General features: G+C 35.8%; 4 protein-coding genes and 1 long non-coding RNA gene across 7 annotated transcripts; 3 read left to right on the top strand and 2 right to left on the bottom strand.

The window, feature by feature from the left end:
* Positions 1-44,727: 44,727 nt before the first annotated feature.
* LOC123546525 (multiple epidermal growth factor-like domains protein 9) lies at positions 44,728-96,352 on the bottom strand. The gene is made up of 8 exons (XM_045332882.2): positions 96,202-96,352; positions 86,566-86,727; positions 78,344-78,850; positions 69,457-69,627; positions 67,544-67,753; positions 66,447-66,614; positions 64,885-64,989; positions 44,728-60,511 (listed from the first exon to the last, which is right to left on the bottom strand). Exons 1-8 carry the CDS (start codon positions 96,266-96,268, stop codon positions 60,213-60,215), a joined length of 1,689 nt encoding a protein of 562 aa, XP_045188817.2. The 5' UTR covers positions 96,269-96,352; the 3' UTR covers positions 44,728-60,212.
* On the top strand, positions 72,647-74,685 carry LOC123546537 (uncharacterized). Its single transcript, XR_006685502.2, has 3 exons — positions 72,647-73,220; positions 73,808-73,995; positions 74,260-74,685. It is a non-coding gene; the product is annotated as an uncharacterized LOC123546537 (long non-coding RNA).
* Positions 96,353-106,552: 10,200 nt separating the features above from the next.
* On the top strand, positions 106,553-254,760 carry LOC123563663 (E3 ubiquitin-protein ligase UBR4-like). The gene is given in 110 exon segments (XM_053524052.1): positions 106,553-106,676; positions 113,577-113,674; positions 114,045-114,148; positions 120,573-120,702; positions 122,758-122,969; positions 124,331-124,512; positions 124,992-125,238; positions 126,504-126,563; positions 126,898-127,091; positions 128,807-128,945; positions 129,618-129,749; positions 131,501-131,627; positions 132,252-132,439; positions 144,683-144,851; positions 145,538-145,623; positions 147,217-147,457; positions 147,867-147,990; positions 148,327-148,429; positions 149,428-149,572; positions 149,956-150,158; positions 150,592-150,774; positions 151,095-151,217; positions 151,728-151,868; positions 152,832-152,923; positions 154,346-154,565; positions 155,447-155,528; positions 156,203-156,278; positions 158,476-158,566; positions 167,670-167,805; positions 171,756-171,851; positions 172,704-172,822; positions 175,311-175,582; positions 176,362-176,425; positions 178,449-178,640; positions 179,122-179,192; positions 180,050-180,197; positions 182,663-182,860; positions 183,275-183,304; positions 184,931-185,101; positions 185,666-185,917; positions 186,733-186,822; positions 187,583-187,735; positions 187,929-188,153; positions 188,898-188,982; positions 189,801-189,873; positions 190,243-190,471; positions 191,631-191,787; positions 192,397-192,557; positions 192,954-193,170; positions 193,829-194,048; positions 194,554-194,617; positions 195,504-195,638; positions 196,474-196,651; positions 198,255-198,416; positions 198,659-198,889; positions 199,333-199,448; positions 201,903-202,070; positions 202,287-202,337; positions 202,701-202,878; positions 203,278-203,410; positions 203,993-204,089; positions 204,366-204,587; positions 205,336-205,455; positions 206,046-206,213; positions 207,112-207,237; positions 208,305-208,475; positions 209,166-209,244; positions 209,518-209,709; positions 211,963-212,134; positions 212,929-213,076; positions 213,543-213,628; positions 214,251-214,338; positions 214,560-214,688; positions 215,094-215,158; positions 216,178-216,238; positions 216,757-216,935; positions 217,590-217,728; positions 224,055-224,242; positions 224,244-224,295; positions 224,527-224,666; positions 225,352-225,463; positions 225,687-225,869; positions 227,817-227,901; positions 228,239-228,360; positions 228,568-228,706; positions 229,403-229,709; positions 230,024-230,165; positions 233,712-233,793; positions 235,112-235,285; positions 235,754-235,875; positions 238,550-238,703; positions 239,128-239,171; positions 239,449-239,532; positions 240,123-240,292; positions 240,837-241,116; positions 241,271-241,461; positions 242,344-242,416; positions 243,189-243,298; positions 243,483-243,582; positions 244,274-244,402; positions 245,873-245,962; positions 246,375-246,497; positions 247,051-247,184; positions 247,369-247,494; positions 247,988-248,182; positions 248,631-248,715; positions 249,745-249,884; positions 250,181-250,274; positions 250,949-251,105; positions 251,626-254,760. Coding segments are annotated over 110 exon segments (15,414 nt in total). The 5' UTR covers positions 106,553-106,563; the 3' UTR covers positions 251,691-254,760.
* On the bottom strand, positions 135,665-140,682 carry LOC123546518 (uncharacterized). The gene is made up of 2 exons (XM_045332870.2): positions 140,601-140,682; positions 135,665-138,279 (listed from the first exon to the last, which is right to left on the bottom strand). Exons 1-2 carry the CDS (start codon positions 140,621-140,623, stop codon positions 136,068-136,070), a joined length of 2,235 nt encoding a protein of 744 aa, XP_045188805.2. The 5' UTR covers positions 140,624-140,682; the 3' UTR covers positions 135,665-136,067.
* Positions 254,761-263,102: 8,342 nt separating the features above from the next.
* LOC123546493 (uncharacterized) lies at positions 263,103-284,018 on the top strand. 3 transcript variants are annotated; one of them, XM_045332836.2, is made up of 15 exons: positions 263,103-263,205; positions 268,825-268,940; positions 270,929-271,120; positions 271,806-271,937; positions 273,183-274,191; positions 275,091-275,145; positions 275,391-275,682; positions 276,063-276,170; positions 276,989-277,147; positions 278,075-278,483; positions 278,760-278,851; positions 279,500-279,673; positions 279,895-280,033; positions 282,855-282,988; positions 283,279-284,018. In XM_045332836.2, the coding sequence occupies exons 2-15, from the start codon at positions 268,875-268,877 to the stop codon at positions 283,600-283,602; spliced, it is 3,285 nt and encodes a 1,094-aa protein (XP_045188771.2). In that variant the 5' UTR covers positions 263,103-263,205; positions 268,825-268,874; the 3' UTR covers positions 283,603-284,018. The 3 variants fall into 3 exon arrangements, with proteins under 3 accessions (XP_045188771.2, XP_045188761.2, XP_045188780.2); XM_045332826.2 differs by having other exon boundaries at positions 263,137-263,196; XM_045332845.2 differs by lacking the exon at positions 263,103-263,205 and adding an exon at positions 266,784-267,244.
* The last annotated feature ends 4,340 nt before the right edge of the window (positions 284,019-288,358 follow it).

Here is a 288,358-nt window from a genome sequence, read left to right as displayed (position 1 = left end):
TATTGCTTTGAAACTTGCAAAACTTGTTCACAATCATAAGCTGACCATGTACAGCAAGAAACATAACACCATCCTACTTTTTGCAAGAATTATGGCCCCTTTTGGACTTAGAAAATATCAAATTTCTTGGTTAAGTTTTATGTTTAGGTCAACTTTTCTCCTGAACTATCAAAACTAATGCTTTAAAACTTGCAGCACTTGTTTACCATCATAAGCTGATCCTGTACAGCAAGAAACATAACTCCATGCTGCTTTTTGGAAGAATTATTGTCCCTTTTGGTCTTAGAAAATCAGATGTCTTGGTTAAGTTTTGTGTTTAGGTCAGCTTTTCTCCTAAACAATCAAATTTACAGCTGTTGCTTTAAAACTTGCAACACTTGGTAACCATCATAAACTGACCCTGTACACCAAGAAACATAACTCCATCCTACTTTTTGCAAGAATTGGCCCCTTTACGACTTCGAAAATCAGATTCTCGGTTAAGTTTTGTGTTTAGATCAGCTTTTCTCCTTAATTGTCAAAGCTTTTGCTTTAAAACTTGCAACACTTGTTCACCCTCATAAGCTGACCACCTGTACAGCAAGAAACATAACTCATCCTGCTTTTTGCAAGAATTATGGCCCCTTTTGGACTATGAAAATATCAAATTTATTGGTTAAGTTTTATGTTTAGGTAAACTTTTCTCCTAAACTCTATCAAAGCTATTGCTTTGAAACATGCAACAGTTGTTCACCTACATAAGCTGACTCTGGACAGCAAGAAATATAACTCCATCCTGCTTTTTGCAAGAATTATGGGTAGGACAGTATTTCTTTTATACAGAGACAAAAAATCAGATTAGCGTCTGCACCCACAAGGCGGTGCTCTTGTTGTATGTAAGCTGGCATCTCATTATCCACCAATGGGAAAAGATTGAAACATCATACACTTGTTTACTGCATTTTTTCAGAATTATGCCCCTTTTTCAACTTAGCAGTTTTTGGTTTAAAATTCTTATATGTAAGCTGGTATCTCAGTACCCACAAATATAATGGGAATGCATTGGAAAACTTCACACACTTGTCAACTGTATGAGCTGATATTTAGTGCTGTGCAGGTTCCCATAACCCTGTTTTGCATTTTTACAAAATTATAGCCCTTTCTATAGGCCCAAAGGGATGTATTATGTTATACCCCCCGTGTCCGTCTGTCCGTTCGTCCGCAATTTTGTGTCCGCTCTGTAACTCTTGAAGCCCTTGAAGGATTTCAAAGAAACTTGACACAAATGTTCACCACACCTAGACAATGTGCAGAGTGCATGTTTTTGATGTCTTGCTTTAAGGTCAAGGTCACACTTAGGGGTCAAAGATCTTATCAGTTTGTTTTGTATCCACTTTGTAACTCTTGAACTGCTTGAAGGATTTCAAAGAAACTTCAAACAAAATGTTCACAGCACCAAGACAACATGCAGAGCACATGTTTTGGATGACTTGCTTCAAGGTCAAGGTCAGACTTAGGGGTGAAAGGTCATATATGACTTTGTTTGTGTATATTGCTCTGCATTGCGGTGCTCTTGTTTTTATTGGCAGATCCCTTTTTTGTTCACTTACTATAAAAAAAATTTGAAATACTCCCTGTTATGTTCTAATAGATATCTTATTTTAAAACTTTTTTATTATTTGTCGTAGGGAAAAACCAAGACAACATGGATGGTTCATCCAATTTTTAGGTGTATTTTGACATGTTGTACCTGGTAAGGATTTTTTTGTGGACTTTGAATTTTTTTAGGGGGAATTTCTTCACTTTGTTGTTCCTGGCTTTAATGGACTTCAACAGTCATGTTCTTTAAATTTTGCTCCCATCCTCTGATGTAACCCTTTGGGCATATATTGCCCTACTCGGCGCAGCTCTCGTTAGACTCCTGTATTCAGTCAATTGACAAGGCTGTTAAATAGTTGAGCATTGCTGTCCCCCAACAGCTCTTGTTTATCATGATTCTAAACAATTTATATTGTAACAGTCATGTAGAAAAACACATTTTTAGCAACATAACATAAGTAAATCTACACTAGTCTTAGTTTTAACCTCATCTGATTTTTTGGAAAAAAAATGATGAGTTATTGTCATCACTTGATCGGCGTCGGCGTTGCCTGGTTAAGTTTTATGTTTAGGTCAACTTTTCTCATAAACTATCAAAGCTATTGCTTTAAAACTTGCAACACTTGTTCACAATCATAAGCTGACCATGTACAGCAAGAAACATAACTCCATCCTGCTTTTTGCAAGAATTATGGCCCTTTTTGGACTTAGAAAATATCAGGTTTCTTGGTTAAGTTTTATGTTTAGGTCAACTTTTTCTCTTAAACTATCAAAGCTGTTGCTTTGAAACTTGCAACAGTTGTTCACCATCATAAGCTGACCCTGTACACCAAGAAACATAACTCCATCCTGCTTTTTGCAATAATTATTGCCTCTTTTGGACTTAGAAAATCAGTTTTCTTGGTTGAGTATTATGTTTAAGTCAGCTTTTCTCATAAACTATCAAAGCTATTGCTTTAAAACTTGCAACAGTTTTTCACCATCATAAGCAGATGCTGTACATCAAGAAACATAACTCTATCCTGTTTTTTGCAAGATTTATGGCAGCTTTTGGACTTAGAAGATATCAGATTTCTTGGTTAAGTTTTATGCTTAGGTCAACTTTTTCTCTTAAACTATCAAAGCTATTGCTTTGAAACTTGCAACACTTGTTCACCATCATAAACTGACCCTGTACATCAAGGAACATAACTCCATCCTGCTTTTTGCAATAATTATTGCCCCTTTCAAACTTGCAATAGTTTTTCACCATCATAAGCTATCATACAAAAAAAATCAAATGAGCGTCAGCACCCGCAAGGCGGTGCTCTTGTTTTAATTTGCAATACAATAACTAGTCCTTGTTTGAAACATGATCAGATGATCAATGTGATGAACTTTATATTTGTTTTGATTATGAATGCTAATTGTGCGAGACTACATGTATGTATCGCGGGTGCCTCGATTTTGACACTTTTTAATTGGCAACGACTTTCTTATTGAATATTTTTTAGTTTAATTAAGTTTGCAAATTAGAAGTTGTATAATTATAGATAACATGGTTGTTAACTGGCACATGATCACTCGCTAATCTCCCGTGGCGTAGATTGCAAATTTGGTAACTATGGTAGCCCTGTTTGACCTGTGTAGGAACAAAATAATATACTAGATCTAGTCCTGTGGAAATTATGAAATTTTTTTTTCAAAAATTGAAAATGCACGAATTTACGTCTCCACGAAACAACCGTTTTGGCCAAAACCAGGAAATTTCATGCAAATTAAATGACTTCACAGTATATAAAACTTTTTAATGTAGATAATTCAAGATTTAATTTTTTCATTGTTCATGGCAATTCTCACTTGTTGTGTATTAAATTACCCAAATTATATTACAATGGTACCCTTAATACTACACCTGTAATAAAACTCAGTACAGTCTGTATATATTTTATATGTTGTACACATTGACCTTGTACACATTGACTTGTACCCAACAATCTGGAACTATTTATCTTAGTCGCAAAATGAAGTTGGCATGAGTATATTGTTGGAAGTTTCATGCTTGAATAGTTTTTCCTGAGTTATGCCTCTTTTTTGACTTCACAATATTAGAACTATGCTTGTACCAATGTAAGTTTTACTGTCATTCCATTGCAAGTGAAACTCTGACATAAATCTACTAGTATACTTCGTCTACAATTGGACATGCACAATATCCAGTCTCATGTCTGATTACTATTTCTAACTTGACTATTGAAGAATAGAGTATCCAAGAATAAAAATTATTAAATAAGCTGTGTCAGGTATCTAGAGTGGTAGAAAGGCCATGCATTAATTTAAAATGTAGGACAAAAATGTAGGACAATAAATCAAATAATTTATAAAAAAAAGTAATAATCTTAACAAGAAAAACCAGACAATAAAGTTAGGGGGAAAAGTATGCTGTGTCAACTCCAGTGTGCCAGTACAAGCGTGTGTACATATATTTAAAAAAAATATTTCAGTTGTCTTTGACAGTAAATCTATCTGGGGTTTTAATAAAATAAAGTGATATTGTATGTGTAGGCAGTACTTGAAGCAAACTTACAAATGTTCTTTTTTCTGTTTTCAGGTGTGGAGGACTTGTCTTCTGCTGAGATCTTCAAGGGTGAGTCACAGGCCCATGGCGAGGAGGTTGTGATGGTTGTAACCAGAACAGTCATTTCAATTATGTATAATTATAACCAGACATGTATTTCAATTATGTTTGACGGTAACCAGAACATGTATAACGGTTAAACCAGAACAGACATTTCCATTACGTATAATGGTTACCAGAACAGTCATTTCCATTATGTATAATGGTTACCAGAACAGTCATTTCAAATATGTATAATGGTTACTAGAACAGTCATTTCATATATGTATGACAATAACCAGAACAGTCAACTATGTATGACAGTAACTAGAACAGTCATTTCTATTATGTATGATGGTAACCAGAACAGTCATTTCCATTATATATAATGGTTACCAGAACAGTTGTTTCAATTATGTATAATGGTTACCAGAACAGTCATTTCATATATGTGTAATGGTTACCAGAACAGTCATTTCAGTTATGTATAATGGTTACCAGAAAAGTCATTTCATATATGTATGATGGTTACCAGAACAGTCATTTCAATAATGTATGATGGTAACCAGAACATGTATGACAGTAACTAGTACAGTCATTTCAATTATGTATAATGGTTACCAGAACAGTCGTTTCAATTATGTATAATGGGTACTAGAACATGTATGACGATAACCAGAACAGTCATTTCAGTTATGTATAATGGTAACCAGACATGTATTTCAATTATGTTTGACGGTAACCAGAACATGTATAACGGTAACCAGAACAGACATTTCCATTATGTATAATGGTTACCAGAACAGACATTGCCATTATGGTTAATGGTTACCAGAACAGTCATTTCAAATATGTATAATGGTTACTAGAACAGTCGTTTCACTTATGTATAATGGTTACCAGAACAGTCATTTCAATAATGTATGACGGTAACCAGAACATGTATGACGGTAACCAGAACAGTCATTTCAATTATGTATAATGGTAACCAGACATGTATTTCAATTATGTTTGACGGTAACCAGAACATGTATAACGGTAACCAGAACAGACATTTCCATTATGTATAATGGTTACCAGAACAGTCATTTCAATTATGTATAATGGTAACCAGACATGTATTTCAATTATGTTTGACGGTAACCAGAACATGTATAACGGTAACCAGAACAGACATTTCCATTATGTATAATGGTTACCAGAACAGTCATTCCATTATATATAATGGTTACCAGAACAGTCATTTAATATATGTATGACAGTAACCAGAACATTTATGACAGTAACCAGAACAGTCATTTCAATTATGTATAAAAGTTACCAGAACAGTCATTTCAATTATGTATAGAAGTTACCAGAACAGTCATTTCAGTTATGTATAATGGTGACCAGAACAGTCATTTCATATATGTATGATGGTTACCAGAACAGTCATATGTATGACAGTAACCAGAACATGTGTGACAGTAACTAGAACAGTCGTTTCAATTATGTATAATGGTTACCAGAACAGTCATTTCATACATGTATGATGGTTACCAGAACAGTCATTTATTATATGTATGACAGTAACCAGAACATGTATGACAGTAACTAGAACAGTCATTTCAATTATGTATAATGGTTACCAGAACAGTCGTTTCAATTATGTATAATGGTTACCAGAACAGTCATTTCAATTATGCATGACAGTAACCAGAACATGAATGACGGTAACTAGAAAAGTCATTTCAGTTATGTATAATGGTTACTCCAGAACAGTCATTTCAATTGACAATATGACAGTGACCAGAAAATTTATTTATAAATGTGACTGTAATTGTTGTTATATAACTTGTTGTAACATAACAATAAAATACAAGTAATGTACCATTGTACAATTTGTATTAATTCTTTTAACTGATTTATGTATTTAAGTGTGTTGCTTTTAACAGATTCGCTATATTGTGCGATTCCGCTCATGTCGTCTTCCTGCCTTCGTTTCATGTGATTTACCGGATGTTACCCGTGGGTTTGCGTGTTTTTTGTGTGTGTTTAAGAAAGCTGTGAAATCAGCTGTTACAACTAATAAGCTGCGAAATCAGCAACAGCAAATCTGCTGTTACAACTAATAAGCTACGAAATCAGCAACAGCAAATCTGCTGTTATAACTAATAAACTGTGAAATCAGCAACAGCAAATATGCTGTTACAACTAATAAGCTGCGAAATCAGCAACAGCAAATATGCTGTTACAACTAATAAGCTGTGATATCAGCAACAGTGTAACATAACAATAAAGTACTAGTAATGTACCATTGTGCAATTTGTATTAATTCTTTAAACTTTATTTATGTATTTAAGTATGTTGCTTTTAAGAAATTTTCTATATTGTCCGATACCACTCGTGTCGTCTTCCCGCCTTCGTTTTCGTGTGATTTCCCTTACAGAAGAAAAAGGCCTGCTGCGTACTCTTGCTGTGTACATACAGCGTATATGATGCGTACATGATGTGTACTGAAATCAATAGTACGCAGGATATACACCGCACATACACCGATAGTACGTTTGTAGTACACTTTTGACATGCAAATGAGCTCTGCCGCGTACTACTTGCTGCGTACATGCTGTGGACTACATAGTACACAGGATGTACGCTGGAGGAATTTAGTATGCGGGAAATAGTACGCAGCATGTACGCGGCACATACACTTTTCACATGCAAATGAGCCTGCGGTGTACTACCCCTGCGGCGTACATGCTGTGTACTCCTGCGGCGTACATGCTGTGTACTCCTGGCCCGAGTCCTGCGGCGTACATGCTGTGTACTCCTGCTGCATACATGCTGTGTACTCTTGTGGCGAAACTGCTATGATAATGAAAATTCCTTACCCCACCAACTTTCATATGCAAATGCTGATCATTTGGACAGAAAAAAACAGAAAAAAAGATAAGTGACATGCATCAGTAAGTATTTACCCTTACCAAAATAATGTAGATTGATGTTATCAAATAAATTAGTATGCTTTTCTCCATCCACTTTTCAATGAAATAAATCAATTTTTGTAGCATGTAATTTGGTAAACATTTGAAGAAAATGGCGTTACTGCATCAAGGGGAAACAACTTTAATGCAACTAAATATAAGTGTTATGATTTATTATAGACGATGTGTGTGTAGTATGTATTTATTTTGATTAAAATCCATCTGAGAACAATCTAGGACTGGAATTATATAAGCATTTATACACTTTTACGTCCGTAAAAAGTAGCGCACCAAAAAATTTTGGATTGATTTTTTCCAATGGGGCCAGCGCAATTAGCCAAAAACGTTCTGAAAATATATGAGCGGCGAATCCGATGAACAACTTTTTAATTTGGTGAGGCCTTAATGAGTTAACATAATGAGCATTAAAGCCTTTATAAATCATGATAGAATGGTGTTTTGCTTAAGAGTATTCAAATAACGGTGAGAGCTATTAATTCTTCTCATTCGGGCCCTGTTGAGGCATTATCTTGGTAATTATTTCATGTATTACAAAATGTAATGCAACGAAGTTCAAATAAGGCTTTTCAATTATCCAAGTTAGAAAGCTCCAGGATTAATTCAAAATGAAAAAAAATTATATTTTTACACTGCATGCAAGGTGCAGCTCAGAAATCACTAAGATGTAAGCTTCACAAATGAACATTGCAAATAGTTTGGCAAATTTTCATTGTTCAGAATACCGGTAATCTGAACTATTCTATGCTATTAAGATAAAAGTTACTCGGAAATCAAGTTCTTGCTTCCAAAAAAAAAAAAAAAAAAATGTACAAATCCTTCCTGCTTAAAGTGTACTTCAGACTTTTACCTAAAAAAATTCAAAGTATAAACACCAAAAGAAAATGAACAAGTCCCTCCCGCGTATATGAAGTTTACTTCAGACTTTAATTTATAAAAAAAAACTAAGTATAAATGCCAAAAGAAATTGTACAAGTCTTTCCCACGTATATGAAGTGTACTGCACAATTTTCAAAGTATCTGCGGTGTACATGCAGTGTACTATTTTCTTGTACAAGTTCCTTCTGCGTACATGCAGTGTACTCCTTAAATTTTCAGAGTCTGTGCTGCGTACTTGAAGTGTACTAGTGACCTCCTGCGTACATGCTGTGTACTCGTCGAAATAGTACGCGGCATGTACGCGGCATGCGGTGTATGTAAAATGTACTCCTCTGGCGTACTACTGTGTTCGTGGCATATACACAGCAAATACGCAGCATGTACGCCACAGAGGCTTGCTTCTGTAAGGGTTACCGGATGTTACCCGTGTGTGTGCGTGTTTTTTTTTGTGTGTGTGTTTTAAGAAAGCTGTGATATCAGCAACAGCAAATATGCTGTTACAACTAATAAGCTGCGAAATCAGCAACAGCAAATAAGCTGTTACAACTAATAAGCTGCAAAGTCAGCAACAGCAAATATTCTGTTACAATTAATAAGCTGCGAAATCAGCAACAGCAAATATGCTGTTACAACTTATAGGCTGTGATATCAGCAACAGTGTATCATAACAATAAAATACTAGTAATGTACCATTGTGCAATTTGTATTAATTCTTTAAACTTTATTTATGTATTAAAGTGTGTTGCTTAAAATTTTCTATATTGTCCGATACCGCTTGTGTTGTCTTCCCGCCTTCGTTTTCGTGTGATTTACCGGATGTTACCCGTGTGTTTGCGTGGTTTTTTTGGGGGGGTGTTTTAAGAAAGTTGTGATATCAGCAACAGCAAATAAGCTGTTACAACTATTAAGCTGCAAAATCAGCAAAAGCAAATATGCTGTTACAACTAATAAGGTAAATAAGATAAATATGTTTACTGTTATCTATTTTTTGTTGCACGAGTTGATATTTGTAATTTATTACCAAATTGTTAGGTATATTATATTGTTCCTCTACTGTAGATACATACATTATATTTTTTTTTGTATTTGTTTCATTTTTGTTTGTAAATATTTTTATTCTTACAGTTATAATTAAAAGTAAAGAGTTCAGTTGTCAGCTGTGGAACTGCTTTGGCTTCAAAGAATGTGAGATTCAGGGAGAATGTGTTACATCTCTTGGCAGCACTGTTGGACAGAGCAAAGATGGCAGTTGCTACAAATACTAAAGTTTAGGTATGCACAGAAGTCTTTTTTTTAGCTCACCTGTCACATAGTGACAAGGTGAGCTTTTGTGATTGCCTTTTGTCCGTCTGTCGTCCGTTTGTCCACAATTTCTTGTGAACATGATAGAGACCACAGTTTGCAATCAATTTAAATCAGACTTGCATACAACTTGTATTGGCATAATATCTCGGTTCCTTTCGAAAACAGGTCAGACCCCATCATTGGTTCCAGAGTTATGGCCCCTTAAAGGGCCAAAATTTATTATTTTTGGCTTGTGGACACGATAGAGACCACATTTTGCAATCAACTTTAATTAAACTTGCACACAACTTGTATTGGCATAATATCTCGGTTCCTTTCGAAAACTGGTCAGATCCCTTCATGGGTTCCAGAGTTATGGCCCCTTAAAGGGCCAAAATTCACTATTTTTGGCTTGTGAACACAATGGAGACCACATTTTGCAATCAGCTTTAATCAAACTTGCACACAACTTGTATTGGCATAATATCTCAGTTCCTTTCGAAAACTGGCCAGATCCCATCATGGGTTCCAGAGTTGTGGCCCCTTAAAGGTCCAAAATTTGCTATTTTGGCTTTTGCAGCCATATAGAGACTTCATTTATGGTTTGATGTGATACAAACTTGCAAAATATCTTCAACAACAATAAATCTTGAAATTCCATGACAAATCTGTCAGATCCCATCATAGATTCCCGAGTTATTTTATATCCGATTACCTCCCCTGATTATAATCAAAATGGATTTATATCAGTAAGTACTTATAGGACTGACTCATTAGTTGGACTGAGACAATCAGGGTAGATAACTATGGATTGATTTTACTTCAAATTACCTCCCTTTATTTCCAATTAAAACGGTTATATTTCTGTAACTAATGAAGATACTGATCTGAAATTTCATTTATATCAACAGATGGACTTGGGCAATCAGTGAAGATACATATTGACTGAATTTATGACAAATTACTGCCCTTTATTTCTTATCTAAATGAATACACCTTAGCAGCTTCTAATGAGATTGGTTTGAAATGTTATTTATGTCTTCCATGGTAAGAAATAGTCATGTTAGATAACTCTTGATTGAACATTTATCGATATGAATACTTTTCTAATATACTGATGTATAGGCTTGTATTCTGTATCTTCCACATGCGTATACCAATGCCCGATTACCTCCCCTGATTTTGATAAAAATGGATTTATCTCAGTAAATATTTATAGAACTCATTTGAAATTTCATTATTGTCTTTAGTTGGACTGAGGCAATCAGGGAAGAGTTATTGCCCTTGATTTAATGAAAAATGTCCGTCCACAGCCATTTCTCAGTAACTATCATGTAGAATTTCATAAAACTTGAAATAAACATGCACCAACATACTGCGATGATGCCTGTAAGTTTTTATTTTTGATTGGTCAATTTCCCTTAGAGTTATTGCCCTTGATTTAATGAAAAATCCATGTCTGCAGCAATTTCTCAGTAACAAGCTGGTAGAATTTCAGGAAACTTGAAATGAATTATACTGAACCAACATACTTTGATGATGCCTGTCATTTTTTTTTTTAATTGGTCAATTTTCCTTAAGAGTTATTGCCCTTTAATTGTTAAAAAATCTACAGATTTTTACATAACAAACCAACCAATTAGTAGAATTTCATTAAACATCTTTTATTCTTTTCCATGAACATTTATTATAAACATGTGAAGTTGTGTACCCACACCTTGTCACCACCTTGCCTTGGTCACACCCCCTCCCCTCCCCCCACCCCCACCCCCAAAGAAGATAAACGCCCCCTCCCCCTCCCCCCACAAAAAAAGATAATTTTTCAATCCTTTTTTTTTTTTTCAAACCTTCCATGAATATTTATCAACATGCAAAGTTGTACCATTCTCCACCCAGTCATGCCCACGGCAATATTTATAATCAACATAATGATGTTTTGTACCCTCACCCAGTCACCCCCGCTGCCCCCCCCCCCCCCCCCACCCCCCATGAACATTTATTATAAACATGTGAAGTTGTGTACCCACACCTTGTCACCACCTTGCCTTGGTCACACCCCCTCCCCTCCCCCCACCCCCAAAGAAGATAAACGCCCCCTCCCCCTCCCCCCACAAAAAAAAAGATAATTTTTCAATCCTTTTTTTTTTTTCAAACCTTCCATGAATATTTATCAACATGCAAAGTTGTACCATTCTCCACCCAGTCATGCCCACGGCAATATTTATAATCAACATAATGATGTTTTGTACCCTCACCCAGTCACCCCCCCCCCCCCCCCCCCCCCCCCCCCCCCCCCCCCCCCCCACACACACACACCAAAAAATAGCATTCATTTTCTGTTAAATTGATTTTGACTAATGAAATCATTTGCCTCTCAGTAACATCCTTAACTTTTTGCCGGGTATACTGTTTTGCCGTTCCTCACCACAAACCCTTTCGGCAGGGGATACCAATTCATCGAATTTGCTTGTTGCCCTTGTTTTCATATTTTTTGTTAGTTTATAAGTAGGCTTGTTCCTTTCAGTTGGAGTTTGGTGTATGTTCACTCTGCATTTTGTGCATTGGCTTTGTTGTTGTTGTTGTTATTGATTTTCTTGTGACGGTGGTGTGCTAACTGTCTGATATACTTTTAAATTGACTCTTGTCAAATGATTCACGACTTTCTATATACTTTAAAATAAGATGTTAAGACGCATTGATTATTTAATTGATTAACATTTTTGTTAATCTCTTGCTGATATGTCAAGGTACATTTGCTGCTGTTTTTTTCTTCTCATTTTTCTTCTCAATTTTATGTATTCTTTGTTTGCTTGCAGTGTGTTGATTTTGTACTTTCCTCTTTTTAAATACAGCTCTTGGAGATCATATTGTATTTTCATAGGCGTAGGAGCAGGGGGGGCGGCAGCGGGGGCCAGGCCCCCCCCAAAGCTAGGAGAGGGGGGGCCAAACTATAGTTTGGCCCCCCCAATATTTTGAAAAAGAGATATAACTTGCAGTCTAATATAACATTTACGTAGCATCATATAATTCTTTTCAACCTGATTTCTGATTTGCATTTGGCCTTCCCTTGTATTCTGACTTGTCTCTTTCCGTAGTGCGAGTACTGAAATCTGTACGCGCCACTCCAAGGATTGTTTGATTACATTTTTTAAAAATAATATATCATTGAGCGCAATCACTACAGTTCCGGCTTGAGCGTCTGCAAAATCTATGTAGGCCTAACCTGTTTACGCATGTAAACGTTATATATTTTTTTGTTTTTCATTGTCCATTGAAGGGAAGTGATATTTCCACAAATTTATATCACAATTAGACAAATGCAGCGCTAATTGATTGTATGTCCAGGACTTCAACAGAAGAATGTAAAAAATGGCACACTTAATTAGAACAATATATAATATGACTGATTAAGACAGTTTAGTGCCTAGTCATATGTGTATCATTAGAATAACTCAATGATTGCTAAAACATAGAGGCTTGAGGGGGCCTATGGCCCATTTGGCCCCTGTACAAGGCTTTGAGGCTTTGATATGACTAATACACCAGGGATACTGCCCCCCCCCCCCCCCCCCCCCCCCCCCGAAAAGGTTTGGCCCCCCCAAAGTTAAACTCGCTCCTACGCCCATGATTTTAGATATGTTGTCTTAATATTTATCTATTATTATTATTAGAAATAAAGGCAGAACTGTCTGGGACCTGAAGAACATGAGGTTCAGGAAGAACGTGTTACATCACTAGTCAGCAATCATTAACAGAATAAAGATACCAGGTGCCACAAATACTGAAGTTTAGGTTAGCATATAAGTCTTCTTTTCCCAAAATTTTCTTTTGAGATATTTCCACAGACTGAAGACTTAGATGAAGAATTACTACGGGATTTTACTTGTGAAGTTAATCTTGAAGTAACAGATATAACAGTATCCAGTTTAACATTGTTAACAACACCCATTTGTTATCACTATTTATTATTGTGTACTCTATAATATTTTCTAAATTCTAAATATTTCAGAGAAATCTGGACCAGGAGGGATGATGAATCACGTGATTCCTTTGACAAGACAAGAGAGAATGGAATGGACAAACAGATGACATGCTGGCCAGAATGAGACTGACAGATGAAAAGCATAAACAAGAACAATGAGATGGTTGGTATTTAAAGTTGCGAAGGGGCATTGATGGATATAGACCATAAATATATTAGGATACACCCGCTTGTGTCCCGGCTAAGACCAGGGCGAGTGGCTCTGAAAAGGTATAGGACGACTAGGATGGGCCGTACAGACTCTCAACAATTCTATACCAGGGAGCCATCACTGTACTTCTGTACTTTATCACACATATGCTTCAGCCACCCAGCTCCTTCAAGCCTTATGGCACTGATGGGACTCCAGTATGGCAATAGATGGCAACGCAGGTAACGGCAAACACTGCCGTAGAAAACTTCGAGTGGCACCGATGTGTAGACCGAACAGATCTACCAGGACGGTTCACTGATGTGTAGACCGAACAGATCTACCAGGACGGTTCACTGATGGCATGCAGAGAAGACCCCAAGCTTCTCAATCCCTACGCTCAACGTGGGGGGGGGGTGAGAGGGGAGGGGCATCGACACCAGCGATGAGGGACCAGCTAGCCTGCACCACACAGCGACTGACCGCTCTAGTAAGGACGAGCTTGCCACCTTACCATCTGTATTTCTGCAACCAGGTCTCGGGTCTCTGTCAGTTATGGTCTCATTGGTCGTGACAGTGACTCACTTTGGCTTCAAAATTATTTGGACTTTTTAGCATATACTCTACGGAAATTTCAGGTAAAGGTAAATTTACTTATACCACTTTGGTTTCAAAATTATCTTAAACAACATGCCTGGTGACAAGCCAGGTGTCTATACTCTACATAGCTAAAGGCTATACTGTGCCTGAAAGGGCAGATGGACCCTTCTTGAACTTAAATACTAGTATTTTCTAAATTCTAAATATTTCAGGGAAATGTGGACAAAAGGGATTAACAGTGCAGAAGAGAATGAAATGGACAAACAGATGACATGTTGGTCAGAATGAGGTTGACAGATGAAAACGAAACCAAGAACCATGAGATGGTAGGTATATATTTTTGCAAATTATGGAGTATTTTCTAATTTCTTGATATTTCAGGGATTCTAATTTCTAAATATTTCAGGGAAATGTAGACCAATAATGATTTACATGATTCCTTTGACTTATACAGGAGAGAATGAAATGGACAAACAGATCACACACTGGTTAGAATGATGCTTACAGATGAAACTCAGTAACAGTGAACAAGAACCATGAGATGGTGGGTATATGTTTTACAGTGAACAAGAACCATGAGATGGTGGGTATATGTTTTACAGAGAACAAGAACCATGAGATGGTGGGTATATGTATTACAGTGAACAAGAACCATGAGATGGTGGGTATATGTTTTACAGTGAACAAGAACCATGAGATGGTGGGTATATGTACTACAGTGAACAAAAACCATGAGATGGTGGGTATATGTATTTGCAAATTAATAAGTATTTTCTATATTTTGATTATTTCAGAAAAATGTAGACGAGGAGGGATGATGACTCACATGATTCCTTGACAATACAGGAGAGAATGGAATGGACAAACAGATGACATGCTGGTCAGAATGAGACTTACAGATGAAAAGTGTAAAGGGTAAACAAGAACCATTAGATGGTGGGTATATAAAGTTGTGAATTAAGGAAGTATGTTCTTCAAATGTTCAAATTAAGGAAGTATTTTCTTAGTTCTTAATATTTCAGGGAAGTCTTGACGAGAGGAAGTAATGATGAATTGGACAAACAGATGACATGCTGGTCAAAATGAGGTTGACAGAAAGAACATGAGATGGTAGGTATATATAATTGCAAATTTAGGGAATATTTTCTAATTTCTTAATACAAATGTATTTCAGGAATTCTAAATTCTTAATATTTCAGGGACGAGCAGGGGTAATGATTTGCATGATTCCTTTAGGTATTTGAAAATTTAGTGAGTATTTTCTGTATTTTAATTGTTTCAGGGAAATGAAGACGAAGAGAGATGATGGTTCACATGATTCATTTGATGATAAAGAAGAGAACAGAATGGACAAACAGATGCTGACCAACTTTCCTGTAAACTTTGGTGACTTTAGGTCAAATACTTTTGGAGCTACGCCTGACACAACATTAAAATGACCAATTTTTAACTAAGTCAGGGGCCATAACTCCTACACGACTGAATAAATCCGGACCCAAAACCTCAGGTATACTACACATGCTGACCTTTCCTGTAAAGTTTCATGACTTTATGTCAAATACTTTCGGAGCTAGGCACCACACAACACTAAAATGACCAATTTTTACAAAGTCAGGGGCCATAACTCCTACACGACTGAATGAATCCGGACGCGAAACCCCAGATGCACAACTGCACATGCTTACCAACATTCCTATAAACTTTGCTGACTCTAGGTCAAATACTTTTGGAGCTACCGGCGAGACAAAACATTAAAATGACAAATTTTTAATTAAGGCAGGGGCCATAACTCCTACACCACTGAATAAATCAAGACCTAAAACCCTGTAAAGTTTTGTGACTTTATGTCAAATACTTTTGGAGCTAGGCATGACACAACACTAAAATGACCAATTTTTACAAAGTCAGGGGCCATAACTCCTACACAACTAAATGAATCCGAATGCGAAACACCAGGTGCACAACTACACATGCTGACCAACATTCCTGTAAAGTTTTGTGACTCTATGTCAAATACTTTCGGAGCTAGGCGCGACAACATTCTCAGATGGATGGATAAGGGCAAATCTATATGCCCCCCTCTAAAAGTGGGGGCATAAAAATGAAACCTGAGAAGGTAGGTATATACATGTATAATTGCAAATTTAGGGAATGTTTTCTAACTTTCTAATATTTCAGGGCTTTAAATACTTAATATTTCAGAGAAATGTGGATGAGTAGGGATGATGGCTTGCATGATTACTTTGATGTTACATGAGAGAATGGATTGGACAAACAGATGACATGCTGGTCAAAATGAGGTTGACAGAAAGAACCATCAGATGGTAGGTATATATAATTGTGAATTTAGGGAGTATTTTCTAACTTCTTAATACAAATATATTTCAGGAATTCTAAATTCTTAATATTTTAGGGACAAGTAGGGGTAATGATTTGCATGATTCCTTTGGTATTTGAAGAATTAGCGAATATTTTCTATACTCTAATTATTTCAGGGAAATGAAGACGAAGAGAGATGATGGTTCACATGATTCATTTGATGATAAAGAAGAGAACAGAATGGACAAACAGATGACATACTGGTCAGAATGAGACCGACAGATGAAAAGGGTAAACAAGAACCATTAGATGGTTGGTATATGAAGTTATGAATTAAGGAAGTATGTTCTTCAAATGTTCAAATTAAGGAACTATTTTCTTAGTTCTTAATATTTCAGGGAAATGTTGACGAGAGGAAGTAATGATGAATTGGACAAACAGATGACATGCTGGTCAAAATGAGGTTGACAGAAAGAACACAAGATGGTAGGTATATATAATTGCAAATTGAGGGAGTATTTTCTAACTTCTTAATACAAATGTATTTCAGGAATTCTTAATTCTTAATATTTCAGGGACGAGTAGGGGTAATGATTTGCATGATTCCTTTAGGTATTTGAAAATTTAGTGAGTATTTTCTATATTTTAATTGTTTCAGGGAAATGAAGACGAAGAGAGATGATGGTTCACATGATTCATTTGATGATAAAGAAGAGAACAGAATGGACAAACAGATGCTGACTAACTTTCCTGTAAACTTTGATGACTTTAGGTCAAATACTTTTGGAGCTATGCCTGACACAACATTAAAATGACCAATTTTTAACTAAGTCAGGGGCCATAACTCCTACACGACTGAATAAATCCGGACCCAAAACCCTGTAAAGTTTTGTGACTTTATGTCAAATACTTTTGGAGGTAGGCATGACACAACACTAAAATGACCAATTTTTACAAAGTCAGGGGCCATAACTCCTACACGGCTGAATGAATCCGAACGCGAAACCCCAGGTGCACAACTACACATGCTGACCAACATTCTCGTAAAGTTTTGTGACTCTGTGTCAAATACTTTCGGAGCTAGGCGCGACAACATTCTCAGATGGACGGACAAGGGCAAATCTATATGCCCCCCTCTAAAAGTGGGGGCATAAAAATGAACCCTGAGAAGGTAGGTATATACATATATAATTGCAAATTTAGGGAATGTTTTCTAACTTCTTAATACAAATATATTTCAGGAATTCTAAATTCTTAATATTTTAGGGACAAGTAGGGGTAATGATTTGCATGATTCCTTTGGTATTTGAAAAATTAGCGAGTATTTTCTATACTCTAATTGTTTCAGGGAAATGAAGACGAAGAGACATGATGGTTCACATGATTCATTTGATGATAATGAAGAGAACAGAATGGACAAACAGATGACATACTGGTCAGAATGAGACCGACAGATGAAAAGGGTAAACAAGAACCATTAGATGGTTGGTATATGAAGTTATGAATTAAGGAAGTATGTTCTTCAAATGTTCAAATTAAGGAAGTATTTTCTTAGTTCTTAATATTTCAGGTAAATGTTGACGAGAGGAAGTAATGATGAATTGGACAAACAGATGACATGCTGGTCAAAATGAGGTTGACAGAAAGAACACAAGATGGTAGGTATATATAATTGCAAATTGAGGGAGTATTTTCCAACTTCTTAATACAAATGTATTTCAGGAATTCTAATTCTTAATATTTCAGGGACGAGTAGGGGTAATGATTTGCATGATTCCTTTAGGTATTTGAAAATTTAGTGAGTATTTTCTATATTTTAATTGTTTCAGGGAAATGAAGACGAAGAGAGATGATGGTTCACATGATTCATTTGATGAAAAAGAAGAGAACAGAATGGACAAACAGATGCTGACCAACTTTCCTGTAAACTTTGGTGACTTTAGGTCAAATACTTTTGGAGCTACGCCTGACACAACATTAAAATGACCAATTTTAACTAAGTCAGGGGCCATAACTCCTACACGACTGAATAAATCCGGACCCAAAACCTCAGGTACACTACACATGCTGACCATTCCTGTAAAGTTTCATGACTTTATGTCAAATACTTTCGGAGCTAGGCACCACACAACACTAAAATGACCAATTTTTACAAAGTCAGGGGCCATAACTCCTACACGACTGAAAATGAAACCTGAGAAGGTAGGTATATACATATATTATTGCAAATTTAGGGAATGTTTTCTAACTTTTTAATATTTCAGGGATTCTAAATACTTAATATTTCAGAGAAATGTGGATGAGTAGGGATGATGGCTTGCATGATTACTTTGATGTTACATGAGAGAATGGATTGGACAAACAGATGACATGCTGGTCAAAATGAGGTTGACAGAAAGAACCATCAGATGGTAGGTATGTGTAACCAGGCTATAAAATCAGCCAAATTCTTTCATAAAATTTTAATGATAAATTAAAATTTTATTATTTTAATTTCAAATCTTGTGAATTAAGTAAAAATTATTCAAAATTGATTTTTCTATTTTGTAACATTATTTGCTTGGACATGTGTTACTTAACTTATTATTTTCCTGCTTAAACATGTCAGAAATTTTTACTTTATCACTTTCTAAACAATTTTGATTATAAAACAGATTTTGCTTTTAGCACTTTGCATTAGGTGCTTTTGTTAACAAACACCTTGGCTTCCTTGGCTGATTAAGTGTGAAGCCAAGGCATGTTCTTAAGTAAACTTCTAAATTCTTAAGTAAATGATTTCACCTTTTTGTTACAATAATTTTCATTGGTTTAAATATAAAATTACTTTTAAATTTTTATTGGCTAATATGGTTACCCTGGAGATTGTCCTTGTAAACTTATAATTTGTTTTCCAACTAAAAATCAGTCTTTTTTGTAATTTCGAGCAAGCAACATCGCTAAACTAAATTGACAGTATAGAATACAATTTTGGTGCTTGTCTTGGTTGTGTTTATCTTTAACTGTATTTGGAAGATAGAACTTTGATAACATTTGGAATACTCAACTTTACTAAAATATTGAAATAACATTACATAAACTACACATTGGTGTCCATCATAAAATAAAAAGAATTAATTACTGAACTGAAACATGGAGTTCATCATTTGTGCAACCATACAGGGGCAATGACCCCACAACAAAATATCTGTTGACTGATCGGTCTTCGGTGGTCAGTTACCACTTGAGCATAATTTCCCCCCACAACTTTTTGGAGCTGCCGAACCGACGGTCACAGATTTGTGGTGAGAGAATCCGAAGTACGATCATAACATATGAGAAATGGACTAAACTTTGAAGAAGAATTACAACAACTTGTGAAAGTGCTATTGTGGACTTGAATGTCAAAATCAAAAGAAAACAAAAAGTGTTGAAAGTAAACTTGGGGATAAAACTGCATAAAATAAACTGCAACAGACAATCCTAGAATTGTTAATGTAATTGAGGGATCAGAGCTAATTAAAGCAGATATTTCATAAACACTAAAAACAAACCACCGTAACCTAAAATTAGGAACCTACTGAAGTCAGGGACTGACCGCATTTGAACTGTTACTTGAAGAGAAGAGCCGTCATCCAGAAGAAGACCAGAAGAAGCCAGAAAACAACAGATATGATGTGATAAATATTAAGACAATTGAAAATTCTTAAAGTGCTATATTTTGGTAAGTGAAATTTCAACATTTAGTGTTATATTGTTTCTCGTGTATTTGAAACAGTTGTTGTTAACCAATTGATTTGTTACTTTATTCTATTCAGAACAGCTTTTGCACAATTTCATCTACTTTTGTTTTATTTTCATGGTAGATAGTAGAAAATTTGAACACATTTAATCAAAGTTTTTCATTAAATTGTTGTTTCCAAGCTATATTCACAAATTTTCAGTAAAATTTATTTAATAATCTCTACTTTGAGTACACATTTTTGCAAGTGCTGGAAAATTCTATTATTTTGTACAGTTTCGAACTTGATTACAAGTTTTACAATTAAACTTAAATGTTTAAAGCAAACTTAACCTAACGTTGAGTATTTTCACTTACCATTATTTCAACTAGTTCAACAATTATAACTTATTTCACTAGACTAAGTAAATTTTTGTAAAGATATATATTTTTTCCATTGTATTAGTATTTAGACTTTAAGTGCTCTAGATAAAATGGCTTCTTATAAGGCTCCTTGGCAGTGCTCTAAACAAACCTGTGCTAACATTACCAATGATTGTGAGGTCAAACCCACTATTTCTTTAGTTTCTTCTCTAGATCAAAACTGTAGGGCGTATATTCAAATTGATTCAAAACAGTACCAAACACTCTTTGATTCTGGTGCTGGTATTTCTTGTATAAGTGAGCACATTGTTAAGAAATTTTCTAAAGACCCTCAATACGACCCTGCCCAAATTGCTCATATTTATGGTGTATGTGGTGAGATCCATTCAGTGCTAGGAACCATCACTCTTTCTTTCCTTATTGATGGTTTCCCCTTTCAACACACTTTCCATGTCTTCTCAACACTCCATGAACCAGTCATTCTTGGAAGAGATTTTATGAAGAAAGAAGGATTCCAGCTGAATTTCCAATCTAACAGTATAACAATTAACAAGGAAAACACTAACCAAATCACTATCTCTTTAATTTCACCAGATCTTGCTAAAACTGATTTTGGTAAAACACTTACGTCACATGTCATACCTCCACACTCAGAATTTATCCTTCCCTTAAAAACTAACAAATTTAAGGATGGTGAGACTGTGCTGTGTGAGCCGCCAAAGAATCTAATAAAAGATGAACTGGCAGGAGGCAAATGTCTTTCTACAGTTGTGGATGGAAAAATACAGTACCGTCTCATGAATCCAACTGCTCTTCCCGTCTTTCTAAAATCTAATGCTAGAGTTTCTGTTCTTTCTGAAATTAACTGTGCTAATGTCACGCAAGTTACTGATCTTCCTACTTCTGAAAATTCTGAAGCTCCTGCATCTGTTAATTCTATTCATACCGACACACTAACTGATGAGCACTATATTGAAATTGCAGAAGATCTTGGAATCAGACTTAATGACTCTGATCTCACCTCTGACCAGAAGAGAAGACTCTTAATATTCATTGGTAAAAACAGAAAGTCTTTTGCAAAGGACTTCTCTGAATTAGGTCTCACAAATCTATTCTCCCACAGAATTGAAACCGGAAATGCTAAGCCCATTAAGAAAGCTCCCTACAGACAAAGTCCTGATATGCGCCGTGAAACTGAGCGGCAGGTCAAAGAAATGCTTGACCATGGTTTCATTGAAGAGTCTGATTCGCCATGGAATAGCCCTGTGGTGCTTGTTAAGAAAAGAATGGCGAATATCGCTTTACTATAGATTACCGCGATTTGAATAAGACCACGGAACCATTGTCTTTTCCAATTCCCCATATATCTGACGTCTTTGATACCATTGCTGATGCTAAGGCTGAAATTTTCTCTGTTCTTGACCTTAAGAGTGGTTTTTGGCAAGTACCACTTGATCCAGAAACTGCTCACAAGGCCGCTTTTGTCACTCATCAATCTGTTTACACTTGGACTCGCTTACCTTTTGGCTTAATGAACTCTCCTATCACCTTTCAAAATCTAATGTGCAAAGTTCTGAAACATCTTAACTGGAAAATTGCTCTTGTTTCATCGACGACATTCTTGTCTTTTCTCACAACTTTGAAGAACACCTCGATCACTTATCTCAAGTCTTTTCTAATCTAAGCTCAGCAAATCTTACTCTTCAGCCGGCAAAATGCAAATTGCAACCCGTGAGATTGAATATCTTGGCATGTCATCTCAAAACATGGTATCAAAGTCAACCCAGATAAAACAAAAGCCATTGACGAGTACCCACCCCCCAAAAATGTGAAACAAGTCAAATCTTTTCTTGGTATGACTTCGTACTACAGGAAATTTATTAAATCGTATGCCAAAATTGCAAATCCCTATCAGCACTTCTTAAAAAGGACTCTAAATTCAAATGGACACCTGAATGTGAAAATGCATTTAAGACTTAAAGAAAGCTCTTTCTTCTCCGCCTATTCTAGCCTTCCCTAGATTTGATAGACCATTTATTCTAGCAACAGACAGTTCTGATCATTCCATTGGTTATGTATTGTCACAATTGGATGATAATGGTCTTGAACATCCAAATTTCATACGGCGGAAGAACACTACATGGCCATGAGTTAAGATGGCACATCACAGATAAGGAGGGGTTGGCACTGGTAGAAGCTGTGAAACATTTCAGACCCTACCTTGCCGACAACTTCTTTACAGTGTACACAGATAACGTTTCTGTGAAGTGGTTGAAGCACATTAAGAACTGCCAAAAACGTCTCGGTAGATGGGCTCTGACACTTCAGGGCTACAACTTCGAGATTGTTCACAAGGCTTCTAGTGCTAACGGAAATGCAGATGGACTCTCGCGTCGCCTCTACCATGAAGCAAATGAGAAAAGTGGCAAGGAACAAAGTGACCCAAGTGAACTGGTCTATACGGTCTCCAACACCAAGTCTAGAGAACTGGCAGCTGTGACACTTGTTTACAGTCACGACAATGTTCCCACTCCATCTGTAGCTCCAGCCACTGCCTGCACTGAGACAGCACCAAACAAAGAAGACTCCCAAAAAGAACAGTACATGGAAGACCCCATTAAACAAAACATGGACCTGATATTTCTACAAAGGGATGATGAATTTTACAGAAACATTTTCAATTATAAATTAAAACAGGAACTCCCAGACGAACCTAAGAAAGCAAAACAGGTAGTAGCTGAGGCAGAACAGTATGAACTTTCTGAACATGGTGTTTTACTACATTTATATACACCTAGGACCAAAGGCATCCCAAAGGACCAGAAACTTATTACACAGGTGTGTGTCCCATCTATTCTGCGTGATGATGTTTTGAAATCATATCACGACAGTCTAGCCGGTGGCATGCACCAGGGATTTGAGCGCACATATGCTGCACTCAGACAAAAGTATTATTGGCCCACCATGTTCGGTGACTGCCAAAAATATATACAGTCATGTAACCAATGTCAGCAGGTGAAGAGGGACATACATGGCAAACCACCACCCCTTCTACCTATGCCTGTTGTTGACCTTTTTCATAGATGGCATATTGACATTTTAGGAGGCCTTCCAACAACAAAGGACAAATACAAATATGTACTTCTTGTAGTGGATAGCTACTCTAAATGGTGCGAAGCTTTTCCACTTCGCACACAAGAGGCTACTGAAGTGGCAGCCATTCTCTTCAAAGAGGTCATATGCCGCTATGGAGCCCCTAATGTCCTTGTGTCTGACAGAGGTCAGCAGTTCCTTTCGCAGCTTGTCAAGGCACTCTGTGAACTTTTCCAAATTACACGGTTCTACACAAGTTCATACAGGCCTTTACTTAATGGATCTGTAGAGCGAATGAACAGTGTAATCCTTCAGTCTCTTCGCCTTTACTGTAAGGGACAGCAGGATGATTGGCCAGAACTTCTTCCTTCAATTATGATGGCATATCGCATGACTCCTGCTACCCAATCAACTCAACACTCTCCTTTCTTCTTACTTTTCGGCCGTGAGATGCGTCTGCCTATAGACACAGCCCTCACTCCCAAAACTACTCTTTCTGCTTCTTTCAAGACTCATCTTTCCCAGATTCTGCATAACCTTGACATTGCCAGGAAAATAGCTGCAGAAAACATTAAACTTGCACAGGACAAGTATAAGGAACAATATGACAAAAGGTCTCAGGAACCCAAATACAAGCCAGCTGACAGAGTTTGGTTATTTTGCACAAAGGTTCCCCCAGGTATGGCCCCTAAATTACATAAGAAATGGGTTGGACCATATTACATTGTGTTCACTGGTCCACACAACACATACAAGCTGAGGCGCTGTCGTGACAACAAGGAAGTCAAAGTGCTTGTTAACGCCACTCGCCTCAAGTCCAACCATGACCCTGAGTCCAGGCCAACAAATCCACCTGAAGGGTATGAACATCTGGAAGAACCTTTGAATGCTGAAGAACTACCTACTGATGATCACACACGCACAGACACTAACACATCTAATGCACAGGACAAAGGTAAACGACCAGCAAATCCTAAATCAAAAGCAAAGGTCAAACGGTCAAAATCATCAAACAGTCAAGTCACAAACGACACTAATCACAATCAGCAACAACTTGCACAAACACAGCAACAGTCACAACAACAGGAAACACTATCACAACCTCATGATTCCAGTCATACACAAGAAGATCCTCAGCAAACAACATCAAACATGCAAACTACTACAACACCACAAACAGCACAAACATCCACAACAGCACAAACACCAACACACAAATTTTCAGCAGAGGACATAGAAAAAATCATTACATCAAAACGCAGCAAGGATACTCTCTACTACAGAATCAAATGGAAGGCTCCAAACAAACCCAGCACCTGGGAATATGCATCTTCCATCCCTGATGTCTACATTAGAGTACCACAATCAACAAAACTATGAGTGGAAAGAAACGAAAACGTCCTCTGTTGAAGCAACACAGATTCTTTGACAGACTGCCCACTCCAATACACCTCATTAAACCTGCAAAGAACACTGTTGTAGGATACTGTGAAACCTATGACTTATCCAACCAAGAAATCTATTCTATCTATGGCAACAATCAGCTTGCTCGTAGAGGTGTACTTTTCAGAATATCAGAACGAAAAGAATTACTTCAGCCATATCTAAACTCACTGTTTGACGGCCTACAAGAAACAGACCATGAATTGTGGCAGAGCAAAACAGCTGTGTTGGATGATGGAAAACCAGCCGAAGCCAAAATGATCAGAGCTGTCATGACAAATGATGAATCAGATCCCGTTGATTCAACATACTTCAAGGTCTATCTTTTGGACTCTCGTGAGCCAGTATGGCTTCCATTTTCTCAAGCCCCAATCAAGTGTGTTAGACAGTTTTTGTTTAGAATGGCAGCCAAGATCAAGCAACCTGGTAAAATTTTCAAATCAAACAAAGGTTCTAAATAATAATTCAGGTTTTACGCATAGTTATTAATGTATATTTTTGTGAGTTGAACTGTACTCGACTGTCAAGGTATAGTTTGATAGTTGTTTCCAGCACAAAGTAAACTACGTCTAATTTTTGACAATAACAGTACTATTTTATGATAAGGGCAGATGTTTTTAGAAAAGTTAATGATATTTTCTCCAAGATATGTAAACATCTTAATTAATTTAAATTTTTACAATGTCTAATTTTACCATCTACCAAAAGGTAAATGAGCAATGCTGTTCTGATAGAATAAATAGGTTTCTCTGCAGTTAAAATGAAGTGCAACTGTTTCAATGTGCATGAGGCAATGTCCCACTAAATGTTCTAATTTCACTTTACCAAGATAGATATTATTAATATGGACAAAGAACACTATACCATGGGCTTCCAAATATTAAAGTGTCAATGAACACAAGTGAAAATATATAAAGCTGAAGGACAGTGAACAATACTTGAATCTTCATCTTCAGTTAGTGCAGGAGGACCAAAATTATGTTACAAATGGATACTGGAAGTCACTCACTGCCAATACACTACAAATATTTCAAACTATTATAATAATGTTATTTGAAGCAAAAGTAACAAAATGTAATTACACTATACTTATTGTGAAGACAACTAAGTTTTATGTCATACTTGCTGTCTCTCACAAATCAAAATGTTCAATACTGAAATTGTATAATTATGCAGTCATGAATTTATAAAATATTACATAGTGAACTAAAAGATTCAATCATCTATACTAACTGTGGCTGAACAATTACTGTTCCATGATATACTTGCATCAGTCCACAACATGAAGTTACAAAACCAACATTATAATGCCAATGTGCATACTACACAAAATTGAAACATTATATATGACTGCCAATGAGCAGATAACCATACTTCAGTGGTAGATTATTATTAATGTTTTATATTATACTTAGAATCTATCCACAACTAGACAAGTTGCAAAAGCAATCATACAACGTAACTGAATTAATGTTACAATGTTACTTTAGTGATTCCAAAATCACATGGCTATTCAGTGTCAAGTTTTATGCCATATTTGCGATAAAGCCACTATCTATAGACAATTCTGTGTATATGGAGGCTACAATAAACATTATTGTTGTTTTACTTTTTAACTTCAATATTTTTGCATTTTACTGTTGTCCTTTCGACAATTGCAACATTTTCTATAATATATCACTAGTTATCACCATGATACAAGTCATTTTATAGAAAATTTGAAGTTAACTTGTTTTCCTTCATGTGCATACCATACTTACCTTCAATTAAAGAGCTCTATTTTATGATATTAATGCATGTAATTTAAAAAAAAAAAACAAACAAACAAAGAAAAACAAACACTTTATATAAAAATAATATACATACAGATGAATGAATGTGCAAATTAAGACTGGCCAGTCGCTGTGTAAATCCTGAAGATGCGTGTGTGTGTTGCCACTGTATAAATGAATTGTATGTTTATTATTGTCTTTATTCATATTTGTATGCAAATTTGTTACAGCATATAATATGCTATTTGTTATTGTTACATTTGTTATGTTGTAAGTTTTATGATTGAGGACAATCATTTTTTCAAGAAGGGGTAATGTGTAACCAGGCTATAAAATCAGCCAAATTCTTTCATAAAGTTTTAATGATAAATTAAAATTTTATTATTTTAATTTCAAATCTTGTGAATTAAGTAAAAATTATTCAAAATTGATTTTTCTATTTAGTAACATTATTTGCTTGGACATGTGTTACTTAACTTATTATTTTCCTGCTTAAACATGTCAGAAATTTTTACTTTATCACTTTCTAAACAATTTTGATTATAAAACAGATTTTGCTTTTAGCACTTTGCATTAGGTGCTTTTGTTAACAAACACCTTGGCTTCCTTGGCTGATTAAGTGTGAAGCCAAGGCATGTTCTTAAGTAAACTTCTAAATTCTTAAGTAAATGATTTCACCTTTTTGTTACAATAATTTTCATTGGTTTAAATATAAAATTACTTTTAAATTTTTATTGGCTAATATGGTTACCCTGGAGATTGTCCTTGTAAACTTATAATTTGTTTTCCAACTAAAAATCAGTCTTTTTTGTAATTTCGAGCAAGCAACATCGCTAAACTAAATTGACAGTATAGAATACAATTTTGGTGCTTGTCTTGGTTGTGTTTATCTTTAACTGTATTTGGAAGATAGAACTTTGATAACATTTGGAATACTCAACTATACTAAAATATTGAAATAACATTACATAAACTACACATTGGTGTCCATCATAAAATAAAAAGAATTAATTACTGAACTGAAACATGGAGTTCATCATTTGTGCAACCATACAGGGGCAATGACCCCACAACAAAATATCTGTTGACTGATCGGTCTTCGGTGGTCAGTTACCACTTGAGCATAATTTCCCCCAACAACTTTTTGGAGCTGCCGAACCGACGGTCACATATATATAATTGCAAATTTAGGGAGTATTTTCTAACTTCTTAATACAAATGTATTTCAGGAATTCTAAATTCTTAATATTTCAGGGACAAGTAGGGGTAATGATTTGCATGATTCCTTTGGTATTTGAAAAATTAGCGAGTATTTTCTATACTCTAATTGTTTCAGGGAAATGAAGACGAAGAGAGATGATGGTTCACATGATTCATTTGATGATAAAGAAGAGAACAGAATGGACAAACAGATGACATGCTGGTCAGAATGAGACCGACAGATGAAAAGGGTAAACAAGAACCATTAGATGGTGGGTATATAAAGTTGTGAATTAAGGAAGTATGTTCTTCGAATATTCAAATTAAGGAACTATTTTCTTAGTTCTTAATATTTCAGGGAAGTGTTGACGAGAGGAAGTAATGATGAATTGGACAAACAGATGACATGCTGGTCAAAATGAGGTTTACAGAAAGAACATGAGATGGTAGGTATATATAATTGCAAATTTAGGGAATATTTTCTAATTTCTTAATACAAATGTATTTCAGGAATTCTAAATTCTTAATATTTCAGGGACGGGTAGGGGTAATGATCTGCATGATTCCTTTAGGTATTTGAAAATTTAGTATTTTATATATTTTGTTTCAGGGAAATGAAGACGAAGAGAGATGATGGTTCACATGATTCCTTTGATGAAAAAGAAGAGAACAGAATGGACAAACAGATGCTGACCAACTTTCCTGTAAACTTTGGTGACTTTAGGTCAAATACTTTTGGAGCTACGCCTGACACAACATTAAAATGACCAATTTTTAACTAAGTCAGGGGCCATAACTCCTACACGACTGAATAAATCCGGACCTAAAACCTCAGGTACACTACACATGCTGACTATTCCTGTAAAGTTTCGTGACTTTATGTCAAATACTTTCGGAGCTAGGCACCACACAACACTAAAATGACCAATTTTTACAAAGTCAGGGGTCATAACTCCTACATGACTGAATGAATCCGGACGCGAAACCCCAGATGCACAACTGCACATGCTTACCAACATTCCTATAAACTTTGCTGACTCTAGGTCAAATACTTTTGGAGCTACCGGCGAGACACAACATTAAAATGACCAATTTTTAATTAAGTCAGGGGCCATATCTCCTACACCACTGAATAAATCAAGACCCAAAACCCTGTAAAGTCTTGTGACTTTATGACAAATACTTTTGGAGCTAGGCATGACACAACACTAAAATGACCAATTTTTACACAGTCAGGGGCCATAACTCCTACACAACTGAATGAATCCGAATGTGAAACCGCAGGTGCACAACTTCACATGCTGACCAACATTCCTGTAAAGTTTTGTGATTCTATGTCAAATACTTTCGGAGCTAGGCGCGACAACATTCTCAGATGGATGGACATGGGTAAATCTATATGCCCCCCTCTAAAAGTGGGGGCATAAAAATGAAACCTGAGAAGGTAGGTATATACATATATAATTGCAAATTTAGGGAATGTTTTCTAACTTTTTAATATTTCAGGGATTCTAAATACTTAATATTTCAGAGAAATGTGGATGAGTAGGGATGATGGCTTGCATGATTACTTTGATGTTACATGAGAGAATGGATTGGACAAACAGATGACATGCTGGTCAAAATGACGTTGACAGAAAGAACCATCAGATGGTAGGTATATATAATTGCAAATTTAGGGAGTATTTTCTAACTTCTTAATACAAATATATTTCAGGAATTCTAAACCCTTAATATTTTAGGGATGAGTAGGGGTAATGATTTGCATGATTCCTTTGGTATTTGAAAAATTAGCGAGTATTTTCTATACTCTAATTGTTTCAGGGAAATGAAGACGAAGAGAGATGATGGTTCACATGATTCATTTGATGATAAAGAAGAGAACAGAATGGACAAACAGATGACATGGAGGTCAGAATGAGGCTGACAGATGAAAAGCATTAACAAACAATGAGATGGTCGGTATATAATATTGCTAATTAAGGGAGTATTTTCTAAATTTTCAATATTTCAGGAAAATGTGGACGAGGGGGATTAACAGTGCAGGAGAAAATGGAACGAACTAACAGATGACATGCTGGTCAGACTGAGGTTGACAGATGAAAAGCAAAAAAAGAACCATGAGATGGTATGTGTACATAATTGCAAATTAATGGAGTATTTTCTAACTTCCTAATATTTCAGCGATTTTAAATTCTTAATATTTCAGAGAAATGTGGACGAGTAGGGATGATGATTTGCATGATTCCTGTGATGTTACAGGAGAAAATGGAATGGACAAACAGATAACATGCTGGTCTGTATGAAACTGACAGATGAAAATGTGAACAAAAACCATGAGATTGTGGGTATATGTATTTGCAAATTTAGCAAGTAATTTCTATATATTGATTATTTCAGAGAAATGTGGACGAGGAGGGATGATGATTCATGTGATTCCTTTGGTGATACAGGAGAGAATGGAATGGACAATCAGATGACATACTGGTCAGAATGAGGCAAGATGAAAAGTGTAAACAAGAATCTAATGAGATGGTAACAGTAGGTATATACAGTGGCAAGTTTAGGGAGTATTTTCTAAATTCTAAGTATTTCAGGGATTCTAAATTCTGAATATTTCAGGGAAATGTGGACGAGGATGGATGATGATTTCCATGATTCCTTTGACAACACAGGAGAGAATGGAATGAACTCTTAGATGACATACTGGTCAGAATAAAGTTTACAGATGAAAACAGCCAACAAGAAGCATAAGTTGGTGGGTATCAAAAGTTCCAAACTTAAGAAATATATATAGTTAAGAACAGTTTAATTGTTTTGAAATCTTAAGTATGTTGCAGCCTTAGAAAATAGTATTTTTTTATGTGTTTCAAAAATTTATGTTTGACATGCATTGTTGAATGTAAGGAACAATGTTTAAATGTTCAGAGCTTTTTTGTTGAAAGATTTAGACCCTAAAGGATATTCCTAAGTGAGAAAAGTTACTTCATAGATTCTATGTAAACATAATATTAACTGGTTAAAGCACGGTATAAAAGTGTACTGCTGCTCAAAAACTAAATGATAGTTTTGATCAGAGTTTTATTTAAAATTCTGCAATTTTTGTGGATAAAAATTTTACTTGAACATGCATAACTCACACAGTTCACCAAGTATTTGTACCAAACATTTAAATCTTTATGGCATGGTTGTGCCACAGGCTTTCCATGATATTTGGTTGTTTATAGGAACTGTTCCCATAGAGTTTATGTTATGAGATACTTTATTTCTTTCAGGTGTGTTGAGGTGAAACCAGATGATTCCTAGGAAGACAGTTTTTGCCTGATGTACAAAAAGCCGGGCAACAGTTTCAAGCCTGGCTTCGGCTTCTGAAAGCATGGACACATATCAGTAAGTTAACATTTTTCATTTTACAGTTATTGTCCATGTGCAGTCATATGGAGGAAAGATTCACAAGGGCAAAAATTAAACTCGGACAAAATAAAAAAAAAATCACATTTAATTAGACTTTAACTATCAAGTGGGGGAATTATTACAATAAATAAAATAATGTAAACTATTAATTAAAATAATAATAAAAATCAGAATAAATAAATACAGTTTTCTGGAAAAAAGTGACTCTTTTCTAATGCTACCTGATTTTAAGTTTGTCTAGAATTGATTGATTGAGATGTTTATATTTGGCTGTAAATGGAAGTTGATAGAAAGAGAAAAAAATCGTATGTAGAAATGTAAATCAGAACAATGGCAAACTTAAAATCTGGAGGGCCCAAGTCCTCGGAAAAGCAGAGGAAAAGGAGCTGCTGCCTTGGTTTGTCTGTGACAAAATGCCTGTCTTAACCCTTGCCCTGCTAAATTTCTATAATGATATTGTCCATCTTTAAATTTGGACAGTATTATTAACTGTTAAAAGGGGTGCTCATCAAAAAGACACTGACTGAATGGCGAACAATGCAGATCATGATAAGACTGCACGGATGTGCAGGTTGATCATGATCTACATTGGTCACAAAAGCAGACTAATTCATGTACAGCACGATAAGGGTTAAGACTATATTAATCTTAAATAAAGCAAAAATAAAGTTGTTTTTGACTCAAATACATGTATTTGAAATTTTTATAAAGCACAGTTTTTTAGCTTAACTATATGAAGTATGGAGAGCTGTCCTACTTGACCCGGTGTTGGCGTCCTTCCGCATCTGCACTTTGTTCAAAGTTTTATTGCACTTTCTTTTTATCTTGTTATTACTTGATGGATATACTTCAAACTTAAACATAGTTTTTCCTCATCATCATTAGTTTTTTAGTGTTTTGATACTTGATCCCTATCACTCTTATTACTTAATTCTTTTGACACAAACTCAAGCTATTATCTGATATCTTCATCCACATTGCAGTCATTAAACACTCCAGTGACAGCTCCAGCTTCATGAAATATGCCCAGTTTCACTATCCAGCATCGAAATAGTTGAGCACGCTGTCTCTTGTGACAACTCTTTGTGTTGTTACCTTTTCATCCATTCCTTAGCCACAGAAGTTTCACGTGTAAGCAGGTTTCACTACAATTAACTAGGACAAAAGCTTTCATACTCTTCTACCTAATGCTCCTGATGCACAAGTTTCACTCAGACATTGCTCAGAAATGTAGTGTAAGCAGAAAGTATCCATTCAAGTTGTAAACTGGTTTTCAGGAGAATACATACAAGAAGTTGTAAATACATTTTGTCAATTAGCTGCAGCCAGTTTTCATTTCAGCTTCTTAAAGGATCAAGGCTCCAGGGTTCGTAAATTACTCTCAACATTGTCTTCAGCTAATAATTAATTTGTGCTCAGAATCAACTATTTAGAAGCCAGAGTTTTGAAAGTGATCTCTAAAGTCCATTGTATATCTGTTACATTGCAGAGAACTTGTTTTCCCCATGGAGTTTAATTAGTTATATAGGAGCAGAGAAAACTTCCTAGAGGTTTTTAGCTCACCTGTCACAAAGTGACAAGGTGAGCTTTAGTGATCGCGCGGTGTCCGTCGTCCGTCGTCCGTGCGTGCGTCCGTCCGTAAACTTTTGCTTGTGACCACTCTAGAGGTCACATTTTTCATGGGATCTTTATGAAAGTTGGTCAGAATGTTCATCTTGATGATATCTAGGTCAAGTTCGAAACTGGGTTACGTGCCTTCAAAAACTAGGTCAGTAGGTCTAAAAATAGAAAAACCTTGTGACCACTCTAGAGGCCATATATTTCACAAGATCTTCATGAAAATTGGTCAGAATGTTTACCTTGATGATATCTAGGTCAAGTTCGAAACTGGGTTACGTGCCATCAAAAACTAGGTCAGTAGGTCTAAAAATAGAAAAACCTTGTGACCTCTCTAGAGGCCATATATTTCACAAGATCTTCATGAAAATTGGTCAGAACCTTCATCTTGATGATATCTAGGTCAAATTTGAAACTGGGTTACGTGCCATCAAAAACTAGGTCAGTAGGTCAAATAATAGAAAAACCTTGTGACCTCTCTAAAGGCCACATTTTTCATGGGATCTGTATGAAAGTTGGTCTGAATGTTCATCTTGATGATATCTAGGTCAAGTTCGAAACTGGGTCATGTGTGGTCAAAAACTAGGTCAGTAGGTCTAAAAATAGAAAAACCTTGTGACCTCTCTAGAGGCCATATATTTCATGAGATCTTCATGAAAATTGGTCAGAATGTCCACCTTGATGATATCTAGGTCAAGTTCGAAAGTGGGTCACGTGCCGTCAAAAAAAAACTAGGTCAGTAGGTCAAATAATAGGAAAACCTTGTGACCTCTCTAAAGGCCATATTTTTCATGGGATCTGTATGAAAGTTGGTCTGAATGTTCATCTTGATGATATCTAGGTCAAGTTCGAAACTGGGTCATGTGCGGTCAAAAACTAGGTCAGTAGGTCTCAAAATAGAAAAACCCTGTGACCTCACTAGAGGCCATATATTTCATGAGATCTTCATGAATATTGATCAGAATGTTCACCTTGATGATATCTAGGTCAAGTTCGAAAGTGGGTCACGTGCCGACAAAAACTAGGTCAGTAGGTCAAATAATAGGAAAACCTTGTGACCTCTGTAGAGGCCATATTTTTCATGGGATCTGTATGAAAGTTGGTCTGAATGTTCATCTTGATGATATCTAGGTCAAGTTTAAAAGTGGGTCATGTGCCTTCAAAAACTAGGTCAGTAGGTCAGATAATAGAAAAACCTTGTGACCTCTCTAAAGACCATATTTTTCATGGGATCTGTATGAAATTTGGTCTGAATGTTCATCTTGATGATATCTAGGTCAAGTTCGAAACAGGGCCATGTGCGTTCAAAAACTAGGTCAGTAGGTCTAAAAATAGAAAAACCTTGTGACCTCTCTAGAGGCCATACTTGTGAATGGATCTCCATAAAAATTGGTCAGAATGTTCACCTTGGTGATATCTAGGTCAAGTTTGAAACTGGGTCATGTGCCATCAAAAACTAGGTCAGTAGGTCAAATAATAAAAAAACCTTGTGACCTCTCTAGAGGCCATACTTTTCATGGGATCTGTATGAAAGTTGGTCTGAATGTTCATCTTGATGATATCTAGGCTAAATTTGAAACTGGGTCAACTGTGGTCAAAAACAAGGTCAGTAGGTCTAAAATTATTAAAATCTTTTGACCTCTCTAGAGGCCATATTTTTCAATGGCTCTTCATGAAAATTGATCTGAATGTTCACCTTGATGATATCTAGGTCATTTTCGAAACTGGGTCACGTGCGGTCAAAAACTAGGCCAGTAGGTATAAAAATAGAAAAACCTTGTGACCTCTCTAGAGGCCATTTTTCATGAGATCTTCATGAAAATTAGTGAGAATGTTCACCTTGATGATATCTAGGTAAAGTTCAAAAGAGGGTCACGTACCTTCGAAAATGAGGTCAATAGGTCAAATAATAGAAAAACCTTGTGACCTCTCCAGAGACCATATTTTTCAATGGATCTTCATGAAAATTGGTCAGAATTTTTATCTTGATAATATCTAGGTCAAGTTCAAAACTGGGTCACATGAGCTCAAAAAGTAGGTCACTATGTCAAATAATAGAAAAAACGACGTCATACTCAAAACTGGGTCATGTGGGAAGAGGTGAGCGATTCAGGACCATCATGGTCCTCTTGTTATATCTTTCACTAAATGCTGACAAAAAGACATATCAATTAAAATTAAATTTTAAAAATAATTTCGCTGAAAATCTAACATGTATTAAGACCTCTATGAACACAGATAAGTAAATGATTAGTTGTTAAGTTTGAACTAATCAATTTGTTGACCAGAGTTTTAGTTGACCAAAATCTGATTTACCATTTTAAGCTGTCGAACAAAGTTTTAACATTTTTTAAATATCAGTATATGTAAATATATATGAAATAAAAAGATTATTAGTTTAGCATGGAAAAATACAGTTGTTCTTCAAGAGAAATATATTGTGATCCTGAAGTCACACAAGATTTCCCCTGCAAAAGGTGCATATTTCTAGATACAAAGCTAATAGCCAGTAATTATGCCCTTTATCTAGAATTTTAGGTTAATTTTGATGCAAGTTCACTCTGTCTCAGGCTTTAATTGAAGCTTAAAACAGTTGTTCCACATCATCACCCATATCATATGTTACAAGGTGCATTACTCCGGCATTAACATTCTATGATTATGTGCTTTCATGCTTTAAATTTCTAAATATTTATTTGATGCTCTGTGGCTCTGTCTTTGTTTTTATTAAATGGATTTTACTCTGTTTATACTGTTGTCCCAGGTCACCATCCACATTGGGAGGTATTAACCTCTCCAGATCTAGCTTCCTCAAATATGCATGGTTCACTATACAGAAATTGAATTAGTGGAGAGCCCTGTCTCTGGGACTGATTTTGATCAGAAATGTACTAGTTCATTAGATGTTACCTGTAATTCATTACAATGTAATAAGGAGAAATTTTTGCATTAGAACATTACATTAAATCAAAGTTAAGAAGATATTAGGAGGTTGCTTAACAGGAAACTTTACCCTGCTATATTTCTAAAATGGACTGGTCAATTATTCCATTTTGGCAGTGCCATTTATTATTCAAAAGGGTGTTCACTGAAATTTTACTGACTGAATAGCGATCAGTGCAGACCATGATCAGCCTGCACTAGTCCAAATAATAGGACGTTTGGAACAGCTGTCCCGTGGGATGACAACTATTAAATATCGGATAAGAAAATAAGTCATCCTGATAAGCCAAATGAGTAAAGCTAGGTCTGCAGTTGGCGCAAAGGCATAATCACTTCCCGACAGCAGGTTAAATGTTAAAATATTTAAACTAAATCTCACATTATTTATTCTGTTTCTGCTCTATTTTGTCATGTCAAAAGCTTCATGTTAAAATCTTGAAAAAGTTGGGTTTTAATTAAGTTAGCCAATCTGCTGATGCTGTTTTAGTGAAGATTTTCTGGGTTTTTTTACAGTTCTTTATTGTTTCATGTACCTACAAGGCCTTTCTACCGGAAACGGGTTACACAGGCCAAATCTTCTAACATCCTTGGACTTAAAGCCAAACAAACAATAGGTAATAGTTAACGGCCACGTACCACACTTTAGCACGGGTATTTTATATAGAATTTATATAAAATAGACTTATTTTGACAGTCATCACTGTTCATAGTCGGGATTTTCATGCTTTTTCAGTGACAATTTAAAGTTAAAAGGTAGGACTGGAGCAGGTCTTTAAAGAAATAGGAGCAGAAAAATATACAGCTGTACTGTCCACCTGAAAACTGGTATGTTATTTTGTAACTTAAACTGTGTAATAAGTCTTATATTTTGGCAATTCAAATTCTGGTTTTTAGTGCTGAAACCTGGACATATTGTAGTAAAACTATAATACAGTGCTGAAAGTGATTAAAAGAACACTTATTTTTGAACAATACTTATTATATATTCTACACTAGAGATATAGATAGGGCCTCTTCAGTCATAAATAAAATTTGAATAGCTTATCTAACGCCTGGTAAAATCTGGGTAAAATCACTCCTCTGCATTAAATGACTTCTTGACATGAAATGAAAACAGTATGAATTTATTAAATGAGTCGAATAAAATAATAAAATGTGAGGCCGAGCAGTCTTATCAATTTAATTCGAGTTTTATAAATTCAATGCGGAAAGTCATAAATGTAATATTCTTTTTATCACATGTAAGCTTTTCCTGCAGATATAAAAAATTCTGCTTTCTTTAAAGTAATATAAACAAGTCAGTTCAGCCAGTGTCTCCTATACTTAAAACAATGTCAGTGTCAACCCTTTATTACACTAATGTAATAACAAATTTATGTTACTGGCTTATTTCACTCTCATGACGTCACATGTGATAAATAATTCTTTTTCTTTTCTGAGATCTGGCAGTATTATACAGTAGTCAGTGAACTGCCAACCACCTGTTGATACTTGACATCTTGCCAGAGCATTGCCCTTACAGAAGAAAAAGGCCTGCTGCGTACTCTTGCTGTGTACATACAGCGTATATGATGCGTACACGATGTGTACTGAAATCAATAGTACGCAGGATATACACCGCACATACACCGATAGTACGTTTGTAGTACACTTTTGACATGCAAATGAGCTCTGCCGCGTACTACTTGCTGCGTACATGCTGTGGACTACATAGTACACAGGATGTACGCTGGAGGAATTTAGTATGCGGGAAATAGTACGCAGCATGTACGCGGCACATACACTTTTCACATGCAAATGAGCCTGCGGTGTACTACCCCTGCGGCGTACATGCTGTGTACTCCTGGCCCGTGATCCTGCGTGCCGTACATGCTGTGTACTCCTGCTGCATACATGCTGTGTACTCTTGTGGCGAAACTGCTATGATAATGAAAATTCCTTACCCCACCAACTTTCATATGCAAATGCTGATCATTTGGACAGAAAAAAACAGAAAAAAAGATAAGTGACATGCATCAATAAGTATTTACCCTTACCAAAATAATGTAGATTGATGTTATCAAATAAATTAGTATGCTTTTCTCCATCCACTTTTCAATGAAATAAATCAATTTTTGTAGCATGTAATTTGGTAAACATTTGAAGAAAATGGCGTAACTGCATCAAGGGGAAACAACTTTAATGCAACTAAATATAAGTGTTATGATTTATTATAGACGATGTGTGCGTAGTATGTATTTATTTTGATTAAAATCCATCTGAGAACAATCTAGGACTGGAATTATATAAGCATTTATACACTTTTACGTCCGTAAAAAGTAGCGCACCAAAAAATTTTGGATTGATTTTTTCCAATGGGGCCAGCGCAATTAACCAAAAACGTTCTGAAAATATATGAGCGGCGAATCCGATGAACAACTTTTTAATTTGGTGAGGCCTTAATGAGTTAACATAATGAGCATTAAAGCCTTTATAAATCATGATAGAATGGTGTTTTGCTTAAGAGTATTCAAATAACGGTGAGAGCTATTAATTCTTCTCATTCGGGCCCTGTTGAGGCATTATCTTGGTAATTATTTCATGTATTACAAAATGTAATGCAACGAAGTTCAAATAAGGCTTTTCAATTATCCAAGTTAGAAAGCTCCAGGATTAATTCAAAATGAAAAAAAAATTATATTTTTACACTGCATGCAAGGTGCAGCTCAGAAATCACTAAGATGTAAGCTTCACAAATGAACATTGCAAATAGTTTGGCAAATTTTCATTGTTCAGAATACCGGTAATCTGAACTATTCTATGCTATTAAGATAAAAGTTACTCGGAAATCAAGTTCTTGCTTTCAAAAAAAAATAAAATGTACAAATCCTTCCTGCTTGAAGTGTACTTCAGACTTTTACCTAAAAAAATTCAAAGTATAACACCAAAAGAAAATGAACAAGTCCCTTCCGCGTATATGAAGTTTACTTCAGACTTTAACTTATAAAAAAAAAACTAAGTATAAATGCCAAAAGAAATTGTACAAGTCTTTCCCACGTATATGAAGTGTACTGCACAAATTTCAAAGTATCTACGGTGTACATGCAGTGTACTATTTTCTTGTACAAGTCCCTCCTGCGTACATGCAGTGTACTCCTTAAATTTTCAGAGTCTGTGCTGTGTACTTGAAGTGTACTAGTGACCTCCTGCGTACATGCTGTGTACTCGTCGAAATAGTATGCGGCATGTACGCGGCATGCGGTGTATGTAAAATGTACTCTTCTGGCGTACTACTGTGTTCGTGGCATATACACAGCAAATACGCAGCATGTACGCCACAGAGGCTTGCTTCTGTAAGGGTGCGTGTCCAGGGTGCTGGCCTACCAGAGAAAAAAATCTTGAGATGAACCATGATGTTGACAGGAGTCCGAGGACTCTGAAGAACTGGAGGAACACTGGTGTGACAGCTTTACTAAACACATTCATTAAATCACACTGTATAATGTAAATATATTTCTATCCTTAACTAAAAAAATCTGTGATTATTTTTCCACTGCAATATGGTATCTGTGTGCCACTTTTTTGTGGTTGTAAATTCCATGAAACTAACTGCCATTTCATTTCATATTAAACTTTGAATCCATGTCTACCTAAAATTCTGTAAAAAAAAGTACTTTTCTTGAGGGATTTATTTTTGTTATATTGACAAACTGTCTGTATTCCTTCAAAAAAATATACTCCTAAAAGTATTTCTTAATGTCAAATGCAGACCAATATGTTTATTATCTGGCCATGTATTCTCCACTCTTGGAAACAGTGAACTTTTAGTGTTACAAAAATATCTTCTGTGGCTTAAAACAAAGACAGTAGTTGACCTCACAATAGTATGAGGTATAAATCTGAGTTTGGAAGACCAGTCTAAGAATACTGCATTCTCATTGGTCAGTTTCATGTTTGAGCTCAAAATCAGCCAATCATATGCTTGAATTTGAAACTGGTCTCCAAACTATGATTTTCAACCTTAAACCAAGGTTTCAAAGTGTATTACAGTGTACATTGCATTGATAACAAACCACAAATTCACATTCAGTTTGGTCAAAAGTACACAGTAGGAATTACCTTTGAAAATAATTATGACCGTACGGTATTAAGAAAAATCTGGAAATTCATAAGAAATATATACGTTAAGATGACTTGTAAATAATAAGTACCAAAACTTCTTGCCCAAAAAGGACTCCGATGATATATGGTATAAAATCATTTTTTATGGCTTTTTCAGATCCTAAATCTCAAAGCATCAACACTTTATGAAGAGAATGGCCTGTGGATGAGGAAGAAGTTTTAAAGTAATAAACTAAGATCACCATCACACAAAACAACCTAGAATTTGTGATTTTTGTTTTAAATTAAGGGACAACTGCTAATAGTTCAAGATTTGTTAGAAAGTGTCATGCTCGTATCTTTGTTCTGTATTGTATGCTTGGAGGAAATGAGTTCATTTAGAAGAAAGGAATATATTCATATCTTGGTGCATTTGACATGGCAACATGTTTTTACCCTGAAAAATAAAAGGTTTCTGGGACTATTGAACTGGTTACTGTAAAATCATTTAATTTCGTGGGCATGACTTTTCCTTGTTTTGGTCTAAACGGCAATATCATGGGGATATAAATTTGTGGACTTCAAATTTTGAACATAAAATGAATGGGAATTTTACTTGTTCGTTGGGATTAAAGTTCAAGGATTGACCCAACAATGAAATCCACAAAAATTAGTCCCCCACAAATATTAATGATTTCACAGTATCAATTAATTATGCCCCCCTTCAAAGAGGATGGGACATATTGTTTTGCTCATTGTCTGGCTGTACGTTATAGCGTTTGGTTTCTGGTCAAAAACTAGAGAATGCTTGGTCTCACAATGATTTAACTTTACAGGATGATGGCCTGTAAGCAGTAGATGGCTCCCATTGTTTTTGGGTTCAGTAGGTCAAAGTGATCTTGAGACTTTAAAGTTTCTGCTCTATAATGAAAGAATACTTTGGCCGTCAGTCTTTGCAGGAAATATCCTGTAGCCAGTAGATGACTACTCATATTTTTGGGTCATTTGCCAAAGGTTAAAGGTCAAGGTCATAGCTACCCACTTGACTCCAACAGGCCACCATTGGCGGTGGGGCATATGTGTTTAAAAATGGCTCTTGTTTGATTTGCAGACTATTGAAACATACTATATATATTCTAATGTTATTAAATGAAATATAAATAAATTGTACAAGTTTGATATATCATATATTGTGACCATTCCATTAGGAGTTATGAATAAATCTTGTTTCCAACATGTGTTTGTGTTTGTTTGTTCTTTTCCTATAGAGGCATGTTAAAGACTGCAGTTTCTTGTATAGATGGGGCAAAAATTTTCCAATAATTGAATTTGTTCGAACTTTGTATATGAACATGTTAGAAACTAAACAAGAGCTGTCGGATGACAGCAACGCTCGACTATTCAACAGCCTTGTCAACTGAAAGAATACAAAAGTTGAAAAAGGGGCATAATTTTGTAAAATGCATAGTAGAGGTATTGAACCTCTGTACTGCATGTCATATCATGACAGTGAACAAGTGTGTTAAGTTTCAATCCTTTCCAATTTGTGGATACTGAGATACCAGCTTACATACAAAAACTTAACCAAAAACTGCTAAGTCGAAAAAGGGGCATAATTTTGTAAAAATGCAAAGTAGAGTTATGGGACTTGCTTAGTGCATGTCAGATCATGACAGTGAACAAGTATGTAAAGTTTCAATCCATTCCCATTAGTAAGTACTGAGATATCAGCTTACATACAAAACCTTAACCAAAAATTTCTAAGTAGAAAAAGGGGCATAATTTTGTAAAAAAGCAAAATAGAGTTATGGAACCTGTGCAATGTAGGTCAGTTTATCACAGTGAAAAAGTGTGTGAAGTTTCAATCCATTCCCACAAGTGGTTACTGAGATACCAGCTTACATACAAAACCTTAACCAAAATTTCTAAGTCGAAAAAGGGGCATAATTTTGTAAAAAAGCAAAATAGAGTTATGGAACCTGTGCAAGGTAAGTCAGTGTATCACAGTGAATAAGTGTGTGAAGTTTCAATCCATTCCCTAAGTGGTTACCGAGATACCAGCTTACATACAAAACCTTTACCAAATCGGGACGCGGACGCCGACGCATGGGCGAGTCCAATAGCTCTACTATTCTATGAATAGTCGAGCTAAAAATGCAAAAACAATCACGGGACACTGTGCTTGTCCAGAGTTATCTGCCCTTAAAACTGAATTTTTCTTCAAATCTGCATATTCATGGGCAGATAATTCCTCAATTTTTTTTTTCATTATTCTGTTTGTGTTCATATACAAAGATTAAACAAATTCTATTATTGGGATTTTTTTTCCACAAAACTGCCGCAACCGTCCTTAAGATGGCTGATATTATATAACAACATTATAAATTTACTGTAACCAAAGTATGCGGAAGTGATTTACAATAAGACCATGATTACCAACATAAATCGTGATAACATTTTTGTCTGGGAAAATGAAAGATTATAATTCATATTCTGTCTACCTTTATCAGACTAGCTTGAAAATGTTGTTTCAGGATAAGGAATTTTCAATATAATTGTATAGAGTTGGCCACATCCCCTGCCGGTGTGAATCAAAACTGTAGAGGGGAGGTACCCTGGTACTAGTAAATCAGAAAAGGTTTTCCGCTCATTTCCATCTACCAGTACACCATTTGATTCTGTTCAGTACTTGCAAAGTACAGGAATGGAGGTAAATAAAAAAAATCAAGAGTTAATGTTCTTGTGCTGTTGTAAAAAAAACAAAAATAGAAGACTTGGATATTGCTTTAACCTTTAGCCTGCTAAATTTCTAAAATGGACTGGTCCATCATTGAATTTGGGCAGTGCCACTTGTTATTCAAATGGATGTTCACTGAAAATTTACTGACTGAACAGCGAACAGTGCAGGCTGATCTTGGTCTGCACTGGTCGCAAAGGCAGAATCATGTGCTGTCAGCAGACTAAAGGTTAAGCAGACTAAAATTTACATCTACAATGTATTGAAATGTGTAAAAAGCTGCTTCCATTACTTCCCTGTGTTTCACTGGAGAAAACTTACGGTCCATCTGTTAGTCCAGCAGAAAATCAGTCTGTCACACAAAGTGGGATCTTGCAGTAACTTAAAAAGTACGAAATATTTTTTTTTTCATGAAACTTTATAAAATGGAAAGATGTCAATATGCATATTTTGCATGTCTTTTTAATTTGTTTCTACAGCAAAAATGTGGTTGCTATAGCAACACATAGTCCAAAAATATGACAAATGAGCTGTCTCATAACAACACACTCCACTATTGGAAGGCTTGTCAGTAAAATAGATTTTCTATCTAAGAATCTTGTTCAATTGCAACCAACATCTGTGTGGATCTTCATTAGTTTTGGAGACGAGACTTCATGCCTTAACCTTGTGTTAGAAAGATGAGTGTGAAGTTTTAACATAGTGTCACAGTACCATACTCTTTTAAAAATTTTCCCTTAAATTTCTAAGTTCAACTTAACAGCTTAACTCTGGAAATATTGCAGATAGAGTTACGCATATTGTCACACTAATGTACATTGTCACTATGAGCAAGTACAGCAAGTTCTAACTGCATACATTGGTAATAAAGATATTGGTCTTCATAAAAATTTTAAACAAAAGTTAAAAAGGGTAATGATTCTGGAAAACTGCAGGTAGAGTTACACAACAGACGGATGGTGAGTGATCACAATAGCTCACCCCAAGCACTTTGTGCTTAGGTGAGCTATAAACATGGAATTTTTGAAAATTGTGCCTATAGCAGAATTTTGAGGATTTCTCACCAAGGATCATTCCTGTGAAGTTTGGTGTAATTCTGCCCAGTGGTTTTCAAGAAGATTTTTTTAGAAATTGTTGACGGACGGCGCACGACGGACATCAAACAGTCACAAATAAAGGATGGCTTTCTTCCGATCTGAACATTATAAAGGGTTTGTTTTCCGTTGACATAACAACTAACGTACCAGTACTGCATGAATCACATTTGTTCACTCTTTAGGTGTAGAACTACAAAAAGCAGACTCTATGAAGCTTAGTTCGACAAATGAATGTATTTCATACAGAAAACTAGAACTGTCACAGAAGTGACTCATACCCCCACCATACGGTCTTGTCACAGAAGAATGGCAACCATAAGGAATCTTAAAAATACTTTGGAGTACTTCATCCTGGGCTTCCACATATAAGTAATACTAGTATAATACTAGTATAATACTAGTATAGTAAAACTAGTAAATATATTAAATCTCTAATATTAGAGATACACTAAAAGTGAATACAAAAAAGTGTCTTACCGACCCATGTTACCACGGAAAAATGTTTTTACTTTTTACATAGGACTTATAATAAAAAAGTTAGAAAAATACCTAAAATATTGAAAATCTAAAAATAGGATTTCTAAAAATAGACTAATTCCTGGAATTTAAGGGGAAGAAACTCAGTACAAAGGTTAAAAAAAGGTTACTTCCCTTTGGCTCTAAGCCAATCAGAATGAGATATAGTGAAAATACATCAAAATTAACCTTAAATTCTAGGTAAAAGGGGACACAATTCAAGAAAAATAGTGTCAGAGTTATGCACCTTGTGTCACATGATGTGGGTGATGAGGTGGAACATCTATTTTAAGTCTGAATCAAATCCATTCAGTAGTAATTGAGATATAGTGAAAATACATCAAAATTAACCTTAAATTCTAAGTAAAAAGGGGCATAATTCATGAAAAATTGGTGTCAGAGTTATGCACCTTGTGTCACATGATGTGGGTGATGAGGTGGAACATCTATTTTAAGTTTGAATCAAATCCATTTTGTAATAATTGAAATATAGTGAAAATACATCAAAATCAACCTTATATTTAAAGTAAAAGAGGACATAATTCATAAAAAATTTATGTCAGAGTTAAGCACCTTATGTCACATCATCTGGGTGATGAGGTGGAACAACTATTTTAAGTTTGAATCAAATCCATTTAGTAATAACTGAGATATAGTGAAAATACAACAAAATTAACCTTAAATTCTAAGTAAAAGGGGACATAATTCATGAAAACTTGGTGTCAGAGTTATGCACCTTGTGTCACATGATGTGGGCACATGATGTGGGTGATGAGGTGGAACATCTATTTTAAGTTTGAATCAAATCCATTCAGTAGTAACTGAGATAAAGTGAAAATACATCAAAATCAACCTTAAATTCTAAGTAAAAAGGGGCATAATTCATAAAAAAATGGTGTCAGAGTTATGCACCTTATGTCACATGATGTGGGTGATTAGGTGGAACATCTATTTTAAGTTTGAATCAAATCCATTTAGTAATAACCGAGATATAGTGAAAATACAACAAAATTAACCTTAAATTCTAAGTAAAAGGGGACATAATTCATGAAAACTTGGTGTCAAGAGTTATGTACCTTGTGTCACATGATGTGGGTGATAAGGTGGAACATGTATTTTAAGTTTGAATCAAATCCATTTGGTAATAACTGAGATAATAGATTTCGGGACGGGACGGGACGGGACGCGACACGACGGGACGCGACAAAACTGACTCCTATATACCCCCCTCAAACATGTTTGGTGGGGGTATAATAAAAAGCAGGATGATATTTCTATATAAATGCCTTTATTAAAACATAATTCACAGAAAGTAGCATATGAAAAAAACAACACATTTTACTTAAACCATTGAAAACAAATGCATAATACATGTACATAAAAACACAGGCACAGATATCATATGGTATGCTGTATATCATTTGAAAGGGGCGTATGTTTCCCTACGTTTATTTTCATTTTGGGTTGATTTCAGGTGAAAACACCCTGGTCATAATAGTTTCATACCAGGTCTGATACCCGTGCATGTTGCTAAATATAGAACACATGTGAAGAACTATTACAATACATCTTGTGTTAAAAGCACTTTATTAAAACGTGTTAACCATGAAATAATAAAAACTCCACTATACAATTACTTTCCTTCAAGAGTACATATGATTAACAATATTCGAGCGCGAAGGCTGAAAATGAGGCAACATGTCGAGCCCACCAGCTGTCAAAAGGACTGGGAGATGCACATGACAATCTAAGTCCACACAAAAATCTTACCAGTAGAGATAGGTCATAATATACCTAGAAATTGGATGTAACATGCATATTGAACTACAGAAAAGTGGTCTTGACTTTTCCCTAGAACCAGTAACAAAAAAATTACAATATAAGCTATTTATAGGATCAATAAAGGGAAGTAATTCTAGGTTCTTGTGCATACATTCCTTCTCATGATGGTGAAAATATTGCCAGATTACTTTAAAATCCCTCTACGCAAGAAAAAGAAATGCTCCGAACAGTCATTCTTGTATCTAACCTTTGACCTCTAAGTGTGACCTTGACCTTAGACCTAGGGACCTGGTTCTTGCACAGGACACTCTGTCTTATAATGGTGAACATTCATGCCAAGTTACATCAAATTCCCACCATGTGTTAAGAAGAAATGCTTCGGACAAACTCATTCTTCAAATTGACTTTTGACCTTCAACTGTGATCTTGATCTTTTAGATAGGACCATGGGGTTTGCGCAAGATAAATAGTTATGGTCCGGACAAAATCGAATGGATGCACACACACATAGACGCATGCACATACACTGACCTGCCAAAAGTGGCAATTAAGTCGAGCTCACCACAAGCAGGCTCGGCAAAAATTGTAAAATTACTTCAGTAAGCTACAGAAAACAGAGATTCTGTGAGCTCTAGGTACATTCCTGAAGTAACCAAAGTGTGTATTAAAAAGCTTCATACTGTGTAAAATTGATGTCAAGTAGATTCCCTGTACATTATATCATACTCATTAAATCGAAGTTTTAACACTGAAGTATGATTTTTAGATTTCTTATTGTTGCTGCTTTAAAAAGACAGATATTGTGCACTGCTCATTAAATGATTATATTTGAGCCACGCCATAAGAAAACCAACATACTGGCTTTGCGACCAGCATGGATCCTGACCAGACTGCACGGATCCAGACCAGGTCTGGTCAGGATCCAAGCTGTTCGCTTTCAAAGCCTTTTGCAATTAGAGAAACCGTTAGCGGAAAGCATGGATCCTGACTAGAGTACGCAAATGCGCAGGCTGGTCTGGATCCATGCTGTTCGCAAAGCCACTATGTTGGTTTTCTCATGGCATGGCTCAAATATACCTAAACTGCTGATCACATTGACCAAAAATTGTGAAAACTGTGGTAAGTATACTTAATTTTTTGTCACATATTTAATAAACAATATATAGCAAAATCATGTTTTAATACCTAAACACATTAATTAGGTTATATGAATGCAATATATCACAAGGGCTAAGCCTGAGTGATTTATTCCACATGGCGTACAACCAATATGGAGGACTAAGTTTTTTAAATTATTGTTTTACTATACATTATTTTGATTCTGAAATATCTTTTACGTAAAATATTGAATTAAATCTGCAACAACTATTTGTTGGCACGTGTATGGCTCAAAATGGAAGGTTAATGTGATGTAAATGTGACCATGTTTTGAAAATAATATTAGTGAAGGGAGTCACGTTACACGTCTCACAGAAGAATTAAAGCATGCATGGAGATCTTGTGCCAATTAAAGGTAACCTCATTCTGTTGTATAATTTTGATTCTCAAACAGGACATCAGTGGAACTTTTTCCCTGCACCAATATGGCGGGTATGGTGCCAAATACTATGCGATGTGGCGTCAACATCACCATTTTTTCATATAAGAAAAACAAACAAATTAGCACCAGATATCATCTAGCAGACAAGGCAAAGAATGTTATTGTATCATTATTAACCATTATCTTGCTAAATTTCTATAATGAACTTGTCCATCTTTCAATTTGGACAGTACCATTAACTGTTACAATGGGTGCTTACCAAAAAGATACTGACTGAATGGCAAACAGTGCAGATCATGATCAGACTGCATGGACCAGAGCAGACCAAGATCCATGCAGGCTGATCAAGGTCTGCACTGCATGCAATTCAGTCAGTAAATTTTCAGTAAACACCCCTTCAAATAATAGATGGTACTGCCCAAACTGAAAGATATAACAGTCCATATTAGAAATTTAGCATGGTAAAGGTTGATATCACATTAGCATCTTTCAAAAATGGGTTGCAACTTTACATCTTATTGCCATATAATTATTCATGTTTCTATAAAACCAAAAAAGCCAACAACATTTTGTTCACAAATGAAGACATTTAATTGTATTGTATAACTAACCATTAAGGCGCTTCTGCATCACAGAAAATCTATCTGATTTAGAATCAGTTGTAAATTTATTGGTACTTCTAACATTGCTAAAAAAATCATGGAATGTATTCTATAAAACAAAACAAGCTTAACAAGGTAACCAGTAAAACATATCTGATAATAATAATAAACAAGAGGACCATGATGGTCCTGAATCGCTCACCTCTTCCCACATGACCCAGTTTTGAGTATGACATCGTTTTTTCTATTATTTGACATAGTGACCTAGTTTTTGAGCTCATGTGACCCAGTTTTGAACTTGACCTAAATATTATCAAAATAAAAATTCTGACCAATTTTCATGAAGATCCATTGAAAAATATGGTCTCTAGAGAGGTCACAAGGTTTTTCTATTATATGACCTATTGACCTAGTTTCCGAAGGTATGTGACCCTGTTTTGAACTTTGCCTAGATATCATCAAGGTGAACATTCTCACTAATTTTCATGAAGATCTCATGAAAAATATGGCCTCTAGAGAGGCCACAAGGTTTTTCTATTTTTATACCTACTGGCCTAGTTTTTGATTGCATGTGACCCAGTTTCGAAAATGACCTAGATATCATCGAGGTGAACATTCAGATCAATTTTCATGAAGATCCATTGAAAAATATGGCCTCTAGAAAGGTCGAAAGATTTTAATAATTTTAGAACTACTGACCTAGTTTTTGACCGCAGTTGACCCAGTTTCAAACTTGAACTAGATATCATCATGATGAACATTCAGACCAATTTTCATACAGATCCCATGAAAAGTATGGCCTCTAGAGAAGCCACAAGGTATTTTTATTATTTGACCTACTGACCTAGTTTTTTAAGGCACGTGACCCAGTTTCAAACTTGACCTAGATATCATCAAGGTGAACATTCTGACCAATTTTTATGGAGATCCATTCACAAGTATGGCCTCTAGAGAGGTCACAAGGTTTTTCTATTTTTAGACCTACTGACCTAGTTTTTGACTGCACATGACCCTGTTTCAAACTTGACCTAGATATCATCAAGATGAACATTCAGACCAATTTTCATACAGATCCCATGAAAAATATGGCCTTTAGAGAGGTCACAATGTTTTTCTATTATTTGACCTACTGACCTAGTTTTTGATGGCACGTGACCCAGTTTCGAACTTCACCTAGATATCATCAAGATGAACATTCAGACCAACTTTCATACAGATCCCATGAAAAATATGGCCTCTAGAAAGGTCACAAGGTTTTTCTATTATTTGACCTACTGACCTAGTTTTTGATGGCACGTGACCTACTTTCGAACTTGACCTAGATATCATCAAGGTGAACATTCTGACCAATTTTCATGAAGATCTCATGAAATATATGGCCTCTAGAGAGGTCACTATTTTTTTCTATTTTTAGACCTACTGACCTAGTTTTTGATCGCACGTGACCCAGTTTCGAACTTGATCTAGATATCATCAAGATGAACATTCAGACCAACTTTCATACAGATCCCATGAAAAATATGGCCTTTAGAGAGGTCACAAGGTTTTTCTATTATTTGACCTACTGACCTAGTTTTTGATGGCACATGATCCAGTTTCGAACTTGACCTAGATATTATCAAGGTGAACGTTCTGACCAATTTTCATGAAGATCTTGTGAAATATATGGCCTCTAGAGAGGTCACAAGGTTTTTCTATTTTTAGACCTACTGACCTAGTTTTTAAAGGCACGTGACCCACTTTCGAACTTGACCTAGATATCATCAAGGTGAACATTCTGATTAATTTCCATGAAGATCTTGTGAAATATATGGCCTCTAGAGAGGTCACAAGGTTTTTCTATTTTTAGACCTACTGACCTAGTTTTTGACGGCACACGACATCATCAAGGTGAACATTCTGACCAATTTTCATGAAGATCTTGTGAAATATATTGCCTCTAGAGAGGTCACAAGGTTTTTCTATTTTTAGACCTACTGACCTAGTTTTTGATGGCACGTGAGCAAGTTTCGAACTTGACCTAGATATCATCAAGATGAACATTCTGACCAACTTTCATAAAGATCCCATGAAAAATGTGACCTCTAGAGTGGTCACAAGCAAAAGTTTACGGACGGACGGACGGACGGACGGACACCGCACGATCACAAAAGCTCACCTTGTCACTTTGTGACAGGTGAGCTAAAAATAACAATAAAGAATTTTAATTACTTAAACGAGGCTACATATCCGCCAAAACGATCTTCCATGTGTGCCTCAACATTTTACATCTTAAAGTTGGATTACGCCCAGGTTTCAAATTAATTTTGACAAAATGAACAATAACTATACCATAACTATGTAAACACAAAATCTAAATGTTTGTCCAAGTAAACACTGTTGAATATTAGGTTAGAAATTTTATATCCTTCATAAATAATATATAACTATCCACTTGTACTCCTGCACATAAAAAAACTTGCAGCTATTTTAACAAATGACTGTAACTACACAACAGTTGTGAATGTAGCTGTACATAACGTTGAATACATATGATACATGTGGATCTTATACATTTAAAGTTATATCTTATTACAAGACATTTTATTAAATGTTGAGCATTGTATCAATATTTCCTATAACTATAAAATCAAACTTTTTTTCAAGGCATTTAAAGATTTCTAAAATTTGGGTCAGATTTGCATCATTTTTCACAGAGGGAATAAAACCTTTGAGAAAATGTCAGATTTTATAGTTTGATAGGTAAGGTGAAGTAAATAGTAACCCAATGTGGGCAAGACTGTCATCTCAAACGACAGGACAAGACAGAGTGCCATTTTTTTATCCATAAAACAAACAAGAGGGCCAAGATGGCCCTAGGTCGCTCACCTAAGAAACACACCATAACAGTGTAAAACATGTTTGACCTAGTGATTTCATGGAAACAAATATTCTGACCAATTTTCATTAAGATTGGACCAAAAAATTGGTCTCTTGCGATAAAACAAGCATTTTCTTAGATATGACTTAGTTTTTGAGCCTAGATGACCCATGTTCAAACTCGACCTAGATTTTATCAAGGCAATCATTCTGACCAAATTCATGAAGATCAATTGAAAAATACAGCCTCTATCACATACACAAGTTTTTTCTTTGATTTGACCGAGTGACCTAGTTTTTGACCTCAGATGACCCATATTCAAATTCAACCTAGATTCATTAAGGCAATCATCCTGACCAAATTTCATAAAAATCAATTGAAAAAAACAGTCTCTATCGCATACACAAGATTTTTCTTTAATTTGACCTAGTGACCTAGTTTTTGACCTCAGGTAACCCATATTCAAACTCGACCTAGATTTCATCAAGGCAATCACTCTGACCAAATTTCATGAAGATCAATTGAAAAATACATCCTCTATTGCATACACAATGTTTTTCTTCGATTTGACCTAGTGACCTAGTTTTTGATCCCAGATGACCCATTTTCGAACTCAGCCTAGATTTCATCAAGGTAATCATTCTGGCTAAATTTCATGAAGATCAGTTGAAAAATACAGCCTCTATTGCATACACAAGGTTTTTCTTTGATTTGACCTAGTGACCTAGTTTTTGACCCCAGATGACCCATTTTCAAACTTGGTCTAAACTTCATCAAGGTAATCATTCTGACCAAAATTCATGAAGATCAATTGAAAAATACAGCCTCTATCGCATACACAAGGTTTTTCCTTGATTTGACCTAGTGACCTAGTTTTTGATCCAAGATGACCAATTTTCGAACTCGGCCTAGATTTCATCAAGGTAATCATTCTGACCAAAATTCATGAAGATCAATTGAAAAATACCGCCTCTATCGCATACACAAGGTTTTTCTTTGATTTGACCTAGTGACCTAGTTTTTGACCCGAGATGACCCATTTTCGAACTCGGCCTAGATTTCATCAAGGTTATCATTCTGACCAAAATTCATGAAGAATAACTGAAAAATACAGCCTCTATCGCATACACAAGGTTTTTCTTTGATTTGACCTAGTGACCTAGTTTTTGACCCGAGATGACCCATTTTCGAACTCGGCCTAGATTTCATCAAGGCAATCATTCTGACCAATATTCATGAAGATCAATTGAAAAATACAGCCTCCATCGCATACACAAGGTTTTTCTTTGATTTGACCTAGTGACCTAGTTTTTGACCCCAGATGACCCATTTTCGAATCGGCCTAGATTTCATCAAGGTTATCATTCTGACCAATATTCATGAAGATTAATTGAAAAATACAGCCTCTATCGCATACACAAGGTTTTTCTTTGATTTGACCTAGTGACCTAGTTTTTGACCCGAGATGACCCATTTTCGAACTCGGCCTAGATTTTATCAAGATTATCATTCTGACCAAAATTCATGAAGATTAATTGAAAAATACAGCCTCTATCGCATACACAAGCTAAATGTTGACAGACGACAGACGACAGACGACAGACGACAGACGACGGACGACAGACGCCGGACATCGAGCGATCAGAAAAACTCACCTGAGCATTGCTCAGGTGAGCTAAAAAGGGATACAAGGCTCAGAATGCAAGCTTGTCACTGTTTTATTTCAAGACTAAGCACAGAATCAACAAACCAGGGTCTGGTTTCACAGTTATAAACCTGGATTACAAAACCAGTCTAAAATACAGCCCTGTGATTGGTTAATTTCAAGTTTATGCTCAGAACCAACCAATCAGATGCTGATGTTTCCAGACTGGAATCCATGTTTAATTTTATTACCTGGGCAATTAATAACCTAATTTGTAAATTACAAAACCAGTCTAAAGTACAGCCATGTGATTGGTTAATTTCAAGTTTATGCTCAGGAACAACCAATCAGATGTTGATGTTTCCAGACTGGAATTCCAGCTTAGTTTTATTACCTGGACAATTCATAACCTACTTTGTAAATGACAAGATAGCATCCAGTATTAAGAGATTTGATGAAGCACTAGGACTAAAAATGTTTTAAAAATAAAGCGTAAAAAAATCAATAAAGTAACAAATACACAACACAAGTTATTCATATGTAACACTATTGTAAACATGTAAAACAAGAGCACCGCCTTGCGGGTGCTGACGCTCATCTGATTTTTTTTGTGCAATAGAAATATTGTCCTACCCATGATTTTCTAAGTCTAAAAAGGGCCATCATTCTTGCAAAAAGCAGGATAGAATTATGTTTCTTGATGTACAGTGTCCACTTATGATGGTGAAAAACTGTTGCAAGTTTTAAAGCAATAGCTTTGATAGTTTATGAGAAAAGTTGACTTAAACATAATACTCAACCAATAAAATGATTTTCTAAGTCCAAAAGGGGCAATAATTATTGCAAAAAGCAGGATGGAGTTATGTTGCTTGCTGTACAGGGTCAGCTTATGATGGTGAACAAGTGTTGCAAGTTTCAAAGCAATAGCTTTGATAGTTTAAGAGAAAAAGTTGACCTAAACATAAAACTTAACCAAGAAATCTGATATTTTCTAAGTCCAAAAGGGGCCATAAATCTTGCAAAAAGCAGGACGGAGTTATGTTTCTTGCTGTACAGGGTCAACTTATGATGGTGAACAAGTGTTGCAAGTTTTAAAGCAATAGCTTTGATAGTTTAGGATAAAAGCTGACCTAAACATAAAACTTAACCAAGAAAACTGATTTTCTAAGTCCAAAAGGGGCAATAAATCTTGCAAAAAGCAAGATGGAGTTATGTTTCTTGATGTACAGGGTCTGCTTATGATGGTGAACAAGTATTCCAAGTTTCAAAGCAATAGCTTTGATAGCTTAGGAGAAAAGTTGACCTAAACATAAAACTTAACCAAGAAATCTGATATTTTCTAAGTACAAAAGGGGCCAAAAATCTTGCAAAAAGCAAGATGGAGTTATGTTTCTTGCTATACAGGGTCAGCTTATGATGGTGAACAAGTATTCCAAGTTTCAAAGCAATAGCTTTGATAGTTTAGGAGAAAAGCTGACCTAAACATAAAACTTAACCAGGCAACGCCGACGCAGACGCCGACGCCGACAACCGCTCAAGTGATGACAATAACTCATCATTTTTTTTCAAAAAATCAGATGAGCTAAAAAATGAAAGACATATTTTCATATAGTATGAATAATCTATTTCAAACATCTTGAATTTGTTTAAGGCAATCATTAAAACATCACCTTTAAATGGTACTACCTTTTACTCGAATAAATTCTTAAATATGTACATAATACAATGCACTTTTTTATAATATAGTATGCATGTGATAGACTGGCAAAATACAAGTTACAATTACTGTTGATTCGGTAATCTTTTTATAGGATTTATTTTGTGATTTCAAAGTTTGAGACCTTATCTGTGGTGTTAAGAGTTCCCGAAATATGACAGTTCGTGTATTAAAACATGATGCAGGTTATTTTTCACGAGTATACTGAAATTGTGAGTACCACTATTTTCAAATATGAGCAAAAATATTTCGTTATGTAATCAATTTCTTTTCTTTGTAAAGTTTCAGCTAAAGATATTTAATCAAATCTTCTCCATAAAACTTGATATGGCAAGAGAACTGGTACCATTATACCCTGTGTGTATGTTCTGACATGGAACAAATTTGCTAAATATAAATTTAAATATACACATATATATGGAACAAAACAATCCCTGTTTAATGTCCTTCCCTGTTCTAGGCAAAATACTTGTTTCACAAAAAGTAACGAAAATGCTTCACGTTGTAAACATTTCTTTGTGAGTACATATATATTATACTGAAATTTTGTGTACTGTAACTTCTTTGTGAGTACATATTACAATGAAATTTGGTGTACTGTGACTTCTTTGCGAGTACATATTACACTGAAATTTGGTGTACTGTAACTTCTTTGCTAGTACATATTACACCGAAATTTGGTGTACTGTAACTTCTTTGCGAGTACATATTACACCGAAATTTGGTGTACTGTTACTGTAGATATAATGTATAATCAGATATTTTTACCAGGCTAAAAGTTTGCTATTTCTAAAATCATAAATAGTTTGCATAAAAAGATACTAGCTGGACTCTTTATAACAATAATAGCAATTTCAAAGTTCACTGTATCTATTTTTGCAAAAAGCCACTTAGCAAATATAGTGAAAATAAATCCCTCACGAAAAACCCGACTTTAGAGTACATTCAGGGATTTGGAAATTTGCCGGTTTGTCGGTTTTGGACTGATTTTTGACTTTTCAGACCGATTCATGAAGTGAAAAAATGAAAAAAATCGGTCCCGTAAAAATGGAGAAAAGTATAAATATCGGTCTGATATCTCAATACACCATCTATTGCCAAGCAGGAAATTGTCGGTTGCACCCTCAGATAATCAATAAACGTGTCAAACGGTCTGATTGTCACTTTGATAATCGGTCCGTAATTAGCAGGTGACGCAATCAGTGCTCGCGCGGCACATCCTTTAATGTTTGCAGACAGCTGACTGCAATGTATTAAACATTTTTGACTGGTTTCCAAATATGTCTGACTGGATCCAAATCATTTCGACTGGGATCCACTTCTTTTATTTAGAATCTGACGGATGTTTTTTTTCAAAAGGCTATGTTTGATCACGGTAAAAAACAAATGGTCACTGCATTTAATCAAAGAGCTATAATTGTTTTAATGAGACATCACACGGAAAACCGATCAAAATATTTTTTATAATTACTTGATTTGAAAAAATTACAAGATTCATTTGTTGGGGCTCCAGTTGAAACAAGTGCAGACAATCGTCTTTGCAACCTGACTGTGCAAGAAAGAAAAAGAAAAAAAAATGGACTGGCAAACACGAATGATAAAGAAAACCGGAGTGGCGCTGTTTATCAAATCGGTCTTTTAAAAAACGTTTCAAAATGAAATTTTGTTTACATCAGAAGAGAACATATAACTTTATAAAATGTAGTTGCTTATTGAAGTACAACATAAGTGAAATGAAATATCCGTGGCCAACACGCATGACTTTTTGGTACTATACATGCGGGAAATTCGATCTCAGCTTTCATATAACGTACACATTCGGTCCGCGGCAGAGTATTCTTAAAATACTGAGACTGTTTAGCAGAGAATATGTGTCGTGTAATTCACTTTGACGCATTGTATTTTATAGAATTCCGTCAAAGAATGAGGAAACATCATAAAGTATCTGCCGTGTATACGGTACCGGTCACGTGCGTTGGCTTTTAGACTAGTTACGCACACCGTGTTGCCTCGGTAATTTTATCCTTACAAGTATTTTCTCGGAAAAACATCGAAATTTAAACAAAGTAACGATCACACATAACACTGAATAACTGTCTTCATTGTATAGAAACACGCGGTGACCGGTAACTCAGTTTTAATGCATGACATGCTTATTTCTTTACTCTTTCACGTTTTACAAAATATGTAATATTGGGAATGCGGTGGGTGGGGTAGCGCCGATGTCAGGATTTTCGTTTCGGACCGATTGAGTTATCAAAATTTCCGGAGCCCTGAGTACATTTATACATGTTTTGTTAAATTTTTCTTGGAGTACAAAGCAAAATTAAAATTGGCAAATATGTTACACAAATTTAGAAAAAAAATGAATACAGGCCTAGTTCACAATCCATAAAGTCCTATGATATATATGCACAACCAATATAAAAAGAATATTGAGCTAATGGCCATAGACCTCAATGTATGACTGTATCTCATCTAACCAAAATTACTTAGGGTAACCCATCAACAAATAGATGACATTTTGATGTCTGGAGACCCAGTTGTTTTGGTATCATTTGAAAAAGTTGTGTCTGCTGTACAAGAACTAGTAACTAAGTTGACCATAATAGCACATGAATCACTACAGTCATGTTTTTGACTGCGAAATGATAAATCTTACACTGTAATAACTGGATTTCTGTTGAAGTATCATTGAAAACTATAAAGTAAAAAAATGAAAATTCTGTAACATATTTTTGTCATGTAATTTATATATTCTTTTTGAGTACACAATACACTTTCAAATGATACCAAGATATATGAGCTTATCAAGCACCAATATTTGATATATTTTAATAGCAATGTTACATAAAACTTGCTTATTTGTGGACCGAATACCTTAAGTAAATATTTTATCATAAAACTGTTTTGAAAATCACGTTGATTTGAGTTTTACAGTGCACAAATACAGTGCCTATTACATAGCACCAAACAGGACTAAAAATTTTGGTTTCACATCATTTACTCAAGTTGTGGAATCAAAACTTTATACCTGCTGGAAACACAGAGATACAGCAAAAACAAGTGTTCAGACCCTGCTAGTAATCTCTTACCATCATGCAACAGTATGGTTAGATAGTGATTAAAATTCTTTACAAACACAAGTTGTCCTAAAACCACATAGGATTTATCTAAAATCAAGAAAATAAAAAACAAAAAGATAAAAGTTATTAAATAAGATTGTAACAGCTGTAATCAGTAAATTTTAAGGCAAAACTAAAACTGTGCACTAAAATTTAAGATGTCTGAATGCCATTTATGCAAATTACTTCCATGTTTACATGGTTAGATCTTAAGGACACAAAACGTTATGTCACAGAAGTTCTTCAACATTTGAAGTTATAAAAACAAACAAATATATCCGACACCATGCATATTTACTATGTACAGGTTTTTTTACATAAAATTTTGAGTTAAAAAATGAAGTACAAAAAAAAATGAAGACCTTGTTTTTTAGATGAGGATTCAAACATGACACACATTTTAAATAACTTTAAAATCATTACACATATATAATGCTGTCAGTTGAGAATCTTACACCCTTGGAATAAAAATATTGCTCAGAATTTACATCAAGTCTAGTGTCACAAAAATCTGTTAAGAGATATTTAATTTATTGGCTTAATTTTTTGTATGACTAGAACTGATGAAGCTTACCGATTCATGCCCTTCAGTATTGGAGGTAATAAAGGTATTATTTCTATTGAAAAGTCAAGCAGAAAAAGGTAGTATAACAATGGTTTCTAAAAATATTTAAACTTTTGTTCTTTCCATCATATTAAGTATTTAAATTACACTTTCAACGGTACGCTGAAGTTTTAAAGCAATCAGCAGCTGCCAGCACTTATACAACCGATATCTTTCCTTACATACTCTCTTTTAACTTCCAATAACTTACAATGGAATCTCGAACCACAATATTTATTTTGGGTGTGCAAAGTCATTTTAATATGTGTATTTGTGTTAAAAACTTCATTAACATAGATATTTGCAATTCTATTCATTCTAAAGAACCAGTCTATATCATTTACTAATGAGTAGTAATGAAAAGATTATCAGCTATGTACTGAGTTTGTTTGTTTGAAATACAACAGTATTTCAGTTATGAAACAGATGGCAGTTAACCTAACTAGTGTTTCTGGGTTCTGTACTAGTATAAACCTGTACTTTGCAAGTAACTGCCAACTTCTCCACATAAATCAGATGTGGAGGACAAAATTACTTCTGACACATATGTCTTCTAACACATTGTCACGGAGAACATATGCCTTGCCCATGGATATAACTCACAACCTTGTGATCTGTAGATTTGCGCTCTCCCTATTGAGCTAGCTATGCACTAAGAAAAATGTACTTGTTCTATTGCAGATTAATACTGCCATCCTAACAAATTATCTCGACTACTGAACTTGTGTGTATTTCTTGATACAAAGCTAATAGGCTATACATGTGACAATAAACCCAATGAAGGGAATATAGAATAAAATACATATTAAATTTTATATGAAACAGTGTTAAACTACATACAGTCAAATGACATTAAAAAAAGCATAGGACATTTACTGACCTTCTAATGAAATAAAATCTTTCAGTTACAAGGCATAGCACAGTGGACACAACCTTGATTCATTAGATGGTAAATTAATCTATCACACACTTACATAATTAAAACATCTAATTTGACAATGAAGCATGTAATGAACAAGTGAGTCAATTTCAGCAGTTAAAAAGGTTAGGTAATAATTTTTTAAACAATTCTCACTACTGTAGTCACTGGATAAAAATAAGCTTGAACCGTAAATATGCAAATAGACATTTCTTAAAATCACAAAAATCAGATCAACAGATATTAAATCTCACTCTATTTCAGTAAAAAAAAACATAAAAAGAAATTTTACTGGACTAGCTCTATTGGAAGCAAGGTTACTTAAATTGCAACAAAGAACACAAAAATTACATACATGTTCAAACTTTCATAAATGGGTTAAATAATGTATAATACAGAGTCTAGCAGTAATATTATTAAAGGAAATATATGGTTGTATGTTTGAAATACATAAAACCATCAAGTACACCAGAAAAAAACACACAAAAAAATCCCACTGTCAGAATTTGATCACTATTGCACCTGCAGTTTAGTACACACAAGTTCACCTACAAAAACCCACTTTTAAATTTGACAAATTGGTTTCTATGGCAATTTTCTTGTATGAGATTGTTACGCACATTCTATACATATATGCAATTGCATTAAATAAAAAAAAAAGCTAAATTTGTTAAAACATCCTATCTAGAACAACACTTAACAATGACCAAAAGCCATACAGTCAGTACGACCTTTGTAAGGTCTTCAACAAATTAGAATGTTTTGCGTAGTTGGAATGAATGAGCACTAATTAAAAGCTAATGCGTAGGCGGAATTCACTCGTGCAACGTATCTATCTAATATTGCAACAAATGAAAAAAGTACATATATTGTCTCATTTCAAAGACTGATTAACCTCATCCACTCTATCTTCTTTCACTTGACAATCTAAACTGACTAAACTAGATATTTTTCTACATTCTAAATGCATTTTTCACAACCTTGAGTCTAAAAGAAAGGCACATGTCTTGCATTTTTCATATATCTTCTCTTAACTGTGAGTACGGTGGCAACTTATTTTTTCCTTTTGACTGAGACTCATAAAATTGCATGTCATCGTGCTGGCGTTCCAGTTCATCATCCGGAATGGCACTGAAATTCACATCATCATGATCCTCTTTAAACTCGATCGTCCAGAATGGTTTGTTTTTAGGGAAGTTATGGCTGCGTTTGTACACAATAAAGCCAACGATTCCCGACAGGAGAACAATCGTACCGACGACAATGGCGGCAATGATGCCGGCAGCTGGTGGTTTCGTACTCGTGTTTTTCTCAGCTGTGGATGATAAAGAAATGTGTATACTAGAGAATATTTAAGTAAAACTTGCTTTTGTTCTTCACATGTAAACCTTGTAAAATATTGCAATAATACCTATTTAATAGGGAAAAAATGTTAAAATGTGTTGGTAAAAACATTTTCCAATTCCATAGGAATTTTCTCTGTGTGAGTGTAAATATTTATCTGCAAATGCTAATAAAATAATTTAAACTGATAATCTGATATAATTTTATGTTGTTTAATATAGATTTCTGTGTATTCACTCAACTTCCCCCAAGTCATCATTTGAGGCATTGTAAAATAAAGCTGAACCAACAAACTTCCATAAGACAGCTGGATGGCTTCCTCTTAACACAAGTAAAGCAAGGCTCAAACCCACAGAGGTAACAGGCAAGTGATTTAAAGTCAGTGATAGTAACCACATAGCAACAGAGGCCATGAGAGAGATAATATACTTTCAATTATCATTTTAAGTTAACAAGAGGACCATGATGGTCCTGAATCGCTCACCTATCCCCACATGACCCAGTGTTCAACTGAGTATGACGTCGTTATTTCTATTATTTGACATAGTGACCTAGTTTTTGAGCATATGTGACCTAGATATCATCAAGATAAAAAATTCTGACCAATTTTCATGAAGATCCATTGAAAAATATGGCCTCTAGAGAGGTCACAAGGTTTTTCTATCATTTGACCTAATGACCTAGTTTTTGAAGGCACGTGACCCACTTTTAAACTTGACCTAGATATCATCAAGGTGAACATTCTCACCAATTTTCATGAAGATCTCGTGAAAAATATGGCCTCTAGAGTGGTCACAAGGTTTTTCTATTTTTCGACCTACTGACCTAGTTTTTGACCGCACATGACCCAGTTACGAACCTGACCTAGATATCATCAAGCTGAACATTCTCACCAATTTTCATGAAGATCCATTGAGAAATATGGCCTCTAGAGAGGTCACAAGGTTTTTTCTATTTTTAGACCTACTGACCTAGTTTTTGACCCCACCTGACCCAGTTTCGAATTTGAATTAGATATCATCAAGATGAACATTCTGACCAATATTCATGAAGATCTATTGAAAAATATGGCCTCTAGAGAGGTCACAAGGTTTTTCTATTTTTAGATCTACTGACCTAGTTTTTAACCCCACGTGACCCAGTTTCGAACTTGACCTAGATATCTTCAAGGTAAACATTCTGACCAATTTTCATGAAGATCCACTGAAAAATATCGCCTCTAGAGAGGTCACAAGGTTTTCCTATTTTTAGACCTACTGACCTAGTTTTTGACCGCATGTGACCCAGTTTCGAACTTGACCTAGATATCATCAAGGTGAACATTCTGACAAATTTTCATGAAGATCCATTGAGAAATATGGCCTCTAGAGAGGTCACAAGGTTTTTCTATTTTTAGATCTACTGACCTAGATTTTGACCCCACATGACCCAGTTTCGAACTTGACCTAAATATCATCAAGGTGAACATTCTGACCAATATTCATGAAGATCTCATGAAAAATATGGCCTCTAGAGAGGTCACAAGGTTTTTCTATTTTTAGACCTACTGACCTAGTTTTTAACCCCACGTGACCCAGTTTCGAACTTGACCTAGATATCATCAAGATGAACATTTTGACCAATTTTCATGAAGATCCATTGAGAAATATGGCCTCTAGAGAGGTCACAAGGTTTTTCTATTTTTAGACCTACTGACCTAGTTTTTGACCCCACGTGACCCAGTTTCGAACTTGACCTAGATATCATCAAGGTGAACATTCTGACCAATTTTCATGAAGATCTTGTGAAATATATGGCCTCTAGAGAGGTCACAAGGTTTTTCTATTTTTAGACCTACTGACCTAGATTTTGATGGCATGTGACCCAGTTTCGAACTTGACCTAGATATCATCAAGATGAACATTCTGACCAACTTTCATAAAGATCCCATGAAAAATGTGACCTCTAGAGTGGTCACAAGCAAAAGTTTACGGACGCACGGACGGACGACGGACACCGCGCGATCACAAAAGCTCACCTTGTCACTTTGTGACAGGTGAGCTAAAAACAAGAAGCTGCGTTCAATAAACGCTTGATGCCCCCGGTGGCATCCTTGTCGATACAAAGATCCCTAAGTCCAAAATGAGGTCAAGTTCAAGGTCAAACTGAGGTCAGGTGATGTCTGAAGATGAGGAATGGTCACAGGTTACATCTGCATTAGTATCAAGTCATTCTAGTAAGGGGTATTGATGCTAGATGAAATGGTCCCATTTGGTTTACCAAGAGATGGCCCATATAAAGCAACGTAAGTCCAAAATGAGATCAAGGTCAAAGTCAAACTGAGGTCAGGTGATGTCTGAAGATGAGGAATGGTCACAGGTTACATCTGCATTATTATCAAGTCATTCTAGTAAGGGGTATTGATGCTAGATGAAATGGTCCCATTTGGTTTACCAAGAGATGGCCCATATAAAGCAACGTAAGTCCAAAATGAGATCAAGGTCAAAGTCAAACTGAGGTCAGGTGATATCTGAAGATGAGGAATGGTCACAGGTTACATCTGCATTAGTATCAAGTCATTCTAGTAAGGGGTATTGATGCTAGATGAAATGGTCCCATTTGGTTTACCAAGAGATGGCCCATATAAAGCAACGTAAGTCCAAAATGAGATCAAGGTCAAAGTCAAACTGAGGTCAGGTGATATCTGAAGATGAGGAATGGTCACAGGTTACATCTGCATTATTATCAAGTCATTCTAGTAAGGGGTATTGATGCTAGACGGAACGGTCCCATTTGGTTAACCTCGTACGGACAGACGAATGAACGAACGAACGGACGGACAGGACAATCACTATATGCCTCCCGCATCAGTAATGCCAGGGACATAAAAACAAACTCTTAAAGTATACAAATTTGTTACTATGCAGGGGTGTAAAATTCCACTCGCCCGCTCGCATTGGCGAGTTAAAGTCTGGATAGGACGAGTGGATCTCGCTGTATACTCGACCGATCGGGCGAGTGGTTTTTACGTCGTAGCTGTAATGAAATTCAGAAATTACATCTTGAAAAACCTCAATAAACTTTGAGATAGTTCAGTTGCTACTTTGATTCACTGGAATTTACTCGCGAATCATAAAGATATCAAAACGTCATGCCGGTATTTTCCATTCCGAGAGCTTGTGCGACCTATCGTAATATCAAATTTACATCTCTGTTACTTTTGTTTATTGACACGTACACAAAAAACGTGCGTAGTGCATTCATTTTTTAACATTATCGCTTCAGTTTTTCAACATCGCTTGAGAAGTAATACAATTTGAATTCTACTAAGAGTTCAATAAAATATCGACGGAAATGTAAGCAAATTTGTATGAAAACGGTCGAATTTTCATATAATCATTTGTTAAATTTTAAACAGCGCGATCTTAATTACTGATTTCTTTCTAAGAGAAAATAAGTAATACATACTAAGTGACCTCGTGGACGTAAATAGAAATGTGGTTTTAAAATAAAACAAAATGATGTTGTTGCGGTTTTTAATAGTTTTGAATGAATCTTTGTACATGTATTTTTTTTAATAAAATATTCTTCTCGAACGATAATGTAAATTCCTTGAGGGCAAATAGGTCACATGGCGCGAAAACTGTAATATGACGTAATGCCATGGCAATCTCGTGCAACAATACCGCTTTGATCTCCACTTCAGATGTCATGATACCGACACACTTCTTTTAGCTCTTTGAGAGGATGTTAATTGATGATGAAAACAGGCCTTTTATTTAGTTTATCAACAGAATAATTACCGATGATCGTCAACTTTTTTTTCGCTTTCAAGACGGGTAGGTGGATGATGATTATTGTGTCCATATTTTTAGGACACTTCAAAATAATTATTTTTCGGGAAATAAGTCTTGAGAAAATGAAAATAACTGATGTTTAATACTTTCCTGACACTTTGGGAAACTACAGTAGGGGTTAGACTGTGATTATTTTTACTATCGATGCAGTTATTATGGAAAGCAACTTGATGGTGGAGATGACAAAATTAGTGAAAGAAAAATATCTGGTGTGAAAAGGAAATTTAAGAGTAACAAAACTGAATAATCAAAAAGGAAACGTAGTGTACGAGCTATGTATTATGTTTGAAATTTGCTTGTACATAATACTTCTTCCATAAAACGTGACAGTATTAAAAATGTCAATTATTAGGGCGAGTGACTGTCCACTAAGGGCGAGTAGATTTTACCAGCTACTAGTCCTGCAGGGCGAGTGGTGTGAAAAAGAATTTTACACCCCTGCTATGGGCATTTTTTGACCTTCAACCTTAATCATTAAGTCATGTTACAAATATGCAAATATACTTACATATAGGCGTACATGGAATATGTTTTAATGGATCACCTTGGAACCCGTCCAAACACCTGTCACATTTTTCTCCAGTTGTATTATAATGACAGTTCAAACATTTTCCTGAAATGTATAACATACATGCTTATCTCAATTATGATTTTTGTTCCATGTGGGTTTGACAGTTCTATTCAACAGTACTTCAGGTATAAGATTTATATCTACACTAACCTGTCTTCTCTGCAAGAAACTGACAACTTCCTCACATTATTAAGCGATGGAAGATTAAGAACAACAGATATACTTCCTTCTTATAAAATATAATGACAAACATTAACCTTGCCTGGCGAAACCAGTCTTTCGGTCTCGGTCACAAATATTCCCACAGGCTTCTTCAGATGTTAACACATAAAAAATCGTCTATTATCCCTATATTTATTCCAATATCTGTAGACATATACATTTTTTTTCAATAACGCAATTACAGTCAAACCTGTGTTAAAGACCACCTTTGAACAGAGACCACCTGGCGATAATAAAGACCACATGTTTTGTTTCCCATTTTAACATTACAGTGTATTTTAACTTGTGAACAAAGACCACCTCCTAATAAAGACCACATTTTGGCTCTCCCAAGGGTGGTCTTTATAGACAAGTTAGACTGTATTTTCACATCTCATCAATAACTCCACATCAGTGTTTTGCGTTAAATTTGTTTTTGTTATAAGTAATAATACATAATTATTATGTATTATAGACACTAAGATCATGGATATGTAATTACCTGTATTTCAAAATTTGCATCCAATTAATAACATGTTAGCATACTGAAAACAAAGGTGTAAACACAAGGACCTGGCCTATATGATTATCATTCAATTGCATGAATGAAAACTGCTGAAGCTGTCAATCAGAAAGTAACAAAACAAAAGGTAAGACAGTGTTACACGTCATCAGTTTTTATAATTATGAACACATGTATCTATCTTATATTAATTAAAACAAAGAAAAATCCCAAAAATTTTGCTTTTGTACAAGGCCTTAGGTAGTTAATTATTTTAAACAATTAGGACATTATTCAACTGTAGTTTACAGAGCATAGCTGCAATTATTTCTATAATAAGACCTGGGATTTTCCAGTTTTGCCATTTTGTGCATTTTCATTTGCTGTACACTCCTATGCAGCCTAAACATTTGAACTCCCTGAATAAACATTCTCATACAGTGCAAGACTTAGTGTAAACAACATACTAAGTTTCAATCTCTTCCTTTAGAAATTTTATTTAAGCCCTGTGTAAGTAAGAAGGCATATACCAATCAGGTATTTCAGAACTTAATTACATATATATATATTATGTAAATCAGAAGTATGATTTCACACTGAACCTTGATGAGACAAAGTCTAAAAGTCTAGTTCTTTGTTTTTATGATATTTACCACCCATTCCAGTCTGTGTCAGTAATTTTTTTTTTAGATTGGTTTAATTTCTATCTTGGGATGGGGCGTTGAGATTAAGTTGCTGTTCTACTACAAGTTTCATTTTGAGCAAATGTTAAAAGATTGGGAGATAATCTACATACCGTTGAATGGATCACAGATCAGACCTGGTGTTATATCATGGCAACCTTGGCATTTTATGCACTTTGAGGGAGCCGCTGCGTGGTCTCTATAGTAACCATTGGCACAACGATGACACAGGTTACCAGTGTACCCTTCTCTACAAGTTGTACAATGCAGGTAACCTTCCGCTGTAAGACAAAAGTTTAACGTTCATGTTATGTGAGTCTGGTTAACTCCCTTCAGATAAATTTTCATTCCAGGTATGTCAGAATACCATGAAATCAATAAATTTCATGAGGAACTAAATTTCATGGTTGCATCAACCTTTATGAACATATATAATAACTGCTAAAAATCTTGGAAATTTCTTATCCTAGAATGCAAATCCCATATAAATGTCATTTTCAGCAAAACTATGACATTTAATGCCATAATATCAACTGATTCGCAGTGCTGTTGAAACAAGATAGACATTGTTCTGAAAAGCGGCAGACCTTTATTATTCACTTAATATCTGAATCAAATTTCAGCGGGATGGCATTATTTTTCAAAATGACAAAGTGTAAAGTATAAACACTATAAAATGCCATTTTTATCACTCAGGATAGGATTGCTGGTATATTTCAAGAAGGACAGCTATGAATAGAGAGATATCTATCACAAAAACGTTCAAAGGTGGCATGTTCCTGATCACATATCAACATGATGAAGTATTTCACATACATGTATATTATAACTGTTGAGCAATCTGACAAACTGGCTTATATAATGCGGTTGAGTCAGATAACCCCCTTAGCTTTACAACTTTTTTTGATGAGGATAATTTTGTTCTAATAGACTGTTGCCAAATTACTCAAAGAAATTTACATCAAGTCCTTTAAGGGAACCCCCTAAAAAGGTTAGTGAGGGGTTTTTCAAAGTTCATTTTCAATTTTGCTGGATACTGTAAACATAAAGTAAAATAGTGCTTGTCCTGTCTACACAAACAAAACAGGATTCAGTGGGAAAATAATTTGCCTGCTTTTCACCGCAGATGATTTAAATTACTTTATTGATGCAATATATTTCAAATTAAGGTAAATATGCCTTTCATAAATCTTCCTTACTTAGTACTTACTAAAATGACAAGATCCAGTAGAAAATGTCTCTGGACAAGGACACGTATGGCATGGCAGGCTGCGTGCAGTCCTGTAATATCCATGGGCACAAATCTCACAGAAGAGTCCAGCATGACGCGGTTTACATTCACACCAAGGCACATGTGTCAGCGATAAATTACAACTCTTATAGCCGTCCTTTGTTCCAAATGGATCACAGTAACAGTTAGCTGCAAAACCAAAAACATTCATTTTTATACCCTTTTTTTTTGCTTCCATATACATTACTTACATACCAATACTCCTTGGATAACAAGAGCTCCACCAAGCAAGGCAATATATGCCTGAATGGGGGACGGAAACAAAATTTAAAGGAAAATAAAAATTTAAAGTCACAAAATCTGATGGGCGAATATGACACTGAATTTTGACCTGCCATCCTGGTTCATGCACTCTGCACATTATGTCATCATTACCTTAACCTTTGACCTACAGACCAGTTTATGTGCTTTGCACATCACCTCACTGCCATCTACCTACATGCCAACTTTGAAGTCAATATCTTGCATGGTTATTTAGTTAAGCTCTGGACACAAAATATGATAGACAGTTTTGACCTTTCAGCTCAATTTGTGACCTACTGAGCCGGTTTAAGTGCTCTGCCTATCTTCTAATGGCAATCTACCTAAGTTTAAAGTCAGTACCATTACATGTTATAAAGTTATGCTCCGCACACAAAAATATTATAGATGGATAGATGCGCATGCCATCACATAATACAACTGCTCTTTTTTTTTCTTTTTTTTTTAAAACAGGCGCATAAAACGTGCAGAAGTTTGTGATATTTAATACTAATACTGACAAAAACTTCTTCATTCTGCAATATAATGGACAGGATAAAAAGCAGAAAGTTTACAAACTATACAATGTCTTAAAATAAGCTATGTCACTTTTTACATTTAATTTTTAAAGGCCAATTATACAGTGTACTGGTCTTAAAGAAGAGAGCAAAGATGGCCCTAGTTATGCAGAACAGTTTGGGAAGAAAGACAATCAAAGAAATCATCTTTAAAATTATTCTGAAAGAAGGTCATTGTTTTCTGAAAATTTCTACTTAATAAATATGGGTAGGTAATGTGTTTACATGTATGTAAGGAAGAGGGGTTTAGCAGATCCAGAGAAGAATTTTACAGTTTTTCATCTAGCCATATAGAGAAAACTCACTCCACCCATAGGCAACCATGTTTTTCTTAACAAATCAACATGACTTAAGAAACTGGTACAGGTTCATGAATCAGAGGTTCTCAAAGTTTTCCTTATAGCAATATATGGAAAACTAGTCTTACCCTATTGCCGCCACGCTTTTGACGAAAGGGAATTTAGCACAGGGTCAACAAGGGATCAGTTCTGTGAAATTATTTTCAAAATGTCAGTTTCAGAGGAGAAGACTTTCAAACTTTTCCATATAGCCATATACGGATAACTATCACCACCCCAACCTCACAGTAGTAACTGAGATACCAGCTTACTTACAAAAACCAAACTGGACGATGCTGACAAAAAGGCTAATCCAAAAGCTCTACATATTCTTCAAATATTCAAGCTGAATATTTTTCCATCTGGTTTCATTGGCAACCAGAATTCAGCATGGATGGCACATATTTGAAGGAATTTCAAGAACATTCTGTGAAGTTTGGGTGAAACTGACATAGTGGTTGGATAGATTTCTTTAAAGAAGCTGTGGACAACTGATGACGGATGGACATCCAACGATGCTTAAATCTCACCATGAGCACTTCTTGCTCAGGTGAGTTAATACATACTTTCTCAAGATTAACTTTTTTTTCATGCTAGAAACCAGGCCTATACTAAACGCTTTTATAACAACAACTTTAATCTTTCAAATCAAAGAAGTAACTATAACCAAACTTACAAGCTTTCGAAGGATCTGCAGCAGTTGTAGCTGTCACAGCCTTGGCTGATATTGTAGAGTTTGTCAGATACACTGCGCTGACAATGATTTTATGTTCTACAGATGATGGTAAATCAGTAATATTAACCTCCGTCATATTTCCTGGCACTGTTATATTCTGGATGAAAGCTCCTGACAGTAAAAAGAACAAAACAAAACTATGTCAATTTTTTTCCCACAATTCTTGGAAGCAGTTGCATTGTTTGTGAACATTCTGCCAAATTATTACAGAGATTTATATTTTGTATTCACCAACGTTTGAAGTCTGAAATTTAGGACTGAAAAGGTTAAACCTTCATTATGCACTTTCAGTATTAAACAATAATTTGTAACAGAGTTACCAACATCTTCCACCTTGGGACATTTTTTCACAAACATAATACATGCCAATACAACATACTGATACTTATGATAGTAACTGGGCAACATACTAACAATGTACATAAGTCATAACTATATATCATACAATTCATGAAGACATTATGAAGGCTGAAAATGTATGAAAATCTTTTATTGCTGAATGCTTTCAAATGCTAATATCTGTATTTTAAAAATTAACTAAAATGTGATTTTATTTTTAAACTGAAAGAAAAACAAGAGGGCCATGATGGCCCTATATCCCTCACCTGTTATCATTGCGCTTGAGGACAAGAAGGTCCTCAGAAAAAATATCTAAGTCCAAAGGACAGGAACAACAAAGTAAGAAATTTAACCAAACAGAAAAACAAAATTCTTACAAGGTAAGATATGTCAAAATACACCTAAAAATTGGAGGTACCATCCTTGTTGTACCACAGAAAAGTGGTCTCGGGTTTTCCCTACGGCCAATAATAAAAAAGTTACTAAAAATAAGCTATTTATAGTAACGTAAAAAGGAAGTAATAAAAAAGAAAATTATTGTGAACAAAAGTAGGATCTGCCAAATAAATCTGTTGACATAAATGAAATTTCAGATCAGTATCTTCATTAGTTACGGAGATATACATTTTAATTTGAAATAAAGGGAGGTAATCTGACATAAAATCAGTCCATAGTTATCTACCCTGATTGGCTCAGTCCAACTAATGACAATAATGAAATTTCAAATAAGTCCTATAAGTACTTACTGATATAAATCCATTTTGACTACAATCAGGGGAGGTAATCAGATATAAAATAACTCTGGAAACTACGACTGGATCTGATTTGTCACAGAATCCAGGATTTATAATTGTTGAAGATATTTTGTAAGTTTGTATCAAATTAAACCATAAATGAAGTCTCTATATGGCTGCAAAAGCCAAAATAGCCAATTTTGGACCTGTAAGGAGCCATAACTCTGGAACCCATGATGGAATCTGGCCAGTTCAAGAATGGAACCAAGATCTTGTGGTGATACAAATTGTGTGCAAGTTTGGTTAAAATCAAATCATAAATGAAGTTGCTATTGTGCAGACAAGGTCAAAATAGCTAATTTTGGCCCTTTCAGGGGCCATAACTCTGGAATCCATTAGGGGATCTGGCCGGTTCAATAAAGGAACTGAGATCTTATGGCAACACAAGTTTTGTGTAAGTTTGATTAAATTTAAATCATAAATGAAGCTGCTATTGTGCAGAAAAGGTCAAAATAGCTACAGGCCCTTCCCCAGCCGCATAAGGCGCCGCGCTACCGCGGCGCTTAAAACACGAAATACAGCTTCCCGCAGCGCTTAATTATCCCGCGCGGTGCCTCAATTGACCTTACGCCAGATAGCCTGTAGCCACGCCTACCAGTTTTCAGGGGGAACAATTCATGCTAGTCCCGACAAACAAAGGAATCAAATGGCGACGGCAGAAATATTTTGCCGGACATTCTAGTTGATTTCGGCGTACGCTACCTCAATTCACACGTATTTCTAAAGTGAAAAGACAAAACACAATCGTTAATAAGTGGATGTTCTGTAGCGAAACATAAATTCTACAAAAAAACAACGATACGTTGTTGTTAAAAGCCGGGAACTGCACCCGAGTATGAGGAAAACTAAACAAGACAGGGGGGCGAGCGGAAAACACGTAAAAAAGACGGAAATCTCTGAAACCATTATAGTTGATTTTGTGGTGTTTTTTTTAATTGTCCGTGTCTTTTTCATTATAGAAACGTCAAATTTAGATCTCCCGGAAATCATGTAGGGTATGACTATATTAAGCAGACTGGAACATTGATTTTTATTAATTAAGGTTGAAATCAGACTGTGGATTCTGAATCCTATTTCAAAATAATTAGATAAATTAAATAAGGTAATTTACATGTAAAAATTGTCACTTGTGTCATTTAAGAAACGTCGGATTTCGAAATACCGGAACTAATTTAAGATGCTCATATCATTGTTCAACATTATTCAGATACATAGCATTTAATGTCTAATACTTAGACATGATGTGTTTTAAGTATAAGTCAAGAAAGTTCTCTTATTAGAATTAAAACGTGTAAATGATAAATAAATAAGATATAGTCCAAGGCGATGATATAGTCCATACTCATATTTCAAGACATATACCGGTGGCGCATCGCAGCTTAAAACAATGTTTGAGCCTACCAAATTTCTTTATAAAGTATACAGAATGAATGTATAATTTTTTGTTTAAGAACATATCTTCTTTATACGAAATATGCTATTTTTTCTGGAATATTAGACGAAGTTTACGCTGTCTATTAAAATGAAATTTAGAACGAAAGCACACACCGAGTGCTAAGTCAAAACTTTTGAGCGCCTGGAAAATTGTTGATTAGACTCATTAAAAATAATCTTATATTAATCATAGTTTTTTATCATATTTATTATTTGTTGTATTATCACCCAGGTATGACTTAACATACACCAGTGGGAGATTGATGTAAACCTTAAAAAATGCATAAATCATGTTTTGGGTACATTAAGGCATAATATTTACACGTTACCATTCAAGTAATATAGAACATCAAATACTTGTGTTTTATCAGTACATACCAGTTACTCTGGTGACTGATGGAATATTTTTACTATTGAATAAAGAATACTAGGCACTTTTGTTAAATAAGAAAGTTAATTTTCATAGAATTTTACACTGATTTAAATGAAATAATTAAAACGTTATAACACAATGAGTGCTAAGTCGAATTGCTTTGCTTTTAAACACTCTTATAAGATTTTTAAAATCAACTATTCTTGAGGACGCCCACAGAGCCTGATACATCGTTGACAATATTCGAGATCTGAGAGTGGATTTGGAAAAGGGAAGCGCTCTAGTATTACACTCTCTTCCCTGTGTCTGATGTAAAGGTGTCGTAACGTCACCTTTTTACCATTTTGGACGATTTTTCGGTGGTATTTATATTCTTTGACTGGCGAGTCCGGCACTAAGTTTGACGGACAAAATGGCGGCTAACAACAAGGCTTATCAGTTCTGTTATCTGATTGGTCAGTTGGAACCTGTCAATCAACACTGGCGTAAGGTCAATTATTAGCGCAGCGTCTTAAATCAGTAAGCGATTTCATCCCTGTGAGATACCTCAGGTAAATATCGATCGGGGAAGTTTATGAATACACAGTGTAGCTAGCTGTTTACCGTGTACTGATAAGGGTTTAAAGACGACACGTGTTGATGAAAGTCTGTGTTTTCACAAGTTTGCGGTTAATTGGAGCAGGAGTGATTGGATTATAATTAGTTAAAGATTATAATTAGTCTCTGCAACGAAATGGGATAACAGTTGGTGACGGAGTGCATGGGTAAGTTAATTGTTATTGAGTAATAATAGCAGAGAAAGGCAACTGTATTAAAATGACCAGTGATTCTTTGACTGAAGTTTGAAATCATTGTTCCGGATGAACTGAAGCAAACTTTTTCGAGGATGTTTAATTACAATTGTTTAAGATGCTATGAATTTCAAAATATTAAACTTTATCTACTATGATATTTTTGTTTCACTTTGCTTTTGTATCTCTCAAAGTAAACATGCAAAGACCAAATGATACAAGTTTCAGTGGAATAACAAAATTTAGGGCAGGTTACCTAACCATCGTTCCTGGGAAAGACCAGTTCCAAATAAGCAACTGCCTACTTTCTCACGTAAAGAACTAGGCTAGTCGTTAAAAGGGATGAATGAATTCTCTTCTGCTGTATTTCAAGGAAGTCAATATTTCTATACTATATAAACATTGATTTATTTATTTACTGACTATATTTACAGCATCATGTATGGTCCAAAGAATTTTAGAAGAAAAAAAAAAACAAGAAACTTATCAACTACAAAAAAGTTATGATTCATTTTGTCAAGTCATTGAAACATGTCATTGTAACTTATGTTTCATTTCAGGCTCTTTCATCACTCTTCTCCCTTGAAGAAGACCGGGCAGTTATTGAATGGGCACAGGCGAAAGCCACCCTTACCACAGATGAACACTTTGCGCACCATGGAGTGGATTGTTGGTAATCTGTCCGAGTCTCACCCAAACATGAGCAAAGTCGCTACAGTGGGACTGCTTCTACCAACCTCCACAGCTGGTGTGTATACATGTTCTTTCTGAAACTTGCTGCTTGCAGTTAAATACAGTAGTTAAACTTGAAATACAGAACCAGCTTCTGTGTGTAAAAAAGCTGCAATGGTGTTGTTAACACCCACAAATATTTAACAGAAATACTGTTGCAATTCATTGTGCAGAAGAACACATGATAAATGTCAAATCTTAGGAACTTTTACAATATAAATCCATCCTTGGTTATCCTTGCTCTGGGAAAATAACAAATACTTTTTTTTTGTACTTTCAGATTGTGAGAGAGGTTTCAGCAGTTGAATGTGTAAAGACCATCCACCATTTACCAGTGAGCATGAAAGTGCTTAATGCCTTACTCATGGTGTCCATGCAGGGACAAAAATTGAATGACTTTAATTTCAGTGGTGCAGTAAAGGAATTGCACAGAGCCAAAGACAGACACTTACCGGTATATGAAAACAAAAATGCCTATGTGTTGTTAGTGTTAGTACAAAAGAAGTGGAAGGACATATGTGTTGTTTGAAAATACATATAAAAGAAGTGGACATCTGTTTAGTGTATATGATATATTGATGGTTATATGATTATGTAAAAATGTAGAAGTAATGAAATACATGTTGTTGTGTTTTTTTGCATATGGTATACTTAAAAAAGCACCATTTGGGTTCGATTTTTTTTTTAAAAAAACGAACACGGGAGGGGAAACCCCTCCCGCACCCCTTATCCCACCACACAAACTTTACCCCAGCGCCTTAAAAAATTTCTGGGGAAGGGCCTGAGCTAATTCTGGCCCTTTCAGGGGCCATAACTCCGGAACCCATAATGGAATCTAGCCAGTTCAAGAAAGGAACCAAGATCTTACAGCGATACAAGTTGTGTGCAAGTTTGGTTAAAATAAAATCATAAATGAAGCTGCTATTGTGCAGACAAGGTCAAAATAGCTAATTCTGGCCATTTCAGGGGCCGTAACTCTGGAACCCATAATGGAATCTGGCCAGTTCAAGCAAGGAACCGAGATCTTATGGTGATACAAGTTGTGTGCAAGTTTGGTTAAAATAAAATCATAAATGAAACAACTATCGTGCAGACAAGAAATTGTTGACGGACGGACGCATGGACGGACGTACGCATGCACGGACTGACGACGGATGAAGGGTGATCACAAAAGCTCACCTTGTCACTATGTGACAGGTGAGCTTAAAATAAACAAAAATATATTCAACTAGCAGATGTTTTGTAGAAAAGCACATGTCTCCCCCAATGCATAGCCATATAGGCAAAAAGTCGATAGGGGAAAGAAGCATAGGTCAGACATTGATGGTAGGCTGCAATAGGGATCATTTACTAAGTTTCAACATTCTGGGTCAAGTGGTTCTCAAGTTATTAATTGGAAAGTGTTTTCTATGTATGTTCAGGCCCCTGTAACCTTCACCTTAGCTCAAGTGACCCCAAAAACAATGAGGGTCAAGTACTTTTTAAGTCCTATAATCCTCTGAACTTTGAAGATATTTTGTCAAAAGGTTCTCAAGTTATTGACTGGAAACTGTTTTCCATGTTCTGGTCACTGTGACGTTGACTTTCGATCAAGTGACATTAAAATCACTAGGGGACATCTACTCTACATGTTTAATCATCCTATGAAGTTTCAACATTCTGAGTCAAGTAGTTCAGAAGTTATTGATCAAAAATGGTTTTTCATGTCCAGGTCCCTGCGAAATTGACCTTTGATTTTGTAATCACAAAAATAATAAAGGTAAACTACTCTGTAAGCCATATCACCCTATGAAGTTTAAAGGCTATAGGTCAAATGGTTCTCCAGTTACTGATAGAAAATGAACTGTTTTGGGCATATGGCTCCAGTGACCTTGATATTTGAAGGAGAAACCAGATAAACATTTGGGGTCATCTAGTCTGTAAGTCCTGGTCAAATGGTTCTTAAGTTATTGACCGGAAATGGATTTCCATGTTCTGTCCGCTGTGACCTTGACATATAATAAAGTGACCCCAAAACCAATTGGGGCCATTTACTTTGCATGTTAAATCATCCTATTAAGTTTCAATATTCTGGGTAAATTGGTTCTCAAATTACTGATCGGAAATGGTTTTCCATCACTGTGGGGTATCACATGATCAAAATAATCTCTAAACCAAAGTTATATTTTGAAGAACATGAATACATTTCGTACCATGATAGGATATGAAATTTAAACATAGCCTAACATATGACCAATGAAAATTGATAAGTTATTATGTAGTTGACAATAATGATAGATATCCTGTAATTACAAACACTAAGGAAAATAAGAAGTCTCGGTTTCTTGAAGTGTTCCAGATTATCAGAAGATGATTGTGATTAAAATCTATGTAGTTTTATGATACATCTATGTTGTCATATGATAGGCTATATTTTAGATTTACAGCAAAAGTTGTTTCAATATTGTCACATATTATTCATAAAATTATTTTTGTTCAGAGATTATTTTGATCATGTGATTCCCCACAATGTTCCATTTTCAGGCCCCTGTGATCTTTACCTTTAGGCTTTTATAGAGTGACCCCAAAATCGTTAGGTGTCATCTACTTTGCATGTACAATCATCCTATGGAGTTTCAACATTCACAATCAGGTGGTTTTCACGTTATTGATTGGAAATAGTTTTCCATGTTCAGTGTTCAGGCCTGTGACCTTGACCTTTAACGCAGTGACCCAAAAAACAGTAGGGTTCATCAAATCTGTAAACCCTGCCTCCCTATGAAGTTTGAAGGTTCAAGGTCAAATGGCTCTCCAGTTATTGATTGGAAATGAAGTGATTTGACCAAGTGACCTAGTTTTTGACCCCAGATGACCCATATTCGAACTCGAACTAAATTTCATCAAGGCAATCTTTCTAACCAAATTTGATGAAGATTAATTGAAAAATACAGCCTCTATAGCATACACAAGCTAAGTGTTGACAGACTACAGACAGATGCCGGACGCCCGACATGGAACATCAGAAAAACTCACCATCGCTCAGGTGAGCTTAAAATTATGCTAAATTCAAGGTAAGTGTCCTGTTTGCATAAAATACTCGACGTTTTCCTCATACCCTTGACCAAATTTGCCCACAATCTAATATAAACTGCACCATACCAGCTCCACCAATAATGGATCATCACTGGCACCGATCTAAAAACAGATTAAAACCGGCACCATACCGGCACAACTAAAAATAGACCACTGCACCATTCTAAAAATATATTAAAACCAGCACCATACTGGCACCACCTAAAAATAGATCACTACCAGCACCATAGCATTGCTAAAAACAGAAACCGGCGCCAGGAGTATCCCAGAAAGCCACGTAAAAGCCTAACTGGCCTCATACCGGCTCTGGCACCGGCACCAAAGAGTATATAGGCAGAATGCAGCGTCACACTGCATATAATGTAAACCAAACTTGCCTAGCTATTACCGTCAAGTCCTCTGAAGAAGTTCACAACTGCTGCACGAAACCGGTCAGGGATGATATTTAACTAACAAGACAGCATGTACTCCATGGCTAACACCCAGCCACATCAAACTAGAAGCAACCATACTTGGACCATTGAGACCTGCTCCGCAGCAACTCCCACTTTGAATCCCACCTCTGGGAGTAACTCCAGCATAGGCAACTATCTATGCAACCTTACACTTGCCTCTAGCTACGCCAGCACAACAGTTACTGCAGGCACTAACAATACATGTACAGCGCCAAAGAACAAAGATGAGAATAACCTTAGACATATCCAATATATGTATGCCTCTTTAAAAAAAAGCAACATAGATCCTAAGTTTACATGTAGTCTCAAGTCATTAAAGACTACACACTAAACGAGCAGTTATAGTATATCAAATCAAAATCATTGAAATCATGCAAAATGATCCAGAGACAGCAATAACACAAAAATATAAGATGTAACAGGTAATACTCTTGGATCCACGAGCTTCGTACTCTCAACCATGTAGGGATCAAAATTCACGGATAGAATGGGAATACTCAGCCATTTCATTTATCATAAGTACAAAATAGCAGTTGACAAAAACGGACATGCAAGTCAAAATCAGATTTCGCCACCCCTAATTTAAGCCAAGTAATTACAAAATTCCTTCATGGATGGCAAACTTATGGACTATACACAAAGTATGATGGATGGACAGAAGGAAGAATGGATGGAAAGACGCAGCCTATTTCTATATCCCCCTTTTTTTCTTCGAAAAAGGCGGGGAACAATTAGAACAGATTACCATGAAACTTGGCAAGAATGTGCAGCCTGTATCTACTGACAGCAAAGTAAAATTTTCCAACTATAACTATGCTAAAACTAACCCATACATACCATTAGCTGGCTGTACAGTTATCACATAATGAGTCAATTTTGCAAAATGGAATGGCACTTTATCTTTCCCAATATAGTCCAAGATACTCAAATTAGTTCCTGCTATTTCAATCACCTCCGCAGTATGATTTGCCGCAGTAGAACTGGCTGTTGTACTACCCTCCCCAGTCTTAGTTTCACTACTGGTAGAATTATCATCTGATCCAGTCCCATTTGCATTCCCGACTGTGGTATCTGACGGTTTTACAGTGGTTTCACTTCCTGTCGTATCCTGGTTCCCTGCCCGAGAATCAGACTCTGAAGCACGTTTTGAACGAGCTGGTAACAAAACAGGAGATTTCTGTGCCCCACCACTAGAACGGTGCACCGTATACGAAACACTGCCACTAGTTAAGCTGGGTTCATGTAGTCTGAAGTTCAGGGGAGGGTACCAGTACAAGTAAATTCTGTTTGTCTGCACATACGCCACTGTCACATTCTGAGGAGGGTGAAGTTGAACCAACTTTTCTGAAAATGAAGAATCACCATTAGTTTCTGTTCAAGATGAAAATTTAGCCCTGGTGCGGTAGTCCTCATACATACAGTAGTCTTTTCACAAAACAAATTATCAAAAGCATGTTGTTGTTTTTTTTTTATAAGTTATTAATATTTTTTTGAGAAATAGATTTGAAAATCACTTGCCACATTGCTTATTACAGTGCAACCTCTATAGAGCAACACCCTTTGTGAGATACAAATATTGACTGTTATGTAGAGGTTGTTGTTCAGAAGAGGTAAATTTGATAGTATATTTCAGTTAAGGGAAGTTTTGATAATGTAGTTATAGAGAGGTTTTTGCTTAAGAAAGGGCCGCTCTGGAGAGGTTGTACTGTATCTTATATTCAACATCCAAATAACAGACAAACAAAAAAACAGACTGTCAGTATATACAAAAAGAGCTGTCACAGGAGACAGCGCGCTCTACTATTTCCATGCTGGATAGTGAAAATGGGCATATTTGATTAAGCTGGAGGTGTCACTGGAGTGTTTATGACTCCAATGTGGATGAAGATATTGGATAATAGCTTGAGTCTGTGTCAAAAGTATTAAGTAACAAGAGCACCGCCTTGCGGGTGCTGACGCTCATCTGCTTTTTTTTGTATAATAGAAATATTGTCCTACCCATGATTTTCTAAGTCTAAAAAGGGCCATCACTCTTGCAAAAAGCAGGATAGAGTTATGTTTCTTGATGTACAGTGTCCACTTATGATGGTGAAAAACTGTTGCAAGTTTTAAAGCAATAGCTTTGATAGTTTATGAGAAAAGTTGACTTAAACATAATATTCAACCAAGAAAATGATTTTTCTAAGTCCAAAAGGGGCAATTATTATTGCAAAAAGCAGGATGGAGTCATGTTACTTGCTGTACAGGGTCAGCTTATGATGGTGAACAAGAGTTGCAAGTTTTAAAGCAATAGCTTTGATAGTTTAAGAGAAAAAGTTGACCTAAACATAAAACTTAACCAAGAAATCTGATATTTTCTAAGTCCAAAAGGGGCCATAAATCTTGCAAAAAGCAGGATGGAGTTATGTTTCTTGCTGTACAGGGTCAGCTTATGATGGTGAACAAGTGTTGCAAGTTTTGAAGGAATAGCTTTGATAGTTTAGGATAAAAGCTGACCTAAACATAAAACTTAACCAAGAAAACTGATTTTCTAAGTCCAAAAGGGGAATAATTCTTGCAAAAAGCAAGATGGAGTTATGTTTCTTGATGTACAGGGTCTGCTTATGATGGTGAACAAGTATTCCAAGTTTCAAAGCAAAAGCTTTGATAGTTTAGGAGAAAAGTTGACCTAAACATAAAACTTAACCAAGAAATCTGATAGTTTCTAAGTACAAAAGGGGCCATAAATCTTGCAAAAAATAAGATGGAGTTATGTTGCTTGCTATACAGGGTCAGCTTATGATGGTGAACAAGTATTCCAAGTTTCAAAGCAATAGCTTTGATAGTTTAGGAGAAAAGCTGACCTAAACATAAAACTTAACCAGGCAACGCCGACGCACGTCGACGCCTACGCCGACGCCGACAACCGCTCAAGTGATGACAGTAACTCATCATTTTTTTTCAAAAAATCAGATGAGCTAATAAGAGATATCATATAAGGATCAAGTGTATCAAAATATTAAATAAGTATAATTCTAAGCAAAAAAGGGGCATAATTCATGAAACATTGGTGCAAGAGTGATGCACCTTGTGTCATGTTGAATCAAATCCATTTTGTAATAACTGAGATAGAGTGAAAATGCATCAAAATTAACCTTTAATTCAAAGTAAAAGGGGGCATAATTCATGAAAAATTGGTGCCAGAGTTATGGAAATCGTATCATATGATGTGGGTGATAAGGTGGAACAACTATTTTAAGTTTGAATCAAATCCATTCAGTAACAACTGAGATATATAGTGAAAATGCATTAAAACTTTAACCTGAAATTGGAAGTAAAAAGGGTGGATAATTTTTGTTTAATGTTCTTAGGCCTCATAAGCCCTTGTTTTTCATCATAAATATACCAAACTGTTCAGAATAAATAGAAGTGTCTTTCAAGAGAAGTTGTTATAAATGGAATAAATAAAATTCCCTTATGTAACATGTACTTTACTCATCCACATTCTGTTTTCTGGAAAACAGCAAACTTCCTTTTTAAACTAGACCTATCAGGCTATCACTGAAGGTGATAAATGTACCACCCGTACGCACTGACACAGTACATTGCAATTTGACGCACACAAGACTGCATAATTATGTGGACTGTAAGTATAAAGACCCTATGTTTATAGTATAGTAATAAAAAAAACAAAGTCCCATAACTCTGCAGAATATTTATCTAAAAGAACATAACATGCACCATGCACAAGTAGGGTTAGTAATGATCACTTGTGTGAAGTTTCATTAAGTTGTGTGCAAGGGTTCGGGAGATTAGGCGCGCACAAGATTGCATATGCAGACTGTATGTATATAGTATATTAACAAACAAGAGCTGTCAGTGGACAGCGCATTCAACTATTCTCAGTGCTTTATCGTATAATATAAGCAATGAGTAAAACTTTAACATTACAATAAGCATATTCTAAGTCAAAAAGGGGCCATAATTCAGCCAAAATGCTCAATAGAGTTGCCTCCTCCTTTTTACAGACATGGGTCATGATAGTAAACAAGTATGCAAGATATGAAAGCAATATCTCAATGGACTTTGAAAATATTTGGGGTGGTACGCAAACTTTAACATTTATTCTAAGTCGAAAAGGGGCCATAATTCAGTCAAAATGCTTGAAAGAGTTGCCTCCTCCTTTTTACAGACTGGAGTCATGATGGTAATTAAGCATGCAAAATATGAAAGCAATATCTCAATGGACTTTGAAAATATTTGAGGTGGTATGCAAACTTTAACATTTATTCTAAGTCGAAAAGGGGCCATAATTCAGTCAAAATGCTTGATAGAGTTGCCTCCTCCTTTTTACAGACTGGGGTCATGTTGGTAAACAAGTATGCAAAAATATGAAAGCAATATCTCAATGGACTTTGAAAATATTTGGGGTGGTACGCAAACTTTAACACTTAATCTAAGTCGAAAAGGGGCCATAATTCAGTCAAAATGCTTTAATGAGTTGCCTCCTCCTTTTTACAGACTGGGGTCATGATGGTAAACAAGTATGCAAAATATGAAAGCAATATCTCAATGGACTTTGAAAATATTTGGGGTGGTACGCAAACTTCAACATTTATTCTAAGTCGAAAAGGGGCCATAATTCAGTCAAAATGCTTGATTGAGTTGCCTCCTCCTTTTTACAGACTGGGGTCATGATGGTAATTAAGTATGCAAAATATGAAAGCAATATCTCAATGGACTTTGAAAATGTTTGGGGTGGTACGCAAACTTTAACATTTATTCTAAGTAGAAAAGGGGCCATAATTCAGTCAAAATGCTTGATAGAGTTGCCTCTTCCTGTTTACAGACTGGGGTCATGATGGTAATTAAGTATGCAAAATATGAAAGCAATATCTCAATGAACTTTGAAAATATTTAGGGTGGTACGCAAACTTTAACATTTATTCTAAGTCGAAAAGGGGCCATAATTCAGTCAAAATGCTTGATAGAGTAGCCTCCTCCTTTTTGCAGACTGGGGTCATGATGGTAAACAAGTATGCAAAATATGAAAGCAATATCTCAATGGACTTTGAAAATATTTGGGGTGGTACGCAAACTTTAACATTTGTGTGATGCTCACGCTCACGCAAACATTCACGCCGAATTCGAATAGTCGAGCTAAAAACAAAGTCCCATAACTGTGTAGAATTTTTTTCTAAAAGACCCTAACATGCACCATGCACAACTAGGGTTACTAATGATCACTTGTGTAATGATTCATTAAATTGTGTGCATGGGTTCAGGACATTATGCGCGCACAAAATTGCATATGCAGACTGTATGTATATAGTATTTTAAGTATAGTAACAAAAACCAAAGTCCTGTAACTCTGCAATTTTTTTTTCTGAAAGAACCTAACGTGCATCATGCACAACTACTGTTGTTAATGATCACTTGTGTGAAGTTTCATTAAACTGTGTCAAGGGGAAGAGGAGAGTTGGTGCGCACAAGATTGTGTCTATGTATATAGTATAGTAACAAAAAACAAAGTCCCATAACTCTGCAAAAAATTTTCTGAAAGAACCTAACATACACCATGCACAACTACTGTTGTTACTGATCACTTTTGTGAAGTTTCATTAAATTGTGTCAAGGGGATGAGGAGAGTTGGTGTGCACAAGATTGCATATGCAGACTGTATGTATGTAGTATATAGTATCAAAAATCAAAGTCGTGTAACTCTGCAATTTTTTTTTCTGAAAGAACCTAACATGTACCATGCACAACTACAGTTGTTACTGAACACTTGTGTAAAGTTTCATTAATTTGTGTCAAAGGAATGAGGAGAGTTGGTGTGCACAAGATTGTGTCTACGGACAGACGGACGGACAGACAGACAACCTGAAACCAGTATACCCCCCTTACAACTTTGTTGTTGGGGAGGGTACAAAAATAATTTGACATAATAACTATGTACAGTGTTCGGGTTTACGACGTAAAAGTATCTTAATATGCAATAAAATTGGCCACTGTGTATGTGGGACGCAAAGTAAAAACGGAATAGAATGTTATGAGTTTAGAGTCAACGAATACTAATCATGATGTCAGAATCCCAATTTCATTTTTTTAGCAGAATTATTTTCTAACAAGAGCACCGCCTTGCGGGTGCTGACGCTCATCTGATTTTTTTTTTGTGTAATAGAAATATTGTCCTACCCATGATTTTCTAAGTCTAAAAAGGGCCATCATTCTTGCAAAAAGCAGGACAGAGTTATGTTTCTTGATGTTCAGTGTCCACTTATGATGGTGAAAAACTGTTGCAAGTTTTAAAGCAATAGCTTTGATAGTTATGAGAAAGTTGACTTAAACATATACTCAACCAAGAAATGATTTCTAAGTCCAAAAGGGGCAATAATTATTGCAAAAAGCAGATGGAGTTATGTTGCTTGCTGTACAGGGTCAGCTTATGATGGTGAACAAGTGTTGCAAGTTTCAAAGCAATAGCTTTGATAGTTTAAGAGAAAAAGTTGACCTAAACATAAACTTAACCAAGAAATCTGATATTTTCTAAGTCCAAAAAGGGCCATAAATCTTGCAAAAAGCAGGATGGAGTTATGTCTCTTGCTGTACAGGGTCAACTTATGATGGTGAACAAGTGTTGCAAGTTTTAAAGCAATAGCTTTGACAGTTTAGGAGAAAAGCTGACCTAAACAAAAACTAACCAAGAAACTGATTTTCTAAGTCCAAAAGGGCAATAATTCTTGCAAAAAGCAAGATGGAGTTATGTTTCTTGATGTACAGGGTCTGCTTATGATGGTGAACAAGTATTCCAAGTTTCAAAGCAATAGCTTTGATAGTTTAGGAGAAAAGTTGACCTAAACATAAAACTTAACCAGAAATCTGATATTTTCTAAGTACAAAAGGGGCCATAAATCTTGCAAAAATCAAGATGGAGTTATGTTTCTTGCTATACAGGGTCAGCTTATGATGGTGAACAAGTATTCCAAGTTTCAAAGCAATAGCTTTGATAGTTTAGGAGAAAAGCTGACCTAAACATAAAACTTAACCAGGCAACGCCGACGCAGACGCCGACGCCGACGCCGACAACCGCTCAAGTGATGACAATAACTCATCATTTTTTTTCAAAAAATCAGATGAGCTAAAAATAGCACAGAATGACAAAGCCTATTGTCATTCAGTGACGTAATAAGACTGGTTTAGTGTATTGATCAAAATTGCTACTTATTGATGCAAATTATATGGAAACAGGTTACTGCGGATATTAGTGAAAACAGCAGACACAAGCATTACAAACCAAAAGTAAGATGGAGTCTCCAGCTAACGCGAACACTGGTTTTATGTTTTAAAGTAACCGTTATCTAGTCAAACCCATCATATTTGATGAAACTCTGTACTTTCTTTACACCTGTGTTGTGTTTATCTGACCTGGAACACATTTATGAAGTTAAATAAGGTGTTATTTATTGTAAAACATGGACAATTTTCAATATGTAGCCACAAAACCTGGGACTCAGTCATATTTGGTTGGGACTCCACATGTTTGGAAGTAATGAGTCCCTGAGTACCAGGGACTCAGTTAAATTTTCAGAAAAACGTGAACACTGTATGTCTATACTATTGTGTGCCTAACATATTTCTCCAGGTATTATCCGTAAGTATTGACCTGGCACTCATTAATCTTCAATAATATTTTCGGACTTTTCGTCAATTTACGCAATATTTGTATTCTGAAAATATCTATAATGCTAAAGTAACAGATACAGTTAATCGATGACACGGTGGCGCAGTGGTAAAGTGTCTGACTTCCAAGCGTGTTACCATAGGCTCGAAATCACATAAAATGATTTTTAAGTAATATAATGTTATCGATGCCTGTTTAATTCAAATTACTGTTACATTTTTCAAATGTCATATTTCTATGAATTTTAATTGTATCTCTTGTAGTATTTATTTTCTGGAAACGCTGGTGACAAGTACTTTGTGTTTTTGTATAAGATCCTTCTAAAACCATTTTTATTCCACTTTTTCTACAACGGTTGAATATGATAACTTTCAGTAAATGGACCATAAAATTCACGATACGTTTGCTCCGTTAAGTTGTTAGTTTGCATATAAAACTTTTAAAAAATGTCCGGTCAGACATAGGACCTCAACCCACAACCCTGTGGTTGACAGCTAAACGCTTTGTCCGCACAGCTACCTGCAAATGTGACATTACGTTATCAAGAAATTATATATATGTCATAGTTATATCGTTATTCATGTTCGGATACCAAGAATTAATTTACGGAAATAAACGGAATATTCACGAGTGCAAGGTCAATACTTACGGACAATACTCCCAGTATAGACAATGTTACAAAATATGTACATTTCAAAACGCTGCAAAAATTGCAAAATGAAAGTGAATGTAGATTTATCAAAATGACAAAATACTGCCATGTTCAAGAAAATATGTAAGTTAATCATATTTCATTACTGGGAGTACCTAGAGAAGTATGTTACACACACAACTACAACAAAGTTAAAGAAAAACTACTTTTAAAAAAGAAGTTTGATATTTTCTTCAAAATAGATTGTTGACAGTCAAAGTAAATGTGATATTAAACAAAATACATATTCCCAAAGAAGCTTACCTTTGAATAAAGTATTTCCTACTTCCACTGAACAATTCAATATATTTGTTACAAATGGTAATGGTCTATCAGGTATAAAATTCTAAAAGGGGTGGTTTATTGTTGACAACAATGGTGATGGACATGGTGATCACAACAACTCACCTTTTTTGTGCTCAGGTGAGCTGAAACGAACCATGTGTATCAAACTGAGATAAGTCACCAAGTTAAATAAATGAAATATGTTAAAAAAACAACCTTCTGCTGCTGAGGTTAAGACTTTGCTTGCAGATAATTCAAAACTGAGCCCATGGCTTTCATATTACATCATTTTTAACTTCAAATTAATGTAATATGTGTGCCAGTGACCATGCAAATAGGTAGAGCACAAGTATTCAAATCCCAGAGCAGGCTTGATAAGCCCTCTGTGATGGAGGAGAATGCCTTTCATATAAAATATACCTTTGCATTTAGCGTAACATTCTTCTTCTGTCTTAAATCTGTTCTCATTTCCACCGCATCCTAGGTAGACAAATTCCTGACATTCCTGTTCTGTTGAGTTGTAGAACCAGGCCATATATACTGTGTAACATACCCCATTGTCTGGTGGTTTTGTACAAAAATCTGAAAAATTAGATAATGACTGCTTTATTCACAGATCATGACAAATAGTGTTTTAGTGAACTGGCATTGTTAATTGGTTTCTATTGTGGATATGGGCATACCAATTATACTACATTGTACATATTGCTGCTAAGAAAAATGAAACAAGAGGGCCACTGACCCTAAAGCACTCACCTGTTTACAAGGCTTTAAGTGTGTTGTTATAACATAAAGGTACAAGTACAGTTAGGTTTCTTCTATGTTAGCCTATATTATATACATGTCACATAAATTGTTGAACCTAGGGCAATAATTGTAAAAATCATGGTAGACAGTATAATTCTGATATTAGTATTTACATGTCAAATATCAAGGCTCTAACTATCATTAATTCAGAGAAGATTTTCAAAGTTTATTATACATAAGCCTATAGTAAGTACATGTCACACACAGCCGTGTGGCCAATTTTGACCTCATGGCAATAATTTGGACAGTTATGTCAGTCGTTTTATTGATACTTCATTCTAAGGTCAGTAGAATTGATACTATGAGCTTATTTTTATGTAAATATATCATTAATAATGTCAATATTTTGATCAAAATTGTATTTTCCTTTAAATATCAAAGAGCTATAAAAAATGTATTTTATGCTTCTATGTGCTTATGAATGAAGAAAGTTCTTTTCAATCTTTTATAACTGATACAAGTTGCTATGAGCCTGCTAAGACATTCTGAAAGCTAAAATGCTAATCAACAAAGCAAAACTTAGAATTTTTAAATCTTTTTGGTGTCCAAAACAGATGAAATGTACACTGCAAAATGCTCTGTCAAAAATTCAAACCATATCTCACAAGGTCCTATACTTTTGGAATTCTTTAGAATGATGTAAATAACAAATGGTATTGTCTTATATTTAAAGAGTAAAAGACGTTGTTACAGAAAAGGTACTGCCACAACTCGTATATTTGGACTGAGTGATTTCAGTGAGTGAACTGACTGACTGTCAGATTCAACATTTGAGTGGTAAAAAATTGAGTTTGACACAATTCTTTTTGTTTTAATTGATTAATTGTTACTGATGATTTAGTGAATGAAATAATGCCTATCTGCCTGTAATGAAGGTTGAAATGATTGCAATTTTGTTGCAACATTCCGCTGAAAAGTGCCCCTTTGATCCAACAGCACCATGCCTCTTTTAAGTCCTGGAATAAACACTAGTAGTGTTTATCAGAACTGGAATACATTTATGAAGTTAAATAAGGTGTTATTTAATTTATTGTGAAACATGGACAATTTTCAATATTGTAGCCACAAAACCTGGTACTCAATCATATTTGGCTGGGACTAAACATATTTGGTTGTACCGTGTCCTAGGGACTCAGTGAAATTTTCAGAAAATGCAAACACTGCCAAAATTATCTCTGTTGGAAAACCCAAATAACACAGCATTCATCTGCAGGAACATCTGCTCAAATTTATCCAACACCAAAGCAACAGCCTACAAGACATATGACCATCCAATGATGGAGTATGCTTCCACTAGGTGGTCCGCCGACAGCCATATCAAGCAGTTGGAGATGATCCAGCGAAGAAATGCAATGTTTGCAAAAAAGGACTACCAACAGCAAGTTCAGTCTCAAAAATATGCTCTATTAACTCCAATGGGACACACTTCAGCACAGTCGTAACATGTGTAGAACAACTATACTGTACAAAATTACAATCTTGTTGATATTATACAGATCCTCCTCTACAGTCCTGCTACAATCAACATCCAACAGTACAACCAATCTCCTGTAGCAAATATGCCTAGCAACACAGATTTTTCCCTGCCACTTTTGTCCTTTGGAACCACCTGCCTCAATATGCCATAAATCAGTCTACACTGGAGGGCTTCAAGACTGTTCTAGGAAATATCAACACATTCTAAAGGCCGAACTTTGTTTTGTCAGTTTTTTAGAACAGTGTAAAAAGAGAGATTTTCAGTTTCTATGAGGTAAATAGTTGTCCCTTACAGCTGCGCATATACAATATTTTAATCAAATCATGAGTTTACTCTTCTAGTGATGATGATGAAGATGTGAAACATTTCATTTTTGGTTAAATTCCTTTAAGTCCAATTGTCATTAATGATGACTTTTCAGCTGTTTTCCAGTCAGTCAATTGTTTTTTTAAGGAAAATCTTAGTTTTATGAAAGTAAATTTTCCACATGTAGCATAGCTTTCTTTTATAATTAACCGCTTGAATTGGCTTTTAATAGTTTATAGATTTAAAAGAAAAGAACATATATATAACTAAAAGCTTGTCTCAGATAGTAAGCTGGAAAAGCTATGCAGAACAAGTTATTCAGTATGTGGGAATAGTATGAAGCAGACTCATTAACAAGAGTGGGCTGTAAGACCTAACCTCTTACATTCTCAAAAGACCAAGGAGCTATGTGAGAGCGACCTTGTGTCCTGGTAGCTCCATGCAAGCCAAATTGGTCTCTCAGGGGGTGAAGTAGTTAGGTAATATTTGTTTTTATCTTTTACTATTTGGAACCCTTTTATCTTGACCCACTTTATTCTTCAATGTTATATGTATTCTTTTCTTGCATACCACTGAAACATTGTCAAGCCTGACACCTCAAGCTCTCAATGTAGATTTGAACAACATCAAAAACTCTTAGAGAAACTAAGAGTTTATGCACTGGTCAGTGTTTGACTGATGAGACAAATAATAGATCAGTGTTTGAGTGATTTAATTCAGTTTGAATAAAACAGTTGTGATGGACTAGTATGTACTGTTTCTGTTCGGACTTCTGATGTGCATTCAGTGTCTGCAGCTCTCATATATTTATTTTGCCTATCTGTATTTATATATAAAATGTTTTAACCCTTTACTGCTTACAAGCCCCAGAAAGCACTCCTATCTATTCCTGCATGGAAGCTCTGCTGGGCATAGAAGCACCAACAAGCAGCATTATCCATCTCCATATGTATTTGTTTACCAAGATTATGATAAAACAAGCAAATTGGATGAATTGGTATCCCCCGCCGATAGGGTTTGTGGTGAGGAATGGCCAAAAAATATATAAGGCAAAAAGATAAGGATGTTACTAAAAAGCAAATAATTTCAATAGTCATGATGAATTTAACAGAAAATGAACTCTTTTTTTTTTTTTGGGGGGGGGGGGGGGGGGGGGGGGGGGGGGGGTAGGGGGTGCAAGTGGCAGTGACCGTGAGGGTACAAAACATCACATGTTGATAAATTTTGATGGAAAATTAAAAATGAAAAAAAATGGGGGGGGGGGGGGGGGGGGGGGGGGGGTGGGGGGGGAATGCATGATCAGAGTGGTGGGCACGACTCAGCAGGGTGGAGGAGTGAGGTGGGGGAACAGTACAACTTTGCATGTTGATAAATATTCATGGAAGGACAGTACAACTTTGCATGTTGATCAATATGCATGGAAGGTTTGAAATTTGTTTAAGGAGGATTTATTTTCTTTTTGGTGGGGCGGGGGTGGGGGGGCGGGGGGGAGTGACCAAGGCAAGGTGTGATAACCAGGTGTGGGTAAACAATTTCACATGTTAATAAATTCTACAAGCTTGTTACTGAGAAATGGCTGCAGATGTGGATTTTTCATTAAATCAAGGGCAATAACTCTAAGGGAAATTGACCAATCAAAAAAAGAATTGAAGAGCATCATTGCAGTATGTTTGTGCATGTTTATTTCAAGTTTTATGAAATTCTGCCTAATAGTTACTGAGAAATGGCTGAGGACGGACATTTTTGGGTATTTTTCATTAAATAAAGGGCAATAACTCTAAGGGAAATTGACTTATCCAAAAAAAAAAAAAAAATTGACAGGCATCATCGCAGTATGTTGGTTCATGTTTATTTCAAGTTTCATGAAATTCTACCTTCAAGTTACTAAATAATGGCTGCAGACGGACATTTTTCATTAAATCAAGGGCAATAACTCTAAGGGAAATTGACCCAGGGCTCCAGATAATTTTTCATGCAATTAGTTTTCCACTTCTTGATTTTTTTCTTAATTAGTTTTTTCACAACCAAATTTTAAATTCAAATAGTTTTTTTTTTAAATTCTTAATTAGTTTTTCTTTGCAAAAAGTTTAATCATTTAATTTTTTGTTGGAAGGAGCATGTTTATCATTCATTCATTAACAATCGTTTTACCAAGACTTAAGAAATTTTAATGTTGCATTTACTAAATGATTTAGTCCAGTTTGTTTCACTGGCTTTTTCCGATCAGACACAATGACATTTGTTATGATCTCTGACACAATTCCATGTCCGATTTTTTCATAAGATTTTTCAGTTTTTGTCACAAAATTAATCATTTATATAAAAGGAAATGCGCTGTCAGTTTGCAGTTTTGCTCATCCTCTCTTTCTTACTGCTGACGCCATATTCGCAATTTCTTAAAAGGAGAGATCATTCTAGCATGCTAATAAACGGCACGGTTTGGATTTTATTGCCTACTTGCATTAGCGCTGTAATCATAAATTAACACCCTGACAAAATATATCAATGTAAACATGGGTGGACGGATAGCTCAGTGGTTTGCACACTGGCCTTCCAATCCTGAGGACAGGGGTTCGATCCCCGGCAGCTACTCGGGAATTTTCAGAAACGCTTTTCAGTGTTTCCCACCTAACTAGAGGTGTACTGGTCAGGAACCCAGGCAATCCTTGTGTGTATCAGTGCTATACACTAGGCACGTTAAAGAACCAGGCTGTCTATTCGCAACGAGCTAGGCTAAGTTAGCCGGACAAGCCTGTATCTGATTTCTGATCTCTCTGTCGTGGGGGCTTTGTCTCACTCTGTCCCTCTGGTCAGATCGCTCTGTGTCTGTACTAGTAGAGGATGAATTATGCGCCCTGTGTGGCTGCATTTGAACTATGTAAAGCACCTTTGAACGTGAAATTGATCATGAAAAGGGCGCTATATAAATCTGGTATAATAATAATAATAAACAACGATCGAAAGATGGTTTCTTGGCGTCTTCGGCGATTTCAAGGGTTTTTGAAACAGTTGAAATTAAAAATCAATTCGTTTTTAATGATAGGTTTTGGAATTTGTTGGTTCATGTTTATTTCAAGTTTCATGAAATTCTATCTACTAGTTACTAAGTAATGGCGGTACTTCCTGCAGTAATGAAAACGAAGACAGAATATTAATTATCAGTTCAGAAAGGGAGGAAGAACTTCTGCACATGGCTTTTCTGCTTCCCAAGAGCTCACATATCGAAGAGGCTGCCAGGCAGCATTCTATACCAGTGGCACTCAGGAACCCGCTATAGGCCAATGTGGCGGTACTTCCTGCAGTAATGAAAACGAAGCCAGAATATTAATTATCAATTCAGAAAGGGAGGAAGAACTTCCGCACATGGCTTTTCTGCTTCCCAAGAGCTCACATATCGAAGAGGCTGCCAGGCAGCATTCAATACCGGTGGCACTCAGGAACCCGCTATAGGCCAATGTGGCGGTACTTCCTGCAGTAATGAAAACGAAGCCAGAATATTAATTATCAGTTCAGAAAGGGAGGAAGAACTTCCGCACATGGCTTTTCTGCTTCCCAAGAGCTCACATATTGAAGAGGCTGCCAGGCAGCATTCGATACCGGTGGCACCCAGGAACCCGCTATAGGCCAATGTGGCGGTACTTCCTGCAGTAATGAAAACGAAGACAGAATATTAATTATCAGTTCAGAAAGGGAGGAAGAACTTCCGCACATGGCTTTTCTGCTTCCCAAGAGCTCACATATCGAAGAGGCTGCCAGGCAGCATTCGATACCGGTGGCACCCAGGAACCCGCTATAGGCCAATGTGGCGGTACTTCCAGCAGTAATGAAAACGAAGCCAGAATATTAATTATCAGTTCAGAAAGGGAGGAAGAACTTCCGCACATGGCTTTTCTGCTTCTCAAGAGCTCACATATCGAAGAGGCTGCCAGGCAGCATTCGATAGTGGTGGAACCCTGCAACCCACTATAGGCCAATGTGGCGGTACTTCCTGCAGCAATGAAAACGAAGCCAGAATATTAATTATCAGTTCAGAAAGGGAGGAAGAACTTCTGCACATGGCTTTTCTGCTTCCCAAGAGCTCACATATGGAAGAGGCTGCCAGGCAGCATTCCATACCGGTGGCACTCAGGAACCCGCTATAGGCCAATGTGGCGGTACTTCCTGCAGTAATGAAAATGAAGCCAGAATATTAATTATCAGTTCAGAAAGGGAGGAAGAACTTCCGCACATGGCTTTTCTGCTTCTCAAGAGCTCACATATCGAAGAGGCTGCCAGGCAGCATTCGATAGTGGTGGAACCCTGCAACCCACTATAGGCCAATGTGGCGATACTTCCTGCAGCAATGAAAACGAAGCCAGAATATTAATTATCAGTTCAGAAAGGGAGGAAGAACTTCTGCACATGGCTTTTCTGCTTCCCAAGAGCTCACATATCGAAGAGGCTGCCAGGCAGCATTCGATACCGGTGGCAACCAGGAACCCACTATAGGCCAATGGGGCAGTACTTCCTGCAGTAATGAAAACAAAGACAGAATATTAATTATCAGTTCAGAAAGGGGGGAAGAACTTCCCCACATGGCTTTTCTGCTTCTCAAGAGCTCACATATCGAAGAGGCTGCCAGGCAGCATTCAATACCGGTGGCACTCAGGAACCAGCTATAGGCCAATGTGGCGGTACTTCCTGCAGTAATGAAAACGAAGACAGAATATTAATTATCAGTTCAGAAAGGGTAGAAGAACTTCCGCACATGGCTTTTCTGCTTCTCAAGAGCTCACATATCGAAGCGGCTGCCAGGCAGCATTCGATACGGGTGGCACCCCGGAACCCGCTATATGCCAATGTGGCGGTACTTCCTGCAGTAATGAAAATGAAGCCAGAATATTAATTATCAGTTCAGAAAGGAAGAACTTCCGCACATGGCTTTTCTGCTTCCCAAGAGCTCACATATCGAAGAGGCTGCCAGGCAGCATCCGATACCGGTGGCACCCAGGAACCCGCTATAGGCCAATGTGGCGGTACTTCCTGCAGTAATAAAAACGAAGCTGTGCATGCATAAATATTAAACAAAATTAGGAGAGAATAAAAATGTTTAATTATTGATTTTGAACAATAAATAAATAGGAGAGATCGTGTTTGTATACAAACTCCTTGTATTTTCTATTTTTAGAACTGATAAGAAAATATCGGGTGGGCAGATGCCGAGCGTCCATGTTTTTTTGTAAACAGTGATGTTTTTCTAACGGCTTACACTTCCTTAAAACACAAAATGATATCAATAATTTTTTTATCGTTGGAAAGGACATAAAACAAACAATTTAGTGATTACTTTTAATTATCATTTCGAAATAAAATGGATTTATTATGAATGCTTAACTTACAGTGATTTTTCTAAAAGTATGGAGCATTGCTACACCGCTATTAAAATCATATGTCATTTAAAATGGTTATTCATTTCAAAAAGATATTTAAATGAGAAAATATGAAAATCGTAAGCATTTCAAAACTTTTTGAATTTTTAAAATCCAGAAATGAGCGAAAACGTTATTAAAAATTTCGATCCCATACACAAACGATGTAAAAACAACCGATAAACAGGTGTTAATGCGTGACGTCACGGCGATCTCTCCTATTATGGTACAGAACAATATTCTGTAATTAATTACAGCAAAACTGAATGAAGATTTTAAAAAAAGACTTTCTGAAAGTCATCCTGGTAATTAAATTATTGTCACTCCATTAACACATTGAAAGAAAGGATTAATGACTTTCACAGCAATTATTTTTTGTTGTCAACTTCATGTCAGGTGTGAAAGCATTCTGCTGGAGGTGTGAAAAATAATCAATGACTGTTAAAACTAAAATTTTATAACTTGGTACAGTCGATTGGTCAGTTCCGGATCACTAAGGGCTATATTTGTTATAGAACTTCGAAAATATATCTTTTAAAATAAATTTTTGCACAGGGAGAAAGGAAAATCCTTTTGCTTTTTAAATTACCACATTTGGTTTGAAAATTCAAAGTAAATAGTTATTCTGCAGCAGCAACAGTGATGTCACCACCCCGGTCAGTTTCGGATCATTTTGGTCAGTCTAGCTTTGATCATTTTGGAGTAAAACTTAAATGCACTGTGACACCTGTGAAATGATTATTGTTTTTTTATCAGCCAACCCAATCATTACATTTTGACAGACTTGAAAGATAAAAATATTTTCTTGTTTAAAAATGGTTTCTCGATCGTGTTACGTCCCTGTTGCGTGAGTTCCGGATCACGTGGATTGAAAAAATATGATTTTTTTTTCACATTCCAGCGATCTGTAATACTTATATTTTGGTATGTTATTTCTCTTATTGAAACAAAATTTCATGCTAAGAACTAAATGTTTATCTTCGTCATGTAAGTGTAAACAGCGCTGTGATCCGGAACCCCTATGATCCGGAACTGACCAACCAACTGTATCATTGCATTAAAACCTTACATTTTAAATGCTATTTTACCTGGAATCTGCGGGTACGTTTGATACTTTTAAAGTGGGTACATGTTGACTTTTTTTGGTACATTCTGATCTAACCAATGGGTACATTCTGGAAACATTTTGACTTCTTCATGTGGGTACATTTTGGTTTGGCAAACTTTGGGTTAGTCCTATCAATAAGACCTGACATAACATATATTAACATTTTGACGTCTATCGGTTATGTCAGGTCTTATCGGATTGCCATTTATAACATGTAGTGAGAAGCGAACACACTTCATGTCGCCTTTAATCTTCAAATTATGAACAACATAACCCAATTCGAAGTGAAAGAACACTACTTACACCGAAAATAATCCTTTTTTTCAACTGCATATGTGAATAATTACAAAATAAAAGTTACTTTTCATGTATAAATATCAAGTTGTTTCTTTCCACTGTATGTATCGCCGTGTATCTGTATTATGGTCTGCAACATTGCCGGTCTATTCTGAATGTTGTGTAAACACAGTTTATTTTGAGAATCAATTTTAGACGAAATATTTTCCCTCTAGATCAATTGGCAAATAGTTCACGTGGAAAATTGTTTTCGTCTAAGTCGATACTAAATATATTATAACCTGCTGAATATGCTTGAAAAATGGCGGAATGTGTATTGAAAACTGTACACAATTGACATATATTGGATATGACGGATTTTAAAGGTAAATGTAAACGATATATTACTAGAATATGATAAATAACGGTAGGCTAAACTGTTTAAACCTGCGTACAGCGTATATTTTACGTGTGAGAAAATGCTACATTCTACTGATTAGGGCCCTTTTAGACGCTACAATGCAGATTGAAAATGAAATGTAAAATAATGAATGTTGAAGGTAAAATGAGCATCTACACGTCTAATATTTTGGACTAACTTTGGATCTGTACAATTTGACCGTAACCCTTCTGCAAGAATGGAAAGCCTAAGCCCAAGGAAACTTTAAACCTACCAAAATCTGCTGACACTATTAACTGGACATTGATTCCAACAGCGAGTAGAATAATTAAAGCAATCATTGTTATGGGATATGTATTTTTTCAAGTCCTACGAAATTCTTTCTGTTTCATTTTCCGTCTAGGACAAACACCAAATCATTCCGAATGCGAATTTTGCGAAAAAGACCCTTTTTCGCGAAAAGAGCTAAAAACATGATCGTATGTTGCGATTTTTGATGCGAATGTTCTCTACATATTTAATTTAGCACGTAAAAAACAACAACAACAAAAAAAAAACAAGATACAAGAAAAAAATAGTTTACGCTAGATACAATATAAATTACTATTGAATTTTAAAACTAAATCAGAATTACGATAGTAAAATTTAGCAAAATATTTACGCAATTTGTAATAACGGTAGCCTTGCTGAAGAAGTTGACTTTAGCTTATTGTCTATTTTCCGACAAACATATATAAAAAACAAAGACAAATATCAAACAGGGAATGCCACGCACCAAAAACGCAGCCTCCTCAAAACGAAACCCACAGCACGCAGACGCGTGCACCACACACACACACACACACACACACACACACACACACACAGCCAACACATTAGGACAAAACGAACAAAACAAAACACACACACACACACACACACACACACACAAAGCCAACACATCAGGAAAAAACGAACAAACAAAGGAACACAGTGGGGCACCGCCTTGGAACGGTCAGTGGCAAAACACCACTGGGGAGCTTAAACCGGTTTATGGTGCGCACCCAACCTCACTCTTATCCCCACCATGTTCCAAAGACACGGGACAGTGTAAATAAAAGTAATCAAAACAGGGATTAACAAAGATAAAGCAACTAAAAAGGAAGACATTATACTCTGTTTTAGCATATTTTAAACAGATATATGTTAATCAAAAAGTTAAGAAATGTAGATTAAACTGCTAGTATCTCACACAAGGTTTTGGTAAACATAACACAACTACAAATAAAATGCACCAAACTGTGATTTTTCATGAAAACATATGAAATAATACTAACAAATAATACTTATAATAAATAGTTGGAATCGCACCATGTGAATATAAAAGACAGACACTGAATAACATATTACTAAAGAATACATATGCACAGTTTAACATGCTAAGTAAACATTCCTTATTCAATATTGAAGTACAAAGAAAAAAAAAAAAAGACAAAATAAACACATAGTCCCAAGCAATCATATCACTCGGCTCTTACCGGCATTTGAATGTCTAACCTGTCCAACTAGTCTACTTATCCAGTTGACTACAGAAAGGTTTTTCTATGAAAAACGGAAGAGAACACAAAGGGCACAATTAAGTGTCTGACCGCCCTAAATATATAGACAAGCATATCAAATTAAGGAAACACTATTGCAGATTAAACACACACACATGCAAAGAAAACACGAGGACAAAGGAACATTACAGGAACACAATGGGACCCAGCTTTGAAACGACCAGTGTCAAAAACACTATTTGGGTGCTTAAACAGGTTAATGGTGCACAAATATCCCCACTCTTACCCCTACTATTTCCCAGAGTCACAGGAAATGGGAAATAAAGGTAATCCCCGCCAGGTGAATCCCTAACACATGCAATGGCAACAGAAGGCATGGTATGTAAAACACAATAATGTTCTTGTCAAGTCAGGGGCGGCGAAATCTGATTTTGACTTGCTTGTCCGTTTTTGTCATTTGCTATTTTTTACTTGTCCGTATGATAGTTATATAGTAAATTCTGGTCAAATTTCACTTGTCCATACAAGCTTTGGGACAACCTGGGCAATACGGACAATTGAATTTGCCGCCCCTGCAAGTTATATAAAAGCAAACCTTAAGAACCAAAATGCATGTACTCAATGTCTTTGCAAAAGACGGAGCAACAAGAGAAACACCCTTAAGAGCCCGACGAAACAGGTCAGAAGACAGAAATCAAAACAGAGTCATATTTCTCCAAATATCGTTTAAAATTGAAAATTGACAACATTTTTCATAAATAATTGTTTTTATTGCTAAATGAAATATGATGAAATGATTTAATAAATCTGACGGATTGGTTGTCGATATAGAATACACAGGGAAAAAACGATGAAGGCATTCCTTGTTTAAGATATTACACTGAGATATACATATGATTTTATAATGCATTGTTTAGAGTCTGCTGCTATACGTTAATTGGTACGTGTATATATATTACATAAATTTATTTAAGAAACTTAGCATATGCACTAAGCACAAAATGAATAAGAACAAACGTTTCTTATTCAATATTGAAGTACAAAGAAAAAAAAAAAGAAAGACAAAATGAACACATAGTCCCAAGCAATCATATCACTCGGCTCTTACCGGCGACACAGTAAATGAATTTAACATCAGAGTATGTTAACAGGTGCCTCAACACAAAGCAGTGTTTATGACATCATAATCTTGTCACACTGAACTTGATCTCCTAAGCAGGTGAGCATATTGCAAATACAAGTTTCAGTAGAAGTAGTTTCTGTATGTTTCTTTTCATTAATACATTTTCAGTTGTAGGGAATTCCGACATTCTCTCTCGTTTTCTAAGCATGAAAAAAGATAAAAACAAAATGGATCACTATGATATTACATGTACTAAAAATGTGTACCACAGTCTACCGAAATATCTTGTTTGTTTGTTGATGTTTTTAACATGTGGGAATAAAATATTGTTATTTTTTATTCTTGATACGTATTTGGGAAAGTTGAATTTTATTCCGTCTAGAATTATATGATCATGTTGTCTTTAATTTCCCAATTAAATATAATTTATTCCGAGTTGATACGGTGTAACCCAGCAATCGTTATGGTTATGGTTGTGGTGAATCTGACACGTAGAATGCAACAAAACAAAAGTACGTGGACGTTATTTATTGCTTGATGATATTCTTGGAAGATTTTGGGATTAAGTCATCTAAAGTCACCAGATGTTTCTCGCGGTATGTCAGGAGTATGTCTGCAGAGTGTGCATTGGTACTTGTAAATGTTTAGTTCTGCTCAACCCGAGGCTAGAGGGCGCGGACGGAAGCATGTATTTTCTCTCCTGTCCATAAACAGGCACATTCAAACTCAACCTATACAATTTTCGTTTTTTGTCGTGATGGGCGACCTTTGCAGTTTTCATATTTCCTATCTTAAGCATTGGTGTAACGGATGGGGTGTTTGATTTATTTCTGTTTCCGTTTTTTAAAACATCCCCATTTCTAGCGTTTTTGTCTCACGCCTTTTACATAATGGAAACAGATAACAGAAAGCCTAATTTTCTTTAACGCATTGCCGAAAGCAGACTCGGAAAAGACACTGAGGCAGGATGATTTTAAGTGGGAGGAGGAGACTAGGTGCTTAGGTACAAAATTAGATTGTAGAGTCAATATTCATCTTGAACATTCTTTCACACAGTGTATGTCTAAGGTCCAGCCAGGTCTAGAAGGATGCAAAATTGGAATTTGTAAAGATGGTGATTCGGGTAATTCAGAGCTCAGCAAATATATCATTTGTTTGAGACAACAATAGTAACGCACTTATTTAAATATATATTATACCAAATGTTCAAATTCGATAAAAAGTACACTTACTACGCAGTATCTAATTATGTATACACGGAATGAACGTGTTTAGATGTATAAACAGTATTGTGTGTTGTGTTTAAGTAATACAGATTTTATATATGCATAACTAGCTACAGTATGAATGTGTATTACTACTAAAATGATAGTAATATTTTATCAACTGACTTGCTAAATAACTTTTAATCGTGAATGCAGCTCTGCATACTCAGTAAATTAAGAAAATAAATTGTCCAAATACGGGTTAATTCTTTAAGATTTATGACGTTACTTGCAACAGTGTTAAGGTCTGATACGAAACCAGGTGTGCTAAAATGTGGTCTCACGATGACAAAGGAAATGTAATAGCAAATAAAGCGTCTTTGAAATCCTACCTTCAGTACTTTGAGATGTGTGGTCAGCATGACAGGTGGATCATGTTTTGTCCAACGATTTTCAGACCATATTGTCATGTGACCGGTTTTGGCGGCAACTAAAAATAGACAGAGGTCAAACTGAAACAGCTTCTATAACTAAACATATACAACCTACCCTAGTTACACTCTCCCACATTCTATTAAATGACGTTCCGTCAATCTCTTGTTTAACACACAAAAATTATGTTTACGACTTTTCTATGATATAATAGATTATTATACTAATCCTTGACTTCCAAAACAAAAATAAACGTTATCAACGGTATTCAACCTGACCTTTGAATTGCGGCCACGCAATTAAGAAAAATGATGGAAATAGTTCATCAATCGTATCATATATATTTACATACAATAGTTCATTAATTTGAAATTTGCTATAAATCAAATTAAGTTTCACAAAAGTAATAAGTACATCTTTATACATTATCATATAAAAACATCATTACACATTATATATCCTCTGTGTCATCTGTCAATCTTTATGCCAACCTAGTTCTTTCTTATCTCTTTTCGATCGTCTAGGTGCTGCTTTTTGGTGGAGAAACATGCGATTTGTTAATCTTTTTTTCTCTATTTCTTTCTGTTCTGTCAATACATTCTTTAGTACTGTCTGCAGAAGAATTTATGTTTAGTTCTTCTGTAATTTCCTTAGGTTTCTTACTTTCACCACTTTCACTTAAATCACCGCCTACAGCACCTGTAGTATCTGAACTCTCTAGGGAGGCATATAGTTTTTGAACCGTCTGTCGGTCTGTCAGTCTGTCCGCAATTTTCGTGTCCGGTCCATATCTTTGTCATCCATTGATGGATTTTCAAATAACTTGGCATGAATGTGTACCACAGTAAGACGACGTGTCGCGCGCAAGACCCAGGTCCGTAGCTCAAAGGTCAAGGTCACACTTAGACGTTAAAGGTCATTTTTCATGATAGTGCATTGATGGGCGTGTCCGGTCCATATCTTTGTCATTCATGCATGAATTTTAAAAATTACTACGCATGAATGTGTGGCACAGTAAGACGACGTGTCGCGCGCAAGACCTAGGTCCGTAGGTCAAAGGTCCTAAACTCTAACATCGGCCATAACTATTCATTCAAAGTGCCATCGGGGGCATGTGTCATCCTATGGAGACAGCTCAGGTTTCTTTGTTGCCTATAGATATATTTTCCTCTTTACCACTGTCGTTTTGTGACGAACGTATAGAACATCAGCTTCTATAGTATCCGTTTAATTACTGTCTGTTGTTGCAACATCTGGTACGGTTTCACCCTTCTCATTCTGACTTTCTTTCTTCTCTAATGCAGAACTATCTGGTTCATGAGAGTCCTCATGTCGATATGTGAGTAAAACATATGTGTATCCAGTCTCTGCTTCTGACTCATCTCAGTGACGTTACTAACATTTTTCTTTTCTTCCCTCTACCTTTCTCCACACGTCTGATCATCTTTATCTAAAGTTGATCTCTTATTATGGATCTGCTTGTCTTTTCTCGTTTGTGTTTTTGTCAGAGATTGTACTCTTCCATTGATTTCACTTGTATTGTCCTTATCATTGATCAAATATAAGTGATTTCTATATTTCATTGATTGACACTACCCTGCAGTGTAGTGGTGGTCTAGTGGTAACACGCTTGGCTGTCAATTCAGAGGTCCGGGGTTCGAATCCCGGTCCCGGCACTGGAAATTTCTTAGATGATCTTGAGCGTTTCCCACCTAATTTAAAGGCCTGTACTGGTTCTTCCCGGGAAAGACAGATTCGCGTGTATCGGTACTATACACCGTGCACGTTAAAGAACCAGACTGTCTATTCGCAATAGCTATGCTAAGTTAGCCGGACAAGTCTGTATCTAGATTTCTCTCTATCTGTTCTGGGGGCTTTATCTTGTTTTGTTTCTCTGGTCAGATCGCTCTGTGTCTGTAGTGTGTCTGTGGATGAATTTCGCGCCATGTGTGGCTGCCCATGAACGTGCTTATCATGAAAAGGGCGCTATATAAATCTGATATGATAATAACAATAATAATAATACACCGGGATGCCTCCTCTTCGTTGTTCGATAACTTCGTACAGTTCACACAAACTTTGGATAAACAAGAAGGTCAGGGTTACACTTAGAAAAACTCTTCAAACGTATGAAATGCTCTAAGAAACCATCCGACATTTTAAAAGAACTACAAATTTTTGAAATCCGAAAGCTCAGAAGTATGAAAGACAGTACTACCAATCATATATCAACAATCTAATGTAACCTGAATCAGATATAGCTAACAAACCATCCAAGCTGAAACGTTTTTGGTCGTACATTTAATCACTCCGTAAAGAACAGTAAAGATAACACTGGAATTTCACCCCTCAGAGGCAAAGGACGGCTTTTCAACAACATAATCTGAAAAGAAGATCCCTCGGAAGCACCGAGAACAACGCAAACAGTGAAAATTGCAGACTCGGTGGTTTGATTGAGTCTGTTCATGAGCAGTAAAGGAAAATGCAACACTGCCCACGCCCCCTATCACCGGCTTAAGCAGTATTCAATTTTCAAATCTAAATGAGTTGAAATCAATGATCCCGAAGGACCAGAAAATATAACAACACTGAGATGAAGTCGGAGCGACTTTTTACGGCCGTCACACAGCACTTCACACCCGTTGTTGTGAAATAAAATTAATCTGAAAAGTAGATCCATTGGAAGCACCGAGAACAACGGAAACATTGAAAAATGCAGACTCAGTTTGATTGAGTCTTTTCATGAGCAGTAATGGAAAATGCAACACTGCCCACGGCCCCTATTACCGGCTTAAGCAGTATTCAATCTTCAAATCTAAATGAGTTGAAATCAATGATCCGGAAGGACCAGAAACCCTGGCGACAAATCAAACATTCTGAAACGGAAGTACCAATCTGTCTTCACCCAAGAAGAACCTGGCGAGGTACTCATTCCCGAATGTACCCCATACCCATCACTGCCAGAGATCACAGTGACCGCAGAGGGCATTGAAAAACTCCTCCGGAACACCAACCTTAGGAAAGTATGTGGCCCCAGCCAGATTTCAGCCCGTTTTCTGAAAGAGTGTGCGGTGGAGCCAAGCCCGATCCTTTTTACCATCTACAACCAATCTCTGCAAGAAGGAACCGTTCCAGCTGACTGGTGTCATGCCAACGTCAAGGCTATCTACAAGAAGGGCGCACGTCAAGATCCTGCAAACTTCATGACTGTGTCTCTAATCAGTCTTTGTTGCAAACTGCTAAAACACTGCATCGTAAGCCATACCTTAAAACATTTAGAAGCATACAATATACTGCCCGACTGTCAGCATGGGTTCAGAGCCAGGCGGGTCTGTGAAACACAGATCATCTCCTTCTTCATGAGCTGTCCTCTTCATTGGACACCGGGATCCAGACTGACATGTTTGTGCTTGATTTCTTAAAAGCCTCGACCGAGTTCCACATAGACGCCTACTCCAAAAGATCCACCATTACGGAGTCCGAAACAATACACATCGCTGGATAATGTTATTACTTTCCGACCGTTCACAACAGGTTCTGGTAGAAGGTGTGTAATCAGAAAGAGTTCCAGTCGTTAGTGGAGTTCCACAGGGCTCTGTCCTTGGGCCTCTACTCTTCTTGATATTCATTAACGACCTTCAAGACAACCTTACTTCATGCACCAGACTATTTCCTGATGATGCCATTGTACATGTATATCGACAAATACACTCTCAACAAGATAAACTCTCTCTTCAAAACGACATGATTAAACTCGCAGAATGGGAACATAAATGAGGTATAGAGTTCCGCTCCAAGAAATGCAGCTATCTCAGAATCACTAGATCAAGAAAATCTTTAATCTACTCATATCAGCTAAAAGGCGTCACCCTAGCAGAAGAATTATCAACGAAGTAACTCGGTGTAGACATCCAATCCAATTTGTCATGGAATAACCACATAAATCGTATAACCAAAAAAGCTAACAACATGCTGGGCTTTCTTCGTCGTAATCTCCGGTATGTTTCGACAGAAACTAAAACAAAAGCCTACATTACCATGGCGAGATCCAAATTAGAGTATTGCGCAGCGGTATAAAACCCATATAAAAAACAACAACAACATCAAATCGAAATGGTACAGCGTCCAGCCGCCCGATTCGTACTCAGTCGTTATCGTAATACAAGTAGTGTCTCCTCCATGCTTTATGGTCTTGGCAGGAAAACTTTAGAAGCTAGGCGGACTAAACTTCAACTCACAATCCGCTATAAGATCTATCACAACTTAGTCGGCATCCAAGCAGATGCATATCTCAGACAAAAGACTTCCATGACCAGATGTAGGCACCAAATTCGGTTCCAAATTTACCAACCAAGTAGCAATCAGTTTAAATACAGCTTCTTCCCAAGAACCATCAGACAGTTGAACGCACCACCAGCTTCAGTTGCTGAGGCTCCCTCTTTGGCTCACTTCAAGAGGGAGCTATCTAGCCAACCCTTCTAAATGGGGACTTTCCTCCAGTTGTGGCATTTTCAATGATAAGACTCCCTAGCTGTGCCAGCGGACACTTCCCTGGTAGCGCCATGCAAGCCAGAGTGGTCAGGACGTATAGTCTTTTGAGGAATGTTACAACTGGACAATTTGTTTTCTTTTAATGTTTACTTTTACTATATTGTACCTATCCTAGTATTTTCATACTTTACTTTCCATTTCTCTTTTATTCTTGCGCACTGTGATATGCTGGTCAAGTTTGACAGCATCACGTGCACACGTAGATGTAGAAAGCAGTTCAGTTTCAGTCAGAGCTGGTTCAAGTAAAACGAAAAGTAAAAATAAAATAGATTTACCAGACTAAATCTGGAATTTCAATGCATTTCATCCAGATATTGAAATCGATATTCTGTCTGTTGTTAAAAGGGATTTGTTTTGGTGGGACATATTTCTGTACATTCTATCATCGGTTACTGTATAGATATACTGCCAACAATAAAATACGCTACGGGACATAATGATGATCATGATGATAATGTGACGAGGAGCAGAATGAGTTCATTCTGCGAAGCAGAGAAGGTATTGACCTTTCTTCAACTTTTGCCAACAACTTATTAACAACTTAGCTTAGTAACATGATATCAAAATGTTGTACTTAAGTCGTCACTGCATGTCACATTTCACGTGCAACACAAGTTTACTTATCGGCTGGAACAACTGATATCATAATAATTAAGCATATCACCACATGCAGTCGCATGCTGTTTTTGCTTAAGAATCCCTTTAGATCAATCTCTGATCATCTAATTATCACCACTTAACATGTGACTGGTAAACCCTTTGAACAATATGTGTTAAAGCTCCATGATTATAATACAATACAATACAATACAATAAGTTTTATTTCAAGTCGGCAAGACACAAACATATGAAACATAAGCTCTGATGAGCTTTTAACCGACCATTAACAAATATATATGATGTCAACAAGAATATAATTAGCTGTAAAAGAAAATGTTATATCGTGGGCTGAGCGCGAAACCATTGTAACTGTATATAAATAAAGAACAAGATACAATAGTTTCGCGCTCAGCCCTCGATATATCTAAAAAGCACACAAATTAAGCACATCTAAAGCTGTGGAAAAGCTGCTGATCCTGACCATAGACCTAAAAACTTCTATAAGAACTTCATGTAAATAAAAAACTGAATTAGCAAAACCAGCACAAAAGTGCGACAGAAAAGAAAAATGGTTTTAAAAAATCAATTATCCCCTCAAATCAGATTTGAAAGGAACTGATCAGCAACTTTCTCACAGAGAGCAAACTCATTGAATATAATATTAAGGAACATGGTTAAACAATCAGTGATCACATAAAACAATGCGACACATATAAAAACAGAAAGGATATTATGAGGACATGCAATAAGTTACCATGCATAAAATAAGTGTAGTTGCTGACTGCAAAGTTGCACTAACTATCACAATGACATGAGGTAGATTCTAATATGCTAATTACACGCTAATCGATAGTGGCGAAAACAAAATATCGATCGCTAACGACCGGTCGATATTTACAGGTATGGACGACAGCATAATACAGATAAATGTATTGATTTATACGGAGTTTCTACTCCCCGTTTTAGACCTTCCTGTTATCGGGCATAGTGATAAGTTCCTACTTTGCTCAGTAGCCAACTTTCGAAATTGTTATGTACTTTTGAATAATAGTTTTCATAAATATAGTGATTTTGATTATTAATTGTAGCGTCCTCTTGTATACACTTGAGTCCAGTTCTGCTCATTCCGTTTCAGTTCGTAAATTATGTAGATGTCGTAAAATATCGATCATCGCGCAGCAGCAAATATGGCGAGACCAGGGATTTCCTGGTCTGTCAATATCAAACCGCTACTATCGGCTTCATACTCTTCCTTCAATAAAGATTTCCTGTTAGAATTTAGTAATGCAATTATAGCAAGGTGAGATCGGTTGATATATTGGCTTAATTTAATCTGCTTCTTTTACACAGGTCAGAAGTTCTGTACTGCGTTCCAACTTTCATTTTCAATTGGATTTGTGTGGGTGGGGTGCAACTTTCATAAATTATTGCCAATGGAATGATTAAAGTTTACTTCAGACAAAATAAGCCTCTTGGTAACAGATATAACCAGAGATAATTTCTTGTTTCATTAATATGAATTAAGTTGTTGCCTGTTCCACGGGAATATCCCAGGACCCCTGATGGAAGTGTCTATCGTCACAACAGTTCTGAGGATATTATAGCAATAACCACAGGAAAGATAACTTGCAAAGTATTGTTTCAAGATTTCCAAAAAATGTGTCCACAAAAAATTGAAATGCTCCTGTTCACTTTTCAAACCTATCTGATCATGTTACATAGAGAGTATTTAAAATACCGCATGTCAACACAAAAGAGCCAGGCCCTTCCCCAGCCGCATAAGGCGCCGCGCTACCGCGGCGCTTAAAACACGAAATACAGCTTCCCGCAGCGCTTAATCATCCTGCGCGGTGCCTCAATTATTAGCGCAGCGTCTTAAATCAGTAAGCGATTTTATCCCTGTGAGATACCTCAGGTAAATATCGATCAGGGAAGTTTATGAATACACAGTGTAGCTGGCTGTTTACCATGTACTGATGAGGGTTTAAAGGCGACACATGTTGATGAAAGTCTGTGTTTTCACAAGTTTGCGGTTAATTGGAGCAGGAGTGATTGGATTATAATTAGTTAAAGATTATAATTAGTCTCTGCAACGAAATGGAATAACAGTTGGTGACGGAATGCATGGGTAAGTTAATTGTTATCGAGTAATAATTAGCAGAGAAAGGCAACTGTATTAAAATGACCAGTGATTCTTTGACTGAAGTTTGAAATCATTGTTCCGGATGAACTGAAGCAAACTTTTTCGAGGATGTTTAATTACAATTGTTTAAGATGCTATTAATTTCTAAATACCGTATTTTCCCGAATTAAGGCCCCCCCTCTAATTAACGCCCCCCACCCATTTTGGAGGGGAAAAAAGTCAACAAGAACGGGAAAAAATCACCTACCTCATTTTTATAAGTCCACATAATAAGTAGTTTACAGTACTAAAGTCCAATGTATTAAAAATTAAACACACTTTTTAACAGTCCATGTACCGTAAAGCCAAAACATTTGTACTAAGTACGGTACTTAACAGAAAATTAAACGGTAAATACATTTTTGATTTGTTTTTACACCACTCGCGCACACGCTTCCTGCCGACTTTAAACAAACTTGCAGCAATGTGTTTACGATCTACCCTTTTCTTCGGCAGTTTTAAGAACTTTTAATTTAAAAGCAGGCACAGCAGCGTGTCAAACCATTGACATTGTGTATTGCACTATTAGCTACCCGCATGTACTAAGGAAAATGTTATCGGAGTACACAGCTGTTTGGGTCATGACGTAATGTGTAGTGTCGCGAGCGTGTCAAAAAGCCTGACATGGAATACACGAGGTACCGTATTTAAATGCATAAAAGACACACTGCATTAAATAGGATGCCAAATAATTACGTTTTAGGGGGATTAAACAACACAGAAACACTTTACAGCTAGTTTGAACGATGTTTTTAAGTTTTGTAAAAATTTTCATTTTTTATTTTTTTACCTCAAATAAACGCCCCCTCTTTGGAAAATGTAACGCCTCCGGGGGCGTTAATACGGGAAAATACGGTATTAAACTTTATCTACTATGATATTTTGTGTTTCACTTTGCTTTTGTATCTCTCAAAGTAAACATGCAAAGACCAAATGATACAAGTTTCAGTGAAATAACAAAATTTAGGGCAGGTTACCTAACCATCATTCCTGGGAAAGACCAGTTCCAAATAAGCAACTGCCTACTTTCTCACGTAAAGAACTGGGCTAGTCGATAAAAGGGATGAATGAATTCTCTTCTGCTGTATTTCAAGGAAGTCAATATTTCTATGCTAAATAAACATTGATTTAATTATTTACGGACTGTATTTACAGCATCATGTATGGTCCAAAGAATTTTAGAAGAAAAAAAACCAAGAAACTTATCAACTACAAAAAAGTTATGATTCATTTTGTCAAGTCATTGAAATATGTCATTGTAACTTATGTTTCATTTCAGGCTCTTTCATCACTCTTCTCCCTTGAAGAAGACTAGGCGGTTATTGAATGGGCACAGGCGAAAGCCACCCTTACCACAGATGAACACATGCGTACCATGGAGTGGATTGTTGGTAATCTGTCCGAGTCTCACCCAAACCTGCGCAAAGTCGCTACAATGGGACTGCTTCTACCAAACTCCACAGCTGGTGTGTATACATGTTCTTTCTGAAACTTGCTGCTTGCAGTAAAATACAGTAGTTAAACTTGAAATACAGAACCTGCTTCTGTGTGTAAAAAAGCTGCAATGGTGTTGTTAACACCCACAAATATTTAACATAAATACTGTTGCAATTCATTGTGCAGAAGAACACAAGATAAATGTCAAATCTTAGGAACTTTTACAATATAAATCCATTCTTGGTTATCCTTGCTCTGGGAAAATAACAAATACTTTTTTTTTGTACTTTCAGATTGTGAGAGAGGTTTCAGCAGTTGAATGTGTAAAGACCACCCACCATTCACCGGTGAGCATGAAAGTGCTTAATGCCTTACTCATGGTGTCCATGCAGGGACAAAAATAGAATGACTTTAATTTCAGTGGTGCAGTAAAGGAATGGCACAGAGCCAAAGACAGACACTTACCGGTATATGAAAACAAAAATGCCTATGTGTTGTTAGTGTTAGTACAAAAGAAGTGGAAGGACATATGTGTTGTTTGAAAATACATATAAAAGAAGTGGACATCTGTTTAGTGTATATGATATATTGATGGTTATATGATTATGTAAAAATGTAGAAGTAATGAAATACATGTTGTTGTGTTTTTTTGCATATGGTATACTTAAAAAAGCACCATTTGGGTTCGATTTTTTAAAAAAAAATCGAACACCGGAGGGGAAACCCCTCCTGCACCCACCCCTTATCCCGCCACGCAAACTTTACCCCAGCGCCTTAAAAAATTTCTGGGGAAGGGCCTGAGAGCTATAAAAATAAATAGATCGGCACCTTGAAAGGCATATAGAGCAAATCTCTCCAAAGAAATGTGACAACTGAATGAGATCTCGTTTACCGGAAGTGAAGCGATATCCACGCTCCATTTTGTATCATGCTAAAGCAATTATTCAATAATTCATCGGTAAATTTATTATCACCGTACGACCACGCTTCTTTTGATGGTAAGAAACGTGTACTTTGTGTCTTAAGACTATTTCACATTAAAGTAATGTTGTTTTAGAAGCTTACATGTATTTTAAATGGTGTTTTAAAGGTACAAATGTACCATGCTAACCGATGTTTGTTTTTACTAAAATGACGTCGATTCACGCTCTGACACAAGATCACACGAGATTACATAGATGCCAAATATCACGTATTTTTGCGACCCGATTGTTTTGAACTTTTCAAGCAATATAAGTGCAGTTATTGTCAAAAGAATCATGAAAACACGTTCGATATGTATAAAGAAAAAGTATAAACATGAATGATACTCAAAGACTTGGTAAACTTTCCATTGTGTGCAACTGTGCCCATTTTGTGTGTGCATGAATGGGGCTAATTGAGCCAGTGCCCAGTCCATAATGTCAGTCACTAGGCACTTTTTAGACTAACCTCAAAGGGTTGTCTAGGAATACGGAACTTCCGTTATCCTAGGATCGGAGGCTAGGATTACGGTATCGTAATCGTAGCCACTGTCTAAATTTTTTGATCTGAATGAAATAAATCAGGAAATGAATTAGCCCTTATCCTGCTAAATTTCTGAAATTAACTTGTCCATCTTTTAATTTGGACAGTGCCGTTAACTGTTAAAAGGTTTGCTTACCAAAAAGATACTGACTGAATAGTGAACAGTGCAGATTTTGATTATGATCCTCATTAGTCGCAAAGGCAGAATCAAACTGGAAGCATATACATGTAAACAAAAAGTTTCTTAGAGTCATTTGAATAGCTTTAAGGGCAATCAGGGATGGCTTTGGATATTTTTAGCTGTCACCAATACTTTCGCCATTTGGTAAATATGTCGGTAAATAGCTGTACATAGCTAATGTTTTCCTGTTTATATATTTGCATTGACTTTAAATAAAATTTGTATTGGAGCCAAAGAGGAGCCAACATTGGTGCCAAAGGAAGATAGGAAATGAAAGTTCATTTTACCTACATTATATAATGTACCGTATAACTGGTTATTTCTGCGGGTAGGTAATTTCTGCGATATTTTGCGGGTCTCTTCCAGCCGCAAAAATTAAATTCGCAAATATTTCGTAGTTACGTATATCGGATCACCCCGTTTGTCTCTTCTTTTTGCCTGTGTACTTTAAACTACCTAATCAATACGTATCCCGCTAGTAGCCCCTCGCTTAACTTTTATCGATAAAGATTTGTAACAATAGCAGTTAAGTACAAAAGAATTTATCAGTTTACCGTGTACAATCAATTTTAGCCAGTTTGGTGTTTGCGATAGTTCAAGCAAGATTTGTAAATTAATGGCTCTGCTGAAATACCTTGTTAGAAAGGGCTTGTCAGATCCCAATGGGCCCTTGTCTGATAGCTTGTCGCCACGGGATATAAATGACTGCAATGTGTTTTTAACTGTATTTTTAATATGCATGAAATAAATTTTAAACCTTGTAACTTGTATCTCACTATACAGAGCCATGTCCCAAACATTAAAGCAACTCTCCATGGATAAACGCAGAAATTAAATTAACCTCTCTGCAGAAATTAAAATCGCGGAAATTAGTATACCCATTTTCATGCCCAAAACGCAAACATTTGCACCCGCAGAAATAACCAGTTACACGGTATAAAGAAACTTGAAAATTTATCAGGTGCCCGATCGATCGCCATGAAATATTTCACACGTTTTGATTCCCTTGCTTTAATAATGCCCGATTCTTGCATCAACTTGTTCAGATTTATTTTAATTGATCTATTTATTAATTTTGGAAAAGAATACCAAACTTTGCGATTGATCATAATCTTTTTACAATATTTTGTATGGCAGTTCAGACGTCTCATACATGTCAAGTTTCCCGGATAGTCCGGGAGTTTCCCGGATTCAGACCCAATTTCCCGGATGTACGGAAAACTTAAATATCTCCCGGAAAATCATTTTTCCATAATAAACGTACCTTTGTACAAATGTAATTTTGGACAGATGCCAGCATTAGCCAGACAGTTTTTACATTCCAGTGGCCAAAATTCCAAGCATCAAATATCAAATCACTAATTACACACTGTGGCTGACGTAATTTATCACCCTATCGATAAAAGTTTAACAAGGTCACGCTCTGATGACATCAATAGACAGGTGTATGTATGGGCTATTTTTAGATTGTGTTAATTGGCGAGTTTAACATAATGTCATGATATGGAAATTTTAGATGGGAAAAGATTTGAATACATTTGAAATTGAGTAGATAAATTGGAGTGATGGGAATCATTACCACCGATGGCAGAAGTGTCAACAACTTGAAATAGGTTTAAATATTTTTAACAGCTATGATTTTGTATTTTTATTTTCATTTTTATTGAGTAAAAATTTTAAAACTATATAAAGTCAAAATGGTGAAATAGATTCATTTCCAATCTATTTTAGCTACTGCTCATGGGCTAAAATTCTAGGAATGTCAAAAAGACCTGCAGATTATTCACTGGATACTATTTTCCTCTGCTTATTAAAAGATAATAATTGAATAAATTTAAATCAATTCTTTTTTGAAAAAAATGTTTAAACCCTTACCCTGCTAAATTTCTATAATGAACTTGCCCATCTTTCAATTTGGGCAGTACCATTAACTGTTAAAAGAGGTGACTGACTGAATGGCATACAGTGCAGATCATGATCAGACTTCAGGTATGTGCAGGCTGATCATGATCTGCACTGGTCGCAAAGGCAGAATTAATAGTGTCCAGCATAATAAGGATAAAATGCAAATTACAACCCCTGAAACCTTACCAAATCAATTAATCAAGTCAGAAAGGATATGGTTTAGATCTTATCTGTTTTACAGTTTTATGTTCGACCTACAATTTCCTAAAAAATGCCGGTAGATAAAACTCCTGGATTTTCATCAAATCTCCTGGATTTTCAACTGATATCTCCTGGAAAATTGTCCTGGGAACTTGACATGTATGGACGTCTGCAGGATTGGTTTTCATCCACAGCACCAGGGCAATTAATTTATAGAAGTTGGCCGTATTTGAAATAAATTTTGAAGTAATTTATAATTAAATATCAAGAAATAACATATAATTGATCAGTACATAAGATCATGCTGAAGGAGGTTTAAGTCTGCACTCTCTTAGTTTATCGGCTTTTTACACGCAAATTGAAAATGTTCTAAATGGAGGCAGCTTACAATATTGATAAACAACAGTTGGATATTACACTACGATTGGTTGAAGTTTGACAGGTGAGTAGGCAGAGTTAACCATGGATTTATCGTTAATTTACATCCAGTGTATTACGCTGTGTGTAGGATATACAGCTCTGCGATTCGGATTTCGTCTGGAGGCGATGATTAGGCGAAGCATCCGACTTTACAGCGACGATATCGCCCAAATCTGTACTGTAGGATGATCCATGGTGTCACTGAAAAAAATGTCTTGGCCAGATCTTCGCTTTGTGGTTGCTAGAGACTTTCGCAAATTTGTCCAAATTAGAGCCAGATTTTGTAAATTGTTGCATTTGGCGCCATTGGCGACCAACAGCTCGGCTCTTGGGCAATTGTATCTAGAAAGCTCTGTTTTATGTTTTAGTGAGAAGGATGTACTAAACCATGACGATGTATATGAACCTTTCTACTCCTCCTTTGTGGCATTGGCTGCCCACTACCTCAGTGCTAGTGCAGGAGAAGGTAAGCAGCCTACTTATTAAATTGTCCTAATTGCCAATTACATTATCCCCCCTTAATTGTCAATTTTGTTTGGAGACCGAAGATATTTTATTGAAACATTGTTTGTTGCAGTGTCTTGCAAAGACAGGTTTAGTAAAGCATGTACTGTATTTTTGCCCCATTGTTAAAAGGCTGGAACTGATAACTAATAAAAAAAAACGGCAATTAAATTAGCAATATGTCTGATTACTAAAACAGTTAACATGCTTTGAGTTTTGGCAAGTGACGTGGTAAATGAAGTATACACAAAATTGGCTTCTGTTATGGAATGACACTACTGTTATATTTCAATTATTTCACGTGTAACTTTACTATTAAACAATATTTACAGTGGCAGCACCTCACTTGTCGAGTGTCACAGGGGCTTGCAAGGTTCTGCTACAATTCCTACTACAGAGACTTCAAAATCAAACAGACAGCTGTACTATATCAGCAGTAAGTATATTTATAGTAACAACTCTACAGACAGCTGTACTATATCAGCAGTAAGTGTATTTATAGTAACAACTCTACAGACAGCTGTACTATATCAGCAGTAAGTATATTTATAGTAACAACTCTACAGACAGCTGTACTATATCAGCAGTGAGTATATTTATAGTAACAACTCTAAAGACAGCTGTACTATATCAGCAGTAAGTATATTTATAGTAACAACTCTACAGACAGCTGTGCTATATCAGCAGTAAGTGTATTTATAGTAACAACTTGTAAGTCTTGTTCTTTCCCAATCTAAGAAATTGTGTTTGTTTTTAAGCCTATGGGCAAATCCTTCAGAAATCTGTAATTTTTAAGTTGCAGGACAGTCAGCTGCAGAAGCTCTCCTGGTTCTTTAGTGTGCCAGGTGTAAAGCATTATGCGATTCTTAAATCTCATAGTTAGTAATTTTAGTTTGAGGAGTATGGTCATGGAACTTGTTACCCATGGTTTTATAGTCGGGCAGAGTTACCAGTGTGTCTGCTCAGTTTGAGAAAGTTTTGGCATGAAAGCTTTTGTTGCAGGTTTTAAGGTGATGTTTGAAGACAAGTCCATGTGATTGGTTCAATTTTTAGCTCACCTTGTCACTATTTGTGATCACCCTTTGTCCGTCGTCAGTCCGTCCGTCTGTCCATCCGTGCATCAACAATTTCTTGTCTGCACGATAGTGGTTTCATTTATGATTTTATTTTAACCAAACTTGCACATAACTTGTATCACCATAAGATCTTGGTTCCTTTCTTGAACTGGCCAGATCCCATTATGGGTTCCAGAGTTACGGCCCCTGAAAGGGCCAAAATTAGCTATTTTGACCTTGTCTGCACAATAGCAGCTTTATTATGCCCCCCTTTGAAGAAGGAGGGGTATATTGTTTTGCAGATGTCGGTCGGTCGGTATGTCGGTCGGTCGGTTGGAATGTAGACCAATCCGTTTCCGGATGATAATTCAAGAATGCTTGGGCCTAGGATCATGAAAGTTGATAGGGAGGTTGGTCACCATCAGCAGATGACCCCTATTATTTTTGGGGTCTTTATATCAAAGGTCAAGGTCACAGTGACCCTGAATACTTAAACGGTTTCCGGACGATAACTCAATAACACTTGGGCTTAGGATCATGAAAGCTGATAGGGAGGTTGGTCATGACCAGCAGATGACCCCAATTGATTTTAAGGTCTGTATGTTAAAGGTCAAGGTCACAGTGACCCTGAACAGTTAAACTGTTTCCGGATGATAACACAAGAACACTTAGGCCTGGGATCATGAAAGTTTATAGGGAGGTTGGTCATGACCAGCAGATGACCCCTATTGATTTTGAGGTCAGTATGTCAAAGGTCAAGGACACAGTGACCTAGAACAGGAAACTGGTTTCCGGGCAATAACTCAAGAACGCTTGGGCCTAGTGTCAGGAAAATCGATAGTGAGGTTGGTCATGACCAGCAGATGACCTCTATTGATTTCGAGGTCATAAGGTCAAAGGTCAAGGTCACATTGGCCAGGATTAGTTAAACAGTTTCTGATCTTTTTGTCCAAAACCACAGGGCCAAGGGCTTTGATATTTGGTATGTAGCAAAGTCTAATGGTCCTCTACCAAGATTGTTCAGATTATTTCCCTGGGGTCAAATATGCCCCCACCCTGGGGGTCACATGGTTTATATAGAATTATATAGGAAAAAACTTTGAAAAACCTCTTGTCCAAAACCACAGGGCCTAGGGCTTTGACATTTTGTATATGACATCATCTAGTGGTTCTCTACTAAGATTGTTCAAATTATTCCCCTAGGATCAAATATGGCCCCGCAGTGGGGGTCACATGGTTTATATAGACTTATATAGGGAAAAACTTTGAAAACCTTCTTAACCAAACCACAAAGACTAAGGCTTTGATATTTGTAATGTAGCATCATCTAGTGGTTCTTTATCAAGTTTGTTCAAATTATCCCTCTAGGGTCAAATATGGCCCCACCCCGGGGGTCACATGGTACATAAAGACTTGTATAGGCAAAAAACTTCATGTCCATAACCTACATCATTCAAATTTGGACCACATGTATAGTTTTGAGTGGCAAGATGAAGCTTGACATGAGTTGACCTTGATCTTGACCTAGTGACCTACTTTCACATTTCTGTAGCTACAGCCTTCAAATTTGGACCACATGCATAGGTTTGTGTACCGAAATAAACTTTGACCTTGTTATTGACCTAGTGACCTACTTTCACATTTTTGAAGCTATAGACTTCAAATTTGGACCACATGCATAGTTTTGTGTACCGAAATGAACTTTGATCTTGAGATTGACCTAGTGACCTACTTTCCCATTTCTGAAGGTATAGGCTTCAAATTTGGACCATGCGCACAGTTTTGTGTTTCGAAATAAAATTTGACCTAGTGACCTACTTTCACATTTCTCAAGCAACAGCCTTCAAACTTGAACCACATGCATAGTTTTGTGTACTGAAATGAACTTTGATCTTGAGATTGACCTAGTGACCTACTTTACATTTTTTAAGCTACATACTTCAAATTTGGACCACATGCATAGTTTTGTATGCCGAAATGAACTTTGATCTTGAGATTGACCTAGTCACCTACTTTCACATTTCTGAAGGTATAGCCTTCAAATTTGGACCACGCACACAGTTTTGTGTTTCAAAATAAAATTTGACCTTGATTTTGACCTAGTGACCTACTTTCACATTTCTCAAGCTACAGCCTTCAAATTTGGACCACATGCATAGTTTTGTATACCGAAATGAACTTTGATCTTGAGATTGACCTAGTCACCTACTTTCACATTTCTGAAGGTATAGCCTTCAAATTTGGACCACGCACACAGTTTTGTGTTTCAAAATAAAATTTGACCTTGATTTTGACCTAGTGACCTACTTTCACATTTCTCAAGCTACAGCCTTCAAATTTGAACCACATGCATAGTTTTGTGTACTGAAATGAACTTTGATCTTGAGATTGACGTAGTGACCTACTTTCACATTTCTGAAGGTACAGGCTTCAAATTTGGACCACATGCATAGTTTTTTGTACCAAAATAAAATTTGACCTTGATTTTGACCTAGTGACCTACTTTCACATTGCTGAAGCTACAGCTTCAAATTTTGCCTGCATGCATATTTTTGTGTTCTGAATTGAAATTTGACATTGAATTTTACCTATTACCTACTTTCACATTTCTCAAGCTACAGCCTCCAAATTTGAAGCACATGCATAGTTCTGTCTACCGAAATTAACTTTTACCTTGAAATTGATCTAGTGACCTACTTTCACATTTCTCAAGCCACAGCTTTCAAATTTGGACCACATGCAAAGTGTTTTGTACCGATATGAAATTTGACCTTGATTTTGACCTTGAGCTAGTCTTGAAATTTGGAACATTCAAAAATGGCTCAGTGGTGGGCGCCAAGATCACTCTGTGATCTCTTGTTAGGTTAATAGGTTAAAGGTCAAGGTCAGATTGAACCAGAACGGTAGAACTTTTGTTTACAGTGAGCATATAATTTCTGTTCCTTGTGCAATTACTGAATGCATCAAGGGGGGCATTTCGTGTTCGACGAGCTCTTGTTTATGATTTTATTTTAACCACAGCACACAACTTGTATCACCATAAGATCTTGGTCCCTTTCTTGAACTGGCCAGATTCCATTATGGGTTCCAGAGTTATGGCCCCTGAAAGGGCCAGAATTAGCTATTTTGACCTTGTCTGCACAAAAGCAGCTTCATTTATGATTTGAATTTAATCAAACTTGCACAAAACTTGTGTCACCATAAAATCTCAGTTCCTTTCGTGAACCGGCCAGATCCCATAATGGGTTCCAGATTTATTGCCCCTGAAAGAGCCAGAAGTAGCTATTTTGACCTTGTCTGAACAATAGCAGCTTCATTTATGATTTGATTTTAACCAAACTTGCACACACCTTTCTTGAACTGGCCACATTCCTTCATGGGAGTTATGGCCCCTTAAAGGCCCCAAAATTTGCTATTTTGGCTTTTGCAGCCATATAGAGACTTCATTTATGGTTTGATTTGATACATACTTCCAAAATATCTTCAACAACAATAAATCTTGGATTCCATGATCCAATCGTAGGTTCCAGAGTTATTTTATATCTGATTACCTCCCCTGATTGTAATCAAAATGGAATTATATAAGCTAGTCCTATTTGAAATTTCATTATTGTCATTAGTTGGACTGAGACAATCAGGGTAGATAACTATGGACTGATTTTATGTCAGATTGCCTCCCTTTATTTCAAATTAAAATGGGTATATCTTCGTAACTAATGAAGATACTGATCTGAAATTTCATTTATGTCAACAGATGGACTTGGACAATCAGTGAAGATACATATTGACTGAATTTATGACAAATTACCTCCCTTTATTTTACACCTTAGCAGCTTCTATTGAGATTAGTTTGAAACGTTATTTAAGTCTTCCATGGTAAGAAATAGTCATATTAGATAACTCTTGATTGAACATTTATCAATATGAATACTTTACTAATATATTGTTGTATAGGCTTGTACTCTGTATCTTCTACATGCACATACCAATGCATGATTACCTCCTCTGATTTTAATAAAAATGGATTTATCTCGGTAAATATTTATAGAACTCATTTGAAATTTCATTATTGTCTTTAGTTGGACTGAGGCAATCAGGGTAGATAGCTATGGACTGATTTATGTCAAATTACCTCCCTTTGTTTAAAATTAAAATGGGTGTATCTCAGAAACCAATGAAGATACTGATTCGAAATGTCATTTGTGCCATCAGATGGACTCAGACAATCAGGGTATATAACTTTTGACTGAATTTAATTACCTCCCTTTATTTTATGTAAACAAACATATCTCAGCAGCATCTAATATGATTGGTTTTAAATGTTATTTAAGTCTTCCAGTCTTCCAATGTAAGGAATAGTCATGTTAGTACAAAAATGCAGCATTTGAGCCTAGGACCCTCAAACTTGGTATGGAAATTGGCCCTGACTAGGGACAGTTACTAGAAAATGTTTATCCTGATGATATTTAATGTGTATGCCTATGTGCTCTATGTCAAAACTTTATCATATCATTTTGAGCAATGGTACTCAGGTGAGCGATACAGAGCCATTATGGCCCTCTTGTTGGTTGTGTCTGTGTACAGTTTTTACCAATGACAACAGTGTTCTGTGACTGGTCTCCAAACACTATGAAAGTTTTCGTATAGTAGAGCTTCTGTAATCACCCTCTTAACTGTTTTTATGTTATAGGAAATCTGTCCTACCAATATTCGTCACAAGGCAACGAAAATTTGGGTTGATCCCACTGTGGTAACATGTGATATATACTGAATGAGATAGCCCGTCCGCTTAGCTCAGTAGAGAGAGCGTTGGTCTACAGATCACAGGGGTCGCGAGTTCGATCCCCGGGCGGGGCGTATGTTCTCTGTGATGATTTGATAAAAGACATTGTGTCCGAAATCATTCGTCCTCCACCTCTGATAATTCATGTGGGGAAGTTGGCAATTACTTGCAGGAAGTGCACAGAGTGACTGACTTCGGTTTTTTTTTTTTTTTTTTGGAAGCATACGCTTTTTCCTTGTGCGCAATAAGCGTCCACATACTTGTCCGAGCGGCAGCGTCATGCACATCAGTACAAAAATATGGGAAGTTTTGTTTCTTTTTATTCCAATATCTTCCTTTAAATTGATACAGACACATATCGTCACCTTAGTGCAGTAAGTCAATAAGTCCTTCTTTAAATCAATGCAGTTATCCACTTTTTGCACTGAGGTGACGATATATCTGTTTAAGTTGATGGACTGTAATGAATCCTGATTGAGGCAGTGCCCTATTTCATATTAATTTTGCCCATTTTAACATAGAAATATTGTGAAAGTTTTTAATGTGAGCATGTTTCTCATAAACTACTGGTACAAATGTTTGCAAATTCTATAAACTTTCTACATCATGAGATGACCTCACAGAGCAGGTTTCATGACTCTGGATTACATTTTGGCAAAATTATTCTGCTGTTTTAAATAGTTGACCATGCTGTCTAACATCAGACAGCTCTTCGCCTGGTACCATAACCTTTAATTAACAGCACTTGGTACATTTTTGCTCCAAGGTGGCATCTTGCTAAGTATTGTTATCAGTTTGAAATCAAAGTATGCTATATATATACCTCAGTGTTGTGTAAGATTTGTCTTGGCTGTCATTTGAAAATTTTATTGGAAAGTGTGAAATTAATTTTGACCAGTCGATTTTTCAATGAGATAAGTGTATATTCTTCAGTGATTAAGTGACAGATTATGTAACCACTTTAAGTAAAACAGATTTTAGTAAAATGACTCACTTTGTAGACTTAGTTGTTCTATTTTTAGAAATACTTGATGATCCTGATAAAGGGCCTATGTATTGGACTGGGCTGCCTGCCCAAGTCAGATGTGGTCACATTCAATGCAATGTTGAAATCTGCACAGTTTCCACCCAATGTGAGAGATGTAGAAAATGGTATGTACTTTATTTGAGCCGCGCCATTAGGTAACCAACATAGTGACTTTGCGACTGGCATGGACCCAGACCAGCCTGTGCATCCGCGCAGTCTGGTCAGGATCCATGCTGTTCGCTTTCAAAGCCAATTGCAATTAGAGAAACCATTAGCGAACAGCATGGATCCTGACCAGATCCTGCGCAGGCTGGTCTGGATGCATGCTGGTTGCAAAGCCACTATGTTGGTTTTCTCATGTCATGATATGACTCATTTCAGTTGGCTGTGATTGCTAGAATGGCTTTAAAAGGGTGCCTTTAGAAAATTAAAAGGATACATTAAATTTGATTTGTTGGAAGTGTAAATAAAAAGCATAGAGTATTTCAGCGAGTTTAGAGTAGCATTTTAGGTATGAAAAAGGTACGTATATAGATATAGTCTGTAAAATGTAATAGCTGCCTCAGTGCAATATTTACATTTTTTGCTTGACTATATGAAGTATGGAGAGCTATCCTACTCGACCCGGCGTTGGCGTCTGCGTCCTTCCGCGTCTGCACTTTGGTTAAAGTTTTGATGCACTTTCTCTATCTCTTTGTTATTACTTGATGGATTTACTTCAAACTTAAAATAATTGTTCCTCATCATCGCCCACATCATATGGCACAAGGGTCATAACTCTGGCACCAATATGTCATGAATTATCCCCCTTTTTACTTAGAATTTTAGGTTAAAGTTTTGGTGCACTTTCTCTTTATCTTTATTACTTGATGGATTTACTTCAAACTTAAAACAGTTGTTCCTCATCATCACCCACATCATATGTCACAAGGGTCACAACTCTGGCACCAATATTTCATTAATTACCCCGCACCCCCCTCACCCTTTTACTTAGAATTTTAGGTTAAAGTTTTGGTGCACTTTCACTTTATCTCCGTTATTACTTAATGGATTTGATTCAAACTTAAAATAGATGTTCAACATCATCACTCACATCATGTGGCACAAGAGCCATACTCGTTCACCAGTATTTCATGAATTATCCCCCTTTCTTACTTAAAATTTGAGGTTAAAGTTTTGGTGCACTTTCACTTTATCTCAGGTGCTACTTAGTGGATTTTATTCAAACTGAAAGTAGTTGTTTCACATCATCCCCCACAACATATGACACAAGGTCCATAACTCTGGTATGAATATTTAATGAATTATCCCCCTTTTATTTAGAATTTCGGGTTAAACTTTTGATGCACTTTAACTCTATCTCACTTATTACTAAATGGATTTGATTTAGATTTAAAATAGTTCAACATCATCACTCACATCATATGATACAAGGGCCATAACTCTTGCACCAGTATTTCATGAAGTATCCCCTCTTTTACTTATAAATTCAGGTTAAAGTTTTGATGCATTTTCACTATATCTCAGTTGTTACTGAATGGATTTGATTCAAACTTATTATATAAAATAGTTGTTCCACCTTATCACCCACATCATATGACACAAGGTCCATAACTCTGGCACAAATTTTCATGAATTATGCCCCACTTTTACTTAGAAAGGTTAATTTTGATGCATTTTCACTATATCTCAGTTATTGCAAAATGGATTTGATTTAACATGACACAATGTGCATCACTCTTGCACCAATATTTCCTGAATTATGCCCCCTTTTTGCTTAGAATTATACTTATTTAATGTTTTGATACACTTTATCCTTATCTCTCTTATTACTTAATACTTTGAGACAGACTCAAGCTATTAATTTCATCATCATTGGAGTCATTAAACACTCAAGTGACACCTCCAGCTTCATCAAATATGCCCTGTTTGGCTATCTAGCATCAAAATAGTCAAGCACGCTGTCTCCTGTGACAGCTCTTGTTATAATGTGATGTGAAATAGAAAACAGTGTTGTTCAGATAGTATTAATCACCTTTGAAAGCACTTTTCTGATGACTTTCAGATTTTGTACATTTCATTGTTTCACATCTTTTGTGATTTTACATCATTGAACGATATGGAACTGAAGTATGTTTTGACATGACTTAATGTATTTATGGTGTTGATTTTATAAACAGAAGCAACAGAAGAAGAGGCACCAAAAGAAACAAAGAGAGCCAGGTTAGAGTCTGAAGTGAACATATTTGATCAGATGACTTCAGTGTTTGATGAGATAGTTGCTCCAGCACCACCTTCAGTAGCAAAAACTGAAGCAATGCCGGCCGAGACAATCACAGTGGACGGTGATGTGACCATTGTACATATAGCAGACAACACAGAAGAAATGAAGGTATGGAAATTATGGGAGTATTTATTCCAGGCAAATAAAAAGGGATTACTGCATTCGCTATAAGAGAATGATAAGTTCAACATAATTTTTAGCTCGACTTTTCAAAGAAAAAGAGCCATTGTACTCGCCCCGGCGTCGGCGTCACGGTTGGTTAAAGTTTTTGATAAAGTCAAATATCTCTGTTACTATCAAAGCTATTGACTTGAAACTTAAAATACTTATTTACCATCAACGTCTACACCAGGAGAAACAATCCCTATAACTCTGTTCTGAATTTTGACAGAATTATGCCCCTTTCTAACTTAGAATTTTTTGTTAAAATTTTTGAAAAAGTCAAATATCTCTGTTAGTATTAAAGGTTTTGACTTGAAAGTCAAAACAGTTATTTACTATCAAAGTCTTCACCAGGAGACACAATTCCCATAACTCTGATTTGAATATTGACAGAGTTATGCCTCTTTTTAACTTAGAATTTTTGGTTAAAGTTTTTGATAAAGTCAAATTTCTCTGTTACTATCAAAGCTTTTGATTTGAAACTTCAAATACTTATTTACCATCAAAGTCTACACTTGGAGAAACAATCTCCATAACTCTGTTTTGAATTTTGACAGAATTATGCCCCTTTTTAACTTAGAATTTTTTGTTAAAATTTTTGATAAAGTCAAATATCTCTGTTACTGTTAAAGGTTTTGACTTGAAAGTCAAAATAGTTATTTACTATCAAAGTCTACACCAGGAGACACAATTCCCATAATCCCTTGAACCTTGACAGCGTGATATCCCTTTTTAACTTGGAATTTTTTTACTGGCAAAGGTCTAATTCAGAGTTAAGCACTGAGAAAAGTTGAGGGCGCTGTCTTACAGACAGGTCTTGTTTAATTTTCTGAAAGTAATTGTTCTTCTAATGGGTTAAAGTGTGCAGGAAATTAGGTATTTTTTGAAAGGTAGAAAAAGTTCTAGCAAAGAATATTCACACCCAAGATGCAAAGAAAAAGTAGAAAAAAGTACAAGTTTATATTAAGATTAATTAGTCTAGATTAGCCCTTCAACTGGCATATGTAAGTAATCCTATCAAAATTAATACTATGTTCATCCCTTCAGTCTGTTCTGGAAGCTTTGGATCACCGGAGCCCTTGATATACATACAATGTCATCACAAAAGACTAGTATTAACGATTTCTTAGACTTAAAAGTGAACAAATATTTAGTGTAACAGTGTAATAGATATCATTCTTGTGACAGGTGCTGCAGTTAAACATTTCCTAAATTCGTAAATGAAAAAATGTTAACATAAACTGTGAGACACATTAAATACCTATTGATCAGGTAGAAAATGTAAATGCTTGCTTTATATATTTCAGAATTTATTTGCCATGAGGAATTTGGCCAGTTTGTCACAGCTGAATGGAGGAAATATTTTACTGGATGTTTGTTTTGAACTGACATTTTTGAACCGATATATACAGAGATACAAGGATGCCATAGCAGGTTCCGCTTTCGTTATGCCAGCTACATTGTCAGATGCCCTTACAACAAGGAACTGGTAATAATTTATTTTGTCCATCTCATTGGAAATATTTGTTTGAGACATACAGATTTTGGTCAATCTGCTCATAACATCTGTAATGACATTCTTAGAATTTAATTTGTTGAACTTCCCATTGATGATTTTGCAAAATCGGTACAGATTGATGTGTAGATAAAGAAAGTCTAAATTAGATCTAATTAGTTCAATCCCTCTTGGACTTTAACAAATGCTTTGAATACACATTTCAATTTTTAGCAAGTACCCATAAATAGAGGGCACATCTTCATTGAAAATAAGTATAGATTTTTTTTTTTTTACAACACAAGGAGAAAAAAGTATTTCTTTTTGCAGTAATTATGTTGTTCATTTACGAAAACACCTCTCTGTAAACACAGTTCCTGTGACAATAACATTTCTAATTGGGAAAACAAGCTATAATAGGTAACTGTTAACTAATAGGTAAACATTTGCTTACCAATTTTCTGTTTGTTTAGTTTTCAGCTGTTGTTGAATGATATATCAATAGTGTGGCGAGTGTTTTCTCTGCCAATACTGGAACCACTGACGGTAAAAAGGTTAGAGAAGATTATCACCGTGACAATGGGATGTTTATACGCTGCTGTTACCGTGGCTACGGCAAACACAATCATGAGCCTAGCAAGTGGAACACCAACAAAATCAACACCAGCCTCAAAGGAGGAAGACATTGACAACTATGGCATAAATATTGTACATAAAACAGTAAGTACAAAATAATGCTTACCATGTTGAGGTTATGAATAGATAGTTACTTTGCAAAAGTACATACATATGATATTTATATATGTATAAAACCTCAGAATAATGTATTTAAATGAATTGCTTTTTTTATTCCCCCACCCACCTTCTTGCAGTTGTCTTGGTGCACTTAGATTGGCCCTTGTTCATCTGTCTGAATTTTAGTCTTGCATATCTCAAAAAGTATTTTAACCTATAGTAATCAAACCTCATAGGATTGTTATTCAGTATGAGAAGTTGTGCACTTGGTGCTTTTACTGGGATTTCGCACAGTCTGATCAGAGTTATTGCCCTTGGCTTAGTAAAAAATATGCCTACAGTGACAGGCTTTGTGGGGGCACCAATACAATACAATACAATATAATAAATTTTATTTAAAGTCGGCAAGACATCATAACAGAAAACATAAGCTCGAGAAGAGCTTTTATAACCAACTACTATAACATATATTAAATGAACAAATATAAAAGAGCTGTAAGAAAAAGCATACAAATATAAGTCATATGCAAACACTAAAACAAGCAAGGTTAGGTTACAAAACTAAAAGGTATTGGAGGATAAGCACGTAGTCTAAGAAGCACAAATAATAATATTTATAACTGAAGTGGAAAAACATTCAAAAATAGTCAAACAGAAAAACAAGCAGGGATTTGATAAAGGCATGCATGCCACTGCATTATGGACAAGTTATACTTGTTGACAAGCCACACAGGTACACTCCTTTCCTGACCAGCAAGATATTAGATTTTTAAAATTGTTAAAATTATTTGTTTGCCGAAAAGTGTCAGGTAGGGAGTTCCACAATACAGGGGCAGCATACCTAAAGCTGTTCTTACCGAACTTAGTTGTACTGACCTGGGGTACCTGTAAAATATTAGAGTATCTAAAATAATATGATGAATTTGAACGTTTGTTTATTAGATCAGGTAGAACTGGAGGTGCCAAATTATTTATCATTTTAAAAGTTTCTATAGCCATAGTTCTTTGTCTTCTTACATGCAATGATGGTAATTTTGCTTTCACTAGTAACTGGTCATAAGTACTTACATAATCATCATATACAAATCTTAAGGCCTATGGACATGCATCTAGTTTTCAATGTTTTATAAAATACTTGTCAATGAAAATCTTCTGAATTGTTACAGTAAGATATTTTGTTCTGACAGATGTGTTGAAAAAAATAAGTATATTGTATATAAGTGATAGAAAATGTTAAATTGTCTTTGCAGCTTGAGATCTACCACAATGTTTCTATGGCTCTACATAATTCAACAAGGGCTGGAGGAAATGTAAGTTAAATAAGTGAACTGTGCTGATTGATTTCTTTTACGTCCTCTTAATTGACTTGATTTATGTCAAATAGTTAACAGTTTGTACTCTATACATAAATATTAAAAATTATAAAATTAATTCATGTCAATTTTTATCTAAAAATTGAAATCGGAAATTTATTACCCTAAAACTTACAGTACATGAAAATTTAAAACATTGTTAAAGTAAACCATAGATATGGAGTGAAAATTTATAGATAAAACTTAACATTTAAAGGTATAAGAAAATTGTAAATACTGCTTTCACAGCTGAAATTTTTACCTATCTAGACATGATCAATATGTGTTCCAGATCGCACAGAATTTGAATCTACTGGCTTCATGGCTGTTGCTTCAAGGGTTACAAGGTATTTTGACCTTGACACCTGGCATGATCCTTGAAAGGAAGGACAGTAAGTCTCGCCCCTCAAGTGCTGGTGGTGCAGACACCTACACCCAGTCACCCAGATCATCACAGACTGGTGGCCGACCTGGATCAGCTAAAAGGTTCATACTTTTTTCTTTCTTACTGAGATGAAACAAAAATCCTTATCTGGTGATCCTTAGACCACGAAACATATGGGTTTCGAGTTGAATGTTCTCTGAGAAGAAAAGCAAGTACATCTGACAATTTTTTTAGCCACCTCTGATCTATACAAGGAAGATATTTGTCATTTGCAGGAAATAAGTAAGTATTGGTATAGACGAAAGGAGTACTTTGAAGGTTGTAGGACTGACATTACATGGCAGAAATTCTGTTGGTGCAAAAATGGTTTTCGTCCAAAAAACAATGAACAAAATTAATACAACATTCTGTGATTACTGTCAGTTGCCAGTATGCATATTGTTAAATAACATTTTTGTTTTTGAGGACCAAATTACATGGCTCTCTTGATTGCATCAGTCAGGAAAATTCAATGAAATACCATTTATCTGACTTCAAAATACAAAATGCATGAATCTATTTCACATAGAATGACTGTTTTAGTCGAAACCTCATAACTTATGTCAACAAAATTATTCAATTCACATTACACTGGGACCCCGTTATAATGCTGTCATCGGGGTCCACGGTTCGAGACCCGCGGATCTAGCGAGGTTAAATTTATAACGCGGGTTGATCGTATCAGCGGTAAATGCATTATACCCCACCCACCGGTAATGTATTTTGGATGCTGTTTTATGTAAATAAGAAATAAGAATCGTATAAACGGGACATTTATTTACCTTAAATGCTCCTGAAAAATACATTAAAAGAATTATAACGCTGTGTCATCTCATTTTGTCGTGATTCTAAAAGAAAGTTAGAATTGTTTATCCCGGAAGTAAACATTTATAACGCTGTGTGAGGAGTGCGCGGTCATGAGAATTACATACGCAAATGCAATTGCACTTGGGGTTTATGTAACTAAAAGAGAAAAAGCCGCGGACAGTTTTAAAAAATTTAATTTTGAATACATGAAGAAAATCGATAAATAAGATAGAAAATTGTTAAATCGCCGTCGTTAATATACGATATTAAAAAGGGAGAACATTCTCAAAAAGGCTTTCAGTGCGTCAAATCTTCCCAAATTCCGATGAACTGAGAATGATGATTATGAAAAACGGCTGCATTTTATTACAAAACTGGGTCTGTTGTTCGATTTTTTATTCACTCAAGTGTTCATGTCATCCGCTTAATTGGTGCAAACTTAAACGGTTTGATAGTTGACTGACCAATTTTACACGCTTGTTATGCAAACAATCTAATTTTGACACGGTACTGATTGCCTAATTGTCACATGTCTTCATGTATTCAAACTTTAACAAAGGCGATACGCAAACAAGTAAGCCAGCAAACAATTATTGATTTTTGACACAGTTGTCATAGCAAAGGTGTTAAAGTACAATGTACAGGTACATGTAGTTTTAACGCTGGTTATGATCAAATTAAATAACATCCGCGGACTCGGAATTTTCTGGGGTGTAATCGCCGTAAATTTTTTTTTTTTTTTTTTTTTACCCAAGAAAATTCCGGAGCCAAGAACCTATCGCGTTATTACGAATACCGCGGTATATCGAGTAGCGTTATAACGGGTTTCGAGTGTATTTTGATTTGCCTTTTGAAAAATTTAGAAAAAAAAATTAAGAAAATTATGCAGTTGCCAAATAGATGAATGGAACAGCATTATGTTATTATGTTTGTCTCCTCAATTGTATACTGTTCTCTATTGTACTTGCAGTTCATGCCAAGGATTAGGTGTGTTGTCAGTGGCACTGGGTCTGCATGCAGTACAGCTGCTACATAAACTATTTGATGATTTACAAACTGAAGGTGTGATGCCCAGTCTCAGCGGTACCTCCCAGTCCACCAGTATGCAGGTTAGTGTCAGCGTATTGTACCTTTTTTCAATAACTTAAGTGGCTTAATGTGAATAAGAAGAAATGCATGCCGAGGACTTTGCAAAATTCAGTCTTTCTAATGTTCATTTTTTTTTTTTTTTGAAAAGTGAAATTTTTCAATATCACTTTGATATAATGGAACAGCATTTGCCATATTTTTGTTTACATTACAAAAAATTGTTTACATTTTAAAAATGTTGCAAGACATTTATGAACACAAGCGACTATACACTGAATGAAATTGAAAATGCACAGTTGTAGGTTGTGGTAAATGTTGGGTATCAAAATAGTGTTAGATCTAATTATTACTGATATGTACAGTTTCTAATGTTTACTTTTGAAATCATTCATTTGTGGTCTTAAATTGGTTGATTTAACAAGAAAATCTTGTTAAATGATCTACAATGAATTTTATGTGATGTGTGAGATAAAAATTATGAAAATCTCTTCTTTTTCAACTGCTCAGCTGGAATTTGTTTTCATTTCACTAATATAAATTTTTTGATGATGGCATTTTTCAAAATCAAGGCATACAATGAGTGATTTTACCTTTTGTATTATAAAAACACAGATATATTTTTTGTGTTTTTAAAGAAGATAACTTTGTGATTAATTATAAATGTAATTGTAATCTAGATTAACTTGTTCCAGACAACAACAGGGAAGAGCTTAGACCTGACACTGCTTGCCCCTCTGCCTGCCTGGAAACGTATACAGAAGCTCATGTCTGCCATCAACATACCCGACTTGATGTTTACACTGGTACCCACAGCACTCAAGAAGGTAATTTTCATTATAATTTTGTCATTTTAATAGAAAAGATGTGTGCAGGGTTCGCACAGATCTTGAAATTGTTAAAGTGAGTGAATTTAATACTAATCCTTTAAAATGATTTAAACTAAAAAAAAATCATGAAAATATACTTATCAAAAATATTTTCATTAAATTCACCAAGAACTTGAAAAATGTTCTGTTGGAAGCTTACTTTGGAAAAAGAATAAATTTAGAAAGGAATTAGAAAAAAATGAAGATACATGTAGATAGGAAGAAATTGTTGTATTTCTTCCTGGTGCAGTATTGGTAGCAATCTTTGACCACACTTTATGGTAGTTTTCACAGAGTAATTATGTCTCCCACCACACAGTGGTGTGGGAGACATAATGATTTACTCCTGTCTGTGTGTGTATGTGTCTGTCTGTCTGCCAATCTATCACAAATCTAGTCCGCACTCTAAGTTGAACATTTCTCATCTGATCTTCACCAAACTTGAAAAAAATGTGTTTGCCAATAAGTCCTTGGCCAAGTTCGATAACTAGCCAAATTGGCCCAGGCACTTCTGAATTATGGCCCTTGAATTACTGATTGGAACCATTTATACAAACCACCCAGACCTCCCAGAACCATTCACTCAAACCAACCAGACCTCCCAAAAATTACTGATCGGAACCACCAAACCACTTTGAATCACTAAATGATTAGGCAGTTGTGGGAGACATACGCTTTTCCCATAAGTAGCTCTAGTTTCTGCTAGTTTTGGAAAAAGTTGTAAGGACTAAGGTTTCATGACATGGTTTGATAGAAATAGTCAGTGAAAAAGTTAAAAGGTACTGAAAAATACTTGAATTTTTACTAGGGTGTAATGTATTTTAAAAAGTTGAGGTTGCAAGATGTTTATGACTATGTTTAGAAGACCCAAATAGTAACATTTATCTTCGGAAGACTGCCTGCAAAATACTGTTCTGTTTCAAATTTCAGTCTTAGCTTTCACATGTACACTTCGAACATGTACATCTAGATTGTGTTGAAAATGTTTAAATCTCAGTAATGAAAGAAATCCTAAACATACTCATACAGATATGAAAGTTATTTTAAATCTTGAAATAAATAGTAACAAAAATGCCCAAGAAGATGGTCATTATGGCTATCATTTAGAGATTGACTTGCACATGAAATATTAGCACAATTTGCCAAATAACATATGATAAAGAGATCAGTAAACAGTTGTAGTGTACTTTCTGGCCACAATGGCACACTTACATTTCCCCTCGGGCCAGTATTGCACTGTTGGTACCATGATGGCAAGAAGGCACACAGCAGCCATATATTAATCTCTTAATAACAACCTGTTGAAAAATAGCATCATTGTACAAGTTGACTCAAAGTCTGACTTACCAACGTATTCAATTTCTGTTCCTGTGTTTCATGAAAGTGTGTTCTCCATGACGATTGATGAAAGACATTGCATCTGAAATCACTCACCCTCCACGTCTGATCCATGTGGAGAAGTTGTCAGTTACTTACAGAGAACAGGTTGCGTTGTTGCACTGGTACAGAATCCAGGAATACTGGTTAGGTTAACTGCCCAACGTAACATAACTTAAATACTACTAAAAAATGCGCTTAACCTAATACAAACAAAATGAAAATCTGGAGTCTTACCAACATCTTCAAAATTTCTGTTTTTGTGTTTAATGATAATCTACAATAGTTGTGGTTAAGAGAAGCCAGATGAGTTGTATCACTTGCTGTTTCAGGCATGTTTAATGAAGAGGTTAAAACAAGGGTCAGAAACATCGGAGACAAGCAGCAGCAGTGCCTCGGACTCTAACACATTCTACGAGGATGACTTCAGTAGTTCTGATGAAAGCTCAGAAGAAGATGGTAAGAATTTAGAATTTCACTTGCATCAAATACAGTGACAGGTGTATTCGTTTAGTAATATACAGTTGAAATTCAATATCTCAAACTTCCTAATCTCATAATTCCAGCCATCTCGAAGATATTTTCATGTCCCGTCTCGAAAACATGTGCACAAAATGTCATTTTAAGTTAAATTTCGGTTATCTCAAAGTGAAACACTTGGTCCTTTGGAATTCGAGATACAGAGTTTCAGCTGTATAATTTGCTTAAGTTTGAATGTCTTAATTATTTTCAAGACATTTAGAAGTAGCAAAATTACGAGTTTGTCAAGAGATATTCTATCGTACCTGATCTTGCAAAATACTCCCTTGAATGAACAGCTGTAACTGACTAATATATAGGGATGAAATGGAACTTGCATTTATTTCTTTTGTGTCAGTACTGTATATCTCCGGTGTCTATAGCCATTCTTTTAAGAAAATATTCCTTAAATTGTTAAGTATTTTTGCTATGCCACATAGACCTCATTCTGTTATATATTTTAATATTAACACTTGCGTTAAACACATCACCAAACATTTTTATAGGTTAAGAATTATTTCTTGTCTAAAGCAAAATCTAAATTACTGCAATTTTTGGTTGCAGATGAAGATTATGAACCAATATTAGGACAGTGGATGGAAGACATTATGTCCCCATCATCACCCAAGGAGGCGGTGCCACCCCAGACCCTCCCACAGAAGTTTGAGGGTGAAGGTGGGAGTAAAAGGTCAAGGAAAATCAGTGCAGGGGATGGGACAACTCTCATACCTGATAAGCGAGAGCCAGATGGGGTAGGTTTTTCCTTCAGATTGCTTTCTTTTCTTGAAAGTGGCTCAGTCATAGATGTGTAAAAATAGTGTTTCTTTCTTATGATATATACACAGCAATGTAAATACCCATGGATACTATGCATCTGAGCTTAATTAGCATTCTGGATTTGAGCCTTGAATAAAAGGGAAAAAAATCTTTTTCTCAATCCAGAAAAATACGTGAACAAGTAGAAATGTAAACATCTGTAAACCCCACTGAGAATAATTAGAATCATTAACTGCTGGAGTTTACCAAGCATTATGATCATACTGTCTGTGGGTGATCATACTGTCTGTGGGTGATCATACTGTCTGTGGGTGATCATACTGTCTGTGGGTGAACATAATGTATGTGGGTGATCATACTGACTGTGGGTGATCATACTGTCTGTGGGTGATCATACTGTATGTGAGTTTAAACTACCTGTGATGGATCTTGAAATTGATTTGTATTTGTATTATGAAGAATAGACATTGAATTGACACGGGCTGCTCAATTCAGATAACAAATGGTCACATTTACTCAAATTTGTTAAATATCAAAGAGAGCATATTGATCAATTAATGGGAAGGCTTAATTTGTCATTCATCAGTTTTGTTGTTCACAGTTCTCAGTTAAAAGTGATACTATTTAGTCCTTAATAAGTAACAGAATTTTCATTCTATCTGTGATTGAATGCTATTGATGGCATTCTTTTCTGTCTATGCTCTTCCGTAGACAGTGTTTTAGTTCTGTAACTACTACTAGTTTAACTGGTTATTATTTTTGAATCTTTAGACTGATATTGTAACAGTTACTGACAACTTTCACATACAGACTAAAGTTAGTCATGTAATTACTCAAATGTTTAGCCAACTTACCTAAGCAGGTATTTGTGTCATCAAGTTACCATGTAGTGCACAGCATACCAGAAGAAAATGGTGGCCTTATTTCAATGTCGTAACTAGTTTTTTCATGGTTTTGGAAAATGATGTTTAAAGATTTGAGAACCAATGGCTTTATACTACTTACAGCCTTGTTGAACTAAAAGCCTGTTTATGTTTTACAAGGCCACAAATTCACCATCAAACAGAGGTCATAGAGGCATATGGTACTTAATGACACTAAAATCTCAATTTTGCCAAAAATGGACTTATATCATTGTGGAAATAAGGCAGAAATATCTTCTGGTTTATTAATTTAGTAATTCAGTAGCAGACCAAAAAGTGATGTCTGGGCTAGCGCTGGGTTGAAAAAAGTTTGAGCCAATTTTTACGCCGCGGATCAAACAGGCTCGCACGCTCATTAGCGTGACCATGACAGGGCTTTGGTGGGGTTTAAAGGGGGCTTTGCCCCCTCAAGGTTTTGGGCTTTAGGGTATTTCAAATGTCTAGATCTATTGCAGCAGAAAACACCATTAACTGAATGGTCTGTCCTTATGTAATAATAAGCATTAAAACAGTTGATCAAGGATAAATTTATTTTTAACCATAATTTATATCATTTCACAATATATTAACAATATAGGCTCGCACGCCCATTCGCATGTCCACGACAGGGCTTTGGTGGGGTTCACAGGGGGCTTTGCCCCCTGAAGCTTTTGGGCTTTAAGGTATTTCAGATGCTTAGATTGCAGCAGAAAACACCATTATCTACATATATTACATCATGCTAAATGCTTCATTACTGAATGGTCTGTCCTTGTGTAATAATAAGCAAAACGGTGCATCAAGGATAAAAATACAACGGATTTGTATACAAACGCGATCTCTCTTATTTTCCATTTTTAGCTGGATATAGTTTCACTTTTCACAGATTTTGCTTTCTTTGCAGGAGGTAAACAACGTGATTCAGACCTATGTTTTTCAGTCATAATGACAAGCAAGAAATTAATTTTAAAACATTTTATTATATACACACTGGCATCAATAATGAATTACTCATATGAAATAATTTTATTTAATTAACCTTTTTTGACCAATAAAGATCAAACACATTACCTTTCAATATTCTTTAATCTTGTCTTTTGATGACATAATGAAAGATGGCCCATTATTCAATCAAGGAACTTCAATCAGGGCATGTGCCACAAACAAACACCTTTGGTCCATGTATATTCATTAATCAGTACCAAATTAGCTAAACAAGCTGTGAGAGATGCTTTTAATTACCCCAAGGGCACAGGTTTATTGTCACTTGATAGTGTTAATGGACCATGGACAGTGCCTCTTGTTTATTGCACGTTTTGTCACAGTCTGTCTTGGTACTCTTTGGTCCAAAATAACATTATATAAAAATTGACTGGTTTTAATTCTTAAAGTAGGATATTTTTAAAGTTTGAGCCATTTCTGAATTTTCTTGAGCCAAAATGAGCATTTTAAGCATTTTGCTCAAAATGCCCATTCCAGTGCTAGCCCTGGATGTTAAAAGAATGTATTTTACACTACATGAGATTCTATATTTCATGAAACTCTTTCATGAAACTCTATAGTGAAAACCTGTTTGTGGTTATTTCTTACAATTGACAGAATACTTTGTCTGAGATTTGTTTGTCCACAAGGTAGTTAAGGTTTTCAAATACAGTTTCAATAAAAATTATAATAATCATTTCCTTGCTATCCTAGCTGGGGGTAGGGTTGGTGGGGTGATGGGAGAAGTCAGTGTTATGCTGAAGGTACTAGGTGACCCTGCTTTTTCCGTAGCCTGCCAGCTTAGCTCAGTAGGAAGAGTGGGATTTATGGATTGCAGGATTGTGAGTTTGAGTCCTAGGTCAGGTGTATGTTCTCTGTGGCGATTTGATAAAAGACATTATGTCTTAAATCATTCTGCCTCCACCTCTGATTCATGTGGGGAAGTTGGCAGTTACTTGTGGAGAACAGGTTTGTACTGGTAAAAAATCCAGGAACATTGGTAAGGTTAACTGTCTGCCATTACATAACTGAAATACTGTTGAAAAACTGCGTAAAATCCAAAACAAACAAAATATTTTTCCATAGGAAAAAGACAAGCCAAGCTACATTGTATGTTGTTACATCAAAATCATGACGTCATAAACTATATGTGCGATTTGAAAATTTGTATTATCTTTTAAAGTTTTGCAGTGATAGACAAGAAAAAGTATTTCACATGTCTGCCAACCCTGTCCTTCACAGACAGGCATGTAAGATCCTTACAGTCTTCTGTGCATGAGTAATTCCTGTGTCTTTCCACAAAATCAAATTCCATAGTATAGATGAAATTACAATTTATTATATCTTTAAAATCTGAAATTCACACAAACAAAATTGTATAGTTCAAATGTATAGGATGGAAGTACCATGTTTTTACAGAAAGTGGACACCTTTGTTCAGTAACACTATTGTCCATCCAGGGTGACCAGAATTATGTATTTTGCTTTGAAATATTATAAAATCTATGTCTGAAATTCTTCAGAAATTAATGAAGTTTTTTTAGTTCCAAAGCTGATCTGGTTACAAACAAAACGCGAAATATACATCACAGGTAGCTAATTATCTTCTATACAATTCCTATAAAATTTTCTGGAAAATATAGAATTTTCTAGTTTTCTCTGTCTTTTCAATATATACATATGATAGTATTTGCACTTCCTTTTGATCTTCTGTTTTAACTTCAGTTAGACTTTTTCTGCTTTTTGTATTCGAAAAGCTTTGTTAGAACTTTTATCTGTGTTTTTCTTTGACTAGGATTTTCGATTTCTTCAATTTCTTGTGATATAGTTGGTCCCGCTGCTATCAGACTTACACCACAGCCGTTAATTGCCCTAACCTTCTGTCCTACCAGTTTTGAAAGCAGTCTGCATATGTGCCATTTCGCGACATTATTACTGTCCTGTACGTCAAGTGATTTCAGATAGCAACAGAAAGCGTCAACATCTTGGTCTTCCATTTCCATACATTGTCCAAGCAAATTCAAGGCTGTGTCCCGGTGTCCTGGATATGGTATACAGTGTACTAAGTACAGAAAATTTACAAGGGAACGTATTTGTTCACCATGCTGATTCAGATGTCCATAAACCTTGTACTGTAAGAAATACATGTAATAGAGGGGGTCAACAACAGCCCAGTCCATCCATTTATACATATTACCTCTCTGTGACTTTTCTTCCTTTGAAGAGCGAAACATTTCATACACCATTTCTCGTGGCACACAGTTCCTCTCATATTGCAAGAAACTGACGCACGCTCCAGCAAAGTTTGGAATTTCTATTTCGTCCTCCTTGAAGTTGATAGGCCATTTCTGTCCCATATGTCCCCCGTGACAAACACACATTTGATTAACTTGGCTGTAACGGGTGTCAATATCTCGCAGTATAGACCTTGTGCTGATTATGTCTCCTGCACAATATGTTGCAGATGCAAATTTAAGTCTGCTGGACAATGCATCAGAATTCATTCCCCCTGAATACCAGAACATGGCTTCTTTTGAAATGAATTTGTTGGCGCTGATATTGGCTGATGCAATGGCTGACCCAGTTGTTGTACATAGAAAAGCTGCCATCTGATTGGCTACTGTTTGTTGAATAGCACTTCCTGCAGAGTTAATAGAGTGGCAAAGAAAGCGAGACAAATACTGGAATAAAAATGGTAGTTCTACCTTTTTTAGAAGATCTTGATGAAGAGTATAGAGTTGGCTGACAAAGTTGAGGAGAAGTTGTCCAGAAATCTCCTGTTCAGTCTGTGCTTTGGAAAGAATATTTTTAATTCCAACATTTTCTTTGCTCCGTTTTAACTGAAGTCTTTTCCCAAGGTTATCTATAGGGATCTTGAGAAGTATATGAAGAAGAGTGGTACTGTTAACCAAGTTTTTCAACCTTGGAAGAAGCCTTGTTCTTTCTTTGCTTGAAAGAAGTCCGGACATTAAATTGTTCTCTAGTATGAAATGTGGACAATGTTCAGACGATATGAAATGGCTCAACTTTTCAAAGCAATACAGTAAACAACTAAGCAAGTTATCTTCCTGCCAGAAATCTGTTTTCGCTTCTTCTATGCAGTGAAATAGGACAGTTTTACACATATATTTGGAAATGTAAGTTTTACCAGGTGGATTTAAATATGATTTAAGAATCATTTTCATTAACACATAGCACCTTATCTGTATGATGTTTAAAGTTCTCATGAGATACCTCTCTGCTAATGGCGTAGATATTCTCCATTCGTATTCTTCATTTTCACTACCCTTGCTGGCTTCAGGAATGACAAAACACCCTGTTGTCTCGCAATATTCCTTCATTTCAGTTGTTGGCCAGTGGGCTTGGTTTTGCTCTTTCTTCCAATCCCTTGCTGTCTTGGGCCAAGATTCACACATGTAAAAAAATGTTGTTTCAACTTTAGATGAATCTGCTTTTTGTGGCGCTGGAATTTCTGGACCAAAGTGTTCCTTCATGGGGTCATCAGGATAAATGCGATGAGAGACACCTTTATCATATTTCAGTAGCTCCCTATTTTCCAAGCGAATGAGACTTTCATACATTTCAATATTTCGGCCCATTATTTGCAGATGACAATACCCAGGTGGCACTTCATTTTGGAGCATCTGAAGATTTTTGACATTTTCTTTCCAGTCGTTCTTGTCCTGTATAACATTATAGGCAGTTTTACACCACAGTATATGACAGTTGGATTCTAAACCCAAGGTCGTTGTTCCTTCTGCAGTGCTGTCAAATATATAACACTTGCCTTTGTTTTCAACAGGAATTGTCATCATGACTTCACTCTGAGAGGACATGTACCTTCTTTTCTTCACCATTTCGTCATTCACTCCAATTTCATCAAGTACCTCTGATAATTTCAGGGAAATGTCAATGTCACCTTCCCCCGACATTCTGCAGAAATAGAAAAAATGCAAATACATTTAGTTAAGCCAGCCTGCTTATCTCAGTAGGGAGAGTAGAGATCTACAGAGCATGTGATTGTTGGATCGATCCCTGAGTATGCTCTCCGTTATGATTTGATAAAAAACACCTCTCCACCTTTGAGATGTGTGGAAGAGGTGGCAGTTACCTGTGGAGAACAAGTTAGTACTGGTACATAATCTAGTATAGCTGGTTAGGTTAACTGCCTACTGTTACATAACTGAAATACTGTTGAAAAATGGCACAAAACCGTCCATGTTTACAAACATGAAAGTTTATTTTATGGACTGTACCATCTAGTGTTATTGTATTGTGTACAATCAATATTTATAACCGTGGAGGGCATTTTATACGAATTTTGTGATGTATTGATTCAAAAGTAAAATCTTAAAAAAATAATCATTTATGAAATTATGTTTTGAAAAAATAGCCTTTTTTTTTTTTACAAAAATGCCATGAACTTGTATGCCAGCATCAGAAACGACTAATCAGATGTTTTTATAACTGTCAGGCTTTTATTTTTGGTAAAGCTCAATGTCAGAATCTAAAGTGATGTCAGCTGTACCATGGGAAAACAGCATAGTTCAGCTGACCCTACTGGTTTTACACAGATGCCCGACTGTGATGAAATAATGCACGGAATGGCACCTGGGATCTTTCTCCATCACCATTTGACCTGACATTGTGTTGGTGCAACAAAAACAAAACAACCAAAAAAACCCACAAGAAACACTGTTTTGAAATTCGTAACACCTTGAGGAAAGCTATTAACAATGAAACCTCCCAATAAAGCATACACCTAAAAACTAATCTACTGTTATCATTCATTAAGTTTCCAGTTTTCTGCATGATTGAATAAAGTAAAAGATGTGCAGTGATGTGGGGTATAAAGTAGTGCATTTTTAATAAGTAAACAGCAGACCTGAATCTGGGTCTTCTGTCTCTACAATCCTTTATAAAGCAGAGTACTAATTTGCTTAGTTAATGTAGATTTTAAAAACTTTTACTACTGTTTGTGTATATTATCAAGGTTTGTATGTGTGATACATTATTCCTAGAATTTTATGGTAAAAAACATGTACTGTGTAGATGCTCCATAAAAACTGACTAAGTAAATCAAATTCATTGCATCATAGTTATGTACATTGTTTTTAATGTTATCTGTCTGTTGAAGAGCTATTTTTAATCCCCCGCCGTGGCGGAGGGATTATAGGAATGGTCTGCGTCCGTCCTTCCGTCCATAACAAAATCGTGTCCGGTCTATATCTCCTAAACCCCTTGAAGGATTTTCGTGAAACTTTGGTCAAATTATCACCTCATCAAGACGATGTGCAGAACCCATGAGTCAGCCTTGTCGGTTCAAGGTCAAGGTCACAACTCAAGGTCAAAGGTTTGAGCCTTCCATTTTGTGTCTGCTCTATATCTCTTAAACCCCTTTAAGGAATTTTATAAAACTTGAATCAAATGATCACCTCATCAAGACGATGTGCAGAACCCATGAGTCAGTCATACCGGCTCAAGGTCAAGGTCACAACTTAGGGTCAAAGGTTTGAACCTTCCATTTTGTGTCCGCTCTATATCTCCTAAACCCCTTGAAGGAGTTTTATAAAACTTGGGTCAAATGATTACCTCATCAGAACGATGTGCAGAAATTATGAGTCAACCATGCCAGCTCAAGGTCAAGGTCACAAATAAGGGTCGAAGGTTTGAGCCTTCCATTTGGTGTCCACTCTGTATCTCCTTAACCCCTTGAAGGATTTTAATCAAACTTGGGTCAAATGATCACCTCATCAAGAACCCATGAGTCAGCCATGTCAACTCAAGGTCAAGGTCACAACTGAAGGTCAAAGGTTTCAGCTCTGTATCTCCTAAACCCCTTGAAGGATTTTCATGAAACTTTGGTCAAATGATCACCTCATCAAAACGTGCAGAATTCATGAGTCAGCCATGTCAGTTCAAGGTCAAGGTCACAGCTAAAATCAAAGGTTTTACCGTTTCACTATCCATAGCAGTGGCGGGGGGTTTAGCTGTCTTTCAGACTGCCTTGTTAATGTTAGATTATGCTGGTTGTATTTATAATGTTTTGACATAGCAGTTCATGTCTTGACCTTGAAAAACAAGTTTCAAATCTGATAACAATTTTACATTATATTCATATGTGTGAGTATTCATTTGAATTGCAGTTTAACTAAAATATAGATGTTTTAAAGTAAATACATGCAGATAAATCTAAGTAAAATGAATACCAAGTAATTATTTGTATTCTACAAATACTAAACTTTAACACTCACCTTGAAGCCGCAGAATATATCATGCACCAGTAAATGCAATTAGATTGTAAACAATATTTACTACACCTGTATCACGTTTAACATATCTGAAGGACAGATTATATAAATGGACTTTTGTCATACATCAGTAAATCAGGGGATACAATTCAATCATTTGATTCTTGCTACAAATTGTGTGTTTAGTTTCCCTAATATACATTTTATAAATAAATGAACTTGTCAACCAATGAAAATCTTTAGAATATTTGACTGACCAATGCAAATCTGATCATGATATTCCAAGCTCACTTTGAAAGAATTACCAATAGATTGTTAGTTCATAAAGATTACTTTAACCTTTAGCCTGCTGGCTGCAAGTGGTTTTGCCATTGCCACCATGCAAACCAAGTCCAGCCTGCATGCCCTTGCAAGCTGATCTTGGTCTTCACTGTTTGCTATTCAGTCAGTAAATTTTTAGTGAAGACCCCTTCAAATATTAAATGGTACTGATGGACCAGTCCATTTTTAGCTCATCTGATTTTTTGAAAAAAAATGATGAGTTATTGTCATCACTTGAGCGGTTGTCGGCGTCGGCGTCGGCGTTGGCGTTGCCTGGTTAAGTTTTATGTTTAGGTCAGCTTTTCTCCTAAACTATCAAAGCTATTGCTTTGAAACTTGGAATACTTGTTCACCATCATAAGCTGACCCTGTATAGCAAGAAACATAACTCCATCTTGCTTTTTGCAAGATTTATGGCCCCTTTTGTACTTAGAAAATATCAGATTTCTTGGTTAAGTTTTATGTTTAGGTCAACTTTTCTCCTAAACTATCAAAGCTTTTGCTTTGAAACTTGGAATACTTGTTCACCATCATAAGCAGACCCTGTACATCAAGAAACATAACTCCATCTTGCTTTTTGCAAGAATTATTGCCCCTTTTGGACTTAGAAAATCAGTTTTCTTGGTTAAGTTTTATGTTTAGGTCAGCTTTTATCCTAAAGTATCAAAGCTATTGCTTTAAAACTTGCAACACTTGTTCACCATCATAAGCTGACCCTGTACAGCAAGAAACATAACTCCATCCTGCTTTTTGCAAGATTTATGGCCCCTTTTGGACTTAGAAAATATCAGATTTCTTGGTTAAGTTTTATGTTTAGGTCAACTTTTTCTCTTAAACTATCAAAGCTATTGCTTTAAAACTTGCAACTCTTGTTCACCATCATAAGGTGACCCTGTACAGCAAGCAACATAACTCCATCCTGCTTTTTGCTATAATTATTGCCCCTTTTGGACTTAGAAAAATCATTTTCTTGGTTGAATATTATGTTTAAGTCAACTTTTCTCATAAACTATCAAAGCTATTGCTTTAAAACTTGCAACAGTTTTTCACCATCATAAGTGGACACTGTACATCAAGAAACATAACTCTATCCTGCTTTTTGCAAGAGTGATGGCCCTTTTTAGACTTAGAAAATCATGGGTAGGACAATATTTCTATTATACAAAAAAAATCAGATGAGCGTCAGCACCCGCAAGGCGGTGCTCTTGTTTAATCCCCCGCCATGGCGGAGGGATTATAGGAATGGTCTGCGTCCGTCCTTCCGTCCGTCTTTCCGTCCGTCCTTCCGTCCGTAACAAAATCGTGTCCGGTCCATATCTCCTAAACCCCTTGAAGGATTTTCATGAAACTTGGGTTAAATGATCACCTCATCTAGATGATGTGCAGAACCCATGAGTCAGCCTTGTCGGTTCAAGGTCAAGGTCACAACTCAAGGTCAAAGGTTTGAGCCTGCCATTTTGTGTCCACTCTATATCTTCTAAACCCCTTGAAGGAATTTTAAAAAAACTTGGGTCAAATGATCACCTCATCAGGACGATGTGCAGAACCCATGAGTCAGCCATGCCGGCTCAAGGTCAAGGGCACAACTCAAGGTCAAAGGTTTGAGCCTTCCATTTTGTGTCCACTCTATATCTCTTAAACCCCTTGAAGAAATTTTATAAAACTTGGGTCAAATGATCACCTCATCAAGACGATGTGCAGAACCCATGAGTCAGTCATGCCGGCTCAAGGTCAAGGTCACAACTCAAGGTCAAAGGTTTGAACCTTACATGTTGTGTCCGCTCTATATCTCCTAAACCCCTTGAAGGATTTTCATCAAACTTGGGTCAAACGATCACCTCATCAAGGCGATGTGCAGAACTTATAAGTCAGCCATGTCGGCTCAAGGTCAAGGTCACAACTGAAGGTCAAAGGTTTGAGCCTTCCATTTCGTGTCCACTCTATATCTCCTAAACCCCTTGAAGGAATTTTATAAAACTTGGGTCAAATGATTACCTCATCAGAATGATGTGCAGAAATTATGAGTCAACCATGCCAGCTCAAGGTCAAGGTCACAACTAAGGGTCGAAGGTTTGAGCCTTCCATTTGGTGTCCACTCTGTATCTCCTTAACCCCTTGAAGGATTTTCATCAAACTTGGGTCAGATGATCACCTCATCAAGAACTCATGAGTCAGCCATGTCAACTCAAGGTCAAGGTCACAACTGAAGGTCAAAGGTTTCAGCTCTGTATCTCCTAAACCCCTTGAAGGATTTTCATGACACTTTGGTCAAATGATCACCTCATCAAGACGTTGTGCAGAATTCATGAGTCAGCCATGTCAGTTCAAGGTCAAGGTCACAGCTAAAATCAAAGGTTTTACCCTTTCACTATCCATAACAGTGGCGGGGGATTTAGCTGTCTTTCAGACTGCCTTGTAGAAATTTAGCATGGTAAAGGTTTAAGAATGATTTCAAGTGTTTGTAGTTTTGATACTGCTAGCTATATGTAATTAAGTAAGAATCTAATCAGCTTAACTCATTGTAAGTTAAAACTCGAGTTACTAAGTTTTTGTTTGTCAGATGGTCCAAAATCAGCATTTGATTTCATTTTTGTTAAATCTCTGATTATATGTTTGAGCCTTAAGAAAGAAATTTGAAAGATAAAACCTTGATAAATAAAGACAAAAGCTAGATAGAGGAAGTAGACAGGTAAGACTTATACATCCTGGTTAACTTGGTTAACTTTAAATACTGTAAAATTACTTAATTTTGCTAGTATTAAGTTTTTGCTGTGTTTTTATATGCCCGTCTCTGAAAGTGTGGGGTAAATTATGTGAACACCTGCGGTGGATAGGAGGGCAGGTGGTCGGCGTCCAAAGCATGTCCGCTCTTGAAGTCAAATAGTTCTCATCCGATCTTCAACAAACTTGCTGACATCGTTTGTGGGCCATAATATCTCGGCCAAGTTCGATAACTTTACAAATCGCCCCAGGCACTCTAGGATTATGGCCCTTGAATGACTTGAAAAACTGTGAATTTAGCCTTGTCTGCTCTTTAAGTCAAAGTTTTAATCCAGTCTTCACCAAACTTGCTGACAATGTTTGTAGACATAATATCTGGGCCAAGTTCAATTACCACCCAAATCACCCTAGACTCTCTTGGATTTTGGCCCTTGAATGACTCGAAAAACTGTGAAGTCGAACAGTTTTCATCCGACTGGCGTATCTTGTTTATTGTTCAAAATTTACTATTTCATGAGTTATGATTCCTGGATTTGTAATTTTACAGATAAAATAGATGATTATTTTGCTATTTGTTTGAGATTAAATTTCTTTGATTGGCTTAACCAATAACCATGAACCTAGCAGAAGTAGACCCACAAATACTAATGATCTCACAGTAACAACCTAAGGAGTATTTTATATGGGACACACTCTCTTCTAGACTTAAACCTTCACACTGCCTGAATTTTATTAACTGGACCAAATTTACATGTAGGACAATATTCCACCAATGATAATTCATTCATGATAGTTTCTTGGAAAATACACAATACTGTATAATTTTAAAATTGTGAATACTGAAATATAAAAATAATCTTATCATGGCTGAAATTTTTATTTTGTTAAATTATTAGGAGGGGTTTTGTTCTTTTCATGAAATGTCAAAGGGAGGTGTTTTTTTTTTCAGAGAGATTTTGTCCTGCTCCTGCCAGCGAGATTCTTTTTACATTTTATTGTCATCTAGTTTAGGATCAAATGGGATATTCTTTTCTCTTTTACAGTATATAAGCTTAGCATCAGGCGTGCTTCAGTTCCTGAACACATACTTTATCAGCACGGGAGACGAGGTGTTACAGAAGTTTCTCAGAGATTCCCTAACTGAAGACCACATGGCCAGCCTCGCTGTAGTCATTAAAGATATGGATAAAGAATCTACCAGGATCAGTTCAGGTAGAGTCAGATTCAGAACTGTTTAACAGATAAAGTTTATGCACCTGGTAATAAGGTGGTTATAATGTCAAAGCACAGAATGCCTTTCCACGGCTTACTGGTATAGGCCACCGATTTTGAATTATTTCCTTGTCATCACTGTGTCTGAAACCTCATAAGGGATGTGGAATTCTTTCACATGAGGATGCAATCCAGCTGCCAAATGGAAGGTAGGTGGTTCTGGCCATACCAGTAATAATGCCCAAAGGGGCACATGGTGTTTTCTCCCAACACAAAAAAACTGGAAAAGTGGCTTTAGACAGAAATTGTCAGTGTGACTTACAACCCAGCAAAAGATTCACAGAGCATAGATAAAGTACTTGATAGTTTCAATATGTGACAGTAATCTGTATCAGATCCTTTCTGGGTAATAGTAGTAAATAAATTTTTTGTTTGTTAAAATAATTACCGGCCTAACATCCGGTTTGGTCTTGTTAATATATAAAACTGCTGTGTTAGGGAACTCAGAAAATGGGGAATGAGTGGGTACACTGGAGATGGGGAATGAGTGGGTACACTGGAGATGGGGAACTCTTGCCTTGAGAAGGCAGTACTAGGATAAATACTTTGGTAAGGGGAGATGGTGTTAAATAAAGGAGTAATTTTGACTTTAAAAATTTATAATGTCTATATTTCTGTATTTTCAGACAAGACATTTGATGAGTTATCGGTAGCTTTGTCAAGGTTTAACCACAGTCTAGTGGCTAGAGGCTGTATCAGTGACTCACTACAGGTGATTTACCACATTTTCATATACAGTGAAACACCGCTCCCTCGAGCATCGATGACTCGAGCACCCGGGCTAGCTCGAGCAATTCAGGTGGTCCCGGCCGATTTCCTTCTATTTTCGATGTGAAATTACCATGGCTGGGTCGAGCATCGATAACTCGATCGCTCGAGCATGACACCTGGTCCCAGTGTATTAATTTATTCTTCGTTTCTTCTGGCAAGCTCGAGCAGAGGTGTCAAAATTTTTCACACCTTCGGCAGTCAGAATGTATCGGTTAAACATTTCCATACACCGGGAGAATTGCGTGGTCTACTCCCCAACTATCTTAGGTGTTTGTTTGTCGGTATATTTCATCTTATAAAGAGATTAATTATTGATAAAAGGCTGAAGAAAAGTTTTATTGATCAAATTTCGATCAATTACTGATCACTTAAAACATTTTTTCTTCGGGATCGAGATGGTAGTTATGAGATCGTAGTATTTTAATCAGCAGTTGTTTGCATGCAAATGAAGGAAATAATAAAGCCTTTTTATAAAACTGAGACAATAATTCTGATACGCATTTGTTGATAAATAAAAATAAAAAAGTCTTAGTTGTTTCTTCACATGTGCCATTTACAAATTACATATTGAAACATCTATCATAGATAACGTTAATACGTTTTTTTTAAGTGTCACATGTATGGTATTATTACAAATCACCGTTTACTCTGCAAATGCTCCCGATGACAACTGGTAAAAAAACCCCAAATTTTCTTCGTATGTTGGTCAATGTTTGGGTCGCTCGAAACCACGGATAACTTGAGCATTTTGCTCATCCCCTGCCGACCTCGAGCGAGCGGTGTTTTACTGTACGTCTGTGTGTTCAGATAACTACAGCGAGACACCATTCACTGTAGTTGTAAAGGGTTGAGTAATTTGTTCAAGTTTTCAAGGATTTTGAGCAATCTAAACATTGAAAATATAAGGAGAATGGCATAGACTACATGAACTGCTTGGTCAGCCCTGTTGTTCAAGCTGTCAGTGCATGAGCGAACGTTGCATATCTGTAACTTATTACATTTATACAATAAACAATATATCTCTTTATTCTTGTATAAACTGATTGTTTGTTTGCGCAGCGATAAAAAAGTTAAACATTCAATGCTGGTGAATTTGGAAATGGTTATTTTAACATTGCAGTACTCTAATGAAAACCCTCATTTTGATTTCTGAACCTCAGTTATAACAACCAAATTTTTCAGTCCCGACACGTTCATTAGATCCTAGTTGTGTTGTGTTTGTTGCTTAAAGTATGAAATGTATATCTCTCTGACGTATATCATGTAATATGATATCTCCGCATCGCTGCACTGTTATACTCACCATATTAACTGAAATACTGTTGAAAAACGGCGTTAAACCCAAAACAAACAAATACTCATCATATGTATATTCTCCCGGTTTTTGTAGTAATCGTAGTAGTTCCTTGATAGCATTATAATAAACAAGCTGCTTTATTTTGTGTTGCGTTGATTATTATTCATAAACAGAACAAATTCTACTGTACTTTATAATTTTAGATTATTGAAACATAACTCTTTTGCTCATCCGTAGGACTCTCTTCTGATTAACCTTGGTGTGAACACGAATGAGGGAGACATTTGGCCTCTGACACTGTACCCACGAACACTCGCTGTTTTAGCGGAAGTTCTTCTTTTGAGACAGCAGAGAGAACGCGAGGCAAAACAACTTGTCAGTCAGACCGAGACAGTTATCATTATGATATGGACACGATTTATGAACACGCTTACCAACAATATTCTCTCTTCCCACAGTAAAACAGACCCCACAGAAGGTAACATTATTCTGTCATGTGAGATTGTTTCTTAAGGTTTTACACTTCTTACAGGAATTAGTTACAGTTTTGTAAAAATAGTAGCAATACTTATAAGCGTAATATATATCAGATTGAAAAAACAAATTAACATTTTCTGACATTGTCCAAACAAAGCAATATATTAGTGAAAAAATTTCAGTTGTTGAATCATCTTTTTTGTCATGAAAATGTTTTCTTAATGAAACCAATAGAAACAGTCAAGAGTGATTACAGTAGCATTTATAGTCTTTCTACACAACTGTACTAGAATAGAATTAGTAGATGCTAAACAAATGTCCTACTTTTCTTGTATACATATTTTGTATGGAAGGTGGTTGTTGGGTAGACTAAACAAATGTGATTTCAGCAATGTTATTTTTGTATACAGATGTGAATGTGGAGCACATGCAGTTGTTGTTGTTCCTGTTCCACAGCCTGCACTTGATGCAGAAAAAACAGCTGCTGCTACAACTGGCCCAGAATATAATACGAGTGGAAGCTATGGACAAAAGGTGAGTTATTGGACAAATGATAAAGTCAAAATTGTGGACAGAAGCTGAGTCAGTTTGGAAGTCAGAGATAGAAGATGAGTTAACAGAATAGAGTCTGATTGGAAGTTGTGAATGGAAGCTGAGTTATCAGAGTATAGTCATAGTTGAAGCTATGGACTGAGGAGAGTTATCACAATAAAGTGTAAGAGAAAAAAATCACTGCTTTACTATATTGAAAGACTTTTGATTTGAAGACGAAATCTCCACATGGCAGTGATGTTTGTATTGTAAAGAAAACAATTTTCATTACAATTTTAAAATTTCCTTGTCAAAAAGCACTATAAATATTTTTTTCAGACTTTTGCTGGAGACTGTTCCAATGTCACTGGGTCGTCTGATGCTGATATTTGAATATCTGCTGCACAATTTTTATGATCCACCTGCTGAGCTCCTTGAACAGGTAACAATCCTTAGTTGACTAATGTAGCCCACCTGGTTAGGTTGGTAAAGTGTTTGCTTGTGTCAGGGAAAATTCAGGGAAGTTGAAAGTTTTTCAAGGTCGAGGAAAAAGATTATAATTTACAGTAAAACTGAACTAACTTTCCAGTAAGAAAATGTCTTATAGAGATTATCTCACTGCTTTTGATTTCATATGATGAAAGAAAAAAGCATTTGTTTGTTTATGTAATATACTGTAAAATCATTTAATTTGTGGGCTTTCATTTTCATGGTTTTATGAATTTAAGAAGAAAAGATAAAAAGAAAATTTGACTATTCGTAAGGATTTAATTTGTTGGATAGATGCAACCGGGACATCCATGAAAATTTATCCCCAATTGATATAAAAAAATTTCATAGCATGTAATAAAACTCAGGGAAAACTGAACTTTGGAAGAGCTCTGAAATTTTGTCTGGTAAAAACAGAGTGTGGATTTAAAAAATTCAGCAACTTGAATATTGCTTTGATCTTAAATTAGAGCAAAGCGGGGAGCTTCAAAGCAACTATTTTGCTGAAGACGTCCCCCTAGCTCAAGCCCTGAATATGTATAACTATGGCATTACTCTAGGGAGACCGTGAGACTACAAAGCTTGCTTGTCAATAGTTTGAATTTAAGGCAAGGTGAATGCTCTTCATACTTGGTTTTTACATAAAGGGACACATATCTCATACTTTTTCTAAACAGACAGGATTAATAGCAGGTATTGTAAGAAATTTCCTGTAAAAATCTTCCTAAAGAAAGTAGATACTCATAATTAAAGTTTGGAGCTTATCAAAATGGTTAAGTTATTATGGACAGGAATTTTGTCCTGATTCACTTTTGGTAAACTGGAGTTGCTATATTAAATAAATATTGCAAAATGAAAATTCATCTTTGAAATAGAAATGCATCCTTGATTGAGGTTTGAAATGAAATGAAGCAAAAATTCTACTTTTTGATGCTTTTCCTCTTGTATCAGGTACAGTGGAACTTGTTCACAGTGCATACACTGAACCAGGGTGCAGACCAGGACTTAAACCTGACCAAACACAGCATGTGGTTCCAGATACCAGAGGTAGAAGACAACTTTAGGAAGTACCTAACTCCACAAGAGGCCACAGAGAGTAAGAGTCTTAACTTTCATAAGAACAATGGTTAAAGCAACATTTAAATTTGTATGAAACTGTATGTTGTAATGGCAACTATGGTGGTAGTCTTCTATACAGCCACCATGAAGATAAAATACTGGTTCCTAACCAGTAAAGGTCTTTAAGTTTATTCTAATTTATACAAAACTGGAGAATCTGATTGGTTTATACTGAGTATAGTGTGGAAGTTGAGCAATGGGAACCTTATATTTTGAGACTGATCTCACATATCTTGTTACACAAGTTCTATCAAAAGGATTAAATTGTGACACAACCACCTTGGCAGAATTGGAACTCTTTTTTTTTTTTTTCGTGAAATAAAAAATTATATTTACTAAAAATAACTTTTTCTTGTACAGTTGGAGCGATGAAGCCTAGATTCTATGAGGTTGGTCCGGTCACTGTGAACAACCAGCAGACACCTAGAGTGGATGGATTAGCCTGTAGTTTCCTACTGTCAACGTCAGAACATCTGGACTATTGTCAGTTATACAATGCTTGTGTGTCCCTACTTCTGGCTGGGACAAGGGCTGACAAAGTCAAGGATAAACTGTCCATACTGGTAGGTAGATGTTCAGGATTTTTTTTGTGTGTAAACTCATAACAGTCTGAATCTGGTTCTGCAAACGGGGTACAGTTTGAAAATATTTTGTACACTTAAATCAGTCCAGAAGAAATTTGGTAAAGATTAACTAGCTATTTTTATAAAATGGTCCGCAAATTAATTTAAGAAAAGAAACACTTCTTGTGTTTTAACCCGTAGCCTGCTGGCGCCAAGTGATTCTGCCTTTGCAGCCAGTGTAGACCAAGATCAGCCTACACTTCCATGCAGGCTGATCATGGCCTGCTCTGTTTGCTATGCAGTCAGTAAATTTTCAATGAACACCCCTTCAAATAGTAAATGGTACTGCCCAAATTGAAGGATAGACCAGTTCATTTTAGGACTTTAGCAGGCTGAAGGTTAAACAACAAAAGCTTTAATCTCTGTTTTTCAGGAATCGTGTATGATACAGTATCATTTCAACACAATGTGGCGTCTGTTGTCATGTCTGCCACCATCTTTGGAGTTTCTGAGGATCCTTGAAAGTGACACTATACAGATGTCAGACTCTTATCTGCTACATACGTTAAGATGGGCTCCACGTCTTGGACACAAGGTTTACCTTGGCTGGATAAAGGTATTGTGTAGTGAAATGTTGGTATAAATATAAATTTTGTGATGATTCTGTATTTTATTATAATATTTTTCCATATATCAGTGTTTTTGTAAGTTTCTTGATGACTTGCATTGTATATGAATGTCACCATAAAATTGAGATTGCAGACCAGTCTAATCTATCAAGAATCTGATTGGTTGTTTCTGAACACATGATTGAAATTGACCAATGGTAGGGTTACATTTTTTGACTGTTCTCCTATCTCAGTTTTACATCTTCATATACTGAACTGATGTATATACCTATTAAAAAAAAATAACAAATAGATGTTATGTTTGCAGGATAGCTTGGTAAAACAGGGCCTTACAACACAACAAAGTGAGGCGCTACTGACTGGAGCTAACAAAACCGCAAACAGTGTGAACTATGATATCAGGCTTGGAATGAACTTAATACAAGATATGGTAATATTTTATGTTGTACTTCCACTTTGATCTGTAGTTTGTTTAGACACAGGAGTTCACTGAAACAAAAAGTTCAGTTTTGACATTTTACCCCAGTGAATATTTGGTTTTGTACGTCAGTTGTTAAATATTTCGGTAACACAGACATCACAAAAAAATTACAGTGCTGTTTTACTTGTAGTTTGCCTTCTAGAAGCCTTAGCAAATTTTCTTCAAATACTGAAATATTTCTATTTTGTTTTTAATGTGATTACAGACTAACAATTGTATAATTTATGAGACAGGGTGAAAATTAAGAAATATATACCATTAGATGTTGTAATACATTTTTGCACGTGTAAACAATTATACATTAAAAAGTTAGTAAATTAAATTCAGTTTGCTTTAAGACTGGGATGAAGAAGTATGGTCAATTATTTGATAAAAGTTGAAAAGAAAATGAAATAATTGTTCAGTTTTTGTATACTGTTTTTAGAGAATTGATATTTGAACTGTTACTTTTATTTCTAGAAGAGTACTAATCTACCCAAGACATCACAGGGAGAAATCCTACCATCAAACAGACTTCCAGGTCTGCTGTCTGTAATGTTGCTAGATATGGTTGTTGCCAAGTTACAGGTGTCTCTGGATGAAACTTTCAGTAGGGCAATGGTAAGTGTAAACTGTTGCTAGATACGGTTGTTTTCTCTATTAAACATTTAGTAAGGCAATGGTAAGTGTATACTGTTGCTAGATACGGTTGTTTTCTCTATTAAACATTTAGTAAGGCAATGGTAAGTGTATACTGTTGCTAGATACGGTTGTTTTCTCTATTAAACATTTAGTAAGGCAAGGGTAAGTAAAACAACAGTACATTACATATCCATCTACAATAATGAACTCCTTTGGAAAGACAGAATATGTTTGTTGTACAGATGTTGTTGCTCTGAAGAGGTTATTTACTTCAATATTTATCTAATGGGAGAGATATGATCTGTTGTGTAGAGAAATGTTTGCTCTTAACCCTTACCCTGCTAAATTCTATACTGAACTTGTCCATCTTTCAATTTGAACAGTTTCATTAACTGTTAAAAGGTGTACTTGCCAAGAAGATACTGACTGAATAGCGAGCAGTGCAGATCTTGATCTACACTAGCCGCAAAGGCAGAATTGATTGTGTCCAGCATGGTAAGGGTCAAGAGATGTCTGTTAGCAGAAGTTATACCATGTTTAACCTAAGTTTTGGGACACAGAAAATATTTTTGTTACTGTCTAGAATAGATATTTATAGAAAAAATGTCTCCAAACTTGAGGGACATTGATTTTACCTGTGAGGGTTTAAAAGGCTAATAAGACCCATCACACCAGCTATTGTCACATATGTCCCAAGAAATAAATCATGTTAGTTATTTTGAAACTGCAAGTCAACTTTGTACTATGCTTACTCAAGTGACTGGTGGGTGTATGTAGTTCTGTTTAAAGGGAGACAAAACTTAAGATGGAGTACTTTCCGAAATAGGGCTGCAGTTATACAGTCTAGGCTTTAAACTAACTTAGTAAATGTCAAATTTTAAATGAAATTCTAGTAGGTAATGATATTTCATCGGCATTAAATTTCGTGTTTTTGTTTTTCAGTCTGATACAGATCCTCATAAGACTATGGATATTGCGAAGGATCTCATACCAGACACACTTCTCCTGGTGGAGTCGTACAGTGTCTTTGTGAGGTAACATTCTGATAAAATTGGAGTATAAAAATGTCAAACAATCATTATCTTCATTCTGGAAATTTGTAAAATTTATCAAATTATTTCTTTTAGGTTATAAAAGTACAGCTATCAAGTCTTCAAATTTGGTTGGTTATTTAACTCTTGCAAAAATTAGTGGATTGTAATCAGAACGGGTTTAAAATAACCAACCAGTTTTGAAGACTTGACAGCCTTATGGTGGTTTTGGTCAGTGAAAAACATGGTTTTGTCAGGGAATATCATTTTTAGCTCATCTGATTTTTTGAAAAAAAATGATGAGTTATTGTCATCACTTGAGCGGTTGTCGGCGTCGGCGTCGGCGTCTGCGTCGGCGTTGCCTGGTTAAGTTTTATGTTTAGGTCAGCTTTTCTCCCTAACTATCAAAGCTATTGCTTTGAAACTTGGAATACTTTTCACCATCATAAGCTGACCCTGTATAGCAAGAACATAACTCCATCTTGCTTTTTGCAAGATTTGGCCCCTTTTGGACTTAGAAATTCAGATTTTCTTGGTGAAGTTATCTGTTGTTAGAGTAGCTTTCTCCTAAACTATCAAGCTATTGCTTTGAAACTTGAATCTTTTCATACCATCATAACTGTACCGTGTACATCAAGAACATATACTCTCTCTTGCTTTTGCAAGATTTATGCCCCTTTTGGACTTAGAAAATCGTTTTCTAGGTTAAGTTTTATGTTTAGGTCAGCTTTTATTTCCTAAACTATCAAAGCTATTGCTTTAAAACTTGAACACTTGTTCACATATTTGACCCTGTGTTAAAGCAAGAAACATAACTCCTCCGCTTTGTCATATGCAAGAATTATGGCCCTTGTTGATTAGAAAATATCAATTTTCTTGGTTTAAGTTTTATGTTTAGGTCAACTTTTTCTTTAAAGATCAAAGCTATTGCTTTGAAACTTGCAAACTTTTCACCATCATAAGCTAACTCTGTCTTTAAAGCATCAGAGAATAACTCATCCTGCTTTTTGCATTATAATTTATTGCCTTTTGGACTTATAAAACATTTTCTGGTGAGTATTATGTTTTAAGGTCAACTTTTCTCATAAAATATTAAAGCAATTGCTTAAAAACTTGCAACAGTTTTTAACATTATAAGTGATCTGTACATTCAAGAAAAAACTCTATCAATCTTTTGCAAATTGATGGCCTTTTTAACTTAGAAAATATGGGTAGTAACAATAGTTTTAATTAACAACAAAATACAGTATGGGGGTTGCACCGCAAACGGTTTGTCGGTTCTTTTTCAACAAAGTGGCATCCCTGAAAGTGGTGGACAGTACATTTGATATAGATCTTAACCTGCATAAACAACAATGCAGCATGCTTGTTAAAATGAATCTAACTCATTACTGTCATTTCATGAGTAAAATGTTATCATTTCAGGTCAAGTATTTTGAGTCAGCTTAGCACACTGGAGGAGGATGCCATGTCACCACGGCAACTAGAAGCCATCTCCTTGGTGATGAGTATATCATCTAGTCGGGCCAGCAAGGTGTCGGTCTTGGGCGCAGGACTGAAGGCAGCCCTGCCAAACCCAATCAAAACTGTAATAGAGGCCTGGAATAACAGTGCCAACACTGAGTACCCTAGCATTGGAAGCTGGGTAAGTTCTCTCTGACAAGTTGGTATCACTGTAAGCCAATTTAGAATATAACTGCTGCCTAAAATTTCTTTTTTGCTGTTTGCTACCTGCTCAAATTTTGTTAATGAAAGGATTTGTTGGTCTGTCTGAATCATATTTTAACCCCTTTAATTACTAAAAAATGTGAAAATTGACTGTGTCTGTTTTCAGGCTTCAGTAGTCCTTATCCAGTGTTAACCAGACTTGGCCACAGTGTTTGTGGGCATAATATCTTAGACAAGTATCCAGATACTCTTAGTTAGTTCTGAGTTATGGCCCTTGAATTACTTAAACTTGTAAAAATTGACAGTGTTCAATAATAAATCAAGCAGTTTCTATCCAGGGTTCATTAAACTTAGAATGTTTATGGCTATATTATCTTGGCCAAGTCCGATAATCAGGCAGATAGTTTTCATTGCTCTGGAGTTATGATGCTTTAATTTGTTGAAATTGAGAAAATTGACAACTAGTCAATAAATAGAGAAGTTTAAAAGTCAAAAGTAATTTGCTGTGACTGGCATATATTGTGATACTTTGCACTCTTATTTTTTTATATCGCTTTATAAAGCTTCAAAGCCTTTGACACATGTTTTTACAATCTTAATGATGTAGCATGTAGAGTTTGCCTATTGGCACCTTCAAAAGAGCAAATGTTACAGAAAGCCTAAATAAGTAGTCATATACAAATTCCATAATATTCTTGAAAGAACAAAATTTGAAATGATTATTTAATCTTTGTAGAGAATCCATTAACTACTTTGTCTGATTTGTTCAAAAAAATGTCTGAGAGCAAATGCAAAATGCAGAACTGTATAAATGATATTATATGAAACCTTGATCACAAAATACATGTATATTTACAGAGAAATGCCTTCGCTAATGACATATTACCTGGAGAGAGTTATACAGATGCTCTACAGAAAGCTCATGTTGCAAAACTTTCAGGTAATATTTCCTGTTATTTGTTTATGACCCCCCCTCCCCCTCCCCCTGTCTAGCATATTATGCCTTAGACTGCTGTGCCATTATCAGAGGTAATAAAGCATCATGGATTTTGAGCTCAACCTTGAATTTGGCTAGTGACAAAACTTCATTTGGTTTAAACATATTTTATTAGCGAAATACATCGTATACGATTTGTATACAATGTAAGAAATTCAGAAATGCGCTTAGGATAGGGTCGAAAGCCAAGGCATATTTAAGATGGGTCTCCAAGCTCAAGTTTTATATCCCTGGACCTAGAGCCCAAATTCTGTACATGTATTTAAACATTCATGTTACTGTAGTACCAAAAATTAAAGACTTTTCTGGAGCAGAATTCCAATGAAAAAGATAGTTTTGAAGAATTTGCTGTTTTAAACCTTTTTAGACTTACAGGTGTTGATGAAATATGAGCCAAGGGGTTACAAGTTTGATTAGCCAGTTGGGCTTAGTTTCTTGGTAATTTGGTATCTAAGTACATGATCATATAATCGTTGTTTAGCCCTGTATAAGTTTTTTTCTTTTTTACTTTCACTTGGAAATGACACCAACTGTTAAGGAACTTATTAAAATTAAAATCTACATTTTTTGTAATTAATCTGTTATTGGTGTTCAAAGTGGTACTTCCTATATTTCAGAGAGCAAGTTTTCAGTGAATGCTTCAATGAGACATGTACTACATGCACTGTGTAGACTGGCAACAGACCTCTTCACGTAAGAGCATTAACCATTTGTCCAGTTTATTGAAGGACAGAGTTATATTTTTGTCATTCCTGTTATGGATTGAATATACAGATATGTGATAGGCAACAGCCAGTTTTAGCTTACCTGAACTTTGTACAGATTGAGCGATTAGCCCTTACCCTGCTATCTTTCAATTTGGACAGTACTATTAACTGTTAAAAGGGGTGTTTATCAAAAAGATACTGACTGAATGGCGAACAGTGCAATTATGATCAAACTGCACAGATGTGCAGGCTGATCATGATCTGCACTGGTCGCAAAGGCAGAATCAGTTGTGCTCAACATGTTAAGGGTCAGTGTAAGTGGATGGTCTTTAGTCTTTTTCATCTGATGTCCTGCATTATTTTTTCTTAAACATCTTCTCCTTTGGAAGTACATGCCAGAATTACACCAAACTTGGTCAGTTTCATCCTGACTTGATCTGTAGCATCCTCGCAAGGTCTTCTCTCGGAATTTTTCAAAGATTCCATTTACTTCTTTTTATGGTCTACCAGAGTTAACATATAAAAACCTTTAAACAATTTCTTCTTATGAACCAATGGAAGGATCTTCCAGAGCTCCAGATAAGCTTTTGGTGCAATTGGGTATTTACCCATCACTTTTTGTCTGAATTGGGTATTGGAAATTTGAATTGGGTAAAAATAATATCATTACCCAGCCTTTTCAGAAGTAATTGGGTATTTGCTAAAACCAATTGGGTATTTTACCAATCTCGCACTAACAATTGAGTATTTTTTTGCTTACAGTATACATGGTATATATCATTAAACAGGACTGACTAAGTATTTTAATGGCACCCTTCAATGTTTGATACAAAAATGTATTTAAAATTGTAATGAATGTTTCATACTGTTGTTTTCTTTTTCACTTTTAATGCAGTCTGAGATCAGTTCATCCACAATATCCCGAACGATGTGGTCACCGCAATATGCATTCTCCCAAAAGATGTCATCCAGTATTGGAGACACTACATCGTCACAAACAGATAACTGTCATTGTTGAACAGCAAAATATCCCTCTAATTTGTTTGTTTGTGCTGCAACAATGTTTTTTCCTGCAACCTCTTTACATTTTATCGGCGTAAAATTGTTTACAAAGCATCCAAATAACACCGATCAGCCGACTGAATGGTCCTGTTATTTTTCCGATAAATTGCAACCTGTTCTGCAGTAACGTATAACCAGTCAGTCAAATCTAGCGTTAAAGTCTCGTACCCGTTCTAGTTATAAGGAAAATGCGATACGCAAGCTATTTTTTACGAATTGGGTATTAGGAATTTTAATTGCGTTTCAGTACGCACACTGTATGAATTCATTTGGGTTTTCTGCAATTTTAATTGCGTAAATACGCAAATATGCAGCTTATCTGGAGCTCTGGATCTTCACTAAACTTTGTTTGTAGCATTCTTGATTAGCTCTTTCTTAATTTTAAAAAGATAGTACTGCTTTGCGTCTTTAGGTGCCACCAAAGCTTAAAACAGAAAAGCATGTGAACAATCTCCTAAACAGTTAATGTATCTTCACTAAACTTTGTCTGTAGCATCTTAGTATGGACCTCTTTAAAGTTTGTTTGAATGGTTCCGCTTGGTCCCTTTTGAGGGTCACAAGCTCACACAACAGAAATGCCTTGAAAGAACTCCTTACGAACCACTCAATGGCTCTTTATTAACATTTGTCTGTAGCATCGTTGAATGGTCTCTCAGAGTTTTGCTTGAACCTTTGGCGGGGCCTCTAGAGCTAAAGTAGGACCAACTTTTCAACAACTTGGTCTCATCAAATACTTGATGGATCTTCAACAGACGTTTGCATGTACTCCCCTGTTTTGTTGAGATGCTCTACTTATTAAAGCAAAAAATAGATGAGTCTATAAACAGTTTCTTTTCATTGTTTTTATATGCTTGAAAGATGCATTTTGTGTGTGTGAACTGCTTATTCTGGCAACAAAAGAACATTCCAGACAAATTTTACTATTAAAGAAAGTGAGGCCAGTTTTAACATTGATGATTTAACATCTTACAGCAGTCTTTGTTCATTCTTTTTCATATATAATTCATGCATTGTAATAAATCTGGTAACTTGAACTGGTAGCAGTAGATGTGTCATAGATGTTTGTCAAGTCATGTATATTGAATAATAAAAAACTTATTATTCATTTCAATGTTTTCTAGATGGTGTCCGGATGCTGATGGTAGTACAAAACTAGTAGATGTCATGTTTCCACTTGTGTTTGATGTCTCTACAGAATATCTCGCAGATATGGTATCTTATGTTCAAGATATTTCAGCTCTTAAATTCTCCCAAATGTATCTTATATCTAGCTTTCTAATTGTGAAGTAATGTATTTGACGATAACAGTCTGCCCATATAGTGCATTTATATATGTAGTGCATTTATATATGCCATTATTTAATGTCTGTTAGAAGTTGCTATATGACTTACATACCCAGCAAACAAATGAATATCCGTTGAGTTTTGTGAAAAATCTTAGAATGTTTCTTCTAGGCATGAAGGGGGCAATTGGCCGGATATGCCTCCGTGGTCCACTCGAATGTAGTCCATATCAATATATAGTGCAATTTTCCCGCTTAGTAAAGGCCATTTTCATGCCAGATATAAGCTTTATTTGTGCTTGATTGTAAAAAGGAATGTCCGCAGATGATTTTAAGCTACGTTATATGCTTCAGAAGATAATTGGAAGCTGCCTTGTAAAATGAAAGTGAAAGTAGGTATTTCCTGATGTCTACCTACGCAATATTAACGTTTTCATCACGTGTCTCAGTCACGTGACCATGGTTTCACTGCATTATGGTCAACCCCATATTTTTTTGGTATATTTTGATTGCCTAAAGACAGACCTTCAAGACAAGGGTAGTCTCGCAGGAAGTGAAAGGCTAGAAATCTTGATAAAAATATGTTATAAGTTGTTAATTTTGTATAGAAAATAGCAGCGGATGCATTTAATACCTTCATACCTAAAATGAAAAATTCGCACTTCGTGAAAATTGCTTCAACCGATGTAAAACTGGTATTTTCTGATCAGAATTGAGCAATAAGCACCATTTTAAGACAGACATGGCATATTATTTGCATATTTTGGGCAAAGTTGAGATTTTTTCGGAAAGAAGGCAAAATTCTGATTTTTAAGGTGATTCCCCACATCTCAGTTTTGCATCAGCGTCACCATTTTAGGTAAGAATGACAGAAATCGATTATTTTTCGTGTACTTCTAGCTGTTTCTTGCAAACAAATAATAGAAATAAGATAACTAAGGCCGTATGATACTATATTTAATGAAAAATTGGCATTATCTATGCCCCTGACACGTTTTCTGCAGGTGTGGACTGTCTGTCTGAATGGGGCATAATTCCAACAGTAGCCATTCTTTCAAACTGAAAGTTGGCAAAATTGTTGACAATTGACTTACGTACAATAATTGACTGCAACAGAACGATTTTGAAAACCTTGGTATTTCTTATAGGCATGAAGGGGGCAATTGGCCGGATATGCCTCCGTGGTCCACTCGAATGTAGTCCATATCAATATATAGTTCAATTTTCCCGCTTAGTAAAGGCCATTTTCATGCCAGATATAAGCTTTATTTGTGCTTGATTGTAAAAAGGAATGTCCGCAGATGATTTTAAGCTACGTTATATGCTTCAGAAGATGATTGGAAGCTGCCTTGTAAAATGAAAGTGAAAGTAGGTATTTCCTGATGTCTACCTACGCAATATTAACGTTTTCATCACGTGTCTCAGTCACGTGACCATGGTTTCACTGCATTATGGTCAACCCCATATTTTTTTGGTATATTTTGATTGCCTAAAGACAGACCTTCAAGACAAGGGTAGTCTCGCAGGAAGTGAAAGGCTAGAAATCTTGATAAAAATATGTTATAAGTTGTTATTTTATTACCCGAAATTATAACCAGAAGTCAAGTAACATTCACATTTTTACATGTTTATTTGTACATTTCAGATATGAATACAGTCACATATTTCAATTACCGGCGCGTAAGATACTGTAAACAGTGCTAATTTAATCTATGAAATATTCCTTTCAATATAAAAGTTATTATCAATATGTTGGCAGAGTATGGCCACTCCAATGAAAGCTATTTGAAAAACCAGTCGACCGGGAGGAAACCAGACGTACTCGTAAAGCACCACGTCATTGCTCCACGTTACCTGTAGAGCAACAAGCAGCGCCACACGGACGCAAGGGATACCACAGTACACCACAGTAAATTAAACATCCCCCAAAACTCGACGTTACCTGCAAAGCAATGAGGAATATTTAGCGGACCAACGGAGCAAGGCAAAGTACTGTGGTTCTAAGCAACGAGCAAGGCTACAGTACACAACAATATTTAGCGGACCAACGGAGCAAGGCAACGTACTGTAATTCCAAGCAACGAGCAAGGCTACAGTACACCACAATATTTAGCGGACCAATGGAGCAAGGCAACGTACTGTACTTCTAAGCAAGGCAAATACTATAATGAGCAAGGCTACAGTACACCACAGTAAATTAAATATTCCCCATACTCGACGTTACCTGCAAAGTAATGAGGAACATTTAGCGGACCAATGGAGCAAGGCAACGTACTGTAATTCTAAGCGAGGCAAATACTATATGATGAGCAAGGCTATGACATCAGCAAGGCTATGATACATTTAAGCAAGGCTAGTCAGATATTGCCAAGGCGCTAGAGCAATACCTTTAATATACACCGTAACATCCGTACCATCAAAACGTCCCAAAGCACGCCCGATCGCCCCCACGGTCGACAGAATTTTTCCAGGCCCTTAAAATTAGGAGTGACATAAAAAAAATAATTGTATATAAATATGGAAATAATTAACTGGAATTTTAGTAACAAAAATTATACATGTATAAATTCTAAATTGTCCTTTTGATTTCTCATAAAGTAACAGTCCGGAAGAATGATAATATCCTTTAGATCTGTCTGTTTCACAAATTGTTTGTAGCCCAGGAATCCGTTCAATTAATGTCTGTGGAAAGTACCTGGAGTCTGATCACTTCCGGAGTTGGCACCCAATAGCAGCATATTATCTGCAACAGAAGTACTTCACAAAACAGTCAGATTGTCAAAACAGAATTAAAGATACAAAATATAATGAATTGTAGTTTACAACAATCTTTATTATTATTATTATTATTGGGGTGTGGCGGGTGGGCAATTTAACATCGATCTGAAGCGCTAGCCAATACACCTTTAGTTCAACTGAGAAGATTGCACGTGCTCTCGATTTAATATAACGCTCGAGTGGTTCCCTGACGAATAGGCGTTTATCATTCATCTGTTATGTTTAGACAAGGAACTAGAAAACTGGATTACTTGACAACGACGATAGTTTATAGCTAACACACTTAGCAACGAGATAGCTATTAATTTCGGGAAAAAATAAATGTAATTATTTTTAGGCAAAATAATTTTTTATTAATTTTGTATAGAAAATAGCAGCGGATGCATTTAATACCTTCATACCTAGGGCTGTTCCAGGAAAAAAGGCCTGGGGGGGTCGGAACGAGTACCTGTTTTTTTTTCTCTAGGTGGGGGGTATTTTTGGTATTTAAATTTCCTTGGTTGGGGGTGTAATTGGTATTTTAATTCTGTTGGTGGGGGTATTTTGCATACTAAAACATATAAAATGTTTCTTGAGATTTTCTATGCGAGTATATTTTTATCACGGACTCGATATTTATTAATTTGATCGACGTTTTCTTACGCTCAGGGAAAAATGCCGGTATACGTACACGAAACGTACGGAATAGTGCGGTACGCCTAAAGTGCGCAATGGAACCATTTTTATGCCCCCGAAGGGAGGCATATAGTTTTTGAACCGTCTGTCTGTCGGTCTGTCCGCATTTTTTGTGTTTGGTCCATATCTTTGTCATCAATGGATGGATTTTCAAATAACTTGGCATGAATGTGTACCACAGTAAGACGACGTGTCGCGCGCAAGACCCAGGTCCGTACCTCAAAGGTCAAGGTCACACTTAGACATTGAAGGTTATTGCATTCATGGGCGTGTCCGGTCCATATCTTTGTCATCGATGGATGGATTTTCAAATAACTTGGCATGAATGTGTACCACAGTAAGACGATGTGTCGCGCGCAAGACCCAGGTCCGTACCTCAAAGGTCAAGGTCACAGTTAGACATTAAGGGATAGTGCATTGATGGGCGTGTCCGGTCCATATCTTTGTCATCGATGGATGGATTTTCAAATAACTTGGCATGAATGTGTACCACAGTAAGACGACGTGTTGCGCGCAAGACCCAGGTCCGTATCTCAAAGGTCAAGGTCACACATAGACATTAAGGGATAGTGCATTGATGGGCGTGTCCGGTCCATATCTTTGTCATCGATGGAAGGATTTTCAAATAACTTGGCATGAATGTGTACCAAAGTAAGACGATGTGTCATGCGCAAGACCCAGGTCCGTAGCTCAAAGGTCAAGGTCACACTTAGATGTTAAAGGTCTTTTTTCATGATAGTGCATTGATGGGCGTGTCCGGTCCATATCTTTGTCATTCATGCATGGATTTTAAAATAACTAAGCATAAATGTGTGACACAGTAAGACGACATGTCGCGCGCAAGACCCAGCTCCGTAGGTCAAAGGTCCTAAACTCTAACATCGGCCATAACTACTCATTCAAAGTGCCATCGGGGGCATGTGTCATCCTATGGAGACAGCTCTTGTTTTTTTAGGAAAATTATCTATTTAGGAAATGTCATTGGAATGACAATTAAATGAGAATAGATAAAAAGGAAACACAGATACAGTTATAAGCATTGGCGAGTTTAAGTCAGGATAGTACGAATGGACTACTCGACCGATCGGGCGAGTGGTTTTTACGTCGTAACTTTTCCAAATTCAGAAATTACATCAGGCAAAATTACCTGGATTGACTGGAATTTACCCGTGAACTGTAAGCTGGTAATTTTCCATTCCACGAGCACGTGCGCCCTATCGTAATATCTAATTTACGTCGCCGTTACTTTTGTTTATTGACACGTACACAAAAAACGTGCGTAGTGCATTCATTTTTTAATATAATCGCTTCAAGTTTTCAACACCACTTGAGAACTAATACAGTTTGAATTCTATAACAATTTTAATAAGATATCGACAGAAATGTAGGAAAAATTCTTTAAAAACGATCAAAATTTCATATAATGATTAGTAAAATTTCAAACAGCGCGATCTTGATTATTTATTTCTTTCTTAAAGTAAATAAACGATACATACTATGGTAATAAAATTCAGACTTTTGACCAGAAAGTACAAAAAACAATTAAAAAATCTTAAATAATGAAATAGCGGCAGCAATTTAAATACATGGAGTAAAACGATTTTTGGCAAACAGATTTCTGTTAGTGCGGCAGAATGGGTTACGTGACCTCGTGAACGTAAATAGAAATGTGGTTTTAAAATAAAGCAGTACGATGTTGTTGCGGTTTTTAATTAAGAAATAATAAATCTGTTCCTATATTTTATCAGTTAATAAAATATGGGCAGGAGTTTGGATGCGTAGTAATTAAATCACGAGTGCGTAGCACGAGTGATTTAATTATTCGCATCCAAACGACTGCCCATGTTTTATTAATTGATAAAATTATTGGAACAGATTTATTATTTCGATTCTAACAACGCAAATAATTCGGATTTTACAGTACTACATTTTCAGCGTAATACGTCATCCGGGTCATATGCTGTTACAATTTACCCCCTATGGTTAGAAAGTGTTGCATAGCCAATGGAACGTATAGATATTTGTTTCTTTTTTATCAGAATTTTGAGAAGTATTTATAAATTAGTAATCTAACAGCTCGCAAACTAATTATGAACAGAATCATCAAATTAGGCGAGTTGACCCTGTGTTACGAGTGACGAGCTTAACTTTTATATGACGTCACATCAGTATGACGTCATACTTTATGTCATACATTTATGACGTCACCGCTGAATCATAATTGAGCTAATTGAATTTGCTCGTAGAGATCAGAACGTGTTTTACGGTCCTACACATAAGTCAGTATGACTTTTATCATATTTATGTTTTTGAAATGCTGTTTTCAACCGTTTGGCCCTGAAATAATTCGTATGTAATGGAACTGAAGTAGAATCTCTTATGTCACAATCATAGGGGGTGAAATGTAACAGCCAACCATATTTTATCGTAGATTCATGTATAGGAGATTTCGCTATATGTTTATATAGCAATTGCTGCGGATCGTGTTAGAATAAGTTTTAAATGATTCTTTGTACATGTTTTTTTTGATACGACACTTTGTAAGATATTCTTCTCAAACAATAATGTAAATTTCTTGAGGGCAAATAGGTCACAGAGGTAGGCCACTATCATCGTTCACGGTTTGACACATCTACATGTCAGTTTATTCAGGATATTGCACATTCGCTTTTAAAAAAATTAAAGAAAAAACTTTTTTTATTGATTTCTTCTCAACAATTTAAGGAACCAAGAAAGTACGAACAGATAGTGATGTGTCACATGGCACGAAAACATGACGTAATGCCATGACAATCTCGGGCAACTATACCGCTTTGATCTCCACTTCAGATACCATAATAACTGACACACTTCTTTTAGCTCTTGAGGGGGTGTTAATTGATGATGAAAACAAGGCCAGTTACTTCAGTTTATCAACAGAATAATTACCGATAATTGTTAATGTTTTTATTTTTCGCTTTCAACACGGGTCGGGTGGATGATGATTATTGTGTCCATATTTTGGGACACTTTTCAAAATAATAATTTTTCGGGAGAACAGATTGATACAGTTCTTCCATTTTTAGCTCCACTATTCGGAGAATGGGGGGGGGGGGCTATACTACTCGCCGCGTCGGCGTGACCCTTCTTAGTTAAAGTTTTTCGGCAACCTTTGTTTTTCTGTCATATCTTTGTTACTATTGCTTATATCTTACTGTAACTTCACATAAACATTGTCCAGTATACGACCATGTATGTGTATGGGCTGGGCCCATTATACCCAATCCCAAGGTCACCAAGCTTTTGTACTTAGGTTATTTTTAAGGTTAAAGTTTTTCAGCAACCTTTGTTTTTCTGTCATATCTTTGTTACTATTGCTTATATCTTACTGTAACTTTACATAACTATTGTCCAGCATACAAGCAAAGTATGTATAGGAACTGGGCCCATTATACCCAAGGTCAAGGTCACCAAGGTCTTATACTTAGGTTATTTTTAAGGATAAAGTTTTTCGGCAACCTTCGTTTTTCTGTCATATCTTTGTTACTATTGCTTATATCTTACTGTAACTTTACATAACCATTGTCCAGCATACAAACAAAGTATGTGTAGGGACTGGGCACGTTATACCCAAGGTCAAGGTCACCAAGGTCTTATACTTTGGTTATTTTTAAGGTTAAAGTTTTTCGGCAACCTTTGTTTTTCTGTCATATCTTTGTTACTATTGCTTATATCTTACTGTAACTTTACATAACCATTGTCCAGCATACAAAGAAAGTATATGTAGGGGATGGGCTCATTATACCCAAGGTCAAGGTCACCAAGGAGTTATACTTTGAATTATTTTCATGTTAAATTTTTTCTTAAGCTTTGTTTATAGACATATCTTTGGTACTTTAAAAGATAATGACTTGAAATTAAAAGTATTTGTATATAATCATCTGCATGTGTGGCTACATACCCCATAACTCTAATTGTGTTTTTGACAGAATTATGCCCCTTTTGTACTTAAACCTTTTTGCAATCTTTGCTTTCTGGATACTGCTTTAATGCAATATAAGATAAAGACTTGAAACTTAAAATCTATCTTTATCCTCATCATCTGCATGTGTGGTAACAATCCCCATAACTCTGATTTGTATTTTTGACCGGATTATGCCCCTTTTATACTTAAGTTTTTTACAAACTTTGTTTTCTGGACATAACTTTGTTACTATATAAGATAATACTTGAAACTCAAAATATATCTTTATCATCATCATCTGCATGTGATGTAACAATCCTAATAACTCAAATTGATGTATTTGATGGAATTATGCCCCTTGGTGTATCTTCCTTTTAAAGTAGAGGTCTCTTATTCAGACATATATTCCTTTTACTGTCAAATCCCGGAATAGTGGAGCGCGCTGTCTTATGGACAGCTGTTGTTAATTATTTAAGACATAAGTCCTGTTTCTTTGAGTTATATGAAGTTATGATGTCTACAACATCACAATTTATGTGATAGAATTGGAGGTCCACTAAAGTCCACTAAAGTCTGAGCAGGTCTAGTAGATTTTAGCAGTTGGTGGACCTGCTGGCAACTGCTGAAAAAAGTTAGGGTCGAGGCCTGGTTTGTGTCGTAGGATGGGAGTCTAGTACTGGTAGTTCCCAGGAACGATGGTTAGGAAACTACCCGTCTGTATATGACTGAAAAATTGTTGAGAACGGGCGTAAAACTTGAAACAAACAAAACAAACAAGAGAGTCTCAACCCTGACAAGACTCGAACCCACGATATCTGCATCAGTAGGCAGATGCTCTGTACCATGGGACGTCCTTAGAACCCCAGTTGTGAAACATCACCATGTTGTAGGTGTCAGAATACTGTTTTAGAATATAAATAATGGCAAAATGCACCTAATGGTGAAATAAGTACTGTAAGTTGAATTCAACAACACATCAATGAAATTACTTTGTCATACAAGTCAAGAAATTATGTTTGATATCTTTTCTTGACTAATTATATTCATAAAAAAATGAATTTATTTACATAGATATTGACATGTAAAAAATACAAATGAAAACATCTTAACAGCAAAATTCACACAGATCCAATAATTAAAATTCTGTGGGTAGGGGGTATCAAAGCAATAAAAATTCTGTTGGTGGTCCCCCAAAAACAATTAAAATTCTATAGGTGGTCCCCTAAAAATTGGAGCTTGTTCCTACAACCCCCCCCCCCCCCCCCCCCCCCAGGCCTTTTTTCCTGGAACAGCCCTAATATGATCACACATGTTTAATTTGAATAATACATTGTCATGATGATTTCGCATTGACCTTGTAGCAGCCAAGAAAGGAATATAAGGAAAAGAAACTTGGTCCCAGTGGGGCTTGAACCTATGCCCCCCTTGAAAAATTTAAGTCAAGGATAGGTTTATCATAGGAACTAAATACTCTTCAAAAGGAGGTTCACTATTATGGGTCTAATACCTTAAATTGTTTTAGGGAAAGGAGGGATATGAACAGGAAAAAATACCAGAAGTAGATGTATGCAACTTTATATTTTTATGTAGACTCGTTTTTGTGTACATCATGGATATATACCTTTACTTATAACAGATATCTTTCCTGGATGGTTACCTTGGACCAGTAGATGGCGAGAAATTCACGGAGCCGATGTACCGGCATGTGATCTCTGTTTGTCATCGGCTGATTACAGAGTATTCGGACCCTGAGAGGTGTGTATTCCACTGTTGTAAAATATGAGTCTGTGTGAGTGGTTTTTATTATGTAATGTCAACAAAGTGTGACATATGTGGTAAGCATATTGATCATGATCACCAGCACTCCACAGAAGACCTGTCTTTCGAAAAAGAAAGATGTAGTCTTGCTGTTGTCGTAAAACGTTTATGTTGCCCACTCTTGGAGCATTGATTATTCTGCTGGGACTTCTATCTGCAAAGTTGTCGCCTCTAAACAGTTTATCCATCTTCACCACATGAACAAAAGTTTTTCGAAAATGTCCTAGCCAATGACACAAATCGACCTAGGCCATTGGATATCCTAATTAATAAAAACAACCAGTGATTACAAGATTTTTATCATGGTGACTCAGTAATGAAAGTATGGTCAGATGTTACTTGTGATGATATCTTTCTCAAAAACTAGGTTAATGTGAATAAATGAAATCTAGTCCATATAAAAATGAAAAAAACCTAGTGACCATTTAATGCATATTATTAATGGTCTGTTTAAATGAAATGATTGGAAAATGTTCATTTTAAAGAAATATGAGTGGAAATTACGAAATACGTTGTCAAGACGTGAAGTGCAGCGTAAAAGGTCATAGGTCAAATTATAAAAAAATTGTCATTTCAGACGGTTCCATATTTTTCTATCGAAATTTCAAAAATTAGTTCAGCAAACTGATAGAAGATATTCTGACTGTCTAAAGTTTAATGGAGACACTGATAGTCGCAGCTCAAAACTAGGTTCAGTAGAACATAATAAAAAAAACATTGTGACTTCTAGAGCCCATACTCTTTTCATTCATTGATGAAATGGAAATGTTACTCTGATGTAAGGGTCAGTGTGAAACTGGTCAGCAGCTGTGTCCTAAAAACTAGGTCAAGTAAGCTCATCTAAAAATAAGAAAACTTGTACCTCTCAGTAGGCGCCATACTTTTAAAGGTCTTCATAAAAATATGGACAGAATGTTCAACATTTAGATGAACAGATGTCAGACTTTCGAAACTGGTGGCACAGTGCCTTCTAATAACTAAAGGGTCAAGTGTTTCAAATTAACCAAAAAAAAACTTGTGAAAAAATCCTAATGGTCATATTTTGTGCAGATAGTATTGTAATGACAGAACAATGTTGTCCAGAATTATTTATTTGAATGATATCTAGTCAATGATGTCAAATTGTTTGATATGCGGTCAAACTAGTCAGTAGGTTCGTATAAAATAAAAAAAATTACCTCTTAGAGCCAGAAACATAAGAAAGAGTTTCATTGTAAAATAATGTCAGAACTTTCATCCTTGATGATACTAGGTTTGTTGATTGGGTTACACGGTTTTTCAAATAATTCAGTCAGTAGGGCATTTAACCTAACCAGTGCCTGTTGTGAAACCGTCTCGTAGAGCCAATATGATTTCATGGAGACTAATATGAAAATTGGTCTAATTATCCGAGAATCATACGGCCCAGGTTTGAAACTGGGTCGACCTGCCGGTTTACTAAAACTAGGTCGTAGGTCTGTAAATAGAAGGAAAAACCTTGTGACCTGATACAGAGAGAGACTTTAGTGAATTTCTGATCAGAAAATATGTGCTCAGAAATTATCACACTTGGAATAATTCTAAGATCATTGTCGGGAACTGTACAGAGCTGAAATTTCATTCTTAAATATTAGAAAATCACTTGCTCCCTTTTAAAACAGGACACAATTTTCAAATGGACTCATAAAAATGACAGAAGAAATTTACTGCTTGAAGAATTCAAAATAATGTTGTAAAACACTGATCACATGAGTTCCATAATAGTGGTTCACAACTATTCAAATAAGTAGCAAAAAAACGACTCCAAACTCGGATTTAAAAACTGGTCTTTTGGGACAGTGAATCTGTTTCAGCGGACCATCTGTCCTCATTTTATGTAAGTCATACACATATTGTGACTATATTGGTACAAAAAACAGATCATCAATTGACTTACATGATCATTGCCAAAAAATGAACATGAAGCAGACAAAAGAAAGAACCCATGTCTATTATTTTATGAAATTATAGTTGTGGACTTGAAATTAATGTATTGTAGAATTTCTTTATTATGTTTATCCCACACCATTGGGAGTACATATTGATTATTATTCTGTTAATTGACCTCCATGAACCACAAGGTGTGTGCGACCTCTGAAACAGCTTCTCATCCGCGAGTCTTCATCACCAAACCATTGAAGAAAACTGTTTAGCATAAGTTCCTCAGACCAACTGCGCGATACTAGCCACTTCGACCAGGGCACCACTTTGGATTTCATGATGGCCATTGTATACTAACAGATGCATTGATACAGTTTTGAGATGGTGACTCAATAATACTGGAGAAGAATATGCCAATCAGTTATTAGCACTTGTGAATCATTTTCTACAAAAGCATTCAGTTTTAATTTAAAATGAAATGAGACATTGCAGGCCCATTTTAAATGAAATAACTAAATGTGCTACTATTAAAATGTATAAAATAATTATGTCTGTGATTGAAAAGCAAATGAGAAACAAGAGCTGTAAAATCAATTAGATGGAAACGATTACTGTAAAAGCCGCTTGTCAAGTTGGAACGTGCCAAAGTAAACAAGGTTGACTTTTTAAAAGCAAAAATGTTCATTTCAGCTTGATAAATGTTTTCTACGAAATATGAAAAATTGTTGTCCCGCAACAAGTTGAAGTGGATTTGTACTGTTAAGTTTCTTGTGACGCACTTTGTCGTCTGCAGCCTAAACAGCCTTTGACAATCTTCTCTCATCATTGAAAATTTAATGAAACTCACAAGTTAATACAAATCCACATTTGCTCTGTGGCATGTTAGGTTTATTAGAATGAAAAAAACCTAAGTTACTCCTACATGTTTTAGGGATCTGGATAAAACTAGAGATTTACAAGCAGCTTGATAGCTACCTTACATGAATACCTGAGCAGAGCTTTTTAACCCTTACCATGCTAAATTTCTATAATGAACTTGTCCATCTTCCAGTGGGTCAGTACCATTAACTTTTTAAAAGGGGTGCTTATAAAAAGATACTGACTGAATAGTGAACAGTGCAGATCATGATTAGACTGCACAGATGTGCAGACTGATCATGATCTACACTGGTCGCAAAGGCAAAACCAATCGTCCATCATTGAAAGGGTTAACCTGCAGAAAGTGGGGCAAGTGTTTCAAGTGGATAGTCTTAACCACTTAACCATGGAGGCAACCCGAACTTGCCTGAAAAAGAATCCTAATGTAATATTATTGTGCAGATACAAGATAGTTTGATTAAAATGACAGAAACTGAATTTGTCTTGTTCACAGATGGGATTAAAATTATATTTTGACATGATGGATATCTCATCAGCATTTTAATTGATGTAAAATTGTTTTGAGTATGTACAGGATATACATGAGTACATTGTGTGTTTGTTGATTGAAAATAAAAAAAAATACATTCTTTGAATACCAGGAAACAAGTAAGAAAGAGTTGTCAGTTTTGTAAAAAATGAAGTGTTCAGTGGAACTTTTACTGGCAATACTTTGTAAAGTAGGAAGGGAGAATGTTTATAGGCAGTTGGTATTGAAGAGCCTGATACAGAAGTATAGAGACTGTATAGTGAATTTCTGTATCAGAAAGTACCGGTATTGCTTGCAATCAGGAGAAAACTATAGCACTGGAATAAATCTCTAAAACATACCACCATTGTCAGGGTTAAGCTACCAGGAGCTGAAATTTTCATTCCTTAATTTTAGAAACATTCTTAACAGATTAGCTTCCCCTTTTTGACAGAACGCAGACACAACTTTAAAATGACACCTCATAAAAAAATGGAACACAGAAGAAATATTACTGACCATTTGAACAGAAGTTCAAAATAATTTGGTTGTAGAAAACACTTGCTATACAGTATTTTCCATAATGTGTTGTTACACTGATTGACCTGTATTTTACAGATTTGACAGCTTTGTTACTGTCGTCTGCTAAAGAGAATCTGTCTCCAAACTTCGCCGGCAATGTGCTGAAATTCTTTAACAGATTGCTTCTTCTTGGTAAGTCAGAATGAATTGTTTGCAGTTCGGACCAATCTGTCTCATTTCTAATTTTAATCGTGATAGATCAATAGTCAAACTATATTTGTGCTGATTTAGGTGTGTACCTATAAAAACAGCAAGTCAGTTCAGTTTCATACTCTCCTAATGAAAGACAAAGAATATGGAAATAACAGACAAGAACATGTAATCACACAGAAATGTCTAGTTGTATTTATGAGTCCACAACCTTTATTAGTTTGTGGCACTGAATTAGAATAGATATGTAGATTTTCTTTTGGATGTGTTCTATGCAACTGCCTGATAATGTTTGTGTAGGTATATGATTATTATAGATTATTATTGATAATAATATGAGCCGTGCCATGGGAAAACCAACATAGTGGGTGTGCGACCAGCATGGATCCAGACCAGCCTGCGCATCCGCGCAGTCTGGTCAGGCTCCATGCTGTTCGCTTTTAAAGCCTATTGGAATTGGAGAAACTGTTAGCGAACAGTATGGATCCTGACCAGACTGCGCGGATGCGCAGGCTGGTCTGGATCCATGCTGGTCGCACACCCACTATGTTGGTTTTCCCATGGCATGGCTCATATGTTATAAGCATTCCGAACATTTTCTTGAGAGGGATATTGAATTGTATGACTGTAGGAGAATGAATTCAGTTTCTTTACACAAAATCAGTTAATTGCATCTTGATTGAATCATATACATTCATACAAATTCATTCAGTTTGCATGAAATTTAAAACATTGAAAACATAGTAACATTTCAGGTCCCATTTTAAATGAATGGAGATTGAAATTGTGTATCTATTAAGAACTTTTGTTACCATATTTTGCTTTCTCGTGCAGCTGATGGGAATAAAAATAGCCAGACATACAAGGAGCTGTGTAAATCACTGTGTACACTGGCAGACACGGATGTCACTGTTCTACAAGCCTGGCTCTCCAAGTTTGTTGTACTGCCAAAAGTAAGATATCAATGGGCTTGAACCTTTTATTGAAAACAAATTTTAAAAGTGTTTCTATTTCATCTTGAATAAATGTTTTTAGTGATACATTATGAAAAACATTTGTTGTACCCCCCGACAACAAAGTTGTAAGTGGGGGTATACTGGTTTCAGGTTGTCTGTGTGTCCGTCTGTCTGTCTGTCTGTCCGTCTGTCTGTCCGTAGACACAGTCTTCTGCACACCATCTCTCCTCATCCCCTTGACACAATTTAATGAAACTTCACACAAGTGATCAGTAACAACAGTAGTTGTGCATGGGGCATGTTAGGTTCTTTCAGATAAAAAAATTGCAGAGTTACGGGACTTTGTTTTTTGTTACTATACTATATACATAGACACAATCTTGTGCGCACCATCTCTCCTCATCCCCTTGACACAATTTAATGAAACTTCATACAAGTGATCAGTAAGAACAGTAGTTGTGCATGGGGCATGTTAGGTTCTTTCAGAAAAAGAATTTGCAGAGTTACGGGACTTTGTTTTTTGTTACTATACTATATACATAGACACAATCTTGTGCGCACCATCTCTCCTCATCCCCTTGACACGATATAATGAAACTTCACACCAATGATCAGTAACAACAGTACTTGTGCATGGGCATGTTAGGTTGTTTCAACGACAAAAATTGCAGAGTTACGGGACTTTGTTTCTTGTTCACATACTATGTACATACAGTCTGCATATGCAGTCTTGTGCGCCCCTAATCTTCCGAACCCTTGCACACAATTAAATGAAACTTCACACAAGTGATCAGTATCAACCCTAGTTGTGCATGGTACCTTCTTTTAGATAAATATTCTGCATAGTTATGGGACTTTGTTTTTTGTTGCTATACTGTATACATACAGTCTATATACATACAGTCCACATAATTATGCAATCTTGTGTGCGTCAAATTGCAATGTACTGTGTCAGTGCATGCAGGGGGTACATTCATCACCTTTAGTGATAGCTCTAGTTTGAACTATTCTATAACCTTGTACACCATCTCATTATTGGATTGTTGAATAGATCTGCGGCACCTGTTTGGTTCTAGTTTCAGTATTAACTCAAGATTTACCCTTACCGTGCTAAATTTCTATAATGGACTTGTCCATCTTTCAATTTGTACAGTACCACTTACTATTCAAAAAGGTGTTCATTGAAAATTTACTGACTGAATAGCAAACAGTGCAGACCATGATCAGACTGCACGGATGTGCAGGCGATCTTGGTCTGCACTGGTTGCAAAGGCAAAATCACTTGCCGACAGCAGGCTAAGGGTTAAAGCTATACAGCAAGGAACATAAATTGATGGTTATCTAAATACCAGTACTTTGAAATTAATATTTCAGGGGGACTGATTTCAGTAGATTTTGTTGGTGAATCAATCCATTAAATTAAATCCCAACCAAAAAGCTAAATCCCCATTTATTTTATATTCAAAATTTGAAATCCGTGAATTTATATCCCCACAATATAGCTTTTTAGGCTGAAACCAGGGTATTTCATGCTAGTTAAATGAAATGATTCCATGTTAGCAATTTTGGTGCCAAAAAATTTAATTTTAGTCATATTTCAAAATTCTTCTTTCAGTAGAAACTATCATTTCTCTGTTTTTAACCTCAGTTATTCGAAGAATAGTTAGAGCTGTTGCACTCATCCATTAGGTGCGCTGGTGTCCCAATTTGTTTTTGTATGTAAGCTGGTATCTCAGTACCCACTAATGGGACTTGATTGAAACTTCATGCACTTGTCCACTGTAATTATCTGAGATGCAGTGCTTAGTTAACATCTGTTTTGCATTTTTGCAAATCTGTTTTGCATTTTTGCAAGCCTTTTCAACGTTTGCATTAATTCGGTAAACCTACTTTAGTGACAAGGCTGTTGAATAGTCAAGCATTGCTGTCTTCTGCCCTCATTTTGGTTTACATGGGTCTGATTAAAATATAAAAAATGAAAATTGTTTCACTTCCCATTGAGGTATATTTATTATTAACTCAAGACAATAATTTCTTCTACTTACTGCTGATTTTGTTCATTTAAAAAGTTGGCAAAATATTTTAGTCTAGCTTTACTCTAAATTGTTGCCCTGTTTAAAAATACATTTCATAGCAGTATGCTTAACCCTTAGCTTGCTGGTGGCAAGTGATTTTGCCTTTGTGACCAGTGCAGACCAAGATCAGCCTGTACATCCGTGGTCTGCACTGTTCGCTATTCAGTCTGTAAATTTTCAGTGAACACCCCTTCAAATAATAAATGGTACTGCCCAAATTGAATGATGGACCAGTCCATTTTAGAAACTTAGCAGGCTTAGGGTTAAAATTAAAGTCATCTTACCATAGTACAATATTTGTTAAGCTAATTGAATTTACCAATAGTCTATGAATAAGTCCCTTTAAAATTCTGTTTCGATAACATCAGCAAAAGACAGATGATGGTCTGTCAATTATGATGTTATTACAGGAGACAGACGAGGAAGCATTGAGCGAGAATCGTCAGCTATTACAGACATTTACCCTATACCTGGTCAAATCCAACAGCCCCGTCAGTGAGGCTGTGCCCCGTGCCATACTGCAGGCTCTACTGCCCCTAGGGGAAACACTGTTGTCCTCAGCAACAGGGGAGACAAGCGGGTTTCCAGAGATCATGGTTGTGATGCATACACTTGCAGCTAGTGGGAACGGAAGTGGACATCGTACTTTGTTTCAGGCTGCCACAACTTGGCTACAACTCTGGTATGTGTATACTAAAACAATAATACTATTATACTATAACAATACTAAAACAACCTGAACATAAGATTTTATTCTTTTATGTATTTTGCCAAGAAACTGGTCAAATTATTTGCTGTTGCATATGTAGTAAAAATTATTTAGGTTTAACTCTTTTTGAAGTAACAAAAAAGAAAGCTTTATCTATTAAAACTAGTACTGAGGTATATTACTTGCCCCTCTATCTGTGGGTTCAGGACCTTGCTAGGGGAGTATAATTCTTTCATGTTGGGAAGCTATCCAGCTGGTTTGCAGAAGGATTATGATTCTAGCCAGTTGCCCACCTGTGCTTCAAATAATGCTGGTAGGGGTACTTTAGGTTTTCATCCATGAAAAGCTGGAAAGTCACCATATGACTTACAGTAGTGTCAGTGAGACATTAAGCCTGGTAAGAGCAGAATTGACTGCTGTCTCTTCCATTTGAAACCAGGTAGCAGTCACAGAGGTTAGTTAAATTGAGAAAGAAGCAGTTTTGTTTAAGTTTATTTACAGATAAATATTGTTATTTAGTTTGGTGCGTTAGAACAGAATGTAAAAAGAAATACGAAAAATGTACTCTGGAGTTTTGTCTCTTTGATATACATCAAGGTTATTGTTGCTAAATTATAATCTTTTACTGCTTAGTTGTTTTAATTACACTGTAGATATGTCAGTGAAATTCTAGATTATAGGTGCCTGCTTTAAAAAAGGAAGTTTTTAAGTTGTTTTTACTAGTGACAAATAATGATATTTTATGTTTCCAGCAAAGTTCATGTTGCACAGAAAGATGTTCTGGAAAAAATGCTACTCAACAGCAAGTCAGGAAAGGTAACTTGTTTTGTAAAGTTCAGTGTAATGTCCCACTGGGTGGGTAGCTGAGATGTTGAAGTATTTGTAAACTTGATATGTAAAAGCTTGTGTAGAATTTCCTTTTTTTAGCTCACCTGAGCACAAAGTGCTCAAAGGTGAGCTTTTGTGATCACCCTGTGTCCGTCATCTGTCGTCGTCGGCGTCAACAATTTGACTGTTAACACTCTAGAGGTCACAAATTTGAGCAAATCTTAATGAAACTTGGTCAGAATGTTACCCTCAATTAAATCTTGGATGAGTTCGATATTGGGTCATCTTGGATCAAAAACTAGGTCACCAGGTCAAATCAAAGGAAAAGCTTGTTAACACTCTAGAGGTCACAGTTTTGGCCAAATCTTAATGAGACTCGGTCAGAATGTTACCCTCAATAAAATCTTGGACGAGTTTGATATTGGATCATCTGGGATCAAAAACTAGGTCACCAGGTCAAATCAAAGAAAAAGCTTGTTAACACTCTAGAGGTCACAATTTGGGCCCAATCTTAATGAAACTTGGTCAGAATGTTACCCTCAATAAAGTCTTGAACAAGTTTGATATTGGGTCATCTGGGGTCAAAAACTAGGTCCCCTGATCAAATCAAAGGAAAAGCTTGTTAACACTGTAGAGGCCAAATTTATGACTGCATCTTCATGAAACTTGGATAGAATGTTAATCTTGATGCTCTCAAGGTCCAGTTTGAATGTGGGTCATGTGGGATCAAAAACTAGGTTACCAGGTCAGATCAAAGGAAAAGCTAGTTTACACTGTAGAGGCCACATTTATGACCATATCTTAATGAAACTTGCTCAGAATGTTAGTCTTGAGGCTGTATAGGTCAAGTTTGAATCTGGGTCAGGTGGGGTCAAAAACTAGGTTACTAGGTCAAATCAAAGGAAAAGCTTGTTAACATACCTGTAGAGGCCACATTTATTACTATATCTTTATGAAACTTTGTCAGAATGTTAATCTTGAAAATCTTTAGGTAAAGTTCGAACCTGGGTCATGTCAGGTCAAAAACTAGGTCAACAAGTCAGATCAAAGGTAAAGCTTGTTAACACTATAGAGGCCACATTTATGACTGTATCTTTATGAAACTTGGTCAAAATGGTAATCTTGATATTCTCAAGGTCCAGTTTGAATCTGGGTCTTGTAGAATCAAAAACTAGGTCACCAGGTCAAATCAAAGGAAAAGCTAGTTTACACTGTAGAGGCCACTTTTATGACCATATCTTAATGAAACTAGGTCAGAATGTTAATCTTGATGATCTATAGGTCAGATTCAAATCTGGGTCAGGTGGGGTCAAAAACTAGGTCACTAGGTCAAATCAAAGGAAAAGCTTGTTAACACTCTAGAGGCCACATTTATGACTATATCTTCATGAAACTTGGTCAGAATGGTAATCTTAATCATTTCAAGGTCCAGTTTGAATTTAGGTCATGTCGGGTCAAAAATAGGTCACTAGATCAAATTAAAAGAAAAGCTGGTTTACACTTTAGAGGCCACATTTATACCATACCTTAATGAAACTTGGTCAGAATGTTAATCTTGATGGTCTTTAGGTCAATAGGTCAGGTGAGCGATACAGGGCCTTCATGGCCCTCTTGTTAGTTATACTTTTAGTTAGAAAACTAGAATGAAGTACTCGTGTTTTAATGAAATTTCTCCACATTCTTTAAAACAGATCAGAATACCTTGTATCTGAAAAAAAGTCGTGCAGGTTATGTGTTAATGTTTGAAATTTGGCAGTAAAAGGGTTAATTTTCAATAAGTGTATGTATAGATAGATAGAGGAAATTTTGTACATGCATGTCTGGTAATCGTCTTGTTAAAAATTGTGTTTTGTATTTCTCAGTAACATCCTTAACCTTCTTCAGGAAAAAGTTTAATTTATTTGTTTCAGCAGCTCATCTTTTAATATGTACATTGTTTACTGCAAGTTTATCTCTCATTTTTTGCCAAACTTATTTGATGTGCAAAGCTTAAACATATAATTTTTTTCAGAATTTGATGAACACTTTATGTTGTTTATTGTCTTACATTGGAGAGATACTGGTTGCCTTGAAGAAGTCAGGTGACCAGACTGGGTCTGCCTCACCACCATTAGAGCATGAGATCAGTATCACACAGGAGATTGATAGTGACTGGGAGGAAGATCTGAGTCATGAGGAGGAAGATACTGCAGGGGAAGATTCTGTAAGTGTTCCAGTCTGCTGCAGAACAATTCTAACCAAGGGACTGCTTCTGAAATACGTTTAGAAGTACACAAAGCTTGTATTAGAATGAAAGTAATTCTGATGAAATTGACTGGTTGTTCAAATTGTGAGCAAGTTGATGGAGGAGAGATTTTGTTGAGGAGCAAGTCTGTTTCCTGGAAATTAGATCTTAAAGATCTGGTAATGAAAAATAAAGAAGAAATTTTAAATGTATTTTTAGATTAATTTGGATAAACATTTTGGAATAACTGTTAAATCATTTATGTTTGGTTTGATTTTATGGTTGCTTCCATCCACAAAACTAAATCCCAGCGGATGAAATTTTCTAAAAAACGAAATCCACAAATTCATATCCGGACAGATTATCTGCTTTTGGCCTAACCATAAAATTTCAGGCGTGACTATCTATCATTTCACAAAATTGAACTACTATTATAAAAATTGTCTATTTTTTTCTGCAGGATGAAGAATCTTTGAACAACAAACTATGTACATTCACAGTTACACAGAAAGAATTTATGAACCAACATTGGTACGTACAACTGAAGTAATTTAAAAATGTGATGTAGATAATATTTATTCTTTAAATGAAGGGTTAAAATTTATTTCATGGAGAGAACACCATACATAATTTTTGGTGTTCTCATGATATCAAAATTTGTGTTATTATATATATTTCAATGAACCACTGATTGTAATGAAATAAAACTGTTGAACTAGTAACCATTGAAAACTTCAGTGATTTGTCTCTCCAGATATACAACATTTTTTCTTAAAATTCTATTTATGTAAAAGTTTTAGTTGCAGTTTAAATGAGCTTCAATTTCCCAGATTATTGCTGCATTTTCCTAGATTTAGCTTCATTTGGCCAGACAGATGCAGTAGGCCAGACTTAAGTTACCACTGCCCAGACTTAAGCTGTGGTCATCCAAACTTTAATTTTATGCACTAATTTGAATGCTTCTGCAGTGAAACACCACCATTGATGGTTTGAGTGCCAGGATTGACAAGAAATTCATATAGCCTCCAGCCATTCCTTATATTTTTGTTGTTTGGTTTACTCAAAACCCTGGATAACTCCAGCTTCCTTGTGGCTTTGAGCAATTAGTGTTCTACTGTATTATCATTCATTCACACTTAAGCCTTACCCTGCCAAATTTCTATAATGAACTTGTCTTTCAGTTTGGACAGAACCATTAACTGTTAAAGTTTTGCATACTAAAAAAGTTCTGACTGAACCACAAACAGTGCATGGATGTGCTGGTTGATCATGATGTGCACTGGTTGCAAAGGCAGAATCAGTTGTGTTTAGCATGGTAAGGGTTAACATTCCACAATATGTCTGTCAGTTTCAGATATCTCTTTTGACTTTTAATATATTTTGTGTAGGTATCACTGCCACACATGCAAGATGGTAGATGGTGTTGGAGTGTGTACCGTGTGTGCCAAGGTGTGTCACAAAGATCATGATCTGACCTATGCAAAGTTTGGCTCATTCTTCTGTGATTGTGGAGCCAAGGAAGATGGCAGCTGCAAGGTCAGTTTGAATTTTTAGCTGGACTATTCAAAGAATAGTCTAGCTTTTCTACTCACCCTGGCGTTGGCGTCGGCGTCACACCTTGGTTAAGTTTTTGCATGCAAGTACATACAGCTATCATTTAAGGGCATATAGCTTTGAAACTTACTTATTCTTTCTCTAGATCAATTACCAACCTCACTGGGTCAAGTTCCATAACTCTAACATGTATTTTGAGCAAATTATGCCCCCTTTTGGACTTAGAAAATTCAGGTTAAAGTTTTACATGCAAGTTACTATCTCCAAAACTAATGCAGATATTGAATTGAAACTTCACATGTGTCATCGGGGTTAAAAACTAGTTGATAGCACCAAGTCCCATAACTCTGACCTTCATTTTGTCCAAATTATGCCCCCTTTTGGACTTAGAAAATTCTGGTTAAAGTTTTGCGTGCAAGTACATACAGCTATTACTAAAAGGCTTATAGATTTGAAACTTATTTTTTCTTTTTCTAGATCAATTACCTATCTCACTGGGTCAAGTCCCATAACTCTGACATGTATTTTGGCCAAATTATGCCCCCTTTTGGACTTAGAAAATTCTGGTTAAAGTTTTGCGTGCTAGTACATACAGCTATTACTAAAAGGCATATAGATTTGAAACTTATTTTTTCTTTTTCTAGATAAATTACCTACCTCACTGGGTCAAGTTCCATAACTCTGACATGTATTTTGGCCAAATTATGCCCCCTTTTGGACTTAGAAAATCCTGGTTAAAGTTTTACATGCAAGTAACTATCTCCAAAACTACTATAGATATTAAATTGAAACCTCACGTGTCTTCAGGGTTATAAAACTAGTTGATAGCACCAAGTCCCATAACTCTGACATGTATTTAGGGCAAATTATGCCCCCTTTTGGACTTAGAAAATCCTGGTTAAAGTTTTGCGTGCTAGTACATACAGCTATTACCAAAAGGCATATAGCTTTGAAACTTATTTATTCTTTTTCTAGGTCAATTACCAACCTCACTGGGTCAAGTTCCATAACTCTTAACATGTATTTTGAGCAAATTATGCCCCCTTTTGGACTTAGAAAATTCTGGTTAAAGTTTTACATGCAAGTTACTGTCCCCAAAACTAATGCAGATATTAAATTGAAACTTAACATGTTTCTTCGGGGTTATAAAACTAGTTGATAACATCAAGTCCCATAACTCTGATATGTATTTTGGTCAAATTATGTCCCCTTTCGAACTTAAAACTCTTGATATTTAACATTTTGGGTAATAATTTCCTGCTTCTGTGACAATATTTCGAATAGTCGAGCTTGGCTGTCTTACGGACAGCTCTTGTTATGTACTTGTTGTTTTGAATTTTTCCTCTGAAACTAGAGGGTTTGCACAGACCTTGAAAAGTGCTTGAACTTCAGACAGATCCTTTAAAAATGCTTGAAGAATTGTCAAAGTGCTTAGAAAGTGCATGTTTGTTTTAATAACCTTGAAAGCACTTCAAAAGAGCTTTGCTTTTTTTTCCCCCAAATATGATTATCACATTTTTTACCTGAACAATTCTTTTTAAGCCCCCGAAGGGAGGCATATTAGTTTTCAACTGTCCGTCCGTTCGTCACAACGTTAACTTTTTGCATGAAGGCACTTTACTCATGAACAACTGCACCCAGGACCTTCAAACTTCACATGCTGATAGTACTTATTGAGTACACAAGCCCTACTGACTTTGGGGTCACCAGGTCAAAGGTCAAGGTGTTGCGGGGGCATTTGTCACCATTAGTGACTGCTGTTGTTTGGTATGAAGCTGCCAATTAAAGAGTATTCAGGGGTTTGACTTTGTACTCTGATCGACTTCTACCAATGTTGGATGAAATATGATACATGTAAAAAGTGCTTGAATTTGAGTTTTTGAATCTTGAAAAGTGCCTGAAATTCGCAAAAAGAATTATTATTTTTTTTGGTTGGGGGTGGCAACATTTGTGTGAACCACGAATTACAGGTCAAATTATATGAAACTGGTCTGTGCATTTTTGGCTTGTACTTCTTCCATTGTGAATCTCTCTAAAGTCTATTTCCAGGAAAAACTAGCGATAGTTTTATATTAGGAGGGATCATTGGGGCTATGGTTAGGTTTGAACTTTGAGAATCTGTTGATTGGCCAATACTTTCACAACTAAACCTGAGCTAACCTATCTTAATAGTTGTTGATAACTTTTGTCTTCTAAGAGATTCTGAATTTATTTTGTATGACTGGAAGACCTTGAATATTTTATATTTTTGTAGTTGTCTAGTAACTCAGAGTGGAAAACAGTCATATACAGGGGATTGTATTTGCTAGTAAATGATATGCCATTTTAAATGATAATAACTTGTATTCTGTTCTAAAGTAGGGCAGTATATCATTGTCAGTCATGATGTAAACAGTTGTTTAAGTATTTGCAGGACCACACAGTACTTATCTGGGATGTTATTTCAGGCTCTAGTGAAACGTACAGCTGTGAGTGGCATGCACAGTGGAGAACAGAATGTCACCCCATCACCATTCTCCATGGGAACAACTTTACCAAGCTCCCTGCGACGCCGACTGTCCTCCCCACTGCAGTCTGACAAGAGAATGGATGAAACTAAAGATCAGATTGGAAAAGCAAGAAAACTGCTGTGTCAGCAATTAGAGGTATCGGTATATTTTCCCATTACAGCAGACTTACAAAATGACACCTACATTAGAAATGAATAGCAAGGATCTTTAATACAGATAGATGAGACACAATCTGTCTAGCTTTCAAGAAACTATAAATAAAGTGAAAACATTTTATTTTATGTGAATTTCATGCTTTTGGTCAAAATAGTTAATTCCTAGGATATGAATTTGTAGATAAACTGTTGAACACAAAAAGAGTGGAAATTTTACTTGTTCATTTGTATTTGATTTTGTGGATTGACTCCACTACTAAGTCCATGAAAATAAATCAGCTACGAAAATTAAGATTTCACAGTATTCTCATGTTTGAGCAGAGGTATGCAACAGAAGTTAACATTAAAATATAAAAATACAGTATTTAGTTGATCATATTATATCTATTTTCAGGGAAGCAAAGATGAACTGATAAACACTTTGGTAGGTTAAAATTTTGTTGTTTAATCCCCCACCGTGGCGGAGGGATTACAGGAATGGTCTGCGTCTGTCCGTCCTTCCGTCCATCCTGTCTGTCCGTCCTTCGTCCGTAACAAAATCGTGTCCGGTCCATATCTCCTAAACCCCTTGAAGGATTTTCATGAAACTTGGGTCAAATGATCACCTCATCAAGATGATGTGCAGAACCCATGAGTCAGCCTTGTCGGTTCAAGGTCAAGGTCACAACTCAAGGTCAAAGGTTTGAGCCTGCCATTTTGTGTCCGCTCTATATCTCATAAACCCCTGGAAGGAATTTTATAAAACTTGGGTCAAATGATCACCTCATAAAGACGATGTGCAGAACCCATGAGTCAGCCATGCCGGCTCAAGGTCAAGGTCACAACTTGGGGTCAAAGGTTTTGAGCCTTCCATTTTGTGTTCGCTCTATATCTTCTAAACTCCTTGAAGGATTTTCTTGAAAGTTGGGTCAAATGATCACCTCATCAAGACGATGTGCAGAACCCATGGGTCAGCCTTGTCGGCTCAAGGTCAAGGTCACAACTCGAGGTCAAAGGTTTGAGCTTTCCATTTTGTGTCCGCTCTATATCTCCTAAACCCCTTGAAGGAATTTTATCAAACTTGGGTCAAATGATCACCTCATCAAGACGATGTGCAGAACCCATGAGTCAGTCATGCCGGCTCAAGGTCAAGGTCACAACTTGGAGGTTTGAGCCTTCCATTTTGTGTCCGCTCTATATCTCCTAAACTCCTTGAAGGATTTTCATCAAACTTGGGTCAAATGATCACCTCATCAAGGCGATGTGCAGAACTTATGAGTCAGCCATGTCGGCTCAAGGTCAAGGTCACAACTGAAGGTCAAAGGTTTTAGCCTTCCATTTCGTGTCTGCTCTATATCTCCTAAACCCCTTGAAGGAATTTTATAAAACTTGGGTAAAATTATTACCTCATCAAAACGATGTGCAGAAATTATGAGTCAACCATGCCAGCTCAAGGTCAAGGTCACAAGTAAGGGTTGAAGGTTTGAGCCTTCCATTTTGTGTCCACTCTGTATCTCCTAAACCCCTTGAAGGATTTTCATCAAATTTGGGTCAAATGATCACCTCATCAAGAACTCATGAGTCAGCCATGTCAACTCAAAGTCAAGGTCACAACTGAAGGTCAAAGGTTTGAGCTCTGTATCTCCTAAACCCCTTGAAGGATTTTCATGAAACTTGGGTCAAATGATCACCTCATCAAGACGTTGTGCAGAATTCATGAGTCAGCCATGTCAGTTCAAGGTCAAGGTCACAGCTAAAATCAAAGGTTTACCCTTTCACTATCCATAGCAGTGGCGGGGGATTTAGCTGTCTTTCAGACTGCCTTGTTAAAACTAGAATAGTTTCTTTTCTGATTAAAACATTTCAATGCTAAGTGTGAATGTGTTTTTTAGTCATAAAGCATTTGTAGCTGCCTGTATTTATGCTTTCGATAAAGATTTATTCTCAGACACACTTGATCTCAGACTGACTTGATCTTGGACAGACTGCATTTCCTCACAAATGTAGAACTACCTGAAGGGCTCAGTCTGTTCTTACTTCGTTTCATACAATTTTTATATGTTCACTGCAGACTGGTTCACAGACTATTCAGACTGTGTTAGAAATGCTAGACTGTATTCTGCCCTCACTGACAGAGAACTACCAGACTATGTCACCTATGGGAAGCTTGCAGCGGGCACAGTCTGCACTTAATGAATTACATACACATACAAAGACAACAGAAACCACTGACCAACTTATGGTGAGTTTGCTGCAGTTACATATTTATTTGCATACTTGTTCTTTTTTCAGCAGTTAGAATAGATTGTAGTCAGGATAAATTTTCTGTATAATGTAAATTTTTGTTCAGGTTATAAAAAGTTTGTGATATGACCTTAGGTATTTTGTGTCATTTTCTCTGCTGCAATTTCATAGTTACTACCCTTATTTACAATGTTAAAAGCTAACAGATTGTAGCTGATTATGTTTTTTGGACAAAATAATGATTTATATTCATGACTGTTCTAAAATTTCACATTTTTCAAAAATATTAACAAGTATATATGCTACAAACATTATCAAATTTACAGTATTGCTTTTATTAATCAGTAGTTGTTATATCTATTTGGGCTGAGCGTTTATGGTTTAGTGTCCATGTCAGTTGTTTGAAAAAAGTTAACGTGTATGGATTAATACAACAGTTACATGTTGGAATATGCAGACACCATACATTTAATGCGTTCATACTTGAGAACATGGAAATAGTTGTTTCAAGTTTTATGTAAACTTTATGCTGTAAGAACATGTACACAAATATACACTTCAGGCAGTTACATTGGGCTCCCAAGAAGGTGCTTTTGAGAATGTCCGCATGACTTACGTTGGAGACCAAGGATTACAGATTCGCCAGCTGATAACATCCCACATGCTGCGTCGTGTTGCAATGTGTGTGTTGGCGTCACCACATGGCAAGAGACAGCATCTAGCAGTGAGCCACGAGAAAGGAAAGATCACTATTCTACAATTGTCAGCTCTCTTGAAACAAGCTGACTCTAGCAAGAAAAAATTAACACTGACAGTAAGTAAACTTGTAAAAATAATAAGAGGTGTGACCTTGTTGTTCCTCTTACTTGTGTTTCCTTAATAACTTTGTTTAAAAGAATTTGTAAAGTATACATATGTCTTTATGTAGCATGCACTCCTTTTAGTTAGATATTTGAAGATATTAATTGAGCCATGCCATGGGAAAACCAACATAGTGGCTTTGCGACCAGCATGGATCCAGACCAGCCTGCGCATCCGCGCAGTCTGGTCAGGGTCCATGCTGTTCGCTAATAGTTTCTCCAATTCCAATAGGCTTTAAAAGCGAACAGCATGGAGCCTGACCAGACTGCGCGGATGCGGATGCGGACTTTAAGATGTCACTTAAGTATCTTATATCATCTTTAAGTTAATACGATTTTGCAAGACAATTTGTCCAACGTTTTCAACCCACCCACTTAGCTCAAAAGGGAGAGAGCAGATCTATAAATTGTGCGGTTGTGAGTTCTGTCCTTGGTTGAGGCATATGTTCTATGACAGTTTGATAGAAGACATTGTGTCTGAAGCGAGGAACAGGTTTGTACTTGTACAGAATCCAGGAACACTGGTTAGTTAACTGTCTGACATTACATAACTGAAATACTGTTGAAAAACAGCGTTAAACCCAAAACAAACAAACTATCGTACTCAGAAAGGTGTACATGTGTGCATTCAATAACCAGTTTACAAGCATGTAAATGTAAAGACTACAAAAAGCATTTAAGTTTATGAAGTTATACGCATATGCATGTATTCATCAGAAAGATTTGTTGCAGAACTGCATATGTATGTTTTTCCCTTAATATATTTCAGAGACTAGCATCAGCACCTATACCATTTACTGTACTGTCTATCAATGGAAACCCGTGCAATGAGGATTATTTAGCAGTCTGTGGTCTGAAGGTACAGCAGTGTTATTGTGATTTCATTTCCTTCTTATTCTTTAGACTTAAGTACTTCTACATCTACAGTCGAAATAATACGGAAATTTTCCACCTTAATTTGTAATAAAAAGGGTCCCTTCAGTGAAGATTCTGAAAGGTTTTGACCATTGTAAACTGGGTATAAGCAGTTGATCCTGAGTGAAGAGAAATTTTAAAGAAAAACAACAGTCAAGTGATACACCATCCCTGTAGCCTAGTGGTACAGTACTTCTGCAGTTGTACGCAGTTTTGGGTTCACCCTCTGGCCTTGCCATAAGACATGAAAAATAGTACCAATAGTTCCCATAACTGGCCCTTTACAGTTAAAAGGGAAATTAAGGATATCTTTCCTACCTGCATGGTGATGGATACCATCAGGAATAGTGTTGAAACTGATTGGTACAAGTTGTAGAACCCGTTTTACAACTGACCTGAAATAGAATAGTATAAATCTGATTCTTGTAACTAGAAAGTCAAAGAGGCTCCAGTCTTCTTATTTTAGAAACCATTTAACAGTTGATCATTTGAATAAATTATCAATTATACCCTGTTTGAAAATGCATCCAGAGAAAAATATGTAGGTGTTTACAGAACTCATTTTTGTAAAGGCTTTTTATCTTTTGAAGTTGTGTCCATTCTTTTAGCACGTATGAACAGATAAAGTTTCAAGTTTGATTGTACACCATGTATATCTGTCATACATATCATACATATAATCACATATATTTATTCATCACTAGGACTGCCATGTTCTGACGTTCACCAGTTCTGGGTCAGTGTCTGACCACCTAGTGTTACACCCAACCTTGGCCTCTGGAAACTACATCATCAAAGCCCTATGGCTGCCTGGCACGCAGACTGAACTGGCCATAGTCACAGCAGATTTTGTAAAGGTAAAATATTCTGCTCTTCATAAGTTTTATGTATGCAGTTAATTCTGTGATTATGATCTATGATTATCATAAAAGCATGACATAGATATATATTAAAATTTCAAAAGTTATGGATAAAGACAATGCTTTATGTCTCTTTTATTTATTTATTTACATAAATCACAATAAAGTATTAATATGTTGTCTATTATAGATCTATAACCTGTCTGCTGATGCGATCAGTCCCCAGTATTTCTTCCTGTTGCCCAGTGGGAAGATCAGGGATGCCACGTTTGTGTTTACGGAGGAGGGTCGTTACATTGTCCTGATGTCCTCGTCTGGTTATATCTACTATGAAGTGATGGGAGAAAGCAGCAGTGCTAAACATGGACCGTTCTATATCACGAATGTCGTAGAGGTCAAACATAATGATCTCAAGGTCAGTAAATTTCTTTTATATTTGTGTAAAACTGTTCAGGATCGAAGTATGTTTTTCATAAAACAAAGATTCCGATATGCAAATAATGTAATGTTAAGCAAATGAGGGACAATGGAAGATCATCTTTATACTTTCTATGTTTCAGACATTGCTGTTCAGTGTTTCAGATGTTCATGTATATCAGAGAACAGTAGTAATATTATATGAAAAACCTACAGTATATATATGATTTACTATAGGTGTTTTATGCTGCTCTCAACTATATACAGTATATCTTCACTTAGCAATGCATTTTAGCAGCAAATGTCTCCTTACAAAATTATTTTATTTCCCATCATATGAAAGGATTTGTAATTTAGCCTCTCAGGTTCATCAAAAACTCTTCATTCTTCCAGGTGAAATTTTCAAAAGAGGTTACATTTAAAAAGAATTTCATACACCATTATTCGTTAGTAGATGATTTTGAATGTTGATATTAGTAAAATTCAGAATAACTACATCCTAGTTTATCAATTTGCAATCTAAGAACTGTATATATATATATATATAGTTCAAGTGGCCTTTGTAGTTACCTGTATTACGGTAAACAGTTATTTGCCCTTAGGAGTCAGTCATCTGGCTTTTGTTCTAATTTCATAATAAGCTGCCACTTGCCTTGAGTAGCAAGATTGTGTTGCTTTCTTGGTTGGCTGCTTATTACATGTATATAAACTGACTGTATATAAAAGGTAATTTCTGTTGTAGGATGTGAATGGTCAGGTAGCAGGAGGGGGTGTTTCTATCTACTACTCCCATGCTCTACAGCTTGTCTTCTTCAGTTACACACAAGGTTTGTACCCATTGTCTTTTCTGTTTTTGTTTGAGCATCAATATTGTAATATGAGTATATCAAAGAAATGGTGCCTCCATGGATTAGGAGTTAAGGTCTCTGTCTTTGAATCACTTTTCCCTTACTTTTGTATATGAAAAGTAAAATTCTCTCTTGTGAAGAAACAGTTCAGCAGGTATGTGAAAGTCTATATTGTGTTCAGGCATCTAACCATGTCCAAAATGATACTAGGACGGGTACTTGAGGTCCCTCCACTGTGAAAGCTGGAAAGTCACCATATGTCGTGTTAATGTGACTTTACACCAAACAAATCCAAACCAAACAAACAGGCAACACAGTTTCTTTCAAGTGAGACAAATTGCCTTGAGTAAATGTATAACGGAAAAAAAAAATTAGAAATGAAAGACGTCTCAGATGATCTATATTTCAGATATCATAAAACATAACTGGAAAAAAATACACATATGAGCCGCGCCATGGGAAAACCAACATAGTGGCTTTGTGACCAGCATGAATCCAGACCAGCCTGCGCATCCGCGCAGTCTGGTCAGGATCCATGCTGTTCGCTTTTATAGCCTACTGCAATTAGAGAAACTTTTAGTGAACAGCATGGATCCTGACCAGACTGCGCGGATGCGCAGGCTGGTCTGGATCCATGCTGGTCACAAAGCCACTATGTTGGTTTTCTCATGGCACGGCTCATATTTATTAGAAAATATTTTAAATATTTATCATGTTCAAGTGAAAGTGTGTAAGAACACTTGAAAATTTACAAAAAAAAAACAGAATATATCTTATTAGAATATATGTTATTCCAGGGAAGAGTTTCTGTGCACCACTAGAGAAGGATCTGTCAGCAACACCTGTAGTGTTTCCAATCACATTTAAAAGGTAAGTGGAGAGGTGATCTGGCCAAGAGGACTGTAACACCTACATAGTGATGTTGTATTACAACTCAGAATTTTAGAAAATTGGTATGTAGGTAATCTTGCTTCAGGTATTTCATATTAACCTTGCATAGTGATCAAACAATAAAAATACTCGTAGTAAATGAACATCTCCAGAGCAACCACCTTTGTTCAGCAAACACTTGTTTCTTTCCCCAGCGGTGTTCACACCAGAGAATCTTTGTACTGCATGCATGAATTTTGAAAATGCTTCTTTCTAAAATAGATTAAAAAGCTATAAATTAAATGAGTTGCATTCAGTAGGTGTACACATTTTTAAATAATTGTATAAGATATATATTTTAATCTTCAGTTCCAACGGAGGAGGAAAAGGTAATACAGGGCACCAGGCTCTGGTCCAGTGGTCCGAGGTCCCAGGCCACACCGGTCTGCTGTACTGTATGACCCAGACCACCAACAACCCAGTGGTCCTGATGATCAAACCTGATGCCTTGATGATACAAGAAATCAAAGTTGTGCCCGCCAAGGCAAAAATACAAGATGTTGTCGCTATTAGACATAATGCCTCTAACTCTGACCAGGTAAGTTTTTATGCCCCCGAAGGGAGGCATATAGTTTTTGAACCGTCTGTCCGTCTGTCGGTCCGTCGGTCTGTCAGTCTGTCAGTCTGTCAGTCTGTCCGCAATTTTCGTGTCCGGTCCATATCTTTGTCATCGATGGATGGATTTTCAAATAACTTGGCATGAATGTGTACCACAGTAAGACGACGTTTCGCGCGCAAGACCCAGGTCCGTAGCTCAAAAGTCAAGGTCACACTTAGACATTAAAGGATAGTGCATTGATGGGCGTGTCCGGTCCATATCTTTGTCATCGATGGATGGATTTTCAAATAACTTGACATGAATGTGTACCACAGTAAGACAACGTGTCATGCGCAAGACCCAGTTCCGTAGCTCAAAGGTCAAGGTCACACTTAGACTTTAAAGGATAGTGCATTGATGGGCGTGTCCGGTCCATATCTTTGTAATCCATGGATGGATTTTCAAATAACTTGGCATGAATGTGTACCACAGTAAGACGACGTGTCGCGCGCAAGACCTAGGTCCGTAGCTCAAAGGTCAAGGTCACACTTAGACGTTAAAGGATAGTGCATTGATGGGCGTGTCCGGTCCATATCTTTGTCATCCATGGATGGATTTTCAAATAACTTGGCATGAATGTGTACCACAGTAAGACGACGTGTCGGGCACAAGACCCAGGTCTGTAGCTCAAAGGTCAAGGTCACACTTAGACGTTAAAGGTCATTTTTCATGATAGTGCATTGAGGGCGTGTCCGGTCCATATCTTTGTCATTCATGCATGGATTTTAAAATAACTACGCATGAATGTGTGACACAGTAAGACGACATGTCGCGCGCAAGACCCAGCTCCGTAGGTCAAAGGTCCTAAACTCTAACATCGGCCATAACTATTGATTCAAAGTGCCATCGGGGGCATGTGTCATCCTATGGAGACAGCTCTTGTTGAAAGTATACCTTGTGACTGAAGTTTTCCTAGTGTGTTTCTTCATTGAAAAGAAAGTGCTTGTTGGATGTATTTTATCTTGAATATATAATTTAGAAGTACATTCTCAACTTAGTTATTATCAATTTTCATTTTAAGAGATTTTGAAATGTTACGTTTTTATACCCATGTCTTACAATTACTTATATACAAAGCATAAATACCTTTATATTTTAGCAAAGAACCACAATGATACTGCTGTGTGAAGATGGAAGTCTAAGGATATACATGGCTAATGTAGACAATACAAACTACTGGCTGTCACCTACACTACAGCCACAAAGTCCTATCTCTGTCCTCAAACCTGCCAAGAAAAAGAAGACAACAAAATCTGGTAAGCATTGAGAGTTTAAAGTGAATAATTGTAACATTTCTTGGCGCAATTGGTGAATGCAGGCAGAGATTTAGTGAAATAAGTTTTAGAAAAAAACTCAAAACTTAAATTTTGTTAGAGCTTGTTTTTCTTTAAACACCATGGACAGCAGCTAACCAGAGCTAAACTTGTTACCGGTAATTAAGTAGGGAAGGTTATTGACAGGCAGTCTTTAAGTTGCCTGTTTAATTCTTAAACTGGAGAAGCACTTTCCAAAACAGTTTGAGACAGAAGTAATTATCCAGTATATAAGCATTTTTGTAAGGAACATTGTACATATTAAACAAAAATCAAGGTTTAACCTTCAGCCTGCTGGTGGCAAGTGATTCTGCCTTTGCGACCAGTGCTAATCCGTGTAGGCTGATCATGGTCTGCATTGTTCACTATTCAGTCAGAAAATTACCAGTGAACACCCCTTTGCATAAAAAGTGGTACTCCCCAAACAGAATGATAGACCAATCCATTTTAGAAATTTAGCATGGTAAAGGTTAAATATTTCAAAATTATTCTTGAATAATTTCAATTTGATCTTTCAGTGTACATACAGTAGAATGTTTTCATAAATTTCAGGGCGACCAACTGGTTCTGTAAATTTCCCAATAGATTTCTTCGAGAACTGTCAGCAATCGAATGATATAGAATATGGAGGGAATGATGTCCTGCAGATATACAATATACAACAAGTGAAACATAGACTGAACACAACTGGCATGTATATTGCCAGTACAAAAGTAAGTGTACATGGAGAGCAGTTTTAATCATTGACAGGGTGAAATATTCTATGTGACAGTTTGACAGAAGACAGTATGGGAATTTTTATTAGAAAAAAAGCCAGTTCCTTATGAAGAAGAATACACTGGTACAGAATCCAGAAATACAACTTAGAATAGGTGAATACCTGTTACATAATTGAAATACTGCATGAAATCTGGCATTTCACCACTTAGAAAAATATCATACATTAAGTTATATTTTTTTGTGAATTTTTACTTGGATCTCAGTGTTGAAACATTGCCACATTTGAATCACTAGTGAGAATTAGGCAATATTTAGTTACGTTTGGAATTATGCAGAAATTAGTTACATGCAATGAGATATTTTGTATAAATGCAGTTACTTTCTTACAGCCTGGTGGATTTACTATAGACATGACAAACACCAGTGCGACCACTGTGATGGTTGGTGTCCGAGTATTTGTAGGGAGCCAGTCAGTGGAGAGAGCACCTAGATACCTTGAAGTGTTTGGCAGAACTGTAGAGGTCCAATGTTTGAAACCCAGATGGGTAGATCTACCCTTCACAAGAGAGGAATCACTAAATGCTGACAAGAAGTTTTCTCTGTCCAGTAAGTTTGAGTTAGTTTTACAAAAAATAATTCTGGCATTGAAACTCGGAAGGTTATACATATCTCGTGTTAGAAAATGCAAGAGTAAACCAAACAGCTCATTGTAAGATGGAGATGAAGGTGAAATTTAGATTTAATCATAGTTAGTTTATTGCTCTTTGCAATAACAAATACAACATAGAGAAAGGGAAGAAGGGTTGGACAACATGGTCTGACAAGATTAAGACTTTTCTGTCCCTATGAAGATAAAGTTTTGTCTCTACAGAAACTGCTCCAAGCTATAATTTTAGAGGGCAAAAAATTGAGAGATTTAGATTTCACATTATGTCTGCATACACTTTGGTAAAATGCTGCCAGTTACACATTCAACAGCTCACATGTTTGTGGAAAAGTTTTCATTTACTAATGCAGAAAAAAAATAGTACAGAATTTAGGAACCCATTTTGTTCTCCTCACTGTGGTCAGTGCAGTGCTGTTGAACAGACTAAATTGTCAAAACAAAAAACTGATTATAATCCTTAAAGCTCCCCACCCCAACTTTACCATTAGACAATAGTATAATACAATGTATATGGGTTGTATTCAGTTGGTGTAAGCGCTGTTTGATCACCAAACAACAGATTATTTTCCATTTGAGGATTTATGATTGTTATTCCAGTTGGTCCGAGCAATGATCCAGGCGGAGTCACTATGGTAGACTCTATCAAGGTTTTCACCAAGACCAAGGAAGCTTTTGGCTGGCCGGAAGAGCCAGATGAGTTCACAGAGCAGTCTACACCCAAACCGACTCCCTCTGTGGCATCGGCAGCACCCAGTAGTTCCGAGTCTGAGACAGTGACAACATCTCTGGCTTACATGCCACTTACATCAGCTGACAAGTGAGTGTTTCATATTATGTCATTTGATTTATGTATTTATATGGTAAAAACATTTGAGTGAGACTTTTGGTGGTTGTTAAATAGAAAGGTCGCTTAATAGCGGTGGTTTAATGTACAGATGTCAACTGTAAACAATAGAATGAGATATCTTTGTCAAGCTTGTACTTCTACTAGCATGGTTAGATCATAACCTAAGTTCTTTTGAGTGTCACTATGTGTGACTCCCTCCTCCATTTTAATGATATTGCTTCAAATATTTTGATAGAATCACCAACTTTCTGTTTAGTAGCATCTTGAGTGAAAAAAAAATCCTTAGATAATGAGTATTGAAGTCAGATTTACTGGGTGCATAAAGACTTCAATACCTTACAATAAGTTGTATTTAGATACAGAAACTGTTTATTTAGTTTATTGAAGGTATATATTACCTGTTTCAGGTTAATTATAAAGGTATATACATGTCCTGTTTCGGATGTCTCATGAGAGTATATGTTACTTATTTCAGGTTACTCAGCAGTGCTCTTGAAGTTTTGGATGGTGCATTTTCAGCCCTGCCTTCAGATGAGAAGGTAATTAAAGTATAACCAGTGTTTTCAACACTAAGGTAGAGCAAACATCTCATTCAAAGGCAGATAATTTTTCTCCATTTGATGAAAATGTAGTAAGTTACATCTACAGAGCAACAACCAGATTTTAATGTTGCCAGTGATTTATACTGTAGAGAGGTAACACTGTATAGAGATGTTTTCTGTTATTGATTGCTCTTCCATCCAGAGTTTCATCAAAACTTGAGCAGATTTAACAGTGAGCAAGCAAAAAGAAATTTAGCACTAACAACTTGCCCTTGTGAAAAGGTGGTGTGGAAATTTATTCCATAAATAACACAGATCATGGTATTGGTGTACATCTGCCATTATATATATAGGCATTGAAATTTTTTGTGTTAACCATTTCAGATGTAACCTTTTAGATGAAAAGTAATTCATAAATTAATTTCACTTGCAGTAATTTATATGCATTGCGCAGTACCTTTAAGTCAAAATTTGTTATTTTCTGATATAAGTAGATTCAGCTCACACACATGATACTTTTGGTAAATGAATGTTTTTTGCAAGATTGAATACAATTATTTGGTTATTTTATATCAATTGATAAGTCTGTTTTGTTGATGAGTATTCTGTATTCAAGCTGCATAAAATCAAATATATAAGAATCTATTTAGAGGCATCTAAATAGTAGCTGACATTGTATGACCGAGTCTACTCTTGAGAAGTGCAAAATCTCTAGTGCCCGTAACACCGTCTTAAGCAGCACTCTTTTTTACAATGTAAAATTGAAGGGCTTCATGATCCAGATGGGCATGAAAAATTGCCAGCATTGAGGCCAAATATGGGCAACATTTTATAGTCCCTTCTTATCTTCAGCACTTAAACATTTTTGCTGTGCCTGTTTCAGGATCCACTAAGGGAGAAAACTTTAGAAACAGCTACCAATCTGCTGACATTGCCTACACCATCTAGTGTACAACAGCACACAAAAGCACTGCTCGCTTCCCTGTTTATAAACAAAACTGTGTATCATGGACATAAGGTAAGGAAAATACTCAAGGTTTATTAGCTATGAAAAAAGATAATGTTTGAAAAGGAAAGAGGGCTTCAGAGACGGACAATTTTTATGTGGAAATGCAGTTTGCTTAAGAATTTTAACACCCACCTTTTCAGTAGAAAGGTTGGGATTGCCCCTTAGATTTATGAACTGTCTATCTGTATGTATGAAATCCTTTGCGTCAAAGCTGTTTTAAGTATTAGCCCTTTTGGTTCAAACTTTCACAAACTATCATATATGTAGTGTTGTTACATATAAAGTATTTTAATAGGAGCATTAAATCCAGGAATTGCAAATTTCTACCCACTTAGCTCAATAGGGATAGCACAGATCTATAGATCAGGGGTTGTGAGTTTGATCCCTTGGCTAGGAGAATGTTCTTTATGACAGTTTGATAGAAAATGTTGTCTGAAATCATTTTGTCCTTCATCTCTGATTCATATTGATAAGTTGGTAGTTACTGAAAGTAAGTGATGGTACAGAATCCAAGAACACTGGTTTGGTTATCATGCCGTCATTTCATTTCATATCTGAAATACTGTGAAAAACTGCACTCAAACTCCACAGATAACAACCAGAGTTATGGCTTGTTGTAAATTTCCTTTCATTTTTTTTTGTAACAAGAGCAAAAGTATCCAGTGCTCTTATTCCATTAATTACATTCCCTACCTGTGCAATGTTTTGTAACATTATATCTGTAAATGTTGAGTTTAAATGTCTACCATAATCGCAAGTAGTAATGCCCATGTTTAAATATATGACATTTATTAGTTGAAAGATATAAATATCTATCATCATATTTTTGTATCTGTAAATTCAGGATGAGACGGAACTAAATCATGTGATGCAATGTCTCCGCGGTGACCAGGAGGGACATACAATGGATGTTGAAGCTTTCCAAAGACTATTGGTCACTGCTCGTGCAGTGGCTGTATCCCGGCCTCACAACCTTGTCAGATATGCTAACAGACCAGCAGATTCATCCTCGGACAAGGAAGGTGAGAAATAAAGTTATTGTCTTAATTTCTTGTTTAAACAAAGGTGCTGTTTTTAGGCCTCAGCACCTTTAAACCAAGTAAGGTGAGAAATTATTTGAAGTTTATTAAACATGAAGGAAAACTTAAATAACTTGTAGCTTGTAGCTGTCAATTTATAGTAGGCAAACCTTAGGTTCTGGATATTGGTAAGATTCACTTAATCATAAGAAAAAAACGTTTTAGGGCTGCAGAGACTAATCCCAGAGAAGACAATTAAAACATGTAAGGTTATTTGTCATTTAGGTCTAATGGATATGGGAAAGTTGTACATGTATAGACCAACTGCCTACATGTCAGAAATACAGGACATCAGTTATTAATACCCCGCCACAAGTGGTGGGGGGTTATAGGAATGCTTTCCATCCCTCCGTCCATCTGTCCGTAACACTTTCGTGTCCGCTCCATATCTCCTCGACCCCTTCAAGGATTTTCATGAAACTTTGGTCAAATGATCACCTCATCAAGACGATGTGCAGAACCCATGAGTCAGCCTTGTTGGCTCAAGGTCAAGGTCACAACTCAGGGTCAAAGGTTTGAGCCTTCCATTTTGTGTCCGCTCTATATCTCCTAAACCCCTTTGAAGGAATTTTATAAAACTTGAGTCAAATGATCAGCTCATCAAGACGACAGAACCCATGAGTCAGCAATGCCGACTCAAGGTCAAGGTCAAAACTTAGGGTGAAAGGTTTGAGCCTTCCATTTTGTGTCCGCTCTATATCTCCTAAACCCCTTGAAGGATTTTCATCAAACTTGGGTCAAATGATCACCTCATTAAGGCGATATGCAGAACTTTTGAGTCAGCCATGCTGGCTCAAGGTCAAGGTCACAACTGAAGGTCAAAGGTTTGTGTCTGCTCTATATCTCCTTAACCCCTTGATGGAATTTTATAAAACTTTGGTCAAATGATCACCTCATCAAAACGATGTGTAAAACTTATGAGTCAGCCATGCCAGCTCAAGGTCAAGGTCAACACTTAAGGTCAAAGGTTTTAGCCTTCCATTTTGTGTCCACTCTGTATCTCCTAAACCCCTTGAAGGATTTTCATCAAACTTGGGTCAAATGATCGCCTTATCAAGAACTGATGAGTCAGCCATGTCAACTCAAGGTCAAGGTCATAACTGAAGGTCAAAGGTTTGAGCTCTGTATCTCCTAAACCCCTTGAAGGATTTTCATGAAACTTGGGGCAAATGATCACCTCATCAAGACGTTGTGCAGAATTCATGAGTCAGCCATGTCAGTTCAAGGTCAAGGTCACAGCTAAAGGTCAATGGTTTACCTTTTCACTATCCATAGCAGTGGCGGGGGATTTAGACTTTCAGACTGCCTTGTGTTGTCTGCCACTGTATGACGGACACAACTGCAGTGAAGATGAAACCCATCGTGAATCTATATGAAATGCAAATATAAATGATTTGTTTTTAGGTAGAAACTATCAATGTGATGTATTATGAAAGGTTCAGGCAAGGAATTGGAAACATTCTAATCTTTAAGGTTTCCTTGTATATTTATTTTTACTGAAGGTTGGTTATACTTCAGTGTTTGACATACTCATGATATATTACAGTATTGGAGGTAACAGATCTAGAGAAGGAAGAAGCTGTTGTGTCAGTTGGAGAGTTAGAGCCCCAGGAAGGATGTCATTTTGTGTCACAGTTGATGAACTCATTCTGGAGATTGTTGACATCTAGACCACCCAACCCCATGCTTGCACCTGTTTGCTTGCCAGGTAAAATTTTTGAAAAATAAACATAACTTTGGTTGTTCTATTATAAAAAAATAAATCTTTAACAACTTATTCTATTTACTGTACAGCTTTGTTTTGGAATTTAATGATTTTTTCTTCAGCAAATGTGTAAAATAATAACGCCTGGATGGGCACCTGGTGTTGTCCACCTATATGACCTATTATTGTGTTGATGTGATATAAACTTAAACAAGTGTTAGAAAGCAGTAAACCCTGTATTTCAGGTCTTGCCCATGTAGATGCTACAGTTGGAGCACTGGTGGAGATCATTCAAGCGTTCACTGTATCGGATCTTGAAAATTTACCATTAGCAACAAAACTTTATGCTAAGCTTCTGCTACACCCAGACCATGTTGTAAGCTTTGCGTGTAAACAAGCAATGATACGATCACTGAGAACAAGGGCCAGAAGGAAGAGAGTGTTTATACCGTCCCCACCAAGGTGTAGCTCACCAGGTAAGTTAAGTTGTAATTTTGATGCAAGTCAAAAGTGGTTGTTGCTTTAAAGCTATGTGTATTATGAAAAAAGTTTATTCCAGTTTGGAACAGTTCTAATATTTGATAATATATGATTTTTTTGTGTCCCCAAAAATCTTTCAAGGGGTGCTGACAGTTGCCCTTGTCTGTCCGAGTTTGTGTTTTGTGTATCTCAAAGAGTATTTGACTTAAAGTCATCAAGTCTCACAGGTTTGTTATTCTGCATGTGAAGTTTTGCACCTGGTGTTTTAATTTGGATTTCACGCAGCCAGACCAGAGTTATGGTCGTTGACTCAGTAAAAAATTTCATACAGCAACAGGGATTTGGGGCACCGGTGTCCACATCTAGTTAAAACTTAGTAGACCTTTAGAGTGTTTAAGTTGGCTGTTATATATGGTTACATATGTATTATGAATTTCAGGAGAGGAAGAAGAAGAGGGAGCAGCTAAGGGAGATAAACCTGATTCTACCATGATACAGTCCCTTACCATTAGTGAGGCTCCTGATGGAGATGATATGGAACAGTATGAAATTGTGGTTAGTTTTTTGATTTTTTATGTTGATAGAGAATTTAAGCTTTTGTTAAGTTTTAAAATGTCTGCTGTTTCAAATTAATAGATTGATGCTTAAAATGAATCCTGGTTCAGTAATTCATAGTTTGGGTTTGAAGTACTCTACATGTGTTCAAGGTATACCTCGAAGCGGTAGATTACAGTTTTTCAGAGATTCCCAGGGAATCAGTATTAAATGTAGTTGTACATGAAATTTTATTCCTTGAAACAATGTTTGGAGTGAACTACTTCCAGATTTCAGGGATATTTTAGGGATTTCAGTGAAAGTTCTTACAGGGGTTGAGTTTGTGTTGCATATTTTTTGAGGGGTGGACAAGGGTAGAGAGCACTGGAGCACCTATATCCCCTCGGGTTTGCAGAAAGTTTTTGGAACAAATGACTTTTACAGTTACAATGGGATTCCAATGGAACTTTATTTAAGTGATTACAGTGAAGTATAGTTGTGCAGGACTTGCTATTTTCTTGCTTGAGAAAAGATGGAACAACTGGAGCACCCATAATCCCTCAAGTTTATGGAGCAAACTACCTGTAGTTTTGAAGGGATTTCTGTGTAAATTCATTAGGTGATCACTGTTATGAAGAATACTCGTGTATGACCTATTTTCTGGAATGGGAAGAGGTGAGGGGACTGATGCACACTCCCAACTCTTTCTGTATGACAATTTTTTTCTGGGATCGACAGTGTGAATGTTTGCAGTTTTAATCTGATTTCAATGAAATTTCAAACATTTTATCTTGTTAAGAGTAAAGGTGGCGTAACATTTATTTTCTGTGTTGGACAAAGTTGAGGGTTCTAAACCACCCATCATTTCTCAAGATTGTGATGTGAATTACGTTTGCAATTTCAAATGGATCCTAATAAATATCTACACCCATGATCACTATAAAGTAGAATATATATGTGACTTACATTTTTCATCAGGTTTGTGGGATTTTGTGTGGGGGCAGGATCAGGTCATTTTATGAAGGACTTCCTGGCTTACCCCTCTTCCAATTCATATTTTTTTTTTGCTAGCACCCACCCCCAGTTATTCCTGTGTTTATAAAATAAAATTTCTTTAATTTTTATACGCCCGTTTGAAAAACGGGACGTATTATGGGAACGCCCCTGGCGGGCAGGTTGGTGGGCGGGCGGGCGGCGTCCACAGACCTTGTCCGGAGCATATCTTCTACATGCATGAAGGGATTTTGATGAAACTTGGCACAGTTGTTCACCATCATGAGACGGAGTGTCAAGCGCAAGAACCAGGTCCCTAGGTCTAAGGTCAAGGTCACACTTAGAGGTCAAAGGTCAGATTCAAGAATGACTTTGTCCGGAGCATATCTTCTTCATGCATAGAGGGATTTTGATGAAAGTTGGCACAATTGTTCATCATCATGAGAAGGAGTGTCATGCGCAAGAACCAGGTCCCTAGGTCTAAGGTCAAGGTCACACTTAGAGGTCAAAGGATACAAGAATGAAAACTTTGTCCGGAGCATTTCTTCTTCATGCATAGAGGGATTTTGATATAACTTGGCACAAATGTTCACCACCATGAGGCGGAGTGTCATGCGCAAGAACCAGCTCTCTAGGTCTAAGGTCAAGGTCACACTTAGAGGTCAAAGGATATAAGAATGAAAACCTTGTCCAGAGCATGTCTCTTCATGCATAGAGGGATTTTGATATAACTTGGCACAAATGTTCACCACCACGAGACGTAGTGTCATGCGCAAGAACCAGGTCCCTAGGTCTAAGGTCAAGGTCACACTTAGAGGCCAAAGGTCAGATACAAGAATGACTTTGTCCGAAGCATTTCTTCTTCATGCATGGAGGGATTTTGATGTAACTTGACACAATTATACACCATCATGAGACGAAGTGTCATGCGCAGTACCCTTCTTTCGAATTACTTCCCTTTGTTGTTACTATAAATAGCTTATATTGTAACTTTTTCATTACTAGTCATAGGGAAAAATCGAGACCACTTTTCTGTAGTACAATATGCATGCTATATCCAATTTTGAGGTGTATTTTGACCAGTCTCTACCTGGAAAAGATTTTTGTGAGGACTTACAATTTTTTTTTTTATTTTTTATTTTTTTTTTTATTTTTTTTTTTAAAGATTAACTTCCCTTAGTTGTTACTATAAATAACTTATATTGTAACTTTTTTATAATTGACCGTAGGGAAAAACCAAGACCACTTTTCTATGGTACAACGTAGATGTTACTTTCCAATTTTAGGTGTATTTTAAGGTATCTCTACCTGGTAAGGAGTTTTTTTGTGGACTTAGAAAAACAAAACATTTAGTTATTACTAAACAACCACAAAGTTAAAATTCCATTTGCAAATACAGGTGCTAGAGTAAAGAAATTTGCTGTGACGGGCGTATATTGTGACATTCTTGCACTCTTGTTTTTTTGTATGGCTGTCTTTCAGGAGGGTAATGAGCCAATGGTACTAGAACCCTCAGAACCAGGTCAAGGTCATCCACTAGAGGCCCTGCTACAAAGAGGGGCCAATTTTAACCCAGTAGTTGACATACCCCCAGATGCTGATGATGAAACAATGGTAGAGCTGGCCATAGCTCTCAGCTTACAAGATCAGGTGAGTTTAGTTTTCAGCTTGTAAACATTTACATTTTATCAATAATTCAGTTTAGAATACAAGCTGTTCTGCTTTCAGTTATAATGTTTTCAGTTTAGTTAATACTCTATCATTTTCACTGCAAGCTTTCTGTTGTTTCTGTTAATTTAAGTTGTCATTTAAAGATTTTTATGTCCAGAAGCTTCTTTTGATATTAACACTATATGAACATTGCAGAATGGAGGTGGACTTGGGCTGCAAGGTCTGAGATTAGCGAGTCAGCAACAGGTATAGATTCTCTTTCAAGTTAGAAATTGATATGAACCCTCAGACCAGTTTAAAAATGACTTGTTAGTGAAATGATGTTCTATGACTTTTGTCTGCTCTTGCAAAGCATTTGAGGCAATGAAGCAGCTTTGAAGTACACTAAAGGTGATTGACAACTAAGATTTAGAGTAAAAAACTTTAAAAGCTGAATATCAACAAAGTTTATGCTCTATGTTGTAAATGTAGACAGGTCACAGAATGCAACCTAGCCATTGGTCAGATTTAAGATTGTTCTTAGAGTCAGCCAATCAAATCCTCATATTTCTGACTTCATCCTGTAACCTTGAACCCTGATTTAGAAAATTGCATTTCTTTTTTTTTCAGAATGTTGGTAACTATGAGGACAGTCAGATGTCAGATACAACAGCCTCGGCTCCAGGTAGTGATGATGAGATAGCTAGTAATGTTGCTACAGATGGCTCAACACTGAGGACATCTCCGGCGGATCATGCTGGGAGTGGAGGCTCAGAAAGTGGCGGTAGTGCTGAGGAATCTATTTCAGGTGAACACAATGGTAAGATTATATAAGAATAAGTACAAATAATGGTAGGCATTGATGTCTGTTTTAAAAGATTATAATAGATTTATTAAATTTCTAACCTACCATTATCCGCAATTTTTGCAGAAAAAGTTTGTTGTATCTTGAATTTTAAGATTCTGCAGAAAATCTTGTTTTAAGATTCAACTGTTTTTGTTTTGTTTTTTTTCCAAAAGAATTATGTTGTTTATATATGACATTCTTTTTAAACATGCTAAAGAATGAATTTCTTATGCTATGGTTGTTATGCATTCTGTCTACAATTAGTTAAATATTGGTATTAAAGGAGGCGTGAGAGGCAAGTTTGTAAGCCATTTTCAGTCTATGCTCTAATACTTTTAATTTATGTTTTGATAATTGAAGCAAGTGGAAGAAGTAGTATGTATGGAGACAGAGACCGTGGACCTAGAAGTGAGACCAGCAGTCTTGGAGCCCCCAGTAGCACAATGCCACATGATGTCAACGATACAGAGACTGATAGAGATACCTCTACAAAGTAGGTTTTACACACTTTACTTTAGCATGCTTTTGTTTGCCAGTTATTAGCCAGTGTCTTTAAATACTGTGAACTCATTGATATTCATGGGGGAGTAATTTTTGTGGAACACATGGTTGCTGAAAAAATCCACATGAACAAAAAAAAAATCCATTAATTTTACCAGCAAAAGTTGAAATCCAGGCATTCATATCCCAAGAAATAGACAGTTTTACCCAAACTGCATATTCATGCCTAGGAAATTAAATGATATCACATTATGAACATTTTATGCCCCTTTAAAGTGGTAGTCAGGGCTCGTGTAATAAGTTATTTCGGCACATCCATGTTTATTATTAAGACAGAATTATTTTGAATTTTAAAAAAATGTGATAAAAAGGAAAATTAAAACAACCATTATTCTTTTGAGTAAGGGATCAAAAAATACTTCTTTATTTATTTTTTTTTATATTCAGTAAATATGATTTAAGAAACCATGTGTGTGTTTGTGTGTGTGTTTGTATGTGTACTTTGGCATTTGAAGAAGTTGCATTGAATGGTTAGGAATTAAGGAATTAGTCAAAATTTCTCCATGTGTTTCAGACTTCACAGCCTACGTCTGAACTTGCTGGAGAAGTTACTGCAATACCTACCCAAGGTCTCAGCACAAGGTGGAGTGGCTGCTATTCCATTCATGCAGGTAAATTTTTTTAAGGAAAATGTTTCCAACAAAATTGAATATCTTTAATTCCTTCTTTCACCCAAGTTTCTTGCCTGTTCCTGGCAGAATATCTATATATTACATAATTTCTAACATTACAGTATCATTGCTCTATCTCAGAAACATTTATTACATTTGAATGAAAACCTTGAACAGACAGGGTTTTGAGTATCATAATGAAATCGCTGGTCAGTTTTCTCATATAATCATGTGGTCCTGTTTAGCTTGTACTAAAACTAGTTTGTGTTACTAAAGGTGTTGCTGATGTTGACCTCAGACCTGGATGCGGATGAGGAGAAGGACCGTGCTGCCCTGGATAGTCTCCTACAGGCCTTACTGATGGAGCTAGATGTGTCAGGTAGTGGGCTGGACACCGTATCATGTCGCAGTAAGCAGATGGAAGTGAAGCTTGTCTATATGAGACTACTCAGTGTTCTGTTGTCAAGAACTAAGGCAGGAACTAAACCTTCAACAGAGGTATAATGACAGTACCTTCTCTCTGCTTTTATCTCTGAAGTTCTCAAGACTTCCAGTCTAAATATTCGCAAGTTTGTAACCCTTGAAAAGGCAAATACATTGTATTCTTTTTGACAGTCCAACAGAAGACTATTCAGTCATCTGAAAGTATTTGTCTTCTACTTGTGTTTTAATTTTGAAAGTTGAAAGTTACTAGCTAAGAACAATAAAGCACTGGTACAGTTACCAGATTTTTTTCATGTTTGGGTATCCAGTAAATATTAATTTGTTAAATTAACTGCTGTTCAAGTTCCATAAGGCTTTCAGTTTTATGTTAAAAACTAGATAGAACTGTCCAAATATAGAACAGACTTAAGTGTTTCAAAAAGCACTACTTCGTATGTTGCACATGAACTTCTACAATCATAAAGGGAGGTAATCAAAACTAATTGATTTAATAATTCTTTCTACTATGCTTGTCAACTATTCAAACCTGTATCAGATATCTGAGAAAACGGGAATTATCAAAAGATTGATATATTTTATGTCCATAACAAAAAATGTGGCAGCCTTGTTATAACCAAAGCCATTATTATAAGGCTTTTATATAACTGAAAAACTGTTGAAAAACTGTGTTTGATATACATGTATATCAAAACAAAATAATTTTTGCCTCAACACAGGAATATATAGAAACATTTCTTCAGATGTTAATGGCAGGCAGATGTGAATGTGATTTTAGTTACAAGGTAGAACTTTTTTATTACAGTCTTCGTCATTTGTGAGTAATACAACAGCCAATGCCTTGTTATCTAGTGGGACAATATCCTACTGTCTGACTATACTACAGAACCTTCTGCCATATTGGAGAAACTATAATCCTGCTGAGGTAAATATTCTATTTCTGTATAGATTGTTGCTGTAGTTTGTAATTGGCATCTGCCTTACTGCTATGAAACCTTATAATTTCTTGGGTTTAAAATTTCAAGGCTTTGTCTAAATCAGCGATTTTTGGGGAGATGAATTCATGGATATCATCTTTGAAAGATAAAAGTATTCAAATTGTATGTGTTGAATGGGAGTCAGTTTTGTGGATTAACACAACCATAAAAAAACCATAGAAATTAATCCACCATGAATAGTCCTAGCAATATTAGCTATAGGTTGTCATGATGGGAAAATGCACAACATGCATTTTAAGTGTTAAAAGTGATAATGAATGCTTCCTTTGCCGTATGTTATTTGTATAATTTCTAGGATAAATAAAATTGCAAATTTTCTATTGACAAGTTTATCTTGTGTTAGATCTTAGTATTTTGTCTTCTGTATAGAAATAAGACAGATGTTACTGACAGTAATATAATTAGACTCAGCTGGCATCACCTAATCATAAATGTGTTGCATGAATTCATGCTTGTACCACACAAGAATGAAGAATGTCCCAGCATAATTTTGTATGTACATTTGTCTACATTTTAGGAGGAGACGGCGCCTTTACCAGGACAATTATTGAGACCAAGACCCACATCACCACCACCAGATATGAGCCCATTCTTCCTGAGAGAGTATGTGAAGGGACATGCGAATGATGTGTTTGAAGATTACCCTCAACTCCTGACAGAAATGGCACTCAGACTTCCACATCAGGTATGTACATAATATTCTTAAAAACAAAAGAATGATTCCATAAATATTAACATAAATGAATAAGTTGTATGAATGTATCGTATTGTGAAATCACTGATATTCTCACTCATCAGTTTTATTTTGTAATTAAAGGCCACCGGCCTGCAATACATAAACATACAAGTAAAGATATGTAGTTGTGTACCCAGCATTTCAAAGAAAGACAACTCTTTTAGGTATTGCATATTGGATAAAGTGAGTAATCTCCCTTTAACATTAACGATAAATGTTAAAAACAAACGCTGCTATTCTCTTAAAATTTGTCAGAACTAACAATTTTTAACAGTTTACTGTGGTACCCAATGTGTAACAGGTGTATAAATATTGATTACTAATTGCATCAAATCTTGGACTTAGGAAAAATACATGAAATTCACATTCTACAACATCAGTATGAAATTCAATGTTTTCTACAAAAACAATTTCAACAATTTGTGGTTGTGTCTATTCACGAAAGTCAGTCTCATTGAAAAAGCAAACTTCTTGTTCATGTTACCTTGATAAATGAAAATCTGGAAATATATATCCTGATGAAATAACATTTTGGGGGGCAAAAAACTATTGCTATGAAATTGAATAATTTCACAGTAGCTTTGTAGTTTATTTTAAATGAGTGTGTTTGTTAGGTCTATATACTGTATAAACTCATTCTGTTTTGAGAATATGCATTCAGATATCACTAATGCTTGTTATTTAAATTTTATATAAGGTTTTTCTTTGCAACTTACTACATTGTATTGATTTTGGTGTAATATTTTTCCCATTTGTTTAGTGAGTGACCCTGGGGTCAAGAACAGCAGTTTTACACATTATACATGATGATATTTTCTTGCATGTAATACATAATTTCTGGTTTTAGTTAAAGAAGATAGGAGACGGTGTTCACAGTGTGTCTACAGCCACATTCGATGCAGCATGGAACACCACACTAGCCGAGTATATGATGACACAGAGAACACCATTCGTCAAAAAGCAAGCTAGAAAAGTAAGTTCATTATAGAAAAATGGAGGACATTGTCCTTTTTATAAATATAATTATTATTTTGATTGAATGGTATGGAAATACGTCTTTTATGAAAATAAAAAAATACTCATGATAAATAATTAAATTTTCTGTTTATCAAATACTCAAAAAGTTGAAAATGCCACTTGTTTACATTAGTGACAACAACAATGACAATACCTTTCTGTGCAGTCAAAATCCAATTTTATTTTCGAAATGAAAAATATCACTGAAAGCAAAAATATAGTTGTATGAACTTGAATTACTCAACATTTTTGAAGTTCTATTTTCTAGTGTCTAAAATTGAAACTGAAATCACTGCCAAGGGATACTAACATAGCTCCAGAAAACCAGTGAAACTATATAGAAAAATCCACTGCAATGAAAATAAATACAGGGATATATATTATATATTTCATTACTTTTGTTAAATATTTTATAAGAAAGTATATGATGAAACCATCATTTTTAAAGATTCAAACTAGAAATAGCGTCCATTGTGTTACTGTATTTTATAAGGATTTAGCTTGATTTGTCATTTTAAGGGTATAAGTAAGATAATTGAGCCGTGCCATGGGAAAACCAACATAGTGGGTGTGCGACCAGCATGGATCCAGACCAGCCTGCGCATCCGCGCAGTCTGGTCAGGATCCATGCTGTTCGCTAACAGTTTCTCCAATTCCAATAGGCTTTAAAAGCGAACAGCATGGAGCCTGACCAGACTGCGCGGATGCGCAGGCTGGTCTGGATCCATGCTGGTCACACACCCACTATGTTGGTTTTCCCATGGCACGGCTCATATATTTTTTTCTTCATATCAGTTTAATAATGAATATTCTCTGTTATAAGTTATTTGTAATCTGGTTGATAATTATTATCATTTTCTAAGTGCAGTTTTTGCATTACTACTGATCAATCTGGACCTGAGGATCAGGAGATAATGGTTTTTACCCTATCAAGAAAATCTTGCATATTTTTTTCTCTGTTGAGAGAAACGTAAGGTTTAATAATTTCTTACTTTACTTTCAAACAACATTTTCTATTTTAAGTTGCTGCTGTTTATTAGCGGATCAAGGGACAGATACCGAGAGATACGTGACCTTTACTCTATAGAGAAAAACCTGAATGCTGTTGTTGAACAGTGTAACAAGAGTGGACTTTCCACTACTGAGCTAGCACCACACAGTGTCATACTGCCATATGACTCTTTACTTGTTCTTGTAAGTACTTTGTTTGGATGAGTCACTAATGTTGCTGACATAGAATCATCTTTTCTTATTTGAGCCCTGTCAGGTACTCCTGTGAGGAAACCGGCTTTTTGAAGATCAGTTATTTTACAAGGTGCTTGCCCTAGCCTTAAGTAATGTCAGTAGGGACACATTGTGCCAACTTCTACCACTGAGACTGAATTGTCCATATTTGAACTAAAATTGTGTCTTTGTAAAATAGAACCCAATAAAAATTGTATAAGTAATTTTGAAAAAAGAATTTTTAAAAGGCATTTTGGAAGTTCTTAGTTTGGAAGGTATGTTGAGCAAAAAACCTTGTTTTGAAAGTGTAGTTATTGTTAATTGTTTGATAAATTTTAGGTCAGTGTTGTACAGTGTCCTTTTAAGTTTTGAAAAAAAATTCTGGTTTTGTTTGGTTGAAATACTACCTAGAAATGGAAAACAGATGATAATTAAGATTCTAGGAATTTTAAATAGCTTCAAGTAGCATGTGTGAGAGAGGGAATAGAAAGCAAATACATTTATCTCTTCTTCACATAGTCTTAGTAAGAAGGTGCATTTAACTTACTAGCTGTTATAATTAGAATACATATATATATAACACTGAAAATGTATGACTGTATGATCAAGCAAAATATAGCACAAATGTGATTTTGATTTCCTTTTCTTTATGCAAAACAGATAGAGCATTTGAAGGCGTGTGCTGATATAGCTGCCAGCCGACCAGTGAACTGGCAGAAATACTGCTCCACAAACCAAGGTAAGGTCTTCTTATACATAAATCGAGGTAAAGTAATGCTTCTCAAGTGAGTTAATACACACAACTCCATATCTTATACACTATGTTCTGTTTGTAAATCTTCTTTCCAAAAAAAAGATTAACTATGGTAGAAAAATGTTCTATGTAATTCTGATTATTTGCATGCACATTTTTGTTTTAGCTCAGTACTGAGGAAGTTGAGCTTTGACTGAGCTTACAACTCGTAGTCAAAATATTTCATTTAAATAAAATCTGAGTACTACACTATTCCAGGAGTTCTACCATTCCTGGTAAAGGCAAGTATCTCCCTGGATGAGGGTGTGGCACCCACACTTTTACAGCTGCTACAGTGTGCTATATGTGGAACAGCCGTCGTCAAGGCAACACAGTCACAGGAAGTAGCTGCAGGAACTTCACCAAACAAACAGAAGAAAGATAAAGATAAAGACAAGGATAAAAATGATGGTAGTGTTTTATATGGTTATTGTGGTCATTTTCTTACCACACAGATGGGAAAGTTTCATTTAATCAATCAGTGACATATTCTTACTTGAAGATTGTGTTTCCCTTGACAATATTATAGGTCAATTTTCAGTGCTCACACAGATTTTCAGGTCACATGACCGAATAATGCATCAGTTAAAAGATCTATGATTTGCTGATTACATGGCTGTGCAAATTAGATGTACATGTACCACACTTTATGCAGAGAAGTTCAGAAATGATAAACTTCTGGATATCAGTTGAAAAACTAGAATTTTGTTACTAAGACATCTCTAAAAACCAAAGCAGACAAATTGAAAAATAGAATAACTTCAGTTAAATTAACAATGCTAAGTTATGAAATGACAGATAATTGACCTTACGCCAGATAGCCTGTAGCCACGCCTACCAGTTTTCAGGGGGAACAATTTATGCTAGGCCCGACAAACAAAGGAATTAAATGGCGACGGCAGAAATATTTTGCCGGACATTCTAGTTGATTTCGGCGTACGCTACCTCAATTCACACGTATTTCTAAAGTGAAAAGACAAAACACAATCATTAATAAGTGGATGTTCTGTAGCGAAACATAAATTCTACAAAAAACAACGATACGTTGTTGTTAAAAGCCGGGAACTGCACCCGAGTATGAGGAAAACTAAACAAGGCAGGGGGCCGAGCGGAAAACACGTAAAAAAGACGGAAATCTCTGAAACCATTATAGCTGATTTTGTGAGGTTTTTTTTTTTTAATTGTCCGTTTCTTTTTCGTTATAGAAACGTCAAATTTCGATCTCCCGGAAATCATGTAGGGTATGACTATATTAAGCAGACTAGAACATTGATTTTTATTAATTAAGGTTGAAATTAGACTGTGGATTCTGAAGCCTATTTCAAAATAATAAGATAAATTAAATAAGGTAATTTACATGTAAAAATTGTCACTTGTGTCATTTAAGAAACGTCAGAGTTCGAAATACAGGAACTCATTTAAGATGCTCATATCATTGTTCAACATTATTCAGATACATAGCATTTAATGTCTAATACTTAGACATGATGTGTTTTATGTATAAGTAAAGAAAGTTCTCTTATTAGAATTAAAACGTGTAAATGATAAATAAATAAGATATAGTCCAAGGCGATGATATAGTCCATACTCATATTCCAAGACATATACCGGCGCATCGCAGCTTAAAACAATGTTTGAGCCTACCAAATTTCTTTATAAAGTATACAGAATGAATGTATAATTTTTTGTTTAAGAACATATCTTCTTTATACGAAATATGCTATTTTTCTGGAATTTTAGACAAAGTTTACGCTGTCTATTAAAATGAAATTTAGAACGAAAGCACACACCGAGTGCTAAGTCAAAACTTTGAGCGCCTGGAAAATTGTTGATTAGACTCATTAAAAATAATCTTATATTAATCATAGTTTTTTTATCATGTTTATTATTTGTTGTATTATCACCCAGGCATGACTTAACATACACTAGTGGGAGATTGATGTAAACCTTAAAAATGCATAAATCATGTTTCCGGTACATTAAGGCATAATATTTACACGTTACCATTCAAATAATATAGAACATCAAATACTTGTGTTTTATCAGTACATACCAGTTACTCTGGTAACTGATGGAATATTTTTACTATTGAATAAAGAATACTAGGCACTTTTGTTAAATAAGAAAGTTAATTTTCATAGAATTTTACACTGATCAATTTAAATGAAATAATTAAAACGTTATAACACAATGAGTGCTAAGTCGAATTGCTTTGCTTTTAAACACTCTTATAAGATTTTAAGATCAACTATTCTTGAGGACGTCCACAGAGCCTGATACATCGCTGACAATATTCGAGGTCTGAGAGTGGATTTGGAAAAGGGAAGCGCTCTAGTATTACAATCTCTTCCCTGTGTCTGATGTAAAGGTGTCGTAACGTCACCTTTTTACCATTTTGGACGATTTTTCGGTGATATTTATATTCTTTGACTCGCGAGTCCGGCACTAAGTTTGACGGACAAAATGGCGGCTAACAACAAGGCTTATCAGTTCTGTTATCTGATTGGTCAGTTGGAACCTGTCAATCAACACTGGCGTAAGGTCAATAATTCTGTTATCCAACTTTAAGGCTGTTAGAATGACCCAAAAAGGCTAAATACTTAACATATTCATAGACAATCTTTATGTCATTACTACTGAAGAGATTTATTGTATGTTTTGTAGATTCTGATGATGGACAGAAACATGATGAGTCCCTGTGTACCACCTTGATACAGCTGTTGAACAGAACTATAGACAGAGATTTGATGATGCATTTTGTGAGGACATTTTTGCTCGAGTCCAACTCTACATCCATTAGATGGCAGGCTCACTCTCTTATACACCAGATTTACAAGTAAGCTGTACTTTATCTATGCTTTTGTTATGGAGTACCTGTTCAAAATATTGTCTTCCAAAGATGCCAGTGCGACAGTTTTTCTAGGAGTAGACTAAAAAGTGCCTAATCAGTACTAAGCTTCAAACATGTTGTGTATAAAAGTTCATAAAATTAGCAACATTTAGTTGCTAACTGCAGTGCAATGCAGTAGAAATGAAATAATTGCATAGATTGCTTGATATCATGATATCCCAAAATAATAAATGTTGAGATTTGTTCATTTTACACTTTGTTTCGTGATACCATGCCAGGAAAAATTGTCTCAGCAGTTGTGTCCTTACAAGTATTTCATGGAAAAACACACAGTAATGTAAATTCAAAAACTAAACTTTCTCCTCAAAAGAAAATTGATTAGATATAACACAGTTTGATCTTTATCCTTGTGTGATTGCTTGTGATGACACTTTAGTAAATTATATTAATGCATGAAATGTTTATTTCTTCACTCGGTTGTGTTTTGTAAAAGAAGTATTATGTATAAATGTGCTGGGTGAAGAAGGGAAGATTTAAGTATACTTGGATATGATTTTGTCTTGGATCTGTTCAATTTTCAAAATTTCTGAAGCCATGTAATCTGTCAAGTCTTCCAAATAAGAAAGCTATCAAGTTGACTGGCAGAATGTCAACCCAGATAACCTTGCATGACATATATAGTTTGCAAAGTGGCAGTTTTGGTGTTTCACCACTAGTTAGTACATGATCTCATCTGATATTTTCATCAAGAACAAACAAAATTATATCATGTATTGCAGGAACTCGAGTTTACAGGAACAGGAAGGTGTGTTAGACCAGTTGTGGACATTGTGGAAGGAATTACCGTTGTATGGAAGGAAGGCATCACAGTTTGTTGATCTCCTTGGTTACTTTGTTCTAGTCACACCACAAACATCAGAAAAGAAGGTAAAGGCTTAATGTCATAAAAGTATCATTAGTCACATGTTAAAACATTTACATTTGCTTTCAAAAGCTGATTTGTATTATTGCTCTGTAAGAATGTAAACTGTGTGATACAAACTTTCCAACTTACCATAAATGGTCCTTAGTAGCCACGTTACCATTAGATTCTTGTGTTATGGTAGGAATACAGAGTTATTTTTTTTTCCTTGTCATTTCATAATGTACTATTGCTATAGCTGTTGATTTAATAAGTTTACCTGTTAAAGGTAATGGCTTATGTCCTTTGGTAGTAATGATGTACAGTTTTTAGAAGATACTGAAGGTAATAACTTGTTCAGCAACTCTTGCTAATGTTTTCCTTCAAATTTGATGGATTCTTCAGATCATTTTGCTAAACTTGCTATGCCAGTTTAAATCCGTCCTCATGTTGTAAGATGTTGAAAGAAAAAAAATCCAATTATTTCCACAGACAAAGGAGTACCTTGATCGCGCCATTGACTTACTGAAGGATGAGAATCAAATCCTAGCCAACCATCCTAATGCTCAGATATACAAGTAAGTTCTCACCTCTGTAATAGAACACGTCTGTAGAATTAGTTATATTTTGCATTTTTGCATGCAAGTACATAGCAGTGCACTGGTGTGAACACCATTACAAGTTGGTCAAGTGGTTTAAGTTGCTGACAAATCACTTGACCTTCACTGCTGTTGCTTCGAAACCTCTCTTGGGGTGTAGAATTTTATCATGTGAGGAAACCATTTAATTGGTTGCATAAAGTTGGTTGTTCTACCCGGTGCCCCCACACATGCCTGAAATTATGTTCAGAGGGGGTCCTAGGGTCTTCCTCAACTATGAAAAGCTGGAAATCAAAAGTCAGTTAGAGCACCTCTTTGAACACTGAAATGTACTGTTGTATAATTGGACTTGTTCCAGAAACATTAGTCTACTAAGAATTTTGTCTAATTTTTGGAAAAAAGTATTTGTACTGTGGAAGTGCTGTTACCAGAAGTAGAAATAGAGATATGAAACAATGAATATGAAATTTTAGATTTCTTCTTTATTATAGTGTTTATTTTACTGACACAAGTTTTTGTTAGACATAACATGCTTACATGGTTCAGAAATTTTAAACATTATAATGCAAAGTATTAAATGTTTGAATATTTTCCATTTCAGTATGTTGCAAGGCCTTGTAGATTTTGATGGGTATTATTTGGAGAGTGACCCATGTCTGGTCTGTAACAACCCAGAGGTTCCTTACACAGTATGTGTTTTGATTATTTATGTATTTTTTTAACGTATCTGTAATACCTTTTTCAAAACTTTGCATGTGTAAGGAAAGATTACTCATACGATTCATTTCTGCCGGCTTTTTGCATATATGCAAGTGTTTAATACGAGCCCTGTCATTGTTTAGTGGAGAAGTTGATAGATATTTCTCAGATATATTTGCACAGTTTTAAGTATTAATTGTTATTATCACAGAGCCTGAAGCTGTCAAACATCAAGGTAGATTCCAAGTTCACGACTACAACACAGATTGTGAAACTTGTTGGCAGCTATACCATCTCCAAGATATCCTTGAGGATCACTGAACTCAAGAGGACTAAAATGGTATGTGAAATTGTTATTAGTTGATGTTAATTAGGTAAAATTTAGTGGAAAAAAACCTGCCATGCTTTACATTCAAAAAAGGAAACTTGATACATCATGGAATAAAGAGTAATTAACAATTTCCAGAATATTGTATTACAGTTTTGTCTATTTAGGGTGCATAGTGTTAATTTAATTATTACAAATATTTATTGGTAACTTGCATAAATAAACTTTTATGAAGATGTCATAAAGACCTTACATGTAGATGAACTCAGTACTTTGAAGTCATAAATTTTTGTTAGAGACTAATTTTCATGGATCTCATTGTTACATCAACCCACAAGAATTTGAAATAACCATCCATTTTATCTTTGAAAAAAAAAAACAACTATAAATTGATGTCCTCAAAATTATTGTTTTCAGGTACGAGTGATGAATATATATTACAACAACAGGACAGTACAAGCTGTAGTGGAACTGAAAAACAAGTAAGTTAGCATCTGTAACTTATAGCATATACTTCAGAGATGTAAAAGGCATGACCAGGAGAGAGCTGCGACTTGGCCGATAGATACCTCAATCCACCAGAAACTGTATGGAGGCATTGAGGATCTGCGGCAAACCACAAGTTTCATCGAGGCTACTGGTCTGACAGTGTAGTCGCAAACGACAAGAAGAAGAAGAACATCTTTAACTTCTTTATGAAAGCAAAATTTCATGCTTTTTCATTATGGGGTGTCTGTATTTGCAACAGATTTATAGATTGCTGAGTTAAGAATTCTATGACAGGAAGTCATTGACTATTTGAAGAAAAGGATAATTTTCAAAATCAATTTTCCTACAACTCTATTTTAAGTGTTGGGATTTGTATTTGAAATTGAAAAGTGAATATTTTGTTGATCCTTGATATATGAATTAAATACTTCTCAAATAGTTCATTAAAACAGAACAAGTGGGTCCTTAATTGCAGTATAAATGAACACTTACCTGTCTTTGCATAAGATATTCTAACATTGCCAAATGGTTAAGGTGGATGACTTTGAATCATTTTCCCCAGGCTGTTGTGGATTTGAATCTCATTTGTGGTGTAGAATTCATTCCAGTGAAGAAACCCTCCAGCTGGCTTGCAGAATGTTGGTGGTTCAACCCTTGTGTCTGAAATAATGCGTAGAGGGGTACCTGAAGGTCTTCTGCCAGGTCCTCTGCCACCCTGAAAAGATGTAAAATTGCCAATGATTGTGTTTGCATGAGTGTATCCAAACAAAAAATGATTGTCTTATTAGGAAGTCATCAAGCAAGCTTAGGGAAGGTTGAGGCTCTACCTGGGTGCCTGCCGTTAACAGAAAATGCATTTTGCTCATTAGCAGTGTTAAAAAAGATGTCTGCTGCTCCTAGGTGTGTTGAACCAATTTTGAATCCAGCTCACATAGATACAAAATGGAATTTGATGGCTTACTCATCAACTCATTTCAGACAAATAAGTGTTCTTGGAACTTTTTAATTTCAGACCAGGACTTTGGCACAAGGCCAGAAAGATGACACTAACTGCTGGTCAGACGGATGTCAAGGTAATAAAGATGTTGTATAATAAATTTAATGATTGAGACCTATTTCTTACATTGATTGTAGACAAAATTCGCAAAACTTGCATTAACTACTTTCCATGATCGCTTCCTGGACTTCTGACCAGTTCTCTTGCCTTGATAAGTTATTTTGAAGACTGCAGCCAAATTCTGCTCTCTTCATAACATGAACCCATCTTCTGATCAGAAATTTGAAACTCTGTCCCTGTACATTTGAGTCTCCCTAAATAAGAATAGGTTGTTATGGAAGCAAAATATTTTTAGAAAAATAATTATGGCCTATTTATGCAATGTGTTGTATGCAAAGGTAAATTATTCTGGTGTAAAACAGGTACTTCATATTTTATAAGAACACACAAATATAAAGGATATGAAAAGTTATAAGAATGCAGAAGCACTCGGATATCTTTTGTAAAATTTTTGTAAACATATTTTCACCTTTTGTACTGCTAAAATGATATTTGCAATTCTTCAGTAAAACAAAAGTTTGATGTATATTTCAGGTTGAGTTCCCAATTCCTATAGTGGCATGTAATCTGATGATAGAGTATGCTGATTTCTATGACAACCTTCAGGCTACCAGTGAGACATTACAGTGTCCACGCTGCAGTGCCTCCGTCCCAGCTAATCCTGGGGTTTGCGGTAACTGCGGAGAGAATGTGTTTCAGTGCCATAAATGCAGGTAAGATATCTCAGCTTCTTGTGTTCAGCCAAAGCTTTATCCGTTTTCAGTATGTATGTTTTTTCCTAACCCTGATCTGCTTAGCACTTACCCTGCTAAATTTCTAAAACATACTTGTCCATCGTTCAATTTGGACAGTACCATTAACTGTTAAAAGGGGTGCTTACCAAAAACATACTGACTGAATAGCGAACAGTGCAGATGACCTACACTGGTCGCAAAGGCAGAATCAGTCTGCTGCAGCATGCTAAGGGTTATGAATATGTTTTAGTCATAAATGCAGGTTTGAGTCGCATTATTTCATGTAGGAACATGATATCAAGGGTAACTACCTATATCCTTGATGACAGCCGCCTTATGTTACCTATTTTCTTTTTCAGGGCACTGCTATGACATTTGCTGCTATGGCATAGTAATTATGACATAAAACACTGACTTTGTCGCATAATTATTGTCACAAATCTCAGTCTTACTTTTGTAATAGGAAAAGAAATCTGGTTGTGTTAAAATTTGACATTTTATCCTGATACCTGCATTGAACAGACTGGAAGACAGACCAAAACTGTGATGTCATTAGTCTGTCTTTAAGCAAATACCTATCTTTATATATCACATTAGATGCTCATTTTCTGATGATTTCCTATTTCGTTACAGAGCCATTAATTATGATGAGAAAGACCCGTTCCTGTGTAATGCCTGTGGCTTCTGTAAATATGCCAAGTTTGATTTCACCCTCACAGCCAAACCATGTTGTGCTGTAGATCCTATAGAGAATGAAGAGGACAGGAAGAAGGTGAGAAATTACATTGTAACCATGGTTACATGTTTGGGTCTCCCTAAAGTGCAGACATTTTAGCAGATTGCAGATTGCAGTCTGCAATTTTTTCCCTAAACTGCAGACTTTTTCTGCAGTCTGCAGATAAGAAACTCATTACTTCTCCACATGGTGCCATCCCCCTTGGGGTTCTGCTATAGTACTGCTGAAGTGTAATAAAGATTAATCAGCAACTAAGCAAATGTTTCAAACACAACTTTTAAGTAAGATTTTAGTGTTACTGGTTAAATGTCCCAGAAAGTGTTGAGTCATTTTCTTTTCGTAAAAAATTATCCGTTTTCTTCATATCCTATATATTTTCAACATCATCTCTGTTACATAGTCATGATAGTGAAATGTTACAAACCAATTTCCCAGTGTGATTAGAAAAACAAAGAATGTTTTTGTAAAATCACATTCCCACCCCCCCCCCCCCCCCCTTTCCAATAAAATGCAATTCAAAACATCATTACATATTAAGGTAGTTCTTCACGTTCAGATCAAATTTTTTTCTTCAATGTAGAAGGTTTTAAAGCTTCAGAATATACATGTACTTAGAAAAAATTGGCAAATAAAAAAGATGTGTTTGTTTGCTTGATGTTTTGTTACACTGATATGAAAGATTTGGAACTTGCATAAGTTTTCATAATGGGTGTCTATGGGGTAGTCACAATTTTAACATCATTTTCAATGTAGATTTTAATGAAACTTCTCATAGTCGTAAATAAACATATGGTCTATAATATGGCAAAATAAATTGTACAAGTCCGTGTGCTTGTTTTTGAAATATATGCCAATGATTAGAGACATCTGCACATTTCGTGTTGATTTTTTAAACAAACATAAACGTCCTAACAACATGCACATGTCCTCTTCATGTTGGTGATATACAAAGTTTCAACTTACTTAGATGGAAACTGTTGGGGGAATTGAGTACACAATGTTCTCAATGTTCTGATGAAGTTGTAACTTTTCTTTGTCCTTAAACGGGCTTCTACTCCAAATGAAAGTCCTAATAATATGTTTGTGACCACTTCATGCTGATGATGTATACAAAGTTTTATTTTAACTGAATGCTAACTTCTACCCAAGAAATTATGCTAGATGGACTGACTGGAGGAATGACAAATGGATGAACCTGCTGATATTTTAAACACATTATGATTCCACAGTCTTTGAATCTTAGGCATAAAAAAGTTTTATGAAATATTCTAGTTTTTAAAAAATTGAAAATGACTTTAACTGAATTTTATTTTACGGAAAAAATGTGTATTGGATTCTGACTTATTATTTTATAAACCTTCAACTGGGATAATATATGAACATAGTTACAAGAACAACAAAAGTTACAGTTACTGCCAGTAGTTGTCACACTGTTCATTATTTTTATGGATGTCTGTAACTGTTTAACAAATGCTTTCAATGTTCACACACATTTTGGCATCATAAGGTAACTTCACACAGTAAGTTACGTAACTCAGCTTTTTATTTAATCAAAATTTTATCTCTTTTTGCTTAAACATTTTGGTTAAAGTTTAGCTTATAAGCTGGTTTCTGAGAAAGTACTGTGCGGAATGCTTACAAACTTCAGGTCTCTTGCATCATTAGATGACTCAATACGGCAAATGGTCCTGATAATATGTTTAATCTAGCTTTTTTTCATACTGGAACAGAAAGTTATTGTCTTAATAATGACTGAGCATGAATTCTGTGTTCTAAAACTTATCTGAGTACGTTCGGATTAATCCTGAACTATATCTGAACAGGTTTGTATTTAAAATACAGTCTGACTACCGGTATTTCAGAATAAGAATAACATTTGAACATTTCATTGTTTTGAAAAAGTGTATGAAAATGTTCTAATTACTTCTAAATGATATCACAAACATTTTAGATAGTAGTTCAGAATAATTCAGACACTGAATTCTGGTTAAAGTTTTGCATGCAAGTTACTATCTGCAAAACAAATGCAGATATTAAATTGAAACGTCACATGTTTCTTTGGGGTTATAATACTAGTTGATTGCTTCAAGTCCCATAACTCTGACATGTATTTTGGCAAATTATGCCCCCTTTTAAACTTCGGAAACTTCTGGTTAAAGGTTTGCATGCAAGTTACTATCTCCAAAACTAATGCTGATACTGAATTGAAACTCTGTAGATATTTTAACATTAAGGGTAATATTACTGCTTCTGGGACGATTCGAAAAGTCGAGCACTGGCTGTCTTACGGACAGCTCTTGTTAAGATATGTTTTGGTATTATGATAATTGTCGACAATTATTAAGACAGCAGTACATACAATATTCAGACAAACATAAATTTTGATGTTTGAGTTCAGTTCTGTATACATTGTGTGTGTGTGTGTGTTTGGAGTGTGTGGGGGGGGGGGGGGGGGGGGGGGGAGAGAGAGAGTTCTCTTTCTTATTTTTACAATATACCAGTTGGGTTTTTTATTAAAGTAGCTTGATCTGGGTTGTTTTAGTCCTATATTGGTTTGTTTGCTTTTGGTAGAATGCCATTTTTCAACAGATTTCACTTAGGTACCAGTGAACAGTTAACATAACCAGTATTCTTTGATTCTGTACCAGTACAAACCTCTGTTAGTAACTGCCAACTTCCCCATATGAATCAGAGGTGGAGGACGAATAAGTTCAGACACAATGTCTTTTATCAAATCGTCATGGAGAACATTATGCCTCTCCAGGGAATCAAGCTTATGACCATGTGATCCATAAATTTGCACAGGAAAAAAGAATATGTTATAGGTGTAGAATAAATTTCCTAGAAAATGAATTTCAATTTTCACTAATTTATCCAAAGTTAAACCACATTATCGTAGATGGCCAACTATAAGAAGATTTGATACATTAATGTCAAGCTAAAAATCATAGGATTTGTGCAAATTCTGTTTTGTATTTAAATTTAGAGAAAGAAATTGATTTTTCATTTTTCTGTTTTTTCTTTCCAAGAGGTTCGATCATTTAGCTACTTTCTCCTATTAACATTTGTATTTAAAACTTATTTTGTAACTTTTTTAATGTATTTACCTAAAGAAATAATCCTGTAATTTACACAGTCTCACACCATGGTATTAATTATCATATCAGTTAGCCTCAATTAATTACTCAGTTAGCAGCAAATATCAATTAGCCACAACTAATTACTCAATAATTGCTAAAGCCAATAAATCATCTGATAAGTAGATATGAACAGTAAGTATATACTATTTACATCCCTATTACTGTATATGTATATATATTTATATTAATTGTATTAATGTGTCATTCTTGCATATAAATTAATTTTAAGCAACAACCGTAACTGCAAGACCATTGTAAGACAGATTTATAAGAAAATATCAATTACAAAGTCTATCTATTTTAAAGCTGAAAAGGTTTATAATGAAATCAATAATCATATTTCGAATTCTGTCTTAATGAGTTAAAATTAAAGATTTTTATGTCGCTGGTGCTGAAAGACACAGAATACATATATTGTCTGAATATAAGTGATGCCGCTTCCTAGCCTGACTATTTGAAGAATGTAAATCGGAGATATTCTACTTAACCAGGCATGGGTGGCAGCATCTGCATAGGCATCACACCTTGTTTTAAAGTTTTGCATGCAAGCTCATATCTCAGTTACAATTACTTTTATTGTGTTGAGAATTTACACATCAAATAACAGGCACTCTTGGATTATGGCCCTTGAATTACACGAAAAAATGCAAATTCAGCCTTGTCCGCTCTCTTAAGTCAAACAGTTTCATCCGATCTTCACCAAACTTGCTGACAATGTTTGTGAGCATAATATCTCAGCCAAATTCGATAACGACCCAAATCGCCCCAGGCACTCTTGGATTATGGCCCTTGAATTAGGTCAAGTTTGATGACTGGCATATTTTGTTACAGTCTGGCACTCTTGTTATTATTTCCTATTATATCATATTGATTTTTTTTTATTTAACTGTAACTGTTTAATTGACTTTAAATATATCTGCCCAGGATAAAAAGACAGTAACATTTTTCTTTTTTAGCTCGACTATTCAAAGAATAGTCTAGCTATTCTACTCACCCTGGCATTGGCGTCGCCATCACACCTTGGTTAAGTTTTTGCATACAAGTACATACAGCTATCATTTAAAGGCATAAAACTTTGAAAGTTATTTTTTTCTTTTTCTAGGTCAATTACCAACCTCACTGGGTCAAGTTCCATAACACTGACATGTATTTTGAGTAAATTATGTCCCCTTTTGGACTTTGAAAATTCTGGTTAAAGTTTTACATGCAAGTTACTATCTCAGAAAATTCTGGTTAAAGTTTTGCATGCAAGTTACTATCTCAGAAAATTCTGGTTAAAGTTTTACATGCAAGTTACTATCTCAGAAAATTCTGGTTAAAGTTTTGCATGCAAGTTACTATCTCAGAAAATTCTGGTTAAAGTTTTACATGCAAGTTACTATCTCAGAAAATTCTGGTTAAAGTTTTGCATGCAAGTACAAATAGCTGTTACTAAAAGGCATATAGCTTTGAAACTTATTTTTTCTTTTTCTAGATCAATTACCAACCTTGCTGGGTCAAGTCCCATTACCCTGACATGTATTTTGGGCAAATTATGCCCCCTTTTGGACTTAAAAAAATTTTGGTTTAAGTTTTACATGCAAGTTACTATCTCCAAAACTAATGCAAATATTGAATTGAAACTTCACATGTGCCTTCGGGGTTATAAAACAAGTTAATAACATCAAGTACCATAACTCTGATCAAATTATGTCCCCTTTTGAACTTAAAACTCTTTTGATATTTTAACATTTTTGGTAATATTTTCCTGCTTATGGGACAATATTTCGAATAGTCGAGCTTGGCTGTCTTACGGACAGCTCTTGTTTTATTTTGCTAGGCTATGTCTAGAGCAAATAATTTGATTTATATATAATAGATCTCTCCAATCTATTTTAATGACATATGAAAGTTAATGACACTCTATAGAAACTTATGTTTAATATTGCTATTTATTTTTCATTTTCATTTTCTTTAACTCTAGAAAACTTGGATTATGGCTCATATATAATTATACATGTACAAATACATTATATGAAACTGATTCTAATAATCATGTTCTACTCAGCATATATTTAGTCAGGAAGAACACACTAGGTGGTAAATTAGATAATGAGCCTACAATAAATGCCTAACAGGGGGTATCTTTTATATAATAACACTAGTCTGCAATCAGAGTCTGCAGAAATAGTCTGCAGTGTAGGAAATTAACATTATTTGCTCTATATAATCTTATCTGCTTGCAGACTGCAATCTGCAAAAAAGTCTGCAGTTTAGGGAAAAAATTGCAATCTGCAATCTGCTAAAATGTCTGCAAAATAGGGAGACCCTACATGTTTTCTCTTCTCTATTTTCCAATCTTGTGGTAACTTTTGAAGATATTGTATAGGAGAGATCGCCCTGACGTCACGCATTAACACCTGTAAATCTGGTGGAATGCAAAACAAATTTTTTTTACACCGTTTGTGTATAGAATCGGAATTTTTAATTTTTAATAACTCTTTCGCTAATTTATGGATTTTAAAAATTCAAAAGGTTTTGAAATGCTTACGATTTTCATATTTTCTCATTTAAATATCTTTTTGAAATGAATGACCATTTTAAATGACATATGATTTTAATAGCGGCGTAGCGATGCTCCAAACTTTTAGAAAAAACACTGTAAGTTAAGCGTTCATAATAAAGCCATTTTATTTCAAACTGATAATTAAAAGTAATCAATAAATTGTTTGTTTTATATCCTTTCCATTGATCAAACAATTATTGATATCCTTTGTGTTTTAAGAAAGTTTAAGCTGTTAGAAAAGCATCACTGTTTACAAAAAAATATGGACTCTCGGCGTCTGCCCACCCGAACTTTGTCTTATCTGTTCTAAAAATAGAAAATACAAGGGAGTTGTATACAAACACGATCTCTCCTATTGTTTCTGAATGATAGGGAGTTTATACAGATTTTGTATTTAAATTGTATAGAATTAGATCTCTAACTACAGACATCCTATAAGAGATTGGCAAGGGATTTTTTCTTTGAGGAGAGATTATTAGATATTAACACAATAAATTAGGACAAATAATATTAAAGCATACACAGTAGATTCCACTCTTTTGAATATTGGTTATTGCGATATTCCACTTATTTTGATACAGAGTTAAAGCACTAATCAGTTTCAGTATAATTCCAATTAAATTTTTTGTATATGGATAGTTAAATTTCTTGATTTCAATGATTAATAAATATTTCAGGCTATAACAACCATAAATTCGCTGTTAGAGAAGGCAGACCGAATCTATAAACAGTTACAGCTGCATCGTCCAGCACTTGAGAACTTGATGATCCAGGTAGCTGAGCACAGCACTGACAGACCAGAATATGTGGTGGACAGGGGGAGGATGCCAGATCAGCTGTGATAAATTATACAACATCTAGCCCTAATACTGTGGAGAAAGCAAATCTTCTTTTGATGAACTCAGCAAAATTATACAGGTAACTAAGATATAGTTTTCAAGTATTTTTAGTTTTCATTCAGCATATCCATGAAAAAGTGCAAAAGAAATAATGTTGGTGATTGATTAATGTTACTTGCTAAGCTCTGCATGTCATTTTCTTTATATGACATGAAATTTTAATATCTCTGATACAATCATGTCTACAGTTTATTTCACTTTTTAATGCAAGTGTATGCTGTGATATAAATTTATAAATGTCTATTTACAGAAAGTGTTGGCCTGTAGAAAGGAGCTGGTAGACTATGATAGACAACAGAGACAGGCTGTAGCCACCAGCAGCTCCCCAGTCACAAGCCCTAGAGACCCACCCGTACTTAAACAACCTGTCAGGAAAGCTGAAAAGTTCAGGTTTGGGTACAGATCATATAATTATTTGGACTTTAAAGCTACTCGCATTCACAGTTGGCATAAAGAATGTGTTCATTTACATTTTGGTATCAGATGTATATCTGATCTGGAGAAGTAACTAAAAGGAATGGAAATTTGGTAAAAAGATGTAATAGAAGAGTTCACAGCTTGTGTGAAAAAATGGGTATCTTCATCCAGATAGATTGTTATAAAAATAAAGCTTATGTACTAAATATGTTTTTCAATTGAAGAGCACTTCCAGTTAATACATTATGAAAATTAAATTGATTTAAATCAGATTAATGAATATTGAAATTAGGATAGTCACTAATGCCTAATGTTGTATACATTGTGTAATAAAAATAGAAGAGTGAAATTGGTGCAAACTAATTTAGTTGTTGTAGGAAACACCTTGAGTCATTCACACATTTCTTCATGAATCAACTTGAAATTTTTACCAAATCTGCAAACTTCAGGAATCTCTGGTATTCCCTCTGGTATTGTATATTTTACATTTTGAACTGAAGTTGAGGTCTTGTATCAAAGTTTCCCTAGATAAATATTTCTGTGTTGACATCACTTCAAATGATGAAAATGAAATGATGATGCTGTGTTTACTGATGTTGAAAATCTTATGGGATAATGTTCAGACAAAGGAATATGAAAATTTCCTGTATCATTTCAGTTGCAAGCCAAGCAATTGTTTCGGATGTGCAAGTGCAGCTGTGGAACACTGTATAACATTGTTAAGAGCTCTTGTCACCAACACCAACCTTAGACATATACTCTGTAGTCAGGTAGGGATTTCCCATTCAAATATTTCAACCCCAGCACCTCTCTCACACATACCACTTTCAGACTAGAATGAAATTATAGTACATGTACCCCAACAATAGAAATTAATTCAATAATCCCAGATTTTTAATTGTAATTAGGAAAACATGTTTTTGGTTTAACTACTGATGGTGTTAGTTTAGTATTTTAGTTCAAGTTAAAGTTAGTAATTTATTTTTATGACAGGGTATGATACAAGAGTTGATAGATTTCAACCTGCGCCGAGGCACACTGCACGTAAGGTCAGAGGTCAGATCCCTGCTCTGCCTACTGACCAAAGACAACAGGCGTGGAACAGAGGAAATGAACAACATTATAATGACTCGTATATCAGCGGCAGTCAAAGGACATCTGTCCAACCCAGATCTTGTAAGATTCTTGTTTCATGTGTTAAGTTTTATTCGTAAGGGATAAAAAACCATGAGATGATAATTGACTTTTGATAAAGAAGAATGTTAAAATTCAAGTTATCACCCAGTTGAAATGATTTGGTTCAAACATATTTTATTATCAAGATATACATGACCTATAACATCCATACAATACAAATATCAAGACAAGTGGATTGAATTGAAAGCTGCTAGAGCTTATAGGAATAAGGTCAGTAATTCGGTCGAAAATGTGCTTCCGTGGTGTAGTCGAAAGAAGTCCATAATAAATAGATCCTAATTTTCCCATTTTTTGCGCAAATTCGTGTAGAACGAGTGCTTTAATCACCGTTTCTCACTACTAGAAGACATTCTGCATGAAATGAGACGGTTTTCATGTTCATACACCCCACATGGCAAGTTTTGCAGATCGAAACCGGAAGTAGGTGTTTATTGCGCGGACGAGAGTAAATATGCGCCATTTTTAGGGTAGCAGACCACAACTGACTGGCATTTCACTAGGAACTACATAACCCCCTATTTTCTTTTCATTTTTTCGTAATTTGTTATAGAACTTTCATGAAAAATAGGTGTAGGAAAAAGTGATGTTCTCTAAAGATACGTAAAGACGATATGAAGTTGTCGTTTTTTATATGAAACAAAGAAGGATTTGAATTACTGACCTTTAACCTATAAGAGCTGAAATAAGACTTTCTCGAAACACATCGCAGTTAGTCTTAATAGTCATAGATCGGTTGTTTATGATATAAAAGGGTGTTTTCAATGCAAAATAATAGTGAAATTTGAAAAATTTTGAATTTTGACCATATTTTGAGAAGATGCGCCTATTCAGCAGCGATTTCTGGGATTAGAAAGCCAGTATTTTGTCTCCAGAATGTCAGAAAATGCACAAAATGCATCTTTTTGGGTCTTATTCATGACGGAATGAATGATATTTCAGAATCCAAGTGAAAAATAATGCAAACGAGTGAAACTTTTACCAAAATGTACAATAAAAGGGCCATAGGGCCAAAATTTAGCCCAGTAAATTGGTAGGGGGTGGCTTCTATTAAATGTCTATATTTCTCTAAAATCTCGAAATTTCACAATGAAACTTGGCAATATGTTTGGTATTACATCTTTCTTGAAAATAGAAATGAAAATTGTGTGATATTTGATAAGAAACATTTCTTATAGGAATAAGGTCAGTAATTCGGTCGAAAATGTGCTTCCGTGGTGTAGTCGAAAGAAGTCCATAATAAATAGATCCTAATTTTCCCATTTTTTGCGCAAATTCTTGTAGAACGAATGCTTTAATCACCGTTTCTCACTACTAGAAGACATTCTGCATGAAATGAGACGGTTTTCATGTTCATACACCCCACATGGCAAGTTTTGCAGATCGAAACGGAAGTAGGTGTTTATTGCGCGGACGAGAGTAAATATGCGCCATTTTTAGGGTAGCAGACCAAACTGACTGGCATTTCACTAGGAATACATAACCCCTATTTTCTTTTCATTTTTTCGTTAATTTGTGATAGAACTTTCATGAAAATAGGTGTAGGAAAAAGTGATGTTCTCTAAAGATACGTAAAGACGATATGAAGTTGTCGTTTTTTATATGAAACAAAGAAGGATTTGAATTACTGACCTTTAACCTTATAGTAATTCTCTCCACAAGTGATTTGTCTTTGTAAGTAAAAAAATCTTTTTGGCATGGAGATGTGCAGCAATGTAGAATAGTCTTGAGTTTGTGAACAGTGAGACATGCCAAGACGGAGACCGATCTGGCTACTTAGACATGTTGAAATTAGAAAAAAAGTCAGTCTGGGAAGTTAGTTGACTGGCTGCTTAAGGCAAAAATAACTGATGTAGACAGGGGTGGGGTGCACTAAGACAGGTTTTCAGCTGTATTTTAAGGCCAAAACTAATCTTTTCTGTAACCCAGGGTTCTTCTGTGAGACATGAGATACTGTTGCTGGCTAACTCCCTTAAACAGGAAGACACATGTTGGGAATTCCGTGTGAGATGTGGTAAGTTGATTTACTATTTTGATCCAGTTTATTCTGTATTGTTGGTTTGTTGCGTAATGGGACTGTAAAAGATCTGTGAGCTGTCATATTAGTACTTAAAATGATCACCTTTTGTAAACCACATGACAGTTAGATGGACTTACTTGCCCAGACATTGTATTTTCATGTTTTGTTGTGCTAAAGTATTAAACAGACTCCCTGCAATACAGGCCTGTCAGTTAATATTCATGTCATGGGCAGATATGATCATAATTATTGATATTGCCTTGACTGTAACTTAAATCTGAAGATTTTAAGAAATTCTACAGTCAACTTACTGTGATAAAATTGTTTTCAGTGATGCGGCTCTTCCTGATGGGAATGCAGCTGAAACAACCAGTGATTATGGAAAGTGTGACATTACCCTGTCTTAGGATACTCCAACATCTGATTAGACCTGACAAGTTACAGACAGCTAAGGTAAGTGATCAGGGCTTTGGAAATTGCTGGTTTCTTGGTTTGACTTATTTTTCAGACCAATCCTATAACCCTTTGGTAATATTTATTCAATATTGATGTTACAGACAATCAGTTCTAAGGCAATGGATATATTTCTATTTTGGTATGAAATCTGTCAAACATTTAGAGCTTCTGTAACATGATAATGCTTTGATATATTTGATGCAGGATGGTAGCCAGGAAGAACCCCCTGTCAGTGCAGTGATGGCCTTGCCTTCTGAGTTACATGTGAACAGTGCAGAGTGGTTGACTGGCAACCAGAAATACTCATACCAGAACTGGAGGAAATGTCTGCCAGTCCAACAAGGTAAGAACACATTTGAGCCATGCGAAACATAGTGGCTTTGCGACCAGCATGGATCCAGACCAGCCTGCGCATCCGCGCAGTCTGGTCAAGATCCATGCTGTTCGCTAACAGTTTCTCTTAATTCCAATAGGCTTTGAAAGCGAACAGCATGGATCCTGACCAGACTGCGCGGATGCGCAGGCTGGTCTGGGTCCATGCTGGTCGCAAAGCCACTATGTTGCTTTTCCCGTGGCGCGGCTCATTTCTCATTTAGGTTGATGATGAACTTTGTGTACTTTCAAACTTAAGATATATTAGAAATAAGTTGAAAACAGTTCAGTTTGTGTAAAATTAAAGAGTTGTGTTTTATCTTTGCTAATTATATTGTCAAAGTTTTTCAGTCCAAGTTCAGTCAAAATTAAACTAGATATTAACAGGTTGTGACAAAAAAAAAAAGATAAAGTTGTATTTGGTTAAGACAGCTTCAGGTTTTCAACTAGTTAAAAAAAATACAGTTCATATAATGTTGTGTAACTTAACATACATCAAGAAAACAAAGTCAGTTATGAGCAATCGTGGCTTCAGAATAAATCATTAAAAATATTGAACCTTTCAAGGCAAGGTTCTGTAAGTGATATGTTGGGCTGGCTGGTTGCAAATAAAGAAACAACAAAAAATGTCATGTGTCTGTATAAAGAAACTGTATTGTATTTTCAGCAGCGCAGCAGACCACACCAACAGCAGAGAAGAAAGAAGAAATTACTGAGAAACCATCCGAAAAAGATAAATCTGTTGAGAAGTCTGAAGCTCGGGCTCGTTATCTTGAGGAGAAATATGCCACTAGGTGGCGTACCAAGATGTGGAAGGTTCCCGGTGTGCCATTGAAGCTGACACAAACAACTTGGCTACAGCAGGCTATGTTCTCACCATCGTCCCAGTCAGCAAGACAGACGGCCACCAGGGTGATTGAGTATATAGCACAGGTTCCATCTAGAAAGAAAGAAATTGTGGACATGCTCACAGGGTAATGCTATATACTCTTTCCGTACATCTTCAAGTTTCCACAAAGAAACACTGCTTTAACCATTGTCAATCTTTCCTCATAATCCTTGTTCAGAGTATGGTAGAAATGTTGTATTGCCCTGCATTATTATCTTAAAATGTAAAATTCATCTTTTGCAATTTCTCTAATGTGTTCAGTTTTTTGCAAATGATCAACCAGAAGATAAGAGTTTTCCTGTCCAAATATTGCAGTTTTAATATTCAGTTGTATATTAAATTAAGCACAGAGTTAAGGTTCTTTTCTCACTTTAAAAGTAGAATTATTTCATTCTGCAGGTGTTTGGATCAGGTGGGCAAGGCTGGAGAATGTGCCCAGGAGTTCCTATCCCTCTATGGTAGGATTATACAACCAACCCATTGGAAACATTACCTTGCTATCAAGGGGGTGTTACTCAAACTTGGAGACCTGATCACCAAGGTTAGTGTTTGTACTAAACTTTGTTTGATTGGTTAACTCCTTTTTCAGCAGTATACAGTAAACCTCGCTTATAAGGAACAGCTTGGGACCTTTAAAAATTGTTCCTAATAACCAAAGTTCTTTATATCTGTATAGCAAACTAGTTCCTTGTAACCGAAGTTTGTATAACGAACACTATTTGACTGACATTAGAAAAGGATGTTCACAGTCCGGGCCGACCATGAATCTTCATGTGAGAAAGTTGTGACTCTAGTACCGGTCCTTTCCTGGAGAGATGGTAAGGTAAACTGCCTGTATGTATACATATGACTAAAATAGTGTTGAAACACGGTGTTAAACCTAAACTAAGCCAAAATGTACGTCGGTAAGAATGACCGTAATTTGTTTATTTTTTGTCTGTTATTTCTATCATCTTTTTTAGAGAGCCCTATATTATGACTATAAATATGTTGCAGTTATTCATCTTAACATGCGTGACTGCATTAATATAGCAAAATCAAAACAATGTTAAATTAGACTGTACATTAAAATTTAAAAGCAGGTGTTTATGACATACAGCGCATTATGACTAGACAACTGCACCATACATATGGATTAAATGTAAATTATACCTATAGTTTTGCTTTTGTCCATTTTAGCACCTGCTATAATGTTTGGTAAACTGGGCTGTTTGCCATTGTTAATCACGCATGATTAGCACATTTATTATAAATAGTATGAGACCGTATGAAAAATGACTGTAACCGTGACTGATTTTCGTTCACTATTGTTGACATGATATACCTAATACAGGTAGCTCTCAAACCTAATCTTGACTAAATATAGTCTACTAACGTCTAGTATTTGGTAAATGGTGATGATGATATTATACATTTTCTTTTTATTGTATCTGTGAATTAACACACCAAGGATCACAGAAATAAAATAATTTGTGTTTATTCATGCATAAAAGCCCGTGGAAGTGACGATGTTACTCTGACATCATCAGCGGTTCTCCAGTTTACTTATGGTTTTCTATTATTAGCTCACCTGTCACAAAGTGACAAGGTGAGCTTTTGTGATCGCGCGGTGTCCGTCGTCCGTCCGTGCGTCCGTAAACTTTTGCTTGTGACCACTCTAGAGGTCACATTTTTCATGGGATCTTTATGAAAGTTGGTCAGAATGTTCATCTTGATGATATCTAGGTCAAGTTCGAAACTGGGTCACGTGCCGTCAAAAACTAGGTCAGTAGGTCTAAAAATAGAAAAACCTTGTGACCTCTCTAGAGGCCATATATTTCATAAGATCTTTATGAAAATTGGTCAGAATGTTCACCTTGATGATATCTAGGTCAAGTTCGAAACTGGGTCACGTGGGTTCAAAAACTAGGTCAGTAGGTCTAAAAATAGAAAAACCTTGTGACCTCTCTAGGGGCCATATTTTTCATGAGATCTTCATGAATATTGGTCAGAATGTTTACCTTGATGATATCTAGGTCAAGTTCGAAACTGGGTCACCCAGGGTCAAAAACTAGGTCATTAGGTCTAAAAATAGAAAAACCTTGTGACCTCTCTAGAGGCCATATTTTTCATGAGATCTTCATGAATATTGGTCAGAATGTTCACCTTGATGATATCTAGGTCAAGTTCGAAACTGGGTCACGTGGGGTTAAAAACTAGGTCAGTAGATCTAAAAATAGAAAAACCTTGTGACCTCTCTAGAGGCCATATTTTTCATGAGATCTTCATGAATATTGGTCAGAATGTTTACCTTGATGATACCTAGGTCAAGTTCGAAACTGTGTCATGTGGGGTCAAAAACTAGGTCAGTAGATCTAAAAATAGAAAAACCTTGTGACCTCTCTAGAGGCCATATTTCTCAATGGATCTTCATGAAAATTGGTGAGAATGTTCACCTTGATGATATCTAGGTCAAGTTAGAAACTGGGTCACGTGGGGTTAAAAACTAGGTCAGTAGATCTAAAAATAGAAAAACCTTGTGACCTCTCTAGTGGCCATATTTTTCATGAGATCTTCATGATTATTGGTCAGAATGTTCACCTTGATGATATCTAAGTCAAGTTCGAAACTGGGTCACGTGGGGTTAAAAACTAGGTCAGTAGGTCTAAAAATAGAAAAAACCTTGTGACCTCTCTAGAGGCCATATTTCTCAATGGATCTTCATGAAAATTGGTGAGAATGTTCAGCTTGATGATATCTAGGTCAGGTTTGTAACTGGGTCATGTGTGGTCAAAAACTAGGTCAGTAGGTCGAAAAATAGAAAAACCTTGTGACCTCTCTAGAGGCCATATTTTTCATGAGATCTTCATGAAAATTGGTGAGAAAGTTCACCTTGATAATATCTAGGTCAAGTTTAAAAGTGGGTCACGTGCCTTCAAAAACTAGGCCATTAGGTCAAATAATAGAAAAACCTTGTGACCTCTCTAGAGGCCATATTTTTCAATGGATCTTCATGAAAATTGGTCAGAATTTTTTATCTTGATGATATCTAGGTCACATGTGCTCAAAAACTAGGTAACTATGTCAAATAATAGAAATAATGACGTCATACTCAGTTCAACACTGGGTCATGTGGGGATAGGTGAGCGATTCAGGACCATCATGGTCCTCTTGTTTTTATTCTTTATGTCTGTTCGCTATAACCGAGGGTTTTCCATTGAATTTCGTACTTTGGGACTGGAAAAAGATTTCCTTATAACAAAGTGTTCCTTATAATCGAGTTCCCTATAACCGAGGGTTTTTACATTGAATAAAGAAGGAATTAGATCGGAGAATTGAAAACTGCTTCTTATAACCAAGTGTTTCTTATATCTGAGTTCCTTATAAGTGAGGTTTACTGTATCAGTAATTTTCAAAAAATTAGTGTAACTTCCAGTATTTCTTGATTTGGTACCTCTACAAGAAATTTCATAGTAATTTCAACTTTCCAATGTGAATAAGAGGTAGAAAGCATATGACTTTAAACATGCTTTGATTAAATTGTCATAGGGAGGCCTCACACGCCCTAGTACCATACTGGCAACCTTTGGATATGTTTCTGCTTTTGAGGCTTTGGTCCTGAAAAAGTTTCAAGTTTTATCCTTTTAGGTTTCTAAAAACTTGAAAGCTGCTTTTATAGAAAGTATTTTTAACAATGTGTTTTGGAAATTGAGGTTAAACATTTACATGTATGTTAGTATTTTCACAATGTTTGGTACCTTTGATCAGTGTCTTTAAAAATGGGTGAAAATACATGTACCATCTAAACCATGGGATGCTGATGTTTATTACATATTTTTTAGTAAATTATTGAAATATTAGAGTGAAATATATCTGATATTTCACAGTGAAAAATATCAAAATATATTTTTCACTGGTAGGAAACTATAAAGTGGGTAAATTTAGTCAAAACTTGAAATAAAAAGCAAATTTGTTTTACATGTGCACCATATCTGACATTTTCAATTGTTGTTATGCCACTTGTGAAAATATTGTATCTAGGTGTTCACTCGTGAAAGATATTTCAATCTTACACTGAAACAGACATATGTCTTATATTTATTTATAGGAGGTGGAGAAATTACAGTACCTTGAGGAGACAACACTGAGTTCTGATCTGGCACAAGGTTTTGCTCTAAAATCCCTCACAGGTAAGCTGTATGGTATAGTATATCCTGGTCCAAGCACTGAAAATGCCTGAGATGCTCTTTAGTGTCTCCCACCTAGCTAAGAGGCCAGTACTGGTCTGAGATGCTCTGAGTGTCTCCCACCTAGCTAAGAGGCCAGTACTGGTCTGAGATGCTCTGAGTGTCTCCCACATAACTAAGAGGCCAGTACTGGTCTGAGATGCTCTGAGTGTCTTCCACCTAGCTAAGAGGCCAGTACTGGTCTGAGATGCTCTTTAGTGTCTCCCACCTAGCTAAGAGGCCAGTACTGGTCTGAGATGTTCTGAGTGTCTCCCACCTAACTAAGAGGCCAGATCTGGTCTGAGATGCTCTGAGTGTCTCACCTAGCTAAGAGGCCAGTACTGGTCTGAGATGCTCTGAGTGTCTTCCACCTAGCTAAGAGGCCAGTACTGGTCTGAGATGCTCTTTAGTGTCTCCCACCTAGCTAAGAGGCCAGTACTGGTCTGAGATGTTCTGAGTGTCTCCCACCTAACTAAGAGGCCAGATCTAGTCTGAGATGCTCTGAGTGTCTCACCTAGCTAAGAGGCCAGTACTGGTCTGAGATGCTCTGAGTGTCTCCCACCTAACTAAGAGGCCAGTACTGGTCTGAAATGCTCCGAGTGTCTTCCACCTAACTAAGAGGCCAGTACTGGTCTGAGATGCTCTGGGTGTCTCCCACCTAACTAAGAGGCCAGTACTGGTCTGGGATGCTCCGAGTGTCTTCCACCTAACTATGAGGCCAGTACTGGTCTGAGATGCTCCGAGTGTCTCCCACCTAGCTAAGAGGCCAGTACTGGTCTGAGATGCTCTGAGTGTCTTCCACCTAACTAAGAGGCCAGTATTGGTTCTTCCCAGGAAAGACAGCTTTGCTTGTATCGGTGATATGCTACACCGGGCATGTTTAAAAAACAAACAGATTGTCTATTCGCAAAGAGCTGGGGTAAGTTAGCCTGACAAGCCTGTATCTAAAAGGATTTCTCTCTTCTCGTTCTGGGGGTTTTGTCTCACTCTGTCCCTCTGTTCAGATCGCGCTGTGTCTGTACCAGTAGAGGATGAATTTGTCGATCTGAGTGGCTGCCCTAGGGCTATGCAAAGTGCCTTTGAACTTGTTTATCATGAAAAGGCTGCTGTATAAATTTGGTATAATAAATGATAATAGTAGTTATATGCAGAGTAAGCAGTAGTACAAATAAAGTAGTAGAGATTTAGGTTCAATATATTAAAAAGTTTTCATGTATTATAAAATGCATATAGGTACTTAATTCTGTGCAGGGAGAGTTGATTTATATTTTTGCTCTTACAGAGTTACTGTCCCTGTTTGTTCAACAAAAGGAGATAAAGCAGCACTACAAGGCTAGACTGGTTGGTTACGTCCTTAATGGATATCTCTCACTGAAGAAACTTCTAGTACAGAGAACTAAATTGATAGATGAGACACAGGATAAGCTGTTAGAGCTTCTGGAGGAGCTTACTACAGGTATGTTCTTACAGGTCTATCTTCGCAGTATAGATAAGGTTATGGAAAGGTTCAGGGAATCTTTTTGTTGGGAATAAAAGTTTACATATCTGACTGTGTCACAGTTCTTGGTCTTAATGTGTTCTGATATGTGTAAATGTGATATTTATGTTAGGGAAGGCAGTATTTGGTTATTTTTATAATTGGTTAATGGCAAAATCTTCTGAGAGGTTAACCAAATGTGCTAAGTTTATATCTGTATTGAAAAAATGAACCATGGAATTGTTTACATCTGAAGATTATAGAATAATCAGTATAGAATTGTTCCTTTGATTTTAATTATCCAATAAAATAGTGTAGATGTTTTTGTAAGAAGTGATAGTGGTATACTTTGTTTAACAGTTGAAGGAAATTGTTGCTATTACTGTGTAATTAACAGATCAGAGATCTCTGGGTATCCCCGTAATGTTGTGGTAATGTTTATAACAGGTACAGAGTCCGAGACAAAGGAATTCATGCAAGTGTGTGTGCAGACTATACAGAAATATCCACTAGATGACAAAGTGTCACCTGTCTTCATATTTGAGCGACTGTGTAGCATCATCTTCCCAGTAAGTACATCCTAGTACATACCATTATAACGGCTGGAGACTAGATTGTAAAACTTACTGAATAAGTTTCCAGTCAGAAGTCAAAATCATTCCTCAAGAGCCAAAGGTCTTCAAGTTTTGATTTTATCCCAGAATAAATTTTGTGTTCAAGTAAAGATTGGTTAGTATTCCTATGTATGGACAGGCAATTTATGCAGGCAGTCACGTAATAATATAGAATTTTACTGGTGAAAATACTGTGTAATCATTTAATAACTTGTGGTTTCAGTTTGTGGCAAAATGAATTTGTGGATTTTACAATATAAAGAAAAAATATGGAAATTTTTATTTCTTTTGGGGGAGTTTATTTTATGGATTGACATAACCGTGCGGTGTAACATGGTACAAGATATAACACAGTTTATTACATACTCGTTTCTATTCCCCGTTAAGTTACACTGGTACCGGAAACGTCAATATTTTTCCATACACTGACGCTTGAGTTTCATATCGGGTGCGCGACGTAATGCATTGTGTGTTGTTGCACTACTTTTTAGCTCACCTGTCACAAAGTGACAAGGTGAGCTTTTGTGATCGCGCGGTGTCCTTCGTCTGTCCGTGCGTCCGTCCATAAACTTTTGCTTGTGACCACTCTAGAGGTCACATTTTTCATGGGATCTTTATGAAAGTTGGTCAGAATGTTCATCTTGATGATATCTAGGTCAAGTTCGAAACTGGGTCACGTGCCATTAAAAACTAGGTCAGTAGGTCTAAAAATAGAAAAACCTTGTGACCTCTCTAGAGGCCATATTTTTCATGAGATCTTCATGAAAATTGGTCAGAATGTTTACCTTGATGATATCTAGGTCAAGTTCGAAACTGGGTCACGTAGGTCAAAAACTAGGTCAGTAGGTCTAAAAATAGAAAAACCTTGTGACCTCTCTAGAGGCCATATTTTTCATGAGATCTTCGTGAATATTGGTCAGAATGTTTACCTTGATGATATCTAGGTCAAGTTCGAAACTGGATCACGTAGGGTCAAAAACTAGGTCATTAGGTCTAAAAATAGAAAAACCTTGTGACCTCTCTAGAGGCCATATTTCTCAATGCATCTTCATGAAAATTGATCAGAATGTTCATCTTGATGATATCTAGGTCAAGTTCGAAACTGGGTCACGTGGGGTTAAAAACTAGGTCAGTAGATCTAAAAATAGAAAAACCTTGTGACCTCTCTAGAGGCCATATTTTTCATGAGATCTGCATGACTATTGGTCAGAATGTTCATCTTGATGATATCTAGGTCAAGTTCGAAACTGGGTCATGTGGGGTCAAAAACTAGGTCAGTAGATCTAAAAATAGAAAAACCTTGTGACCTCTCTAATGGCCATATTTCTCAATGGATTTTCATGAAAATTGGTCAGAATGTTCACCTTGATGATATCTAGGTCAAGTTCGAAACTGGGTCATGTGCGGTCAAAAACTAGGTCAGTAGGTCTAAAAATAGGAAAACCTTGTGACCTCTCTAGAGGCGATATTTTTCAATGGATCTTCATGAAAATTGGTCAGAATGTTAACCTTGAAGATATCTAGGTCAAGTTTGAAACTGGGTCACTTGGGGTTAAAAACTAGGTCAGTAGATATAAAAATAGAAAAACCTTGTGACCTCTCTAGAGGCCATATTTTTCATGAGATCTTCATGAATATTGGTCAGAATGTTCATCTTGATGATATCTAAGTCAGATTCGAAACTGGGTCACGTGGGGTCAAAAACTAGGTCAGTAGGTCTAAAAATAGAAAAAACCTAGTGACCTCTCTAGAGGCCATATTTCTCAATGGATCTTCATGAAGATTGGTGAGAATGTTCAGCTTGATGATATCTAGGTCAGGTTCGTAACTGGGTCATGTGCGGTCAAAAACTAGGTCAGTAGGTCGAAAAATAGAAAAACCTTGTGACCTCTCTAGAGGCCATATTTTTCACGAGATCTTCATGAAAATTGGTCAGAATGTGCACCGTGATGATATCTAGGTCAAGTTTAAAAGTGGGTCACGTGCCTTCAAAAACTAGGTCATTAGGTCAAATAATAGAAAAACCTTGTGACCTCTCTAGAGGCCATATTTTTCAATGGATCTTCATGAAAATTGGTCAGAATTTTTTATCTTGATGATATCTAGGTCACATATGCTCAAAAACTAGGTCACTGTGTCAAATAATAGAAATAACGATGTCATACTCAGTTGAACACTGGGTCATGTGGAGATAGGTGAGCTATTCAGGACCATCATGGTCCTCTTGTTTCTATTTAGTTCAGTATTGTCAATCCTATTCAGGTTATTGAATATATTTATGATATTTACATTATAGTTATACATGTAGATGCGTATGTAATAAAAAGGTTATTATCTTTGCATCAGGAAATATGCACTCGTTCTTCAGCGGAGGAATATTGCGCTCCTAAAGTCGCGCAGTATTTCCGCTGAAGAACTCGTGCATATTTCCCGATACAAAGCTAATAACCTATAATCATCACTAGTGCAAAGTTATACATAATACAAGAGTGAGGACTGCACTGTAAATATACCCCAAATTCCATTGTCAGTACTTCACACAGCAACAATATGAATAGTGCATCTTGATGCAGAAGTGTAGAAAACTACCTTGTCTTTAGGTATGTGTAGAAGTTATTTCTCATTACAGGAAGAGAATGATGTGGGCGATTTCTTTATGATCCTGGAGAAAGACCCGCAGCAAGAGGACTTCCTGCAGGGGAGAATGCTGGGAAATCCATACAGCTCGAGTGAAGCAGGGCTTGGACCTCTCATGAGGGATGTGAAAAACAAAATATGTCAAGGTTTGTCTTTTGTCCAAATTGCAATTTTTTGTTTTGATGAATTCAGTACATGAATATAAAGAAAGTTACTGTTTTTATTAGTTCACATACAAAGTTTATGTGTGACAGTTGATCTCAGTGAACTGTTTCCCATTTATCAGAAATATGCGAGAGTGGTAATTTGGCTAAAAAATATGTAATATTAAAATTGACATGTTATTGAAACCCACTGTAAATTTATTGAAGAAGGACATGAAATGAATATTCCTGAGATTTCTCTATACAGAGTAGCTAATAGAAGAGATATTTGAGGGACAGCAGCCTTTTTTGATTAGAGTAAACACTTCTTAGAAAACTAAAAAGTGTTATTTGCACAAAGAATGTTTCTCAGATTAAAGTTTATTATACTATACACAGTTGTAGCTTATTACCTTTTCCATTGCAGATTGTGAGTTGGTTGCTCTCCTGGAAGATGACACTGGTATGGAGGTAGGCAAAATCTGTCACTTCATAAAATTCCAATCAAGACATATTTCATAATCATTTAGTGTGTGAATATCAAAAGTCAGGCTAAAACTATATTTCTGAGAAACTGCATGTGAAATTTCCATATTGAAATAACCAATATTGTAAGTACAGACTGAACATCTGAAATTTTATCAACATGGTCATAATTTCAAAATTTCAGTGAATTTCACAACTGGAAAATATGCTTAGATTTTTTGACTGAATATTTACAGTAAATCTTATGCAACAAACATTTCAGTTACTTGTGAACAAGAAGATCATAAGCCTTGATTTACCTGTGAAAGATGTTTACAAGAAAGTATGGGCACCGGAACATGGAGAGGTAAACGTTGAAGTTGCTCTTATAACTCTTTCTAGACACATACCTCTTCAGATTGAGGATACATGTGGATCTGTCATTGTCCATCATTGTTTCCAGACTGTCTTCATGTGTTCTAACTTCCTAGTGACTAAGTACTCATTTAGTATAAGGGAAAAGAGTTTAAGCTCCAATTGTCACATTAGAAAGTCAAATATTTCTGCCTAGGTACCTGCTTGTGCCTGGTATAGTGCCCGTGGGAGCACCTGGAATCTTCTTTCACCATTAAAGCTGGAAAGTTATCATCTGATCTGTTTCAGTGTTACTTAAAACCAAAACAAAACATTGATGATTACCCATTGTATACTATGTAGTTACCGATAAAATTTTAGTTTTATTTTGCTACTCATCTCCAGTGAACTCCTTTCTTGTACCCTTGATGCTTACCTTTCAGTTGTTACTTCTGTCTTTCTTTGGAAAGTATCTTTTATATGTCTAACAGAGGTTGATCTCAAACCCATATGAAAATGTTTTATCTTTTTGACTACCAATTTAAAATAGCATTAATTTTAATGCTCAAAACAATAGAACAGTCTTATTTTCATGGTAAACAGGGAGAGCCGATGCAGATTATCTACCGTATGAGAGGACTGTTGGGGGATGCTACAGAGGACATGGTTAACTCCCTTGATACAAATACACAGGAAGATATAGACAAAGAGGAAGTGTACAGAATGGCCAATGTGCTCGCTACATGTGGTGGTCTTAAGGTGATGCTGGACAGGTAAAATACAGAAGTTACTTCTTCGTGTTAATTTCACAGACCAAACTAAGATATTTTGGTGATGGATTTATTTTTGCAGTTTTTGCTGACTGTGGGTTATGGGAAAACATATATTTGTGGAAATACTGTAATTGTTATAAATAGTCCTGTATAAGTTGGCCATATAGTGCTAATATTCTACCAGGAGCACCAATTCCAGCTTTAAGTAGTGTGAACTGATGGCATAGCAAATTTATATGATTTTACAGTAAACAGTATTGTACATAGGTTAGGATGGTAGTATTGTATTTGGTTTCTATAAACTAACCACTGTTTTTGGCATCCCCTGATACAAGTCATTGATGATGTAGGAAGAAATGGTGAAATAACTATCCTTTACTCTTTAATTGACCAGTTTTAGCAAGAAATGACAAAGAGATTGAACACTAGAGCATGGGGGACCAGTCTAGAGCATGGGGGACCAGTCCACCGTGTAACATATTGAATCCTGGTTGAAAACTAATGCAGTATTAACAAAGAATCACTTTCCTGTATTTCTTAACAGATTGGAATCCATCAAGGACCTTGTGTTAGGCAAGCCTCTAATGCTTGTCCTTTTAAAACTTTTCTCTTTCGCTGTGAACGTGAAAGCAAACCGGCAAGAGCTGATCAAACCGGAGTTAAACGCAATCACAGTGATGCTTGGGGCACTGAACCTGGCATTGTGGGCAGAGCAAGAAAGTGGCTCAACTGCGACCAAAGGACAGACAATAACAGAACAGATTTTACAGATTATGGAAACCATTTTGTTAGAAGCTAGTTCCCAGTCTACTGATAGATACACCGTAAGTATAAGAAATATCTTTGTAAAAACATTGTAAGATTAAGAAATAACTTTGTAAATGCATCTTTTTATCATTGGAAATATAGAAACAGATTTCAGCTTTATATAGATAAATATCTTAATAAAGTTCAACATATTGATACTGACCTTTGTAGGAGTTTTCGAAACTATGTGGGGATAAAACCCAGCTGATGATGTTACTTGAACGTATCAATTCACCATTTGTACGATCAAACACAAGTGTACTCCAAGCACTGATGAGGCTCATTCCATTCCTTGCATTTGGAGAGGAGGACAAAATGTTAACACTTATCAACCACTTCAAACCATATTTGGACTTCAACAAGTATGTCATAATTTTTCATTTTACAGACTTTCGTCATACAATTACTCTAAGGGGTCTTCAGATCCAAGCGAATAAGGTTGTCGACTTTGAATTAAGGGGAGGGAAAGTGGGGATGTCTAGGTAATATATCCATTCAGCTAGGTTGTAGATGTTGGTGATTCTATCCAGCTGCCTGTCTAGGCCTGAGATAATGCTGGAGGGCACATGAGTTTTTCCCTCTACCATTTAAAGCAAGGAAAGTCACCACTTGACTAAACAAACAAAGAAATATTAAATACTCTGACTTATCATTTTCTAAAACTTCAGTTAGAAGTTTTACAATTCAAGAAAAAGAGCTTTAGTCCTTCAGTAATGTGGTTAGGATTTCATGGCTGCATTTGAAAAATCATTTCTGTGATAATGAGACCCAATAGATTAATTTTTGCAATTACTAAATAATAATTTGGGATATCATCTCATCTTTAAATGTAAAAGTGTAGAGAAATTGTCAATACTGATCAACAAATGCCTCTGTAACCGAGTGCTTAAGGTTGCTGACTTGGAATCACTTTCCACTTACTGCTGTGGATTAGAAACCATGCTTGGGGTGTAGAACTCTTTCAAGTAAGGACGTCTTCCAGCTGACTTACAGAAGGTTGCTTGTTTTACCTAGATGCCCGCTTGTGCCTGAAATAATGCAGGGGTCTCCTACCACAGTCACAAGTTGGGAAGTTGCCATATGATCTATAATTGTGTCATTGTGATGTTAGACCCAACAAAAACAACTCCCATTGCACCTTTTCCAGAAATACAGTTTTGTGGTGTATAATAATGGATGCCAAGGCAGCTTTTATAGTTCAATAGGATATTTATATATTTTCTGTTGTATTTTTCATACTGTAGGTTTGATGCGGAACACAGCCATGATGAGAAAGTTCATTTGGATTGTTTCTGTAATATAGCTGCCGGTATTAAGGTATGTTTGTTTCTGTTATGTGAGGCAATATAGTAAGGGAAAGACCTGAGAATACAGAGGTTAAAGTCCTGCATTCTGTCTTATTTAGGCTATACACACTACAAGCTTCATCTCGGAGGTTCATAGATGTACAGATTCAGTAAATGTCTAGCCATTTTTATATGCCTGTTTTAAAAAAACCAGACATGTCATGTGATTGCACATATGTCCATCCGTCATTCAGTCATAATTTGTGTCAAGGGCATAAATTCATAACCATTAAAGGTATTTACTTTAAACTTAGCATATAGGTAGATCGCAATGAGGCAATGTGCATATTGCGTGAACTGGCTTGGTAAGTCAAAGGTCAAGGTCACAAATTGAGCTCAAAGGTCAAATCTGTCTATCATATCTCATGTCCGGAGCATAGCTTATCAACCATTCAAGGTATTGACTTAAAACTTGGCATTCATGTAGGCAGTGATAAGACAATATGCAGAGAACATGAAACTTGTTTGTATGTTTAAGGTCAAGGTCACAATTTAAGCTCAAAGGTCAAATTTATCTGTCATATTTAGTGTCTGGAGCAGAACTTATTAACCATTCAAGGTGTTAACTTCAAACATGTGATGTAGGTAGGTGGTGATGAGATGATATGCAGAGTGCATGAACCAGGCTGGTTTAGATATTTATATTCTATTTAATATTCAACCTACTGTAGAACCTATGATGTAAATTGATTAAAACTGGTGTAAAAAGTCAAATCTTGATGTAAATGAAATATCTATTTCAGAACAATGACAATGGGGTACAGCTGAAGAATATGATAGTTGAACAAGGGGTGGTGAAAATGGCGCTAGATTATATACTTGCACATGCTCCAGAGGTCAAAACTCTCCTTGCGTAAGTTGATATGTTCCAGTACATTTCAAACTTGGTAGTGTGTATTGAATAATTATAACCTGAGGCTTTAAGTCATGTACTAGCATTTGGATAGAATTATAATGGACATACTTTTGTATAACACCATAAAGGGAACTATTTGAAGAAATTGTCATCTAATTTTTCTGATTTTCTTACCTTACAGGACTGACTCTGATATATGGAAAGATTTTCTCACGAAGCCATCCCTCAGTTACATTTTGAGGTTATTGACAGGAATCTGTGATGGTCATGAAGCAACTCAGGTATGTAACTTTTAAACTGACTTCTTTAACCTTTAGCCTGCTGTCGGCAAGTGATTCTGCCTTTGCGACCAGTGCAGACCAAGATCAGCCTGCATGTCCGTGCTGTCTGATCATGGTCTGCACTGTTGCTGTTCAGTCAGTAAGTTTTCAGTGAACATCCCTTCAAATGATAATGGTACTGCCCAAATTAAATGATGGACCAGTCCATTTTGGAAATTTAGCTGGTAAAATGGTTAATATTTTTTAAAATTCCTGTACTGATATGTTATGAGTATGTAAGGTCAGGTCTCAGCTTGATTTAAAATGTTCATTACTGTGATGAGAAGTGAGCTTATATCTCTGTGTGTATGTTTGGAAGCTAGCTTTATGGGCCACTTCTCCAGAAGACTGTTTGTAAATTTCTAGTATGAGGATAATGTAAGAAAAAGAAAGTGGTTCAATTCTGTAAGCTTCCCTGGTTGTTCATGGGGCAAGATGTAAAACATCCATACACCAGACCCTTATTCCAATGTTAGTCATTTTAGGGTAGGTGCAAGGACTGGAACTTTCAATGGCTGGTCTAGTATTCAGACGATGTTACCACTGCGTCTTCTTTAACACATAGTCCAGTACACCTCTACTCTTTTAATTATCATGTTAAACTGCATAGATAACCTGTTTAAAGAAACTTTTTTTATTCATTTACTTTCAGTTGGAGTTAGGCAATCACTTGATACCGATACTTCACAAGTTAGAACAAGTGTCCTCGGACAAACATATTGGCACTCTGGCAGAAAACTTTATGGAAGCTCTTAGAAAGAACCCCACTGTTACAGCCAAAGTAAGTTATTATGGTATAAAGCTTTTATATTCTGCCATCTCCTAGCCATTCTTTTTTTAAACCAAGTTTAAATAAACGGTGACTATTATGAAATTCCTTGGCCTGTGATCGCGTGTTGTGTGTGTGTTAGTGGGGGTGCGTCCACAGACCAAGTCCGGAGATATCTGCTATGCATGCAGGATTTGAGAACTTGTGCACGTTGTATGACCGTAAGTACACAATTCTGGAAAAACATGTGCCCTAGGTCAATAGGACTAATTGGAGGTCAACAGTCAAAATCAGAAATGAATAAGACTTGGTCCTTAGAAACTATTTCTCTTTCACATAGAGGATTTTGATAAGTTGCCAATGCTTTCATCATCATAGATTGCATGCGAAGAATATCCTTAAATTTTAGTCAAGTCACAACATTAAAAAAAGAATACAAGAATAATAATTATTTATATAGCATATTCTATATCAATATAAATTATATTGATATAATGCACATAATTTGTCATATAAGGTATTTACATGCGACTAAACAGGTCTCTGTGGTCAAAGTCAAGTAAACTTAGAGGAAATGAACGAAAAAAAACGTTGTACCAAGTCATTTTTTTTACATGCTAAGGGTTGAATGATATAACTTTGAGCAAAAACAAAAGAAAGTTCACGTTACATTAAGAAAGGTATGTACCATCCAAGGTACCATTGTCCCTAGTTATATTGTCAAGGTACTATTCGAGCAACAAAACAGAACAAGTTATCTGCTTGATCATACATTTCTTCTTTCATGATGAGGATTTGCAGTCTTTGAAAATTATACAGCATCATGAGAAAACATGAAAATGGTGTACCTTCTATTAGAATTAATATCTCCTTTGTTGTTACCATTTAAACATACATATAGCAATTGAAATTTGTCATTACATCGAGGAAAAAACGAGATCACTTATCATAGAAAATAACAAGCAGCTACAATGAATTTTGAGAGTAATTTACCACTCTACCTGAAGAATTAAAAGTGTGATATTTATAACAATTTGCTTTTTGTGTATTTGTCATTTTTTTATTTTTTATTCATTTAAATTTGATTCTTTCAAAGCATTAACTCCTTATTTACTAAAATAACTTATATTGGTCAATTTATAATTGACCAGAGAATAACCAAGACGACTTTTGGAACAACATAAATGATATACTTTCACTTTAGGTGTATTAATAAGTTATACTCACTGTTAAGGAGTTTTTTGTGACTAGAAAAACAAAACACTTAGTTATTACTAAACAACCACAAAATTAAAATTCCATTTGCAAATACAGGTGCTAGAGTAAAGAAATTTGCTGTGACGGGCGTATATTGTGACATTCTTGCACTCTTGTTAAAATTCCAAAGTTTAAACTAAAACTGTTAGTGATATTTTAAATTCGCTTGAATGATCTAAACTGTATTTATATAGATATATATCATACGTAATGTTGTTGTTTTAGATAGAGGAGGTGCGCCAACAAACCAAGACCGAGAAGAAGAGACTGGCTATGGCAGTCAGGAAGAAACATCTTGGTGCCCTTGGTATGACGGTAAGTACACATATTTTGGAGATAATGTGCTACCTGTGTATATAGACTGGGGAATGGGTGGTCTTTATTTACATGTTAAAACACTACAGGGTTTAAATTGGAAATAAGACATGGTCTTTAGAAACTGATGTTCTCTGTTCACTGGTTGTTTCTGCCATAGCTTTCATTGTATTTCATAGATTGCATGCTAGAAACATATATTCTTAAATTTTTTAGTCACAGTCACAAAAAAAAAAAAAAAAAAAAAAAAAAATATATATAAATATATATATAATGCACATACACTTTGTCAAGGTATAAAGGTTATTGAATCAAATATGGTGATTGTGGTAAAGTAATAAAGTATTGAAGAGGAATGAAAGAAAAATAAACATGAAATCATGCACCCAATGTTTAGCTTGATTTATTTTAGACAAATGCTAAGGGTCAGGTGACAGTGAAAGCATCAGTGTTGAAGCAGATAGAGGACATAAAGGAGGAGACAGGACTCACATGTTGTATATGTAGAGAAGGGTATAGATACCAACCTCAAAAGGTACTGTCATTGTTCTGCTATAATTATACTTCTTGTGCAGTTCCTGCCCAGCTAGCTTAGTTCGTAGAACATAAAACATGTAACAAGTTTATCTGCTGATCTTATACAGTTTTCTCTTTGATGATTGTACTGAAGACTTGCAGTCTTTTAGAGAAATTTAACAGCTACTTCTGAGCTAAAATACTATTGAAAAATGGTGATAGACTTGTATTAAACTAAGAAATATCATCCTTTGGTGTTCTGTTGCCATTTGAAACATACATATTAGAGCATATTGACCCATAGTTCTGTACATACATACAGAAAATAACAATGTCTTGATCCATAGAAAAGTTAGACAAGGAAGAAAAAGTGAACTTTTTGCAAGTAAATCCCCTGCTGTCTGAATCTAAAATTTAAGAGTATTGTCAATGAAACAAAACCTTGCTGTTTAAATGTGACAAGAAAAAATATTGTCAGTTCCTCTTCAATATCTGATTAAATTCATTAAATTCTGAATGCCTTCAGAAAGCTAATTCACTGCCTTTAATAAAATAATGTGCTATTTTTTTAGGTTCTGGCCATTTATACATTCACCAAGAGAAGTAACCTGGATGACTTTGAGAACAAACAACGTAAAACAATTGGATATACGACTGTGTCTCACTTTAATGTAATACATGTAGACTGTCATACTGCAGCTGTTAGGTATGGGAGAAAAATTCTTACAATCTCAATATAATTTTCCTACTTTTCTTTCTGTATATCTTATTTTACCATTATTAAAATCCTCTTCAAAGTAGAAAAGATTCTTATAATTTTGATTTCCTTAAGTATAGAAGGAATTTGTAGGTTAACACGTTTTAAATTGGTGGTGTTTGGTTTCATTTAGACATGCTCGTGGTCGAGAAGAATGGGAGAGTGCAGCTTTACAGAATGCCAACACTAAGTGTAATGGTCTGTTACCCCTGTGGGGGCCTCAAGTTCAGGAGTCCGCTTTCGCTACATGTCTTGCCAGGTATAATTTAATATTTTTTTAAAACAGTTCATGTCTTTAATTCTGTCCTCATTACAAAGTAGTAGGGTATCATGTCAGGTGTCTGATATGTTATGAGTTATGCACCTTTTTTTACTTAGAGTTACAGGTTAAAGTTGTACAAATGCACTTTTTCTCTATCTCAGTTAATACTGAATAGATTTGATACACAACTGTAAAATTGTTGAAAAATACACTAAATCGGAACAAACACACACAAATACTCATAACATAGTAAGAATTCACAGTATAGCCTACGAAATCAAAATGAACATACGGTGATCTTAGTTACCTTTGACCTTTTGTGACAGTACCCTTTAATGATATTTCACTGAAGAGCTGTTGTAAAGCCTTACTGGTTTCGTATCAGAATATAAAGTTTCTATTCCATTGTTTATCAGCTGACAACATACCCGTAATAAAACAACACCTGTCATAGATGTACATAATTATTAGGATTATTTTTAACTTGCAGACACAACACGTATCTACAAGAGTGTACTGGTGTAAGAGATCCTAGTTATCCGTTCAACATACACGACCTGAAGTTATTACTACTGAAGTTTGCGGAGGAGAAATCTTTCAGTGACGACAGTGGTGGTGGCGGTCGACAGAGCAACATGCATCTTCTGCCCTACATCATGCATATGTCACTCTATGTGATCAACACGTAAGTCACTTTTTCATTGTAGGTGTCTCAGTTTTGTATAGATTGCAGGGAAGGCACTTGTCCACCAACCTTTGGTAAGAAGTGAATGTTCCCCATAACTGGACATTACATCTTATACTTTTATCTTCTATCTCTATTCATGTAATTATATGTATAAACTAACTTGTGTATAGTAGTTTCAGTTGTAAAATTGTTTCTTTACTATATTTGAAGGAAATACTTTTGCAATTAAGATTTACTTTTCCAATAAAGATTACTGATATGTTGATAGTTTGAAGGTAAAATATATGTCCTGGACCTTAAAGTGTTATGCTCAATTCATTGGCAGTTGAGTTTGTATAATTTTTATACCTTTTAAAATATATCACTGATGAGCAACAAAAATTGCAAAAATTGAAATTGACTCGTACCAATATGCTAAATCACTTCGCACCATTGCTACTTGTAGAACCAGATCTGGTAGTAGGGAAGACAAAAACTTGAACAATTTCCTTGAATCAGCCAGAGACAGATGGATAGAGAACTGTTTCGAAGTGAGTATTGTTTGACTGATTTTGTAATTAGATTAGCTGACTGAAATTTGTAGTATCCATTTTCAAAACAGTACCTTGTCATTTTACTCACTACACTAATCAGTCTATGTGATTACTAATTGTAGACTTTTAATAGACTCAGAAAGGCATTCCTTATTATACCACCCTTTGAAGAAGAGTGGGTATATTGTTTTGCTCATGCCAGGGTATTGGTGGACCGTTTGGTTTCCTATCTGTAACTTAAAGAATGCTTTGGACTACTGTGTTCAAACTTAATAAAATGATTGTTTATGGTCAGTATATGATCCCTGTCTTTTTAGAGGTCAGTAGGTAAAAGATGATCTAGAGACTAAAATAGCTAGAGAAACTTTGGCCTATTGCCTTCAGACTTCATCTGTATTAGAATGATTGATTTTGATTTGTAGATAACCACCATTGCTTTGAGGGCCAATGGTCATGTTGAACTGTATCCACTTGATTACAAAAGAACCCTTTGGCCTACAGTTGTCAAACTTCATAGGATAATTGCTTGTGGTCAAATGTCAAGGTCACATTGACCTCAAGACTGAAAATGGTTTCAATTAAAATTTTATTGGATGTCTGTAGTCAGTAGATGACACCAGTTTTATTTTAAGTCAGTGCCACAGCATACAAAATTAATTACATAGCAATTGCCTCTGTCCTGGGGACAGTCGGCAGAAGCCCTTGTTTTGCTGTTTTCTTGTCAGAGGTACATGTATAAACATTATGCTTCAAAGAGAATGTTGAGAAATTCTCAACTAGCGGTATAAATTGAAAAGTTAAATTTTTAATGCACAGTTTCTGTTTAAATGTCAAATGTTAAATGTGATGGTAGGTTAATGCCATTGTTTATATATAAGTTGCATGTTTTACACAGGTGAACATCACATGTTAGATGTGTGTTATACATGTACATATTAGCATTGTATGCATAGTTTGTGCATTGTATGTGTTGAAATATAGACAATATATATCATGTTTGTTGAAAATGTGTGTGTTTCTTTATAGACTGAAAGCCCAATGTACTGGTGTGTTGTGGCTACACATCTATACTCACCAGACAAGTGGAAATCTGTGCGTACAAAGTTCCTGGAACGTCTGGTTGTCGTAGCTCATGTACGAAATACCATTACCATTGGAAGCAAAACGTAAGTTGATGAATATCTATAGATTACCATATTGTACCTTATGTTACTTTCATAGTGTTATAAAGTTGCTGATTTAATAGGAAAGCATGTTAGTTCCATTATGAAGTCAGGGGCATTGTTAGCTTTTCTAACAACTGTTACATTATGTTTATCTGGTCTATAGCGGACAGGTAAATGATTGGTACATGGTGAAAAACTGATGATGAAGTTTTAGAAACAGTGATACCTTTTGTAAAAAGAAATGTGAAATAAATCATTTTAAGCACATGTTGCTTACAAATTAAATGTGTTTTCAGGGTTACTGACAAAACAGTAAAAGACTATACTGTCTACAAGCCATACCTCGTCTTCTTTGGTCTGATTGATGGGTTGTACCAGTACATCTATAAGGTAAGTTTGGTTAAACAGTTAATTTCAGTAGAATGGTAGCAGATCAATTCTTTTAAAATCTGGAATCAGCCTGTTCAATTTAAGTTCATTTTACTGAATATTTATCGAGTTAAGTGTGAAAAAGCATCTTCTGAGATAAGATTTCATTTGTTTATCTGTTGATTTTAACAAGATATCAGACTACTTGGGAGAGTTTTAAATCTGGTTACTTTCATAGATTATTGATACATATGATGTTTTTATCAAACTGTTACTTTAAATTCTAGTTGTTTGATTAATTTTGTTTTTTTTGCTGTGGGTAAGAGTATGTTGATGAACAGAGTATAAGTCAATGAACAGGGTATAAGTTAATGAATCTTGAAAGAAACCATGAACAATTTGTGTTGATCAAAATTAGTTCATTACAAGGAAACTGGACCATATTGATTTTGGATTTTATATCCAAGTTTCACTTAAGACAAAAATTTGTGGTGAAAAAAAAAAACACTGTGTCTAAATTAATTTCTTAATATTCGTTTTACTTGTAATGTTGCAAAGTTTTAATTTGACATGAAAGTCTGCCACAGAGTTTGGCTGACTAGCGTTATTGTAATGTGTATTCAGTCCTCTAAAAATTGGTAAAGACTCCATTACATCAAGAACTTAGACATGTTTCTGTTTTTACCTGATTTCAGAAGGTGACTGTTAAAGATGATGACTGGACAAGGAGCCTGGCTGATTACATTCGTAACAATGACAGGGCTGTGTTGGAGTCATGTGATAAACTTCTTGCGGCCTACCAGGATGAAATGTTGCCATGCGAGTCTACTGCAGAGTTTGCAGATGTTATGGGTATGTACATGCTGTCACTCTATATGTAACAATAGGGAGTTCAGAGGAGCATTGGAAAAATATCTTCTTGAATTCAAGAATGTGTCACAAGTGAATGGTACCATGTGAATTGTGTTATAAATAAATGGTGCCATGAATGGTTGGTGTCATGAATGAATAGTGTCATAAAAGAATGGTGTCGGGTATGAATAATGCCATGAATGAAAGTTGCTGGAATTGAGAGATTTGTCATTTTATGTACAGTTTTTACTGTCATATGTTTGTGGGTTTTTTTTCTTGTTTCAGACATAAGATATTTAATCTGGACATATAGTTGTGGAAACAAATCAGTTGCAGAACTATATAATTTATAAGACATATGCTAAGCTGACAAAAACATAACCTGGCATGCAAGCATAATTTGAAATTGTACCAATTGTACCATATTAATACGTTTTATTTGTCCATTTCTTAGTTTGATGTTCACTTTTAGTATATACAAATGTAATATATAAAAAATATTTTTTTTTCTCATTTACAGGACTTCTTGAAGACATACCAGACCCAGACAAGTTTGTCACAGATCTGCTACAGTCTTTACCCTGAAACTAGAAAGAGATTTTAAAGGGACTTTTTGCATCAATTCTGGACATACTGTGTGTTTTTTTAAAGTGACTTCCTGCATCAGTTGTGGACTTAGTATTTTATAAAACTTCCTTCAGCTTTTGTGAACAATATCATAGTATTTATTTGTGAAGTTAGTGAGTTTATTCACTGCTCCTCTATAGTGCCCCCCCCCCACGTCCGATTACACTTAGCCTTAAAATAAAAATACGAAGCAATGAAGAAGAGAAGTAGTAGTTTTAAAATGTTACTTATTTCACCCTAATAGTATCTGTCTATGCTTTAGATATTGTTCATACATGTATTTATGATCTGGTTATTTGCATAGTGGAATGAAGTTTTGGAACAGTTCCTGAAATTCTACAAAAATGGATATGTTTCATCAAGTCATGTTGTAACTGCTACTTTTATAATTATGAGACTAGAAATAAAATGGGGCTGATGATTTATGCTAACAGTATAGGTCATCTTTAACTGTTCAAACGTTTTATTTCTGGATCTTCAGACGCTATGTACATGTAACTGTATTTGATTCCACATACAGAAAGCCTTCCCTTCCCCCACCACCTAAAATTCTCCCAGCCAAAATATAAAAAAGTTTAAAATTGTTTTTGATTCTATAGATTTCATCAATATTGTCTGCACCTTTTTGAACCCCAGAACTGGCTTTGCTTATTTTGATGATACACAAAGACAATAATGCTTTATATATAAAAATGAGTATTTATGCCATTCTTATAACAAGCATGAATTTGATAGCTTTGCTTCTATGGGTTGTTAAACCAAATGGTTTCTATCAATGGCTTTAAAGCAGTTTAGCTTAGACAGACTCTGACATTAAAGACAAGGTTATTCACCAACAGTTATATATCTTTATGTGTTACCTTCTTTAAATAAAGTTATTATTAATTTTTTGAAATAGCTTCATTTAGAAAACTAGACTACGTTGATGTAAGAAAGGAAAGTTGTCTGTCCCCCAACCAACAGCCCATGTATCACAGTATCAAGATGAGTGTAATGTCTTCTGGTGTTGAGTGCATAGATGAAAAACGAGGAAGAACAAGAAATGCATTTTTCCAGATTTTCATTTAACTGAAAAGTCATTTACATTATGTTTGTTTCTGTAACAATCTTTTTGTTCCCAGGTCATTTCCTTATGTGCAAAATATTATTTAGCTATGGGGTTATGTACCTCCATAATTTCTGTATTTTACTCTATATATTAGTCACCTGTTTGCAGTTCGTGCTATATGACCAGTGTATATTCAACACTATATTTTGCTGGGCTAAAGTCAGAAGAAGAAAAAAATTATGCATAATTTATTTTAAATGTCATGTATTGAAGCACTTACGAATGTTTGGTAACAGCTTTAATTATTGACCTGTAAGCCATTCAGTAAGTGTATGCTTAAGACAAAAAGAAGTTATATTAACAAAATTACTTTCAAAACAATGGACTTGTTGCTTGTCATGCTTTGGTTTGTTAACTTAAGGAGGTAGGTTACCTTGTTACAAGGGTAAATTCAAATTAGTTGAACCACAGCATCTTTTTGTATTTCGTGTAATATGAAGTTTTAACTGCTAAAATCTCAGTTTCGTTTGTCTCTGTCCCTTCAAGTTCATTTTTTATCCAGGTTTGAAGAACATGACCCTCCAAAGGTATTTCATATTGAAAGAAGAAGGAAAATACGGATATTTAACACTTTTCAGTGTATTTAGTTTCACTGATATCCGTAGAAGTCAGCATAATCTATAATTTTACTAGTAAGCACGTTAGCTTTCTAATATAAGCTTAAAATGTATATGTCGCGGGGCTCGTGTTTCCATGGTAACACATTTTCTCTCATTTTTAAACAACTATGTATAAAAATAGGGATTTCCGATGGCTTCAGTGCCATTCTATTAATGACTAACATGGAATATTTGGGTAATATTATTAGCAAAATACAAAGCACTATACATGGTACCCTACTTTTCTTAAAGTTTAAAGTAACCATGGCAACAGAGATGTTTAAAATGGCTTATATCTTGCTTTTTGTCGTAATTTCTTATAAAATAATATTGAATAAGGTTATCTTTCTAGTTGATGTAGCTTTAAAACATATTATTTCTAACGTAAGTTATATTTTCGTGTTATCTGCATTTATTCAAGCAAATTTCTAAGCTTAAAATACTTACAGCAGTACCCCTCGTCTGGCATTTTTCATGGAAAAATCGTTCAGCATGCTACTTTTATTCTCATGGATATTGTTGAAATGAAAATAAAAAGCCGAAGCTGTGTTTCTTAAATAGACTAGTGTCAACGCTTTTGAATTTTACATTTAGATACATAGGTCACGGGCTTCGTTTCCATGGTAACATCAATTCAATTCAAGAAGCCACAATTTTCTACTGAAATTTGAACAATTTTAGATCTTAGTTTTAGTATATAAGTTACAAATTATCAACGGAACCTGTAAAATAGGTATTACAGATCAAACTGCTAGATTTTTTATTTGAAAATGGCCGTAACAAGTAACCTCTCGCCCAACTATATTCCAAATAACATTGGTTACCATCATCCATTTTCTTACATTCCGCATAACATTTCAATATAACTAGATAAAAGAAGCAAAATATTGATTATTATTCAGAGCAAAAGATTCATAAAAAATATTTCAGCAAGTAATGGTTACTTGAAAATAGTTTGAATAAAGAAAATGCACAGAATTACCTTCTTTCAAGATAAAAGCTATTAATTTTGCGCGGTAACTGACACGTAACGTCATGACGTCAATGACGTCATTTAAAGGCAACATTGTTTTGAAGCGTTTCTGCGGCAATTTATTCATTATTTCTGCATTATTAAACCATAAAGCGTCAGATCGAAGACAGGTCTATGATTTGTTTTCAGAAGAATGAATATACAAACACATTTAGTTTGTCGTAAACGTCGTCGTAAATCGTCACGTTAGCTTCCGGTTGGACATGCGCACATACAAATATAAAGGTAACCTACCTCCTTAATGGTGTATTGTGATTCTCAGAAGTTAATAAACATCTTCCCTCTTCAGGTTGTATTTTTTTTTCTTCGTTTTTTTAGCTCATCTGATTTTTTGAAAAAAAATGATGAGTTATTGTCATCACTTGAGCGGTTGTCGGCGTCGGCGTCGGCGTCGGCGTTGCCTGGTTAAGTTTTATGTTTAGGTCAGCTTTTCTCCTAAACTATCAAAGCTATTGCTTTGAAACTTGGAATACTTGTTCACCATCATAAGCTGACCCTGTATAGCAAGAAACATAACTCCATCTTGCTTTTTGCAAGATTTATGGCCCCTTTTGTACTTAGAAAATATCAGATTTCTTGGTTAAGTTTTATGTTTAGGTCAACTTTTCTCCTAAACTATCAAAGCTATTGCTTTGAAACTTGAATACTTGTTCACCATCATAAGCTGACCCTGTACATCAAGAAACATAACTCCATCTTGCTTTTTGCAAGATTTATTGCCCCTTTTGGACTTAGAAAATCAGTTTTCTTGGTTAAGTTTTATGTTTAGTGTCAGCTTTTATCCTAAACTATCAAAGCTATTGCTTTGAAACTTGGAATATCTGTTCACCATCATAAGCTGACCCTGTATAGCAAGAAACATAAACTCCATCTTGCTATTTCAAGATTTATGCCCCATTTTAGTACTAAAAATATCAGATTTCTTGTTTAAGTTTTATTTTAGTCAACTTTTCTCCTAAACTATCAAAGCAATTGCTTTGAAACTTGAATACTTTTACCATCATAACAGAACCCTGTACACCAAGTAAACATAACTCCATCTGGCTTTTAGCAGATTTATTGCCCCTTTTGACTTAGAAAACAATTTCTTGGTCAAGTTTATATGTTTAGGTCACTTTTAATCCTAAACTATCAAAGCTAATGCTATTTAAAAACTTGCAACACTTGTTCACCAAATCATAAGTTGACCCTGTACAGCAAGAAACCTAACTCCGTCCTGCTTTTTGTCAAGATTTATGCCCCTGTTTGGACTAGAAAATATCAGATTTACTTGTTAAGTTTAGTTTAGTCAACTTTTTCTCTTAACTATCAAAGTCTATTGCTTTGAACTGCAACACTTGTTCACCATCATAAGCTGACCCTGTAGTAAAGCAAGCATACATAACCCATCCTGCTTTTTGCATATATATTGCCCCTTTTGGACTTAGAAAATCATTTTTGTTGAGTAATTATGTTTAAGTCAACTTTCTCATTAACTATCAAAGCTATTGCTTTAAAACTTGCAACAGTTTTTCACCATCATAAGTGGACACTGTACATCAAGAAACATAACTCTATCCTGCTTTTTGCAAGAATGATGGCCCTTTTTAGACTTAGAAAATCATGGGTAGGACAATATTTCTATTACACAAAAAAAATCAGATGAGCGTCAGCACCCGCAAGGCGGTGCTCTTGTTTATCTTTGATCTGGCAAATCACATAGCTGCATTAATACAATTTGATTTATCTGGTCCCTGCACAAACTTGGACAGTTTACTGTTAAAATGGAAGGTATTAAATTGTGTACCAAATTACCAGAACTGTTGTCTTTGAAATCTGAGTCCAGTTTGAAACTGATTTATCAGGGGTCAAAAAACACAAGGCAAAATAATAGTAAAACGTTGACAGTAGAGGCCACATTTTCTACATGAAATATTGTCAGTTTTGAACATACTGAAATAGAGGCTCATATACTAGTAATGGAAACCCATGTTAACATTGTAATATTAATTTTCTTCCTTGCCTACATAAATCGTTGTTTGTACTTATTTCAGTCCCTAAGCAGTGTTTCACTGGAGCAGACTTGTGGTTTGACCCCAATCTGGCAGTCGCACAAAGTGGGATCTTGTATCAGAAAAAAAAATAAATAGAAAATCTTGAAACTTTCAAGTAATTTTCAGAAAAAGACCTCGTACTGTCACTGGTTTCAAATGCCAAATCATGTTTTTTTCCCCACTAAGTTTTTGGAGGGGCACTTGGAATTGCCCTTGTTCATATGTCTGTCCATCCAAATTTGTGTCGAGCATATGACAAAAAGTATTTTTTATTCAGCATGTGAAGTTGTGCACCTGATGTTTTAGTTGGGATTTTACACAACCAGACAAAGAGTTGTGGCCTTTGATATACCGTATAGCGGGTTATTTCTGCGGTCAAAATATTCTGCGTTTTGGCCCCAAAAAATGTGAAATAAATTTCTGCGTGTTTTATTTCTGCGTTTTCACTTAAAATGGAAGAGAAATTTCTGCGTTTTCGATGTCAAGGAGAAGGTAATTCCTCGCATGATCGGACGTTGTGAGAATGATAGCGTATGAAAACAATAAGCTAAATTACTGATAACTGCAGTAAAGTATCTTTGTATTTAATGAATACATTGTAGGATATAATAATTTGCGAAATGAAAAAATGTAAGTCCAACAACAATAAATCATTGCACAAACAGCAACTGCAAAATACGGTATATATATAACGATTACACTTATATAAAGGTTACTAAAGTATCAATTGTTTAGATGATCGCCACAAGGGATTAATAAGAACAACACAAGTGAAATTCACTCAGTTTATTTCATTCACAAAAGAAAAACGTTTTCTGAAGGATTAACAGTTAGAACTTTGACTGACCATCACACCTAATTATCATGATTATACCACTATCGGTAATTGTAAGATGGCAACGGTAATTTACAATAATTAGACCAGGCAATTGTGAACTTCGGATTACCTCGGATAACATAGCATGAAACAACGTTGGTGAAATTAAAAAAATGCAGATTTTTGGCGTTTTAAATTTTTGCTGGATGAATATTCTGCTGGAAATATTTTTGGGATTCTACCGAGAGACCGCAGAAACGCAGAAATATTGCCCCCGCAGAAATAACCCGCTATACGGTAGTAGGAAATGTGCATAAATAGGGTCCTAAAGTTTGTGTTACATGTATCTCAAAACCTAGGATTATGAAACATTACAGGAATACTATTCAGCATGTGAAGTTGTTCACCTGAGAAATGTTTTTAGTTCTATGAAATGGAAGTATAGGAAAGCTGTTCTGCTCAACCTGGTGTCCATTCCATGTCCACACTTCGGTTAAAGATTTGATGTACTTTTGTTTTATCTCTGTAATAACTTAACGGATTTGGTACAAACTTTAAGTAGTTTTTCCTCATCCTCGATATTATTATACCACATTTATATAGGCTAGCACTCTTTTCATGCACATGTATACGTTCAAAAGTGCTTTACAAAATACATTGCAAACAATACAAACAGTTACACATTCAACACAAACAAAAAATGCATTCCACATTAACAAAATTCATGAATGTAGAACATGTAGATAAAACAAGACAAACATAGATCTATGTACTTATTTAAAAGTATGTAAGTGACCCTAGGTTAAAATACTGTTCTACGCTGTGATATGAAAATAAACAATATTGGTTAGTTACTGAAATATTGTACAAAGAAGTGGGTTTTTAGCAGTCTTTTCAAAGCAGTCATTGTGTCAGCTTCCCTAATCTTAATGGGAAGGGAGTTCCAAAGCTTTGGAGCAGTAAACGAAAAGCTGCAATTGACCTACATCACGGTTTTAGTCTTTGGCATAACCAGTGACAGCGGGTCTTGTGATCTTAGGTTTCTGACTGGTTTATACACTTCTATCATATCCCTTATCTAGGCAGGGGACTGATCGTGTAAAGCATTAAAGGTGTGGGTCAGAACCTCATACTGCTGGCAATCAATGGAGCTCCACCAGTGTTATATGATTGCGACTTGGCGTCCGTGTGATAACGCGAGTGGCTGTGTTATGGACATGTTGCAACTTACCAAGTGTGCTGTTTGGAATACCACTTAACAAGGCCTTACAGTAGTCTAACATTAGGTAAGAAGGCTATTGACAAGGGTCTTTGTCGCATCACTGGTAAGATACCGTCTGATGTGACCTATTCTGCATATCTTACCTGGCACAGAGTTGACTTGTTCCATATCCATACTATTGTAAAATACTGCACCAACATAGGAATCCTTACACATTTTACGGCTTTTAACGCACCTTCACCAAGACGTCCTCAGTGTAGTTGGAGATACATTTTGATGTGAATAATATTACCTCCATTTTATCAGCATTGAGCTTCAGCATGCATCCACAAGACAATTTCAGCCAGACAACTCCTAGTGCAGCGCAAAACCCCACATCTAGCCACAGCTTCTATCTTAAAGGACAGGTATAATTGAGAGTCACTGGCATTGAAATGAAGCAGTCCATGACGTCTGCATATGGCACCATCAGGTTTAATTATACATGATATAGTTCTTTAGACCAAGTACTGAACCTAGGGGCGTGCTGTACTTCATCAACATTGCTCGACAACTCGCCATCAATGAACACAGTTCGATAGCGGTCACTTAGATATGATGACATCCATGCATGTGCTTTGTCTGTGACTCCAAAATGATGTTTGAGTAGGTATAACTGTTTGATGGTCAATTGTGTCGCAAGCTTCAAGTAGCACAAGCTAGAACTGTTACAGAATTTTGGTTGAGAGATCTGAGGAAGTCATTCTGTACCTTCATCAAAGTCAACTCGGTAGAATGAAACTTTCTCTATGCAGATTGCAGTCCCTCGTGTAGCTTATTATCCCCGGACGAAAGTCGGAGGGATATAGTTTTGGTGTTGTCCGTCTGTCCTTCCGTCTGTCTTTCCGTCTTTCCGTTCGTCCGGAGCCATATCTAGGAAATGGTTGGGAATATTTATTTAAAACTTCATATACACGTTCACCACTATGAGTTCTTGCGGCCCGTCAAGTTTCAGTCAGATTGCTCAAGTAACACCAGAGTTATGGCCCTTAGAAGTTTCTAGTGTTAACTATATAGGGTACTATAAATATGGCAATTTCTGCATCATAACTTTTGATATATTTGACCTAGAACTATGAAACTTAAACAGAATTTAGATCACCATAATGTGCTTGTGTACACACAATTTCATTCGGATTTATTTGTAAATTAAGAGTTATTGCCCTTTAATTGTATAAAAATCCACATATTTGTACATAACAAACTTACCATTTGGTAGAATTTCATTAAATTTCTTTCATTCTTTTCTATGAACATTTATTGTAAACATGTGAAGTTGTGTACCCACACCTGGTCACCCCCTTACCTTGATCACACACCTCCCCCCCCCCCCCCCCCCCCCCCCCCCAAAAAAAAAAAAATCATTCCTTATTTTAGATTTTTTTCAAACAAACTTCATGTTCACCACTATGAGGTTATGGGGCCCATCAAGTTTCAGACAGATTGCCCAAGTAACACCAGAGTTATGGCCCTTAGAAGTTTCTAGTGTTAACTATATAGGGTACCATAGATCTATAGATATGGCAATTTCTGCATCATAACTTTTGATATATTTGACCTAGAACTATGAAACTTAAACAGAATTTAGAGCACTATAATGTGGTTGTGCACAGACAGTTTTGTACGGATTTCTTTTGTAACTTCAGAGTTATTGCCCTTTAATTGTCTAAAAATCCACATATTTGTATATAACAAACTTACCATTTGGCAGAATTTCATTAAATTTCTTTCATTCTTTTCTGTGAACATTTATTATAAACATGTGAAGTTGCGCACCCACACCTGGTCACCCACTTGCCTTGGTCACACCCCCTCCCCCCCCTCAATTTTTTTTTTTTTTTTTTTTTCATTTCTTATTTTAGATTTTTTTCAAACCTTCCAAGTTGTACCATTCCCCCACCTCACTTCTCCACCCAGTCATGCCCACCACTGATCATGCATCCTCTGCCCCCCCCACCCCAACTTCACCCTTTAAACCTTTTTTTTTTTTTTTTTTCATTTTTAATTTTCAATCAATATTTATAATCAACATGTGAAATTTTGTTTCCTCTCCCATTCCCCTGTACCCCCACCCCCTAAAGAATAAATATATCCATATATCTATATATATACATATATATATTTCCATTCCTTTTTTTTTTTTTTAAATGTTCAAACCTTCAACATGTTAAGTTGTGACTGCACAAACCTTGCCCTCAGCCATGTTCAAGATATCTTATCTGTGTTCTCTTAAGGACATCTGTTCTTTTAAGTTCAAATGTTCATGTTAAACAGCAACACCGGATGCCACCACTCAAAGACAATATTTCGTTCCAGTTAAACTTCAAGCTCACATTTCAATTAACCGCATTTAATTTTAAAAGCTAAGCTTATTACAGTAAGCATATCCCATTCAAAATAAATTGTTTAGTCAGGATCAAAGTATCATACAATTTAATACTCTTTAATAAAACATTTGTTTTCTGTTAAATTGATTTTGACTAATGAAATTATTTGCTTCTTATTAACATCTTTAACTTTTTGCCGGATATATCTTTTTGCCATTCCTCACCACAAACCCTTTCGGCGGGGGATACCAATTCATCGAATTTGCTTGTTTTCACTCAAGTGCAGCTCAAGACGTGCATCTATTACCTTCTCTAAGATGTTTGAAATGAAAGGGAGATTAGACGCAGCCCTGAAGTTTTTGAGAATATTTGAATCAAGACCGATTCCATAGATGTATTTATGATGTTTATTATCAACGGCAAAAGCTCATTAAGACATTTAATTAAAAGCTGTGTTGGTAAAGGGTCAAGCTCACAGGCTTTGTCTGGAGATGTTCTACCTCTTCTGTTGTTGCAGGAGCCAAGTTTCTACTTCCTGATGCTCTGAACAATTCAAATCTGCTAAATCACAATCAGTTTGGCTATACTTTCTATGTTAAAACATTGTCAAGATATTGTTAGAAGCAAATTTATTGATGTGTTTCATACTGAGGCTTAAGTAGGTCAGTTACCTTAATATTTGTATGTGCGTATGCCCAACCGGAACAACTTTAACAACATACTAAATGTGTTTGTACATATCTATTTTTATAAGAAAATATATTAACCTGTGTTTGATCTGATGCTTAATGGTTTAATATGGCGGAAATAATGAATAAATTGCCACAGAAACGCTACAAAACATTGTTGCCTTAAAATGATGTCATGAAATTACGTGTCAGTTACCACACAAAATTAATAGCCTTTATCTTTGAAGTCCTAATTGTGAGCTTTTTTTATTTTGACTATTTTTAGACAGCCATTATTTGCCAAAAATGTTTTTATGAGTCTTTTACTCTGAATAATGATGTCTTTCTCTCTGAATAATGATCAATATTTTGCAGATTTTGTGTAGTTATATTTCAGTGTTACGAGGAATGTAAGAAAATGTATGATGGTAACTGATGTTTTTGTGGATATAGCTAGGTGAGAGAAAACTTATAACGGCCATTTTCAAATAAAGATTTGGATGTTTGATTTGTAATATCTTTTTTTTCCATTTCCATTGATAATTTGGTACTTATATACTTAAAGTATGCTCTAAAATTGTTCACATTTTTAGCAGAAAATAGTGATTTCTTGAATTAAATTAATGTTACCATGGAAACAAATTCCGTAACCTGTATATTTATTTATTTATTTTTTTTTTTTTTGTTTTGTTGGATTTAACTTCGCACCGACACATGATAGGTCATATGGTGACTTTCCAGCTTTGATGGTGGAGGAAGACCCCAGGTGCCCCTCCGTGCATTATTTCATCACCAGCGGGCACCTGAGTAGAACCACCGACCTTTCGTAAGCCAGCTGGATGGCTTCCTCATGAAGAATTCAACGCCCCGAGTGAGGCTCGAACCCACATCGATGAGGGGCAAGTGATTTGAAGTTGGCGACCTTAATTACTCGGCAATATATTTATATATATACTATATATTTAAATGTAAAATTCAAAGGCATTGACACTGGTCTAATTAAGGAACACAAGTTCAGCTTTTTATTTGTATTTCAACACTATCCATGAGAATAATAATTGCAAGCACAATGATTTTTCCATAAAAAATGTCAAATGAATACAAAATATAATAATGCTATAAGTATATTAAGTTTTGAAATTTGTTAAAATAAATGCAAATAACACAAACATTAGAAGTAAAATGATTTGAAGCTACATTAAATGAGATAGGTAAAAAAATGTGACCTAATAACATTTAGTCTCCTGATACCTAAAACATTTAGAAGCATTTGACCTGTAAACATTTAGTTCCCTGATACCTAAAACATTAAGTACCCTTAGACCTAAAACATTTAGTCCCCTTATACCTTAAACATTTAGTTCCCTAATACCTAAAACTTTTAGTACCATTTGACCTTAAAACATTTAGTCCCCTGATGCCTAAAACTTATAGTAGCATTTGACCTTAAAATATTTAGTACCTTATGACTGAAAATATTTATTACTCTTTGACCTAAAACATTTAGTACCCTTTGACCAATTTCTTTCTGGTATTTGTATAACTTTGCGCTAATTAACAACAACAAGGGAGGTAACAATCACAGAATTTATTTCCCGAATTTTTGCAAAAATTCGTGGTAAATATAGTAATTTCTTGTGTGTTTATTGTTATTCAAAACAAACTAATGAAGTGGACGAGTTACATTTGGTTGAATGATTTTGTGTAAACTATACAGAATCCGATACTGTACACTTTTTCACAGGCACCAGTATCGGACCTGGGACAAAACATGTTTGTTTTTTCTATCCAAAATGATAAAATGAAAAATATGTATGTGAAATAGAGTCCCCATTCAAAATATCATATGTCTACTGAAGGCCAAGAATCTCGAGAATCGAGCCTGCGAGCAATGGTTCACTTCCCGGGCCGTTGTGAATAAATTCTCTAGACAATTAAACAAACTACCTATCAATATTTCACGTGTACATTTAGCTACAAAATGAACCAACCCAAGTCTCTAGCCCTTCCCGTTCATGAAATATCTATCAGAAACGAGTGCCTATCTGTTGAAATTCCAGGTAGATAGAAATGTGGCACAACGGAAACGTAACGAAATCACGACTACAAGATGTTTGTCAGCCTAGCAAGGTCAAATTCATTTGACATTAATAACAAGTATTACTAAATATTGCAAATGATGCACTCACCACCGTCAGTATCATCTGCTGCACGCGATATTTACTTTTTTATTTTTCCGTCGGCTTTCAATTGTATTATCCGCCATTGAAACCGATACGATAATATCAGAGTAATTTTGTGCGAAACGATGCGTTCTGTCGGAGGTGTGTCGCTATTGGCCAATCAAAATTGCGTTTAAAAATACCGTACGAATTCTGTTCAAATGGCGTAGCATTCAATTGAAAGACCGTGAAAAATTTGAAACGCCAATATCGCGTGTTTGAGAAGCTACTGACGATTGTGAGTGGCCCTAGTTTATGTATTTATTTATACTATTTAGTATTTTTTATTGAATTGACCCTTGCTTGCTGACAAACATATTTTAGTCCGTGATTTCGTACCGTTTCGTTGTGCCACATTTCTGTCTACCTGGAACTTTCAGCAGAAAGGCACTCGTTTTCTGATAGATATTTCATGAATGGGTAAGGCTAGAGACTTGGGGTCGGTCTCATTTTGTAGCTATATGTACACGTGAAATGGTGATAGGTAGTTTGTTTAATTGTCTAGAGAATTTATTTCACAACGGCCGGGAAGTGAACCCATTGATCGCAGGCTCGATTCTCGAGATTCTGGCCTTCAGTAGACATGTGTATATTTTGATGGGGGCTCATATTTCACTACATATTTTTCATTTTTAACTCATTTAGGATGAAAACAAACATATTTTTGTCCCAGGTCCGATACTGGTGCCTGTGCACTTTTTATGTTGGCCCCTTTCCCTTTCAGTCAACCAGTGCTTATCGCAGGCCTGCACGAGTATGAGACATGGGCTGGGATGTTAAAAAAAAAATGACCAGAGAGATAAAAAAAAGGCAGTGGCTAGGGTTACGGTACCGTAATCCTAGCCTCCGATTCTAGGATTACGGAAGTTCCGTATTCCTAGACAACCCTATGATTTTAGCATTTTAATGAAAGAATTTGCTCGCAGATTCCAGCTTTGTGTAGATTGTATGTATCATTTGTAAAGGGCTCATATTTCGCTGCATATGTTTCATTGAGGATTTATATGCTAAGCACCCCAGTCACAAAACGCCGCCCAGTGATAGTCGGATATCGAGGGTTGGGTGAAAGATGTAGATGTAGATTGATATACTCTCGAAAACAGGGTATTTTTTTCATACCAGGTCTGATACTCGTTCCCGTGGTCTGTGGTGCTTATTTCAGCTCCATTGTCATTGGGATTGGTTCTTTTTGTTGGGGCTTCCTTTTTCACATCATGATTTTATGTGTGAGATCTTTCGCTGATAACATTTTGAAATAAAAATGTGTATTTTTAGAAAAAATGGGGTAGCTTTGTGTAGATGGTATGTATCATTTGTAAAGGGCTCATATTTGGCTGCATATGTTTCATTTTGGATTGATATACTTATTTCTTTTGTTACACTAACAGTGTCTAATTGTCAATTATTAAATTTACCGGATGCCTAGCTTCTGTTCTAGAGCCTCTGTTTTAGGTGTTTTGTGACTGGGTTGCTTAGCATATAAATCCTCATTGGGTTTTCTGAATAAATTGTAATTTATCCATCTCAGTTAACACTAGAGTTCAAAGAAAGGACATCAGAGTATATTTAAGTTGCACAGGATTAGGCCTGCTGCATGATTACTGGACACCACAAACAAAGCCTGTAGTATGGGGATAGCTCAACACTCCTAAAATATCACCTTAAAATATAACTAGTCTTGTTGATGTGTGATATGATACCTGTCAGCATTAGTTATACAGCATTGGACATTATGTCCTATTTTACTGTAATTGTTGACCATTATTTACTTGGTAGCCTTTAGTGTTCAGCTATTTTGTTTGTTCAGGTTGGATATCCAAGCACTTTTTGTTATGCACAGAGTTTTTCTCCAGCAGAGATATACTTCCGTGTAGACTATATAAAACAAAACATTGGTAGTTGAGTGAACTATCGGCAAAAGTTATATTGGAATTTAACGTTCACTGTCAGTGCATACTAACAACTGCAGTCCATTGATAGTTCAATCAGTTGTTACACAGGATCGTAATATATCTATTTATATCTAGTTAATCTATTATTTCTGAGTAGAAAAACTAGAAACAGATCTGCTCTAACATATATTCTCGAAGTGTATAGAGGTTTAGTAACACATTTGAATATCATTTTACATACACTGTAACTGAGGATTATTACAGTATTTAGAATTTTGTAACAACAAATTTATTAACATGTATACATGTATTATTATGTGTACTTGCAAAATTTTTGAATCTCAACCTTTCTTTCAGTCTTTTATAATTGAATGTTGTGCAGTGAAATGGTTTGTCTGAAGAAGTTCTCTGCAATTAACTTTTAAGCATTCCAATTAGAAGAAAGAGAAGGTGAAGGATGAATGACTTGATACAGTAGCTTGAACATATTGTCAGAGAAATTCAAACTTTCAAGTATATTTTACAGTACGCACTGTGACAGTGTCTTTTTTGCTAGCTGGTTAGCCTCATTTATGAGGTCAATTTTTCAGTTGTTAGCTAGACTTAATCAGGTAAAGAATAATTGAAAAATCTAAGCTTTATTTAACAAGCAAAAGATTTTGAAGTATTTTTTTTATGTTTTTGTGCCAGAAAAACCCAACTTTTTTTTTTAACTTATACACTCTGTTCAGCCATTTCCTGTGTTTTGTGAAATAACTGGGCACAACTGGCTTCTGAATGTTATACTGGCTCCAGTATCAGCACTGGCATCAGAGAGTATATAAGCAGTATGCAGCAACAAACTGCACATAATGCGAACTAAACTTGCCTAGTTATTATGGTCAGCTCCTCTGAAGAAGTTCATAACTGCTGAATGAAACAGTTCAGGGAAAATGTCTAGCCAACAAGAGCGCATGTCCTCCAGGGCTCACTTCCAGCAAAATCATACTAGAAATAACCCAACTTGAGCCCTAGGGACCTGCTGCACTCGTAGTAACTCTTAACTACACATCTATGTGTAAGTTCAGTAACTCTAGCACCAGCAGTTGTCTATGCACTTGCCTGTAGCTCTGCCAGCACGATAGTTATGTATACCTTGGGCACTAACAATATAGCGCCTAGTTACATATACCTTGGGCACTAACAATATAGTGTCTAGTTATGTATACCTTGGGCACTAACAATATAGGACCACAGAACAGAGAATAAAACTGAAATAACTCCAAAGTTGAGGATAACCTTAGACGTATCCAATATAGGGATGCATCTTTACAAAGAAGCAAAATAGATCCTAAGGAAATATCATTCTCTATCATTGAGATGTTATGGCAGTTCTGTGGCTCTTTTTTCATTGAATTTATTAATACATTGGTCTACAGTTAGTTCCTGTCACCCATAGCGTATTACTACGGAAATATTGCATCGTTTACATTCGTTCTCGTTTATATTGCCAATGACTAAGTCCACTTTAGATCCCTGCAGAGTGATCATTGTATTTGGAATGGATCATGCAGTAAGTTCTGTTTTGTTAATTTTTGTTTTTTAAAGAATCTTGAATAAATTTTTTCTCAAAGTTTTAGAGAAAATATTTGTAAAAGTTGCTGTCTTACAGTTGTTGTGCCAACATTTAGGGATTTTCCTATCAAGGGCAAATCAGTAGGTTGAAATTCTGAAATTAATCAAAATCAAATAATGAATTACAGCTTCTTCTGTCTACATCATTATCCTCCTGTACTGTTATAATGTTAAACTGTGTAATATTTACATTGCGTCTCCATGGCAACAGTTCATTGTAGGACTGATATGGAAGGTTTCTAAGGAACTATGACATTACATATATGTAGAGCATTTCAGAGGTCACAAACATTACAGACAGGTCATTAACTTTTGAAAGGCTGGGATTTTCTTTTCATCACATCAGCTATGATCTAGGCTTTAGAATTTCCATGTGTTTAAACAGTTTTAACAACATACTGGAGTCAGATCATCATTATGAGATATGTACATTTTGCCATATTTTTGTTCCCGTTAGAAAGGGTGCTTCATGATGGTACATTACAACATTTCCTATTCCAGTAGTTGGTTGGTGATTTTATTGTTGTAGAGATCAGTAAATTCAAATATATGCAAGATTGGATCAATTGAAACAACATAAAAGGAGAAAATAATACTGTATATAATATATAAATCCTAGTTTTAGTAATTTCCATTTTGGTATGAAATACTTGTTCATGTTTAAAGTATATATATTTGAAAGCCAGAAGCCTCCATCTTCATACTACATACTCATGTATTTCACCCCTAAATGTAAACTACTAACTGTGATTTTTTGTTAATTTGAAAGCATGTATAAGCAAGTCATTTTAAAATGAGGTCTTAAAATAAATTGTAGTCACTTTTAAAATAGATTAAAGGATATAAATAACTGAAACCTAAACCATTGTATCAGCCTGTACAACTATAGACTAGCAAAGGTTCATGAGCTTAATATCACTTGTTCTGGTGTAACATTGTGTCCAAAGTCATTCATGCTCCACATCTGTTAGATGTTTGGAAATTAAAAGTTACTTGCAGAGAATCAGTACCTAGTAATACTAGTTTATTATCCAGGTACATCAATTAACATGCCATCATCACAACACCAACACATGCTATTCTTTTGCAAGTGTTGAAAAACTCATATGTTTCTAAATATGTCAAAATTACATCCTTGTGAAGTTGTAACTCAAAATCATGTATAATATATGACTACATTTTTTTGTAACTTAGAAAAATATATTACCAGTAATAGCAATATTTGATTATTTGTCAAATTTGAGTGAGTGCGTTTTCAAGTTGGTATGCCTAGGTCTTCTTAAAGTTTAATGAATTTAGGGAAATCCCTGATTGTTTGCGCTTTTACAGTCTGTAGTCACATGTGTCTATAAACGGGATGAATTAATTTTTTTTATAAAAAAAACCAAACAATTTTCTTAAAACATATTTTAAAGGCAGTTATATACAATTTTCATTCATTGTTAATTAAATATAAAGTTTTTCTTTGTTGGTTGCAAACAGTGTTGAGATAAATTTTCTCTTCTTTTTTTTTTTCAGATTTATTGCAAGTGTACATGAGTTTTGTAGGGCATGATTAAACACTTGAGATGATAATGGAATATTGCCCAGAAATAGCAGTCCTACAGTCTGCCTTCCAGCTTGTCTCTGAGAAGGTAAGTCAGCTAAAAATGGCAGTATGTTCTGTTAAACACTTTTTATGCTGCCGGCATCTACTGATGCGAGAGGCATGTAGTGATTATCCTGTCCGTTCGTTCGTCCATCCGTCCGTCCGTACGAGGTTAACCAAATGGGACCGTTTCGTCTAGCATCAATACCCCTTACTAAAATGACTTGATACATATGCAGATGTAACCTGTAACCATTCCTCATCTTCAGACATCACCTGACCTCAGTTTGACCTTGAACTTGGCCTCGCTTTGGATTTACGTTGCTTTGTATCGACAAGGATGCCACCAGGGGCATCAAGTGTTTATTGAACGCAGCTTCTTCTTATTCATTAGAATGTTTTATACCCCCACAAAACGAAGTTTTGGGGGTGGGGGTATATAGGAGTTAGCTTGGCGGATGGTCGGTCCGTTGGTTTTCATGGTTTCCGGACAATAACTCATGAAAGGTTTGACTGATTTAAATAATTTTTGTAATTTTGTAACATCAGAAAATACAGGTCATTTTCAACTTTGAGATCTGTAGGTCCAAGGTCAAGGTCACAGTGACCCTGAACAGTTAAATGGTTTCCGGATGATAACTTGAGAACGCTTGGGCTTAGGATCATAACTTTTGGTACATCATGAAATACAGGTCAAGTTCGACTTGGAGAATAGTAGGTCAAAGGTCAAGGTCACTGTGACATGAAACAGTTAAATGGTTTCTGGATGATAACTTGAGAACGCTTGGGCCTAGGATCATACATTTTGGTACACAGGTGTAACATCATGAAATACAGGTCAGGTTCGACATTGAGGTCAGCAGGTCAAAGGTCAAGGTCACAGTGACCTGATACAGTTAAACGGTTTCCGGATGATAACTTGAGAATGCTTGGGCCTAGGATCATAAATTTTTGTACACAAAATACAGGTCAAGTTCGACTTTGAAGTTAGTAGGACAAAGGTCAAGGTCACAATGACACGAAACAGTTTCCGGATGATAACTTGAGAACGCTTGGGCCTAGGATCATGAAAATTGATAGGGAGGTTCATGGTCATGACCAGTAGATGACCTTAATGATTTTGAGGTCAGTAGGTCAAAGGTCAAGGTCACATGGAACATCTAAACAGTTTTCAGACAATAACTTCAGAACGCTTGGGACTAGGATCTCGAAACTTAATAGGGAGGTTGCTCATGACCAGCTGATGACCCCTATTGATTTAGAGTTCAAAAGGTCAAAGTGACCCTAAAAATTTAAACTTTTTACGGACAATAACTTTTGAATGCTTGGTTAGAGGATCATGAAACTTCATAGAGAGGTTGATCATGACCAGCAGATGACCCCTATTGATTTTGATGTCAGTAGGTCAAAGGTCAAGCAAGTTTGGCTTCGACATTGGCTTAGTTCTGTCACAAGGCTAAATTGTGGGGGTATAATTCGTCCCTCCTGTGACAACTTTAGTTTTTTGCTGATTTTGTGAGTTTCATCCCTCCTGAATTCAAAAGTTTTGTGAACAGTTTGACAAGTGTGCATTAGTATATATCATGTGTATATCACAATTCATTTCTAGTTACCATTTTCATAGCATCCCAAATTCATGAATAGATCAAATAAAACCTGGAATAAAACTTAAAGGTCATGCAAAGTGTTTTACAGTTACTGTAATGCTTAAAAGTAAGAATATGCCGCAAAATGTTTTACAGCAAATTGGGAAGCAATTTCCGGATCCGCAAGTGCTCCAGAGCACAAGACTGTGATAATTTCACAATGTTTGAACTCATTTGTCCTTTATCTCTTTCATTATTTTTGTAGGGAAGTTGTCACTAACTTGTGGAGAACAGGACAGTACAGAATCCAGGAAAACTGGTTGCAAAACAGTGCAAGTTTTAGCACTTAAAACACTGTTGTAAAATCCAAAATCCATATACATTGATGCTAGAATTTATGTTCATAATTATCAAGAAGGTTATTGTACTTTAAATGTTGTAATTTCAGGCTGGAAAGCTATTGTCAGATCTTCCAAAAGAAAAATGTCATGAATATGTCAATATTATATCCACATCAGTAGATGAAATTTGTGAAGGCATTGAGCATGACCTTGACCTTGAGGAGAAGTTACTATGGCAACAGAAGTTACATACAGTTATTCTTTATGTGCTTGTGAAGAAGAAATACAAGGAGAAAGAGGTATACTATAAGATTCATGGGTATTGTTTGTGTTTTGGGTTTAGTACTGTTGTTTAAGGGTATTCAGCTATGTAACAACAGGCAGTTAAGCAAACCAGTGTTCCTGGATTATGTACTAGTTCTAACCTATTCTCTGTAAGTGACTGCCAAGTTCTTTACATGAGTAAGAGGTGGAGGGTGAATAATTTCAGACACAATGTCTCTTTTCAAATCATGGAGAACATACGCCTTGCCTAGATCAAACCCATAACCTGCCAAATCCAATCCATAGATCTCCGCTCTCTCTATTGATATAAGTAGACTGGCTCATTGGTATAGACTTAATAACTTTAATATGCATATCATTCTTTTTCAATTTTGCTAAGAAGTTTTGCTGTTTGGTGATATGTTCAAGTTATCAGTTAGAGTTTATCTAAAATGATTCGTCTGATTGTGGAACTAAGAGAAACTCTGTATGTGTGCAAAATAGATGGAAATACAGGTCAAAGAAAGGAAGTGTTACACATACAGAAACACCAGTTCTGGTTTTCCTTTTATTACTTTTTAATGAATGCTTGAATTTATCGGTCCAAATATCCTTTGAATAAACTTGTTCAAAAATATGCCATGTGCATTCATGTTCTTAATGGAAGTTAATGTTTATAGTTTTGCCCTTGAAAGTTGAATAGTGAGCTTGTCTCTCTAGGAGCAGAGAAAGGAAGGGAAGGTGCCTGTCTGTGGAGTACTTGACATGTTCACAGAGATTCTACCAACATACAGTAGCAGTTTCTACTTTGAGCTGATGAAACATTGTGGCTGGACAGGGCAATTCCTACAGGTACCATTTATATCTATGGGGTGTGTGCCCTCTGCAGATTGGTAGCTAATATGAAACTATTTTCCTGTCTATGCTGCCTGTTTGAACAATATCACTTAACCTGCTGTAATTTCCAAAAGCTTTAGAAAGAAATTTTATGTCTTCTATTGATTTTCAGTAAATGAGACAGAAATTGGCTTAAAAATACCATCACATCACTGAAAAATAATTTTATCTGTGTTATTTTTAAAACACTAATATATCCATATTAAAATTTTAAGAATATGCCGCATATGTTTAAAATTAAACTTTATCAAGTAGTTTTTATGCCCCCGAAGGGAGGCATATAGTTTTTGAACCGTCTGTCTGTCGGTCCGTCTGTCAGTCTGTCGGTCTGTCAGCAATTTTCGTGTCCAGTCCATATCTTTGTCATCGATTGATGGATTTTCAAATAACTTGGCATGAATGTGTACCACAGTAAGACGACGTGTTGCGCGCAAGACCCAGGTCCGTAGCTCAAAGTTCAAGGTCACACTTAGACATTAAAGGATAGTGCATTGATGGGCGTGTCCGGTCCATATCTTTGTCATCGATGGATGGATTTTCAAATAACTTGGCATGAATGTGTACCACAGTAAGATGACTTGTCGCGCGCAAGACCCAGGTCCTTAGCTCAAAGGTCAAGGTCACACTTAGACATTAAAGGATAGTGCATTGATGGGCGTGTCCGGTCCATATCTTTGTCATCGATAGATGGATTTTCAAATAAATTGGCATGAATGTGTACCACAGTAAGACGACGTGTCGCGCGCAAGACCCAGGTCCTTAACTCAAAGGTCAAGGTCACACTTAGACCTTAAAGGATATTGCATTGATGGGCGTGTCCGGTCCATATCTTTGTCATCGATGAATGGATTTTCAAATAACTTGGCATGAATGTGTACCACAGTAAGACGTGTCGCACGCAAGACCCATGTCCGTAGCTCAAAGGTCAAGCTCACTCTTAGACGTTAAAGGTCATTTTTCATGATAGTGCATTGATGGGCGTGTCCGGCCCATATCTTTGTCATTCATGCATGGATTTTAAAATAACTATGCATGAATGTGTGACACAGTAAGATGACGTGTCGCGCGCAAGACCCAGCTCCATAGGTCAAAGGTCCTAAACTCTAACATCGGCCATAACTATTCATTCAAAGTGCCATCGGGGGCATGTGTCATCCTATGGAGACAGCTCTTGTTCTATTTTAAATAACTTCATTTCAGAGTTTACAGTGCTTGGACTACAAAATAGCATCCTCTCTCTTTGATGCTTTATTGTTGCATTGCCATAGTGATCCTTTGACCTTGGAAGATTGCAAGGTCATAACTGTGGTGAAAGACAAGCTGTTATCAAGGTGTTTATGTGTACCAGACTATCCCAGTGAACTATGTGTAAAACTTCTTGAACCATTGACTCAGTCAAGGGAATATGTCCAGACTTTATACCCAGAAGAAGTTGAAATTCAAGCAGGAAAGCCGGTTACCATGGTGACGAAAAACAGTAATAGAGTAGGGATACATTTCTGGAACATTTATGTAGAGAAAAATCCACATATATTAGACACAGTAATGACTAACTTTGAAAATGTTCTCGAAAATTTAAATGAAGGGTCTGTAGAAAAGGGCAATCAGGAATTGTTAGAGACTGTATCCCAGCTTGGCATTTGGCTACATTTATCTACAATGAAACCAGACAGTGATGTTTCTGATAAATGGTTGATAAACAATCTTTTTGTACCAAATTGTGACGTGATGCCTGATGGGAGGGAATATCCTGATATTGTATATAGTCTGAACTTCACTCTGTTACAGACTATTTTTAGTCATTTTCCACAAAGAAGGTTGCTTGTATGCCTCCAGAAAGCTTTAACTTTATTATCAGATTTGTTTAAAAATGAGGATAATGGAGATGGAAACAAGAATCTAGATTTGAGTCTAAGGTTTAAACAGACTACACAGATTGTGTCTGGACTGTCAGTGAATTTGTCTGTGCTTCTGAGAATGCTGACTGGATTGATGACTATTACTGAGAGTTTGGGGACAGTGGTTGAGAAATATGGGGTTCCAGAAGATTTACAGACAGAAATTGAAGGTGTACTGTCAAGGATACAGGAATACGTTACAGACACAGTAGCCATGGAGACAGGTCTAGTTCAAGGGGATACATGGATAGATGATGTTACATTAGAGAGTCTGTTATGGAGGGTGGACTACAAGTTACCACAGTATCAAGGTTGGTTTCTGTTTCAAAGTTATCAAGTTAATGTATACTTCTCAGTTCTCACATACTTTCACATACTGCTGTCTTTAGCATTTGATGGTCTAAAGATGCTTTAATTTCAGCCAATTCTTTAGTATCCACATCTTAGACCATAGCCATACAGACATAGTTAATGACCTCATTTGTCATAGAATTTGAAATTTTGTGAACTTGTAAGCTAGTTCTTGAAAACAGCTTTAAGATAGTGGACCTGATGTGACAAGCAGCATCATCTATTTGGTTATATATTCTGTATATACTATTTTGGCTTCCATGCCTGGTACTGAAAAATGGGGAGAATGTAAACATTAGTACATTAATGCTGAAAAAAAAAATACAGTGAGGTAACAACACTAGTTAATCTGTATGGCAGTCAGTTACTGTGGTTGAGTGAACATGCTTGTAAAGTTTTTAGTCCTAGGTATCTGTACTAAATGTAATATACAGGGTATAATTTCCTGTATGCAAATTTACATTGATTACAATATTTAACCTTTAGCCTGCTGGCGGCAAGTGAATTTGCCTTTGCGACCAGTGCAGGCTGATCATGGTCTGCACTGTTCGCTATTCAGTCAGTAAATTTTCAGTGAACACCCCTTTGAATAATAAATGGTATTGCCAAAACTGAAAGACGGAACAGTCCGTTTCAGAAATTCAGCAGGGTAATGGTTAAGACTTGTGTAGTTCTTTCATTTCAGCATTATATGGCACTTCATGAGATTTGTAATGATTAATAGTGTACATAAGGGTGCTTTAAGAATAAGATGATGAATCTGTTACCAAACTGTTTTCACACTGGCAGAAGATTTCTTATGAATATACACCACCCATTTCCTTTCAGGAGGTCTTCATTTCAAAATTATTTCTTTCAGTTTGTGTAGACAGACTCCTAGAAGACAAAAACATCCAATTCTGGATCACAGAGAGGTAATTAGAATGTGTCTAAGAGAATTTACTATTCTGCAAAGGGAAGTTCTTCTGCTTTTAATCATGGTGGAAATATTTCAGAATTTTAGACCATTTTGTCTAGCAGTAACTTGAAATGTCAAAAAGCACATCAAAAATGACTACGATAATAGAATATATAGCTGTTGACTGGACTGTTTGTAAGTACAGCTTTGTACTGGGACACTGAAACAGACATGTGAAATACATTGTATCTATTTTTGCAGGCTTTACTGCATTATGAGAAAGTACCCTTCCTTATTGAGTCGTGTGGACCGAGTTCTTAAACTGTCACAGATCCTTGATATATTGTATGGGACCAACTGTGAGAAGAAAACTGCATCACTCTTTGATCTGATTACTGCTGCATTCTCAGAGTTGTCTTTCCCTGAACAGGACACTGTTGTCATGAAGATGTACTGTACAGGTCACAGCTCAGTTCAAGATTTCTTCAAAAAAGATTTGGAAAGAAAAGTGACTAATGTATTCAACAAAATAACAGCAGATATGGAAAATCAGGTATATTGTATTTGTTTGTTACTGTCACACTTATCCAGTTAAGATCCTATGGACATATTGGTAAATTTCTAGCTTTGAATGTGCAGAAAGATGCCAGATGCCCCGCCATGCATTATTTCAGGTGAAAGTGGGGACCTGAACTAAACATGATCACTTTCTCATGTGATGGCCTGAGCAGAGCTCAAATTCAAAGAGGTTCAAAGTCAGCAACTTGTACCATTTTATCAAGAAAGTTCCATTTTAAATGGTCTGCCAACATAGAATGTTTTAGGTGTGTTTCCCAAAAATCACTTTGAAGGAGTTTAAAGGGAAGTATAAATGAATCATATTCAGTGATAGTTTTAGTTTAGTTCTGTTACTTTTAGACTTCATGTTTTCAGGTGTTGAGTGAAGTTATATTGCTGTGTTTGGGAGATCCAGGTCTAGTACTGAGGACAGCTGTCAGTCTGTGTGTCAGAAATGAACAGCAAGCTCAGAACTGTGCACTGGTGAGTATTTTATCATTTTACAGCCAGTTAATTATTTCTGTTTGATGAGTGATTGTATTATTAACAGCAGCAAATCCATTTCATTTGTTAAGTCACCTAAGTGTTTGGTCAGACTCAAACTAATTAACTGTTTCACACAAAGATTCATTTCTAATATTGGGTTGCAAATACTATTTTCTTGTCAGAAAAATCGAGTTTTTTTTTCTTCTTTTTTTTTGGGGAAGTTTGTGATTGAATTGCACCGTAAAATTACATTTCCCTGAGTGAGTTCAGCTTGCGGACTTGGGTAACTCTAGTTTCGTACTAGTGATCTTATCTTCCTCATAGAAGAGCAGAACTCTACTAACTCTGCTCTGGGGCAAGTTTGACTGGCTCTTGCCTTATAATGGCCATGCAGCATGAGCAGGGCAATAGTAGTTTTACTTGCTGCCAGGGCCAAGACTGTGATTGGTTGGTTACTTTATAGGTGAGAGTAATTTATATTAGTGTGACAGCTACCCTACCCTAGAATTCTTTAGATGAACTTAAGGCCTGATATTTTCAAAATTCTTAAGGTAACTTATGTTTATTGCATTTAATTTATGTGGGTGATTACTCTTATTTTGAAAAATCAAAATTTGAAATAAATTGGCTCACATCTGTTTGGCAGAAGTATCTTGAAAATAATATAACTATTATTTTTTAAAATGCAAACATACCTATAAATAATAAAATCTTATAAGAAGTTACAGTCTTTTTAAACAAATGAAATGCCTTTTACCAATAGTAACATATATATTTTTCACACAAGTTGTAACACTCAGTGTTTCTTTTGTTAGATTATGCAGCAGCTTCACAAGACATGTACATGTTGTCATCAAATGCATCATCCAGAAATGTCATTAGTGACATTTGTTGTGTGTGATTTCCTCAGCTTGCAGCCATTGTCAGAGAAAGAACAGAAATGCTTCTGTATATTTATCTCTGAATTAATGATGGTATTTATTTGCTTGTTTATTTCATTTAATATTGAAAACTTAAATAAGATTTTGTCTGCCCACTTAGCACTATAGGGAGTGAGCAGGTCTATAGATCATAGGGTCCTGAGTGATGGCTTGATAAAAGACATTGTATCTGAAATCATTCCTCTTCCACCTTCAATTCTTGTGGGGAAGTTGGTAGTTACAGAGAACAAGTTAGTTCTGGTACAGAATCAGGGGACTTTTGTAAGATTAACTACTTGTATTACATAACTGAAATACTGTTGAAAAATGGTGCTAAATCTAAAACATTCAAATCAAGAAATAAAATGTGTCCATTCCCATGATTTATTTCTATGGAAATGTTTAATATGGGAATTTTGTTGTAAAAATGTGTAAATTATGTATCAGGCCATAAAAACCAGTTGAGTTATTAGTCGCCTACTGGTCTAGTGCCCTATGTCTGGATGCAAATCTGGATGCTACAATTAATGAAAATGCATTCAAGCTAGGTTCATTAAACTGGGTTTGTGAATTGAGGGCAATATGTAGATTATGCATGTACCTGACTTATGCATGTAGGTCATAGGTCACTATTGAAGATAAATAAAAAATTGTTTCCGCTCCATAACTTTTATTTGCATTGATGGATTATTAGTACTGCACACAAATGTTCCCCGTGATGAGAGAATGTGTCGCATACATGATCAGTGCTTGTAGGTCAAGGTCACTAGTGAAATTTAGGTAAAAATAGTTTTTGTTTCTTAGCTCCTAAATGCCTTGAAACATTTTTAGTCCTAGCACTGTTGCCAACAACCAAAAGGGACGAACACACTGCAATACTCAGTCACTTATTATTGATAGGATTACACCATTTTGAGTAAAAGAGCAAGGTATGTAAATGAGGTATGAGATCTTTTTTAATATGATTTCTTTTTCTTTCAGCCAAGGGGCAATTTCTCCTGCAAGGGATCCACCATGTCACCACCTGAGTTTTTACATACCTCAGTTTTACGTTGTATCACAGTTGATAATTTATGGTCCACCAATACAGTGACATGCAAATTTGCTGCTGAGTTGCTGTTATTAACTCTAGAAGCAGGATGTTACAAGAACTGTGATTGGTCAGAATATGAATTTGAGCCAATAGCATTAGTTCTGTCACTAGCTGAGATGAAGCATGAGTGTGTTGTATTATGGGAAATGCAAAATCAGTTGCTGGAAGAAGAAGGAAAAGCAGTTGGTGCCATGGAAACAAGTACAACAAAACTAGCATTGAAGGAGGCAGTAAATAAGTGTTTAGATATGCTCCGGCAAATGATCATTGAGAAAAACATCAGTATACAACACGCTGGTGAGTATAAACAGGTTCTTAACAACCACTTATTGGTGCATAAAAAGTGTGGCTGTACCTGACTTTTATACAGTTTTTTTGCTGAACAGAAAAAAAGTCACACACAGTACTAGAATCATGATTTCAATTTTCACTGCACATTATTAGTAAACAGAAATATAATTGGATGCGAACTGAAGTTGAAGAAAATCATTTTGTTATTGGAAACTTTTTTGGTGACAAGTAGCATCTTACAATTGCTGTCTAGTATTAACAAAGTTGGTATGTAACTTTCAGATGTACAATGGTTGCAAGTGGTTACAGCTGATCTGCACTGGACAGTTAAACTGGGATTGTGTCCACTTTTCTCTGCCTGCAATTTTGAGCAGGTAAGAATATTTAACCAAATCAGTGTAACTGCTGTTGATGCCACGTAAGAAATAAATACCTCCTTACATAGGCAGACATTTTCTTACCCATCAGACAAAATTCTTTGTAAACTAACCTCTAGAACAACAACCTCTGTACTGAAATTACAGTTAAGTGGGTATAAAATTTTAAGGTTTTTCTCAAAATGACCATTTCATGGGGATATGAATTCTTGGATTTCCATTTGTGAAGATAAAAGAAATGGGAATTTTGTTTTCCTGTTGGGATTTAATTCAGTCTCATGATGCAGCCACAAAATCCAAGAAAGTCGCCAACAAAAGTAATGATTTCAAAGATAAGTCTTCCAAGTGCAATATATGCTAGAGGTTGCTGTGTACTGAATGTCAGTGAGTTCATTGACTTCAATTGTGTGTATTTTATGATATTTTTGAGAGACTTACTGTATCTCTGTCAAGTAATTATTTGCTCTAAAGTGTAACGATTTGTGGTTCTACCCATGTGTCTGTCCATGCCCGTATATGTATAGAGGGGTATCTTGGGTTTTCCTCTTCCCATAAGATAATGATTATCATATATTTATAACATACATTATCATAAGATTTGTTTTGCCACATGAATGTTTTACCAATAATTCTGTACATTCACAGTATACAGATGAGTGGTTATGCACTCTAGATGGCCTGCTGGAAGACCCAAGCTCAAACTTGGTTAGCATACTTCAGTTTGTTGCTGTGGACAGAATGTTCATACAGAGAATTGTGGATAACCTAACACAAGATACAGAGCTCCACAGTGAGGACATCATTCATGCATTAATCCAGGTAATGTGTATATAGGTCTTCTCATAAGCAACATAATTCCTGTCGGTAATAGTATACCGGTAAATTTACAAACATCACTACTATTACAGGCATTACCCCACTGTTTCATAAATCACCTTATAAAATTTATATGTCATAGTGTTTGAGTATTGGCTTATTTCCATTACCCTTACCCCACTGTTTAATGATTTATCAGTGTTGGATACTTGTTTCATTTTCAGGTGTTACCACAGTGTTTAATGAATGAGTTTGAGAGAGTTGTAATGTTTGTGGAAGAGCTGCAGAAGGTAGAGACACTACATATATCCTTGGTGTACAGACTTCAATCTACAGTCAACTTGCCTCTCCTAGACTTCTCGGGTTTGTCAACCATTCTCTTCCATTATCAAGTATTTATAATGTATGATCACTGCTTGTTGTGTGTTTCAAGCACCATGGTTAAATCACTTAGTAGAGTACAGGAGTTGTATGGTAGTGATTTGGCTGTATCAGAGTTATTATGTCTCCCCCAGGAGACATATTGTTTTTGCCCTGTCCGTCCGTCCGTCTGTCCGTCCGTCCTTCCGTCCGTCCGTCCGTCCGTCCGTACGTCACACTTCATTTCCGAGCAATAACTGGAGAACCATTTGACCTAGAACCTTCAAACTTCACAGAGTTGTAGGGCTGCTGGAGTAGACGACCCCTATTGTTTTTGGGGTCACTCCGTCAAAGGTCAAGGTCACAGGGGCCTGAACATTGAAAACCATTTCCGATCAATAACTAGAGAACCACTTGACCCAGAATGTTGAAACTTCATAGGATGATTGGTCATGAAGAGTAGATGACCCCTATTGATTTTGGGGTCATTCCGTCAAAGGTCAAGGTCACAGGGGCCTGAACATTGAAAACCATTTCCGATCAATAACTACAGAACCACTTGACCCAGAATGTTGAAACTTCATAGGATGATTGGTCATGAAGAGTAGATGACCCCTATTGATTTTGGGGTCACTCCGTCAAAGGTCAAGGTCACAGGGGCCTGAACATTGAAAACCATTTCCGATCAATAACTAGAGAACCACTTGACCCAGAATGTTTAAACTTCATAGGATGATTGGTCATGAAGAGTAGATGACCCCTATTGATTTTGGGGTCACTCTGTCAAAGGTCAAGGTCACAGGGGCCTGAACATTGAAAACCATTTCCGATCAATAACTAGAGAACCACTTGACCCAGAATGTTGAAACTTCATAGGATGATTGTACATGCAAAGTAGATGACCCCTATCGATTTTGGGGACACGTCATTAAAGGTCAAGGTCACAGGGGCCTGAACATTGAAAACCATTTCCGGTCAGTAACTTTAGAACCACTTGACCCAGAATGTTGAAACTTAATAGGATGACTGGTCATGCAGAGTATATGACCCCTAACGTTTTTGGGTTCACTCTGTGAAAGGTCAAGGTCACAGGGGCCTGAACATTGAAAACCATTTCCGGTCAGTAACTTGAGAACCACTTGACCCAGAATGATGAAACTTCATAGGATGATTGGTCATGCAGAGTAGATGACCCCTAACGATTTTAGGGTCACTCTATTAAAGGTCAAGGCCACAGGGGCCTGAACATGGAAAACCATTTCCAATCAATAACTTGAGAACCTCTCGACCCAGAATGTTGAAACTTCATAGGATGATTGTTCATGCAGAGTAAATGACCCCTATTGTTTTTGGGGTCACTCCGTTAAAGGTCAAGGTCACAGGGGCCTGAACATTGATAACCAGTTCCGATGAATGACTTGAGAACCACTTGACCCAGAATGTTGAAACTTCATAGGATGATTGAACATGCAGAGTAGATGACCCCTATTGATTTTGGGGTCAGTCTGTTAAAGGTCAAGGTCACAGTGGCCTGTTCATGTAAAATCATTTTTTGGAAATAACTTGAGAACCACTTGACCTACAATGTTGAAACTTAATAGGATGATTGGACATGCAGAGTAGATGACCCCTATTCATTTTGAGGTCACTTGATCAAAGGTCAAGGTCACAAGAGCCTGAACAGTGACTTGAGAACCACTAGGCCAAAAGTGTTGAAATTTAGCGGGATGACTGGACATGCCAAGTAAATGATCCCTATTGTAGCCAACCAACAGTGTCTCTTTGACTTTCGCTCCTGACCCCTATTGACTTCTTGCCTATAAACCTTTGCATTGGGGGAGACATGCGCTTTTTTACAAAAGCATTTTCTAGTTGCCCTTTCAGTTTTCTTATTCCTTGATTCATCTGATCTGCAAAACTTCATGAAAATTGGTAAAAATGCTTCTTAGTGTTGAGCATTTATTTTACATATTCCTTTTTCATTCCGAGTAACATTATAACATGATCATGTTGATTTTGATGGAATGTTTGTTAGTATATACATGTTTTAGTTCTTAAAGTGAAATAAAATATGAGTAGTAATGTTTTTAGTTCAGCTATTTGAAGAATAGTCAGAACTATTCTACTCACCCTGGTGTCAGCACCGGCGTCACACCTTGGTTAAAATTTTGCATGCAAATACATATAGCTATGATTTTAAGGCATATAGCTTTGAAACTTATTTTTTCTTTTTTTTTATGTCAATTACCAACCCCCCCTGGGTCAATTCCCATAACTCTGACATGTATTTTGGCCAAACTCTGCCCCCTTTTAAAGTTTTGCATGCAAGTTACTATCTCAAAACTAATGCAGATATTGGTCTGAAACTTCACGTGTCTTCAGTGTTATAAAACTAACTCAGGTGTTTATTCTGGCCAAATTATTCCCTCTTTTGGACTTCGAAAATCCTGGTTAAAGTTTTGCATGCAAGTTACATTCTCAAAAATAATGCAAATATTGAATTGAAACTTGACACATTTCCTTTGGTTTATTAAACTAGGTCTTAGCATCAAGTCCCATAACTCTGACATGTATTTTGCAAAATTATGTCTTCTTTTGAACTTCTGATTAAAGTTTTGCATGCAATTTACTATCTCCAAAACTAATGCAGATACAAGATTGAAACTCTATAGATATTTTAACATTTGGAGTAATATTCCTGCTTCTTGGACAACAGTTTAAATAGTCGAGCATTGGTTGTCTTACGGACAGCTGTTGTTTACAAAAAGTTTATTTTTGTAATTGAGTTTTTATTTTGATTCTTTTGTTCATGTTTATATTACAGAATTGAGGCCAGCATTGTATACTTCCCAGTTGCTAGGTGATGTGATCCTGGCCTTAGTGATGACCTTGCCCTCAGAAGAAGAATTGATGCCAATGTTGCATTATGTAGTCCAGTGCTATGTCAGTGTAATGAAGGTATTTTTTAAAGTTTTCATGTCTTTTCATAACAGAAAAGTCTGCTTCACCTTGTTAAAAATTTCTGTTTTTGCAGCGATTTTTAAAACAGAAATACATACTTTGTTGTACATGGTGATAAATGGAAAGTTGAGTTAACTACAAAACTATTTTATAAAATGGCAGACAACTTTACATTCCTAAATAACTGAATCAAGATACATGTATTGTTTTATTAAGATAGAATGGAAAATTTTGAAAGGCAGTGTTTTCTTTTGACAAAAGAAAGAACAGTTTGTATTCTTTTGCAGACAAGATGTGAAAAAGTCATTGAAAGCAGAGAAATGCAGGTGTTCTACTTAGGTGAACTGTTCCATCATGCATGTCAAGTAACCCTGCATCTCCCAGCAGAAATAATGGACTCTACCTTGGTGTTCCTGCTTCACATTCTCAACAAGTTCAAGGACGTTACCAAGGGAATGGTCAAAGGTCAAAAGGTCAAAGAGAGAAATGATAGAGTTGGAATAAAGTTGGTTAAAAACATGGAGAATGGTATGATGTCAGCTGTACAAAGTCTGCCTGATTCCTGTGAAGAGAAAAATATGCTTTTGAAGAAACTAGGCAATCAGCTATGAGTACAGACTATGGTCTTAAAGAAACTTTGCAGCCATAAGTTGTTACACAGTATGCTGACAGAAGATGGGATGTATAAATTATTGAAAAAACTGAAAACTGACTGGTCATGATAGCAATGTGTGCATAAATTATGAATCATTATTTCAGGTTTTGATTGTGTAGAAATAAACTGTACAGAGTAATAATACAGAAAATTCTTACTAAGAAAAGAAAACTGTGCCCTTAATGAGAGGAAATGCTCTTGAGTCTTTGTTGTATGGTATGTTGTTAAAGGAACTGTTCAACTGAGTAGTAACTTTATATAGTTAAAATAAATTTAAAATGTGGTAATTTTGTACTTTTTTTACAGACACAAAACAAGTATAACAAACTGTCAGCTCTTGGTATCAATAAAATAAAAGATTTTTGCAGTCTGTTTATGTTTTTCTTTACATTTTTTTTTATCCAAATACGTGTACCTGTGAATTGATCTGCAGAGCCTCACATTTATTATGCTATTCAACCGGTTGAATGATTTAAATATGAAAAGATACGATGTAAGATTCTTTTTTAGCTCATCTGATTTTTTGAAAAAAAAATGATGAGTTATTGTCATCACTTGATCGGTGTCGGCATTGGCATTGCCTGGTTAAGTTTTATGTTTAGGTCAGCTTTTCTCCTAAACTATCAAAGGTATTGCTTTGAAACTTGCAACACTTGTTCACCATCGATAGCTGACCCTGTACAGCAAGAAACATAACCCCATCCTGCTTTTTGCAAGAATTATGGCCCCTTTTGGACTAAGAAAATATCAGATTTCTTGGTTGAGTTTTATGTTTAGGTAAACTTTTCTCTAAACTATCAAAGCTACTGCTTTGAAACTTGCAACAGTTGTTCACCATCATAAGCTGACCCTGTACATCAAGAAACGTAACTCCATCCTGCTTTTTTCAAGAATTATTGCCCCTTTTGGACTTAGAAAATCAGATTTCTTGGTTAAGTTTTATGTTTAGGTCAGCTTTTCTCATAAACTATCAAAGCTATTGCTTTAAAACTTGCAACACTTGTTCACCATCATAAGCTGACTTTGAACAACAAGAAACATAACTTCATCCTGCTTTTTGCAAGAATTATGGCCCGTTTTGGACTTAGAAAATCATGGGTAGGACAAATTTTTTATTATACAAAAAAAATCAAATGAGCGTCAGCACCCGCAAGGCGGTGCTCTTGTGCTCTTGTTTTTAATAATAATAATAATGACTTTATTTATTGAGGCAACACTATCAGGCAAGCCCAATCTTCCAAGTGTGCCTCAAAATTATGTACAATATTTACAAATAGATTTCAAATACAAATTGACAATAGCATGATTACAACATTCTAAGCATATGTTATGTTGTTCATTTTCCAGTTTGTTAAATAGGATCTTTTGAACTGCTCAAGACTGTTAGAATTTTTTACTTCAAGAGGTAATGAGTTCCAGATTTTTGGTCCCGAGTATTCAAGAGATTTTCTGTACAGTTCTAAGTTTGGTTTAGGTACTTCAAGACATTTATTTGATTCTGATCTTAAATTAATGTAAGGATTATGTACAAATTTAAATTAACTTTGAAGATAGGATGGACTAAGATTGTTAATTGATTTAAAGACTAAAATTGCTTTCTTATAATGCAGTCGTTCATAGAATTTCATCCAGTTCAGCTCTTTAAACAAATCTTCAGATGGAAAATCAAAACATTTATCAAGGATGATTCGAGCTGCTCTTTTTTGAAATTTTGTTATTTTTTCCATTGAATCCCTGTTGCAATTACCCCAAATCGTGCAGCAGTAATCCAAGTGGGGTAAAGTATAAGCATTAAAGAAAAGTTTTCTCTGGGGAATATCTAGGTAGCATTTAATTCGTTGTAAAAGATAAAGTAAGGAATTGCATTTCTTTAGTGTGTTATCAGTATGATCTTTCCAGCTTAAGTTATTATTGACATGTACACCTAATAGTTTTTCTGATTCTGTATATTTGACAGTTTCATTGTTGAATGTAAGAGGCGATGGGTTTAAAGTATCTTTATTAGTTCCCCTTGATGAGATAAACATTGCTTTGGTTTTTTGTACATTAGCTGTCATATAATTATGCTTGCACCAGTCCTCAATTTTAGAGAGTACAGATTGTAATTCAGAACTGATCTCTTGTTTGGTGTTTCCAACAACAGTTAAGGTTGTATCATCTGCAAAATATCAGTGAAACAGTCTTTCAGATGTTGGGGTAGATCATTAATATATAAAATAAAAAGCAGAGGGCCAAGCACAGAGCCTTGAGGGACACCAGACATTATTGGCTTTGATTCAGATATTTTTCCAGAAATACATACTTTTTGAAATCTATTACTTAAATATGATTTAAACCAATCTAGTGATTCTTGACTAAAGTTATATATTTTTTAGTTTTTGCAGCAGTACCGAATGGTTGACTAGGTCAAATGCTTTAGACAAGTCTAAGAATATTGTACCAACAAGCTGTCCATTGTTAATTGCATTTATCCATTTATCAGCTATAGATGTAAGGGCTGTTTCACAGGAATGGTGACTCCTAAATCCTGATTGATATTCATACAAAAACTTACTGCTTTCAAGGTAGGCTTTCAAACTGTCACTGACATGACGTTCAATGACCTTTGATAATACAGGCAAAACTGATATTGGGCGATAGTTTTCTTTTTCTGATTTAGACCCTTTTTTAGCCCACCATCATCAGATGGTGGGCTATTAAAATCACTCTGCGTCCGTGGTCCGTCCGTCCGTCATTCCGTCCGTCCGTCCGTCCGTTAACAATTTCTCGTTATCGCATCTCCTCAGAAACTACTGGGGGGATTTTGACCAAACTTTGTCAGAATGATGTATTGGTACCCTAGTTGTGTCCCCCTGAAAATCAGACTGGTTCAACAATTTATGAGTGAGTTATGGCCCTTTGTTTATTTCTATAATTTATATAGATTTATATAGGGAAAAACTTTGAAAACCTTCTTGTCCAAAACCACAGAGCCTAGGGCTTTGATATTTGGTATGAAGCATCATCTAGTGGTCCTCTACCAAGATGATTCAAATTATTTCTCTGGGGTCAAATATGGCCCCGCCCTGGGGGTCACATGGTTTATATAGACTTATATAGGGAAAAACTTTGAATAACCTCTTGTCCAAAACCACAGGGCCTAGGGCTTTGATATTTTGCATGTGACATCATCTAGTGGTCTTCAACTAAGATTATTCAAATTATACCCCTAGGGTCAAATATTGCCCCGCCCTGGGGGTCATATGGTTTACATAGACTTATATAGGGAAAAACTTTGAAAATCTTCTTGTCCAAACCACAAAGCCTAGGTCTTTGATACTTGTAATGTAGCATCATCTAGTGGTTCTCTACCAAGTTTGTTCAAATTATCCTCCTAGGGTTAAATATGGCCCCGCTCCGGGGGGTCACATGGTTCATATAGACTTATATAGGGAAAAGCTTTTAAAATGTTCTTGTCAGTAACTACAACATTCAAACTTGGACCACATGTATATTTTTGAGTGGCAAGATGAACCTTGACATGAGTTGACCTTGATTTTGACCTAGTGACCTACTTTCACATTTCTGTAGCTACAGCCTTCAAATTTGGACCAAATGCATAATTTTGTGCACTGGAAAAAACTTTGACCTTTATTTTGACCTAGTGACCTACTTTCACATTTTTGAAGGTACAGGCATCAAATTTGGACCATATGCATAGTTTCATGTTTCAAAATGAAATTTGGCATTGATTTTGACCTAGTGACCTACTTTCACATTTCTCAAGCTACAGCCTTCAAATTTGGACTACATGCATAGTTTTGTGTACCGAAAAAAACTTTGACCTTGACATTGACCTAGTGACCTACTTTCACATTTTTGAAGGTACAGGCTTCAAATTTGGACCACATGCATAGTTTTGTATTCTGAAATAAAATTTGACCTTGATTTTGACCTAGTGACCTACTTTTACATTTCTCAAGCTACAGCCTTCAAATTTGGACCACTTGCATAGTTTTGTGTACTGAAATGACCTTTGACCTTTACATTGACCTAGTGACCTACTTTCACATTTTTAAGGTACAGGCTTCAAATTTGGACCACATGCATAGTTTTGTATACCGAAATAAAATTTGACCTTGATTTTGACCTAGTGACCTACTTTTACATTTCTCAAGCTACAGCCTTCAAATTTGGACCACATGCATAGTTTTGTATACCGAAACAAACTTTGACCTTTACATTGACCTAGTGACCTACTTTCACATTTTTGAAGGTACAGGCTTCAAATTTGGACCACATGCATAGTTTTGTATTCCGAAGTAAAATTTGACCTGGATTTTGACCTAGTGACCTACTTTTACATTTCTCAAGCTACAGCCTTCAAATTTGGACCACTTGCATAGTTTCGTGTACCGAAATGAACTTTGACCTTAAGATTGACCTAGTGACCTACTTTCACATTTCTGTAGCTACAGGCTTCAAATTTAGGACCACATGCATAGTTTTGTGTACCGAAACAAACTTTGACCTTGACATTGACCTAGTGACCTACTTTCACATTTTTGAAGGTACAGGCTTCAAATTTGGACCGCATGCATAGATTTGTGTTGTGTAAGGAAATGAAATTTGACCTTGAGCTAGTCAATAAGTCTTGAAATTTGGAACACTCAAAAATGGCACATTGGTGGGCGCCAAGATCACTCTGTGATCTCTTGTTGAATATTGGAGTT

Source organism: Mercenaria mercenaria, chromosome 15 (genome assembly GCF_021730395.1).
Source record: "Mercenaria mercenaria strain notata chromosome 15, MADL_Memer_1, whole genome shotgun sequence".
Taxonomy (NCBI): domain Eukaryota; kingdom Metazoa; phylum Mollusca; class Bivalvia; order Venerida; family Veneridae; genus Mercenaria; species Mercenaria mercenaria.
This window is presented reverse-complemented; position numbering and strand designations above follow the sequence as displayed.

Excerpts from the sequence above, each read along its gene's own strand:
- LOC123546518 (XM_045332870.2), bottom strand. The coding sequence starts at position 140,623 with ATGATATATTCTGCGGCTTCAAG. Across the intron at positions 138,280-140,600 it reads ATATATTCTGCGGCTTCAAG|AATGTCGGGGGAAGGTGACA; the intron begins GTGAGTGTTAAA and ends CTATTTCTGCAG.
- LOC123546493 (XM_045332836.2), top strand. The coding sequence starts at position 268,875 with ATGATAATGGAATATTGCCCAGAAATAGCAGTCCTACAGTCTGCCTTC. Across the intron at positions 271,938-273,182 it reads GGACAGGGCAATTCCTACAG|AGTTTACAGTGCTTGGACTA; the intron begins GTACCATTTATA and ends ACTTCATTTCAG. Across the intron at positions 275,683-276,062 it reads CAGCAGATATGGAAAATCAG|GTGTTGAGTGAAGTTATATT; the intron begins GTATATTGTATT and ends TCATGTTTTCAG.
- LOC123546525 (XM_045332882.2), bottom strand. The coding sequence starts at position 96,268 with ATGATTGCTTTAATTATTCTACTCGCTGTTGGAATCAATGTCCAGTTA. Across the intron at positions 64,990-66,446 it reads GATCTGTGATCCATTCAACG|GAAAATGTTTGAACTGTCAT; the intron begins GTATGTAGATTA and ends TATACATTTCAG. Across the intron at positions 60,512-64,884 it reads TATTCCATGTACGCCTATAT|CTGAGAAAAACACGAGTACG; the intron begins GTAAGTATATTT and ends TATCATCCACAG.